At 39.3% G+C, this 278696-nt stretch overlaps 4 protein-coding genes across 15 annotated transcripts; 1 reads left to right on the plus strand and 3 right to left on the minus strand.

The window, feature by feature from the left end:
* Positions 1–22576: 22576 nt before the first annotated feature.
* On the minus strand, positions 22577–142383 carry LOC102682295 (nectin-3-like protein). Of its 4 annotated transcripts, XM_015341979.2 has the most exons (8): positions 142259–142383; positions 86607–86954; positions 75771–76070; positions 72218–72335; positions 70799–70950; positions 40905–41043; positions 27767–27851; positions 22577–25846 (listed from the first exon to the last, which is right to left on the minus strand). In XM_015341979.2, the coding sequence occupies exons 1-8, from the start codon at positions 142350–142352 to the stop codon at positions 25685–25687; spliced, it is 1398 nt and encodes a 465-aa protein (XP_015197465.2). In that variant the 5' UTR covers positions 142353–142383; the 3' UTR covers positions 22577–25684. The 4 variants fall into 4 exon arrangements, with proteins under 4 accessions (XP_015197465.2, XP_015197464.2, XP_069046303.1 ...); XM_015341978.2 differs by lacking the exons at positions 22577–25846; positions 27767–27851; positions 40905–41043 and adding an exon at positions 55708–63201; XM_069190202.1 differs by lacking the exons at positions 22577–25846; positions 27767–27851; positions 40905–41043 and adding an exon at positions 55708–63201 and having other exon boundaries at positions 142236–142316.
* A 31708-nt stretch (positions 142384–174091) lies between these two features.
* Positions 174092–189245, minus strand: diabloa (diablo, IAP-binding mitochondrial protein a). The gene is made up of 6 exons (XM_015342046.2): positions 188968–189245; positions 187876–187996; positions 185074–185199; positions 177608–177718; positions 176820–176916; positions 174092–175457 (listed from the first exon to the last, which is right to left on the minus strand). Exons 1-6 carry the CDS (start codon positions 189009–189011, stop codon positions 175225–175227), a joined length of 732 nt encoding a protein of 243 aa, XP_015197532.1. The 5' UTR covers positions 189012–189245; the 3' UTR covers positions 174092–175224.
* Positions 189246–194231: 4986 nt separating this feature from the next.
* On the plus strand, positions 194232–214052 carry LOC107076747 (maestro heat-like repeat-containing protein family member 1). 8 transcript variants are annotated; one of them, XM_015341825.2, is made up of 38 exons: positions 194232–194343; positions 194717–194817; positions 195308–195444; positions 196363–196500; positions 196730–196892; positions 197094–197192; positions 197411–197544; positions 197783–197929; positions 198294–198386; positions 198630–198699; positions 198886–198996; positions 199262–199335; positions 199528–199653; positions 199797–199886; positions 200101–200242; positions 200453–200493; positions 200619–200751; positions 201489–201541; positions 201833–201940; positions 202287–202406; positions 203166–203282; positions 203850–203972; positions 204192–204314; positions 204737–204816; positions 205164–205269; positions 205464–205559; positions 205876–205980; positions 206176–206308; positions 206590–206696; positions 207106–207261; positions 209180–209328; positions 209526–209646; positions 209804–209983; positions 210202–210351; positions 211248–211373; positions 212597–212699; positions 213127–213192; positions 213798–214052. In XM_015341825.2, exons 2-38 carry the CDS (start codon positions 194724–194726, stop codon positions 213878–213880), a joined length of 4197 nt encoding a protein of 1398 aa, XP_015197311.2. In that variant the 5' UTR covers positions 194232–194343; positions 194717–194723; the 3' UTR covers positions 213881–214052. The 8 variants fall into 8 exon arrangements, with proteins under 8 accessions (XP_015197311.2, XP_069046305.1, XP_015197312.2 ...); XM_069190204.1 differs by having other exon boundaries at positions 194232–194817; XM_015341826.2 differs by having other exon boundaries at positions 194232–194817; positions 199797–199811.
* Positions 214053–217078: 3026 nt separating this feature from the next.
* Positions 217079–240745, minus strand: LOC107076748 (epididymal sperm-binding protein 1-like). 2 transcript variants are annotated; one of them, XM_015341838.2, is made up of 10 exons: positions 240670–240745; positions 239933–239965; positions 233342–233512; positions 232618–232791; positions 224230–224397; positions 222563–222733; positions 221958–222131; positions 219483–219650; positions 217987–218157; positions 217079–217306 (listed from the first exon to the last, which is right to left on the minus strand). In XM_015341838.2, the coding sequence occupies exons 1-10, from the start codon at positions 240704–240706 to the stop codon at positions 217275–217277; spliced, it is 1299 nt and encodes a 432-aa protein (XP_015197324.1). In that variant the 5' UTR covers positions 240707–240745; the 3' UTR covers positions 217079–217274. The 2 variants fall into 2 exon arrangements, with proteins under 2 accessions (XP_015197324.1, XP_069045864.1); XM_069189763.1 differs by lacking the exons at positions 232618–232791; positions 233342–233512.
* Between the last annotated feature and the right edge of the window lie 37951 nt (positions 240746–278696).

Here is a 278696-nt window from a genome sequence, read left to right on the forward strand (position 1 = left end):
ATTGCACAATTATGTACATTGTACCTAATTATGTAATTATAATACTTCCTACCAAGCTCTGAGGATTTATTTAAATCCTGTCTTTCAATTGACTTCTCAGGTTAAAACAAAAAAATAGAAAACACACAGCCCTCCAGGAACTGTCTGAGACCTCTGCCGTAATGTAAACAGAGAGAATGATCCATCCATCCATATTCTAACTTTTTCTTCCAATTCAGGGTCACTGGAGAAGCAGAAGCTTATCCTGGAAGGCAATAGGCAAAGGGCAGGGTATACCTCAGACAGGATGCCAGTCCATTGCAGGGCAGGCACACAGAAACACACTCACAGCTAGGGTCATTTTTTCCAGAAGCCAACTAACCTACCAGTATTTCCCTGGAGTGTGGGAAGAAACCAAAGGAGGAAAATGAGGAGAACATGCAAACTCCACACACATAGCACCCAAGGTCCAGAACTGACCCCAAAAGGATGGTGATGCTAACCACTGCAGCCTTGTGCCACCCCAGAGAAGTTGATGGAAAACACATTTCAGAATAGAAATACTTTCATATTATGATTAAAAGTTGGTGCCTTAATTGGCCCATGTATTTACACACAGTATACTGTACATTAATATCTAGAGATCAGAAGACGTCTTCATTCACCCAGATGAGTTTGTTATGGCGGTTTTTAATTATTGAGATACTTGATGGTTACATCTATACCTTTATATCAAAATAAATTTGAAGTAGTGCAACAGTTTCTTATTCGTTTTGATTATTAATATTACAATATTTTTAAACGGTTAAAACATTATATTTTAAAACTGAAGCCTTTTTCCTTATTCCTTCTCACAATTGATGAAACTCCATGTTAGTCCTGTGGAATTGTAATAATAATTGCTTACAGTTATATAGCACTTTTCTGGACACTCCATTCAAAGCACTTTACAGGTAATGGGGACTCCCATCCACCACCACCAATGTGCAGCATTCCTTTGGATGATGTGACAGCAGCCATAATGCACCAGAACACTCACCACACATTAGCTATCAGTAGGGAAGAGAGCAGAGTAATGAAGCCAATTGACAGATGGGGATTATTAGGAGGCCATGATTGGTAAGGGCTGATGGGAAATTTGGCCAGGACACCTCTACACTTTTCGAGAAATGCCCTGGGATTTTTATTGACCACATTGAGTCAGGACCTCGGTTTTACATCTCATCAGAAAGTCGGCACCTTTTAATAGTATACTATCCAAATCACTATACAGGGGCATTAGGACCCACATAGACCACAGGGTGAGCACCCCCTGTTGGTCCCACTAACACCTTTTCCAGCAGCAACCTTAGTTTTTCCCAGGAGGTCTCCTTCCAAGTACTGACCAGGCTCACACCAGCTTAGCTTCAATGGGTTGCCAGTTGTGAGTTGCAGAGTGATATGGCCACTGGCCATATCATATATTTTGTTTTTCTCTGAAACTTTAGATTATCTCAAGGCTGTAAGGAGGGAAGGCAACATGACCCCTGGAAATTCTGGCAAGACAGATAACTTCAAACTTCTCTTAATAGCTGATTTGTTCTGAAACATGATCTTAACCATACACCCTGTCAAAGGTAACTGTTTTCTTTGTATTCCCTGAACATCTCTGCTATTGAGGTGTTTCCTGTATGCATACAATAAAGCCTATCTGTTTTCACTCTCATCCTGGAGCAAGAACGTTTCTGTAACAACACAATGTATGCCTAGGCATTCACTCCACAGGCTTTTATTCCCAAGGAAGATGTGCATATTCACTTCAGCTAAAACTAATATTTTTGCATTTTAAAATTACAGTACCTTTAGGAAGAATTCCACCTTTCCATCCTTCTGTCCCAATAAGCTCTTCGCTTAATACAATATATGGTTGTTACAGTGACTCCATCATTAACAGATGCAATTCTCTTCTTTGAGCAGTGCAGTATGCAGGAGGAATATTTCTTGTACCACTTACATCTCCTGGGAAAATCTTTATATTTCATGTGTGGATTTCTGCATATGTGAAACTCATTTCTGAATCTCCTTACTGATGTCTGGACAGTATTTGCAATGCTCTTTATTTGCTTGGGCATTAGGTTGCTCCTTGTTTCTGAAATCTTATCTAGAAGCTGATGAGTTCAGACGATAGTACAGACCACACTGTGATTAAGTCACTCCCTAGACAATAACAGGCTTTCTTTATTGATTCAATACTAGATAAATTATCCATCCATCCATCTTCTGATCCCTTCATCCACTTCAGGGTTGCAGGGCAGCCGAATCCTACCCTAGTAGGCAAAAGGCAGAAGACAGGATTCACCCTGGATGGGACACCAAACCTTTGCAGTGAAGATAGACACACACACCCTTAGGCCAGTTTCCCCAGAAGCAAATTAACCTACTGTACCAGTATGTTTCTGGACTGTAGGAGGGAACCCATACAAACATGAAGAAAAAATATAAACTTCACAAAGATAGCACCCCAGGTCTGGAATTCAACCTAGGGTCACAGCACTGAAAAGTAGCAATGCTCACAACTATACCACTGTGCTGCCCAAAACCCAACTTTTTTTGTAAAAGTCTTAGTTTTTGTCTTCAATTAAAATCCTGTATTAAAAGGTATTTTCACTTGTGACGCACAAAATACTGCAAAACCTTCGGATACAGGTTTTCAAGTAGAAAAAGTGCACTGATTCACCTTTTCATTGAGTGTTGTTTCGCATGACTCTGCATGTGTTGAAATCATTTACACCCCCTGGGTATGACGATGTAGCCACTGAATTACACATGAATTACAATGGAATTGATCCAGCCAGGGATGTTCATGACAATCAGTCTCATGCTCCTCAAGCCAGGCACTCATTAATTGCCACTTAAAGAGTATAGCCTAGAGAGATTTGACTGGGGGAGCTCCTAAAAATTTGTGAGAACAGTTCACACGCCCTGAAGTATTACCCTAGTGGGATCTTCATATTGACAGGAAAGTCTCCTGCACACCGGTCACTCAGTCAGTTAATTGCTTTTTGGATGCAGTCCCAGGATACATGGTGGTGCAGTGGTTAACATTGCTGCCTCAACAGCACTAGGGGCCCTGGGCTCAATTCTAGACCAGTTGTGCTAAAGTATGTGCACAGGGTTTGTATGTACTCCCTGTGTTTGCACACTGGTAGCTTAAGAGAAATTTGTCCCTGGTGTGACTGTGTGTGTCTGCGTCTGTCTTACCGTGCAATAGACTGGCATTGCTTGCACCCATTCCTTGCCAGGATGGACACCAGCTCCCCTGCAACCCTGAAGTGGAAGAAGAAGTTAGAAAATGGATAGATGTATGGATGCACCCCAGATTTCAGATGCTGTAATTGCTGGAGCCATCTTGCCTGATTGAGCATCGTGCAAACAACTTGTGTTTCTGGTGAGGGAGATCAAAAGCTGAGAATGTTACTTGAAGATGTTGGACCCTCTATTGATTTTACTAAACTCAATAGCTAATAAATATTGCTTAACAAAGGCAGCGTCGAGGCATTATGTATGTACACTTAAGTAACAGGAGGGAATGCTGACTTTAGTAAGTTAGTTAAGTCGAAACCTTAATTAAGATGGAATTGAGAAGTGATTTGAAGATTTTCCTTTATTGACAGACCTTGTTCTCAGAATCCCCCCCAAGTTCTTCAAGGGATTTGCTGCAAAAGTGAGGAGGAGGTGAAGGAAGAATGCAAAATATTAATACTAGTGGGGTAATATACCAGTGGGTTCTTGTGAATAATTGTAAAAACATATAGGAGAGCACAAGTGGGTGAAATATACATTAGTTTAATAATTTGAACATACTAACTTCAGTCTGCACATGTCAACAAATCATCACTCATGGACCTACTCGTAGCATCTTAGTGTACGTGTAGTACATGCTTCCTAAATACTTGTTCACTACCTTCTGTGTGAAAGCATTGTGTTCCTTCCATTTGCAATCTTGAAAACATAATCATGGATGATAAGAGTTAGAATAGTGCTAGTGATACACCTTTATCGGAGAAAAGGAAATCCATGGGTTTTGAAATTAAATTAGACATTGTCCTGAAAAACATGAAATGCTGTCTCAGGTATTGCCACAGATTACTGCACACACAGAAGAGTATTCACTTTCTAGCAATTACTTATGAAAGACAGTAAAAATGAGTTGGTAATGGTGCAGGCTGACAGCCTAGCCAAGATTCATTTTTCAGTTTTCTAGTCTGCTTTTGCTATTCATTTTTTAACTGCCAGTCAGTAAAACTTAGACAATATTGACTGTGCTTAGCCTTGTCCCTGGTGTGCATGGCAGACATTGTCCTCTCCTTGATGAGCAGGAAACTAATTTTCAGTCTGAGTAATTTTGTTTTCACTGCAAGTTCCTCCTTTCATTAGCTGCTTATGACACATTCAAAGAATATACAGACAGTAATCTGCCTTGACACAAATATTTTATCTCCAGTATGAAATCGTTATCTAACGGGTACGCTTTGTTGGGAAATGATTGGTGGCTCAGGTTCTGCTGCGAGGAACTTCAACGGCTAGCAGCACTCAACTCATTCAATGAGTATGAGTAAGCAGTTTCAGAATTGTTTTCCCTCAACTCTATATTTTGGGGAAAAAAATGACTCAAGATAAGCACCAAAAACGGTGAGGTAGGGAGATCTGGTTTAGATGATGAGATTAGAGAATCAATGACACCAAAAGGGAGATTGCAAAGCAGCCAAGGACACAGAAGGACTTTCTGTAAACCTGCTTTAACTGTTGTAGCATGTGGACAGCTAGTTCAAGTCACAGACGTTTTCACAGCAATGCTTGTGTAGTTCAAAATGGCCTCTAGACATTTTCTAAAGCCTGGAATATACTGTATAGTTAATAATATACAGTTTACTGTATGTGTATGATCAAGGTGATAGGGAATATGGTTCAGTAATTAACATGGTAGTTATGTTGCTGCAGAGTAATAATAATAATAATAAAAATAATAATAATAATAATAATAATAATAATAATAATAATAATAATAATACTTGCTTATACTTATATAGCGCTTTTCTGGACACTCCACTCAAAGCGCTTTACAGGTAATGGGGACTCCCCTCCACCACCACCAATGTGCAGCATCCACCTGGATGATGCGACGGCAGCCATAGTGCGCCAGAACGCTCACCACACATCAGCTATCAGTGGGGAGGAGAGCAGAGTAATGTAGCCAATTCATAGAAGGGGATTATTAGGAGACCATGATTGGTAAGGTCCAATTGGAAATTTGGCCAGGACACCGGGGTTACACCCCTACTCTTTTCGAGAAGCGCCCTGGGATTTTTAATGACCACAGAGAGTCAGGAAGCCATGATATGCCATAACTTTAATCCGTACCTTTTAAAATTTAAAATGGGAATTATTTTATTAGACTACATCACATACCTTTCAATATCCACTACAGTACTTATTCAATTCAGATTCATGGTGGCCTAGAGCCTATCCTAGGAAGCACTGGGAGCAAGGTGGGATACACACTGGCTGGGATGCCAGTCCATCATACTGTAGTGCACACAAAGACACAAACACAGACTCCATAGACTCACACTGTCTACTGTGGATGTAAACTGAAGCACCTAGCAGAAACCCATATGAACAAGGGGAGAAAATACAAACTCCACATGGATAGCACCCCAGGAACTGAATCCAGAGCCCAGGCACTGCAAGGCAGCAATGCCACCATGTCACCCCTTCATTTGAAGACATATCCAGTGTTGCATCCAACTTTAGGAACCCTGGTCACTGGTGGATATTTGTGCTCCAACCAGGAACATGCTGATCTATAGTTAATGTGAGAATCTTTACAGGAAGAGTTACTTGATAGCACGTCTTTATGAAGCGAAAAGGATCAATTTGAGAATATAAGGACAATTTAAGGTACTGTAGCTGCCAAGTTAAAGTAAAAAAAAGTGTTTCTCATCTGGAGGTCTATATTTATGATATATTCTGATTTGAGTTGTCTGTAATTGAGCTAAGAAAGAGAAATGGTTAACCTCATTTCTGAGATTGTTAAAATATCAGCCTACATTTCTTGGAGAATGATTGCATCTTGTTTTGTTTTTACATGATGCAAGATGATAAATGCCTAAATGTAACAGGAGGCATGGTCGTGTAGTAGTTTGTATTTTTTTTTCACAGAGGTGGGTTAAGGTCCTGGGGTCCTACTGTATCTGCATGGAGTTTGAAAGCTCTCCCCTGTTTGCATGGTTTCCTCCAGTTGCTTCAGTTTCCTCCTATGGTCCAAAAATGTATTGTTATGTTAATTGGCTTCTTTGAAAAATGGCCCTATTGTAAGTGTGTGTGTCATTATGTGCTCTGAGATTTCCTCACATCTCATCTAGGGTGCATCCAGGATGGGCTCCTGCTCCCCCATGACCCCCTATGAGATAAAGCAGTTTAAAATTGATGTGAGTCAGTTATCAAATTAAGTAATATAAGTCAATTTAGCAAAAACAAAAAAGACGTTTTGGACCAAAGGACTACGGGGGATTACTTAATGAAACTGAACTGACAGGGATTCACCAGGGCTGCAAAGGAGCTGTGAAGGAAAAAGTGAAAACAAATCCTGGACAAAAGTGGAGACTAGTCCTGGTCCTGGACAGCCATGTTCTGGTAGGCATCCTACTGTAGGTCACACAAATGTATCAGTCTTCCTGAGCTGTCTTCATACTATCTGTTTTTATCTGACTATACTATCTATCTATCTACTGTCATGAGTGACCATTGTTTCAGACCCTGTAGGCTAAAGGAAGTTCAGGTCTTCACTTCAGATGATCAGTAAAATCCATGCTTTAAACAAATTACCTGCTCGGGAAGAATGCAATTGTGCCATGTTTTGAGGGATTCCAAAATAGAAATGCGCAGTTCATACAAATATGCAACATATTACCCTGTGCATGCACAGAATGTAAAACAGAATATGAAAAGAAAACATAACATTTCTCTTTTGGAGGTAATAACAGCATGAAGAGTGAAATAATGACTTTTTCAAACATTTGTACATTTTTTCACAGATTTAACACGAAATTACTTGGTATCATATATACAGTTGAATTGTTTTACAAAGAGACTGTATACAAATAACTGAATACTGCAACTACATGTAAATATACATTCCCCACAAAAATGTATTTTACACTATTAATAATTGCCCAAAAACTTAACAGAACTCTTCTACTCTTGATTATTCTTGATTTAAGAACATTTAAAAGGAGTCTTTGACTATACAGCTCATTTTATCTTTAGTAAAAACTTTAATTTCTGTTTTATCATTTTTACAATTTACAAGAGTTACGTACAACACATCATGTGTATGACCTGAGATTTGTAATCAATTCTTTGTACCTTGTCAATAACGCAGGGCTGCAGACTAATTGTTCAGCAGATCTAGACAACCTCAAAACCAAAAACCACAGAGTGACAGTCTCAGAAGTAAACAGGAAGATCAGTCTGATTTTGCAATGAAGTGTCATTTTTAACAGATCAAAATTGGAATTTGAGATTCAATGTTTTAAATTGAATTGACTTTCCTATAAATGTCACAGTTGTATTGATTATTTTGCTGTATTGCAGACTTAAGCACATATTGTATTTAATGATAAGTTAGGTACAGCTCCTAATTCGCTCAGAAAATGTGTTCTAAATGATTTCATTCATGTAATTACAGCCAATAGAAAATGAAACTGCAAACTAAGAGCTTATAGCTAACTACAAACTGAAAAAAAATGGTATTTAGCTGAAACCATAAACCTTTAGATCACTGAGGGGTTTCAATAGAAAGATGCAGGTGTTAAACTGCATGCATTACAATAATGAAAACATAAACACAGGTATTACAACACATATTATACATGTAACTTTAAAGCACTTAATGAAATTGGAGAATAGGTTTAGATTAAAGCTGCATTCATTTAGAGTCATTATTCTATTTCATGATAAAGTGAATCCACCTAGGCCCACAGCCTCCTGTTACAAACTCAATGCAGTTTTTTGCTATTGCATGTCGAAACCTGTAAAGAAATGTTTTTAAAAAGTAAGCATGCTTTTAATAAGGTTACTATCACATGAATAAAAGCTGAGGTGCAATGACATAGTAGGAAACTGAGGCACTGAAGAAACCCCAGAGGACAGCAGCAAGGACATCGGAAAAGGAATTTAATCTTTTTGGTTGCAGTACAAGTCTTCCCACTTGAGGGGGAAATATAGCATGATTTAAGTTTTTAATTTTTTGAAAGGAGTCCATAAGATAGAGCACATTGGTAAAACAATCAATGTAGGGCAACTGGTTAGATGACAGTTTCACAATATTAGCAAAAACATTTATATTCAGTTATTGATGCATGGGTCACACAGTAAGAGAAAATAAGTACTAATTAACAGAATACAATGATATCTTGCATAATAACAGGCCAGATATTAGAAGGAAATGATTTCCAATGTGTACTGTATATATAGTGACCACCATTGAGGTTTACTACAATTAATACTAAAATTTATAAATACCGGTGTCCAATAAAATGGCATGATAATACCTCAGGAGAGGTAAAAAATTGGAAAAGCTCTCTCTGTAATCACCATTAAGAACTTATGAAAGATGGATACGGTTTCTGTGAAGTTTGCCTAGTAAAACTCAAAGGCAAAATACAGCAATGACTCTAGCACTTTCCGTAATTCCAGTAAAGTAATAATTCTTGGTTACAAAAAAGGTTAAAAGAATAGACTGTCTTTAGGAGCAGTATTGTAACCACCAGGTATCCTGATGTTGCCAGATTTAAAAAATTATCCATGGTTAGACCTGGTCGGTAAACAACAACACAACACAACATATCCCTTTTTAATCACTGTTTACACAGCCAGGGTCAGCTAGCAGCCAGCCTGCAGACCCTCAGTCCATCCCCCAGCAGCGGTTCCCAACCTGCACTGTGGCGCATACATTATCCGTGTGCACATCCACTAAGGCACCCAGCAAGGGTTCTACACTACCCCCGCCTGAGGCATCCAGCATCCCGCCAACGTCAAACAGTCCGTGCAGACTGTACTCGTAATCTTCCATCTCCCAGGGGGCCCTACACAGCTGCAGTGCGGTGATGGCTGGCAGTCCGCTCCACTGCCACTGACAGGCCCTGACCCTGGCCACTCCCCGGGCTCCTCCAGAGTCACTGTACTGGCCGCCTCCACGCGAGCCACGAAGGGTGTCAGAGAGTCCCGGTGTAGGCCTTCACCCTCCTCTTGAGCCAGACCTGTTAGCAGATCTTGCCTATCGCCTCTAGGACCTCTCAGGGCTGAGGCCCTTGTGGCGGCATGGGCTGTAGACCCAGACCAGGTCCTCAGGCTGAAAGGCAGATTGTAGTACCACTTCTGCCGTATTCTCATTAGTGTTAGGTGGGTCTGGGTGAGGTTGTGCACACACCTCATCCACTGCTGCAGGTCCCACTCATAGTCAGGTCCAGCTGGCGGTGCCGGTGAACTGAAGGCCAGGTCCATCGGAGTGCGGATCTCCCTCCCCAGCATCAAGGACGCCAAGAGTGTGAGGGGAAGGTAGTCCCGCTGGTGCCAGGAGACCAGGTTGGCCAGCTGGGTGGAGAGTGTTCGGTTAAATTGCTCCAGCAGCCCGCTGCTCTGGGGATGCGGGGGGGTGGTCTGCGTCTTGGTGATCCCCAGGCACTGGCACATCCTGGTGAAGTCCTGGGACTCAAAATTGCACCCTTGGTCACTGTGTAGCTCCTCTGGCACCCCCAGCCTAGCAAACATCCCCTCCAACAGAACATCAACCACCGTGGAGGCTCTTTGATCCATCAGGGCATAGGCTTCAGGCCACTTTGTAAAGTAGTCCACCGCCACCAGGATGTAACGGTTCCCAGCCTCATGTTTGGCAGTACCACTCTACATCCCGGTGGCACAGCCCCCACTGGATCTCACCACTGGAGGGCACCCACTACCCACAGCGCAGCACCCTATCCTTTACCTCCAAGGTCTCCCACAATGAACAGAGAGCCTTGAAGGACTTGGGGTGGGGTATGAGCTCTTTCCACGTGGGCCGGGTCCCGGCTGTCTTCTAGCAAAGCACCAGCCCGATGTTGGGGTCCGCTTACTACCACTGCGCCTGGTCCACAAGGTACACCCCCAGCAGCCCTCCGGGGCCATGGCTGCGACACTCACCTCTGCCCCGATGTAGACGGCATCGTTATATCATCTTTATCCCACCGGATGCATTAGTGGCAGTCCGCAGAGAGAGAGCATCTGCGTTGTGGTGGCGAGACCCCGTGTGGTGCAAGACAGTGAAGTTGTACTGCTGCAGGATCTCAATCCGCCGCACCATCTGGCACTCTGTCTCTTTGAAGTTTAGAAGCCAGGTAAGGGATGCATGGTGTCTGTCCACAGTTGGAACCGGGTCCAGAGGGAGCACTGGGCATGAGCATGGGCTGAGCATTGCCAGTGTCGATCTCGAGCTGCACGAGGGTTGTGTGGATGCAGTCCTCATCCCTCACCACAAAGAGGTCCTCATGCTGGGCACGAAGAGTCCGCAGCTGCAGCTGTTGGTTCTGGTCGAGGCCCATGCAGCTGCGCTGAAACAGGTCCTCTAAGGCATGACTCTTCTCCTCCTGACGCTCAGCCACTGCCTCCACCCCAGTGGCCATCCCCATGGTTGCCCCTCTAGGTAGCTCAGGGGCAGGATCCAGCACGTTGCTGCCGCCGCCTCTGCCTCCTGCTCCAGCAAGATCATGTCTTCTGGCTTTTGCCCGGCCTTCACTCCACAAGGCAGATTTGTTTTCCCTGCCGGCCCAAGTCCAGACTGCCACCCACCAACGAGTCCAGCCCCAAGATACAGTCCTTTGACGGAGGTGAGGTAGCAGGGGTGGTGCACTGTTAAGGCTCCCAGGCGGATGGAAAGTGTCTGTATCCCTCGGACGGCAGCGAGCTGCCCAGTGGCCTTCTACAACCGCAGATCAGTGGCCTCCCATCTTAGGGCACTGGCCCCCAGTCGGAGAAGGGTGACAGACGAGCCGGTGTCGATCAAGGCCAGGCAGGATTGGTCCAGGATCCAGCACGAGAGGTAAAGGCTTCGGCTTTGGCCGACCAGCTCCACGGTGGTGTGGAGAGCGCAGGTCTCTGCAGTGCTGCCCAAAGTGGGGGTTGTGGTATTCAAGGACGGCCGTACCCTTGCTGGGCCACCCCACTCCTGTTTCCCGCAGCTCCTCTGGCAAAATGGCCTTAAGAAAGGAAAGGCATGGAAGGCCATTTCCCGCTGCACCTCTTCCAGGAAAGAAGGGTAGGCCTGGCGGACAAGGTACATGATGTCCGAGGCAACAGGGCCTAGTCACTCCCCCATCGGCGCCACCGCAAAGTCAGCCTCTCCCTCATCACCTCAGGTGCCTCCAACCAGATACCAGCCGCCAACACTGAGTAGTCACTGAGTAGAGCTGTGGCTGCCGTTAGTGCCGGGGCATTGCTCAGGCTCCCGATGGTCGCTTTTTTTTCACTCCCAGGAGGCACTCAACAAGGTCGCTTATCTTTGGAGCTAGCTGGCGCTTTGCAGAGTTCGGTAGGCAGTGCCACTCAATGTCCATTCCATGCTGATGTCCCACTGCTGCACCAGTGTAGGGACTATTTTAGGGACAAGCTTTTGGGTAGCGCCTCAACCTGCACCGTGGCACATACATTATCCGGGTGCGCTTCCACTAAGGAACCCAGGAAGGGCGCTACATATCCCTGTTTCATTTTTATTATTGTATGTGTTAATCTATTGCCTGCATGATCGTCCAAATTACTTGTGATCAAAGACAGAAAAATAATTTGGTCTGAGATTCCGGGGTACTAAATGACCAAGGTAGGGGTCATTTCATAACTCAAAATCATGAGATCTGGAATCCCCAAACATGCAACAAAACAGTTGACTTCAGAAAATAAATGTCAACAATGAATAGAGACCATATGTCCCATACACCTCAAACAGTTGCCAACAGGTCTTGCCAACAATGTGTCACAGTAGATTATTTTCAAATTAAAACGCACTTCCACTTGGATCCTCTTGTTTCATTGTTGATTCTGAAGAAGTCCAAGGTGTTTACTTTGTCAATTCCTTTGAAGATAAATTGGTATCCCTCCTGCTCTTCTCTGTTCAAGACTAAAACATTTAGTTCATTTAGGAACAAGTAATAGGTTTATTCCATGCTGAAAAGAGAAGAAAGAAAACACAACGTTTTGGCTGTGGGGCCTTCCTCAGGTGTAAGATAGATGTTTAGTTCATTTAGCCTGTCAGTGTAGGACAATTCCTGAAAAACCAAGAATGTATGTGACTCTTCTGCTCTTCTCTGGACTGATTCAAAAGTAAAAGCAGCTTTTTATAACATTCTGACCAAAATTTTCCACAAATTTGTAAATGAGTTCTAGAGAACAGGCGGATTTACTGTATGTTTTTTCACTGTATTTTAACTTAAGTTATTTGAATTTACAATAAAGAGGGTGGCAGTACTGCAGAACTGAGGTTCAATTCTTAATGTAATAACCGTTCTTCCACTAAGAGAAGTCATCATGAATTCTAATAAATTCTAACACTTTTTTGTCACCAGTACTGTGTAACGTTGCCATAGCCAAAATGTAAATGTAGTGGCTCTCTGAAGGCACCAGTTCTGTAGGGTTTGGGCGTTTACTGGGACAATTATTAATTGTAACAGTAAATCACAAAATTGATTCTTTTGATGGCTTTAGAATCCAACCATGCGACATAACTCAAACTACGCGCACACACAGCTACTAATACACGAGGATACATTTATTAATACATAGAATATGCATATAAAACTAACAGATCTTATCGAGAGGGTTATCAGAATACAAAAGGTATATATTCAGTCAGTTACAAAGTGTTACACATATCAAGAGGACATACGTTCAGTATATCATTCATTTAGACCGTTTCATAAATGAACTTGGTTATAACTTCTACATTAGATACTCAAACAAGTACATAACTCTTAGGAATTAAATTGATATCAACTGGTTGGGATAACAATTGAATTCATGAGCAGTAATGCAGTGAAGTTGAATACTCATCCAATCTCTGGGGATTCAGATCTCCTGCGGGCACAAAGAAACAGTTGCAGGCTGTTGCTGTTGCTGTCCAATCCGCGCTCTCTGGCTCCGTGGCAGGCTGTGCTGTGCGGCTTGCGACGGTGCGCTGCTGATGCTCACTGACCAGCTAGTTAGTGTTGGCTTTAACCAGCAACGTTTGTGCACAGGAGAAAAGATGACTGTGGGTCCCAGCAAGTCAAGAAGAGGACCGGTTCATTCCTGATGAAGAGCTAGTTCTGAATAGTGATTCAGCTGTCCACAGTTCCGACCTGTTCACGAGGCCTGCTGCTGGTGCTAACCTCGGGTGGATCCTCTGGTTACTCTCTGGCAACCTCCGCTCTAGACTCTTAGAACAAAGGAAAGTTCTGGCACTCGGACACACTGGCCGTTCCGTGGTTGTCTGGGCTGAGTCTCAGGATGGTCAGGAGGCACGCTGCGAGAATGTCCTGCCCTTGGGAGCCTTCTGCTCCTGGGCCGTCCTGCCCTGGAATTCTCCTTTGAATTCCCTTTAGAAACGACTCAGAATTCTCCTGAATCTTACTGAATCTCCCTGAATCTCTCAGGCTCTCTGTGTTGCCTGTTTTTACCTGGAGGAACTTCAGCTCGTTGATTGGCTGAAAGTTCCATGGGCATCAGAGTCCCACGTGGGTCACTCGGCCCTACCAGTCCCTGATTGGTTGATCAAGGTGAGATATGAGTCACTTACTCCTGACACTTAGGAATGCAGTCCAGATGTCCATCTGGCCCTCCCTAGACAGATAGGCGCCAATGGATGACCATTGATCATGATAGCCAGGCTTAGCTAAGTGCATCCCCCTTTGGGAGCTGTCCTAGGAAACCTTATCAAAGGAACCTTAAATCAACCTGCATGAATAGTTTCTCTGTGGCTGCACCACAGAGATGAACAGAGAAATGGGGCCTCATTTGGGAAGGCTCAGAACACTTAATTCTTTCTTATTAATAAGCCTCGCCACTACAACTGTCAGGCTGGGTTGTTTGTTATGCCCCTTAATTTTCCTTGCAATTTTTACTGCTGTGTGATATTTTTCTTTTTCTTCATGTTATCTACAATGTGCCATCTGATTGAAAACTCATGGATAGTAAACGAGAGACCCCAAGCTGAGCATTTTTGTAATAGTAATTGACATGACAACATGGATTCTATCCCAGAGACTCAGGGTACAAGACAGGACTTTCAGTCCATCACAGGGCACACACACGTCTATAGAGATAAATGTTAATCAAACTAACAAATCTATGGAATGTGGGAGGAAACTGGAGTGCTCAGAAAAAAAATATTTAATCCAGTACAAATTGGTTCAAAAAAGAAACAGGAAAGCTAATAGGTGTTCAGGTCTAGAATCACAAGAGCAGTGAGGCGATGGTGCTATATTTCTACAGGTTGTAGGCTCCATCTTTATTAATTAACAAGAAAAAATATAGTGAAGTGGTCCCCTTTAATTGAAGAACACAACAATTACGTTTCAGAACAAATTTACAAACACTCTAAACTTGATTACACAGTTTTTCTGTGTGCTTGGATTCAGCTGTTTTGAAAATAAAATGCATTTTTTTTATCATTCTGTTGTTTCATTTTGCTTAAAATGTGGATGTCTGTCTTTTTAAACAGTATCTCCATGCTGTCTGAATTTGCGATTCTGATCGGGTGACAGCTGCTTCCTGCTATGCTGCTGTATGGAAATTTCTGCAGAAGGCAAGGAGCATCTTTGTGACACAAAGTAAATTATGGAGAGAACATAAAACTCTGTGAGTTTTTCCTGATCAACTGACACCCTTGTTTCTGTAGACCCTTAATGTTTGAGTTTATGCATTTGGATTGAAATATACAGTAGGGGTGCATATTATTGAGCTGCAATGAATAAAATACAGTATGACATTAATAAGTGCAATATAGGTACCAAAAAAGGAAATATCCAAAAAGGGAATAGGAACCTATACAATACAGTATATACAGTAAAGAAGTGATCATCTAGATAATGACACAAAATGTACTAGTAAGACCTTATTGTGGAAAATTGTTCAATTTGCAAAAACGATATAGCAAGATGGGCAGAATGTCCTCCTGTTGTCTGCAACCTTGTATGATTTCTAAACCTTTAAAATGCTTTAAACTGCTTTCTTTAACCTTTTTTAATTTGGATGTCAGGTAGAATGAAAGGCAGAAGAATTTTGCTCTAAACTGTGCTCTAATACAGTTCTGTACACTATGATGATCCCCTCCTTCATATTAACTGTCTATTGTTTAGGCCTAGAAGACTCTAGGGAGTCCTGTCCTATTCTGAGGTGTACCAGCAGCAAAGAAGAAGGGCACTTTGTCATTGTAGTTGATTCCTCTAGGGTAAATAGCAGGACAAGCTGGTTGGATATATGTGTCCTTTAGTCATGCTGTTATACGAATTTACTTAATTTATCAGTATTACACTCAGTATGTTCATAGGGAGTGAGTAAATTATTTTGTTGTGATTCACCTCAGACACCCTGAACAATGATAAAACCTGTCTCAGCAAGCTGTGCTGAAATATTATCAAGATTTACTGCAGAAAATCATTCTTTTATGAAGCCTTTTAGGAATAAAATGGTTATTTATGGCCTGAAAGAAAACAAAAAACACAGTACACAATACATCTTTATTTCCTAGGTTTAAAAACATTTCTGTTAACAGACAGCAAAGGCGGAACATCTCAAGATGTGATGTCGTAAAGAATATCAGACAAAATAAAGTAAATAAAATGTTAGAGATAGAAAATGTGGAATCTTCTGGCTTTTTTTCCAACATGCCATATTGAATCAAGAAAATAACATTAAAAACACAATACCTCCCACCCTTTACATCAGGCCTTCCTGAACTTTAAATGAATTATTTTTTTATAACCCTGTACAACGCTGTAATATACTTCTTTGTGACCTGGGGTTCCTTTAGCAATGACACTGTTCCATTGGCACAGTGTTGTGTTTTGCACTGCTGCCTCACAGTTTGTGGGTCCTGTGTCCTCATTCCAGACTGTGGAGTTTACATGTCTCCCCATGTCTGCCTGGGTTTACTCTGGATGCCCCAGGTTCCTCCCACATTACTGCTTAGGTTTAGTGATGTCTCTGAATTGTCTCTTGTGGTAGATCTGGAAGCTTGGCATGAAGGGCCCAGAAACATGAACCTCCTGTTATAATGTTCATTATTCCTACATTGGAATATGGGGAATGAGGCAGCCCCAATCCTGGTGTGGAACCTTCCCACCCTGACCTATTTATCCTGCTTTTACCTCATTGGATTCCATGAAAACCTTTGTCTCAAATTACAGGAGAGCAGAGCTTGTAACTCTCCCTTCTAACCTTAACCCAAAGGGAAAACTAACCATAATTTTCTCTGTTAACTTATAGAGAGCCATTTTGCTTCTCTCTTTTGGCCTATGAGGAACATTGTCCTTTTTCCTAGGAACCCTTAATTAGTAAACATCTTGACAATTACACCTCGGTGCTGAGCCCAGTTGCAACAATGTGACCTTACTCTGTCTGTCTGTCTTATGCAAACCACACTCTGCATGTGTCTCTGAACCACACTCCTGCAGTGCAGTGTCAAAGATAACTGAGGACACAGTTGTTCTATTATATGCCTACAGTATATCTATCTGCCATGTGATGAACTGGAGTCTCATTGATGGGGTGACCCTGCCTTGCGCCCTCTGTCTTTTGGGTTAAGCTGTAACTCTATGTTCTTTGATGTTGTTGTGCCCAATTAATGGATAATGGATGGCTGTTCTATAGGAATTTCAAGCTCCTCAAATGGAGCGGTATCCCATCTAGGATGTAACCTGCTTTGTGCCTTTTGCTTGCCAGGATAAGCTCCGTCTCCCATGTGGCCCTAAATCAATAATAATAATAATAATAATAATAATAATAATAATAATAATAATAATTGCTTACACTTATATAGCACTTTTCTGAACACTCCACTCAAAGCGATTTACAGGTAACGGGGACTCCCCTCCACCACCAACAATGTGCAGAATCCACCTGGATGATGCGACGGCAGCCATAGTGCACCAGAACGCTCACCACACATCAGCTATCAGCGGGGAGGAGAGCAGAGTAATGAAGCCAATTCATAGATGGGGGATTAATTAGGAGGCCATGATTGGTAAGGGCCAATGGGAAATTTGGCCAGGACACCTGGGTTACACCCCTACTCTTTTTGAGAAACTCCCACAGAGAGTCTGGACCTCGGTTTTACGTCTCATACGAAGGACGGCGCCTGTTTACAGTATAGTGTCCCCGTCACTACGCTGGGGCATTAAGACCCACATGGACCACATGAACACCTCTTCCAGCAGCAACCTTAGTTTTTCCCAGGAGGTCTCCTATCCAGGTACTGCCCAGGCTCACATCTGTTTAGCTTCAATGGGTTGCCAGTTGTGTTATTGTTCTGTCCTTGAGTCGTAATTCCTTCTCACTGCTTAAGACTCAATGAAGACTTTTGAAAGAAGATAATTCAGTTTCTAAATGTTTAGCAACATGTCTCATAATAATGACTTAACTCACAGAATACACTTCAAGAAACCTTATACAATGTCTTCACAGGGAAGGTTCAGCAGCTGACCACGGCTCAAACAGTATCTGTTTGCCTTGAGTAGCCAATATCAGGTTGATAATTGATAAGCAAACCACATCTTGCTGATGGCAACTTACCTCAGTCATTGCGCTCTTTCTGTGTGTTCACTTGTACTTCCTCCACCCCACCATCAGATCCAACTAACAGGGAAGTGGCGGCTACACCCCCCCTCCCCCCCCAAACCTGGCTGATAGCAAAACCATTGACGTTCTATGATGAAAGGTGAGAAACTGAAGGATGAGCATACTGTATAAGCCATAAAGCTGTTCAGCACTATGATTCATAAATTCTTCAGAGCACAAGAGAAACACTGATTCGGGTGGTATATTATACTGGATCTAATATCAAGATTTTGTGGAAGCAAATGTTTCATAAGATTGCCATATTTTTAAATATGAAGCTGTAATTGCATTGACATGGTTGAAACTTTTACATTACCACAATGGATATTATACAGTAGGTGTTTCTGTGTTTGCCTAATGTTTTTACTAGTGTTAGGATTTCCATTCTGGTAATTTAGTGCTTATGTGATAGAAGAAGGTTGTTTTTTCCCCTATTGTTAGTTTAGTTTTCTCCGTAGTTTTTGAATGAACTCATTTCAAAATGCTTCAATATACTGTATGTGCCAAACACCAATTATGGTTAGAATTCTGAAGTATTCTGTATGTATATTTTCCTACTCTATATGTGTATATGTATAGTATTTATTACAGTAAAGCACTGTACATCTTTAGTAAGGTCAGATGACCAAACAGCAAAAGATCTTTGATATAAATTCCCCCGAGAATGTTGTCTTCATTGAGCACTAATGTTTTGTTCTAATTGTCTCATTAGCTCACGATGAGAGTTTTAGGGTTAAAACAGGATGGTGGTCTTCAGTCTCCTTTAAGATACAGAAAAATAGTCTAAAATGAGTAAAACATGTAGATTAGTTACATTGGATTGTGAGAATAAAGGGTGGAAAAGTACATTGTCTTCAGATGAGCTGTCTATGAGCCAGGCACCTTCAACAAAGCTTCAAATCATCAAACCTTCAACCCGTAAGGGATAAGTGGCTTAAGCTGGAGTTCACGTTGTAAAGTAAGAAAAGCTTTTGGGAATGGAAATGTATATTCAGTCTTGAAAGTCTTTTACCATATCTAAAAAATCATAATTTTCCAAAGTTCTTTTCCCCTTAGATACAGTATATGCTTTTGAAATAAGTATGTTTTCTATATCAGTTATACTAAATGTATATTCAATATAGCTGTGCTGTTGGCACTAAATAAACCACATACTGTATTTTAAAACATATAAGACTTACAAAAAACGTTTTCCAAATACTGAAAAGCATGAACTTTATTAATTGCTCTTAATATTGTATTACTCTAAAATAAACTTAAAAAATTATGAGTCAAAGGGTATCAGGTTCGGCAAAATGACAAGAGCACACATGATTTTGATATTCACAAAACCACAATATGGGAGAAAAATCCATTTATCTCATAGAACTTCTGCACTAGTCATGTAAGCTAATTGTGAATAATTTGATTATAAAAACATCTGATCACCAGAAGCCCTGCACACAATACAAAATCTGCTACCTGTTGGGAGATGAAACAAAATCATAGTTCAGGCAGGTAACTCAATTTCAGTCCATTAGTGTGACAGTTAGGGATGCCTGACTTAATTACTAAAGCATTGTTCTCTGCTCTGTGTGTGTAATACCGGTTACTGCAAATAATCAGACAAACAGCTTAACTCTGCCAGTCAGGTCCAATTACTTTCTATGACCACGGCATTTAATCTCAGTTACATAAAGGTCTTGCTGTGTTGAGATTTAAAAACAAAAAAATTACAAATGAAAGGAGGCCATTAGGTCAGCTTTTTCTTTTTTTTTTCATAGCTAATTGATCCAAAGATCTTATCCAGCCATTTCTGGTAAGGCACCAGGGTATCAGGTTCAACAACATGGCTCAGTTTCTTGTTCCATATTCTTACAATCATTTGTGCAAAGAAAAATCTCCTGTTATCAGTTAAATGCATGTTTCCCCTTAGTTTCCCTTTTGTCCAGTGGTTAGTATTTCACCTTTGATTCAATTATTGTGCCAGCTTTTGTATTATATTATCGGAGCTGATGCTTTTATTCAAAGCTTACAAACTGCGTATAAACTGTGTGTATATCCACCCATCCATTTTCTAACCACTTTGTCATGGGGGAGCCAGAGGCTGCAAGCAATGGATGCAAGGCAGGGTATACCCTGGACAGGACACCAGTCCATCACAGAGTGATGACACAAACAGACACAAACACGCACACATTCACACCAGGGCCAGTTTTCCCAACAGCCAAGTAAATTACCAGTATGTCATTGGAGCCCGGAACACCCAGAGGAAACCCACGCAAACAGGAGAATTGAACCCAAGGCAAACAAGGCAGCAATATTAACCACTGCACATGTCGCCCAACTATGTGCCTGTATAAAAATCTTGACACGGATGATACTGCAGTTTACACATATTTCTAGATACCTAGGTACTCAGATACCTTGTCCATGGGTACAGAAGTGTCCCCAAGCCCTGTGTGACTCTGTAGTTTGGAGTTCAGAGTTCTGACCTAATGTTTAGCTCTGCCACCCCAGATTTACCCTGTTCCCTCTGATATCTCAGAGTCACTGGGCTGGCAAAGTGACTCTTCAAACTCAAGTTAACTTAAGACTAGGACAGAATTGTAATTGAGTTTCACATTCCTTTGTGCTCTCTTTGTTCTCTTTAAGAGATGCTTCATCATGTGTCATGTGGTAAACAAGAGCTTTACTCCTTTCATTTAAAATTGCTAGTTTTGGAAGCTTCCAACTTCAGCAAAAGTGAGCTTCTGTCACCATGGATATGGTCTCAATGGTGAAATTTGCATTGAAATGTAAAATAAAACTAACCTCTAGAGCCCAGTCCTAAGTCCTCTCTCGACTCCAGTAATTAAAAACTTTAATCCTTTAGCTCAACCCCAATTCCAGGCTCAGACCCTGCCAGCGGTGTCTCTCCTTTCTACCACATGGAAGCTTGCCATTAACTATTAAAACTTTACATTTAGGTTGAAGTTTCAGTTGGATCCCATGTCTTCTGTTTTATGTTGCAGCTGAATACTTAATCACAAAGACAAGCTGAAGTGTTACTTATTCAGCTCTTTTAAAGGGTTTTCTGTGTTTAATCCTTGTTTTGGTAATACCTTGCTTTAGGTGTACACATGCCAAAATACTTTAAAGAACTTGCTCAATTTTTTAAACAAATTCATGCTTCCTTGTAGCAGCCTAAATGACTCTTAAACTCTTAGAATAAGCGTTTTTAGTTTTAGATTTGCACAGGTCCTTCTGCGTAGTTTCCAGACACCTGTTCATTACCTACTACAACAGACAGTTTATTATGAATTTCCATTCTCATGCAAATTCGTGAGAGCTGAAAACCTAAGAAAGGCATAATCAAGCAAATAGATCCATTAAGGGGTTCAGTATGCTGTAGTAATTAAGACTTGGCTAGAACAAAACAATAAGACAGAGGAGGCTTTCTGGCCCAGGACTGGAAAGGAGTAGTTTAGTCTGTTTTGTAATGTTTTATAATGAATTATTTCTTCCCTGTAGCAGCCTAAATGTCTCTTAATAGGTTAACAATTAATGATGTACTGGGAGATACACTGTATCAAACACTCCTAGAATAATCATTCTTAGTTTTGCATAGGTCCAGCTGTGTAGTTTCCAGACACCTGCATGATGGTAATTTCCAGTCTTTTGCAATTTCCCGAAAGCTGAAAACCTAAGAAAAGCATAATCAAGCAAATAGATCAATAAAGGTGATTAGTTTGCTGCAGTAATTAAGACTTGGCTGGAATAAAGCAACAAGACAGAGGAGGATTTCAGGCCCATGATTGGAAAGCAGTAGTTTAATCCAAAATATATTTATTAGATTTAAATAGCAGATAACTTTAGGTGTCTGAACCCTGTTTCCATGTGGGATGTTTTTGCAAACTTTTACATTGGCTTTGTTGCTTAGTGTAGTTAAAATGGCGATTTCTTAAAATCTGTTTCTGGGACAGCAGTAAGAAATGATCCAATTGTTTAGGTTCCTTCAAAATTTAGTAGGCATCAATAGCTTAACCTCAAAAGTTTGTTTACTCAACTAAGGAGACAGGAATGAACAGTTTTCCCTGTAAATCTACTTGTGTCTGTGTGTTCGTTCCAGGGTATATTCTGCCTTGCAGCTGTTTCTTGCCGGGATAGGCACCAGCAACCCTGCAACCCTGAATTGGAAATAGCAGTTAGACGATGGATGAAAAATGGATGGATGGTACTCTATTATAGGAGATGGGGGTTTTAATTTGCTCTAATAATCATACATTTTAACAGTAAATTAAGAGAGTACTCAATGACTTTTAGGAGCCAATCAAACATATTAATGTATAATATTACACATGGATTCTAAATAATCAATATACAATTTACTGTATTGATATAACCAAAACATGCATAACAAGCAACAAAATTATCTGTTGATATGAATGGTGACCTCTAGAGAATTAAGCTGCAAATAATGAAGTTTTCTACTCAAAGATCCATTATCCAAACATCCTTGATGAATTTAAACTTTGCCCTGACAGACGGAGCTGGGCTGGATTTATCTGTGGCAGTGTCTCTGTGCTGGGAGGGTCCTGGTGGAGACAGGAGAGAGAAAGCTTTTTCTTGCCTTGTGTCGTAGTTCAGGCAGCCCTGCTGCAGTACTGTCATGCAGACTTCAGTCTTTCAGTCTGTGAACAGTTTTTCTTCTTGGGGTCCAGCCACAAAGTAGACAAGGGAACTCAGTTTGTTACAACTATAGTTTTAATATATGCACAAATATTCTGGATGTCAACAAAGAGACCAGCTTTCTAAGTTTGTTGATCAGGCAAAAATAACAGTTTGTTCACAAACACAGGATTTCTTCTGTTTCAGGAAACATATGTTGGAATTCTATACTTTACTGACTTCCTCTCTCTGACAGGCTTCTTGGAGAAATGTTTAAGACCTGTTTTGGACTGCTAGCAGTCATGTGGTTGTAAAGGTCAGTTTGCCAGTTTACATTGAGAGAGTTTTCAAGTCTGTGCATTAACTGGTGAAAATGTGTTGTGTTCTTGCTTTTAAGGTACTGTATGACATCACTACTTGGTGATTGGCTGAGATGCTATCAGCATACAGTACATCTAGCACACACACTACAGATCCCCAGTTGGGGAACTGGTGTGGAACTTCCCTTGGGTGATGGATAGTGACAATTGATCTATGGTTTTGGGAAGAAACCTTGAGACTTGTTGGAGTCCATCTGTGTTATATGTAATTAAATGTACAGCATTGATTCAGCTTTACAATGTCTCTAATCAGATGGGCCTCTTTAGCCACGTTCCTCTGCATTTAGAGAAAGGCACCAACTGCTTGGTCAAGGCACACAACGATTGTTAGAAATCTTAAATAATTAATTTTAAGTGAAATAATGGGTCTTGTCCCTAGAGTATTGTTATTACAGTGTCGACATATGAATCATGATGTTCCCAAACAATGGCAATCTATGCAATTTGTGAACTGCTGTGCTTTATGTCCATCTGTCTTCAAGGCAGTTACAGAACTGAAAAAAACCTTTTACATTCAGATTGACAACAAAAATCATATGATTTACTGCATGATCACATAAGCTGTGTTTTAAGTGCCTCGCAGAATGTGTATCCTGTGTAAGTCATCCTGGATAAGACTATTTGTTAAGTGAATAATATGATAGTAATGATGAGGACTAGATCATTCCATCAAGTGAAATTAACTATGCTTGTGAGCAGCTTTAATCTCAAAGTGTGAAAACAACAGATGGCTCAACAAAGCTTTTTGAGCTTTGGCAATTTCTATTTGGAAGAAATAAAACTCAATGGACAAATTTCAAATTAAGAAACAATCAACAACATACCAATTCTTTTGTTAGAAAAGATGTGAAAATACGAGGTTCTCTTTTTAAATCGTTGCCATCAGCTTTCTAAAACACGTGAATAGCCTTGTCTTACATGTAACTTTTCATGTACGACATATATAAAACAACACAATATATTTTATGTTTTACATATTTTATGCAGTTTTGTAGTTTATAATACCTTTTTGTTTATGTAGCATTTGTAATAAAGATTGATCTTAAGGCAGGTTACAAGAAAAAAAACTAAATTCCAAAGAAGCAGGAGTTTAAGTCTTAGACTGATGCTACTGTACAATCACACATGGCAAACAAGAGGGCCTAATCCTCTATACCAGAAAGCCAGAGGTAAGTCTGAATAGAGAAAAGACTTCCTGGCATCGTTTAAAAGAGAATTTTATGAATAGAGTGATATCTGTATATTGTACCACCTACAGTGAACTGACAAAAGTTTCTCAGAGGTTTTGTTTGAAGGAAAAATAAGTTGCTTAATTTTCCTGTACTGAAAATTCAGTAAATCTATTCTGCATGTGTGTGTACCAAGAAGCCATTTCAATCACTCTTTAAGTATCTAGTCATAACCATGTTTACACTTGATAATAATGACAATTGACTGACTGATTTAGTTTTATTACCATTTCCTTATACCACATTTAATTAAGCTATAATTCTATGAAATTGCCACAGTTAACAGCAGACATCATTAACTGTTCAGAAATTATGTTCCCTGGATTCCAAAGCTCATTTACAAAAACAGATGAAGAAAATCACATCAACATACAATAGCAATAGTGTAAAATTAGAATAGAAATACCTTATCACCCTCCTTCCCTTCTCTTTATCCTGCAGTTCCCATTCTGCGTTTCAGTGTTCTTCAGACCTTACAGAGTCAATGTCGTTCAACAAGCTACACTACATTCCACTGACACCCAAAAAGTACACCACGTCCATAAAATTATATAACATGAATGATGGTGTTACTAAGAAAGGGAGCCACACACACCTGAATTCAAAGCTGTACCTCCATTACCTGTCATATAAAAACCTGTCCCAAAAGAAGACAGTAAAACTAGGGATACATATTCACCAAGATACTGGCTCCTTGAATACTGTTATTATTTTATTTAAAAATCTAATATGTGCATTGTTATTAAAATGGATGTAGTATCTTCCAATGAGGATACTGGACCCTGCCATTTCAAAACATAATTCCCCCCTCAACATTTTAATGTTTCATGGTACAAACAGTGACATTCTGCATGACTCTCTGCTCCACACTCTAAATTCTGCAAAGGGCCCAGATGTATGGATGTGCTCGTGCTTAGTATTTTGCTACAGTTATGCAAAGGTCATTCATTTTATTATGACAGAGCTCCTTGGTTTTGCAGTTATGAGCTATTCTGGAGTCAAGCTATAAGGCACTGCACAAACACCTTCACCGTGGAACAAACTGATTTCTTATTTTTCATCTTGAAGAGATCCTAGTGAACAACAACAAGCTGACAAGCCAGACCCTATGGATTCACATTAAGCTTTCAAAGACAGATCAAGGTTTGTTGTCATCCTCCATTTTTTTATTGAATTGTTGCTTTGGTTGCAGAATTCTGTCTGAAACATTATAATCTACTTTGGGCACAGTAAAAAACATGGTAAAATATTCTGTGTTCTAAGCTTCCTAAACAATGTAAAGGTTTTTAAAGTCTAAAACATATTTACATGACTGAAGAAAAAAACTAAAATGAAAAAATATAAAATATGTACAAAGCTTCAGTTGAATTGGCAGTTCTTATTGTGTCATTACAAAAATAAAAGAGTTACGTTTTACAGTACACTCTAGAACTTAACATCTAATTCTGAAACTCATCTAGGCTAACACCTGTACCCTGTACTGAGCCTTCACTGTGAAAGTCACAGGTCAAATAATGGCATTTTCCTGTTCTTTCCCATCTGATTCTCTCTGCTGAATGTCCACTGTAGGAACATCTTCCTTGGTCTTCACACATAATGCTCCCGGTGATTGATGTATACTCTTTCGGAGCCACTGTTGTGACAGATCCACTCGTGGTATGAGAGTTGCTCAAGTTTTGGACTTCTATGCTCATGGAAGTCTGGTATCATTGTATCTTGAACTATACAATGTCTGTCCATTACCCTGGACTGAAATGTAAAGAAAAGCATGAACAGCAAATGTGCATCCTCACCTTCTATTAATGAATTGCCTCTTTCTGGGAAATTCTCTGTTCTAGATAACCTCTGCTTTGTACTGTTAGGCCCAGTGGAAGCTGTAATATTGTATACACAATATTTGGAAAAACATTTTAGTTACTTTTAAAAGATTGCAGCAAACTGATACATAAAGCAAATACCTGCAGTTAGAGACTTAACTGGAGGAGCGTGCCTGCAATCCATTGTAATTTTGAGTGATGTGGTCATTCTTAACATTTTGATAGCATTTGAAAAACATTCTTGACTTGCATTTGTGGGTGTTCATAATTAAATCATATCACTGTCCTGTTCTATATTTCTTCTCAATGGGTGACAAGAAAGTGAAAGTTCAATGATGGTCTGATTTCTAACCAATGTCTTCAAAAGTCCCTCTGAACACCACCTGAGCTGGATTTGTCTTTCTGAGCCTCTGGCCTGGACAAGGTCAGCAGCATCAGGACAGCAGAAAAGGCTCTGTATAAAATTGTCCTGAAGCCTCCTTTCAATGTCTACCAAAGGAAAGTTAAAATATTATAGAAAACTGTGAAATTGCAATAATGTGGAATGTGAGGCATAAGTATTAAAAAATACTATGTTCTAAGTTGTATTCAAAATATGCAAGTAAAACTGTTCCTTTGGGATCTTTAGCATGTGAACATGACAATTGTTCAGGAGAACTCCTTCAAACACTGCATCACTGGCCTGTGGCCTACAGTAGCTCTGGTCAGCCACACTGGGTAGCTGAGCTCCCCTGACCACAGGCAATTCCAGAGGAAGTGAGTTGTGTGCTGTCATTGTCGCTGATAAAATAGAGCCAGGAAAGTAGGCAGAGGCTAGGGAAGAGAAGTTGACTTCATACACATGAAGGGACTGTCTGATTAGCCTGAAAATTAATTAAAAATTAATTAATGTCAGTTCCCCTTGTGGATGATGAAATGTATTGGGTGACTAGAATGGTGTTTTTCTCAAATTGCTTTGTCAGACAGCAATACAATTCTGAAGCTCCAGAAGTCCATACATGCAATCATCAAGTTCAGCTGTATTGCTAAGATACTCTCCCATGTGCTTCTGAAGTAATTTCTTTTTATTGTTAATAACTGTTTTGCTTAATGCTTATTTTTGATGTAATGAGCAATAATCTGTAAGCAGTACGGAGGCTTGATTTGCAAGTGAAAATTCATACTTGCAAATGCAAAAGCATTGGCCAAAGACAGTAATGGCATTAATTAGGCTGAAATTATTTTATAGGTATTTTCAAGCATGTTATGAACAATTCTTGGACTTGTTTTTTTAGGGATGAGTATTTGTGGAGTGATAAGCAGTCTATTCAGTGATGTGATAACCTGCTCTGATAATTCATAATTAAGTGAAGAAAGTGGACTAGCTACAGTAGGTATAAACAGTACAGTAACATCATCCTGACATTTCTAACACATTTATAACATTTCTAATTTTAAAGAAAGAAGCAATTGCAGATGCTGCAGTCTGTAAAAATTCAATGATCTAAACTAAGTAAGAAATCAGATGAAACTAACCCATTAAAGGGTCTCTTCACAGTGTTACTGCTGGTGCACTCTCTGAATGAAGTGGTGAAGGTGATTAAATGCAAGGGAAACAGTTCAGACACCTCTTTTCTGTTGTGGCTTTAACGCTGTGTTATAAAGTGCTGCTGTCGTCCCACAGCAGGGCAGATGTTCACTTACGGAGGCAGTTTACCCCAGTTTCATCTGCTGATTTTGTGAGTTTTAATTTCAGCCACTATCACTGTGCCTACACAAGATACGCAGCAACAACAGAACAACCATTTAGAAACCCAGAGATGTTTTGTGCAATCTATTTGTTTTTCTTTATTCCCCTACTGAAGACACTTACCGGAACTGTGCTGGCAGTCAGGGGAATGGACACGGTCCTCTCCATGTATGTGGGATGGGGTTTGTGTGTCGGCGGGAGATCAATTCTGTGTTAATGATAGACAAGACAGCTTTGATAAGCCCTGTGAAACAGTGTTCTGCAGATATACCAAATTTATTAATCAGGCTATGTATGTCACTAAATATAAAACAACCAGCTAACAGCAGTAACTGGAAGTAACTATGATGCTTCAGAGGAGAGCAATTGTATTTTAATTTCCCCTGGCTGTAGTTATGAACTTCTGAATTGCTTTAGTAATGCTCTTGTGGGCATGACTGTTGTAGTGTGACTTGTAGCATATTATATTTTTCCTTGGGTTTCAAATAAAACACCATTTTGAGGCAGGGCTAGGTGGCCTAAAATTGCAACCCATTATTCAATAGCCACATAAGGAAGGACATCTACACCACAAAGATCTGGAATAGATGGAAACCAGTTATGGCTAGACAGGCTTGAGACTAGCATTTACTGTAGTTTGTGATGTATAAAGATCCTATCATTTTCAATGAGTTTTGTATTTCAATCTTAAACCTTTAGGGACATTAGCAGAATCAATCTGTTCACCCAATGGCAATCAGTGCTTCAGGCCCAGACTGAGTTGAGTTTGACCCTCAAAGTGTCTATTGAATATCATACACTGCTAAAATAGTCAACATTAGCATAATCTAATGCCACTATATTTGAAATGGGTGCAAATGTGCAGGTTTTACAGATCCCTAAATCATCAACATCAAAAGAACTAGAAAAAAGTTGTTAGTCAGGTACACTTAAGCTAATAACTAGTTGAATTACAGTAGGCGACCAGTAGGCCTCTTGAAGGTAGGATAAGAACCTGAAAGTTTTAAAAGAATTCACACACCTCATGAATTTTCAAAACAAAAGCAAAATTAAGAACAAAAAGCAAAAAAAATAAAAATGTTGATGCCTGACTGATCTTATAGTACCTACTTAATGTAAGAACTTTACATAATGTGTCATCTTATAGTGGAATCATGAGCATGGAGGTCTGGCTAAAACTAGTTTCTGTCTGCTGTAAGCAGCCAATGTGAGACTCATACAATAGATGAGCAGAAATACATATTATGTGCTCTGTTGTTAGATTGCTTCCTGTCCAAACATGAAATTTCATTGGGATGCTTCCCATCTCACAGAATTCATATGAATCTATAGCTTGTAATGTTTCTTGCTCTATAAAGTCAGGGTGCTATGGTGTTGTGACTAGTAACAATTTCTGCTCCAGCTCTGAAAAACCACTTTAAAAAAAATCAGTTACTGAAGCAGTATAATAATAATGCCAATATTTTTAATTTCAGTGTTTTGGGTTGGTATAAAAACCATAAGAAATCTCCAAACGTATACTGCCTAATTGTATTTTTATGCAATATTGTATTATAGGACTTTCGAGGATCACTGTGTAATATTCTCTTAATTAGATTCCATAATAGCATTTGCTTAATCCTTAACAACCTAAATTTCCCAACAACTTCTGCTGATGCTATATAAGAGGCCAGATCATAGAGCCAGTTGCAAATTCACTATTTGAACGCTGTTATTGGGTTTAACTGTTAACCAGCTACAGTATGTTTAAAAAACATAATGTACTGCAGTTAAATATTTGTAGGAAATCCCTAAACTATCCATCTAAACTATATTAACAGCTTGGGCAGATAGCTATCGCTTCAGGGGGAACCATGTAGTGTATGACACTAACTTTTTAAACTATTGAATGTTTTACGAGCTGTGTAACCTGTGGTAGAGATATGGGCAGCCTTGTTGAGATTTTGATTAAAGAGAAGCACCCGCACACACAAATCGAAGTCACTTTAAGTACGTAGGTGAATGAATGAATGAGTGGCCTTCCCCTGAAAAGCTGGCTGAGGTTTTCATTGAGTACTCCAAGACATCTATACATGGCATTGTTGTGTGCAATTGTTTTGTGTTTGAAAAGGTGCCCTTGCTATGCTATGATAATGTATGAATGAGACTTTTTGTTCTCTCAGCAACTACCTGAACAAACAGTAGAATCCTGGTATTAAATTCTGTTAAGTCTGGGGGTTAGAAAGAGAGTCTATTGTTTCAGGAGTGGAACCAAGAGTACAGTAAGTGTCTCTGCACTAAAAATGATGTTTGTCTCAAGCCTTTCTTTAGCTAATTCTCCTTAACTGAGTTAATCCTGTCTCAGTAAGTACTGGAAGAAAAACTAATACTGTAACTCATTTATTGGAAATCAGTTATCAATTTTATTTGCATATTTGTTTGTTGGTGTCAAATTTGTATTGAACAGCATTACAAATGCAGTATATTAGAAGCATTGATTGTTTTGCTAAGTAAAGATAGATTGAACACTGCAAATAAGATTAAAATTATATGTCATTTCTGTAATAAAATTGGCTTCCTTTAGCTCTCTGCTGCCACCTAAAGACTTTATCAGCATTTTCTTTCATTTTAGTGTTCAGCTGTGCAGTAAATAATATGCTTCACTGGAAAATGGGAAAACAAAGGAGACTACTGTGATTAAGTTACAGTGGAGGCAGTTTCACAGTTTTAGGTGTATAAAAACTCAAGTGTTGGCATTCAAACACCATCGAGCCAACTTTTCTGATCTTTATGTTTTTCAATGCAAAAGGAATTAGTTAAAAGACTTTGCTGGATAGACAAAATGTGCTGTTTGCCTTAATCTTTCCTTATTGTGTTAAAAATCCGATTGATTCTGATCTGATAGTTTTGATGTTCTAAAATCTGACGTTTTAGAAACTTCTTTCCAAAATCTATAAATACTGTATTTTAATAAAAATCTAACCTATAGAAGTATCACATATTAACTCAGCCTGTATTTTAAAATACAGGCTGAGGTAATATGTTCAGTATATGACTGAAGTACCCAAGACTTCCAGAGGGATATGTATATTGAAGAGGGTTCTAATAGACAAATTATAATTATAGAGGAACTGTTCATAAGCAGTCTTGTGACCTAATATTATATGTATCAGAGTACTGGATTATTGGAAAAATATTGACGTAAAAATATTATAACTATTTCAAGAAATTATGTACTTTAATTGGGTCATGCAAGCTTTTGGTGACAGCAGTATAATGTGACTTGCTGGCTTAGTTAGTTTAACTTTTTGTGATCTTTAACCGCTGGATGAAACCTGAAGGATTTTCAGAAGCTGGGTTGGAGGATTGCTATTGTGCAGGCATAAAAAAGGGACAGCTTTGAAGACTGCTCTGATCCAACTCTCATAGATTAAAAAGCCATGACCAGGTCACTGTAGAGAACCTCAACGTACAAGGAAATCTTTGGCACAGGGAGCTGCTCATACTCTTTCCACTGAACATCTTGCCATCTGCCCCATTCTGGGGTACCAGCTTCAATGAGACACAAATACAAACCAGAGTGAGACAGCACACAAGCGAACAATTAAACAGCAAACAGTGCAACAGAACTCAGGGATCCCAATATTCAGGATCTCCATATTAGTTTACACTCATATTATGAGTTCTGGCATTAAAGAAATTGGATATTGGTTACACCGTAACTGTAAATAAAGCATATTCAGAGTAGACAGTTAGTTTCATTGCTTTCTTTGTCAATTGTTTATTTAAACTAACAGCATTACTTAGTAACTGTCCCTTTGTCCACTCTGCAAAGTTTCCTAAATAGAAGTCTTATGTTACACTGCAGGAAATGTGAGGAAGAACTGGTTATGGGCATTGGTAACAGTTCTCCTCTGCATCACATGACACAGTCTCCACTCCCATACCATGAATCAAATATAGTATTTTTTTTATCTCGTTTATATCCCTCATACACTAACATATTTATATTGGCTTTAATCGTAAAACAAGTCGCTGTTCCCCAAATTCAGGAAGCTGCCAGGAGACTGCAGAAAACTTTGCATTTTTGCATGTCTGGGAAAATCTAAATGCTTTGTCACATGAAGCAGTCACAATGATCCAAAGATCTGGGTGACCCAAACAATTTCACTAATATTTAATATTGACCAGATTATTCTCTGTTACATCTTATTACAGTATGTCAGCCCTCTTAGAGCATCTGTAGGGAAGACATAATAAAGGAACATAAAAAGAAGAAGCCATAAGAGCACGTCCTTCAACAGCCCAAGACACCAGAACCTGTCCCAGTAATATGACACCCAGAGGCTCTAGGCTTTAAGAAAGGGATTTGTTGTCTTATATTTGTGAAAACACTGATTAAATAATTCCTAGCAATTGTGTACACTTTTACAGGCAATGAGGAGTCCCCTCCACCACTACCAATGTGCAGCATCCACCTGCATGATGCAACGGCAGCCAAAGTGCACTAGTCACTCACCACACACTAGCTATCAGTGGGGAGGAGATCAGAGTAATGAAGCCAATTCATAGATTATTAGGAGGCCATGATTGGTAAGGCCCAATGGGAAATATGGCCAGGAAGCCAGGGTTATACCCCTACTCTTTTCAAGAAACACTCTGGGGTTTTTAATGACCACTGAGAGTCACTGTACTTGGTTTTACTTCTCATCCAAAGGATGGTGCCTTTTTTACAGTATAGTGTCCCCATCACTATTCTAGGGTTTTTAGACCCACATAGACTGTGGGGTGAACGCCCCCTGCTGGCCCAACTAACACCTCTTCCAGCAGCAACCTTAGCTTTCCCAGGAGGCAGTAGTGATCAAATGCTGTCAAATTACAAATTATATCTATTATTACTTTAGTAAGAAAAAATAAATCTGAGATCACTACTGTAGGTTGTCAGTTAGAATACGGGTTCACACAGTGTTTCAATACAATATATATACTGTTGCTCTTTTCTGGACACTCCACTCAAAGCACTTTACAGGTAATGGGGACTCCCTTTCGATCCCCCAATGTGCTATATCAACCTTGATGATGAGACGGCAGCCAGTATGAGCACATAGTATGCTCACCAGACATCAGCCATCAGTGGAGAGGAGAACAAAGTGATGAATCCAGCTCATAGATGGGGATTATTAGGAGGCCATAATTGCTAAAGGCCAATGAGAAATTTGGCCAGGACCAGGGTAACCACAGAGAGTCAGGACCTCGGTTTCATCTGAAGGACGGCGCATTTTTACAGTATAATTTCCCCATAATTATACTGGGGCATTAGGAGCCACACAGACCGCAGGGTGAGCGCCCCCTACTGGCTCCTCCAGCTAACCCCTCCTCCAGCAGCAACCTTCCCAGGAGGTCTCACATCCAGGTACTGACCAGGCTCATACCTGCTTAGCTTAAGTCGGTCATCAGTTGTGAGTTGCAGGGTGATATAGCTAATTTATGTTATCCACAAGGCTACAGTAAATCTCTCATTTCATTAATTATTATGTTTTTGAATAGGAACATAGGTTCCCATATTTTTATCATCCATTTTAGAGCACAATTTAGTCCTGGGGTGGCAGGGTGGTGCAGTAGTTAGCACTGTTGCACTGCAGAACTGGGGCCAGGAGTCCAGTTCCTGGGGTGCTTGCTACATGGAGTTTGTATGTTCTCCCCATGTTCACATTAGTTTCTGCCCAAAGGAAAACTGGCTGTGGCATGAGTGTGTTCATGTTTGTGTTTGTGAATGCCCTGTGAGGGACAGCAATCCTGCCCAGGGTGTATCCTGCCTTGTACCCATTGCTTGTTGGGATTAGCCCTAACCCCCCCAATCCCGCATTGGATAAAATGGTTAGACAATTGTGGATTTAGTTCTGTGTAAGATCTTTTCTTGTACAGGACACATAATTCTTCCTTCGTTTTACATATTTCTTCTCTTTCTATGGCACTTGTGTCTCAATTCAACAGAAAGAGAGTTCTGTTTTTTGTGTTTGTAGTAGATAGGTCTGTAGGACTCTCAGATTTGTAAATATTAGTAAGAAATAGTAATAAACCTCATGTGTTTGTGTAATAAATATGTATTTATCCCTTTAAAGTTAGAATTTCTTTATTCTTGTCAGAATATAAAAAAATCTTTATTTAGCATTTTTTCCATCTTCATGAGTAACTGCAAAATAAGAACAATAAAACAAATAGTAAAAACATATAATATTCAGATCTCCAGTATACTGTATATAATCTTTACAAGATAAATGTAAAGCTTAGTAATGAACTTTGCTTGGCAAAACCCCCCAATATTTTACAGTTCTTCTGTGTAGTTTACACATTAATTTGTTTCACTTTATAGGTAACATTTAAGGTCTCTTCTGTCTTAAAGTGTCTGGTTGACATGGGGCCAGTTGGCAGCTCTACTCAGTACAACAGAAAGAGTCTTTTTACACCAGGAGGAGAATAACAGAAACTAGAAACAGACAGCAGCTGAATACAAATGTCTCTACCTGAATGTCAACAAATGCCACTGAATATCAGGCTTGGCTTTATACCAAGGTCAGAGGGAGTTATTTCTTTAAAAGACTGGTCTTGCTCTCTCTCCCAGGAGAGAGCTGTCCATCAGTGCTGGAAAATGTAATGGACTTCAAAGTTCTATCAAAGGTCATTTTGTTTCATGTTGACTGGTCTGCCTACAGCTTTGATGTTGCATGTATATTAACCCATCTACTGTGTAATTTTTGCTGATTGTGAGACTTTTCCAGGTTTTTCAGTCAACGCTCAACAACCAGAGCAGAGATAAATTCCCCTGAATATCAGCACCCCCTTTAGAAGACACTGTCTCATCTGAGATTTAAACTGCAGGGAGTTGTAATTAAATTCACATTGAACAGAGAGTAGCAGAGTTAGAGACAGAATGTAATAAGAAAGCAGAAAATAAGAAGGGGACTGTTCTGTCTTGCTCATTTGCATGATAGTTTTCCCCTGAAATTAAAAGCAATGCTTCTCTGTCTCATGCAGTACTGTATTTTTCTGTATCCAAACTTTTCATGGAAGCATGAAAACAAGGGGCTTTTTCCATGTTGTAACTACAATAGGACTGCTTTTCTACCAAAGGTTATATAATCAATTTGTTGCACCTGCTCACAGATATTGATTTTTACTGTGTGCGTGAGTAGACCAAGATAATTGTCTCCTTTTCTCAGCGTCTTAACACCTCCTGGAAAAAACTTTTACAGAATTATTTTTCATAGCAGGTTCTATAGAGAAAAAAGGGCTCTGAAAAGTATTACACAGCAATAAGATAGAAGGACGTTCACATTCAGACAAAACTGGAAACTGGAAATATATTTAAAACCAAGAACATTTTTATATCCAAAGAGTTGTGGTCATATGAAACAAGCTATCCAGCAATGTTGCTGAAGCTGATATCCTGACTTCTTACACAACATGGCTGGATTAGAACCTTGGATACAAACAGGCTAGATACTGTAGGTTGAATTGAATGGTATTCTCTCATTTATAACTTTTCTTATGTTCTTAAATGTTTTACCTGTTTTAAACTGTTTCTGTGGTTAGCTGCCCTATTACAAATCTCAACAATGAGGCCAAGAGACACGGAGAGTTCAGGTGAACACAGAGATAAACTGTAACAATAGGAAACTGACCTCTGCTTCTGTGGTTTCATGCAGCTAGGAACATTGTCTATTTTAAAAGCTTTAAAAGTTATACAGTGTAATAAACACAGCAACAAATAGAAACAGATGCAACTATTCCTAAGAGACACTTCCATGCTTAGCTTTGGTGACCAAGGTCATATAGATATTTTATTCTATGTAGAATGGTGTAGGAATAACAATGGACATTTTCATCTTAGCATGAAAAAGCATCTTAAATGAAGCAGGAGCTATCAGTGCTGAAACCACTGCAAATGAGCAATGTTTACTTCACTTTCAGACAGTCAACTATCACCAGAGTCAGGCCCCCAATGAAAAGCAAACAACAATCTGCAGAACAGCATTAGTCAATCAACAGAGAGTCTAGGCAAATAAAACTAAACATCAATGGTCTTATGTTTTCAACATGTGCAAGAGAATGAAGAGCTACTTAAATTTATTGCTAAATAATCCTTTACTGTTTAACCAAATAGTCACCTCATTCAAATCAAACCAGAAATAGCAACTTAACTTAACAGGATAGAAATATAGCTACAGTAATAGACTGGCTTCTTCTTGACACAGAGCATGAAGGTGACATGAGCACAGTGGGATTAGAACTAAGATGCCAACTTGCTGTGCTTTTACCTCCAAGTCACAGGCAGCACCAAGGTTCAAACCAGCCTCCCCCAGATATATTGTTTCTTCTCAGATTCACCCAAACATCATAACTTTTTTTTGTTGTTCAATTTTTTTTAAACACTTTTCTTTTCATTCATCTAAGATGGCAAATATGAATTCAATAAATTCTGGTGAGATACAGAAAATCAAAAAGCACTGTGTTCATAGTGACAGGACAGATGAGAAGTGTCTGGAGCCTCTTCCACGGGTGAGAAAATTCTGCCCATTAAGCCTTGATAGGGAAGATGGACACATGGAACTTGCTGTCAGTGCAAACTAACTTCACATTTCCCTGAGCATTGTGCATGACATTGTCCATGGACAGTTGGACAATGTGGGTTTTGAGTCCACTGGGCGTCATAACAGCTCTAAGACTTTCACAGACTCATCCAGATCCTGCTCTCTGTCCTGACTTGGTATCCATTGTATCACACCATGGACACAACCACGCACTCATCGCATATATGTTAATCCAGTTCATCTCATTACTGCCAGGTCTGCCTGTAGTCCAGTGCTCTGTCATTGAGCTTCCTTCCACACCAGGAAAGGGCTCTTAACACAATGGACCTTACTAGAGAAGGTGACCGTCCTAGATTCAGTACGTCTGTCTGACCAGACTGAGAACCCCACGACCAAGTGTCTTCCCACCTGTCTCCTTCACAGCTCCAGCTTTGTGCCATATCCCAGTCCTCCACCCTTGCTTGGCTATACAGCTTCCCTGCCCTGATCTACCCTGTTTAGCTGCATTGAGCCTTCACCGTTTGATCAGGCCAGCTGTATTGTGCATCCCCTGCTCGGCTATAAATATTAGTCTAACTCCTAAATAATACCAACAACAAACAGGGAAGTGCTCACCCAAAATTCTTCTTCATGCATTGGTATTGCATTATATACAGCATACACAGAGAAAACATACAGAGGAAAAATGATAGATTTGTACTACAGCGGCAAATTGTCTCACAGTATTTGAACAGTAATTTCACTTGTAGGGTGTTACTGGCTATGGGTACCGTATTTAATAATGGTTTAACTACATTAGTAAATTAGAAGGTGTCAGCCTCAGTAATGTGCTTTTCATTGTTGAGAGAATTACATAGTTTTGTTTGGATGTGAGAACCTAACTGTGCAATTTTGTCTGTCAGCTCTGTACACAGAACAAATTTCAGCATTCTGTTTTTATTTTTAATCCCCTATTTTGCTGTATATTAATAAGCTAAATCTTCACCCTTCTTTATTACACATTATGGTCCCAGTATTTAAAACATTTAAACAGTTAAAACTCCCCAAAAGGAAAAATATAATACAGTTTTAATGAATTAGTATAATATCTAACACAGGATGAATTGATTTAAGGAATAAATAAGAAACCCTTGATAAAACAATGTTCCTTACCCCCTCCCCAAATATTTACTTGCCACTCATGCATCTCAAAAGCAAAATTTGTGGGGCATGTCTGACATTGTGCCAGATGAAGCTGCCAGCCCTCTCTGTAGTGCCTTCACATTGTGACAATCCTGTCAGCAATGACCCAAGATCACACTCTGTCAATCTGTCACTCAGCTATGCCATCACTAAGCGTATGACAAGGGGCCTGTTTGTCATTTAAGTGTGCATTTAAGTTACCTTTGCACATGGAAACACACAAGCACACCTTCCTACAGTATCATCCATATTCTTCATCATTTGATATTCTAGATGCAATGAGGAATACAAAAGGGCAACAGGAGATTTTATCTGGTAAATACAAACTTCACAGCTTTTCAGAATAATACACTAAACTAACTGGTTAGTATTACGGAATTGTCTGAAAAGTACATGCTGTGTTTCTAAACTTTTACACAGCACACACTTTTGAAACTCTATACATCACTTAAGCATTTATTCCATAGACAGCTTCTACAACAGGAAGTCAAAATGACTATACCTTGAAGAAGAGGAAATATATCTATAACACATATCCACCCAATTTCTAACCTCTTCTTCCTAATTCAGGGTCACAGGGGAGCCAGAAGCTATCCTAGCAAGAAAAGGTCAGGCCAGGTCAGATACACCTTGGATGGGATGCCAGTCCATCGGAAGGCAGACACACAGACACAAACACACACACTCTCACAGCAGGGCCAATTTTTGCAAAAGTCAATTAACTAATTAATTGTAGTTACCTTTGCTATTTCCCAATTCTTGTGCCCTGTGTTAGAATTCAAAATGTAGTGCCTTCTGTGTGGAGTTTGCATGTTTTCACTGTATCCGGAGGCTACAGTTTTCTCCCACTTTCCAAAGATGAGCTGAATAGGTAAATTGGTGTCTCTAAATTGTCCCCGTACAATATGTGCTGTTGTAGATTGCTGCCTTGTCAGTGCTGACAAACAACCAATGGTTCTGGTAATCAGGATTGCCACTACCCTGACTTGGAACAGCAACTTTTGATAATGATTAGATTTCTTGTAGTAGTAATTATATTGCTTTTGATTAAATATTCTATTAGAAGCCTCATATGTGATTCTGAGGTGAGTTTTAACAAGATATTCTTGTTTCTGATGATCTAATAACATTTTGAGTTTCTCCCTTGATCATTACTCCTGTGTAAAACGTACACACATTATATATGTTATTTTATAGTAAGTAGCAAAAATGGGAATGGTTTCTTTAGTACTCTAAGAAAAAAGTGGTAAATAAAACAAGTACAACAAGTATAATCAGTATAAAGAGCTACATAAAATCTATCATGACAAGGCAGTATTACTGCAATTAAAAATTCTGCCAGTGTACAGAACTGAAAAAAGAACAACCAGACTGAGTTCTTCAGCACAATAACAGTAAAACAAATCCCTTATGAAGCAAGGCTGAGGCTGAATCCAATAAAAAGAAGTCCAAATCATATTACTGCAGAGTGACTAAACAAATCTCACCAGCAGTACTTGTTCTAGAGGTGTAAAAAAGACTAATCTTAATTTGGATTGGAACTGACATAAAAAAACACCCAAAATAGCAATTCATTTAAGAACGGCCCAGGGATACAGAGATTCTGTATTTTTAATTCAGTTTAGCAAATATCTGATAACTTCCCCTTGTCAAAACACCTGGAAACTGAGTGTCCTTGGTAGACTTGATGGTTAACTATAACTGGAAATGAGAATATGCATTTCATAGCATTGTGCTCTGATAGGTTTCTTCTATATATACAACATTAGGTCCTTAATTGTTGTTTGAACTTTGAAATTAAAATTCTTCTCTATCCTTGTACAAAGGATGCAGAGAAATATAATAACAACAGCAGTGTACAGAGTAGGAACGAGAGCTATTAATCAGAACTTCCTATGACACTTTTAGAGCAGGAGGGTTACACTTTTATATTCCTAACTAAAATAAATAACAAAAAACCTTAGGAATATTATACTATTTGGTCTAATCTGAGTGCTTTGTAAAGGCATCAAATAACATCAGAGAATATATTTTTTTTAAATTGTTACAGAAGTGAAGCACAGTGCAGTCAGTACAATCTTTTTAATTAGTTGAATATTTACAGAAAATAGCTTTGCGAAATAATCATTGTGATGTACAGTATATTATATCAAACTAGAGACTAAATATTTTCAATTATTTATTGATTCATTTGTCCAAATAGGATATTAAGTGCCATTTTTCTTTTTTACATTGTAATTGACAACTATAAAGTAGTGGTTACCAGCACTGAAATAATTAGAAGCAATTCGTTTTTTATTAATTAAAATAGGTGTGATGTCAGTTCTTCTCTCCCTACTACAACGTTTTGGATCCCTGAACATTTCAACAATATCTCGCAGCTGTTTCTTGGCAGTATCATTCACTGTAATTTCACTTCAGTTCTGTCATTTCAGTAAGCTGGTAGGTCACTTGATTCTCAGAGTGTCAGCTCTATCCACATGTACAATAAGGCTGATATGAAATCTTTGAGGCACAGACATGATTCTGCTCTTCTCAGCTGAAGTGCTGTCTGGAACTCCTCAGGCACTGGCCAGGTTCCAGTTGGACTACAGGTTTTGGGAAGTGATGCAACTTTCAGTCAAGGACTAAACCTGTGGCCTTGAAACAGTCTGGAGCACCTCTAGACATCTCCAACTGTGTGGGATGGCTGAAATGTTTTAAAAACCTCAATAACAGGGAGCTGTCGAGTTTTATTTTTGCTGTCTCAAGGCAGGTATTCAATAGTCTATCTGAGGGTCAGTATGGAATCCCACAATAGAGGAAAAAAAGCACTAGGACCCAACAATATTCATCATATCTCCAGTACAGTTCCTGACTGATCATAGTACATTACAGAACACATTCCTACTAATAGATCTATCTCGGCAAGCAATGGGTGCAAGGCAGGTTTCATTATAAACAGGCCGCCCAGTCTATCGGAGGGCAGACAGACAAAAACATACACATTGTCAAACAGGGGCCAATTTCCCAGAAACCAATTAAACTATCAGTATGTCTTCAGTCTTTGGGAGGAAATTGGATCACCAAGAAGAAAACCATGTAAACACAAGGAGAACATACAAACTCCACACTGATAGCACCCTAGTTTCAGAAGTGAAGCCAGGGCCCCAGTACTGTGAAGCAGCAATGCTAACCATGGCACCACCATGCCACCCACATTAGCACTTGTTTTTCAAAACAGAAAAAACAAAACCACTAATGTTACAAAATGTAAAACTTAAATGTCTTCTAGTAATTTAATACACTTAGTATTTGGTATCCTAAAAGGTTTGTTTCACAGCCCAACATTTTCTGTGCTGCTTTCTGATAAAGAATGATTTAGATGCTTTTAATTGAATATGATGGTAAAGGTTTCATGAACACACTCTCATTATTTTAATAGATTCATTGGGATCTATAGGTATTCATTGTGCACCAGGGTTTAGCAATGTAATTCAATTTAATTTCATTAGGGTTTCATTACTCACACTTTGTCCAGATACGAAGGCTCTCTCTTCCTGGGTGTCACCAGCACGATGATGAAAACAGCGATGAGGAAGAGTGCAAGCACAGCTCCAATCACAGCGCCAGCAACTGCCACAGAGGATGTCTGGTGAGAGGGCACATCTGGAACAGACAGAGAAAGGCGTCAATTAAAAGATCATCACATTCTGTATGAGGTGACAGGGCCTCTAAGCAAAGTGCTCCCAGATGTTTATTTAGCCGCTGTTTTGCATTTACACTGGGGAAGCACTTTTTCTTATCAGTGAATTGATTATGTTTTCTTTCCTTTCATTTTTCATCATATTTTTTGTGCCATGTGCACCAGCAGGGGTTTTGTGCATCTCTCACCGTTCTTCAGAGGAAAGCTGGAGTGAGTGAGACAATGATACATCAAATGAAATGATCCCTTCTTATGTAATTCTTTTTTTCAAAAGTTCATCCTGTTTTAGACTGTTCTGCATTGCTTTCAAGCAGGCCATGACAAACCCCACTCCTTCTCAACACGTGGTTTCAGTTCCTGTAATTCATCACTTTGCATCACAACCACCTGCAGCTCACCATTTCCACTTTCTTTGTAGGCAAATTAAATTTTGTTAATTCATCGCATTTACTTTAGCTCTTTGATGAATGTCACCAGCTCTTCCTACCTGCGTCAGTACAGAGAAGCCTACTGCACTCCTCAGTAATTCTGTTAATCGTTAATTAGGATTTTTCCAGGGGACTTCAATTTTCCCCTCCTGTTTAAGGCCAGGCCAGCAAGTCCAAAAAAGGAATGGGAACACTTAATATCTGATAAGTGTACATCATATCCAATTCATTTTGATGATATGTCAAAATTCAGTTGTTTGTTCCCATGAATTAAGCAGACTCTTACATCAAGCTTTTCTATTAACAACAAAAAAGAAAAAGTTAAGCAGGCACAGGCGATGAAGCCATTATGTTTAATTGATAATGCTTTACAGAGCTTCACCTCCAAGACAAGGCGTAAGCCCTTTCATAAAAGGCATTGGTTTATGTACCATGAACCCAAATCAAAATACGCTCCCAATAAAAACCCAGAGAGCCTTTAGCTGTTAAAGAGAGTCCATTTATTCTCATTCCACTTAGCACGGTAGGTTGATTTGGGCCTTAACTCCTGACCGGCACAGCATGAAAACAGCAGAGTCAGAGCTAATGCCCTGTAATTAGGACTTCATGCTGCTGTCCTTTAAACTTTTTTTCTCCTGCTTATTAAGCTTAGCAACACTTTGGTTTCTTTTATTTCTGTTCACAGAATGCAGACGTACGTGTCTGCTCTGTTCAGAAGTGATGTAAAGGCTCCAGTCCACACAAGGGAGAGGGGGAATGGTGTTATAGTGAGGTGTGGGGGAGTACAGGCAGCGGCACCACACAACACATCAATCTTTAAAGTGCTGTCCTTGAGAAAAAACGAGGACTCTGCTTGCATGTTGCTAGTTGTTTATTACATCACTTGAAAGTTCAGAAAAGTGGCATTCACGAGCTCTTCGACTCAAATAAATCCTGTACTAAAAACTGCCCTCTAAAATAATATAGTGTATATGGGCTATGAGTGTTAAATTTAATCGGAAAATCAATAAAATATAAAACAAGCTTTCAATTTGATATATTTATTTTATCGTTTTACCAGCACAGCAGAGTCCAGAGACGTCCAGAGATTACATTTTCTAGCCCAAATGTATGACAGATATCTTAAAACCCTCTAACTAAACTCTCCCAAGAAGAATAATAAAAACCTTAAATGTCGTATTATTATTTTTTGGTGTTGTTTCCATAGCGTCAATCAAAAATAAATATTTGATATCAATATTATTTAAATTTTACACACTGTACCCATACAGACATCGGTGTCTGGGAAAGGGAAATATTTACACTAAGAGTGGAATTCAAGAAGTAAAACGTTGGGAGGAACACCTCCTTCCTTCCCCCCAGCAAGCTCTGGGTTCTGATCCAATGGTCAAATTAATATAAAGTATATACCGTATTTATAGACAAGATTTCAGAGAAGGTTTGGAATACAGGGAACAAAAGAATTATATAGAAAACATTCATTCTGTTGTATACAATTCTGAAACGATTATATATTTTTTAAACACGTTTTGTGCAATAGAAAAAGTTTTCATTTCCACTCAATATACAATATACAGTACAGTATATTCCTTTAACACTAATTCTTGATAGGAACATTCCATAAGCACTTAGAATAACTATTTAATAGCAACATTTGAAGTACAAAAGCTTTCTATTTCAAATTTAACTCTTCAGCCCTATAAATCCTATAAACTCTAAGTCCTATATATCCCCTATAAACTCTCAAAAAAATGTCACTTGTTCAGTGTTACTGTGCTAGGTACAGTACTTGCTAATGTACACATACTGTACAGTAGACGTTCATGGGAACTTTCTCAGGTGGGTGTGAAAAACTTGTAAAATTTCACTGCAGCTGATAGTACTGTCATCTGCTTCAATCTCAGCATGTACAACACCTGAACACATGAAGCAGGGTGTCACAAAATTTAAGAAAAACTTCTAATAGTACAGAGCTCTCAAACTCTGGACAGGGCAAGCTGGAGGACTTTCTGGCATTCCTAGCTTAATCCTACAGCAACGTCTACAAATGATCATGTCCCTTTCACAAACTCTAGCTATTCTAAAAAAGGCAATTCGTTATGTAGGCATCACAAACCAATTAACACATCTAATGTAGTGAATGTAGTGTGAGGTGCTACTGCAGGCTCTTATAAATACAGAATGCGGCCATAGACCATAGTCTTCACACTTTTCACACCAACTACTTTTAAATGAACAATAAATTAACATAAGATAAATTATGCATAGTCCTGAGAGGAAAGACAAAATTACATGTGTGCATCTCAAAGAAGGTAGTTTTTAATCACACCAATGCTGCTCAAATGCTGCTTTTTAAAAAACAACTCCTCTATAATATTTCATTCTGAAGTGCACAAATCCTACCAATCAAAGTACTAAAATCAGCTTTTTTTATATTTGGGAGGTAGCAGTGTTAAGGCTGTCTTGCAGGTAGTGAGAATATTAATTTTACCACTTAATTAGCAGGATAATATCTTTTGCAGTTTTAAAACCATGTCCTATCTCTGAATGACCTGAGTGTTCTCAGCAGTCATTTTGCACCTTTGAAGTAAAATCTTCATTTTATCTCCTACACTGTGGTAAATTGACACTGAGAACAACAGCATTTATATCTCCGGTGGCAAGGCCAGATAATGCATTTAAATTCAGGAGCGCTATCTACTGTAGGTTGTCCTTGAAGAAGTCCTTAGAGGGAGATGAAGAACCAAGAAGTACAAAACAATCTGAATTTTAAGAAGCTCTCAGCCACAGTAGTACAATAGCTGACCAGATGGTGTTTGACAGTAGCACAAGTCCATGTCTGACCACAGCGAAGGGAGAACTGCAGTACCACAGAAACTCGTACATCTGGACCCTCACTTGCTTTTAAAGGTAGAAATAAAAAGGATTCAAATTAATCTCCTCAGATATTTTTCTCTCCTTCACACAGTTCCTCTGACTGTTTCTATACTCTCAGACCAGGACCTGTCCGTCCTAATAACTATTATTTTACAGGTCAGTCTTAAATCAGTAGCTTATTATATGTTGCTTTTTTTAAAATGAAATTCGTGGTTTGTTCAAATAAATCAGGAGTTACTATGTGTAATCATGGAATGATGAAAAGTGTTCAAGAACATAAGAAAGGTTACAAATGAGAGGAGACCATTTGGCTTTTAGTATCTAGCCAGTTGGGTAATCAGTAGTTAAATGACCAAGGATCTCATCCAGCCATTTCTTGAATTCTTGAAGAAACCATGCATGGTACTGGCTTCAACTAAATGGCTTGGAAGCTTGTTCCAACAAACAACCCTGTGGGTAAGGAAGTGCCACCTGTTCGCAGTTCTAAAATGTAACTTCCACTTGTGTCCTCTGGTGCATGTTTCATTGTGCATTTTGAAGAAAAACTGACAAAATGATTTTGTTAGTGCCTTTAAGGATTGAAGCCTTTAAGACTGGTCACTATTATATTGCCTCTGATCCACTCATGGATTACTAAACAATGAACAAAAAAGAAAGGTGGCTCCATCAAAGATAATATCCTCTAAGGTACTTGACAGGTTAATTAGGTGGTTAAACATTGGCACTCTATCACACAAGTCTGAAAAATCAGGGCAGGTAACCTGACCAGTGACCTGGCCCAGTAGAGTTGAGAAACCAATGTGGTATTTCAGCCCACATGATTCACATATTTCTCTGTATTTGTTTCTTGTTTTTGCAAAGAAGAAAAAGTCTTTTCAGTCGCAGTCTGAATAGTCTCAAATTTGCACAGAACACTAAAGCACTTTTACTGGATTGAAATTAAATTCTTTGTTTTGCTTGAACAAAGGTGAACAATGGGAGTTTTGAGCCGCTACTGTATCTCTGGTGAGCAGCCTGCCAATCATTTTCTTTGAGCTCTGAATGCCCGAAAGCTTTTACGTGGGATTCTAACAATTAGTTTATATTCGAATAATATTTTACAATTATAGCTTTATTGTTTCCAATGTCACACAATTTTGACTCATCAATAAAGGATTTCTAAGATTTGGAAATACAGTAGAAAATGTCAATATATATATATATTTATTGATATATGTGTTGTTAATAGGCTAAAAGTTGCAGTAACACCTCCACATATTTTGGTATAAAAATAGTTGTACTGTACTGACCACAGTGAAAACAAAGTGTTAAGTGTTCTGGTGGCGTCCACTGAAGTCAGTGAATTCTGTGTTGTTTTGTTTTCCCACCCTTTTGGACTTTTAAGTTTTCAGTTTCAGTGAAATCCATGCTTACATTATGTGTTTCATAAGTACACATAATTTGATCTTGGTACCTCATTGTGTGACAGAGTTTCTCGGTCTCTGTGGATTGATTGTTTAAAACACTGGGTGGAGTTGCCTCCAAAAAAAAAATTGGAGTCCTGCACACCACAATAACTGTAATATGTTGCACTGACGTATAAACTAAAATAATCTGTACAAAGATGATGGTCTTAACTGAGGTAATAATAGAAAGTTTAAATCAAGGTTTTTTCATTGTTATTCCTCCCACACTCATAAGCGATGAAGAAGACAAAGTCCCCTTTGTGTCCATGTTCTCATTCACTGACACGCTCTTCTTCTGTACACAATTACTTCTCTCAGATTCGCGAGGAATGTTTTTTGCTTCTAGGTTTTCAAAGAAGGCACATTGACTAGCATTGCTGTCGCGCAGCACAGAGGCCCTGGGTTCAATTCCAGACCTGGGGTGCTATTTTTCTTCATCCATGTAGGTTTCCCCTCACAGTTCAAAAACATACTAGCAGGTTAATTGGCTTCTAGGAAAATTGGCCCTGCTGAGAGTTTATGTTTGTTTGTGTATATACTGTGATGGACTGGTATCCCATCCAGGGTGTATCCTGCCTTGTGCATATTGCTTGCCTTAATAGGTTCCAGCTCCCTTTTAAACTAAATTGGAAGAAGCAGCTATAAAATGGATGTTCAAAGAATTGGGTTTGTTTGCAATATTTGTGGTTGAAAATGTTTTCTATGAAAAATGTTCTCTTTATCTTCCTAGTTTCTTAGGGTTTAATCAAATATTTCATTTTCTTCCAACCATTTCCTTAATGAGGTCTAATTATGAGGTTAGATAACAAAATGCAGCATTAGATCTGATAAATGTTATTAACTGTTTCTCAATTTGATTAATTAATCTGTGATAAAAATGTTTGAAAAGTACTACTGAATACATCAAAAGCATTAATGTAAAAATGATATATATCAGAATAGTCAGTGTTTAAATTTAATGTTAATTTCTCTATTGAATTTCTAATAGTCACAGGTTATTACATGAGGCTGAATACAAATGCAAAGTACTTAGCACCATGTAGTCATGGGGAGAGGCAAAGGACCGTTCAAAGATTTAAAGGTAAAATATTATCAACCTCAAAAACTCTAGCAGCTTTCAGAAATCCAGAAGACACAGCAGTTTTGATTGTGGCATCTATCATCAATGTGGTGGATCCTTCTGTACCAAGATGAAGGTTTTATCCTAATGTCTGGTCAGAAAAGTATATTGGAAGGTAAACTGATACCCAGGGGAAACAACTGAGAATCTTCAAAAACCTCAGTTTACAATGTCTCCAAAATTACCATCTGAGGTTGAATTTGTGGTCGCTGGCCAAACTCCACGGCAACAAAATGAATAGCTACAGATTTACCAAACAGCAGCTCCCAAGTCAAATGGAACCATAACATGAGACTGGATAAAACAATGACTGAGTTTTTGGATAGTCTCACTAGTGGTGTGATTATCACAGAAAAGGGGAGCTCATGTTGAGAAGAATGTCATATATTTTGAGAAGAACATAAAGTTTTGTGACTTTTTTTTACATCCTCTGCTTTTGGTGTCTTTGATGGAACTGACAGGCAAAAAGATTCCAAAGTTAACCAGAATACAATGAAGAAATTCACAGTTAATCATAAACATATTTGACAATAGAATAGAAAAGTTATAGTAAACTTCATAGGTATTGCATCATTAGCTTGCTTTTTATTTAAAATAGCATTAAACTGAATGACTAATGACAAATGTCAATGACAATTGGCTAAGAGAACATAAAGATTAGTGCTCTTGATTGGTAATCATAGTCTCTAGTACAGGCATCTCCTTGTTTTGGAGAGCCCCACTTAAGAAGGTTGTGTATTTAAGGGGCGCGAGACAGCTGTAGCTTATCTCAGGAAGAAATTGGCACAAGACGAGATACACCCTGTACAGGACACCAGTCCATCACAGGGCACAAACACACTTCATCAAGAAGCGAATTAACCTTCCAGGATGGGAACCAGAGGAAACCCATGTGAACACAAGGAGATCATACACAGCACCACAAGTCCAGAACTGAACCCAACGCTGAGATGCAGCGATGCTAACCACTGTGCCACCATGCCAACCAAAATTTTAATATTAAACAAAAATTTTACTTAAATCTCAGGATGTTTTTGGCTTTCAAAGACCCGAATAATAACTTACTTGTAATACTTAAGGTACTGTATAATCCTCTTTACAGGTGTTGCCAATCAATAATAGAGATCACAGAAAATTAGACTGCATTTTTAACATTCTCTGCATTCTCTCCATGAAATTACCATTTAATCCTGAGTGTTGAACCTTTTTATAGAGGAATAAAATCAGATGGAGTTGATTCCTCTCATAACTGTGTGCAAATGGAAAAGACAAGACTATTTAGCACTGTCTTTAGAGATTCCTTAAGATACCATCTAGTGGCCTAAACCAGTATTAACAGTATAGATCCAACTGCTCTTTTTCAGTGACCTATAAAACTAACTGGATTGGGGCTCTCCAAGATCAGGTTTCTGCTCTGGTAGAATATTTATGGTTTATGGTGAAAAAGCTGCTTACAATTATGGCCAAACAGGAAATCAGAGCTTCTACATGTCTCCTTCATGCAAACAAAGTTTCACTAAATACTTTGTTAGGGTGTGAATAAATTTGATAATGACTTATTTTGAAATATTTATCTTTTTTTGACAGATCATAAAATCACAAAAGCCTTTAGTTTTTGAGTAATGTGTAATGCGAAATTAGTGTATACCTGGATATGGTAAAATATATTTTCCAGTTCTTCAGGGGTATGAATACATTTGGAGGGTGATCTAGTGTTAGTAAAAATGTTTTTGGTTGGGGAAAAATGACCAATCCTCAGCACTCCCTTATCTAAAACATCAGTTTCTACTAACCTACTAACTTCTACTAAGTTTCTAATACAGGGTCACTGTGAGCCAGAGTCCAGCTCAGGACACAATGGGCATGAGACAGGATATGCCCAGGACAAGATGCCAGTCTGTTACAGGGTATAGTCACACAGAATAATCTACAGAAGCCATTCAACTCAAGGAGCATGAAAACATGCAAACTGCACACAGAAGGCACCCCAGGCCAGGCTGGAACCCAGGACCCAAGAGCTGAAGCAGTACTAGAGTATGCTCCTGTGCCACCATTATCTACAGTAACTCATCTGATTTCTAAATCCTCTACTCCATCCTCCACAGTGTAAAGGTTTAGGGATGTACAGTAGCTTCTGATTGAATCTGTTTCATACTAATGAATTTCAGAGAAGAACCAGCCCTGGGCAGGTTCTCCAAAACTTTGTTTTACAATTGCTTTTGATGCAGGCACTGTAGAGAACATTGCTAGTATTCTAGAAACTAGATTATCTTTGGGCTTCTGATCCTGGTATTAAATATCAGGTACAAATACAAAGCTGAGTTACAATGCTGCCCCACATTACTCTGTCATGAAAAAGGAGCAGACTGTTGTGAAGAACTGACTAGATGAACTGTAAAGTGAAACCAGCTTTTACACTGCAGGAGCTTGTTGATGTGATAGCATCTTTTTGTTTGCATCTCTTTGCGCTGAGTTTCAGCTTTAAAAGAAGACAAAAGATTGGACAATTAAGGATCCAGTTAGACAAAGTGATAGTGGTTGACATACTTTACATGCAGTGCTAAAAATAAAAAGCTGTAAGGTACAATTTGAGGTTTTGCATTTCCTTGCCAGTGCTACATACTACGCTTGTAACTCTGCTCCCTCTTGGGTTTCAGTTCTCTCAGATCCAGTATTGAGTTAAATGTAGTTTCTGCATGGGTGCGTCAGTCTGCCTGAGTGACCCAAAGTGAAGTGACTCCCCTGCAGTGGAGGAAATGTTATTCCAGGGAGTCATGTGAAAATTCAACCTTTGGCCTCTAGCGCTTCAAGCTTGGAATACCACCACTCAGCAGAGCAGAGCAGAGCTTAGAGATCTGGACTCCACTTTGGAGGAACATCGCTGTTAGCAAATTACTTTGTGGAGTTGTACAAATGGGTCTCTGAATCGTCATTATAAACTTACAGCTTGCTACCCAGTAAAATGAATGAGAACAAAAGAGTGGAGGCTCTCAGAGGTGACAGCATATCAGAATGAGGGAATCCAAACACTTACAGTAAGTGCTGAGTCGGGTCATAATACTGCAATAGCCGATTTTATTAGGCAGACATCACTCCACATGCTACACAGTGGAGAAACAGCACATAAAATGTCTAATGTCCTCTAATAACAGAGGGAAAGGAACAATAAAGAGTTTTTAAGCTATTTCTAAACCAGGGAGATAAACTGAACTACTTTAACTAAAGTGGAGTAGATTGGCTGTGCTGGGGCTGAAAACTCACAAGGCTCAAACCCAGGATGCCAAAACAGAACTTGAGAAACATAATACATGCAGAGAAACCAGTATGTTGACAGATTCAACTTTTTTTCAGTCCTCATTCTGAGGTGACAAAGCTGGTTAATAGGCTGTTAAAAGCCAAGGCCGCCAAGAAGCCAAGAAGCAGCAGAGAAATAGAGCTCCTTTTACCTATAACATGCCTGGTGATTTACCTACAGTACGAACTCACAAACCCAAGAATACCACAACAAGACGGATTAGTTCCCTGTTGTTTGGCTTACTTGAAACTGAGTGGCAGGTCAACTATATTGAGGAAAGGAAGGATTAGAAAAGAAGGTCCCAGCTTTCCTAAAGTGTTGACAAGAAGTCATTCTATTGGACATTTGATGATTTCGTTTTCCAACAGACCAAGAAGGGCATCCTTCAGTTTACTCCATAACAGACAATGGAATTCTTTTTTGGATCTTAGTGGTCTCAGTAGATAAACAGGTAAAACTCAACATATGCAGACAAAGAAAAGGAAAAAAAATCATTTGCTGAAAAGTGATATTGTGTACGGAAAGCCAGAGTTTAAAGGGACCTGGATCTTTGTTAACTTTGTGGTGTTCTGAACCAAAGAATTACAGTATAACATATTTGGATAGTTAAACGGTGAAGCAGGAGGGAATAAAGGAAAAGATGGTTTTTCAAGAAAGTCAGCAAAGAGCTTGGAAACTTAAACTTTGAAGATTTTCTTTTTAAAAGAGAAAGTTAAACTTTGTCATCTTACCTTCCAAACCTCATTCAGCTCTCACAGGCAGATCACCCACAGACAGAGAAACCAAAGAGCTACACATCCTCGCAAGACGCACTGCACCTTGTATACTGAGACACTCTTTGACAAAATCAACTCAAATACACTGTTGTGCAGTCAGTCAGGTATTCTTTTACTAGGCCTGGAAGAAAGAACTTGAAGGGAACTGATTCTGCTCTCCCCTTGAAAGAGAAAGTTCTAATTTCAATTCCATCCCACATACACTAACTATATATAGTATATATTCTTACAACATACAAAATAAATATTGAGCAAGGTACAGTATCAATATACGAATGGATCTGGTCCTCAGTACTCCATATAGAGCAGTAATTCTATTGCACATCACTGTAGAATTTTGGCCTCTGCTCTGGTCCTCCTGGAATGAATTTCAATGGTGATCTAAGCTTTAGAGGCAGCCTTGCCTGATTTGCAGGGCTCAGAACACATGTTTTGCGAAACAGTTTTTTCCCCAAAGCAAAATATTTGCAAATGACCGAGTTGCAATTGCAAGAGTTTAAAAACAGGAGGCTCTTGTGCATTCAGCATCATTCATTAAATATCATTATGTCAACACGGGACGTACAGTAACAGGATACAATAAAGAGGACATTTATCATCACACCTCATTGTTTCAAAGATAGTGGGCCATAAGAGACATCAAAGGGGCAACACTGTACTCACAATTTTACCCATCCATTCTAACCATTTACAATTTTCTGTGTCCAATACAGGGTAAGAGAGAGAGCCGGAACCTGTCCCAGCCTGTATCGGGTGCAAGTAGGGATTCAGCCCAGATGGGAACACCAGTCCATTGCAGGGCACACACACTCAATCCAGAACCAATTAACCTACTAGTGTTATATGTCTTTGGGCTTTGGAAGGAAACCAGAGTGCCTGGAGGAAACACAACCAAACACAAAGAGAATACACTAACTCCACGCAGATGGCACTCCAGGTCCAGAAATGACCCCAGGGCCCTAGCAATGGGAACTACTGTGCCACCTACTCACAATGTTATATATATATAATTAAATTATATTAACAATGAAAATACACACAAGAACTTTAAAATATTACAACTTTTGTTACCAAAAACCTGAAATGTAATGTCAGCTGAAGTGATTTTTTAAAAAACTGCAAAACATATCACCTAGTAAAACAGCAATTGTGAAGACGCACACAGCTTTCTTGAAAGCATCCCTATTGGAGTAGGAATTCAAGGTATTGGATTGCTTGTCAGAGGACATGTCATTGTTACAGATCAATGATGAGGCTGTTGCCATGGGGACTGAGACTGGGTTTCATGTCTGGCAGTGGTGTTTTAACACGACAGAGCGATCGGCTTATTGACTCCAGTGGCAGGGGGAATCATAGAGAGGAAAATAATCAGCTTCCTGAAAGGTGCCTGAAAACGGATTTTGGCAATGGTCTAGGATACAGAGTGCCAAGAACTCAACAGGACAGGAGGAAGCAGGTGTCAAACATGCCTGGGGGAGCTCAGTGGAAATCAAGATTTGCCACTAGTGATGAGAAGTAATGAGCAGACTGTAAGGCAGAATGGCTGGGGTCCATAAATGTCTTAGCTGGCCAGAGACATCTAAGACTAAGACAGGGGTAGGCTGAAATTCTCTTGAAAATCCTCAGTGCAACTGAAAATGCATTTATTTCTTTCATCCATCTATCTTGTAACTACTTCTTCCTATTTAGGGATACAGAGAGACGGTATAGACACATATGCACTCACTCTCAGAAAGAAAATTAACCTACTGTACCAATATGGACTGTGGGAGGAAACCCATGTGAGCACAGGGAGAACATACAAACTCCATGCAGATAACACCACAGGTCCAGGACTGAACCCAGGGCCCCACCGCTGCAAGGCAGCAACTACTGTGCTTAACCTTATGTCTTTCAAAGCTTTACAAACAGTCTGAAACTTTCCAGCAAAGATGGTTCCCATTTTTTGTAATGCTGCTAGATTAAAAACATAATGGAATTAAAGATAAACCTTTCAATAAATCTGGTTTCAGATCTGCATACTTACATATTCAGAATCTTAAAAGATTAATGTGCAAGATTTTGGAAAGAAGGAAAAGTTTTCTGTTTTTAGAAAATGAGTGGCACACATCCTTCATGTGTTCTTCTGATGAAGTGTCTTAATAAGTGTAGTAATAAAGTCACAATGCTAAAAAGTATTTGAGGTGAAATGGAATCTTTAAACCGACAACTTCACACCCTGTCCTGAATTTAAGGTGATTTATAAAACTTTTTAATATCTTCTACTTTTCCTTGCATCCTCTATACCCTTTCAGCAATCTGTCCTTGAAAACCTTCAGTTGAATCAATATTATCACAAAGAATCCTCAAGGGCCACCTCAGAATGATGCAGAGCACGATTTGACATGCAGCCAGTACTACAGATAATGTCTGTTCCTTGAATACCTGGAAATGTTTGACAATTTTTTAATGATTTTTAGAAAACAAAAATAGAATAAGCTCTATTTCAAATACAAAGCTTCATAAATAATACGAACATCTGGTTTTAAAGATTTTATTAATCTCAAAGTACAGTGTTGTAAAAGCCCCATCACCTGATATTGCCATCTTGATACAATTTTTAATAACGGCAAGTAAATCCTGTTTCATTTTCTTGCACAAAAACAAAGGACGGTCTCTGTCTCTGGCACATGGATGGCTGCAGGTGTGTACAAAAATAATACCTGACAATACATCTTGGATACCAGTGGATTCTAATGTGACTCGTAACCTTTTTTGAAGAAAAAGGATTTTTGGATATTTACATATATCTTGTCATCAGCTTTTCTGATAGATTCTTTAGGTTGTTCAAATAAATCAAGAAAGGGTTACAAATAAGATCCACCCTTTCAAAACCCTTAATTTTATGGTGCATAAGAAATATCACCATACAGTCATACACCATACAAGATTAACCCTGCTGGTTCCATAGCTTTAATGTAAAGTAAAACAGATTGGGTTTTGGTTCGATATGATTTTGACCCACTTAGAACGTTCCAAAGGTTCTGAAGGTTAGATTCCTCCACTTGTTGAACATTTTTCATAGTGATGCCAAAACTGACTCCTCTGACTAACTACATACTTCATATATCATACTCTTAATACTACATTTGAGCTCAATGCTCCTTGTCAGGATGTGGTTACTGTTACAGTATATCTAGGCTGTGCATTTCTTCATCCAACCCTCTTTTTCTACATGATCAGAGTCTGTACCCCCCTGTGCTATAAACCCTTGTTCTAAAAATGATCAATCTCCCTTCTCTTTAAACACAAAACATTCTTGTCTTGCGGTTTCGTATAGGCCTTTACCTGGTGCAGATATCATCACAGAAAACAACATTGTACTGGTCCCAGTTTTTAGTTTGTTCTCTGCACATAATTTACAGTGATATACAGTATGCTGCTTCTTTCGTGGTAATTAGTGTCAATTTATTACAGGTAGGGCCATGTCTGTACCAGAGCCCATACCATCTATCCAGAATCTCTGTCAAGATCTCAGGGATTTATAATGTCCAGGTAGCACTTACACTTCATACAAAAGAAACCAAGCCTAATGAAGTGTCTTTACTCATTGAAAAACTCCAGAACTGCAGAGACTGACAATACTGTAGAACAGGGCTGTCCAATCTGGCTCCTGGAAGCTGGTGTGACTGCAGGTTTTCAATGACTCTTTAAAGCAGGAGCACCAGAAGAGCTCGGATAAGCTGTTAAACAATCCCAACCTGAAGAGTTCGGATAAGCTGCTAAATATCTCCAGTTAAGATAATAACTGGCTGGTGTGGCTTAAGAGCTGAGTGGTAATGAAAACCTGCATATATTGTACACCTGTCCTCCAGGGACAGGAGTGGACAAACCCTAGGCTATAACTACCACTCATTTTGGAGTGGCAGCACCTTCTTTGGCTCCAGAAGGCTGCAATCAGTTCTGGCTCATGCTCTAATCATTTGCCATTTCTCAATTTGGAGCCACTTGTTTATTTGAGACCTTAGGGACACTTTTTCTGAAGTCTCAGGTTCTGGCCTCTGCATCCTGCAGCACAGAGCAAACCTCTTAGGTGCTGCTATGTATGGGGGATGATGCATTGTGAAGATATTCTATTTATTCTTTAGAAGAAACTTGATCTAAATTTAAAAAGTACTACAGGAATGGAATGAAACTGAATTAGAACTCAAATTCTATTTAAAACCTTTGGTTCTTATAACACTCAAGTGCCCTCGTCTCTCCTGTTAAAACAAATATCCAATTCTGTCCTCTGGGAAATGAAAAATATATAATAGAGTAAAACCCAGTTACTTTGTTCATTAAAAATACTTTCAAGAGGCTTCAAAAGTCACCCATGTAGCTGACTTGCGTCCTTCTAAGTTCTATCCAATTGGCTAATAGATCTCTGCTCACAAGGGGGAATGGTCTTGTAATCAGTCACTCCTACACCATGTGCTCCCACAACCCAGACAGCCCAAAGCTGCCAGAAGAAAAAATACTTCTCTACTGGGGTTGACATTTGGATGCTTATTTTAGTCACTAAATTGAAGGGAGGGGGGTTCAGTGGAGAGACTCAGGCAATCTTGCTCTTGAAGCCCAATTAAGAGAGGTCTCCCCTGTGTGCTTATATGAGTCTCCTCCACATGCAGAATTGAGTACAGAAAATTACAACACTGAGCCTATAGGGAAAGAGACACAGAAAATGGTGCTTTATTCAAACAAAATGTATCAAAACTCATTTCAGATCATGTCAGATCATGTTACCCAGTAAATCAATCATTTACATAGATCATATGTACAAAACAAGCAAACAATTTACCTAATAAACTCTGTAGAACTAGACAACACCCTTTTGATAACATCAGTGTGGCTATTTTGGCTTTCGCAAAAGGATTTGTACATAAAAGCAAAATGAAGGATGAAAGCAAACATACAAAAAAAACCTCAGCCAGCATGTATATACACATATTCATGTTTTCCTTCAGCTCTTGCAAGCCGTTACTTTCCATTGTCTCTCGGTGAGAGCTTTACACTTTGAGGTTGTATTGTAACGTTCAGGTTACAAATGTCATTTGTTAGAGAAGACTTATAATATCATATTACAGTTTAAGAGAAAAATGATCAAACGTAAGACAGACCTTGTCCCTTAATGTCTCCACCTAAATGTCCCTACTATATTATAAGGACAGTGATTGCATTTGAAATAAATGAAGTCAAGTGGCATCTTTCACCTCTCCTGTTTAAATCCATCTGACACTTGGGGTTTACCTCAAACCTTTCTTTATAATTCCGGGACTGAACCATACTGCATAATAGTTTTGAATAAAGTGGGCCAAAAGTAAAACAAACCCCCACCCAAAAGATGTGACACAGATTTTTCAGGAAACTAACTTGAGCGGCTATAGACTATTGGTACATTAGTGATTTTTCTAAAAACAGAGAGCAGTTTCACAAAGGCAGTAAATGCTTCCACATCGCAGTCATTTTGCATGAATCAGGTATATCTCTATACAGCCAGGCCTTACACTGTGAACTCACTCCCACAAGTGGCTGCAGACTGTGCAGCATGCAGAGCCCCAGTGTCAGGTGAAACTAGATCAGTGAGGAAATGAAAGAAGGTAAAACCAAGGAATGTGCCAATTTGGCTTCCAGCAGTCCATCAGCACATCTATGTACACGCAGAGGTGTACACACAGGTACATGTGCAAACAACAAAAAGGAGAAGAGAAGAAACAAAAACAAAAGCTTAAACGTTTTCCACTCCAGTGGACACACTAAAAACATTCTGCAGTGCTCTAAAGCTCCTAAGATCAAGACCTTACCAAACAATATGGCAAAAAAGTAAACTATAACTCAGCTCACAATACACTGGTTCTCAGATTGCATTGGACAGTTGAAAGGTTTGCAGTTCATTAATATTCTGGAGTTTTAAAAGGTATCGTCAACAGCCCAGTGTAACACGATTTAGAAATGGGCAAGGGGGCGTACCCACCAGTCTCCTTCACACGCATCTGTGCTACTAGGCACCTCCTATGGTATGTAATTCAGCTCTTCTAGGATCTCCAGAATTATGCCACAGATGACATGAGAGTAAAACTGCTAACAACCATGAAAGGAAACACTGATTTCACCGCATAGGGAAGGGGAGGAAGAAACGCAGACATACAGTAAGAGCTTCGAGGTGAAAAGTAACACTTCAGGTGCATAGCAGCTCTAGAGTAATGACAGATCTTGCAGGGCCCTCAACTCCAAAGTCAAAGAATTTGTTTTAAGGCTGCTTATGTGGCTAAACCTCTTTTTAAAGTTTCTGAAGAAAGGACTTCTTACATTTCAGCCTCAAATTGCACTTGTTTTGGTTCACCTGAGTTCTCAATGTTTCATCTGACTGTTCATTTATCCAAATGAATCTAAAGCTTCTTTCAAGTCAGAAATGTTAAACAAAATGTCAGCAATCCTCAACTGAATCATGCGGTTAAAAATGTCAAGCAGAGCTCATAATGAAATAAAACTAGAAGGCTGATATCCTTCAATATCATGAGCCTTCATCTTGCATGCTCTGTAATGTGTTCTGACTCACGATTTTGCACATACTGTATACAGTACAGTGGGTATAGAAAGTCACCACCCCCTTTCAAAATGTTTACCTTTTGTTGAATAACACTCTGAAAATAAAAACAAATTAAATTAGGCTTGTCCCATTTTTATTTACATACAGTAACCCAACATTAGCCAAGGGAAAAAAAAATCCAAAACATTCTGTAATTAATTACAACAGTAAAATACCTTATTTGGATAAGTGAACACCCCCCCTTACAATTGCATTTGTAAACTTGCTCAGGTATAACCAATCACCTTACAGATCACACAACAAACTAATTGGCTCCCACCTGTGATCAATTGTGGTGATTTTGATTAGTTCCTAATCTGATTTTGTTTCTAAAGGATTCCACTGCTTGGAAGTGCATTTCAAAGCCAAGAATCCACTACGAGCAGAGAGGTGCTTTCAAAAGAAGTCAGGAGATGGGTATAAAAAGATTTCAAAGGGTTTAAGTATCCCATGGAGCACAGTCAAGACCATCATTAAGAAGTGGAAGGCGTATGGGCACCACCCAGATCTTGCCTAGGCCTTCAGGCCGCCCCTCCAAACTGGATGACAGAGCAAGGAGGAGACTGATCAGAGAGGCTACCAAGAGACCAATGGCAACTTTGAATGAGCTACAGTCCTTTATGGCAAAGACTGGTCATTGTGTGCATGTGACAGCAATAGCACAAGCACTCCACAAATCTGGCCTGTATGGGAGGGTGGCAAGAAAAAAGCCACTCCTTAAAAAAAGCCACATCAAGTCTCATTTATGTTTTGCTAAAGATTCTGTGGCCAAGTGGCAAAAGGTGCTGTGGTCGGATGAGACCAAAATCTAACTCTTTGGCTGGAATGCAAAACAGTACGTCTGGAGAAAACCCAATACATCTTACCATCCAAAAAACACAACTCCTACAGTAAAGCACAGTGGGGCAACATCCTGTTGTGGGGATTTCTCTTCAGTTGGGACTGGGGCACTTGTCAGGATGGAAGGGAAGATGGGTGGTACAAAATACAGGCAAATACTTGAAGAAAACCTGCAGTCTTCACCCAGCAAATTGAAAATGGGAAGATGGTTCACCATTCAACATGACAATGACCCAAAGCACACCGCCAAAGCAACCATACAGTGGCTGAAGGACTGGAAGGTGAATGTGCTTGAGTGGCCTAGTCAGAGCTCCGACTTAAATCCCATCAAAAATTTCTGGAATGACTTGAAGAGGGCAGTCCATCAACGGTCACCATGTAGTTTGACTGAGCTTGAACATTTCTGTAAAGAGGAAATGGCAAATATTCCTCCCTCTAGGTGTGCAAAGTTGATAGAGAACTATCCAAACAGCCATGCTGTAATTCAAGCAAAAGGTGCTTTCACCAAGTATTAACTCAGGATGTTCTCTTATCCAACCCAGTTATTCTACTTTTTTTCCCCATAAAAAATTTTGGTACTTTCTTTTTGCAAGGTACGGTTTGTAAATAAAACTGGACAAAGTTAGATTTTATTTGTCATTTTATTTGTCATCTTTTTTGGCTTTAGGGCAACAAAAGGTGAACATTTTGAAAGGGGGTGGTAACTTTCTCACTGTAAGTTTCATGGCTACTGAAGTGACAATGAAAAAGTTTAATCGAACAATGATGGAGTGGCTCAAAAATGGAGAACATCAAAAGGCATTTAAAAAGAACATAACATTTAAAACTAAGGCAGAGTGCATTGTGATTTACTGCAAAATGGGTCCACCATGATCTCTTAAGTTATCTGACTGCTAAGGCGTTCATTGTGAAAACTTTCGCAATTTAAAACAAAACAAAGGAGGGTGTGTATTTCACTTAATGAATTGCAAAAATAAGGAGAGATTTTATAAATTCATAAATCATATGCAGAAATTCATAACCCATTGTTTTCTAGTTTGCTACCATGTTTTATTTTGATAGTAACCACCCAGAACGAAAGGTGCTGAACAACATTAACTCCAAGATGAGGTTTTTATTATTCATCTACTTGTATTTTCCTCAGGCTATCCAAAGACTTCACAGACCTCTTTCCATAACATGACTAGTTTTCTTTGGACACAGCAATCTAAGCTAACTGTTTAAATTCTGCATTTCTAACAGGGATATTTAAAATTGTATTTTTTTTTTATCGGATATGAGTCTTTTACCCCAAACTACAAAATTAACATGATAAATTTAAGATTCAATGAGAAAAGAATGAACATCATGTTAAATGAATCACACCATCAGACACATCTATTTCCATCATAAACTGCTACTACAGTATATCGTACAGATTGAAGACAAAGGAAAATATTAGTTCAATCTTGAAATTAACAGGTGTTTATATCTGTTGGCTCAAAATGTCAACATACCACCGGTTATTTGTAAAATTAGCCATCTACTGGGGAACACTGCTATGAGCTGCTAAGTGAAATACCATACACTGTAAGGCAGAATGTGCTAAGTGTCACAAGACTTAAATAAAGGGAACTCCACATCCTGTGCTGACTTCCAGTGGATTTAAAGATTTGTTCCCTGTGGTAAACTAACACTACCGAAGCAGATAAATGCATTTTGCACAGAAATAACAGATCCTGACTTTCAGACTAGACAATTACCACAGCCCATTAACCAGAGAACAGCCTTTTATACACTCTCAACATTTCAATCTCAAGATGCTTAACTTTTGGCATTCAAGAAAAGACATCTGTCTTTTAAATTAATGTAAAGGTGTCCCACAATATTAATAGAATACTTTTTTTTCTATGTTTGATACACAGATGAATGAAAAGAGGGCAAAAAGATCAATGTGAGTAATCACATACATGTTCATTTATAAAAATGTATGGCAAACTAATTGTATTAACACGGTTTAACATCTAGCCACATCTAGCCACTGGATATGACCAACAGCTTCCAAAAGGAGAAAGTCCAGTATGATATTACTGTTTAGGCACTACACAGCCAGAGTGGACAGTGTGAGCCTCTTAAAAAAAGAGATGAAGACCAATTAAAACAAACAACGAAGAGCGGGAACACAGAGAAGAACCCGGAATCAGCTATGAAGATATACAGACATAAGATAAGATATAAATCTGTCATGATCATCTTATTTTCACAAGGGGTTGTGACAGCCATCCATCCAACATGACTTTAGACCCTTTCAAGACAAAAATGGGGGGACTGTTGAACTTTTAGGGAAACAGTAGATTTGCAGCTTACTATATCATGTCTTAATTTTATTGAATGGTTTCAAAACAGGGAAAAATCCAAAACTGTCAAAGTCAAGATGAAAGAAATTGTCGTTACTGCTAAGGTGCTGTTCAGGTTATTTGTAAGAATATCTTTTAATGTCAGGGCTGCTATTCACTTACTGTTTAATTGACAGTTGCCATTGAAATGCATGACCATCTATTCTCACTAAGCAAGGAAAGAAAATCAGAATAACATACTTTTTCCAGTTGTTAAACATAAAAGAAGGGTGTTCTGTTCTTGAAAAGAGAACTCCACGGTCAAAGAAATGCCATTGAGAAATACAAATCATCCTTTGCCACAGATTGGAAATCGAACAAAACTTGAGGCATAGCTGGCCTTTCAGAAGGGTTGTAGAAAAAATGTGTTTGAATTGTAAACAAATCTATTCGAGGATACATAAACATCTACAAACACAGATTAAAGAGTAATGAGTGTAAAAAAAAATCAACAAACACCCCACCCACAAGCAACACAAGACACCCGGAGTCTAGTGAATCCCTTACTTGCTGTACTGCAACAGATTAGAGAAAGCATTTTTCTCAAAACATTCCTTCCATAATGCAATAAATTGCAAGCACTACACTTAATAGCCTCAACACACAGATTAATCGGGTGCTGAAATCACTATAATAACCCGTGCCTTTAGATAAGTTTAATTTCTTATTGCGCTTCCGAGATGTCAACAACGATTTGACGTCCCCCACAATGGTTCCTTTGGCTCAAAAACATGCAAAGCCGTGCTCGACGTCGGCAATAAATTAGAACTGTAAAAACAAGGGGGAGAACAAAGCTCATCGAGAGGATAAAGGTAGAAAACGATATTCGAGACCAGTCACTCCAGACGGAGCTGATAAACAATAAAAAAATCTAAATTTGCAAGAAATTAGACAAATCTGTGCATATTTGTATTTCTTCCCTACTGTCAAGAGCAACGAACATATAATGACTTTGATAACCATGTCAATACTAAATGACTCAAGAAGAAACTACAAAGTTAATTATTTTGGCACACAATAATTCCGGAGTTCTTCTGACATATAGCGTAGAAAAACATCAATGTTTAAGGTTAATGCAATACCAGAAGAAACAGCTCCATGGAAGTCAGAGGTAAATCTGTAAAAGATCAGATGCACATACAACAGAAAAAGAAAAAAAACAAAAAAAAGACAGCAGGTTTGCTCCTTTAGCATTTGTAAAAATGTAATGGTTATTCCTATACCAATTAACAACATGCACAGTGCTTCACTAATAGACAGTATCTTATCAGTGGTCTACTAATTTCTTCAGATATTTACCGCCTGTCAGATCTTCCTATGAAAAGAAGAAATATTCCCTATTGCATCTGAATTACAGTAATAAGATGGTCCTATATAACACATACAATCATTGAAATTAAAGCAAACTTTCCACAGAAAGTACCACATATTAATAAATGTGGACTTGAAATAACAGGCACATAACTTGGGTCATCAGAGCGTACACATACAGCGCATCACCTCAGTTTTAGGCATCACACATACACAGCTTCAAATGGACGTCAGATTCATTAAGCGTTAAACTTTCTTTGCATTATTCCAACATAAAGCTGAAAAGAATTGCTATTCTTCTTTGTGAAGTCGCAAAATTAATTCACCTACACAGTCTACTCTTTTACAAGGAAAGACGTGTACGTTGCTGTACTGAAACTGAGAACCCTAAAGGTTTCCGCAAGAGGAAACCCGTCGTTTGGAGCGTCTTTTTTTTCCTTCTTCTACCTTACACATACCACTCCCTTCGTGAAATCACCGAACCGTCCAAGTGTGACACATAGTCACTGTCATTCCCTTCATAATAGTCATCTGGGAGGTATGTGTTGCCGGAGGGCCCTCTTGAATCCCCATAGTAACTCACTGGCACAGCATCTCTCTCTGTGCACCTGTTGTTCATATTGTCCACGTGGCCCCACTCATCATTTTTCATTTCTTTTGAGAATTCGGGATAGATGCCGTCGTTTGACTTGGGCTTGATGTCCCCCTTGCTGGGCTCGTTGTACATCTCCAGTTCGTGGGGCTGCAGGACGTCCAGCTGGGACTCCTTCTGCATGTCGGACGGGCCGATGTACTGCTTGGTGTAATAGTCCCCGCGGAAGGTCCGCCTCTTCCTCATGTAGCACACCCCCACCAGCACAATCAGCAGGATGAGGAACAGGGCGCCGCCCACTGCGCCTCCGATAATGGTACCCAAGTTGCCCTCGGGCAGGGACTCCAGAGTGGGCGAGGTGAACTGTACCCTTTTGGTAGCGACTAAGATTGTGGCTGCAGCAGTGGGGAGCGGCGGAGGGGTTGTAGGTGGTGTGGTGGTAGTAGGAGGAGGCTCTAATGAGGGGAGAAGGGGGTGGGGAGGAAGGGTGGACAGACAGACAGGAAAAAGCACAGAATGTCAATGCCAGCTGCATCAGTACAGGACTTATGCGTGACAATCACATGATCACATTTCCCATTACTACTCTAACTAGAGACACCAGTTCTAGGTTTGAATGTAAATCCAGCAGGCTCTATTTATTTGTGCTCTTATTTATCAATTATAAGATTACTTTAAAGGTTTTGGCTCCAGTGTAGTTTCTCCTTGTTATTTTATGATTCTAAACAAATTCCCCCCCCCTCTCAATTGCTTAGTCAGGCAAAATACTCATTTAGCATTACTCTACTGTGACTACATCGTCACCTTACTACAATTACTCCAACTAAACTTTTTCAATTACTTCCCAAAAATTCAAGAGCAATTTACTCTGAAAGCTTTGAAAATCTCCCTTTTGTTTCACTGTGATTAAATAAAAACAGCATTGACATTCCAGAAATATTCTATAAATGGACATGAGAATATTTCCTTTTTTTAAAAAAGATATATATATTTTGTTTTCTTCAAAGACAAAGATAAAAAATAGGAAGCTGCTGCATAAAAACACACACTGTGTTTCCATGTCCTTTGCCTCACTAGCCAGAGGAGTGTTGTGAGAAATGGTGATCCGAATTAGCAGCTACAATTAGGGTCTAGGGTGGAAAGAAGAGTTCACACACAAGGTGATGGAATGCAAGGTGGAGCCACATGCTAGCTACAGAAGGACAGGCACTGAGAAGGAAGGGGCTTGCATCCTTCTGGCCCACAATTGTGCTTTACCCTGCCTAGACAGTGTTTATTTCCCAAGGTCCATCCGTTACCACCATGGCATCGCTCAACATTAAACAGCAGGGCAAGTGCTGCGTTTGTATTGCTTGCCTTTTATTACGATTGCTGGAAATTAAGAGAAACTATTAAGAGCATTTATCGAACATCTGGAAATACTTTTAAGTACAGGTTGGGAGTGTTTATTCTCTCTCAATACAGTGAGTCCTTATGTATACCAACTACAACTCTCACAGCTGTCAATCACTAAAACCTGATAATTACCCAACTATTCCAGACAACATACTATGTTACTGTCGTACTGTATGTACAGCATCCTTTTCCAACATTGTGACACTATTAATACAACAGAAAGGTAGTGGTTAGTATCACAAAACTGTACACTAATGTTACTCAAGCCACTCTGGTAATATTTGCAATGCTAGACATCTAAAATGGGATCAATACACACAACTGCAGTAAATTTCATGGCAAGCCAGTGTGCAGTCACTGCAGTAAATGTCAGAGGGACATCCCTGTGTGAAGGGTGTTATGTTCTATGCTTTTCATCAAAGCTTTTTCATCATACTGGTTAATAAGATATTTTCTTAATACTGTGTATTAGTTCTAAGAGAAAAACAGTACAGGATAATCTATATTATATCAAACAACACACAGGAATAAACACCAACTCCCACCTACTCCGAAGAAATGGGAAATAATGCACAAAAAACATATGTGAACTACTCCTGGGGATCCTCATGGACAATGTAGTTAATGTAAATCATGTTTATTGTAAAAATGCCAAAGGTTATTGGCCCCAGTGTAATTCTGACAGCTCCAGGTCTCCTGGAGGTACTGCAAGCAAAGTAGTCTGAGGAAATAACCAGATTCCAGCGATCTTGAACATTATCAGGGAGACTGCGACTTCATTACATGTATGGTATGACAGTCTGAATAAAACCATTTTAGTTATTTGGGTCTTAGACATACAGTATGGAGATTATTAATAATGTTAAATGATATCGGATCACATCTCGCACATCTTGTTAACTGAGAAGACAAGTCCAGTGTCCTCCTCTTATAGTACCCTGAGAGCAGTAAGGGAACTGGAATTAATTTGACATACTGTATACTGGCATCAATTTTAGACAGGTCATGTCAGCAGTTACAGTCTAAGTGCTGAAGACTGAAAGTCTAAGTCAGGCTTAAAGCTTAAGGTAAGTCAATAAGAGTAAGTTTTTAATTTATGATCAGGACATATTGTACCAGATGTATTTTGAATAATAAAATCTAAAATAATCAAGTCCATTACTATGCTCATACAGTACATAAATGTGGATAACGGATTGCCTTCTTGGAGAAAGTGAATTCCAAAACAAGCACAGAAACACGACTGAATTATAGATTCTACTGAAGCAGATTTGTGAAGAGCACAGAGTTTCTTCAGCCAGCGAAGAAACTTTCACTGCAAAAGTAGGATTAGAGAACAAAAATAGAACACCAACCAATAGCTGGATGTAAAAATTACAGGTGTTGCATATTAAGTATCAAATAAATACTTGAGCAGATTTAGAAAATGAAAAAAAAAGTTTAGAAGATGAATAGTAAAAATAAGTAAAATATAAAGATTTCAAATTAAAATAACAATACTTAAAGTGTATAATAGAGACAAAAACTAATATAGACATACTAATACAAGTATATAACTAACACATGTAATAACATGCATGCATACACAGCTGCTACAGTTCATACAATCCAGTTATACTGTACCATATAGACGCGCAGGGATGCCAACAAGAGAATGCACACACACTTACATGCATAGGAGCACTAATTGAAATGTGTATCTAGCAGCATGCTTGTGGAAATATGAGCTCAAATGAAAAAAAGTCCAGAAGATGGAGAGCCCCACTCTGGTTAAGTGAAGGAAGTGCTTGCCTGAAATGCTTAGCAATAATGTTTCCGTTATCATTCCCTACTGCAATGCTGCTGTATTGCATTTGGTCTCCTGGCAGAATGAAACCAGGTGGGTTTCATTTCATGCTGAAATTTCAGGATTTGGGATTTACGCTCTAGACGCCTCATGTCGCAGGATCTCTCAAGTGTGAGAGTGGAAACGGAGGCCCAAGGGAATCTGTGCTGTTTCCCAGGCAGGGGTAGGATTTGTCGGTCTTATATTGTAGTATCAAAAGGTAATATCTTACGCTTCCTAAGGCTTTATGGTTTTAGATTTTGATATCTTATACACAGTATAGATAAATAAAACTTTACTTCAAGATTGACAGAAAAAAACATGTTCTTCTGTGAAATAATGAGCTCTCACACCACAAAACTAGTGCAATTTTTAGAGAAACAAAAGTCCTCAAATACAGACAGCAGCCCAAAAAATGAAAAAATGTGGGTGAAAAAGGGACACCAAAGATATTGAAAGCAGGGGCTTCCACACAGGTTTGGCTTCCACGTCAAATATGTTGCACAGGCCTGGTTGCCTATTAATTATGACTGGAATGGCTGCAAGAGGCGACCTTCAAAAAAGGGTTATTGTTGGCTGTTTGGCAGGCGCTTCAAAGACTAAGCTTCACTGCTGAAGTTTTGCAAAGTTATGAGAACGGCATGTAAGGAAACATTGTTATCTAAGGTGAAGTGCATACTCCAGCACTGTAATTTCTATGTATTAATTCAAAGCCTAAGACAAAAATGGCGAGCAGCTGCAAATTCAATCTGGGTGTAAGCAGCCAGTTTCTTCAAAAACATTTCGCCAAGAACAGCACAGAATAGGATGCTACAATCAGGCTGCAGTGCACTCACTCAGCACACCTGACAATGCACGATTGCAAGTCCAGTGATACCAAAAGCACAGGTAGTGGACAAGTCAACCGAGTAGTGGAGAAATTTGATATAGTCAGATGAATCACCCTTCACCACGTTCTGGACAAAAAAAACAAGTGCACATGTGGCGTTAGTCTATAGAAATCTGCAGCACTGAGCAAACAGTGAAGGACTCCTGGCATGGTATAAGCGTACTCATCCCCTTAGAATGCAAGGTCAATGTTAATCGCTACTTAATAATACGTAATCAAATTCTTCAGCCCACGCTGCAGCATCTTTCATGCAGAGACGGGTGTCTTCCAGGAGGATAATACCCCTATCCACAGACCACATGTGGTTTCCCCAATAGTTTGATGAGCATGAGACTGATGTTATTGTATGAAATGGCCTTCTAAATCACCGGATCCAAACACAGTCAAGCATTTATGGGATATTTTGGAGCAATGCCTGACAAGACAAACATCAAAATATTTTAATGATGACCTTTCAGGAAATTTATTCAGGGTTCTACTTCTAAATGAAGTATAAAAAAAATCCTGGTAATTTACAGGGCAGATTCTTTTTCCTAACAGTCGATTGTCCTGAATGCCCTCATTAGCACATGTAGCGAATGAAACCCAAGTGAAGGTCATACGTTAAACCGCTCTCCCCTGAGTCTGCAAATGGAAAACTAGTCTGGGGAAAAAAAAACACAGAAAACAGATGCATAGGAGGAAATTTCACCTTTGCTGCTCCTGGGGGAAGCTGACAAAGGATAGGCTATTCACATTGACAGGTACTTCATATGAGCTTGAGCTTTACTGAAGAAGCTTGGGGTGAAATAAACTAGTAGCCCCATGCATACTGTAAGGTATATACAGTACAGTAACTAGAACTACAATAACAGCAAACATAAGCTTCAATATGCTACAGACCTGATAATTGCTATGGAACTTGAGAATCAGGTCTGTGTCAAGGATGACTAGTCTTTGAAACTTTAATGATATTTCAGATCCACACAGACGGGGAGGGGCAAACTGGTTTGGGAGACATCCAAAATTTGGGAGATACAGAAAAGGAGCAAGCATAAAAAAAAAACGGAACATGATTACTTTCCATTGCATTATCATCTTCATATGAAAAAAACAGCTACACTAAAAGACAGAAGGCACAAATAAAAAGGATAAACGAAAAATATTCAATTTTATTTTAATGCAGAGCAAGAGAATTTGCTTTCATTATAAACCATTAAGCTTATAACCTTGGATGCAAGGATGATGCAGTCATTTGATTTGCAAAAACACTCAATTGATGAATATAAAGAAAGCTCTGAATCAGCCCAGCTGAATCAAGGTCCAGCTGTGTTTATCACAGCCTGCGTTGCACTCACAGCTTCACACACGAATCAAAAAAAGGCAGAGCACTGGTGTTTTTTAAATTGTATTGTTTTTTTTTTATAGGATTCCTCCTCTTGTTAAATTGCAGATGGAGTTTTTTTAAGTTTCCCAAGAAATTCTTATATATTGCATTGCAACAATATTATTAAAAGTCTTACTGCGTATGTGAAATTTAGAAATATGTTCTACACTGACCTAAAAAAAATATTTTTGCAAAATACTACATTCCACTGCAAATCTATAAAAAAAACATATAAATACATGAAACCGTTCCTCTCAAAAACAACATAGCCAAATCTGTAATAACAGCATTTTAACTCTTTAGGAAAGGTAAATGACCTCATTCAGCGCAACAAAAGGATGATGGAGCCTCAGGGAAGTATCTGTGCACATTCGGCTTTTCTTTTCCTGGATAGTGGAATCAGTGGAAGCAGGTACTTCATTTGATGAAATTATGCAGTCATTTAAAAAACAAAACAAAACACTTGATTGCTGAATATAAGGGCTTTGGATCAGGACTGCCAAGGTCCAGCTGTTAATTCATCACAGGCTGCATTGCGCTCACAGCTTCACACACGAATCAAATATGGCCAGAATACTGAAGGAAAAGTGCCTGATCACAAGAGGGCCCCTCCCCTGCAGCAGCAGCTCCTGTCCTGGCTGAGCCCAGCCCCTGTGCTACTGAGCACTTAGAACTTGCTGTCAAAAGCCACCAAAGCTGCTCTGCCTCTCCTCCATTCACATCATCAGAGTGATGCCACTTTTATGATTGTGGGGAGTGCCAACCCTTCATTTAGAACCTGAATGCGTTATCTGCACTGTACTCAGCAAAAAATACCTTAGCTGCATAGCCCAATCTATCATGAGATGAGACAGACATTTCAGCACTGCAGTACACAGTAGTCAGACACAAATGATTGTTTCAGATAACAGAAGAAAGTTTTTTTTCGTCTTTCGTCTATACACTGTGCAGGGCACCACAGTGGTGTAGCTGTTAGGATTGCTGCCTTAAAGTTCTCGAATCATGGGTTTGATTACAACAACGAAAAGTAAAAAGAAGGAAAAGTATCTTTGCCTTCTTCAGGTAAGTACATCTTCCACATGTACACAGCTCCTTATTCTTACCGATATATAACAGATCCTATATCTTGAAAAATTCATCAGACCATCCTATTTCTAAAAGTATATCTGCTGTAGAAAGGTATCTTTTATGGCAATTACAAAAAAAAAACAAAGCCTTACAGTGCATATTATTGTTAACGTAATGTTCTGTTCAGATGACAAAAGTAATATATGAAAATAAAATAAATAATAAATATTTCAAAGAAAGTAATGTTTGAAATACAGGAGAACTCAGTGTACGTACTTCATCTGAAGAATAAAATGGCAGTACAGTGCGATTCATGTCAGCATGCCTTTTTAAATAATCACTAAGCGTGCCCTCTGCTTTCTCAGCTATTTTTCAGAAGCACTGGAAAAGGGAGGATAAGAAAAGAGTCCGTGAGTGTGTGCAGGTGTGTGTGGGATGGAGAGGATAATGCAGTAAAAACCTTGAACATGTGACAGAATTAGGCACAAGGAAGAATCAGACAAACTGAAGTACACTTGCTGCCTCCCACATTGCCCAAGGAAAAGGAAACCTTTCACGCTGACAAACGACAATTCCCCAAACAGCTCATAAGAGCAGAGACTCTTGCCTAGCAAACAAAAATTTAATCAAGAACGCTTAACGGGTATTGAAGCTTAGAGGGCAAGTGTACGGATCTTCTGCACCTCAGCCTGCGAGGGAAATTTTTCTCTTGCAGCAGCGAATCAGAATTCACATCTCTGTAGGAGGCTGGAGGCAGGAAAGCTGGAAAACTAAAGAGTTTTCAGCAGCACTGGGAGGCAAGACGCAAGAACACCCCCAGCCCCTCGCTACCGTCCATCTGTGCTGCTAATCCCAGCTGTCGTGCAATTCTTTGAAAGCTCATGAAAGAAATGAACAGCCAAAACATTTATTTTTGGAGAAGTGAAAATTGCCTTGTTTTGACTATATATAAGCTTCCACTAGAGAAAGAAAAGTCACACTTGGGGAGGTGCACAATTTTTCAGAATTACACTGCTGCAGTTAAAACTGCTACTCTAAAAAGATTTAAAAGGTAATGACCCTTTACACTAAATCACTAATGGCAAACTCAAGTACTGTAATTGATTAGGAAGCAATGACAATAACTGCAGTGAATTTTTTAAATACAACCAAGATTTTATTCAATTAAATTATAGAAACAATATTTATCTGTTCAAATTTCACCCCATTATTCCAAACCTCACATTTATTTTATTAAATGTTAAAACCATCATACAAAAAATATTATATCTTTCATTTAATTTGTGAGTGAAAAACTTAAGCTGTAGGTCAGTTAGGAACATGTATTGAGAATAAATTAATTTTAGGAATAAATTAGTTTTAGAATTGTTCTAGAGTTCTTTCAATCTCATTTAAAAAGTCTGAAAACAATTCTAGAAAATTTTTTTTTAGACTCTTGGTCAAGGGCTTAAAGTGAGTCCTTTAATACCATTCAGCTTACAAAAAAGTTCTTCTTCAATGTTAACTCACCTTGAATGCTAATATCCATCTGTTTGTGCTGATGTCCGATATCATTTGCCACGTCACACTGGTATATCCCAGAGTCATTGCGGTCCAGTGCTCTATTGAAACTCAGGGTACCATTAACTATTTGCACACCCGGAGGCAAGTCTTTATCTAGCCTAGAACAGAAAAAAATAAAATTAATTTACTGTACAACAGAAGCAAAACACAACAGAATTCACAACACAGGAGTGAACAAGGTGTCAGTAAAACAAGTACTGTACATCTAGCTGCAATAACACAGACCAAACTGAAGATGACTACACAAGTGCAGCATTCTGAGACAATTCAGCAGGCATTTTAGCTGCGTGGTGCATAAGACAGCCATTTCAGTTCCTGATGATGGGATTTGAGATATGTCCATTTTAAACCATAATGGGGCATACAGGTACCTAATTCCACACATTTTCTAACCCCTTTATCCAAAACAGGGTCACGGAGGAGCCAGAGCCTCCTGTTGAAACTTGTGATGTGCTGCTTGGGGGGAACAAACTTTAGAATATCAACTTGCAAAGTGCCCTGTAACAATCTTCTGAAAACCTTCTTCATAAGCAATGCCTGAAAATGCTGGATGAAATGGAGGACATAACCAAAACATGCAGCTATACTGTGCTTAAGAATCCCACTCAATTGGACACTGATCTGAAAATGATCAATATTCTGAATGCTTGTATTTTCATAAGGCTTTGAAAAGGATAAAATCATCCTGTGATTGCATCCTCTAAAACAACAATGCACTGCACAACACATACACGTACTGTACTTCACAATGTCAGTTGTTAATTGTTGTTTTGGAGGGGTAAAGATTAAATCTACTCTTATATTTTCAGATCAATTTTATTTTGTATAGTTCTCTTCAAAAGTCACTCAGCACTTCCACAATTATTTACAAAGACTACATACAGGATTGCACAATATAACAAGTCATAAGGAAATCAGTGTAAAGTACTTGAATGTATCATAGATTAAAAGTGTAACCATCAGGTGTGAAGGATACCTGTATATAACAGTACAGTGGTAAATTTTAATTAACAAATTTAATTTTTTGCCACCTGTCCCTTTTACTTTTTTTGTCCTTATATAAATGTCAGAAAAGACACTTCTAAATGCAGATTTATGTGGATCACTGAAGTGAATGACATGAGCTGCAGTGAAATATATTGATTTAAAATTGGCAGGAGTGGGTGAACAAGAAACCTTGGACGCACAACAACAGAGAAATGGTCATGGACTATTTCTCTCCATTGTTTGGGCTCCTGTTTTTGCAATTTAGCTGTTGTAGTCCCAGCTATATTACATTTACTGTTTAAATTGCCAATATATTTGGAGTGCAAGCAGTGGTTAACACTTCTCCTCAGCGAAACGGTTCCCCTGCCTCTTGCCTACCTGGTCCAGATGTATCTTGCTGGTGGAGGGTTGGCATCAGCTTGACACACAAGCTGAACATTTTCTCTGCCAGCAAACCAATTATTGTCATACCCTTTTATCTGAATAACAGGTGCATCTGGAAGGAAAATATTTAGTTACTTGTCAGTACAGCAGTAAACAAATAGGAATCAGTCACATACATAGCTTAGCATAGTTACCATGACTCCTGGGGATATGCCTAAAAAAATTCAAAACTTAGTAGCTGATGCGAAAATCCTGCTGTGGATATGGAAATTAATTATGGTTAAGCACAGACCTTAAATGTTCATAAAACAGACACGCCATACAGGTACCTGAGAATGAATACCTAATGTGAAATCACTGTGCTGTCACAGGCACCTGGTGACATAATTCAAAGACCAGCTTAGTCGTACCCCTTCAGGTGGCATGGCCCATTATGCACCTGTGTATACACTTTCCTAGCAGAAGCACAGCATCCCTGCCCCATCATAAAAGGACCAATTTCTCTGCTGCTGTTGCACAACTCAACCAAAACACAGGAGGCTGGCAAATTCCCTGAGACATGGGACAATGTTTCTAAAAAAGTAATTCCATATGACAGAGTTGGAGAAAAACCAATACTGTGTGTTCAAATTACATGCATTGTCAGAAAACAATAATAAAGATTTTGAGGGAGACATTGCATTGTGGTACCATCAAATCTGCTGTAATGTCAAAGCAGCATATAAAACTTATTCTGGCGTGCAGACTACATACACCCTCCACTCCTCTACACAGTTATATACAATCACACATAGAAGAAACATAGCTCTGCTTCACTAAAACATGACATTGTTTTACATTTACTGTTTTACAGTCTACCAGTGTTTAAGCCATGGCATCACTTCAGTATGATTAAAAACTAACTGTAGAAAGTAACAGAACATGGAAAAAGATGAGCTAACATTCCCAGAACTGCACATCATAACCTCTTGTAATACTTAGGAAAAGTGATTACCAGTGCACAATTACAATATTAATAATTCTTTGCACGTACATAGTGGTTTTTTTATCCTGAATTTTGGCAATTTTCCACTATTTTAGAATCTACTTTTAACATTATTTGTGCCCTTTCTATGGGCCAAAACCACATCAGAGTTTGCCTAGTCATTATAAGTAATATTAATGTTGATCTGAGAATTATTTTTCCTACCATAAATTTTGCAAGTTTTAATTAGACATTTTCTCCCTTATGCTACCTTAGTAGTTGACAATGTTGCAAGCAATAAATTAAAATCTTGGCTTGGGAATCTAGTGGGGGATGGGACAGATAAAACAATCTTAGTAAAGACATTTACCCATAATGAATGCAGATATTATGCAGGCTACCAAGAAGCGTGTCATAAAGCTTGGAGAAAACACCTCAGAGTAGCAGAACAAGCATACCTGTTCCTGTCACAAGGGCCACTGCCGATAAACTGTATGTAAATAGTCAGTTCACATAGATGAGTGGCTTTGAGGGGGAATTTTAATTCTGTTGACACATGTTACAATGAATCGCAAGAGAAAACCCACGTAGCATCAGGTTTTTAAGCAGTACATTCACATCTTAATTTCTAGTGTCTAGTCCATTACCAGAGTGTGCTGGGTTGAGCTGCCTCACACTTGTCACTGTTTAATAAGCAACTGCAAAGAGTCAGGATATTCTCCTTCGTAACCTCATCCTTGTGAATTACCCATGCAGTTCTCTAGCAGCATTAAGCACAGCTTAATCAATATTTAATAACACCCCTTCATTACAGTCTAAAACAGTGCAAACAGATACATTCCCAAAGCAGAGTCAGTGGGTACATGCATAAATGACTAACATTAAAAAAAATATTTTCTAATGGAAAGTTTAACAGGAGGAAAAAGTGCCTGTGTTTGACATCCGCAGGGAAGGAAAATTAAGCACATTTTGGAACATGTGCATGGGAAACTGCACTCTTTTCTTCTGCATGAAGCACAAAAACAGAAACAACGTTTCTCTGTTTTAGATGAAGTGTATGTATTCTGAGATGTAAAAAACAACTTCACAGGATTATCGCCTACTGTTAACATTAAGAACATGTTAAAAATATGAATATCAAATTTTACTATTTTATTACAAGTATTAAGAACAATTTAAGCATTAAGACCGCAAAGATACAGTACCATACTGTAAGCGCTGAGAGCAGCTTAAAAAATCCACATACAGTCATAGGGAAGGCAAGAGCTGGCTGACAGGCTGTGCTGCCATTCTGCATTAATGCTGATTGGCTAAAATCCAGTGTGTGCTGGTAGGAGCACTGTGATTGGCAGGTTTGTCATGCTACAGAACCTAATGAGAAAAAGGCTTTGTGCTTACAACTCGTATAGAAATCTACTACATTAAGTAATGTCAATTTAAGCAAGTTACTAACTTACTAATGATTCGGTTGCCAGCTTGTACAGTTATATCATTTTCTTTAAGAGAAGATTTCTGTTAGTATTTTTTTGATGAAACTGTGCTCACAGTTTGGGTTGTTGGCAATGCATTCAGTGAAGGAGTTGTCTGTGTACTATAAAAAAAAAGTTATTTTGAGCAACATTCGAAAAACGTGCATACGATCAAAGGGTTGCTGTAGTTTAAGAAACTTTTAATTGCAAAATAATGAGCAACAAACGTGGAATCTGTTGGTAAAACAAAAGACCTCTCCAGATTAGATGGCTAAATGTAATCCAATTTCAGGGATGCTGAATTGATTTGTTTTACTGCCTTAATTAAGCCAAAAGAGCTCAGAGGATTTTCTTCAAATGCAACAAACAAACTGCTATGTGGAAGGACTGGTAAGGGTATTAATGAGGTAGCTGACCTTTATACTGCATCTTTAATGAAAAAGAACAATGGAAATTCCATTTTTCAGTTTACTAATCATGATTTTTAAACTCATGAATCAAAAAATGTTGTTAAAATGGGTGCAAGATGTGCAATATTGGGATATAATGATGGGAAAGTATACATGCCAATTTCCACTTTATATGGAAAATGTCACACCACTTCAAGGCCTGCAGAAGTTTAGACCCTGATACAATTTTGGAGTTTTAAATGTCAATACATAACGTAATAATTATATTTAACCCCCTCCTCACAAATACAGCATTGGGTGAAATGTTAAAGTTAACGTTAAGCTGCATTCTGCTGACAGTGATACCCTTCATTAGCTAAACGTTTAATTTCAAAGCTCTTGTCATATAGGATTTCCTCTCAGCAGCCATAGCAATCACCAGAATTTTTAATAGTCCACAATAATATTATTGAGTTATTGGGTAATTTTTACACTACAGCTATTAAATTATAATGCGATTTGCAAAATATTTCCACTTTTTTGTAATGTTTATTTTTATAATACTTTAATACTTCCTGAAACAACAAATAATAACAGTCCATATGACAAATATTCTCTTTTAAGGGGTGGTTTGCAAGCTTAAGAACCAGTTTTATTATTTCCCAATTAAGAAGCTGACAAATAAGCTGAAACACTTTGCAATTAAAAAAGTTCAGTCGACTTACACTGCACATTGAGGACATAAGGAATTCTGAACTCCGTCTCCAAGGCCGGGTGCCGAACCACGCAAGTGAGCTTCCTGCCTTGCACAAGCCGCGTCGGCTTCCATCTGTACTGCACCTCCATCGTGCTAGTGCCATTGGCCTCGTCGATGTATTTGACCACCGGACGCCCAAACAGATCAGACTCCCAGGACACCTCCGCGCGGGGCTTGCCTCTCTCTGCCGTGCACGTCGCCACCACCGTTTCGTTGCCACCATCGATCAGGGGCGCAGAGCCTGCTGACACGTACACCTTGGGCTCCACTGGAAGGGGACAAAGACCAAAGAAGCTTAGTGCTGCATTTTGGAAAGGAAGCACTGCCATAGAGGAGGTTTATTTTAGGAACTTCCAGAACCTTCCGTTTCTCAGGTGATGTTAAAATGGAGACCCAAGTTCTTCAATGAGCCTGAATGAACCATGAACACTAATGTGCAACTGTCACTAGAAAGCACTCACCTTGCCAATCTGATCAAGTTGATTAAAACTGTCCCTGGAGCAGGCCTCAGCAACAAAGCGAGATTAGAAAAGGAGGACAATCTAACCACCTGTACAATGCCTTTTCTCATCCTGGATCACACAATGAAAAACAAGGTCGGGCGTCTCCTATTTCCAGTGAAGATAAATCCACCTGATAAAGAACACCATACAGCTTTCCCGTGTCTTCATTCAACAGAAAATTTTAAGACTCCTTAACTTGTAGGCAATTGTTTGTTTTTTTTGCCATTACACATTACTTAAAAAGGCATGGGTAACTACAGTGAAACAAGAACTACATTATGAGGAAGTGGCGAGGACTGAGAATAGGAATCAGTTCTTTACACATAGGGGTCAACATCTAGAGCAAGTTTCCAAGTCATGTTATTGAAGCCATTTCCCTGGGGAACTTCAAGAAATAACCTGATGAGATCTCCGAGTCGGTAAGCTATGGCAAATCAAATGAGCACATTGTAGCATTCGACTTAAGGAAGCCATTTGAATAGTCTTGCATAAAACAACCTGTTCAAAGCCATAATGTTGCAAATCAACTTCTAATAAATGATTTAAGGACCCCTCTGATCTATTTACTTTCACAGAAATGTGAACAATACAATGAAAATCATGTGTACAGAAATCAGTACTTTTGTTTAGAATTTTGTATTTAGGTTTTACATTATATTTGACTATTTTAGTGAAGCTGAAATAAGAAAATTCTGCCACTTTACAGTTACAATACTTCAAATAATTCAGTTGGCACAGATTTGTTTCTTGTCAGTTTTTTTTATATATACAGTATGTCAATGCCTGACAACATGATGGGGTTTCTGTTGAGTACTTAGAGCCCCTGCTGAATTCAGAAGTGTAGTGAAGGTGTAGTGAAGGTACCAACCATTTGTATAAACAAGTTCAGTGTGCCTTTCAGTATATCAAAGACTTTGAAATCCAACACAAAAACATGATCCGTCTTAACCAGTTGTCTGTTGCCAGTTGTCTAAAAGTCTCTTTTCCTCTCAAAACAGCTGAAAAACATTTGGTGTGTTCATATTACTAAATCGGGTACTAAGCAAAGATTAAGTCTATTACATTTTTTCATGTTCTGAAAACAGGATGGTCAGCTCATGGGTATTTTTCTTTAAGAATAAAAATAGCCAAGATGTTACTTTTTAGTCACACTAAACAAATAATGCTAGTGGATTTTAAATGAAAATTTTGATTTGATTTTGAAACTAATCATAACACACATCCTTCAACAGAAAGAAAAAAATGGACTTATTACTGTTATTACAAAATCCTAAGCAGACCTAGACTGAAACTATCTAACAGACATTCATCAGAAAACACTAAATCATTGTACATACAGTGATTAGAATTTTTGTTTACAGATGCCCACAAAGTCTGCACGTCTCCATACCCCAACAGGCTTGGTCAAAACTTATCTCCCTTTGATAGCAGGTACTGTATAACTACAGTATGAAATGAAAAAGTACCCCTGGAGCAGGCTTCTGCAACAAAGTGAGAGGGCAAAGGAGGACTAACCAACCACCACTCTGCATGGTTATCTGTGCAAGTACAAGTAAACTGAATAAGATCTACCTGCTAGACTCCAGAAATAAGCATCTTTGCTAATGCACACTTTTTCGTTATTCACTTTTAATCACGTTAATGTATTAGAAAACCGCTATTGTTATTGGCTGCAATAGCAGTTATGAGGGGATAAGGAGTTTCTTTCAGAATTGTGAAGAACTGCTTGGATGTCAGGTTGGCTGATCAGTTCCTATGGTGCATTTTCATTGCATAGAGTTTTATTTACAGTAGACTGACAAAAGCACACAAACGTGAGACAAAAGGTATTAAAACAAATTATACTAAATTTACAGCTTTGTTTGTTAATGATTTGTAAAGCATAAAAAAGTTTTGGGTAGCAAATAAAACTAAAGTCCATTAAATGAAATTATATTTTATGCTAAACATTCTGTAAAGAACCCTGAAACGTTTTAGTTGTAATTGAAACTACAAGGTCTTATTGAGTTTAATTTGATTGCTGTGGATTCAATATGAAACTAGCTTTCCTGGCCAATGCATTCAGAGTTCCTATAAAACAGTTTAAATTAATGCGCTTGTCACAACAAAAGTCCTCTGTGGCACAAGAGCCCAAGGGAAATTGTATTCAGCACAAGAGAAGGGCTGGGAATGAATGGCAGCTCAGTGCTAACTGATAACAGTCCCTGGGCTGACAATGTGTTTGATGGTGCTTTCAACACTACTCTGGGGCAGCAAAGCAATGAAACACAAATATGCAGAAACTGGGACTCTCAGCCTTAAGTGAACAAAGAAGAGGTGCAAACCAATGTATGTTCTCCCCATATTCGTGTGGGTTAACTTTGGGCGCTCCTGTTTCCTTGCACAGTCTAAAAACATAGCTGTAGTTTAACTGGCTTCTGGAAAAAATGGGCCCCAGGGTGAGTGTTTGCATGTCTGTGTTTTTGTGTCTCTCTGCCCTGTGATGGACTGGTGTCCTATCCAGGGTGTGGCCTGCCTTGTACCCGGTGTTTGCCGGGTTAGGATCCGGCTCCCCTGCAACCCTGAACTGGAAGAACCAGTTAGAAAATTGATGGATCTTGTTGTCTTTTAATACATTTTATGATGTACAGTCTTTACCCTTATATTTGTCCGGTTTTATTGAACCATTTAAGATGCTTTTTTAACTTACTTTTCGTATAAATTGTGTGCTTCAAGATAAAATCTATTTAAACTACTGCCTTCCATTTTATTCGGAAATATCATATCTATTCTATCCTATTTTAATTGCTTTAAACTCTCATTCATTCAAAGGGCACCTTCCAGAAATTGTCAACTTCAGCTTTGGATTCAAACTGAAAACTTTTAAAATATATTTCAAAGCACAGAATATGACCATATTATGATTACAGTTCCTTAACAATGGTTCTCTCACCTCTTTGTCTCATTCTGCCTCGACTGTTTGAAAACATGAGATCTATGCAAGCATTTCCTCTTGCAGGTCCTCTGACAAACAGGGTAAGAAATCGGTTATTAACCATGTCTAGCATTGCAGCTTCTTTTGCCTGTATCCCTATAGGTCTTTACCATCTATATCGGGAAGGCTGAAGTCTCAACTAAAAACTACTACATTTGCACAGAAAATATGAATTACTGTTGACTTATAATCTGCATGTGCATTTGGTAGTTTATAGCATACCCCTAAAAAACCTTTGGAACTTTTTAATCTCACCCACATATTCAGTGATGCTTGATTCTTAAAATCTAAAAAAAAAAGTGTATTAATTAGTGTTAAAATTTATCTGCACCATTTTCAGTTAGTCAGGTTTGTGATTCCAATAACATATTTGCCTGCTAATGCGGTAGCTTTCCCAGCATCTTGTCTAATTTTGTTTCCAATTCCTATAAATTTAGGTTTAGCACTGCGGAGCAGTGGCACTGTGGCTAAGGATCTGCGCCTGCAGCTGGAAGGTTACCAGTTCAAATCCCGTGGCCAGCAAAGGAATTCTACTCTGCTGGGCCCCTGAGCAAGGCCCTTAACCCCAGCTGCTCCAGGGGCACTGTATAAACGGCTGACCCTGCGCTCTGACCCTAAGCTTCTCTCTCCCTGTCTGTGTGCCCATATGTCTCATGGAGAGCAAGCTAGGGTACGCGAAAAGAAATTCCTAATGCAAGAAATTGTATATGGCTAATAAAGTGATTGAATCTTATCTCTTAATTACCTGGGCACTTGTTCTCCACTCTAACTCTCCCTAGGTCTTTGTTCACCATATAACGTTCTTTTAAATTATCTTTAGTTTCTACCCCCTTCCATTGTAGTTTATGCGTTTCTGGGATTTTTTGTGGATTCTTGTGCCAAGACAACTAATATTTATTGACCTGAGAGCCTGAGCCCCCAAGAGTGTGACTCTTAATTCACTTCTACACTTTGTATTAAGTGTCTTGAGATTCACTCTATGAAGTAATATGTTCAGGTTTGGACTGGCAGAGCTCCTCTGTAACATGCCGTTTTCCCTTTTCCTCAGGATTAGTTAGGTTTTTAGGGTATCAAAGGCTACGTATCAGGCCTACAGCATGGCCTGTAAAAGCAAAGGTTACAAAAACTGTATTTGGTGGCCTATCCAATGAAATCCAAACTTGTTTCGTCTGTCCTTAAGCCTTTTGAGTGTTAATCCAAGACAATCTCGATGAAAGGACAGCTGCGGTATTTCGTGTCACAGTGGCTGTCAAGGAGCAACTTCAAGAGGATGGAAAATCAACTTAATCCACAGCTTTTCTAACCTGATCCCTCCACCAGGAACAACAGTCCCAGAAACTGACACAACCTGCTCCCAAAAATAGACAAGACACACACCTCATTTCTTCACCTCCTGTGAGTAAACCCACTCTGCATTCTTCCTGCTCTAATTATAGGAAAGCTTGTCCCCTCTAATCTGTTCCTCTGCTGATGCAGGACAGCAGTGGCAGGATATCCAGCCTAGACCCAACTCACTCAGCAGGACTTGCAAAGAGGGAGTTTACCAAATTATTCTCACAGTAAAAATCTCCTGTCTATTTCTTTCAGCACACAGTGACATCTCTCAGCTGCACTCTGCAGTCACAGGCATACAAGCTGTGTCGCATTAAGCTCACAAACCATGACAAAGAGGTCACATGGCCATGTTCATCAAAAAGGAGCTCAAAGTTTGTTTACAACTTCAGTATTAATCTTATTTCACAAAAATTAACACGGAGCTTCACAGAAGCCAAACCAATATCGTAACATCAAATCCATTTATTGGGTCTTTTAGTTTAGGAAAGACACTTCTGTCGCACAACACCAGGCATGCATGGAGAAAACACAAATACTACAGTAAGAATAGTTTTGGACATTCTAAGTCAAATGGGATAGTTCCCAATTCTGTGAAATAGGTCATTTTAGGGTGGAAGGTCTGTACAAAAGAAAAAGAGATACTATCCAGCTAAGTTACTCAGAGCAGTCTGTACCTGAATCACCTGAAAATTCCAGTGTTGCTATACTTTCTAGTACTGATGTGGAATTTTGTGTATTTAAACTAAATGTTTAGATCAACAGCTTTGTCTATTCTTGTGCACATTTTCATCTTATTAGATGGCTTACAGGAGAGGATGCTGGGTCTTGAGACATTCTTCAAAAGCTAAACCACAAAATAGCAAAGACACTGTTCCGCATATTTACACCATTCTTACAGTGAGTGATGAGCTGCAGCACACAGCTCTTTTCTGTGCGCGTCTGTGTGCCGACGCACTGCACACACAGACAGGAACAAGTGCTTTCAGAGTCCCATTCTGGAATATCGCTTTCACTTGGCGCACATTGATCTGGTTTACACACTTCTATTTCCCCCAATCCTCTGGTTTGTGTCCTCCTGTTTATACTTTGATGACATGGAATTCTAGTCTATCAGGTAAAAACTATAAACAAGTCTATTCATCTTTATTCCTTTATTATTGTCAATATAGATTTCTTCAGAAATCTATTTCTGTTTTCTATTTCTAAACTACTATTTCTTCAGTAGTTACATGTTCTGGCTGTTTGTGAATTATCGTTGTTGAGTATGGAGTGTTGAGGTATTGATTTTGTGTAATGCTTTATGTTGAAAATTGAGGTGGATTTTGTTTATGATAAACAGGATAAACTGGGATGGGAGGAAGGTTTGGTTTTGCATAAGGGGCGGGATTATGATAATTAGAGGACTTTGCGAGTGTAAAATGGTTTGATTATTTGATTTTGTATTGTGGTTGTTATCTATGTTTTTGGTTGGTATTATGTTTATATGGTTGTTTTTGTTGGTTGGTTGTTATTATGGTTATTAATAATACGATCTATAGTTGAAATCTGAGCCTAAATAAAAAGAAAAAGCAAGTGACTAGGTTTATGAGCAATCGAATTACTTATTCGTTTAAAACGCTATATAAAATAAAGTTTATTATTATTTGCTGGACAGAGCGGTGAACATTATTATGCATAAGACAAAGATAACGATCCTGATCAGTTTAGAAATCTGTGTATGCTGTAAGGTTTTTACTTCTTAAACTTTTAAAATACACGTTTTGAATAGAAAGAAATCCTCTTCCTGGTATAGCAAACCAGCACGTCTTTTTTCTCCAATCAGAGGGGTGTCAGATGGTGTCAGCCAATCACCATTCTGCGTTGGGTAGCAACGGGTGACTGTTCTCAGGCGGAAGATGTAAACAGCTTAATGTTCGTGTTAATTTTTTTTTTTAATTCAATTAAACGGGCACAGTTAAGACATTAAATATACATATACATATTGTATACAGTACAGTTTGCATACGGTAATATGTTTATGTTACGCGATTAAAAAATAAATAAATAAAAATGAAAAGTCCAGCACCAGCTGGATTCGAACACACAACCTGCCGGTTGGTAGTCACGCACCTAGACCAGTAGGCTACAAGACAGCTCGCATGATCAGGTAGGCGAAACAGCCCTACACAGTTCTGCCGCAGTACACGGATATAATCATACCGTTATTAAATTCTTTAGATACGCGATTCCATATTATATTCCCTTTTAATCAAATTCTAAAAGTATGCTTGTTGACGTATCCGGTATCACGTTAGTTAAAGACTTCGAAGCTTACAATGTTTAGGGAGAAATGGAATACCGGTGTGTATTTTTCCTTGTGATATTTTAAGCTCTAGTTGAATGATAGGTGTCGCATTTTAAATCATTCTCGTAGCTAGAAATTATGAAACGCCCTGTTAAAAGCAAGGAAGTTTTTATGCCCCGTTGAAGTAAAACAAAATGCCTGACAAAGTATGGCTTGGACAGATTCCAAGTGCTTGTACAAATGTGCTAAAGAAATTATACTTTGAGTATACAGCTTGTCCAAAGTCATCCATTATTAATACTATTAGTAATATCTTCAGTAAAGGCTTTGATGCATAAATATTTCTGATAAAGGTAGGTTGTGTACTTTTGTCCAACTGAGCAATCTTGCTTTCATAAAATATACCAACATTTGAATGACTGATGATTAACATGCTGTAATACACAGTTCAAAATTAAAGGCTCGAATGCTGTACATGAGAGGTTAAGCTCCCCCTGGCGGTTTTACAAGGCGACGCCGGATAGCTAGTCATGCGACACACGTGATACCGCGTGATACCCCGGTGGGCGTGTCGCGGTATGCCGTGAAATACCTCACCCATTTTGAATGGCTGCATCTGTAGATTAAACTCGCCAGCTCACAGCATAGACATCTGGAAAAAATTTGAACGTCTCTATGCTGCTCCCCTCTCCTTGAGCCAGCGGCCCTCTCTATCCAGCCACATCCCTTCCACCTCTGTCAAACTGTAGTTTTTCAGGGAAAGTGTGGTCAGCCAGAGTTTATCTGCGATACAGGACTACTTTCAACCCTTTCTTACTGTTAAGTCCATCACTGGACATCTAGGACTGCAAGTGTTTTCAGAGAATCAGGAATATACAGATACTTCTGTTGCCAGCATGGAGGACACAAAATAAACCTGACAGAAAGAGACTAAGCAGGACCATTACTGGACATTGAGAAGAAGTGTTTTAGTTTTACAAGTTAAACAATTTAAAACTGAGAAAGAAAATAATCCACAGACAGACATGGCTAATGGCACCTAAAATCCAACTTTTCTGCAGTCTGTACTATATAGCACCAAGGGTGGACAGTCCGCAATGTTTGTTAAATATAAGAAGTATTGTGTATTCCAGAAACGGACTATATACAAGATATCTCCAACCCTTTTTTCATCTCTTATTTGTAACAGTAATAATGTTATTATTAATCTAGCAAAAACACACATAATACTGCAATTGTGACATTCCCTCTAACTGCTTACTGCTGTAGAGGTTGTTCCACCAACAACCTAGAGGTCATGAATATTTATTGACCAATTTAGTGTCTTCTCATTGCAGCAGAACATAAGGATTCACAGGCTGAATACCTAATTTACCCTCTCTCCGCAGACAGTGGCTGAAGTGTAGGTGAAATAAAGAAACCTCTAAAAATCTGACTTGTTTTCCTCTCTTTCAATGTAGCACATTCAAGTAGTAAAGACTTTGCAAGCAATGACTTTTCCAACCGTCATTGCTTGCACAATCCACTGAATCAGTGGATTTAAAAACCTTAAATAAAGCATGCAATGAGAGATAGCTTCAATTGCTGTTGAAGAACTTGTACTCTGTAGCCTTTTACTATTAGAGAACACATTAAAGTGTGCTTAAATCATGATCCACTCATTTAGACATAATTTTCATTCGTCAGGGGCATGCAGGAACTGTTTCTTCCTGCAGTCCAACATACAGGCCATGGCCCCTAGCTCTAGTCTAAACTGCTTTAGTAGTTACTTATGGAGACACTAAAGCTTCATCTTGAAGGATATGGTGGCAATATCGATTCCTTGAAAGGATGAAGTAAACATATTGGGAATAATGAGAACTTCCAGACAATGAAAAGGAAATGGCTGATTATTAAATGAGTATTTCACTTAAGTGTTCACAAAGGAAGAAGTTGGCCACTTGGCTCAGGCTGTGGACAGGCAGTGATCTGTTTAATTGGCACAGAACAGGCACAAGTGTTATAGGTACTAGAAGCACTGAAGATAAACAGTACTATCAAATACTAGAGGAAATCTAGTTGTTTCAGTCTGCTGACTTCCAGCAGGACATGATCTAAAGCACAGCTACATTGGAGTGGCTTAAGAATAAGAAATTATCTTAAAAGTGCCCTGCTATGGACTGGCATTCCTTTCAGGGTATATCCTTCCTTGTGACCACTGCTTGCCAGGATGGGCTCTGGCTCCCCCATGACCTTGAATTAGACAAAGTGGTTAGCCCTTTAGTGCAGCAAATGCATCAAAGGACTTTTAAATTATGAACTCATTTTCATCTTCACAAAATAAACAGTACAACTTTTAATTCTGTTCTAGGAATGATCCTCAGGATGCATGCTTTGCCCACTTGTAGAAACAGCTAATATAGTGTTTCTTATAGTGTCACAACCACCCCAACCTTTAAAATCAGTTTGAGGTCCTACAGTAAGTGTTTTTTTTAGTTTCTCTGACTGTTCTCAATATTGTGTCACACTGGGGTTCCTAGATGACGTTCTTATAGAAATGAAGCCAGTAAAAGCCTGTTTCAACACCTTTAGTGTAGGTTTTCTTTTTCATTCAGCCATCTACACAATATAGATTGAAAATGCTGTTCATGCTTCCCCTTTTCTCTCTGTCCACCACACATCTGGAGTGGTCAGACTGCACTGTGCGTGAAATTTCACATGAATACAGATCAGTTATAGCAGGTTACAACTGTATTACACAGACACTTCCTTGCAAAAGTATTTTTCAATATTTGTATAGTGTCCTGTTTTTGGAAACTACAAAAACACATTTTGAATTTTCAAAACCTGCATACTGAAAGTGAAGCACAAACTCATTGTTTGTTTGAAACACCTCTGGGAGCAATCACAGCCACGAGTCTTTTTGCTTAACTCATTACTAACTTTGGACACTGGCTTGATATAATGGACAGGTATGCCCATTTTTCTTGGCAGATTTGCCTTAAGCTCTCTCAGGTTGTTTGGAGATCTGTTATGGACAGCAATTTTCAAATCTTTATACAGATTATCTGTAGGATTCAAGCCAGAACTTTGACTGGGTCATTTAAGAAGATCCATCCACCCAAATTCTAAACACAACTGGTATTTTAATATTTATCTTGCTGCTGTGACCTAAGCTATAAAAAAATGTTCTTTTTTGGACTTCTATGTTTCTGCAGAAAATAAAAGTCTGGGAAGGCTCTGATCAGCTAATCTGTTCACAACCTCTGGCTCACAGGGTGGACAGGGTCCTTTAACCTGGACATTACTGGCCTCAAACTGGACAAGGCCTTCTGTCCACTGTGGTTGGCACATTCTGAGAGATGGTATACAGATGGTCGGGCCAAAGTCAGGGAAACCTGGGTCTGACTTGGGGACTCCGCAAGGCTGAGTGAGGCACTATCAATGAGAGCTCTCCACCAATCCTACGGAGTTCTGTTGTTAATAAAAAAAACTGAGAAGAAGCAGACTGATTCACAAGTTTCAAAGGAGAAGCAGCTGTTGTCTTCAGATGTCACAAACAACTGTCTCTGTCCTGCGACTACTGTTGCTCAGTTAATGTTCAATATTACTTCAATGGGTACACAATTTACAAAGATCTTGATAACAGATTAGGATTAAGATAAAATAACTAATTAAGAGAAGCGGATTAGAAATGCATGAATTGTTATGAAGCTGTAACGTACATACCCATCACAGTGACCATGGTGGAGGCCTGCGTGTTGCCCAGAGGAAAGGTTGCCACCTTGCAGGTGTACACTCCAGTGTCAGCAAAGCCCACATCCTCCAACACAATGGTGGCATCTTCATTGGAGGGGTCCTTGAAGAACAGCCTCTTCTTGTAGTCTTCTGCAATCGAGATGCCGTAGATGGGATTGAAGACGGCTAGCGTGAGGGTGCTCCCGTTGTGCTTCCTCTCCCAGGAGGTCTGTGTCAAGCTCAGGTTCCGGCCCACCTCCACCGTGCACATCAGCGTGATGTTCTTCCCCAACACGGCTGTCACTCGGGGATCTACTATCACCTCATTAGAGCCGACACCTAGGAACACAGAAAGACACAGGGAAAAATTAAACACTAAAACAGATTTAGCTACAAGCCTGTGATCTTTCTTTGAACTGTTCATCCCGATAAACTCAATGTCAGCTTGCATTTGTGCAGCAGCATTAGGATGCCTGTGCCAGTACAAGTAGAACAGGGATAGCAAATGCTTCTGATGCACCCACTGTTATCTACTGTATGTTACACTGCAAACTCTACATCTCTGCAGGAAATGGAGCTGCAATCGCAGGACAGAAGGCCATGGCATTGCAGGGATTGTTGTGTAGCAAGCGGAGAACATGCTGGCAACCTCTCAGGCTTAATCCAACCCTGATGCTGCTTGGAAAATGTGCTCCATATGCATGGGGATTCCCAGTCACTCCGCTAACGACACGCAGGAGACTAGGCTTGAACTGGGGCAAGCTGCTCCAAATCAGTACCTTCACTGGCTGAGACGCACAGAACACCTGTACAGAGCACAGGGTACCTTAATTTTAGGATTAAAAATCTTTGAAATTAGTAAGGAATATTTCTAGGTTCTTTTCATCTCACATCCACATGCTCTTTAAGATGTTAGTGAAGAAAACATGAGATAGCTTTGCAAATGTTCTGATTTTTCCTACTACTACAAATTAAGGAATCAATACGAAGCTATACATTTCAACAAAAGTAATTAGTGGAAAAAGCACTTTTACAATACAGAAAAATATGAAATACAAAGATTAAATTCAAACCAAGTGGGTTAGTTTAGCACAAGTAACTCCTGCACATGGCCAAACTCTGCCCATTCCAGTATGAAGTCACACAGGAAAAAGCTGACTATTTTGGAAGCTACATGTACACAGTGTTATGTACTATTCAGGATGTGTGCAGCAGTCTTCATGACATTTTCTCATGTTATTTATACAGCATGAAATGAGGCAAAGATTTAAGATGAACATCTGTTATAAAAGAGAATGCTAATATAAACCAAAGGCAGGTTTACAGTATATTAGTTGGTGTCTTAGAAATTCTAGTTGGATTAGATAGGAATTCGTCTATTAATGAAGGCTACTTGTGGTTGAGATGAAAAATGTAGTTTACATACGCTATAATAAAAGTGTTCCTTAGTTCAAAGGACTTGTACACCGACAACAAAAATAAACTCTATTGCTAGTTTTACTTTAGATAATTTCAGCATTCTAATTACAGCTGAACTCCAAACTTTCAGCAGCATTAGGAACAACTAAAACTGTTAGGACATTAAGGCTTTTTTGTTCACATCACCCTTTCAAGATTCATGTTGCTGTAAATGACATAAGACAATAGCTAATGGACCATTCCGATTACTGTTGTTAAACACATTGTGCTTGACAAATTCTGCCCGTCAGTCACTCAGAACAAAAGATGGATTTTCCAATCCACTGTGGATTCAGGAGAGAGAGCTGCTGGTATGAGACTGCATATCAAAGACTCAAATGCTACCTGTTCTCAGTGCACCGAGATCTTTTGGTAGACGTCAAAGATGTTCCTTGTTAGTGGAACTGTCACGAGCATTTAAGAATAGAGGAAACTCAGCAGTTTTTGCTGAGAGCTGCAGGGCAAGCTCGCTTTAGTGTAGCACTTCATGCTGTGCAAGATTGTTTTATACTCAGCGAAGCAGGCCTTAATCCCAGACAATAATTAAGTGCAGCTCAGAAACATATTGAGTGCAAAAGGCAGCAAAAAGTCTTGTCTGGGCCACCCCTCTGTGTTTAGATTTTAATGAATAACTTTATAGTGCCCTGTCCCAGGGCGTTTTACACAAACACCTTGCCAACAATGAAAAATGAAACAAATTTCATTTCTGGAACGAGATAAAACAACAAATTATTTGACTTCCCCCCCCCCCCCTTCTACTGCTGCTTTAATCTCGGCTTTGCCCACATAACACATTTCAACATATTGTAGCTATTTTCAGCTTGCTCCAACGCATGCTTCTAATGTGTAAACATTATTTACATGGAGCCTGCTGTATTGCCACTAATTGGCTAAAGGTGTGCAATACAAAACAAGAGAAAAGAAATGCTTAGCTAGCATATCCTTGCCTTCGATACCCCACATGACCAATAGCCCAGGGTTATTATTGCAAGAGCCCAGGCTGCACGTCCCATTAGACAACTTGCAATACATGTAATTTAAATGTCACAAGACGTCAAGATGCTTAACAGATTTGATAACCAAAAAGGGGACCAAACAAAATTCAGACATCTTGTATCATATGCCTGCTATACAGTGTATTGATGTGCAGATGTTACACTGAATGCACTCTTAACAACTCTTCTAATAAGTCCAGCCTACGGGCTAAAAAAACAGAGCTTAAAGGGATAGGATTTATCTCCAAGCCTGTAAGTAAAGACAATGCACTGGCATTGTGATAAAGTGACACTAACTCAACAACATAAATGGTGTGACAGGAAGGCTATCATCCATCTGACAAACCAAATCTTAAGGACTGTGTTGAAGACCTCATCATTTACAGTATATAACAAAAGCAGTATGGCTTTTTTTTCTATGAATGAAATACTGTATTATAGTCCTCTGCCAACAGATCATAACATATTGAATAGGTACTGCTGAAATTACCAATAAGCAGAATACACATACTGTAGATCAAGGCACAAGGCAAAAGCCTTTATAAAATACTGGCAAATTATCCTTCATGGACAAAATGAATATACAGTACTATACATAAGCCTTCAGGGGAAAAAAGGTATAAGATTAAAAAGAAACTTTGATATGCACTATAAATCAATTTTTGATAACTGATGAAAATGAACCTGAAAGGAACAGAGAGGTTCTGTTCATCAAGCTGTTTGTCCTAAAGATTATGCCAGACAATAACAGAAAAGGTCTACCTCCTAATAAAGTAATCAAGTATTTCCTATTTTCTTTCCAAAATGTTTTAATACAGTAAAGGTATAGCATAATACTGACCACCCTGAATCCTGAGATTTAAGTTTATTAATCTATTAATTTGGAAATCTGCAGCTGTGAATCACCATTTGAACTTCTCACATGAATAGATTAGACATGCTGTGTGTGAATGTGACATTGTTCATAGCTTCATTTAACTGGGATCCATCCAGCTTCCCTGGTTACTGTGCTCTGATGGTTGAGGCAGGTGAATAATTACAAACCCCTGCTTTGCCCTTTTATCCACGAACTGAGCAGAGTCAGCAGACTCGCCCTACATGTCATAGTAACACACACCTTCCTGGACAGCTATTGGGAGGCATCTCTCTGCCGAATAAAATACAGGCAAGCTTTCCTGCCTCCGCATTCCACTGCAATTGCCAACAATTATACTGTATATGAAACAAAACCGGACACCCACCATGAAACGAGCCACAGAGTGGCCTAGCCATCTCAAAGTTTTTCATGAACAATGCAGTGTTCATCTTCATAGCGGCAGTTTGTTTTTTATATATGTGAAAGCCTAACAATGACAATGACCTCAAGAGTTTATTCAGAACTTTGCTGCACACCGTATAATGGATACACATCAGAATTCTTTAAACGGTTTCCAGCTCTGTGGTAATTGAGCAGTATTTGCAGGGCAGTGTGATCTTCAGAAAACCTGAAGAATTCAGAAGGAATGTTGCTTACATTCTGACCCAAGACTGTCCAGACACACAAAATAAAATGTTGAAAAAAAGATTACAAAGCTTCCCAGTTGTTAGAAGCTTACTGCGTTTTATCCAAGAAAATCATCAAGCTGATTCTTTTCTGTAGGATCCCGGTGAATTAAATTCTAAACATTTCTCTCAACATTCTCAGCTCTTTGAGGAACGAAAATGTCCAACTCTCTCACATCTTGTGTCCTAATGTCTACAGCACCTGCTTGCGACAGTTTTCCTGAGAGATACTGCCAATGCAGCTCTGTTTTGGAAAACTGTAACAGAACTGTGTCAAAGAGGAATAACTTTCCCATTGAAAGCTCTAATAGTTGGAAACTATTCATACCAAAAGACTTTTCTCAAGTGCACATTTTTCTCCTCATTACGTACAGCTCGGTGCTTTCTGAACAAAGTGTTGTAAACTAATGAATTCTTTCATTTGTCGAACAAAGCTGCATCCCGGTGTAGCTTAATGGCCCGGACAACTGTCCCATGCTAGACAGTGGTCCTGCTGAATACCGCCCTGCCCCCATCCCCACTGAGAACATTTATAACATGCCAACAAACAAACAAACTGCTCCATTTCAAGAAATGTTCCTGCTCATGGCTTGCAGACACACTCCAAACATTTTTTATACCTTGCTTCATTCCAAGAAAAGTGAAGGTTACATTTGCTCAATTCAGCTAAAGAGCTGTTAAAAATGATGTACTTTACAACAAAGAAATCAATACAAAAAGAACTGTAGGTACACAAAATTTGCCGTGCTGTTCTAAATAAACACCGCTAACCCCCTTTTTAATTCTGCATGTTCAAAGCACTCACAGTGTAATCATATGTCCTCATTTCACTATGAAAAACTAATGAAAATAGATTTTATACAAACACCATCTTTTATCAGAACTTCTATTTTGAAAACTGTATTTTAATTGACCATTACAAAAAATAAATCATGGAGTGTACATTAACTCATTTTTATTCTATTAACAATGTCTATTTAAAATGGCTAATTGTGATGTGGACTTTTTTTTTACAAATATCACCAAAGAAGCACAAGTCTTGCCTGCTCCTTTCCTTTCACAAGCACTGGCTCAGCCGACGTTAATATGTACACAAAGCTAAAAAGGATGTAGTACTACTACTACTACTACTACTGTAATAGAAGCAACGAGAAAATCTAGCCTTATAGTTGCCTACATTTGTCATTTTAGGTTAATTAGAATGAACAGCTATAAGTGGATATTTCAGAAGAGCAAGCCAGATGGTCACTGCATGGGCACATGTACCCTACCGAGAACAGAGCTTCGGTCCACAGCCAGCCCCCAGCTTGTGGAAGATGCCTTCAGCCGTAAACCATCCTAACCGTGCTTCTGATGCATTTAGAAGCTCTGAATATGTAGGACATAGGCGAAATGGACTGGCAAGGATATGAAGTGAGAAAAGGAAAAAAGAAAAAAGCCCCTGCGCAAAAAAAAAGTCCTGTGACATTGCATTTTTAATCAACCAGAAGTCATTTCAATAGAGACCTGTTTGACAAGGTTTGCAGATGGAGTAAAGAGATGTGTGTTCTTTATAAAGACATGCTGATTCTCTTCAAACTCTCAATTTATATTGACATTTAGGCAAGATTGCTCTTTGATGAACCTAGCGATACGAAAAAAATGAAACGTGGCACAAAGACGCAGTGGCTTACCCTTAGCGCGGCTGCCCTCAGTTCAAGTCCAGACCTACAGTATGGATATGCTATCCATATGGGGTTTGTATGTTCTAACTATGAAGGAAATTAGAAATTAGATACGATTAGAAACTGATGGATATTGTAAATGAAGCTTATGTGCCTTATCTGCATCAGGTTCAGGAGCAGGAAGCCAGATGCTGTTCTGCTTGTTGATGCTCCATTTTGTGCTGGACATTGTGCCAGACACATCGTATCTTTATTACGCCCATTTTAACATAGCAGGACTCTATAGTGCAAACATGCGTGACAACGCAAACCTAGATAAGCATTCTTTGATGTTCTTATTCAAGGCTGCCGTGTACTGTTGTATTCAGTAGAAGTAGTGCCAACTCTTCCTTTCTACCCCAGAAAAGAAAAACCCATACAGTAAGTCAAAGGATGGTAAAATCCTTTTTTGGTCCTTAAGTTAAATTTCTCTTACATTCCAGAAGCCAGTTAAAAAATTGGAAGACCCCCCCCTTCTTACAAAATACAATTACAAGCTGCTTATCAATTTAATGGTTATTAAACCACATTTCCAAGCAACTTCCTATAAGCATTCTCTCTGTTGCACTGAAATCTGACAGCATGCTTCCTGTGTGGCTCCTGTACTCGCTGGAGAGCCATACTGCAGGGCTACAGTATGAAGTCACTGGGAGTGCCGTTTGCTGGACCGGAGAGGAAAGCTTTAAACCACTCAGTCACACAGCCGTGCCAAACCAATGCAGAGTGAAAAAGAAGACTTGTGGGAAAAAAACTTAAAAGTACAAAAGCAGGGAAACCCTCGACTTGGCTGGAGGAGAGTCTGGAACCACAGAGCCTCTCTATGTGAAAATGTGTAGCCTTGACTTAACAGTCAGTACAAAAGTGATGCAGTGCCAAGCACAAAAAGCACAAACCAGTGACAGGGCCAGAAGGACAACGCCATGCAGAGAGCTCATGTATTTATCCCAGAGACAAAAATACCAAGAGGGACAACTGGGAAATGTACTGTGGCATGGCTGTGGATGTGAAAAATGACAGAACGTTAATGTAAACAGCAAAGGACAATCAAGTCTAGTCCTGATTAAATCAAGGTTTGGGAAAGGGTAATGAAAGCGTGCCCCGAGTCAGCAGGCCTCAGAGAGAGTGGAGCCCCAGTGGTTAAGCCCCACCAGACGCACACCAAGCCACACTCTTCCTAAGACAGCGATGTGAGTCTTGGAATCAGGACAGCAGAGAAAGGTGCAAACAGTAGAGTGTACAGTGCATTCTATAGCACCACAGCCCAGGGAAGCGGACAACATAATCCTGTTTTTTATACCTTCAAACAAAAATCCAATTGATTCCCTCTAGAAAAAACAAATTGGATTGGCAGCTCGAAACTTTCATAGTGGCTGGCACAAAATTAAAAGGACATTTTGCTCTGTAACAGAAAACCTGAAAAGTCTCAATGCAACACTTTGAATACACAAAACAAGAATGAATATTTTTAATTATGATCATTTAAACCTCACAAACTTAAAAGGAGTAATAAAAACCTTATGCTGTAAGTCAAACCCACACAATTACCCACACCAACATGAATAAAAATGGCATTATGATTCTCTTTAATACGATATTCAATATCCATTCCTTACTGCCTAGAAGCCCAAGAAAAGCTCGAGTTACAATTAAATAGGATCAGTGATGGTTAAACAAAGGACCCAATATTCAAACTGAACATCCTTTTCACTAAACCAATTGTAATAATCATCTTATGACTTATATAACAGATGTATCAGTTGCACAGAGACAAAATGCAAATTTTAAGAGTTAATTGCCTTTATACTGCAATCAGATTCATTGGAGAAAGCAATGATGCTTGAAATGGTCAGTGGAACAAGAAGAAGAGGCCGCCAAAGAACGCGGTGGCTCAACGCCATCAAAACAGACACTGGCTTAGGCATAGAACAGCTGAAAGAGAAATTCCAAGACCGGAAAGTGTGGCGAGAGATGGCCTATAGAATCGCTGAGAGTCAGATCCGACTGACCGGATAACATCATCATCATACTGATGATGCAAAGGTGATCAGCACTGGCACAAACCACTCTTCTTCAAATGTAAGAGCAAAAAGCCCAACTAATGCTTGCTGACATTATTGATTATATAGAGATTTTCAAATCCTGTGTGATAAAACGCAATTATTCGCAAATAGAGATCGTCAGGATGTTAAATGAGGCACATTTCGTAGCTGGATGTGATTTTTTTGGGATTAGTACACAGGACATAGACGGGTTACAAGCAAGTGAAGGCTACCCGGACGATCTTTGATTGGTTTATATTCCAGAAACATAGTAAGTAATTTCCTCAAAGAATACCACAGTATTACCTTCAACAATGTGGATTCAAATCCTTAAAATCCTCTGTTTAAAGACTTCTCTTGCATTTCGTCTAATATGTTCCTACAATAAGCTGCTACTTGTGTCCCCGGGTCTTGGTATTGCTGTTGAACTACTGTAAGTTCTGTGATTTGACCTGCTAAATATATCTAAAGATTCTGAATCAAGATCTCATTCTTATCAAAAACAGCTACAAAGCCATACCAGGAATTTGAATGTGTTTATGAGAAGCACCAAAAACAGATTCTTCTGTATGTTCCTTTTTTTTGAAGAGGATTTTTTTTTAAACTTCATATCCAGAGTGAATGAAAAATATTCTTCTCAATTAATAAATAATAGAAGTCTGAAGCAGGCATATGGCAAGATATTAATCAAAGACAGTCTGTCAGAAAGACATTACCCTTTGCTTCCCCTGAAGCTTGGCAAAGCAACACACAATGCCAACTTTTTAAAATAAAGAATTATCAGACCAATGCACATGCAGTAACGTTCTGTTCATAAGGTGGGATAATATGAGAAATTGGATTTCTCTGTTCACATTTTAGTTAACACTAGTAGTGTAGTTGTATGGAGAATTTAAAGGATGTCATGTTAAATTGCACTAAGACTGCTTAAATTGCACTAGTAAAGATATCGGAGTACAATTCAAAACTACAAAAATAAAAGCCACCACTGCTCTGGAAGTAGTCCGTAGAAGCAACTTCTGGGATCAACAGGATATCCTTCAGGCTAAAGAAACTGGATCTTTTTATTCTTGAACAAAGATTACAAAAGAAGCCAAAATATTCAGAATTCTCACAAGCAGTGATAAATTCCTAATCATATAAGTAGAAAGTAGAGGACCCAAATGGAAATGGGCAAGGGAGGATTAGATGTACAAAGGGTGGTGGAAGTATGGAACAAGCAATACCAAAAAATTCTTCCCCCCAAAAATATTTTTTTATATTGAAATTTTGGGGTTTACCAATAAATTATTAGAATTTTCTTGAAGGTTTTCTAAGTTACATAAGTCATGTACGAACTTTCTTAAAAGGCCTTAAAACAGGTAATAGCCAGAACCCAACTTACGAGGACATGTGAGCAGGGAAAGGGAAAAATTGAAGGAAGATCCCAGGCTCTTCTGGAAGATTGATCCTAGCATATACAGTAAATGGCTGACGAGCAGTGTAATGAGTTAACGCAAATTGCAATACTGAAAGAATCTGCGTTTGCTGTAGCTCTTGCATCATTAACATTACATGAGGGAAGTCAAGGCCAGACTTCAATGCACCCCAGTGGCAAAATGCAGAACTGCACAGGGCTGTATGTAGATTATATATTTAAAGTTTTAGACATTATTTGCTGGCTACAATGCCAGTTTTTACCAATTTGTTTTCAAATTTAATGTGTTTCCTTTTATTCAGGCTAAGCCTTAAGGTCAATCTTCAAGACCTCCAAAGTGGTGGGGGACCAGTAGGTGGTGGTCTTCCCTCTGGGCTAGAAGTTCCACAATTGGAACTGAAAGGGGAAAGAGTGCTATAGCACCTCATTCAGATAAATTCATCTCTCATGACATTAGACAACACCACCCTACCGGAGGTGAGAACTGCGATGTCACCCTGCTATTCCACTTTGGTCTCAGAAAACTGCCTTCCCCAGAGATTCCAATGTACTGAATTAAAAATTTAAGCAATAAAAACGTATCTGCTCTGCTGGTGCATAATGGATGCAGTGCATTACCTAGGTAGGGCTGCACTTCAGTAGTGGATCAAGCGAGTTCCTCCTTCTATGTAAATTGCCTTAGGATCCTTTAAAATGAAGTACTGTATCACTACATTCAAATGTAACCCCATCTCTCAGGTCCTCACCGCTATTCTGATCAAATCCAAAAACAGCCAAATAACATTTTCTTCTCGTGTTAAACAAAGTACATTTAACTATATTAAATCAACATGCAATAAAAACATTTTCAAATTAAAAAAAATTCGTATAGAGACCAAAAGCCTGCATTTCAGGTTTACTACTTACTGTTGCTGGCGGGTCAGCATTGGCCATTTGCTTTTGGGGGAATGTTACTTGGCAATACAAGTAAATCTTTTACAGCCTTCATCCTAAGACATGGATGTCCAAAACTCATTGTACCCTGTATCTGAATGAAGCAAGTTGAAACAAGAGGAGCCAGTCCAAATCCTGACACATGGACCACGGACATAGTGTACAACAGTTTTAACAGATGACATTAACTCTTTGATAGCGTTGGCTAGTAGACACTTTATTCAATCAACGTTTACTAGCTGCGTTTCTGTTTGCTGGTAAATCTGAGGACAGTGAGCATTGGTATTGAGAAAAATAATAATGAACAGAGCCGTTAACAGTTTAATATGATTATGAATATTTTATTTACTTGTCAGGACTAGAAGAGTGCCAAACAGGAATTATTTGATGCAAACAGGTATTGTATATTAACTCTTGTCTGTTTCATACTGTATTCTATAAAACTATAACATTGAAAACAAAAATAAGTAAACTCATCCTTTACCACGACTCTAAATTGTACAAAGCAGTTAGAGCATGGGTGGTCTATTCGTTAATCTGCCGACATTCAAAGTTCATAGCACATGAAAAAGTAGTAAATCTTTTTAATGGCTTTTTAAATACCACTACCTAACTAAACATAAATACCGTTATCTCTTTCAATGCCACACCTCTTTCAATTAAAAGGCTGCAGTGTAGAAATCCGTGTCAAATGTGTAACACCGATTTCACAGTGTGATAACCGCAATGCCTGCCGACGTCTAAGAAATGTACCTGTTAGACTGAAGAAAAAGAGAATAGTTCATCCTCAAACTTTTTAAGCAAATTTTATTTCAGTTTTAATTCAGAGACCACACCGAAAAAAAGTATACTGGACACTCATAACTATTTCTCTATTCTGAAAATAATGAATTGGAAGTGTTTTTTTTCCTTTTAGTCTGGCGTTTCTTTTTTGAGAACCATGAACAAACAGCTTATATAACCTCCCTATATACCAAGAAACACCAAAACAACACTCACTTAACAACTAAAGTTATTTAACTTGTATATATGATGCTATTCTTTTAGTTGCTTTGTGATATATACTTGCAGCTATAAAGTAATGTCACAAAGTTTAGTTTGTACATACTGTACTGTAGTAGTACTCCATATAACTTAAGAATTTGTTTTGTCCATGGGTCGCAATATATGTTCAAGTAACATCTTACCTGGTACGAAGAGCACAATCAAAATACATTAAGTACAGTAAGACATATAGAGTCTCCTGTCATCATTTCGCCTACAAGTTACACTATCTAGAAGCTCACAACAGCTCAGTCCATCGCATGTGAGCATTATTTACATTTTGATCCTGAAGTTATTTTGCTGAACCTGCTATTCATTTTTTGAAAGAATACTATGCATGACCATGGCCTGTAAGAGCTACTTAAATTCTACATAGTTTTGGTACCTCTATAATCACCACATAAAATGAGATTTTAAATGTTTGATGCCATTCAAAATAAATGAGATGCAGATACACACAACACGGATGAAGTGTCCAAGTTACACGTTATGCACTTAACCTGTGATTTACACTTCAAGAGACAAGCCATACTCAAAAGTTCTAGGTAGGAAACCCTGTCCGAGTTTAAATTAAATGACCCACAAGGAATTGATTATTCCTGACTTCTACCTACCTGAACACCCCCCCTTCTTAAGTAAACAGATTAATATATATTTTAAATCAGTAAATTTTCTGAATGAGCAATCCAAACTGCAGGCATGTGTGCAAAGAAATGTCCTCTAACTTCTCAAAGATTTGTCTTGCAGCCAGTATATATGTCAAGAACCCCTGTTACCTAGCCTCAAGGACTGCACCTAATACAGTATGTAACAACTGTGTACTTTTAAGTGTAACTCTGCAATCTTGAAAGCCTGTTATGATCATGTTTGTGCTCAGAGAACAGAACACAGCACTTTAAGTTTTAGAGGTTGATATTAAATTATTAATAGCCTTGCCACAGCACTGGGAACATAGAGGGAGGGTTGAACAATAAATCATTATTTACTGTACAAGCCCTGTTGCTTGTACAACCTTGAGCAAGTGTGGACTTTAATGTGGCACACAGCTGTTCACAGGGGTTAGCACTGGAATGCACTTATGACTGAAAATAATTTTGAAGAGGAAAATGACCGCGACAAATGTCCAGGAACAGCCTAAGAGCCTCTGGTGAACTGCAGGGCTATGCCTGGATTTACAGTATTTCTGTCTGGAAAATCCTTCAATAAGAATGAAAACCTATTCACTAACAGCATGGCAAAAACATAAGGAGCAATTGAGATATTCCAAACCAAGGAGCCTCTTGCTTGGAGAAAATTAAACTAGAATCCTTTTTGAAGAGATGTACTACAAGATGTGAAATTATTCCAAGCACAATAGTTGTAGAATATATAAAAGCAAGCATAAGCACAGGAGAATTCTAGTGCTTTCTTCTATTAGAATTCTAATACGGACTTTCTTGTCTTTTTCTTGCACCCTGTTACTGTAAATGTTGCTTTCCAAAACTGCTCTTAACGTCTGCATACTAATGCTCTGATACAGTTCTTCCTTTTTGAGATTTTTATATTTGACTTAGGACAACTAGAAATAATGCTTTTGCATTATCAGCAATGGTGTCAGGCACCTCAACTACAAGGACTAAAGGCAAAAAGACAGCAAAGAAGCCACAGACACCATGCCGTCCTGCATCGATACCCCCAGGGGGCACTGCCTTGACTGTACAGCTCTGATCAGCAAGGGACTTCAGTGTAGGTCAGTGCAGTTAGCGATTCCTTAATAACCGACCATAACAGTTTAAAAACTGGTCTGTCCTTCTCTGGGACATTTCCAGTCTTACTTTCAGATGGAGGAGAGGATTACAGCTTCCATCTTCTCCATGGACAAGGAATGTGAAAGAGGCCATTCAGAGACAGAACCAAAGGGCACATACAGTATGTGTGCGGAGAAGAAGATACGCTGATTTACTTTCTATCAGAATTGGAGGACAGAGGCCAGTGTTCTAATCTGTGAAATACTGTATTAGATTTGGATAGCCTGAAGGGAAAATGATTAACTTTGTACAGAACGTTCTATGAAAATGCCTACTATTGTTGGCTACCACTAGGCCTACTGAAATCATGTAAGCTCACGGAATCTATATCCTCAGTATTCATAAGGACAGACCTCATGCCTTATATTTTCAAACTGTTTTGCCTCCTTCTCATTTCTGAGATATTACTGTTGCTTCACTAAGTACTAATCTTTTTAAAAAGGAAGATGCTCTCTCAGAAGAACCTAATCTGAAATGCTATTATTGTGATTTAGCTCTGTCGAAGTCTCCTTGGGCAGCACGGTGGCATAGTGATTCGCACTGCTACCTCTCAGCGCTGGGTAGGTTTGTACACCTACTTTCCCTGCATGGGTTTCCTCTGGATGCTCTGGTTTCTTCCCCCAGGCCAAAGACATACTGGCATGTTCACTGAATTACAGAAAAACAGCTCTGCTGTGCGTCTGTCTGTCATCCCTGCAATGGACTGGCACCCCACCCAGGTTGTACTCTCCCTTGCGCATATTTCGAATCCCAGTACTGTATAAAGCAGTTAGAAAATGAATCCTAGTAGTCTCCTGGTGTTTGGATGGGATAGTTGTGTGCTGAATGTGGAAATGTACAGTATGTTTCTGTAGTGTTTTTGGAACACCACTGCTCTAGGGTTGCTGTGCTCCATGCTGCGTTTTGGGCTTGGAAGCATCTTTTTTTATTTAGCAATGAGTCTAGAAATGGCGGACACAGTGGAGCAGTGCACTACTGCTGCATCATTCAGCTAGTCAGTATTGTAAGTACTTCGTTTCTGTTTCTTAGACTGAATACTGAATTTACATTTAGTTTTAGAAAACTTAAGGGCCATACTGCTGTGGGGCAAGTGAGTTTTTTTCCCCCTACAATCTTAATGTGCTGCTGAGCACTGGGTATATTCTACTCTTTCTCTTTCCTACTTTTGCTCTGTTTTATGCAGATCTTTCCATTACAGCTATGGTGGTAAATATTTTATGGTTTAAAATGTTTTATCTCGGAAAGTGCAAACTGGAGCTTGAATTCCCCCATCAAATGAGCCAACGTTATGCTTGTGATCTGTTTATGCGCTCAAAGCTTCTGAACTAGTTTTTCAATCGTGTGAAACGTAAATGTGGGCAGATTCAATCTGCACAGGAATCCAGTGTAAGACCCTTGTTCCAGTTCATCACAGCCCCTGACCTCAAGAGACTTTCAGACCTTTGCACAGGATTGAAATGCGTGTGATGCTTGGCTTCAGAAAAATAGTGCTGAAGATCTGACATTTTGTTCATGCAAGCATACAACACATTTTTGCAATGATCATTTCCCAGTAAACTGCAGCCTATTTCCACAGACACTGTCCCCTTAAAAAGTATTGAAACAGCAATGTTATTTAAAGTTATTTCTGCTTTACAGCTAAGCCATTTGTAAACAATATGAATGATGTGAATATAACTTTATATTTGGGTAATTCTATAAACACATTAGATCACATTCAAACTTTATGCTCAATCATGTGATTTCAAGTAACCTAAAGTATTTGTGAACATTCACTTTAGGGGTGTAAAACTCAGTATTTGGTTGCACATCCCTTTGAGACAATAAACCGCAAAAGGTCATCACATGCAAAGAACCCACTGAGCTTGCCAAACTGTGCAATCATTTAAGATGCTTTACTGCAGCCACTTAGAGGTCATGTTCAGTTTCTTAAACATGCAAAGCAGCAAGCAAGGTCAATCTTCATATCTTTAAACACAGGAATTCAATCTACTGCTCAACAGCTTCTGGTAATCCATCAATAAAGATGAGTGGGACAGGGTGACCAGGCTGTGACATTTCATCCACCATGCTGTAGAATGGGCTCTCGGACACTCTCAAGGTCAACTAGGTGTCTTTTGGAACAGTTTCATGGACAACTTTTACCAAAGAAAAGAACTGCAGATGCTTAAAAGTTCCACAACCACCTCATGTGAGACCTGCAAACCAGGGCCTAGGGTGTTTAATTTTCAATTAAATATATCTATTATAACTGACTGCCTGCAAGCATTATGCCAATTTAGCCTTACTACAATGGACTATTATAATGTTGATTAGGCACTCAAAGAATATTGAGATTTTCGGGGATTTTGCAAAACTAAACTGGCTTTTCTCTAAGGATCACTGGTACACAATACAACAAAAGCATAGATTACAGTTGCTTTTATGCTTGTCTCCAAGAGCAGTAAATAAGCTATCTACGATGTCCTAACAAGGTGCCTCTTGCGATGTGAAAGATGCTACATCATGAAGCTGGGGGAATAGGACTGCAAAAGAAAGCTGACTTTCACTTTTACAAAAACAATAAAAGCTGTTTTTGCTTAAATCTAAACCTCAGCGGTGTACTCCTACTGTCTTGGAACATACGTAATATCAATGACATTTGCTTATCTTCACTCACCTCGGTTTCTAGAAAGAGTAACATAACCATCACGAAAAGGGTAATTCCTGAATTAATTACCCATTCTCACAGGCTGTACAAGAGCACTCTCTGCAGGGACCAAGCCCCACCTGCGCACTGAAACATGTCACTTTCATGCCAAGACATTGTAAAGGACATGGTGACCTAGCAGACTGATGGATACACCACATTGCTGCTTCAGGGAGGAAAAGCTGTGCTGTCAGTGTTTCCCAGGTATGCAACATAACCACTGCTTTATGGGTAAGTAGACCTCATCAGTCACAAGGACAGACCCTTAAAAAAAACAGGAAAAGCACATTTAAAAAAATACCAAATAAAGAGGTCTTTAAAGGTCAGAAATGTGAACTCTGCTTAGTAAAACGGTTCCAATTGAGCCTGTGTCAGCACTTTCAGTACATCATTTTAGCACCAGCAGGAAACAGTTTTCAGCCAAGGGTCAGAGTTTTCTGGCTCCCCTTAAAACGTGCGGCAAGATTGTGAACGCCTAGAGGCATGCCATCAAACCTCCAAAGCAGAAATAGCTGTCAACTAACAATTAATGAAGGCAATTTGCCTTCAAGCCATCTTGCTGGTACTGTACTGCATATTCTATGTTTAGATTTTAACTCATAACTTTCCCTGAAACCTACTATTTCTAAGTCTCAATCTACTAATTAAAAAAAAAACATTTAACATCTCAGTCTCATCAGTCCCTCAGGCACAGTTTACTGCTGCAGATCACTAATCTCAGAGTCCATTTAACTCTTATTTCAGCCCTCTAGTTTCTCAACTATAGCTGGGACACATTTTTAAGATGATTAGCAAAACTGTCCTACACCCAGAGCATAATAAACAGGTATTGATAAGCTGGCATGCAGTGAAGATGCAGTTGTGGCTAATTATCTTTTAAAGGGAAAGATTCTGCTATAGAATAAACACAGACAAAGCAGAACACTATGTGCTGTGGATTAAGCAGCCCCTCGGTAGTTACCACAGCTATTGTTCATAAGGACCATCATCACAACCCCGCTGTTGAGCAAATCTTCTGGCGTGATATCAGAGAAGAGGTGTTCTGACTGTCTCAACCACTTCCACGCCTGACAGGAGGGTTACCTGTATTAATTTTCTGAACAGTGGCAATTCAAAACCTAGGAATAACAGCTGGCCTTCAGCAATCTAGAAGGCAGGGAGACTGCAGCACACTATTATTACACACACAGCAAATCAGAAGAATAATCACAATGAAAAGGCGTGACACGCTAATGTGCATCCACATGCAGAGGACTGCTGATTGAGCCCTTCAGGTTAAGGCAGCTCATCAGAGAACTACCCATGAGGTGATGGTTATTTACCCTGAAGACGCGGATGTGAACAGGCCAGCTGTTCCATCAGTGCTGCATTTGTGAGACAGATGTGGCATTTATTAATGATAACTAGAGAGACATGGGAAACATGCTTGCTTTTCTACTAGAGCACCTTATAGTTTGAGGAAAGTGCAGAACAAAAGAGAGGCACTACAGTACCTAAATGTTTTTAAAAATACTAAGACGTGTGTTCACAAGATAGCATGCTCACACTAGAGTACAGGAATTTTTCAGATGCCCATGATTAGCTTATTTTCTCACTAGCAGTTCTAATTCCAAGCCTTTTTCTCTTGATGTCTGGATTCAAATGCAGCTCAGGGATTTTAAGCTCATTAAACTCAATTACTAGCTCCACTTTGGACTAGTCCACTTGCCAACAAAGACGTATGGTTACATCTCAAGAGAGTCTGAGACACTTGAAGTTCAGGGTAAGCATAATTTCATTGACATGCAGTCATTAGCTGCTGTTAATATAAATATTGGCAAGTTAAAAGTAACTGGGTTTAGTCTAATAAGTTATGTTAATGTTATTGCCAATAAAAATAAAGCTGAAGAATAATAACTGCTAATATTATGGGAGTTTAGTATCTCTGCAGACAAACACCTGCACAAATTCTGTACTGGATTTGAGAGATTCTGCACATTTGTGGTATACAGGGGACTCCAGTGTGTCATGAAAAGTTTCTCGACAAAGTACTCAAGACCCCTGCACAGCTAGACAATAGCTGCAGGTTATAGTTGAGCTGGCAGTCCCAATACGAAAGGCTCCTCTGAAATCACCTGAAAGAAATTAGACCATGGAGCACATGGGCACACACCCTATATTTTGCTTCGCTGTCTGAACAGGTTTCAGAGCATCTAGATCTCGGAGCTCGCAGAGGCACAGCCAGCCTTTGAAACCTAGCAGGGTCCATGTGAGAACTTAATGAGAATAACTTACTAATCAAAAGAACAGCACAATCTCTATACAGCGCACACAGTAGCAGATTACACTGATGATGCCTCTTAAGCAAACTTTCAATAACGGCTATCAACCAGTCATTTGTGTCATAATAAAACTTCAGTATACATCAGTGCTAACCTAGGAGATAATCTATATGGAATAATGGAAAGAAAAGTTAAGGGAATAGTCAGAAAGGTTTTAAGAAAAAGTAGGCCTTAACTTTTTTCAAGTAACAGTGGTAATGGACACACTGAGAATACAATATGGTATCTAGTATTTAGATTTTAAGAAAGACCACTGATCTAATTGATATCAATGATCTAGAGTCTTGCACTGTTAGTAAACTAGTCATGTTTTCAGATAAACTCAAAATATGTGGATAGGATGTGAAAAGTGAATCTCAAAAAGACAATTCATGGCTGGGCAAACACCTGACAGATAGCATTTCGTGTTGACAGGTGCAGAGCATTTCATGTAATGAGCAAAAACTACAGACAAAGTGGGAAACCTTAGTCCTAAGAAGCTAATTAGCTCATTATGTTGTCACATGCTTTATACCTTCTAGACAATATGGGGTGACAACAAAAAGGGAAACAAGTATTATGGCCATAAGTCTAGACATCAAGGGTCATTATGTTAAAATTGTGCACATTAATATAAATTAGGTCTTACTTGTGCATTGTACAATTTTGATCTTGGCATTACAAAACATATACTGCTACTCTGGAATTAGTCCCAAGAACAGCAATCAAATAAATTCCCAGGCTCTAAGGAATGTCCTATACTGACAGACTGGGAATAACAAACTGAGAATATAACAAATTCAATTCAAGTATTTTAAATCCTCAAAGGCAGTGACAAAGTTACCCTAATGGACTTCAAAATCAACAATCAAATCATCTTCAATTGAACCAGAGAACAAAAAGTAGCCATTACATGAAAGTGCATTTAAAAATAAATTGTGCATTTTTAACTCAAAATATGGGAGTGTGGAACAAGCTACCCAATAGAGACAATACCTTGGCTCAAGATACAGCTGGATGACATCCTTGGATCAAAAGATACTAGTAACTAGCTGGAAGGGCTTCCTTTTATTTGCAACCATTCGTACTGTATGTTCTTAATCCATCCTGCTTTAATGTGCCTGTTAATTTAAAAAGTACCGTCTCTCCAAACGGAGAAATCTGTAATTTTTTGTAAGTTGAGAAAAGGCAGAGTAAGAATGTAATGTTGATTCAAAGCTGAGCGAAATGATCTACATTATAGAGTTGAACACTGTTAAGGGCTTCATCATTTTTAACTAAAGACTAAGTGGTAATATAGTTGTCATGATTTATGTTGTCATGATCTCAAAGAAACAGCTGCTTTACATTTCTTCTATAAAATTACTGCAACGCTTGTTTTTTTGTGGATCTGTTTTCGGCCATATTCTTGGTAACAAAAGCAAACAAAGATGATCTGCACACAAGAGAATGTCCAAGACCACCAGTGTTTGGGAGCTATTGTCCAATGCCTTTTATGTTAATTGAAAACGCATCAAGAAGTAAAAATGTACAGATTTAAAAATCTCTCTAATACTGCTGAAATGGTAAAAGCATGTGTAGTAAGTCCAACCAGGTACAGTCAAACTCTCATCACTGAACCACTCGCTGCCCTTTAACTGCTAGCACATATGCCTCTGGCAACAGCAGACCCTAGCCAGTATGTCAATTCAAACAGTCGAAAGGTTAAAAAAACAGTATGTGTAGTTCAGGCGACCAAAAGATACTGAACTGTCTCATCATGCCGTGGCCCTAGTTTCCACCAGAGATCAACTCAACTGCTACCCGGGCGTGTTCACTAATGTTTTTTGGGGGTAGTACATGCATGCCCAAAGACATTTTAAGAAGAAAAGCACAGGTTCATTTGATGTATTTTTATTCATCTGCTTTTTTTATTATCGTCTCACTTCTATCAGAATGTGGTTAATATTTTCCCCAGGTTATGATTTCTGAAAGCAGGCAGCTTTACACATTATAGTACAAATTTATCGGGATTTGTGTTTTTTACAGCAGGATGTTCTGAAATCCCCACCTAACAAAGCACCCCAACTTCAAGGGCCCCAGAGGCTCATATTTTTTAAATTTTTGTAATACTTTCCCTCAGGGCGAATAAGATAATCAGATATTTTGCCACACATACACAAGCCTATTATATACACGTGTACCATACACGAATAGAAAGGGTGGTGGGAGTCAACACCTAGGCTTCTTCAAGAAAAGGCTGGAACAGATCCTTGGATCTATTGACCTACTAGCAACCACACAGGTTAGATGAGCTGAAAGACCTCTTATCTGTAACATCTCATAGACCTTACTGCATACCGTAAAAAAATCCTTGTTTCAACCAGAGCAACCATTTTCACACCACATTCGCCAGCACTAAGGACCACATAATTGTTGCTTTCTCCTACAGCCCATTCAAACCTTCCACAGAAACGTAGTACACTACCAGAAGCTGCCTAACTCAGCTGTCTACAAGCCACTACTGCTTCTAAATGGGCTGTTTTTCTTTTTTTTTTTTGTCTGGCAATTTCTTTGAGTCTGTACACTAATTACTGTCTGACTAGATTAAGGTGAAATTGCTCCAATTTATGCTATGTCTGAAGCTGCACTGTAATGTTCCAAATGCAGGAGGAATCAGCCTCCTTCTCTCTGAAGGCGCCTGACCCTGCCAACAGGTACAAGGTATTTAAGGTGCTGTTCTGCTTCAATCAGCACTTGTGAGTGCTAAAACAGATCTGGAGAAAAAGAGAGTGCTTCAATGCACTAAGTACAGTTTGTAACTATGATTATGGCTAGATAATCCAATTCATATCACCACAAATGGCATTCTTAATGGTCCTCCCAGCCATCCAGCTGACAGAACTGGCAAAACTTTAACTATAATCTAATTCAACCAAAGCACCACAGAACAGGATATCTGCCACCAAATGAAGAATGAACAAAATAGAACAACTCAGTGCAGTCTGGACATCATTTAACTTTTTAGAGTTGTCAAGGTAACCCAGACACACATTTAAGGGCTAGTTCTTTAACACCAGCCTAAATGCTCCATAATCTAGACTAAGACGTAGCCTTGACCGGGCTAAACAAGCCAATCGAACAGGCCACTGTCTTCTTGATTTTTGTAGATATGCAGTTTTGTCCCAGTACAACAGGGCAGACGGGGAGGGGTGGAAGTTTCTTTACTTATTTCCTGTAGCTTTTTTTTTGTACAGCTTTACAACTTTTATAAAACCACACCCGTTGCTGTTAATGAACTTCAACATTGTCCGAGAAAAAATATTTCAGAAAATGGCAACAAAAATCAAAATATTGTATTTCTGATATACCACAGCTCCCAGACAACAGATAAAATTTCTCCACAGAAACAGTGTCAAAGAAGTCTAAATCAGAAGACCGATCGATCCCATTCTCTGTGGAAAACTAGCTTCATGTTTTATCGTGTATTATCACTGCATCCTTTTCTTTAGGACTTCTAGTAAATGTTTTTAAATATAAAGATTCTAAAAGTACGCATCAATCATTAATAAAATGCAATTCGCAAAAAATGCTAACTTACACCGAAGCAGAGGTCTCCAACCCTTTTCCTGGTTATATAGATCACCATTAAATCAATTTCTAAAGACATGGAATAATGTCACTGGGATCAATCAAACAGCTCATTTGTTGAAACATGAGATCAAAAGGGTGACAGTCGCAGTGTTTAGTATTTCAGCCTTGGAGTGCTGGGGCCCTGGGTTCAGTCCCAGGACTGCAATCTGCATGGCATTTGTACAGTATGTTTTCTCTACGTTTGTGTGGGTTTCCTCCCAAAATCCAAAGATACACTAGAAGGTTAACTGGCTTCATGGAAATAGGCCATGGTATGAGTGGCACCTGTGGGCCCTAGCCACCCCTTGTTAATTTGGTGCGATACAGAACATGTTCAACTAGAGCAGCATATAAATCACCTGAAAGTCAGAGAAAGATTGCCAACATCACTTGACGACCTCATCAGGAGCACAAGCTACAGTCTTTTTGGTCTTCTGCTCGGCAGCTCATAGAGCAGGTCAAAGAATCTCTATTAGTACAATGCAGCCCCTCCAACGGGCCACCTCCACAGAGTGCTGATGCCCATAGACCCTGTCTGCCCCTGCTGGACTGCCAGGTGAGGCTGATATCTCAATGGGGCCATATGTTCCTGTGGGAGAACAGCCCATAGTCCCTTCTCCACAGCCAGTCACAGTCTGGTCCAAACCAGCCCCATTTAAGGACTTTATCACTGAATTTTAATGTCTTTTGTTGCATTTATCTGATCTACATGTACTTCAAGCAGTCCTTTCTATTAAAAAAGGATACTCTTCTTAGAGTTCTGGGTGGGGGCAGGGGATGTTATGTCAGCACACAGTGCCCTTTTCTTTTGACACTGTTATGCTTATGTTTCAGTTACAGCGGTACGGCACCAAGGTGCTTTGGCAGGTTTACTGTCAGTTCTATGACATGCTCCATAAAGAGCAGATGTCGGTGAAACCTGTCCTCCTACGTTTTTGGTTTCTCATGGCACAACAGGTACCTTTCTCTTCATGAGTTTCCCAAACCTGACTTTGTAATAAAATTAATAATATGAAAACAATGAAACAATGTTAACCCCATTTTTGTTCTGTGGGGGGGTTTCCCAGCTGTCTGTCTGGGCCAGTTATAGATCTGATTCTTTCCAACCTGTCACTCTCCATCTCTGGTTTGTGTGCTTCAGCTGTCATGTTTTTTTTTTGCCTTACTCCCACCCACCCGTCAGCACAGCACTGAACCACAGGAGACTGTTTACAGAGGATCAAAACAGGGGCTCGCCTGATCACAGCAGCTGTCTTCTGCTGCCGAATATTAGCTGAGCAGCTGATTACAGAGAGAAAATGTAACAATTTAGGGCGCTACTCGGCTGCTTTCAACAATCAGCTTTTCGTGTTCAAATAAGTATTTTCTGGATCTTCTTGTTTACATGCCAGATGCTGCCACTCATGAGAGCACTTCAAGAACTTCAGTTTCTATATTTAGCTGTATAAAACAAGATGTCATGCTGGGCATCAAGACCTTAATGATAGCATGCAGTTTGATTAAAGGAGATAATTCAATCAGTATTTCAATCATAGAAATCAGCAGCAAAACCCTTTTCACTAATTGTCACTTGGTTTAAACACATCACAAGTGAGTGACAGAAATATAATGCCCAAAGGATTATCATCACAAGCTTGTGCAACTCTACCTGAATGTTATGCCTCCATATCTCATGTAGTAGGTCCTTTTCACTCTCAAAAGGTTTTTTTTTTAAAAAAAGGGGCAAAACATTTTAACTCAAAAATAAAGTTATGATATTTGTAACATAGAGCCCGCATGGAGTATTGGTACGTTGTCCAGAAGTTTCCAGTTTGAGCCCATGCTTCGGCACTGGCACACTATGTTAAATATGGTACTTAATCTCATGCTTCTAAATCCTCTAGAGGAGACCATACTGAGGAATTGGTGTCTGGGGTATTATAGGGTCGAAAGGTATAGCTATATGCTACGTTTATGCAAGTTACTCCGGGTGAAAGTGCTGGCTAAATAACTTATCATTACTATACTGTATAAAGACTTCTGTAGATTAAAAATAGGTGCTGAACACAACTGGGGAGGCACGTTGGTGCAGTGGTAAGCACTGCTACATCACAATAATAAGGCCCTGGTTTCTTCCTGGGGTGGTCTCTGCGTGGAGTTTGTATGTTCTCCCCATGCTTAAGTGGGTTTCCTCCAGGTCCTCTAGTTCTCTTTCACTGTCCAAAGACATTCTTGTAAGATAAATGGCTTTAGGGAAAACTGTTCCTGGTGTGCCCTGTGATGGACAGGTGTCTCATCCAGGGTGTATCATCTTGCACATGCTGCTTGCCAGGGTAAGCCTTGGCTCTCCTGTGACCCTGTATTGAATAAAGTTATAAAAAAATGGATGAATGGATCCCACTTTAACTTAGCTGACAACTGTGGGCATGTTTTGAACTAAGATGACTTGAGAGCTAAGCTAGAATTTATGAGCACAGACAGCAACAGCCTTTTTCTTTACCTATACTAGTCCTGTATTCCATCACCGTGAAAGCCTTCTTAAAATACACTTTATCCTTGGCACTTAAAAGCACAACATTGATCTGCTTCCTGAGGAGAGCATTAGATATACAGTGCACTGTCTGAATATATATATACTTATTAGTGCAGTCTCTGCTGGAGACAAATGATTCAATAAATACTTTTGCCGAGAAAGCCCCTCAGTGCAGCAGCATCATTTCTCAAATACTTTTGACTTCAGCCAGGTCTGAGAGGAAATGGGAATTCCGCTGTAAACCATCTCTGAGGACAAGGCTCCAAAGTTTATTTTTTCCCCAGCTGTGCAGTGCTGTCATGAATAAGGAAAGGTGGAATATTACATGTATGCACTCCCTGTGCTGCCAGATGAGAAACAAAAATCACTTTACATTCAGGCTCCCTACCAGTGATTTCAAAACGGTAGAAATCAATGTAGACAATCGAGTACAGATTTCTGTCCCTAACAAGCTGATTCGCCAATTTTATTAATGAAGTAATTAATAAATTATTTCATATTAAATATGCAGAGGACCTCCTGGGGAAATTCTCAGACCCTGAAGAATGTGCAACACGAGGGATGTCGTTTTCATAATTACTACTTCCTCTTCGCTTCCATATTTAGTGCAAATAGTTGATGCTTTCATCTGAACATCTTAATAATACTCTTCGAGGGTCCTGTGCATTGTTAAACAACTGTAGGGGGAAAGTGTCAATTTAAATGCAACATATTATTAACCTATTTTTTCTCCATATACGGTACATATACAGATCAGCACAAACTCAGAACTACTGCACACTACACCAATGGTGGTTTCATTCACTTTCCTCAATATCGCTTTTGGTGGTCAAATGTTTGTCCCGTAAAAGAAAGAAAAAGTAATGACATTTCTGAACTAGAGCTGAATATTACTGCTATGCTCAACCAAACATAAAGCCACACGTTTACTCATCTTCAAAAGCAGGCAAATGTCACTGAGGAAAGAAAAAAAAAATCAGGAAAAGAAAGCTTTAATCAAGAACCCACCTCTAGGCAAATTTAGTTGAAAAGCAGAGCAAGAGGGAAAGACAATGTGAAATGAAGACTGGTGGTCAGATAATGAGTTTCAGCCTTAGCCAGGGTGTCCTTATTCTCCCCGTGTGGCAGGAGCTCCCCTTGGGAACGAACACGATTGTCCAATGACCACCGTAATGTGAATTTGGTCTCATCTGGTTAAAGATTGGTTTATTAGTATTTGTATGTCAACTCCTGACGAGAAATGGAGCTTTCAGGTTTGAAGGCAACATGAGTGACGGATCCAGGTAACGAAGGAAGTCCGAGGGCTGCAACAATTTTTCCATTACATTCCACTAACTGGAGAGCTGAAGCACTTTTTCCTGTGTAAAATCAGTGCATATCTGGGGCATCCGACCCTCAGATCCTGAGACCTTTCTGTAAAGAGATCCGTGTTCATTTTATATCTTCCCCAAAATGAAACCTTAAAGAAGGGATAAGAAATCTAAATTTCACCTGTTCAGAATGTTTTTTCCTCCCAAATTCTTCCTGAGAGCACTTTTTAGGACACAGTTAAAGACCGATTAAAACCTAAACTTAAACCTAAAATAACTGCAATCTTTTTTTTACTACAGTTAAATATGATAATCCTATTATTGGGGAAAGTACTCAATTTCAAGGAGTCTCTATAAGTGCAATGCAGTATGCATCAAGTCAAGCCATCCTTCTAAAACTAACCAAAGCCCACATCGTCATTAGTGTGTATGCTTTACTCTATTAAGGACAAGGTACACAGACTCTTCCACTCAAAAACTACATTATCTTAATTAGTCAATTTACTCAACTTGTATAACCTTTAGTTACGGTTTGGCCTTTAGCACATTATATAGCAGGAAACTTCCCAAAACTTCAGGGCCCCCAATTTTAGCTCAGTACAAGAGCCCCCTAGTCCTATAACGCAGGCTCTACCAGAACTATGCCATACAGTAGGTTCTTTGGAATTAAGCAAGGCATACAGGACAGTATTGAGCCCTGGGATATTTTGACTACCCATTAAGTTTTTCATTCATCTATCCAATTTCTAACCACTTCATCCAACGGAGGGTGGCAGAGGGGTATCTAAGCAAGGAATGGACACAAGGTAGTATAGACCTGGACAGCACACCAGTCCAATGCAGGGTACACATACTTACTGCAGGGAAAACTTTCACTGAAGCCACTAAACTTACATGTACCCATACAGTATGTCTTTGTAGTTTGTATTTTCTCCCTGTGTGTGAGTTTTTGTTGGGTACTGTGGTTTCCTCAAACTTCATGCAGATAGCACCCCAAGAATTGAACCCATGGTCCCAGAGCTGCAAGGCAGGAAAGCTAACAACTGCAACACCATGCCACTCCTATTTGTTTACTTGGTAAAAAAAAAAAGTGGAAAACCCTTACCCAACTAGCACGGAATATATGCTGCCTATAGCCATCGAAATGACATTAACAACATGCTGGTGATTCGTTCATTTTCTGTCCCACTATCAACCACTGAAGAACAGTTTTCCAAAGCAATGAAAGGCCTGTTAGTGCAGCCCAGGAAGGAGATAGAGGAACCCATCTGAACCTTAAGAAGACTTTTTAATTGCACTATCCCAACAACAGCAGCAGCAAGTGGGTTGTTCACACTTTCACATAAAGACATTAAGTGGAAGGGGTTTTGGATTTGAAGTGAAAAAAGCTGAGTGGGAACACAAACGCCGATATGGTACATATTATGCCACAGTTGCTTTCACAGGGCAATGCTGCTGCAGAAACAATCACCAAAAGAAAACAGACAGTCTGCCTACCATAGTGGTAAAATACTGTAAAATTATCACTGACCTCAAACCCATATGCAACTTTTGAATTATATAGCGCGAGATGGCCATTATTGGGTAAAGTGGAAAGGCTCTGTGAATTCACTGCCAGGTGGTTTTTGATTGACTTGACTTGCCACTTCAACACTTCTCCCTCAAGCAAAGCTGTCAATTTATTAACAGGTGCAGTATTTGGCAGACATTCAACAGTCCAAATGACCTCAACTCTTCTTAGTAAGGAAAGAACTACAGTAGTGCAATTTCATTGCAACTGCATAATCCAAGTACTTTTGCAGTGAATGAACTACCATACAAAATGAAATAATTTATAACACTATTATCCACAATTTGAAGACTGGAATTCCACACCGTGCACAGAATAGTCCAGAGAATGAGAACTTATTTGTAAGACCAAGAAGCAGCAGAAAAGCAAAGCTGGGAACTCCTCAAAATTACTGGTTTCCAAAGTTCAAATTTCCCCTTGTTTGTTTTTATTAATAGATTTTAAAATTTTATGAAGGCTATTCTATCCATCTCTTTCCATGTCAAAAAATAAAATGGAACAATTTTATTACAATTAAAAATGTAATATAGATTTATAAAGGGGCTTTCTCAGAAGACACCTAACAGTGATGGGCTGATAATGAGTTATGGAAGCTTGGAATATTTCCTCTTATCTGTGGATCATTCTATTCTTCTGGTCCAGCTAGCATAAAGCATAAAAAGACTTACAAAAAAACTTCAGTATCAATAATGAAACAAGAACTTAGTTACTCTGTTAATAGGAATATTAAGAGAGGTGTGAGGTGCTTCTGAATCAATATGCTGCTACAGGATGAATCTAGATGAGAGAGATGGCCTCTTCTTTATTCTACATTCTCCCATCGTTCTGTCAGTAGGAAGCCTCTTATCCCTGGAAATAGTCACAGAAACCAGGCACCTATCCCAAGAGTATAAGAACTGGAATTATTTAAGCAAAATCAGCTATTTATAAAATGTAAACACTCAATTTAAATAATTTTTTTCATCCTAAATAAAATGATTTCATGAGGGTCAAAATCCTCCCTCAGTAACAAACACAAAACATTTTTCAACTTTTTCCAGATCGCAGCGGTGTGAAAGCAAAAGTTTACCTCATGCAGAAGTGAAAAATAATTTGAGAAGGTTTTAGGAAGTTGTCTCCAGGGCTTTCTAAACTGTCTTTTGCAAAGGGCAGTGAACTTTCAAAGAAAGATTAGATGAGGTGATTTTCTTTACAGAGTGATCAATTTCAAAAGGGGAAGTGGATTTGTGAAGTGAAAAACACCGGAAGAACACATTTGTTAAATGATATGTCCTAATCCAATGTCAAGGCACCCTTTAAGATGGAAAGCAATACTGGCAGTTGCACAATAGTCAATTTTAGTGACTAGAACATTCTAATTACAGAAAAAAAAACATCAAATAACATATCACAACACTACATAAGATTTGCCAAGGTTTTTTTCCCATGCAAAATTGTTCTTGCAATATTCTTATCAACATTTCAGCAGCAGGGTGTTTATGAAATAATGTTTATGAGAAAGGGACTGTATACTATGGTATAATTGGTCAAAAAAAGGTCTGTGTATACCAAGTGCCATGAGAGGAAAGTACACAAACAGCTATTGAATAGTCTCTTCTGTCTTATTCCAAACCTTTGTCTGTTCAGACTCACTCTGAATGGAGAAATAGCACACCCACCCCCTTCTTCCTGACCAAAACTCAAAAAATCACACAAGGTTCTCAAGTATTTTGACAAATCTATATTGTTAACTTTAACACACACTTTTAAATCCCATCTTAAAAATAATGTATTAAGGTAAACATTCATACTTAATTTAAGAAAAGGACAGTGGTCCAAGAGGTGAGCAGTGAAAAACTGAAGAAACCCTAATTTTAATCATTATGTTTCAGGTGAGCCAATGCGAGACTTTCTGTGTGTCCATGCTGCTCTTCTTTCAACTGCTCCAAGAATAATTTTTAATAAATGCAGGGCAGATAATTCACCCTCGTGAGGCTAAGGGAAAAATTTTATCTGATCCCAAGGAATGAATATTTCACCTTCTTTTAAGAGTGTACAAACTTTAAAAATCTTTTTTTTTTTTTTTAATATGTAATGGCACAAATTTGAGTTAACTACAACAGTTTTTATAATTTAGCTGGGAGTGTCTCCAATTCCAATAATGCAATGTGATTAACTTCCCGTCTTGTTTCTGAGCCATACTTAACGTCAACTGCCAGGAATCATGAAACTGAAACTTTTTTCCGTTCTTAGTGTGGAATCCTACAACTTTGTTTAAACAAACGTGAAGCATTCTCAATAAACAAATTGGTTAAAAATCAAAGTTATCAGCTTGAACTGATGGGTTAGTAGAAAGCCAAAAAAATATGTTATTTTTTCAATCGCAGGAGTAAAATGATTTACTTAGTGCAAAAACTGGTATGGCAGATTACCAGACTTTCCTAGCTCAGAATATGTTTACAGCTGTGCTCAGTGTGTCTGTAGAAAAAACAATCTGGATTATCGCCACCCAATTTGAATAGTTTTGTGAGGAAACGCAGGTCTGTCATCTACCCTTCTCTTACTGTGCTTTTCTGGATGTTTTTACTAGTTATTGTAGTCCGTTTTAGAATTCCATCTACATACAGGTCTGTCTCTAGTGTAACTTCCAGAGTTACTATCCCCTCACCTCCCATTTCGTTCACTTCGCTCCGCAGGCTGTTCACTGTAGGTTTTATATACAGAGAATTTATGTAAAGTACCATAAGAAGGCACGGGATTGAAACCTGCTATTTAAGAAAACATTGATGAAGTGATCGATACAGAATAAAGAGTACAGTAGCAGCACCTTATCACTGGATGGGGGGGCTCTTTCATCTTAAAAAAGGAAAGCGGGTAAATGATGTTGTTTTGAACTAGTGCAACTAGTTCTATCTTGTCTTCGTTGTTTGGCAATTCAAAAACTCATCCTGGTATTTCTCGATAAGTCCCCAAGAGTCCCTTTAGCAATGTGGCTGTATTAGATCTATTAGTCCGACCATTTACAACATGTCTTTAAGACCAAAAAAGTTTCATATTATTTTAAGTCCTTTATTTAGGCATCCAGAATTAAACAAAAAAAGTTTTACTATAAATACATTTTATAGATAGCATTGCATCCAACAATTTAAAGTTAACATTATGAATATCAAAACATTTAGCTTTTTCCCCCCATCACGCCTTCACTACTGACTAGCTGACGACAAAGAAACTTCTGAACTGCTTTTATAGGTGCTTCCATTTCAGCATCTCCAATTTACCATGTGGGCCTATATTCCTACAACCTGTACTGTTCTTTTCCAACTGTGACAGAAACCATACAACAGGATAACATCTAGGAGAAACACTAACAGCTTGAGTAAAACCGCAATTCACATTTAAATAAAGAGAAATCAGGTTCTCAGAGTCTAAAAATAAAGGCCACTGAAATATGAGATTTAAGCAACAATAGCCTGCTATCATGGACTGCTCCTGCTAACCAGGTTGTGAATGAAACAGATGTGAATGAGCAAGAAGTAAGTTTTTAAACAGGCATAGTATCAGTTTCTTTATTCTCTTCTCTCCAAGCAGCAAAACCTCACAGATGAAAACACCAGGCAGTTGGCCAGACACCAGCAAGGTCAAGGTGGTCTGAAATCTGGGAAGTGCTGTAGCTGCTGCAAATCTTACAAATGCGTGGTCATTTACTGTGACTCGTACAGGTCATTGAGGGCTGGGGTAGAGCTGGGCGATAATTCGATAACTATGATTATCGCAATATAATTTTCCTCGATATAATTAACAAATGTTCGATATATATGTTTATGCTTTGCGCATGATATGCGCATGCGCACAAAATACTGCCCAAGTGCGCGTGCATGTTGCAGACCGGGCAGGTAACAGATTTTAATGTTTCTACTGTTTGGCAAGTGTTTGTTGTGTTCTTAAAATAAAAAGTTGTTTAATTTACCAATTAACTGTCTGGTTTCTTCAGCTTTCACTAATGAGAAAAAAAATGCTTTTAAACTTGAAACAAATAATGATTTGACATTTATCGCAATAATTATCGATATCGACCGATATGAAAAGTTTTATCGTGATAATGTTTTTGGCCATATCGCCCAGCCCTAGGCTGGGGTAGCTGAAAAAGTAGCAATTACTGTCGCCCCAGGATTTTCAACCTTTCCTCAGTAACTGAATGTAAAATTCACATACAGCTTCTAGGGATGTACTAAAAAAACACTGGGATTAATCCAAAGATAAAATAAATAGGTCTGAATGTCATCTTACATATGACCAATTGTCACATCTCTTGTCCATTGCAAACAGGGAAAAACCATGGTTGTAAGAGGAACTACAGTACACAAATGTTAATCTTACATGAAAGTTAAATAATAAACTTCAGATTTCAGCCAGCACCAGATACAGAGAAACCATCATGCCCTAAAGCCAGTTCTTTCTTGTCATGTGAGAAAATCAAGGTCTACAATGGTATCTAGGCCAACAACACAATGTGCACTTAATACATAACTTGGTATTTCCCACTTCTACACATAAGAAAATGTGTTTGGACCTTTCTGAGGCACCAAAGAAGAGGTACACAAAATGTCACCTTCAGCATACAGTATCGATAAAAGAAACTACACTAATAAGTGGATAGATGAAATGCAATAGAAAACAAAAACATTTTTCCACACCCTTGGACTAGAAGAGTCTCATTATCAAACTAGGAAGAACTCATCTGGAGCCTTTTGAGTGGCTAACCTGGTAAAGGATCTTGCCAAGAGTAAAGGCTGAACTGTGCCCCAGGAGTGGTGGGTTCAAGCCTGGGCCAGGTCACTGGCCCACTATGACCATTACTCTCCAACCAGAGGCACACAGTTGTCAAGCACCACCAGAGTCCTGCGAGATGAGGCGGCCTTCATTCTGTCGGCAACAGAGTGCGAGGTCAGCGAGGGACTGGGGTCTCCTCCAATTAGCGCCGAGCCTCCGGTATGGGGCTGCAGTGCCAGTGTGACATGTTAAAAGACCAATGATTTAGAGGTGGGCAGGTGGTCTCACAGGGTTCATAGCCACAAGCCAAACCAAAAAAAACACAACAACTGGAGATTCCAAAGTGAAACATAACAAAAAAAAAATGCAGATTATAAACAAATCTTCATGCAGCTGGGCTTCAAAACATGTAATTGTATACAGTCCGCATCGTTCCAGCTTGAATAGTATGACAATTTAAAATAGATAGATACTTTATTGATCCCGTGAGGGAAATTGTAAATGTCAGAAAACTTCCACTGGCACACAGTTCCATCTCTTCTGTGAAGAAGGCCAAAAAGAATTACATTAGTCCTCTGTATTAGGCTACAGAATTGGCATTTGCCTCACTGTTTACTTATGTACTGCTCATACTGAATACAACTGTTACCATTACACATTCATCAACCAAAAAAAAAAAATCAGGAAATGTTTTTGAGAGCCTCTCAAAGGTTTTCAGTCACAGTGGATCATTTTTAGATGCACATCAAGTCAGAAGCACGGACTCACATGAGGAGTTCTAATCCGCACACACTGCAGATTCCATCTGGAAAAGAAGCTGCCGATCACATGCGACAAGCCCGCTCCCTCAGTTCCCACACTGCTTGCTTGCTTATGCAATAATGCACAAACAGGACCGCTGCTAAATCTCTAGCAAAATCCTTACATCAAACCGAAATACCAGCATAGCTAGTTCATACATCGCAGATAGCTTCAGGCACATTTACGATCTATAGATGTTGATGAACCTCGTTAAAAATTTCTGGGGCACCACACAAAAACAAAAGAAATCTGAGTGCCAACTACAAGCCTAAACTAATTTGCTCCTTTGTAAAACTGTTACATATTGAATGAGGAATAATAGTGATGACTATGTTCCACTGAGGCCCAGCAGAAGCAGTGACTCAGTACCTGTAGAATAGAGAATTACAGTCGGTGTAAACATTCCTTTTGAAGGCTTTTCATCTCTACATTTATTGATGCAATAAAGCTTCCAAAGCACAAATAACTGCAGATCAGTGTTTTCCTCAGCAAAACAATTCAATAACAATTTGTGTAGAAAACAATCAATGCCTACAGCACAACCAGGACAGAAAGGTTAAAAACAATCATCAGCTCAGAAGTACTACATAGCAATTAGAACAATCCGTCAATAGACTTTTCAAGGTAACTGCAATTGGCAAAATAACACAGTATATTCTGTGTGACAGGGAATGGGGTGTAGTAATAAATGGGGTACATTTTGGGCCAAGAGTATTGAGAGATTTTTTTATAATTTCCTGGGAAAGCTTTTGTGTAAAATAAACTTTATTTCGCTGTACATTCTTAACATAACCATTTCAGCTTGCAGTGAATGAGCTGGGTTGGTCCTCCCCAAGGTGTTGGGGTAAGTGGGATATGTAGCTTTCGTGTACAGTATTGAGATTATGCTTTTATTAAGTCTCCACTACCATAGTTTACAGCACACTACATTAGAATATACAGAATAAGTAATTGTGAAATAAGTTTATTGGGCCTTTCTGTGCATGTTTTGGATTACATAGCACCTGCTTTTCTTATATTCATAGACAAAGAATTTAGACATTCCTATAGGATCCTCCATGTTAATAGCGTCTTTTTTTACTGGTTACATTATGCTGTCCTTTGCTGGCAGGTCCCCCACCCCCATTTTTTTTAATTTAGTAGATCCTGAAATTATACCACATTTTCAGTATAGTTCTGGTCACATTTAAAATTGTTTAATTTCATATTTATTCAGCAAAAAGAAAATACAGGACATTGTGGAAACTTGTCTAGAACCTTTCATTAACTTTAATACTATGTAAAATAGTCATGCCATTGTGGATTATCCCAATAAATATGAATACAAACTTATACTGCTGTGTTTCTGAACAGCATAAGCAATATCATAATTAATCCAAATGCAACTTTTCTTTAAAAACATTTTAATGATAAATCTTGGTTTCGTCTATTGTCTCACTCAAATGTGCAGAAGGTTTTTTTCAGACATCAATAATCAGTGGCAGCCACACCTCTACAAATCAAAGGAACTTTGACTGCCCCACCCTTTTACATTAAGTCCATACTGAACAGAAACTTTACCTCCTCTAATTAGTCTGCAAACCTTCATTGGGCTTTGTGGGAAGGTGGTTCTTGGAGACACTAAAGCATTAATCACCCAGCAATTTACAACTGGCACCCCACTGAAGCTCAGCAGATGGGCACCTGGCCAGTACCTGTATGGGAGACCTCCTGGAAAAAAACTATGGTCACTGCTGGAAGAGGTGTTAGATGGGCCAATAGGAGGCACTCACCCTGTCGCCTGTGTGGGTACCAACGCCCCAGCATAGTGACGGGGACACCATACTGTAAAAAGGCACCATCCTTTGGATGAGACATAAAACAGAGGTCCTGACTCTCTGTGGTCATTAAAAAATCCCAGGGTATTTCTCGAAAACAGTAGAGGTGTTACCTCGGCGCCCTGGCCAAATTTCCCCCTGGCCTTTATCAATCATGGCCTCTTAATGAATCCCCATCAATGAATTGGCTTCACCACCCTGTTCTCCTCCCCATTGACAGCTGGTGTGTGATGACTGTACTGGGGTACTCTGGCTGCCAACGCATCATCCAGGTGGGACTGCACATTGGTTGTGGTGGACTGGAGTCCCCATTACCTGTAAAGCACTTTGAGTGGAGTGTCCAGAAAAGTGCAATTATTATTGAACTAATTATTAATTAAACTCCTTTAAAAAAAAACATAAAAAGGTGGAAACTATTTACCTAAATGCATTCCCTTTTAGAAATTCTTCTTATCACAAATAAGTCTGGATATCTAGAAACAGGCTTCCCACCCAGGTGGTTGAAGCTCAGAGTCTGGGCACATTTACAAACCAGCAGGGCGGAATTCCAGTTTCATTTAGCTATTAAAACTACCAAATGAGCACAATGGGCCAGATGGTCTCATCTTGTTTTGTGTACTTTCTTCTGTCCCTCCAGAAGAGCAAGTTCACCTGAGGAAAGGTCCCAATTCCCGATATGTTGTACACCAGTGAAAGCAGAGGCAGTTACTCTGTTTCAGAATACAATATGACTATTTCGACACTGAAGCTGCAAGATTTACTCTAAATCCCAGGCATTCCTCTTTGGGAAGAAGAGCAACAATGATTCCTGGTTTTACAGAATTGCCATACTATACAGTTTACTCAACATTCAAGTACTGTACAGTCATCCCTCGTCAAAAAAAGCACTTTACTTTCAAGTACTTGCTAAGACTAGCTACGTATATACATACCTATTTTTTAGGTAAGTGAACGTCCCCTGCCAATACAAAAAACAAACATGTAGATGATCTTCCATTTTTATTTTTCACTCCTCTTAATTGTCACAGAAATTGTAAGGGTATTATACTACTTATGGTGTAGAATAATACTTTGAATGCATAATATAATAATACTACTACTAATAATAATAATAATATTGAATATTGAATCCAAGTTTAAACATTTTACACAAATTAATATTAGCACAATGAATGCAGAATTACTACAGCACCAGACAGCTTGATGTTCTTACTTCTTACAGTTATGGGTTCCATTTTGAATGTACAAGGTATATTAATTTTTGTTTAGTAAGAAATTCTGATTAGATCATCTCATATATTGTTCATATGCACTATAAAGAACATGCAAATTTAATTTTGCCACAACGGTTTCATAATACATTCAAACATATTGGCTTACATAAAAAAAGGAAGTGCTGATAAATTCTATTCGTTGTAGAATTTAATTTGCAATTTGTGATACCAAGCTTTTTAAATATGAGAAAAGTTCATAAACTCAACTTGTGTATGGCCAGATAAGAGCATTTGGAATGAATCCAATACTTTTACACATTTTTTAAGGGCATTTTAATGTTGATTTTAAGAGTTTTTGGCTATGAGCGGAAATTTTGGAACCAACTGTTCTCGTATAGCAAGAGATGAGTGTATATAAAATCAGAAGGGGTTTTACAGTAGCTCTGGTCAACCCAGGGGACTATCTAACACTCTGTAGCGCCAAGCCCCACTAGTAAAGCAATTTTAGTTTTGTAATTAAGACAATTGCCTTCTTTGTTCAATAAAATCTGTGTAACATCCTTGAAATCAGAAGAAAGATATAATACTGTATTTAGATTATAGATTTAGATGTAGATGTAGATTTACAGTATAATTAAATGCATTAAATAATGCACAATGTTATGTAGGTTAGCTGTGCTACAGCTCATTTTAAACTAGACTAAGCAGATAAAATATTAAACAACCTAAAGTAGTTTATATACAGTAAATGTCTGCCATAAATTTCTACCACAGTTTTAAGAAACAAAGCCTCATGGCCAGTTTCATGGCTTACATTTAACATTTAGATGTGGGCACTGCAAACGCAAACGAAATCAGCAACCATCAAGAATACAAACACAGTAAAATGTTTTTTCTTCACTGAAAAATGAATATCTCCGAGCTGGATTTGCCTGTGTATCTACAGTATAACAATGCAAAGCCTTCAACATGTGTTTTTTTTTTTTTGCAGACTACAGTGCAGCAATGTTAGGGGCAGAGATAGTCACTACATTGCCCTTAAGATTACTGGGGGATTTGGAACAAAAAGGCTTTGGCTGCTGTGATCAGCAACCCTGAAGTGTCACAGCAGGTATTTATTTTACAGGTTCATGGGATTTTTTAAACACCCAGCTAACAGCAAGCTACAGTATGTCCACCAAAATGACAAAGTAACCTGAAATGGCCTTCTGCATGGTCTGCTCTAAATGTCATTTTCCTGCAATTAGTAACTGGATACTAATAGGTTTACAGTCTGACTGACGTTTACCTAACAAATACTTTAGATAACTCTCTCCTGCATCACTCACATGGCCATGGAGTAATACAAAGATGCCATTTTTGCTACAACAATTATTTGTATAAGCTTATTTAAATTGTTTGTAATGCAAAAACAGTAACCAGATGAGTTTCCAAGTTTTTTTTTTTTCCTCAAAACTTGGTGCAGAATGGGTGCAGAAACGAACAAAGAAAAGAATAACTAATGAAGAACTAGAGTCGCATGGAACACTAAATGGATATACAAAGGTTACGAGTGGTCTGGCAGGTGGTGCAATAAAATTCAGTCAGCTCTTGGGAATAAAATGTCATTTTATCCACCACGGGGTAGGTCTAAAGCAGGCCTGTATCACAGGCATAGGGTGGGTCAGGCCGCTGCCAGCTAGCAGAATTAAGATTCCAACTAATGTTGTTACCCGGGCCAAGATATTTGAGTGCCCTATATACATGTGAGATATCATCCAGCACATCTCCAAAAACAGCTATGAGTGGCTGAGGATCCCAGGGTATTTGTAACACCAATATGAAGAATTAAAGGTCACGATCCAAAAGGAGGCCAGGCTGGTTCAACTCCATGAAAAGCCAGGATACAGACTGCTTTCTATTTTCATTTCAGGCTAGAACCACTGCAAGGTGTATTTTGGACAGGTGATGCTCTGCTAGATTAAAAAACAAGATCAAGTAAAGGTTTATATCATGCTGAAAAGAGGAAAAAAAAGTTTCCAAAGAAAGCTCCACAGTCGAAACGTTTTTCTTCTTTTCTTCTCTTTTCAGCAGGGAATAAACATTGACTTCTTCCTTTGCAGCCTCCACATGCTGACACAGCTACCTACTTGGACTCAAAAAAAAAAAAAATGTTGATCCTAAGTTTAGAGCAGTGCTCAGATGAGGAGCACACCTCCGAGAAGACATCAGATTGTACTTCCACAGTCTCCACAGATGGGCAGGACCAAGACAGAGCAGCCAATGGTAAAGACTTATTTGGCCAAGGTGAGGATTTACTCCCAATTTGCAAGAATTCATTCCAAATCTGGCAAAAGACGATTAAAAGTACAGATTTTTTTTTATTTAAACATGATTTGGGCTGGGCAACACGGAGGCACAGTAGTTAGCATTGCTGCTTTGCAGAGCTGGGGTCCTGGGTTCAAATCCCAGGCTGTTATCTGCGTTTATATGTTCTCCCCTGTATTCACATAGGTGTCTTCCAGGTCCTCCAATTTCCTCCCACAGTCCAAAGATATACTGGTAGGTTAATTGTGACTGCATGTTTGACTGTATGTGCCCTGTGATGAATTGAAGTACCATCCAGGGTGTATTCCACCTTGTGCCCTCTACTTGCCAGCTTAGGCACCGCCACCCCACACAACTCCGTGGTGGATAAAGCAGTTTGAAAATGGCTTAATGGATGTATTCACCCATTTGACTTCATGTGGAATTAGAATAGCACACTAAATATAGTTGTGGCCCACAGCATGATGCCCAGGTATTTATGGACAAGGTTACTGTAATCAAGCAATGCATTCATCACAGCCAAGTGATTTCAGCCTTGACATTGAGTTACACAGTTTCAAAAACACAAGAACACAAGACAACAGCCAGCATTCCATAAGCAACTCTGCCACAGGGTCCATCTTCCAAAAACCTATTTATTGAGGTTGCATTTGTGGACTGAAGACAACTACACATGCACATAATGAGTGCTTTACTCTTAGGTCTAAAGAATGACTGTGAAGTCAGGTTACATAGGGAATGCATTTTATTATTCCAAAGTACACAAATCGGACTTGGCGGAATTCCATCAGAACAAGTAACCTTCCCTTGCTGAAAGGTGAAAAGATATTATAAACATAAATCCAGACACAAGAACTCAAAGGTGAAGTGGTTTGCTTGTCTCTTCTTTTAAACTACACTGTTAATATTGTGATTATCTTGTAAAACTCACAATTCTATTTAAATATAACATCTATTGCCTTTTAGCATTATTCATAGTTTAAATTCACCCCAACCCTTGTACACTTTCTCTGTACAATATAGTATATAACAGAATAAATATCTAAAAGGTCAAAACAAGGTCAAAGCAGGGGTTGTCCAAACCTGGTACTAAGGGGCCAGCACATCAGATCATAAAATAAATGGCTTGAAATGAGTATATTGATGCCTATTGGAACTCCAGTTCCACACGTACTTGTGCTTCAAAAAGACTTGAAATATTTCCAACATAATAGAGCTCGATAAGCTGCACTGAACAGATTTGTCTAAATGGAGGTGCCATTTTTCAAATGATATGTCAGACTAAACTCTTGACAAATGAGTTATTATACTGTATATCCTAGGGCACTGTGTGGAAGGGAGTCACAGTAATCTTGATGTGCTGGTTAAATTTCCACACAAGTTTGCGTCCCTAAAATTGACACTTAAGTCAGTCTTAAAAAGCTTTCTGATCCTTCGAGATGAAAAGTTCTCCATAAATGAGATAATCATACCTTTGACACTTGGATGTTTTTTGGCTTCTAAAAAATCAAATCATTTCACTCAGCTGTACCAGTACAAATATGCTCAGTCACTGCTCTAGGTTACCTTAACCTGCCACAACTGGCCACACCCTACTTAATGGAAAAACATAAAAACTGTCCAGGCAATTCTAGAAAAAAAAAAACATTAACTTTCTACATTATTGCTGTATATTAAATGAGTCCTAATGTGAATATTGAATTACCTACATGCACAACATATACTGTATAGTGTTAAAAAAATAATATAAAAGGGGGCAACTGCAAAACAATTAAGTGGTATAGTTTAATGAAAAAAACACTCAAGTAAGTTATACTGTATTATAAAATTTGATCATCAGTTGTTTAATAATGTCTTCCCAGCATTGTTATTGCTCTGGTAAAACATGGCCATATGAAAAACTCTCTCAGCTCCTTTACACCACCGTATTTGGTAACTTTTACATTTCTTCTCCATAAAGCAAGGGTACAAGTGGAAGTATCTGGAATGGTATTCACCAGAAAAATACCAAGTGATACAGTACTGTACATAGTCGACTACAGCCATCCTATTTCATTATCTCTCTCACACAGTCTTCAAAACACAGGTTCTTGTTTGAACAAGGTTTAAAAAACTTAAGATTGCCATCAGTGTGTCTGATTTTCAGGAAATAATTTGTCTAGAATTTACTGGCAAGAGACAGTTCAGAGATAGCAATAGTAGAATAAACAAAATATGAAAAAAAAATCTTTCAGTGAGATGGTTTGTTTTCTTGGATCTTCTTTTCCACATCTGGGGTAAGTATTCCCTCCTCAGCTGACCTTCTACAGAACACCACCCTGCCTTTATTTTGTATTTAAAAAATGTCCATAGCCTGATGCTCTCAATTTTTAATATTAAAACACACACACTAACACCTGTCCAACAACAAACTCTCTTTGCTTTTGGATTTTGCTTTCCCAGAGTATTCTGTATCAATTTTGAGAAAGTTTCAAAGATAAACCGAGTTTGTAAATAAAACCTTACACCTCAGAATGTCAATGGCGTGTTTACTCAATGAAATTCTTTCCAATACAGTCGGCATGTCTATTTGTCTGTCTTTTTAAACACATTAACATATTGAATGGCCACAAGTACTTTTTCTTTGTCTGATTAGTTGTTGTTTCCGTGTTCACTCTTAATTATTCTGATTAGTTTAACTGGAGCAGCCACAAGAAAAAAACCTGATTTATATCACATTAAAATAAATCAACATGCTAGCCAAGAGAGGAAGTTGTGGAAATGGGGAGAAATGCAAGTAATGAGTTCTCCTGAACTGGTTACTTACCTGCTTTGCCAATCCCCTTTCCCGAAAGCACAATGCTACAGTGAAAACAGACCTCAAAAATTGTCTTTTCTTTTATGGTAGTAGACTTCTCACAAAATGAAAAAAGTACAAATGGAAAATAATACTCAGTGTCTATATCTTTCTAAGCTGTAATATCTTTTACCCATTGGCAATGAAATGCAACACTTGTGTGAACGGAAATGTGTTTTTCCCCCCAGTTTAAAGCCTGGAATATGATCAATGAAATCCCAGAGAGCCCACCTCCCCGTATGAAGCTCCCTGAAAGTCTTCTTGCCCTGCTCCATGGCCCAAACCACTAAGGACCTCAGCTTCGGAAAGAGTGCTGCACTTTGTTCATCGGCTTGTATGGTCAGAACCAGAAAGCAACTCGGGCCCAAATCTTCCTTGCCATTGAAAAGATTTACTAAAAAAAAAATCAAGGCTTGATTGTAGATTGAGTCCACCTTTCAACAAGATACATTTATCTTACCCTTTAACTTTGAATTTTGTGCACTGCTCGCAAAATGCCAAAAATGTCAACATTTGATATCGATCTCCAGCAGCGATCTCCCACTTGAATCACAATTCTTCCATACTGCAAATGCCCAAGGCTCTAGTACTGCATCTCAGCAGTAAGCGGAGAAGTCAGATTTGTTTTAATTGAATGCGATCAGGGTTAAACAGGTGTCATTCTGATATAGGCTGGTCTGGCAAAGAGACTGGACATAGAAAATAGTGCTTTTCTTTCTAAATGCTTTAGATAAGTCAAGACAAGTACATGACAGGCAAAATGAAAGCCAGAGACATGAACTCTCCAGAAATGTAGCCTGAAATCCATTCATGCATCACATCACACTCATTCATACCAAATAGTCATAATGATGTACAGTATAATTCTTAAAAGCACATTTTCAAAATACTCACAAAAATAGAAGCACATAAAAAAGCAGTGCAAATTTACCCAGTAAAAATAATTTCTAATTTATAAGCTATAGCTCAAATTTAAACATGTCAATGGCTCTTTGACTACTGAAAGTTTTAGAAATGTACTGTAGTTCCACAGAAATGGTTATTGTGAACCATCAACCGTAAAACATCACCCAATTACGTGGTCTTGAGTAGTTCATGGTAGAAAGAAACAAATCTTAGATTAAGAGTTGTACAATATTCATAAAAACAGCTTTAAGCTGATCTAGGTCCAGGTTACTCAGGATCTTAAATATGAGCAGAAGAACCTTAATGTCAACTTGAAAATGACAGTAGGCAATACAAAACTAAAATCCAAACCATCCATCCAACCATTTTCAAACTGCTTTTATCCAATTCAGGGTCACAGGGGACCCCATACCAGCAAGCAACAGGCAAAAGGCAGGTTACACTCTGGATGGGACACTAGGCAATCAAGTGGTACACACGGTCACAAACACCCTCACACCAGGGATAATGTTTCCCAGAAGCCAATTAACCAACTAGTATGTCATTGTGGGAGGAAAGTGGAGCATCCGGAGAAAACCCACATGAACCCAGGGAGAACATACAAACCCCACGGAGATGGGCCAGGCCCAGGATGCTACAAGGCAGCAATGACAACCAGTATACCACCATGCCTCTCAAAGCCAAACCCTTCTTCCAAAATAAAATCTTCATCATGGTAATATCCAAGTCTTGTAAACACTCAAAATCTCTTTTTTAACTGAAATGAATTTACACACTATAGCAAAAAGATCAAGTAAAGGTTTGTTCCATGCTGAAAAGAGAAGAAAGGAAACAAAGTGTAGCACCCAAAGAAGGCTCCACAGCTGAAATGTTGCATTTCCTTTCATCTCTTTTCAGCATGGAATAAACCTTTACTTGTTCCTTTGCAGACTACACATGCTGACGCAGCTACAGAACCTACTTGAACTATAGCAAAAAGATGTTCATAATAAGCCTGCCCAGTGAGACCTTCACAGAGCCGCAGAATGCTGCTCCAGTAGTATACTGTAGGTCGAGAATGCAGATTTGAAGAATGGTGCAGAGGCAGTGACACATGAACAGTACAATACTAAATTCTGCATTCTGCATGGACACTGCCCATGCAAAGAAAGGCAATTTATTTGAAGCGGTTTACGAACCAGGTTAAAAAAGTGACTGCTTTGGGAGAAAAAAAATAGCAGAGCACAAGAAACAAAACTCTGAATATTTTGCAGATAGTTTGTCATTTTTACTCTTTCACTTTTATACAAGTTAATTTTTAACACTGCACTCAAACTGAAAAAAGGCTCCTACAGAGAAGCACTGGCCTTCTCCATGTGACGGGAAGACAGGGAAATTAATTTATTAATTAACTAGCTTCATAAATACTGTTTTTACTGTTTACTGGTTTGGAAACCCATGTCCAAATTAAATTTCAAAACAAGTCTGCTTATCGGGATGGTGTTATAATGGCAATGAATGAGGTGATTAATACAGGAACAGTTTCGACTGATTAATCAATCTGTCAGAGAAATGAAAGGAACCAATTCATTAGAGCAGAAGGGAAATCAATTCAACAGTTGAATAGTTTCTTGTTTTAGTTTCTGTAGGTCATAATCAACTAAAACAAAGTTTTAGTTTGCTTGTTTTGAATTTTGAAGTTGGAAAGCTATAACAGGAAAAAAAAAAGAGAAATACATCCTCTAGTTAAGCTTGTTGAACCCATCAAACATCAAAAACAATTCTATACACCACTACAGCACAGTATTTATTCCCCTATCTGTGACAGTCATTTGAACTATCTTACCAAAAAACTATCCCAGTTCAGTTCGTAGCAGCTATTCCCTGAATGTTAAACAAATCCAAGGTGTAAAGTGAATCCACACATTTAGAAAAGCCATCTGAGCCATATCTGAGGATTGGAACCAAGTTACATTAAATATAAGAGAACAGTGGAAGGCCATAAGAGTAACACATTGCAGTCCTGTGAGCAAAGAAATCCTACAGTACATCACGAATGCGATTCTTGGACTGGACAGAACACCAATCTTAGAGCAGACTGACACAAACACACACTCACACCAGGACCAAGTTTTCCTAGCCAATTAACCTACCAGTATGTCTTTGGACTGTGTGATGAAAGCACATAACCCAGAGGAAACCCACACAAACTCCACACAGATAGCACCCCAGGACCAGAATTTGAACCGAGGTCCCCAGTGCTGTGAGGCAGCAATGCTAACTAACCTACTTTTCTCTAGTCCCTCCATATTCAAGACCATGACTGATCATAGCCACACATTTGGCTCCCCTGAGTTGCTACTCATGCATGAAAACACTAGTTAATCTCAGTACTGTTCCATGCTCAGAACCACTAAACATTAATCACACAAAGACCAGTTATTTCTGGTTAATGATCACTGTGCAATCCAAAATCCCAGTTAGGGGTTTTAATAAAGTCATTTAAGTTACAAGTTAATATAGCTAATTTCAGTTCCTTCTTCCTTTTGTCAAGTCAGCTTATCACAGAATGTTAATTATTCTTCAAGCAAAGGCAAAAAACTGCAAAAAAATAAGTGTACAGAGAATTCTGTAGAGCAATTTTCTTTTCACCTTTTCAAGTGAAAGTAAAACTTGACTCTTGCAAGCTTGAAATGTAATTGAAAAATGTAAATGGGAGACCTCCTAGGAAAAACTAAGGTTGCTGCTGGAAGAGGTGTTCGTGGGGCCAGCAGGGGGCGCTCACCCTGCGGTCCATGTGGGTCCTAATGCCACAGTATAGTGACGGGTACACTATACTGTAAACAGGTGCCATCCTTCAGATGAGATGTAAAACCGAGGCCCTGACACTCTGTGGTCATTAAAAATCCCAGGGTGTTTCTCGAAAAGAGTAGGGGTGTCACCCCGGCATCCTGGCCAAATTTCCCCATTGGCCTTTACCAATCATGGCCTCCTAATAATCCCCATCTAAGAATTGGCTACATTACTCTGCTCTCCTCCCCACTGATAGCTGATGTGTGGTGAGTGTTCTGGTGCACTATGGCTGCCGTCACATCATCCAGGTGGATGCTGCATATTGGTGGTGGTGGAGGGGAGTCCCCATTACCTGTAAAGCGCTTTGAGTGGAGTGTCCAGAAAAGTGCTATATAAGTGTAAGCAATTGTTATTATAATTATTATTACTTGGTAACAAGGCTTGTCAGACTTGCAGTATGGCACTTTCACCTTCCTTTGCAATTTAGTGGAGTGAATTTCCTCACCCCTGTCCCATACATGGGGAAACTCAAATTAAGACTGCTACCTCTTAGTAAGCATCTCCTATTTTCTAAGATGTTCAGATTACAATATGGAGTTATTCAAAGTTGAATACCTAGAATAACAAATCAGGCAGGTTCGCTTCAGGTACTCTTTTCAGTCAAAAATCCACAGCGAGTAAATGATACACATTTTAACAGTTCTGCTAAGCAGAGTGAGACTGCTTTGCATTCTTTATTGAGGGTGCCCAGACTAATTTCATATCATCAATCAATATTTTCCAGTAATCATCCCACATTTATTTGCCTTTACTCTCTTTCACACTCACTTAATTACACCAAGAGCTAAGCTCTCAGCTGATTCATTTATTTGCATTGTTAGGAAAACATTGTTAGGAGTAAAAAATACCAATAAAAAGTAAATCATACACTTCATTATGCAAATACAGATATTATAGATTCAAAGCTGGGGGAAAGTCTCTGGAAGTGCTCAGACTGCAACTTGCTCCTAATGACTCACGAATCAAGAAAACAGCTTTAACTTTGCAAATAGATGAGGTTTCAGGGAGAGGACTCCTCTCTGCTGAGTCTTGGCACAGCGAAGTGGATATTGAGTCATCACTAGTGGATGAAACGGAAACTTTGATGTCCTGGTATGAAGTCAACTACATTTCCAGGGAGTTTTTCCCTCACGCCTGAAAGTTAAAGATCAGGTTTGTAAAAATAAAGCAGTTTAGCAAGCAATAGCCCAAGAAAGTAACATTCACAATATTTCTGCTAAAAGGAAGGCAATACATAGGAAAAGTAAAAAGCATCCAATCTACAGTTTATTCATCCATTAGGGGTGTGCCAAGAGAATATTTAAATAAATAGGCTTTTCATTTAATGCAACAAAACTATATATATTACAGCACCCCACTATAAACTATATTTTTTTGGCCAAAAAACTCTCTGAACTTGTTAAAGTTTCTTTTCTGTTGAGGGTCTGTATCCAAATAGCAAGTGTTAATTTACTGAGTCAAATGGCAATTCACATTCCTTGAGCTATTCAGAAAATGCTTTCTCACATAGCTGAGATGTTTAGCTTTGTAATCTGCAGAAATAACCCTTCACTTACAATGACCATGCCTACACTTAAGTCTATTTTTAACAGTACAAAATTACTAATTTTTCCATAAGGTGTATATTACATGCTCAAGGCTTTTTTTTTTAATTAGTAAGGAATAATTAGTACTCGTCATTGAGGAAGTCCACGTTACAGGTAGCGTAATCAGGTGTGATTGTCGCATGACTGTCTCTGGAGCTGGCCCACTCATCTTTATTGATGACGTAACCAGTGCTGACAGCAGAATGAATTCTGAAATTTAGAGAAACATGTCCGCGTACATAGAAGAAAATACAACTTCTTGGGCGATGCTTCATGCAGCATGACAATTACCAAAACAAAGACACAGCAACCAAGGCTCATCAGTTGATGCCAAAAATTATAATCTGTGTGTTTGATGGTGATGCATGGTAGGGGGTGTTATTTAGGTACTAGAATTTCAGTAACAGAAGTGTGGTTTCTTAACTATTACAAGCAGAACCATTTCACCATGGCAAGTCTGTCTACCAAATCCATATTCAAATGACATGCCCACTAGTTAAATAACTGGGTCTTTCACAGGGACTAGTGTAAGATTTTTTTTTTAAATGACCCAATAAAGTCCTTAATGGGTACAATGTATGTCTTTTCATCTTTTGTGGCTTATTGAAATAGGACTTGGAATACAGTTATCCAATGATGGTGAAAGTTCATGGCCATATACTGTAATCATCATATACATGATGATATACTGTAAAAATCAATTAGAATTGAAAATTTTATAGGAAAATGTAATGCTAAAATATTAATAAAAACTTGACTGGAAACCTGAAACTTCCCCTGACATAGAAGACAGAATGAAAATGTACATCACTTGTTTATCATTTGTAAACTGAAGAGAAACCAAGTGTCATTTGTTCAATAATGAACAAGAAAAAAAAAAGATTGCTTAGTTCGGTGGCCCAAAAAAAGGAACAATTAAAAAATAAATTGGTAATCCCAAAAGACAGAAAAACAAGATATGTTTTGAATAAGAATGATGTTCGATTCCTTGCTGGGGCTCTGATAAAGTGACTGAGCTGCTCCCTAAGTGAAAGACAGATGCCCTCATTTTCATGTCCTGCTCCACACCACACTTAAGACAAGACAGACAATGGCAAATGGGCTAAAGAACAGCCCTGTGTCTTAACGCATGGAGACAGCCACCGCTGTTACCACCACACTTCCTCACAGCCTTGACGTCTGTAATAAGGCAATTGCTAACAAAAATCAGGTTCCTGCTGGCTGATTCAGTGAACACAGGCCGAGACAAGCTATCTTCAATACTGATCAGCTCACCGACAGGGCTGGGTTCCTTTTACTTCCAGGAAATAAAAATGTAATAAAAAAAACAGAGAGATTGCCCAGTTTTTAGCGTAAGGCACATGCCAATATTTCTCTCTTCCTTGAATGGTGCAAAAAAAAAATTCTGAAAAAATAGAGGCAAGAAAGAGGAGGAAGAGAAAACATTTGCAATTAATCACTACTTTCTGGCAGGCATTTGAGGTCTGCAAACAAAGGCAAGGGAGACATGAAGGTCCTGCCACAGCAAGGTTTTAATCTTTGTGATGGCTGTATTAACACACACATTCCATCTAGGCCAATTGGCAAAGCCAGAGGTCACACCAGTATATTTGCTAATGGACAGGGGTGAAACACTGGCGTTTACAAATCTGCCAGGAGAAGCTTAAACAACAGCAACAACAGGCAACAGCTTGCATTTTATAGTTCCCCAGCAGCACAGTCATTTCCTGATGGGCTCCATCAAAAGAGCACATTAGCCTTATGAAGATTGTAACCACAGCTGATCCCCACATTCAGTAAGAGCCTGAAGCGAGATCCTCCAAAGTCGACAATGTCAGAGAAGTAGTACTATAAATGAGTATGTTTTTCCACAGACCTCCCTGCCATTTTCATTATAAACCGGATAATCCTTTTCTTTCTCCCTCTGCAAAAGGAGTCTAAAAGTGAATACCTTAACCTTGTATAATGTACAATTAATGTAAGGCTATTCAAAATCCAACACCCTATCATATAGAAAAAAACAATCACGAAAGCTTCCAAGCTGATCAGCAGAGATTACTGATATTTAATTATGATAAATGTGGTTTGCAACTGAAACTGACAAGAAGTCTGTTCTGTTCAGCAGCCATATCACCCTGCAACTCACAACAGGCAACCCACTGAAGCTAAGCTGGTGTGAGCCTGGTCAGTACCTGGATGGGAGACCTCCTGGGAAAAACTAAGGATGCTGCTGGAAGAGGTGTTAGTGGGGCCAGCAGGGGGCGCTCACCCTGCGGTCCATGTGGGTCCTAATGCCACAGTATAGTGATGGGGACACTATACTGTAAACAGGTGCCGTCCTTCAGATGAGATGTAAAACCGAGGTCCTGACTCTCTGCGGTCATCAAAAATCCCAGGGAGTTTCTCGAAAAGAGTAGGGGTGTAACCCCGCTGTCCTGGCCAAATTTCCCATTGGCCCTTACCAATCATGGTCTCCTAATAATCCCCCTCTATGAATGGGCTTCATTACTCTGCTCTCCTCCCCATTAATAGCTGATGTTTGGTGAGCGTTCTGGCGCACTATGGCTGCTGTTACATCATCCAGGTGGGGCTGCACACTGGTGGTGGTGGAGGGGAGTCCCCATTACCTGTAAAGCGCTTTGAGTGGAGTGTCCAGAAAAGCACTATATAAGTGTAAGCAATTGTTATTATAATTACTATTATTATTCGTACTGAACTCTCCGTTACAGATTTAAGTGAAAATCTCTGGCCTAGGAAATAAAATGTTTAACCTGCACCAATATGAAGGGCTGCAGGTGGCACAGTATTCACCTCATGGCACTGTGTCCCTGGATCCAGTTCTAGACCTTGTGTGCTACCCGCATGTTATTCCCATGTTTACATGGGTTTCCTCCGGGAGCTCCAGTTTTCACCCAAAAACATGCTGGTAGTTAATTGGGAAATCTGGGAAAACTGTCCCTAAGTGTCAGTGTGTGATGTCTGTGTGTCTGTCATTGTATCCCTGCCCTGCCTTGCACCCACTGCTTTCCAGGAAAGGCTCCAGGCTCTCCTTCAGCCCCGCAGAAGGACTGGATGAACTGGTTAGAAAATGGCCGGGTGGATGGCTGGATTTTAAATCTTGAAATGCCTGGTGTCATTACTCAGTGCAGATACGTCTGTAATCATTTGTATATAGACATTAAGGTTCTTCTGCTTATTTCAGACCCTGCGTTATCTAGACCTAATCATACAAAATCATTGTATTTCACAGATTTCAATATGGAATACCTTCTGCAATGCCCAAAATAAACTTCCAGCTCCGGAATTTAATTTGTAGTATAAAGGCAAAAATCAAAAATACATTTTGATCTTCACTTCCTAAACTTTACTACTAAAAAGTACATAAAGTTGAAAATAGACTATATTGGAAACTCAACTTAATGAGCAACCAAATTTATTCTATTCTGTTTTTCCTTTTACTTTGTATTATTACTCTGTAATTAAAGGCACTCCTTTATATTTTTAATCAGACTGCCACCAATTTCCAAGCACTAAACCCACAACTCAGCCATTTAATTACAGGGTTTTTAAGTTGCTTCTGACCATTCTTGTAAACTTTTTTTAGTTATGAGTTACGCATTTAAGTTAAATAAAATCCTTAACAGCCCAGGTCCTTGTGTCTTCCTGTCCCAGGCAATAAATATAGTCTCTTACGAGTCCTTCTTCAGTAGGTTATGAACGGCATTGGTGGAATCTAATTACTTATAGAGTTGACTTGCCCCGTGCTGTGCTCTACATACTTAGGAGACAAATGAACATTCCTACAGACTCTCCAAACTCTGTCAGGTTGTCACTCACCCTTCAAAGTGTGACTGTTCAGCTGTGTTTGCTTTTCAGTCCTGCACGTGTCCCTCCACAGTGTGGTTTAGGCAGCAGCTCTGGCAAAGGTCAGGTTAAGACAGCTCCATTTGTCTTTCTGGATCCCTATTAATGCTTCTGATCTTGTCAATCACAGCTGCCTAACCCCTCCAATTGCTCAGCCTACAGCGACAGTTTTTTTTTTATGTCTCCAAGGTTAAGATTATTATATAAATAATAGGTGCAACAAGAAAAAAAAAATAAAAGTATAAAAAGGCTTATTGTGAATCAAGTGAGACGCTTTCATTAATTTGATCTGCTGAAATACATTTATTAATATCTTCATGCAAGTAAAATTTGCATTGTTACAGACGAGCTGATAAGCATCAAAGTTTTTCGGTAATGTTAAAGATTAACACTCATCAATAAGTGATAACAAAACAGGTACTGCAATGTTGAAAATTACAGTATTGTCTTTAAAATATCTTCAGTGAAATATATTTATTTTACAAATGTATTAAAAAAAAGTCAAATGTAGCCACTCATGACATATTTTAGTTAAACTGAAGACATCTCTGTAGTCTGTGGGATGTTTGTGAAACACTAATGTGGCTTCTCCTGAAAGTGCACTACGTAATCAACACGAGTAAGCATATAACCAGTTACAAAAGAAACACCAATACAGTAATAATAATAAATTGTTTACACTTGTATAGCGCGTTTCTGGACACTCCACTCAAAGCACTTTACAGGTAATGGGGACTCTCCTCCACTACCACCAATGTGCAGTAAATGTGTAGGACAATGTAGCTCTTCAGCTATGATCAGTTACAATAAAAAACATCAACACGGGGAGGGAATAATGAAAGATGCTTAATTTATTTGTTTTTTAAAAACATTAAAAGCCAACATTGCAGTTTCCCCAAATGCATGTATCCCCTCAATGTGGTTCAAACACACCAGTGCAGTCCGTTGGAGAGCTACAGCACCACTTAACTACGAGCACAGTTACACACAAAGTATTCCCTAGTCTGCAGAGGATTCTTTCCGTTGTGCACTTTACATTAACATGCGAGCTTCAGGACTGTAAAAATACAGACAACAACAAACTGTGCCTTGAACCAGGAACATAACAGCACGTGTACTGGTGGCTTGGGGTTTACAACATACTGTACAAAGAATATTGAGAAAGTCTTGCTGCAGCTGAAGACAGCAGTGTTTGAAAATACTACAGAAATTCAAATATGACAAAGCAGAAAAGCCATTCAGTCTTTCATTCATTCAGACTGGATACAAAACAGCTTCTTAATACAAGCTTCATCAAAGTGTTTTAAGGATTTTAGAAAATCAGCTTCCAAAAATGTAGCTTTATTCACTAAATTTTCAAAATGACTGGTTTAAATTTTTGTCATTACCAGACAATGATTTAAGTGAAGGATAATCTTAAAAGCAGAGCCAACTCTCTCTTTCCAACAGAAAGAAAGCTTACCTCATCGTATCTGATGAATGAGATAACCTTTGTTTTTGTTTCAATGCTGTCAGAGACTATGACTACCTGTAATTAAGATTTGACTTACTTTGCCTGAATCTATTTCTGAATGACCTAAACCAGCACCATAAAGCAACCCCCTTATAAGACCATTAAGCATTAAACAAATCTGCCAGTCTGTTTGAGATACTACTTTCAGATATTTAAATTTTTTACCACGCATAAAAACAGATCCTTACTGCAAAAAAAATGGAAACCACAGAACCAGTCATTTTCTACCAGAGGGAATTAAGTTAGTTTTACACATGACTTAAAAGTAAAGCCTGTGCAAAACAAAGACTCTGGACTCGCACTGCCCACACACAGGCTGATCTGAGCACACATGAGGTTCCTGAGAAAGGCTAGCTGAATAGGTGTGGCTTTGAAACCAGGAATGGATTATGTGGTCCGCTTGCACACATAAAAAGAACAAAAATAAGAAGATTAAAGTAGCATTCTGTATTATGATTAAATCCCTTTGATGGACACAAAATGGTTTTGTTTCAAAATCCTGTTTCAGAGGTCTACCAGAGACTGGACAGTCACGCTGATCACGTTATGCTTTTTCTGATCCGTAGCTATAACAATGTACAGTGCTGGTTCTTTATGGCCACTGCAATGGAATAGTGCCTTTGAATGCCTTATGCTCCACAAGCCACATTCAGAATTTTCAGATGCAGCTCACAGTTCTTCTGCTGTTCATTTGACTTCTGAAAAGGTTGCACAGCACGTCTTCCAACATCAAAATTCCAACAGGCAATACAAATGCGAAATAACTCCTTAACCTTCATGGCACAGATAATTCTACAGCGGAGACCCTGTGACCTGCCCAATCACAGACACTCTGGCACATTGGCTCCATGTTTTTTTGGGGGGTTTTCAACGGAAAGCCACCCCTTAATATGGCTTTTTTCTAGGTTTGATTACAGAACATAAACATAAGGCTTAAAAATTCAATTTTTATTTTTATTTAAAAGACCTTTACTGAGCTCCTTTTCTCCAGCTTTCTAAATATCCTAATCTTGCGAAACAGTCAAAAATGAAAAAGAACTGCAACTGTACACAACAGTCGTTTACATACAATACACATTACAATGTTTTTAACCCAGTAATGCACGAAAACAAAACGTCATTATGTAACCCAATCATGTTGTATACTCTCCATCTAAGAAAACTCCTAACAGACCACTAAATGTGGCTTATTAGCATCTAATCCTGCCTACCATCCACCTGATAAAGAAGCATGGAGTATCATGATTATTTTCAGTCCATCTTTCAACATTAGTCAAAACAAGCACCTCTGAGATAAAACAAATGACTAGAGACAATGCTGGTTCTTGTTTTTAAAGATATTTTATATCTGTCGATTTCAATTCCCCAGTCATTTTCAGCCCACCAATAAACAAGGCAGAGGCAGCACAGAACAGGGCTCATTTACAGCAGGCAGGGGGGGGTTGAATGGAGATACATTTGTGAATTAGCAAGGAAGAAATCTTTGGCTTTGGGATATTGGCTTTCACTTGGGTATCATCCACGGGGCTGCGAGTACTGTAGGAGAGTACCGGACCTCTCAAACTGCAGGACATGTTTATGCAGAGGCATCCCCAAAGCCACACACAAGAAAATGCAGCACAGAATTCATGCTGCGCACTTTCAAATGTCCATATCACACTTTGATTCTGATAGAAGAAAGCAATGCATAGTGCCCAGTACACTGAGTGTTCATCTTGAGTAACCCTATGCCCATTAATTTAATTAGATGTCATAAACACCTGTATGGAAAAACACATCAGCACTAATTTGAGAAAATGTATTAGTGGTACAGTACAATGCAGAAACTCAACACAGAGTGCAGGTCTCTCAATAAAACAAAGAACAGAAAAAATACTTGATTGTAAAGGGATCAAACTCAACGTTTCACTTCTGTTCCTGTCAATCACAGAGGCAAGCTAATGACTATGCCTTTGACTTGGATGTACCTATGGGTAAAATGATCCCCTAAAACAACATTATGTGAGGGGATAACATCATATGTAGCAGATAGTCTGATTATTTATAGCACAGATGGTCATATACATTTACAGGAGTGCAGGATGTCAAATTACTTTGTGATGATTGGGTGCAGTTTACCAAAGTTATATTCTGAAACCGTAGCTACTGTGAGAAAATATGCTGTAAAAAAAGCTTGGCTGACAGCTTGAAAGGACGATACAAAATCATTTAAGTAGCTCTTCTAAATTTAAATCCTTTGTCTTTCATCTTTAATTATTTCACTTATGAATAACATACTCACTTTCTGCATTCAAAATAGAGATCTAAAATGAGGTGAACAGTATAATAGAGACCCTATTAAGTAAACAAAGCTGGGGGGAAAAAAAACTAAAATTACGTTATTACTCTTGCTATTAGCGATATATGAGGATTAAAACCGAGTACGACGATTTGCTGACGTATTCCAGTACAACTCATCTATTACTCCGCAGAAATAGGGCACAAACTTGGACAGGGTGATGCAGGGTAAATGGTCCAGTCACTGGCTTGGATAGGTCAAACATAAAACAAGATGCCGCACATTTTTTCCCGAGAAACCCGAGGAACACCGCCGTGTTCCGGCAGCAACTGTCTCAACAAGCTCTTTAATGAGACGCCGATCGGACACACGGCAACAGGTGTCCTGTGCAAACGGCCACCTGCCCTGTCCTTTTGTTCACACGGCAGTATTTCTTAAACGCTTAATAAAGGCCACAGAGTAAAAAAAAAAAGTTCCATATCGCCTTTAAAATTCAATAATTGCGTTTAATTAACAGACTTGTTAAACAACATTTCAAAACTCAAGGACCTACATTTAGGAATCCTTCCAGGCTGAATGGTACTATTCCGAAGTACGGCGTACTAGACAAACTCAATACACTCCAGTTTGGTTTGTATGCAACGTAAACCAGTCTTCCGTGCAGTATAAATCAGAAGCACGATGATTACATATAAACGATGATTTTTTGCCCCAGAACCATATCAAAGTCAGAAGATGCATGAGCTCAATTTAAAAGATAATTGTAAAGGAAACGCTCATAGTAACGTTTCAATACCGACGGCTGTTATAATGCCAAGACCTTTAAATATTATCAAATGTCACTTAGAAAGGGTTCGTGGGGTAAATTACAGGGTTAGCGTTATACACCAGCTGTTCACAACAGCCGCACCCGAACACACAGTAATCTAACTTAAACCGCAAAACACCATAATTGAAAAGCATTTAATGGATAATCGGAATCAATTAGCTGCCGACAGGACACACGCCTTCCCCCGACATGCAAGAACAACCGTAGACTCTCCTAATCCACAAATCAGCACATTTAAACCAAAAGTCTGTTTCCACTGCAATCACTGTAGTGCGACAAAAAAAGGGAATGAATGAATCACTTTGTTTGGGGATATACAGTACTTTATGTTGCAGCCTCATTCCAAAATCCAGTGTGCGTGTTTTTGTTGTCCTTGGCGTGCTTACGCTTTACAACTTCTGAAAACACGAAACTTCTCTCGGGCTTTCGGCGCTGATCGCACCAGCGCTTCACGGTCTGGGCTTGGATGTCCGGACCTCGCCGGCCCTGCGCCTCCTTGTTGCTCTTTCAGGGCGACTGCGGTTTCCATGGCAGCCGCAGGTCACCCCACCAGCGCTACTATTCCTGCACGCTCGAGTGAACCCGCCGCAGATAATACCGGGCCGCCGCAATCAATCACTTCAAAACACAACTGCACGCCGAGCTCCATTTCAGTGGCCAGACACTATGGGGCACTATTCCCATAACGGCGAGTCCTGGGGCGCACACGCTTCACCGTAAAGCCGCTACATGCACTGCTGATGAGAGAAACCCTGCGCTACCTGCAGGCGAAACACCACCGAAATTGCGATGGTCTCTCGGCTTTTTGTTTAAAATGAAACGGAAGTAAAGTTCCTTTCACCATCAAAACAAAAAGTGCGTTCCAATTCGGTCTTCCCTCGTAGCATTTCATTTTCTGGAACAGCTGCGTTACAGTCAAGTCTACGAAAACGTGAACTTAATTCAGCTGCAGTTTTAAACGTGCTTTCAAAGCCGTTAAATCCAATTGTTATACAGGGTATGTACCATAAACATGCATTAAACGCTGAAGCTACAGCAACTTTTAAAAACAACTTTTCTGGTTTGTATGACATCCTCAGTGAAACCGCTACACATCAGATCCTCGCTGTCACAAGTCAGAGCTGGTCAAAGTTATTTTCCCACCACTACATAACATGGTCCTTCCAAATTTACGTACCTCACATGAGCTTCAAAACTTACCCGTTAGGATGCAAATAATAAGCAAAACTATCGCATTCGTTCCCGGGAAACCCAGAGTAGTCCTGTGGCAATGAAATGACATTCTACCCGCCATGATTCCCAACTAACTCTCTCCCGAACTCTGGAGCCTCGCAGCCGCTCCATAAGGAGAGAGTCCCTGGACTGCACCACTGCCAGAGCGGGGGAGGACACTCGGGCTACAGAAACCGTTTATTAAACAAGCAGATTCAGCATCCCGCACTACATACTTTCATAGGCATTTGCACCTACGTTACTTTATTTGAAATATACATCTCTATGGAAAAGTGTATATATAGACGATTTACTTTGTGTCCTAGTTTGGTTTGCTTACATCCAATCGTACAGGCTCTTGAACTGCTCCTTCTGGAGATCAGGAAAAAGAAAAAACTGAATAACGGGCGTGCACTCGGTGCGTGGTATCTGATTTATTGCTGCTTCAATGACAATTGAGGGAAAGTGAAAGCGTCGTTGACTGATTTATTTTAAGTAATAGCATTACTTAGCAGTTGAGAAAACTCTTGTACAAAAAGCGGAACAGGGAAGAGCGCACGAAGTGTTTTTATTCAAACAGTCCGTGTCTCGAAAATGAGCACAACTTCGAAGCCTCTTCCATGCTGTTGGAACAGAAATAGGACCGCACCCCACGTTTAATAAAAAAAAACATCTCAAAAGTCTTTAATTTCCTTACACTCAACATCTATCTCAACATGTTATTAAACTAATTACTGAGAGTGTTCTAAAACATGGTGTTGCATATATAATTGTAAAAATATAAGCACAATTTGTGTTTTCAGGTGTATGGGCTGGATGATTCTAAAATAATGTATATCTAAGGCAGGTCAATGCTTGAAGTCATGAACGGAATTGATCATGGTACTGAAGTCAGTCTGAGAGGCATTGCAGCCAAACTACTCCTACCTTCAGGGAACTGGTGCCTGCTGGGGTGAAAATCAACACTGAGGAAGGGGTTTTGTAACAATAGGACCTGTCAAAGACATCTAAAATCAAAAGCAGGCAGACAAAGTCAGCTACAGCCCTGCTCTAAGCCTAGTTGTAAATGCTCAGGGCAGCTGGTTTGGAGTATAGACTGTGCAGGAAGGGAAGTCCCAGAATTCCATGGTAACTTCTCTGGCATTACACTGGAGCTGTATTCTTTTCATAGCAAAGGATTTTTTTTGACCAAGGAGTATTTCACCAGCTGTCATCTTTGCTTACTAAAACAGCAGTTGTCAGTAAACATGTCCAGGAGGCTGGTGCTCACAAATATCCTGGGCTGTTTAATTTGTGTTCTGCAGGCTCTTCATCATTCATTATTAACAAGCAGCACATCTTGGTGAAACAGCTGCCTGAACTGCCCCTCCCACCCAAGTACCTCCAGGAGCTTTCCTCTGGGGTACATTTTTTAGTGTTTGTCCTTCAGTGTGCCCACCTTTCCTTGTTTCAGAGGAACCACAACATGACCTTTCTCAGTCATTAAAATCTATGTGTTCTAAATCAACTTGAGACAATTAGCATCTTTACACAGGTGGAGCCATAGACTTTACAAGTAGAAAAAATGAAATGTGACAAGTGAAGAGTGTTACCCTAAATCCAAAAAATGAAAATCACAAAACACTTACTGTAACTATAAGCTCCATCAGAGAGTTCTGGTCTGTGGGAAGGCCGAGAGTTAGTATGCCACTGTTTCTGGAGTCTGTGCAAACTGAAGTCCATTACTCCTTATTCTCTTTTACCCAGTGTAACATTTTGGAGTGGAAGTAATTATTTCTCTTTATTTTATGAACACTGCCAAGCTTCATGTTTAAAGCAGAACATTCTGTTGCCAAAAGAAAGGCATAAAATTACATGGTAGTGTAGTGTATTGGTGTGTTATGAGGTCATTTTAATCTCCTATCCAGGGGAGAGTAAAATATTACCACCCCACTCAAAGCTACAGAAAGTGGAATAGGATCCAACCTATCCGACCCTTTAGGATTATGTATTGTGATTCAACATTAGAATGTTAAAGAATCAAATTTAGAATAAAGGAAGATATTCAAAATGCAACCACTCTGGGGTGCACAGAAAATGTGAACATAGATATAGAATGATATTTTGAAATTCCAAATACTGCTAAATAATCTTAATGCACACTGAATTTCAGCATCCATACATTCATTATCAAACAGTTTAATCCAATTCAGGGTCACAAGGGGAGCCAGAGTCTATCCAGGTGCAAGGCAGGATACACCCTTGATGGGACACCCTCTTGGATAAAGCAGTAAGATGGAAAAAAATTGTAACAGACAAAATTGCTCTGGGCTGGGTCTTACTATTGAATGTCTTTGATTTCCTCCAAGCCATCCTCCATGAAATCCTAGATGAACTGAAAACCTGGGTCTATTCAGCAGTCTCTGATCAAAAGCTAAGCCCTTGTCAGCAGGTTTCTATTGGGTAGAAGAAGAAGGTTAACAGACCACTGGATTTGAAATCTGGGGCTGGCAGATGGCTTTAAGATTTAAATGACATCAGGACTTTAGTCCCATAAACATACAATTATTATCCTCAGTCCTGACAAAGAGAACTAAGACTCAAAGGACAAAATGTGTTTTTCTCCAAATTGTCCTTGAAGTTCTAATGATGGTGAAGCATATGAAAACCAATAATAGGCGTATATTCATGCTAGGTTTTAATACCATAGTGCTTTTTTTTCCTGGTTTTACACGTCAAATGAATACACAGGATTCTGTATAAGCAATGAATCAACTGGTCTGAATTGGTAGATATAAGCTGTAAGTGATCTGTAAGGGATCTACAAGTGCTGTGCAAGTTAATGTATCCTCAAATAGGATACTTCTTGCCATCCATGTAACAATGAAGAACAGGCTTGGCTGACCCCCCACCTACTCATGGTGAAAATGTTTAAATGGGGTGAGGCCAACTGTCCAGCAAATTTTCAAAGTAAATACGTCCTTGAAGTTATTGATGCCTTAAGGGTTTTACTGCCAATCTGTTACAAAAGGCCAGCAGGAAGGCTGTATTGCCTCCCCTGGCTCACATTGCTGAAAGGGATCACTGGGGTTACCCACAGTTCCACACTGTCCCTCTGTGTGATTACCTTTGCAGTGTCACAGAGATGGAGAGGAGAACCATAATGGCCACTGCTGCCATCTCAGTAAAAAAATAAAATAACCACAGTAAGGAAAAAAGGAATCTCACCTTCCCACAGCCAGACAAAAGGAATGTGTTACATGGATAAACAGGCAAGGAAGAGTTTAAACAAGCTGTTGTCTAAGACTGTTGTGTTTCCCCCTGTTTCTCTGTGTACACTAATATGAATACAACAAAAAATACCATGGAAACAGCAACAACAACAAAAGCAGCTAAAGCAACATACATAGACAGCGTCCATCTCCTCCTGCATATATCTTGTGACAGTTTATAAGGAAAGAATGTAATCCCCAAACTCCTGTCTTCAGAGTGATTACAGAATAGAGAAGTACTGTAGGTGCAGCTCCATTGTAAAAGCAATGTTGTTTTGGTAAAGCAAAATCAGTCATAAAGAAAGACTTTTAATCACCATTGAAAACTGTCCAGGACAAGTGAAATCTTATACCTACTTGTCATTTTCTATATATTTATGGACTAAAAATGCACACACATGAAAAAAAATAACATTACATGTATAAAAAATAATTTAAGAAGATTTTTAATAAATTGTTATGGGTATCAGTTAACTACACTTTGGACAAATCACAGAGATTTAACTGCACATATGTTAAACCCTTCTCTTAATTCTATACAAGACTGTATAGAATACGTGCTGAACCTTAGAAAATCACACAAACTGCTGAGTAATTAGTTACCTAGCTACCTACTAACACATACAGTAAGAGTATTTAATTGTATGTGTTGAGCAACAGGTAGACTGATCATGTTTGAGGTTGTTGTGAAAGTGCTTTGTGCTTGTATTTGTATTATTCAAATCCAAGATTATTTTTTTAATAAACATCACATTTTTAAGTGGTAAAATTATTAGTAATGTTATTTTTTTTAGTGTCATAATAAAACTAATAACTAGTAACTCATATATTTAATCAGAATTTAAAATAAATTTGTGAATACTCTGTTTCTAAATTTTTGTATTTATTTGTGGCACATAATAAATAATAAAATACGCAACACATTATGAATAAATACACAAGACACATTTTCTGCTGTGCAGCAAAGATTTTTAGGACACTTTTCATCAATTTAATTTTTCTCAAAGGGACTTGCTGGTGCTTGTAAGGGTTTGCTGATGCTAATTTCTAACTGAATATCAACGTTAATTCTTTTCTTTAGCTAATCCACAGCCTTCCTCCCACAAAACAAGCTAATCCACACAAGCCAATCTGTGCAATGAGCAGTGTTTGTCAAGAGTGCTTTTGGAATTTAATTGGGACATTTAGGTATTAAATGATTTAATCCAAGTGTGCAACAACTGAGCAAGGAACCTCGTAGTATCTTCGCATTGGAGGTTAATATCAACAAGATCTTCACAAGATGCTACAATGTGAATGACAAGGAAAGCCCCTGAATTATCCCTCCTTTAAATGAAGAAATCCTTTCCTCTTATATAGTTGTTAGCAAGTGCTCTGAGATACCATTTTGTTATATTCAAAGCTTCCTTTTTTGTGAGGCTGATTTATCTAAATATTCAATCACAAAAACAAATATAAAACAGCATTTTCAAGCTGCTTTCTAATTTGGCCTTACTGTATAAACAGGACCACATTTTTGATAAGCAGAACATTTGGCCCTTTTCTCTCAATGAATGGGCATGTTAACACAAAACAAGTTTTAACGAGTGCCATCAGGCAGAAAACATGGTTGCAATTTACAGGGAGGATGAGCAAAAACTATGAACCAGTCATCTGGGTTTCACTGAAGTGGGAAACAAGTGAAGTAAAGTGATTTGGAGGGTGTAGCAGATGTGCACAGTATTCACGACCTGGTGCTTGATTCCTCACTAACGTACCATGTCAAGACTAAAACTGCAATAGCCAAGAGTCTTCATATATATATATATGTACTGTAGCGCCTTTAAAAGCAATAGTCTCAAAGGGCTTAATATTCTGATTTGCTCAAATTAGGAATTCAGAGACTAAATTAAAATGAAAATAATTCTTCTTCATCTCAACTTTATCTTACCTATGGTGGAGTCAGAATAATTTCAGAGCTACCCTAGAGATGGAGGAACAATGACAAAATGGCCTCAGTCCTGCTCTGAACTCACCCATCTAGCTGATTGGTGTGTATTTGTCAGGATTGATGAAACCACATGGGGAGAAACTCCAAACTCCACACAAAAGACACCTTGACCTAGAATCAAACTCATGACCTCCAAGGCTGCAGTACTAGCTGTCCCACCACTGCCCTGTCTCCATGCATTTGTATACCTCTTTTCATTCCATAGGATAGCAAACCACTTTACATACTGTATAGGATGGGACCTACTTCACCCACCACTGATGTGCAGTATCTACTGTACCTGGGTGAAGCAGTCTGGACCAAAAGCTTAATTGAAGCAGAACTCCAGGTACAGAGGTGAGAAATTGCTGCACCAATTGAATAAAGGAGAAATATCAGAGGGGGCAGACTGTGTAAACTGAATTGAAATGCCCCTCTCTGATTAAACTAACCCAACGGTGTCCTCTTACATGGTTCATATTTTAAAGTCATTTACAGAATGAGAGATCAAAGACCTAATTTCTTCTGCTTGGAAAATTAAACATTTTCTAATTTGGGTCACATCTCATCAGTGATAGACTTTCATTATACAACACATAGAATATATATTTTTATTCATATCACCAGTGTGTACAAATTTGTACATTTATGTTCTACATACATTAGCAATGTCTAGAGTTCTGAGGGTTCTAAAAGACTAATATGCTTCCTGTAGAAAATTGTTTGTTTAGGGCAAGACTGCAATGCAGCTTGAAAGACATCCCACACCCCTTAAAGGGAAATGTACACAGATAATAAAAAACATAGCCTGGTTACAATGCCTCATATTATTAAACTGTAGTATGAGACCATACAAGTCATGGTTGGGTTTCACAGCACTATGTACACAACTTGATAACCCACCAAAGAGAGCACCTGTGAGCCATCAAGGCTTACAGTCTCACCACCGCTGGCTTTGTATCTGTCATCAGGAGAGATTCCTAGGAGTTTCACTCCCCCCAACAAACCAGTTCTGCCATCACAGGCATTAGTGTTGGATTTCCACACACAACCTCGCCCCGGACAAGCTTTTTCTTCTACTCAGCAAGTGTCCCACAATCCATCTTGGCCTCCTTGGGTCACCAGGAGCTTTGGAAGTTAATATTTGGCACCATTTTGACACACAGTATTTAGACACTGAGGGCGACCAGCATTTTAGCAGCTTAAATGCACAGAAAATAGGTAGTGTGTTAGAAGCAAACTCTGAATGCTGAATGCTGATACCAAAAAAGGAGAAGAATTAGCATATGCAATAAATGACCAAATCACTTTATGGAGGCAAAATCACAGGCATCTTTCAAAGCTTAGCTGAAGGCTATGATGAAAGCCCACAGTATACAGAAAGATAACGAGCTGTTATTAACTGTATGGCTGTACTTGATCGTATTTTTCTTACTTCATTTTGTTCTTACTTTTGATTTTGTGAGTCACATTTAGTAAAAGGAAAGGAATATAAGCAAAGTTTTGTCGACACTCTATAATGAGCCATTGTGTGTCCTATAATCAATACTTTATTTTTTAATTGAGCTCAGTGTTTCAATCCGGCATGACACATCTATTCATTATGTAATATTTAGAGCAGTTCACCACTCCCGCTGGGATCCTGCCCACTGCAGGAACCCCAAGTCCTGAAAAATTTATCATACTGCCACAGAGTGACTCCACAGTAGTCCAGACTCACAACGATTACAGTTTTACTTTACTTCTGCTTTGCCCCATTTTCAGAACCACAGTCTTATTAATTTGTGCCTTAGTCTGAGACAGGAATCTATTTCTGTTTCATGGCAGAGAAACCATGAAATGTTATTGAGGACTTGTTACGTATTAATTGCATAACACAAAGTGGAAAGGTATTATAAGATCAGTTACATGCACTGAGCAGTGTGTGGTGTTGATGCAATTCATTATTATCATAAGAAGAGTTTATTTTATTTTTAGAAACCTAGCAACACCATTCTCCTCACATTTTGCCAAATAACTTGTATATCCATTGGAAAAAAGACTTGGCCTGTCCGTATTCACTAGGACACTGTGCTCCTAGCTCTGCTGCCCCATCAGACCAAATGGGCATCAGAAGAAAAGAGATATGCCAGTGGACGGCCTCCCACATTGCCAAAGCTGTTTTTCAAAGTTCTTTAAGTGCTGTGTGTCTGTATGGAATCTATAGTTTTATTTTTCCTATGCATCTCCAAGGGCAGTCTAAGAGGTGCCATTAGTGGTTCACACCACACCCTCACTAAATTTGTTTGTTTTTGCATGGTCTTTCACTCCTTCACACAGCTTTGAAATGTATATTTTTATTACATCCCTCAATGTTTTTTTTTTCTTGGATTCCTCTCTGATCCCTACCAGTCCATCTGCCCAAGAGAGTGCCAGACACCACTGGAACAGACACAGACTATCCACAAAAACAGTGCCAGCTGCCACAGACCTTCAGCCATTAATCCTCAAAATGGGCTTCAGTTAATTGCAACCAATTAGGAGTCCTGTATAACACATTAGTATGGCTTCACCCGGTCTAACGCAGGTAGTACATTATCAGAGGTCACCAGTGCTGCGATAAAAGGATTTAAATCAAATATTCAGAATATGATGAATATTCAGAGGCTCTGAGAAGAAAAGACCTGGTAGCTATAAAAATGTTACATACAGTACTTCTTTCTCACCTTCCCATAATGCATGGAGCAGTTCTTTCAGTCCCTATGTATAATTGTTACATAAACAATGCAGAATTTTATAAAGTTGGGTCACAGTTCTACAATATCCAGCTTGTCGGATTTAGAAATGGATCAACATAATCATGAAAACAAATGCTCTCAATTCTACATCATATACACAATTTCAATGAAATGCTTTGTAAGACCTCAACTGCTCTCCCACAGTAGTGTAGTTGTTCAAAGTTGGTAAAGCCACTTGAAAGCTAATATTTCCTATTAAGCAGTTTTCTAAAAGCATGTTTTTATGGTTTAGACCGTCCTGTGATGATGCTATAGCCTCAATAATTTATTTCATATCCATTTTCAAGTCATGCAGACAGATGTGATCTGAAAATGAAAATTAAGTTCCTAAAGATGAGCCTTTCTTATGTGTTGTCTCCTCTCTTTGATTTGAAGAAGATGGTGTTACGATTGTGTTTCTTGTTTTTGGCAACATTGGTTAGATATAGTACAACAGGGGACTATTAATGTGTTTTTATCATGAAGCGGAGAGGGACAAAAGAAACATCCCCAAGAAATCACTAGACAGTTGTGTTGTGTGGATGCTACATGCTAGAGGTGCTCCTTTAGCTCTATGTTGAATAAAGAGGTCAAATGGATGACACACATCATGTCTTTTTTGGTCATAACATTTGGTGACAACAATGGTTGAAGTCTATATATCCCTTCCACCTCCATTCCTACATGTTCCAGACAAGTGTTGGCAGAGCCTCTGGGTTCAGGCGTTCAAGTTATACTTATTGGCACTGGGTCAGCTAGCATAACCAAGCCCAGTGGGCCCTTCTCTTTCAGTACCAGAAATGACAGAGGACAACATATTTTGTGAATATCGTGATTGGCACATGACTCCTTCACAGTGGCTGTCACTTTCTTGACTCCTGACCTCAGCCCCCTGCTATAGCTGCTTTCTCCTGGTTGTACATGACCTTCATTTAAAGTGGTTTGAATTCTGCAAAAGGAAGCTGCAAAAGAAATTCAGAAGGACTTAGGCCACAGAACCGGACCACCACTTTGCGCTTTCAATCCAGCTATAGAACAGAGCAATGATTTGGCGGATTGCAAAATTTTAACAAGTTCTGAATGTTTCACACAGATAACAGAAAAGATCAATCAGAACAGTAGTGGAAATGAGCTGGAATAACCCAGAACTTCATAATGATAATGAAAATTTGAACCTGACTGATTTCCAGAAGAAATCAATGTCAAGTACTCATCCTTATTTACTGTATGTATTGCACCTTTTCGATATATGGACTTTAATTTAGTGTAAAGTTTCTACTGTAAGCAGACAGCCAATAGGAGACTCTGACACCTGTCTCACCTGTGCTGGAGCTGCAGTTAGGGGTTAGGTTTGAGATGCGGAAGTTCGGGGAATCTGCAGTTTTGCTGATCTGCAAATTAGCAAGAGTGAATCATGGTAAATATACAGCAAACCTGGATGTATGAGTTCTGTCGATTATTAATATATATATATAGGGTTTGATTTAGAACGCTACATAGTAGTGCTGATGGGAGTTGGACAGGGGATTTTCTGGAATGGACCGTGTTAACGGTTTTACAATAACACGATTTGACTGAATTTATTTTGTATTGGCTGTTTCCTTTATATTGCGAAACACAACAACAAAACTGTTTGTCTTTATCATCTCTGAACGTAGTAGTTTGGAAAAGGTGTCGTTTTCCTGAAATGCAATGTCAGCCGAAAGTGTACCAACTCAGCAAGCCACTGTTATTAAACAACAAACCGAATTTACCCTCAAGGCAAGAGATTTTGTATTCAAGTATTTATTATGTGTAAATGAGATAAGTGCAGGCACGGATGAATAACAGAACCAAGTCTGTTCTTTGCTTTCTTCGCAGACAGTGCTGTGTTGTTGCTTTGAGTAATGGCTTAGTAGTGTGATCTCTCCTGTGGTTCCTGCTAAGTGAATTGTAAAGTGATCTCCTGAAAATGGGCATTATTACTTTTTAAATGTTTAGTGCAGGGGATTTTTTAATTATCAGTGAGCAATGCTTCATTGTTTAAATTAAGATTTATAATCCTAGGGGTTAAACTGTTATACAGTTCTATGTTCAGGTGCTATTCTTTTGTTTAACTGAATGAAATCATTCATTTTCTACTGGAGTTTAATCTGGGGGAGCATTCGTTTTCACAATGTATACCAATCTATAACTTTCCATTAATATTACTTATAATGTTAGTAATATTATTATTATTAAATACTGGTAGGTTAATTGGCTTCTGGGAAAACTGACCCTGGTGTGAGTTTGTGCATGTTTGTGCGTGTGTCTGCCCAGCGATGGATCGGATGTCAGTCCATGGTGTATCCTACCTTGCGTCTGTTGCTTACTGGGATAAGCTCCAGCTCCCCTGCAACTCTGAATTGGATGAAGTGGTTAGAAGATGAATGGATGCATGGATTATCAATTGTAACATTTAGTTTAGATTATTGGAGCTGCAGGGGCAATATGGCTGTTCCAGTCTCTTTGCATCATATTGTGTATAATAACGATTATCATAGACTAAATGAGCCCGGATTGAGTTCCAACATGAAAAAAATGGGAGAGACAAAACAAATGTAGATGATTTCTGTTACTAGAAAGTACTGTTAGTATAAAGAAAAAAAGATTGTCTCCATTTGTGCTTTTCTTGTCTGTATCACTGGATTAAAAAATAAATATTGAAGACATTCAATTTTACTGTTTTAAAAATATATCTTGCTCTCAATTAATCTCTTTACATGTGATGTAATATCTGATTTGCAAAAAATTAAATTTGAATTTACGTTGACTCTTACATAATATATTGTATATACTGTATATATATTTGACCAGAGTGTGTGGCTGTACAAACTGTTTCGTATTCCTGTTAAAGATCTCATGGAAGGGACATATTTCGATTAATATGAAACAAGTACTGGGAGGCACAGTGACACGGGTGTTAGCACATTGCCCCACAGGGGCTCTGGGTTCAGTTCTGGACCTGGGGTGCTATCTGTGTGGAGCTTGTATGTTCTCCCGATGTTTGTGTGGGTTTCCTCAAGGTGCTCCGGTTTCCTCCCACAGTCCAAAGACATACTGTTAGGTGAACTGACTTCTGGGAAAACTGGCCTTGGTGTGTGTGTGCGTTTTTGTCTGTGAATCTGCACTGTGATGGACAGTGGCCCTGTCTCAGGTGTATACTGTATCTCCTTGCACCCATTGCTTGCCAGGATAGGCTCTGCATGCCTGCAACCCTGTAGTGGATAAAGTGGTTAGAAAATGGGATGATGAGGGATGGAACAGTATTTTGTTTATGTTTATTGTTTTTTTTTGCAAATACATACAGTAGAAATCTGCATACATATAATTCAGCAGGACCAAAGTTTGACATCTTCTCTAAAAGACTATCCCACATAGAGCACTATGTTCCAAGTCATGGGCTTTCATTTAGAGATTGCGGTCAAGAGGGAATAGTGCTTCCCATTAGTCCAACAACACCACTTACATATATACTACAAATATTCTACACAAATACCACAACATGATGAGAAACTGAGTTGTGTAGTTGAGTGAGAGGTTAGCTTTTCATCCAATTCCTGTGTCATTGTGACTTGATGTGTCCGAGTGAGAAACTTAAGTCACACAACTGGACAGGATGGTACTGCAGATGGCGACATTTGTATATTTCTGCAGTTCTATAAACTGAACTTCAGAATGTGCAAAAAGCAAACAAAACAGTATCTAATAAACAAATGATTAACAATATGTGAATGTTGACATTGCTAAACTCAACACCCACTGAGAGCAGCAGTATTGAGCAATGATGTACTAAACACAATTTGGTACCAATTTATGGGACTGTCCAAATCCAGCAATGAGTGGCCACCAAGTGAGTGATAAATTCCTTCTGCAAGAGAACAGTTTGTGTGGTAAGGCTGTTTATTGACATCCCATAGCCCTTTCGTCTTCTTACCACTCCAGTGTGTATGTTAAAATTTGGCAGCATTGTGTCTCTGGCACAGACCCTCTGACCTAACCTGTAGCACAAAACTGTTTCTTGTCTGGAGTATTTAGTTTTATAGCCTTTCTCAGTGGAGCATAATTAAAGCCAGCATTCCTCAGAGGTCACACTGGAATCCCCTGCTGTTCCCTCTGGCTGTGAAAGCCCCACTGTCTCTGATCCTAGCGAAAGCCATCCTCCTTCTCACCCCTCTTTCTTTTATTTACTATGGACCTGATCTCACTTAATTAGGTCCAAGTTTATGAATATGGTTGAAGGCAACAGTTCAAGCTGTGTGCCAAGAAAAATGAAAATCAAGAAACTTACAAGGATGGTTTTAAAAGTTTGGGCCCTAATGCTGCTTAAACGACAAAAGTACAGTATTTCAGCTGGAGTTGTAATCGGAGTTCTGCAAGTACACCAAAGAGGATACCAAACATAATTCAACAATGGCATAATTTTCTGCCCACCAAAAAACACTGGGACAAAGTGAAACCAAACTCGAGTGTCCTCTGATATTCAAAATCTGACTACATGCTGATGTTTGTTTTACTGTAAAATTAGTAGCTACCGTACCTGCAAAACACAAATCCCGAGTAAGGAGCCCAACAATGTGGCTTTGATGCTGGAGTACACTCAATATTGGCTACAAAGAGCTGCAGGAGCAATTAACCCTGATACTTCTTTGTACATAGGCCCAGGCTTTTCCAGACACATACTTCAGTTAATTTGTTTTTCCCATAGTGCCGTTATAGTGCCATTTAATGCACAAGCGTCAAAAAATAAGTTTAAACACGTCTGAAAATCTCAAATAATAATTACTGTTGATGACTGGAATAAAAACAGCATAAATGAGCCAGGATGTGAACAGAGCAGCACCAGAATTACTTAGTGAAGGAGGGAAATTAGAAAAAAGTAATCATTTAGCTGTAGAGTCATTGTTATTAAAAGCATAATAACAGACACAGGAAAACTGACAAAAATATCTGTGGAATTAAAAAAATCTATTGAAAAGAGAGTGAGTGAGTAGGAAGACACGAATCTGCATGACTCAAACACTGTTATGACTGCTGTGAACCTTTCCTCAGAAGTATAATTTAGTAGCATTTATATATTCAGTGTACTTTCTAATGCAAAGCAGAATAGGAGGGCAATTTACTTTTTCTGAAAAACAAGAAACCAGGAGGGTCAAAATACAACATCTTGGCTTGAAATAAGAAAATGAAAAAATACTGTACATACTGCTTGCTTAAATGTTTGGTGTTGTGAAGGTGCATTATCTAACTGCTTACTCACTGGCAGACAGTAGACAGACTTTTGCTATAGAATCGCAGAATTTTTCTAGTCTTATTTTGTATTTCAAGTTTCAACTGAAATTTTGTTTTGCAATTTGTGCTTCTTTAAGTTTCAACAACTGTACTCTTGTTTCAACAAATGTTTCAATACATGTACTCTTCTGCAATGATAAAGGGTTAAAGGTTAAGGGATGAGGGTTAGGATAAAGGGTTAACTTCAGCACTATTGCTTTTGAAAACGGAGAACAGGATACCCATATACATGACACATAGCACTGACATGTAGAGTAGGATTGCAAGAAAGTGTCTGTAATTCCCTGTATTTTGACAGACTCTTTTGATGCCCTGTCATTAAGATAATATGTGCAGCCCACAGTCCACAGTCTAGTATACCTGAGTCCAGCACCAGATGTGTCATCTGGGCATTGACTTGTTTGGTGTGTTCATGGTCCCAAGTAATGAACTTTCCTGCAGCAAATTCCTTTTTTGCCATCCTGTTCGCTCTTTGTTACTTTCTGCTGCCACTGTCACCGTCACTGTCTCTCAAACTATGACTCCTGCGCCACGAGACTGCTTTCCAGGTGGTTCTTCTCTCTGTGTCTGTCATTCAAATCTCAACATAGGCAACTTATTGAGGTAAACCACCTCCCTCTCAACCACTGCCTCTCTCTAGCCATTTGTTTTAAAAAGGCGGGGGGGGGTGAAAATTCGTTTCAGGTGTAATCAGTTCTCTGCTCATTACAAACAAGGGGATAGCTCAGTGGAGTCTTTTGTGAAAGAGATGTAAAGAATAATGAGCCTGTTACCACCAGGACCATCACCAGTCAGCAGTTGGAAAATCAATGGATGAATGGATAAAACCACTTAGACATTGCTACAGCTGTTTGACACCCGTGGCATTAAATCTGGCAGCAATCTCTCCCTTCTACCTGAACATGGTTTTAAGACCATCCAACATCTGGGTTTCCCAGGCCAACTCCCCAAATCTGGTGACTGCTGTGGATCATTCTCACTCCACCTGGACTTTCAGTTACTCCAATCTAAATTGAACTCATAATCTCATTAATTGGACTATTTATTTGCTTTTTATGTTCCTAAATTGATTACATGGAGTGTTAATTAAAAGAACATCTTATAGTCAATCCCTTTCGCTTATACAACAGCTCTTTTGTATGTCTGTATGTCCAGACATAGAGTCAACAATTATTTTGCAGTACAGTAAGATGAAACTTAAAGCAAATAAGCCTGATGCCTTCCCATATTAGAGCGATTATATAGCCTGATCAGGGGTTGGTGTTAATTTCAGTGATCTTTAAAATACTGCATTTCTGATTTTTTTATGCATTTGGCAGTCCAGGCCTGAGCTGCAAGAATGTCAGGATGGCTGTTTTATTTTAACTCATGTTTATTTTGTTTGAAAGTTTGCAAGCTCCAGGTGTATGAAGCCAAACGTTACTCCTGGGGCTGTGTTTCTGAACAGTAGCGAGAGACTGGATTTTCCCTAGCTTCTCCATTGGAAATTATTCACAAGCAAAATAATATCTAGTTATTTTCTTTTCCTAATTAATTATTTTGAGACCATATAAATAGAAACATACTCCACAAATGCAAATGTAAACATGCATATTTTGGATTGGAGACAGAAAGCATTTCTTTCTACAGGGAACTGTTTGGGTATAGGAAGAAACAGTCCAAATCATGAGCTCATTTATTAGGATTCTTCTAAGAGCTATTTGACAATATTCTCAGACAAACTACAAAAAGCAAATAGATATCTAGACAGAAGTACCCCCATCTCACTTTTTTCAATGTTGATTATGCCCCCTATTTAATTAAATCACATTTTTTATTTTAGGATGCTTTTAAGTGTGGCTGAGTTCTGTTAATACAAACACAGCATTGAAAGCCAAAAACATTTTATGCAGACAGCATTCTGCTGAACTTTGGAAAGTACAACACTGCAGATGCAGTGTGTACTCATTACTGTTGATGCGAGGAGAGGAAGAAGTATTATGGGACAAGAATGCTTGCAGATTAGTGAGGAAAATAACATGCAGACCAAATTCCTGGTCAACATGGCAAAGATTTTCAGAACTTTCAACTACACTTCAACAAGACAATTAACACCTGTGTTAATGTCACAGTTATTGTGTTTCACACAGAATCTTGTCTGAATCCATCCCTCCCAAGAAAAAAAAATGTGGATGTCTGTAGATTGCAAAATGCAAACACACATCTATATATACAGTATATACTGTATAGGATTTCTGCAAAAACTGGTTCAGTGAACCAGTATGAATCTGAGAGTTCTAATGTGGTATTTCACCATTTAATGATATAAAGCTGTTTTTTTTTTCAATTAATAAATATTAATTGTTAAATAAAGTGTCAAGACAACAAATTTTAAAAATCTAAATATATGAGAAAATTAAAATAATTATCTTGTTTTTCAAGCACTTGAGGCTCAACTGGCAGAGCTCCTATCTCAAGTACTAGTTGAGCATCTGACATTCAGGTGCCATGGGTTTGAGACAGGACCTTTTCCCAGTTAATAACTGGCAGAGGAGTCTCTCAGCTCTAGGTGACACTCTGACACTCTGCACCCTGCACAGTCCCAGGCGTGTTGTTGTGGGTGCACCCCTCCTCCGTGTGGCGCTGGAGCTCCTGCACTGGGCTGCATTGGTTCTGATGCATTAAAAGATGACTAGATTGAAGTGGGTCAGTGAATTCACTTCTTTCTGTGAGCCCCACAGTTAGTGATTTCAAACAGAGTGGGTACTGCAAAAAAGTGGCTATTCCAAATTTAGAAACTGGTTATCACCACAATTCTTTAAAACATGAATAATTCATAGTTATAGAACTGAATTGCACCTATGCATAATGCCATAAATCCTGTGCATTCCTGCACTTTTGGACAGGCTTGCTAAGGAGGAACCCAATTAATTGTCTGAATGGTGAGTCTGGTTAGTTTTGGTTCAGTAGACCCATCAGTTTCCACACACCACAGTGTTAAGACCTCTTTCTATTCATGATATTGACTCAACAGCACCAGTAATTTCAAACTATTTCACTTCCACTTCTTTCAGTATGTTTTTTTTATTAAAAGGTGTGTAATGGCTAGGCTTTTATTCTTAAATTTAATTTTAAAAGGCCCAAGTATGAGGTTATCACATTGGCTATGGCTATATTGACTGTCAATAACTAGAAATTATACGGTATGTTCTGTCTTTTGTTTTTCTTTTTGCCTTTTTTAACCTAGAGTCTTGGGGTTACCAATAAATTTCAATTTAATTAGCTTTATTGCTTGACTAATGAATTACAATGCTGCCAAAAAATAACAATTAGCAAAATCCTATATTTACATACATTTACAACAATGCTTTGATCATTTTGGCATTATAATTTGAGAGTTCACTTCTGATCTTTGAGGTTGAGCTGCTAAGTTAGTCTGCACTTGGGGAGACGTCACAGGACAATCAGATTCAAAGGTTCGGAGTGGTGTTGGTGGACAGAGGATGGTAGGTCTCTCCGACTCTCTCTATCATTTCTCCATCTTGATCAGAAATTCCAAGACTGGATGACACAACCATGGTAATGCTAGTGACTGGTAAACAGGGACTGGTCACTCGGTGGTCAAAAACATTTCCTGATTGTGAATTTTAATTATTGCAGTAGCTTATACTGTATTTCATACAAAATTTGTTTCTTCCAGTTTTACTGCATTTTCCAAAAAATACTCACATTTCACTTCATTGATCATTAAACTTCTCAGGAAATTCACACGACTTTACAATACAATTGACACATAAACTGTAAAAGTCATGCTAATAAAAGTAAATTTTAGATAGCAATGGACATACTGTATAGCACTTGCAGGAAGGGGAGTGTTAACTGCATTGTCACGACTGAATCTCAAACAGGCTTTAAGAACGGCCTGGTTCAGCCTTCCTCCCTGTAGGAAATTAAAGGCTGTTTTGTGCTTCAGCCTCACTCCCTAGGTCTCCCTTGAAAAAGGCATCTTTTTCTCAATGGGACATCGTGGTTAAATAAGATTTAAAAATGTGAAACAACTGACATGAAAATCTCCATTTAGCGGGTGTTTCCACATTTCTCTTTCTATAATGCCAACTCAGGGTGGCAGCTCTGCTCTCACAACACGCTACAATGCCTGAACACAGCAGGTCCTGTTGAAATCCAGAGGTTTCCACAGACTGTGCTAAATGAGGCCTCTTGAATGCCTCCTCACGCTAATCTTTCTCCACATTCCCTCTCACAACTCACAAAACTTTTAGTGTTCTGCTAATTGCCTTAATTTATCCAGATAATGGCTCCATCTCCACCTGGATCCTTCATTCTTTTATAAAAGATTCTGGCATCACTTCAGACACCTGTTCTGGTACCACAGTCTTCTGCATGATATGGCTATGTGCTTCTGTCAAAGCTTCTTTTTGTTTATAATGAAAAAAGACATTAAGCAAATTGGGTGGCGTGGTGGTACAGTGGTTAGCATTGCTGCCTCACAGCACTAGAGTCCTGGGTTATGTTTCTAGTGTGCTATCTGTGTGGAGTTTGTATGTCACTCAAGTTTACTCCCATAGTTCAAAGACATACTGGTATGTTAACTGGGTTCTGAAAAATTGGTAACGATGAGTGTGTGTGTTTGTGTCTGTGTGTGCCTTACGATAGACTGGCATCCTGTCCAAGGTGTATCCTGCCTTGTCACTGTCGCTTGCTGGAATAGGCTCTGGCTCACAAATGACTCTGTACTGAATAAGGCAGATAGAAAATGGGTGGATAGTAAGTGAGTGTTTCAATTCTTTTGTGGCAGATATATACTACCATTCAACATAGAAGATAACATAGAAGCTGACACATTTAATTGAGTTTTTTAAACACTGGGAAGGGCACTCCTTCCCCCATTTATTTGCCAACCATTGCAATCGCAAGCCATTTTCTACTGCAGCATTACAACTCACTAATATGGAGAATGGAACTTTCACAAAAAATATCGTTTTAAAGACGCACTCTTTTTCTTAAATTAGGAGGATTGTTTGCATGCTAGTAAGTTTAAATACAACGCTAATGCATGATTCCATTTTCAGAAGTTGTTTGACAAAACTGCAAGAAATGTCCTTCGTTACAGCAGAAAACCAAACTACCAACACGATGAAATAAATCACCAAATTAGTCAGCGAGAAAGAGAAACTTGTGTGTGTGTGTGAGAGAGAATGTGAAGAAGAAAAGTGGAGAAAATGTGCGGTGCTGCAGCAGTAATCTCGAAGGTATGTTAGACACTGCAGTCTGAGCCTGTTGTTTAAAGGATGGATGCACATTGCTGGTTCAAATATCTCCTCACCCTGGACAGTCATTTAGGTCAAAACATATTAATCACCCGTCAAGTGCTGTTACTCTCATAAATATACAGCCAAGATCTGGAAGAAAAAGGTGAATTAGGATTCCATAACAGGGAAAACAACACTAGAGATTCTATGTCTAAAAAGAAGAAAAAAAACCTAAAAAGGTAAAGTTACATTTAAATTTCAAAGTTAAAAAAAGCTAAAAAAAAAAAGGTTAAGTTAAATATAAAACCTAGACTTGGCATTATACTTTTCTTTCAGTGGGGAAATCAAATTCAGGTCTCTGTAAGTGGCAGTGAGGCATGTGAAGCTCTTTGTTGGCTGCTGTGCCCAGTCTCTGCTGTGGTTTTGTAGTTTCAGAAGATTACTGAAGTGTTACCAATTACCAGCTCTAGCAAGAGAGCATGCTGGCTCCCAGCCAGGGATTCCAGAAGGGCCTGTGTCCGCCTCAGACTGCAACCCAGAGAGGAGCCCTAAGCAGTATGATGAGAATCTGACAGCACCTGACAGCAGCAACAGATCTCCCTGCTTGCTCGCCTCTGACTGGACAGGTGGAATTAAATCATCGTTCAAGCCAGTAGCGGCCAGCACTGTGCATCACAGAAGTGGACGTGAGAAGTTTCCCCTGTTCCAGAATGATAGACTATGTAAATGGCAGACTTAGTGTAAGAAGTTCTGCTCAGTCGTATGTTCATTCGTGTGTTTTGGAAACGTGTGAAATTTGTGTATGGTACATATAAACAATCCCAGCATACAGTCGAAAGTACTTTAGTAGTAGAACAGGTCTCAATAAAACAGTTTTAATTCATGCTTTATTGAAAAATACAAATAAATCTTCTGGAAATTAAAATTGTATTAATAAGGTTATGTTCGAGGAAAGAAAACTAAACTATTTGCTTCTATACAGAAAACCCTGGGTTTAACAAACTAATAGGGGTGAAGTGGTGTCCGTTATTGACAAATGTCCATTATATCACAATTAATGTTTTTTATGCACAAAATACACTATTATATGAGACATATATACTGTATATTATATGCATACTGGATTTTAAACTTTCCTAATAATTACAATCAACACAGAAAATGACAATTGTTCCTGTGCCTTTTTTGTCATATGTGTCATATATGAAACACCCATCATAAAGAATTCACCTAAATAATGAAACCTCAGGGCAGTTACTCAAACTCTATTATCATTGATATGATTTACATTCACTTTCAGGCCTGTATGTAAATCAGTGTTTATATTGACCTTAATAAAGTAAATTAATCACCCCTTAACAGAACATTAAACCCCTCTCCACCTCCTGTAAGAATGAAAGTGCTGTAATAGTTATGTCATTAAATAGATATACAGTAGTAGAGTTTGGACTGTCTACATACATATAGTAGCAGCAGTATTACCACCTTCTAGCCTGATTTCCATAGATTGAAGAAGGGTGGTTCCAACCCAAGAGAAACCAGGCTGAGTGCTGTAAATTGAATTGGAGGACCAGAAGGTGGCGCTCTTCTCTCAAGGCCAGAATTTCCAAACCAATGCTCCAGCTTGGTGACTGGAAACACCACGTTGTAGGAGGTGCCATTCTTTGGATGGGACATTAAATTGAGGTCCTGACTACTTTTCCATTTACGTTTTATTTCTTTATGTACATACCCGTTTACATACTTTTTACATTAGCCAGGTGTGCTGTTGCCAGTGATGCTCCAGAAGTATGTATGATGCTAGCCATGCCTTTAGTGAAGTCAATCATAACAGATTTGGAGCATGTTGAAGAAAATAACCTACTACTGACATACTACTGTTACATAGTCATCAGGATTCTTATTTGGGCAGTACAAATTAGGCCATGTCAACTACTGTGGACCGGGTGGGTCAGTGCTATGGAACACACCACTTTTAATGTTAGTGTTAACATAGTGTTAGTGGGGCCAGCATGGGGTGCTCTCCCTGTGGTCCATGTGGGTCCTAATGCCCCAGTATAGTGACGGGGACACTATACTGTAAACAGGCGCTGTCCTTCGGATGAGACTGACTCCCAGGGCGTTTCTAGAAGGGAGTAGGGGTGTAACCCCGGTGTCCTGGCCAAATTTCCCATTGGCCCTTACCAATCATGGCCTCCTAATAATCCCCATCTGTGAATTGGGTTCATTCTCTCTGCTCTCCTCCCCACTGATAGTTGATGTGTGGTGAGCGTTCTGGCGCACTATGGCTGCCGTCGCATCATCCAGGTGGATGTTGCACATTGGTGGTGGTGGAGGGGAGTCCCTATTACCTGTAAAGCGCTTTGAGTGGAGTGTCCAGAAAAGCATTATGTAAGTGTAAGCAATTAATTATTATTAATGTTTTGGCAGGGCAGTGTAAATATACAGTATGTGCAATCATGAGAGTCTTTCATGAAAAAGAATACTGACATTTCCCAGATGCTTTAGAAATGCTGTAAAATTATGCTAGTCTGGTCTATTCACCTTCAGCCTACTTCACTGCCCACATTTTCATGAGCTCTCCCTGTCTCACACTTCTGCCCTTGACTGCTGATCCAATTCAGAGTCATTGTTAACAGCTGATCTTCTCAATTCCATTAATGTTCCTGTGTGCCATAATACAATCACAGGATGCTGGACAGCATTACCCCACAGATACATGGAAGGAAACATAGGGAAGAGGGAGGAATTGAAGTGGCTAAATCTAAGGATTACAAAGGATTACTTTGTACTACTTACTGGTCAAGCAGCTACAATGGAGTCCCCATGCAGCAGCAGCACTCCAAGACTCTACTTTCCACCCCTCCCCTTCACCAGAACCATGTTCAATAGCTGTAGAAATTAAAATCATACCTCAATACAATTATTTTAGCCTGTGCAAATGAATTATGAACTGCTTACAGTATATGCTGAGCCTGCATTTTGCAAAAAAGCCACACACAATTGCTTTTGGCAATTGCTAATTGGCATGTCAATATTTATGACTGTGGTTTCACTGACGACCAAAATGTTAATTACCTTAATGTTTTATGGCATGCTAATCTGTTGTTTTATTAATTTATATATTGGTCCCAAATTAATCATCTCTATATGGGAGACTGGACAATTGCTTCTTGTGTGCATTCTATCAAACATTCTTATGCAGGAACTTTGCTATAACTATGTCTTCAGGGTGTGCGTCAGCAAAGCACAGTGTGACAGTATTGTTGCTTACTTAGACATTATCCAGTATCCTCAATGAATCACAGAGTTAATATAGCTTTTCTTTCAATAGCAGTCATCAGTGAACATTAAGGCAAAGAACTCTCTTCTGTTTCTTTTGAAGGACTCAAACATAAAATTGTTTAGTTATTCTAAAGGAAAGAGAAGATAACCTAATGGAAACCATCAGTCCTTTTTCTAACTGCTTTATCTATTACAGGGACACAGGGTAGCTGGAGCCTATCAGGATACACCATGGATGGGATGTCTGTCCATTTGCAGAGAATTGAACCAGGGTCCTAGCATTGTGAAGCAGCAATGCTTACCACTGCATCTACCCAATTAAAACCTATGAAAATGTAAAAAAAACAACTGTTTGAAGGAACAATATGAGGTGTCTTGTAGGAATGTTGCAGGATTGATTTGTGTTGGCATCTTGCTCACAGAGAAAGTGAATCCTTTTCAGGTTGATTACAGGAGTAAAAGCATTGACAATACTGTAATGCATATGGCCAACATTACAGGTTGTGCGAGCCTGCTTACCAGCGCGGTATCGTCACCACCCTTCCCTGTGAATAGCAGGGACCTTAGCCGCCGGGTTGACGGGAGATTTCCCTTTAGCTCAACTGTCTGGGTCCCTGTTGAGTGACACTGGAGGTCCGGGTTTGAGTCCCCAACAGTGGGGGCCGACCTGAGGCAGCAGCAGCAAGGGCGCTTACCCTCATGAACCCGAGAGTGCTACAATACTGTCCAATGCCTTCCAATAATTTCAAAATAAACTTCAATGTTCATAACATCAGGGCATCAACCCAAAGCCTACTCTCCAAACACATCATCAGTACCAGAAAGCAGAAGCAGGAAACAGAATATTTAGGAGCTGTGTGTGGCATTCTGTATGAACTGTAAATAAATGTCATTGTTTATTTTAAAGTGGGATCATAATGGTGTCATGCTACCGTATTTTTGTCAATAGAATGGATTGCTTACTTAAATGAGCAACGCAGTATTGAACTATTTTTGCATTTTCCTGAAGTATTTCCTATTTTTTGCTGTCTTTCCCTCTGTTCCCAGCATACAGAGAATATACTGTATGTTTCCACAAGGAATCCATTTCTTTGGTACTGTATGTTGTAATTTAAAGTGATTTGCAATAAACAAAATGCGGGATCTCCTTGTTACCAAAAAAGGTTGTAATGAGCTTCAACTATTTAACTGAGCAAATGAGTGACTTAATTATTCTTGATTAACATGATCTTCGGCCAGTGACTGTAGTAATTTATGATTACTGCTTGAGTGTGGCTGATGATCAATACCTTGCACAGAGTGAAACACAGGCCAAAGACAAGGCAGTGAGAGCTGAAAAAAAATGTTGTGATGAAGAGTACAGTAAGTTTTGCTACACTCAGCCTGCAAAATTAACAAAAATGTTATTTAACTTTACTATGCTGAAATAGCCCAGAAATATCTGAAACCTTTTATTTTTGGTTATATTAAAACATGATCAAAGGAATGAGATTATATTGAAAGACGTACAATATTGGCAATGACCAGTATTAAAACTGATTTATATAACTACCTTGGCTAAAGGAAGAGTTCTTTTCTGGCTTAATGACAAATCATCAATGGTTTTCATACTGGTATGTTTTAGGAATTGTTTGTAGTGTAGTAACCTTTTTCAAATAAAGATTGAAAACTCAATTACAGAACAAACCACAAAAGGGCACTTGCAAACAGTTCTGTTTTCTGCCGTCCCCCAGTTCAGAAGAATATCTGTATTGCTTGTGACAGGACGTTGTTAACTCTGAAACTGGAGAAACAGGGACAGAATAGCAATGTCATCCAGACGCCTGCTGCACATTTTTTATTTTTTGACAGCTCTCCAGTGGCAATGTTTTTTTTTTCCTTTCACATGTTGAAAAAAGATAAAACACTTGAAAGAAAAAAGGCATTAATAGGCTTACAGTGCCAGGATATCTGTCAGAGAACACTGAGGAGTTAGTTTTGTAGATGAGCACATACCTCCATCTGCTGGTGAACTTGCGCTCAGCGCTGCACAGGAGTGAACTTTCTTTTTGTAAAGAAATATCCTGGAATAAGACTTACACAAGTAAAAGTTACAAATCAGGATTGTCCCAATCATTTTCCACATCTTGTTATTATTGTTATTATCAGCTGATAATTGACTTGCAAGTAACCTACAGTATGTCTTAGGCTACAGCATGCCTTTCCTCTGGCACCGCAGTTAACTTAATGTATTTTCGACTTAGGCCTTCTTTAGACAGACACATCAGGCATTCTCTCCACATGATATCTTGACACATCTTCCACTAATTTAAGAAACAGTACAAATCAAGACACGATTTAAAAGGTTAAAACAAGTTCTTTTTTTACATGCCGTCTCAGAACAAGAAGGGTATGGAAACTGTTATTATGAAAGTGTTTATTGAGACCTAAAGACACTAAGCTGCAACTCTGAAGTGCTTTTAGACACTAAAAGCAACTCATAAATTAGGTGACTCTAACCCATACTTTCATGCCCTTGAAGATCTTCCAGTTCCTTTAATCTTGTGTGGTAGAGTTAGGGGGCTTTCTTATCATTTTAATTGCAAACATCTTCCCTTCTGAAGCCTCTCGAGCGTTGCTGCCAGACTTCTGAATAATTTGCGTCTCATTTGCTGCCAACAAAGTCTTGAGTCTCAACTAATCCTGACTGAACTCAGCCCTGCCTCAGTTACTGCACTGCACCATTACAACACAGGGTTATGAAGATCTCTTCCACTGGACACTCCACCTTACTGTTCTATCAGGAATCTTCAAAGGTGCAGCCAAATCACCCTAACTGTAATCTTTTAATCAGTGCTGAACCTCTCCAAACCAGAGCAGAGAGATGGTCCTGGAACAAGGCCATTCAGAATAGCCAGAACCCATCCATGCCAGCCAGACCAAACACCAGGCTGGCTTCTCAGCCCTGGAGGGGTGGCAGGGCTTGAGCTCTGTGGCTCTGTGTTCTGGGCTTTGCAAAGGGCGAACAGCTGTAGAGAGTGTGTATCCAGACGACAGGGTCCAGGCCACACTGGGGAACTTGCAGTACTCTTCTTAGTCACACATGGGTCCTGACAGGCTTCTCAGTGCCTGCTGATGAGAAGCATCTCCATAATATGATGCTGCCACCAGCATAAACAGTTTCTATGGTGCTTCGCTTTAAGACCAAAGCCTTCCACAGCTTGTCTGCAATACTTCTCATATGAGATTTAATATGTTTTTTTATTTAAGGCTTCTTTTCTTGCACTTAACTATACAGGACAGCTTTGTGTAAGGACCACAAACAAGGATATTGTTAAGGAAAGAACAGTTCCCCCTCAGAAGGAGAATTTTGGACATTTTTCAATGACACCCTCAGTTTCTCTAATTATTTTCCTGCTTGCCTGACTGCTTAGGTTGGAAAGGAGACCTGATATACAGTAGGCTATGTCTGTGTTGTACATGGTGCACATTCCTTTATTTAATGATGGACTTCTTTGTAAAAGGGACGAGTACACTTCTTCTGATCTGGGCCTTTCTACCACATTATCCCGGACTTGTTTGGAAAGCTCCTTGGTGTTCATGGTCAATTTGTAGTATGACTATGTGAGTTGTGGTCTGAGATTCAATATCTGTCCAAGGAATGTGCAGACATATGCATTTACTTTGAAGTCACTTTGATTTTACTTTGAAGAACCACTTTGATTACACATGGACAAAGACCGTTACACTCATCCTGTGACTTTAAAAGTTATTAATTTACACCTCAATACTGCCTATTTCTGCAGGTGTCCTGGTCGTGGTCCTGTCGGTGGAAGTGAAAGCTAACACTCCCTCTCCCAGCTAGCCTGATGGCATTCTACAGCCTCTGAATTTCTCTCCCAATCTTTTCCACCTGTGTCCTTGGCCCCTGCCTACTGACCCAAATATTGTCCTCAGAAGAAATGGCTTGTATCCACCTGTCTTTGTGAAATGTCTCCCATTCCTCTTTTGGATTCCTCATCATTATTTTAATTTTGGGAGTTCTGTTCTCTACGTTCTGTTCACCTCCTTGTTAAAAAGTGATATTCAGTAACTTCTTCACCACTCTCACTCAAAACAATTGTCTTGGGAAAAAAAGCATTGTGACTTGCAATTTACACTCTCACGGTGTCTCAGGGCGCTCCTTCTCTGTCCTGTCCCTGGTTTCCGGTCTGCTGTCCTTCCTGTCCCTCTCTTCCTTGGGCTATATATTTCTGGGTCTTGCACTCTGTCCTCGCTCACCATTGATGTTTGGATGTCCTGAGACCCGCCTAGCACCAGGGCGCCCCACGTCCGCTCCCTGAGGGCATAGGTTTCTATACGACATTCCTGAACTCTTTGCACTATGAGCCCGGGCCTTTTTCCCGTCTCGCCGCTACGCATATGGGTCTTTTTCTGCTCTCCTGCTCCCCACGGTTAGTCCCTTTGGATGTCCGTGACACACGGGAGCTAGCTTGGAAATGCTACCAAGGCTTCTACTAGACCTTTCATTCCACCCTTTCTAATTCAAACATTGAACTGCTTCCCCATTCATATTTCTCATTTAAACTTTGTAACTCCGTAACTTAAGACTTTGTCAGTATTATGGGGATCCCCACACACCTTTTGAGGGTTCTGACACTCTTTTATCCCAAAGAGGTTCTTGTTCTCCGAGCCAGACTGTATTGAGTGTCTCATGACTAGAACCACCCTGCAGGAAATGGGGCAACATTGATGGTGTTCCAGACACAAGAGCAAAAGCGCCACAGTTCATTGGGAATGGCCAGCTCACTGCATCTCAGATGCAGAAGAGAGGATGGCAAGCTGTCCACGAAAGACTCCCGTGGTGTTGTTCTCTTCTGCCTAGGAGTGAAATCTGGTGGCCAGACTCTCTGGGAAAGGAGGCCACACAGAAGTGGAGGAAGAGAGTCTTTTTTATGATGATGTTATTATTGTCAAGTTATTAATATTATCATTATGTTACCATGTTATTAGGAGCCGTGGTAGCTCAGATGGAAAGGGTGTTGAGCTCCTGACCAGAAGGTCTTGCGTTCAATCCCAGGTAGGGGCAAGCAATGAACTGTAGCAAAGACCAGCCTCTGGAGAAGCATGAGGAGGATGGAACCAAGGATGGAGCTGGGCCAGCAGAGACGTGCCAGACTTTCCTCTTCAGTTTTGGAATCCTCCAGTTGGCACAGCCCTGGGCAAAGCTCCCCGCCAGAGCATGAGGGAACTGGAAACCAGAAAGGGCTTCACAGAGCAGCGAAGACGTCAATGCCAGACTGCCAAGCAGAGCACCTGCTATAGTGAAAGCACCCACTAAAGCCACGTGCTTTGCATCAGCTGTCTCACGGTGATCAAGGCAGAGCAAACTTATGGCCTCTGGCCACTGAAACTGCAGCATACTCTATCACAAAGACAATGATGCCAGCTGATTCAAATAACATCTCTACTCCATTTTAGTTAGGATTTAAAGGGGAACTGCAATGCTCTTTTTGTATTTTGGGGTTAGAAAGAATCAGCATTAAAAAGTGCATTTTAAACCACAGTAACAGTAAAATGTACACAGTAACTTGTAAAACCTCCAATTTACATCACAAAATAGATACAATTTGCAGGTACACATAGTAATTCGTGGAAACTGGAATGTGAGTTTGTGACAACATGGTGACTTACTGTACAATACTTTCAGAAAGTTCACAATTTTGATCTTAACTGAAAATTCAATTTTTTTTTTGTAATGTCATTGAATTAATGTTATTGTTGGGATTTATAATCCAGTCTGAAAAATTGGGACTGCAGTTTCCCTTTAACAGAATTACCGAATCAGGATTTTAAACTGAAATTTAAACAACGTTTTGGGAGGAGGTCAAACCCTAATCTCACCCACTTGTGCTTACTTTCATATAAAAAGTAATGATTCAGGTTAACCCACTTGCATGTTTCATTCTACTGTACATCCCACTCCCAAGCCATGCAGCAGCTTCTTGGCTCATTCCTCTTCAAGGGTTGGGGGATTCCTACAGGCGAGTCCTCTTGGACAGGATATAATTCTCTCAGCCAAGCAAACTCTACCTCTACTCCATCTTAATTAGCATTTAACTAAATGACTGAAAGATATAAGAATTCCTGAGAAAGCGACAGAAAAATGTATTACAGAAGAAGTTAAAATAATACATTTGCACTGCATTATAGTACACCAACTATAAAAAATGTCTATAACTTCACAGTAATAAAGGATTCATACTGAAAAAGAATATTGAAGTGCTAAATGAATATTTCAAGCAGACATTTACAACAGAAGATGTCAATAACATGCCCCAGGTTACAGATTGAGCTCCATCAGGATGGGGTAATTTTAGTTTAACTGGCAATGAGGCACTACAGGAACTAGGATGGCTGAAAGAAGATTCATCACTGGTGGTTATTTCCCAGTTGTACTTAAAAAAATGAAGGCTGTTTTGAGCTATTTCATTCTCTAATATTTTTCTGCTTGTCCTCTGACATACTGTAGTCCTGAGAAGCTTTGGCTAATGACGTTTAGAATGATGCATTGGTTTCACGTTCAGGATAAAATAATGGTACCTCTTTATAAATAAGATAGCATTGCCAAATTGTGACCAATTTTTATTTAATTCATTCATTTTAGCAGATGCCAATACCTGACATAGTTTGAACTTATGTAGTGAAAATACTACAGGTGCTATTCACAGACCTTGCTACATTGCTTAAGGAATGAGGAAGGCCTAATGACATGACAGGTTCAAGTGGGGAGCTATGTGAGGGTGCAAGCAGCAAACAATTCCACTCTGCAAAGCAGGGAGAAGGAACAACATCCTGACTGGGGAGGTGTGCTTGAAAGAGGCTTCACAGCAGAAATATTGTTTTTCCTTCATTCATTCTACTTTTCACCAAGGAATTGAACTCTACTTGATTATAGCTTTAAAGCCAGGTTCACCTTCAAGAACCCTCAGGAATAAACAACGAACCCCACTGATTCCTGGCCTTTCTCAAGCTGAAAGTAAACCGGAGCATCGGTGTGTGTCTGTGAGTAATCTGTGGGCGATCTGACGTTTTATCTCGGGGCCGGATCAGCTGATGACAGAGTGACAGAGCAACAGGAGGCATGGAGGAGACTAGGGTGTGGGAGTGGCAGGAGATGATGTTGTGGAGGAAGCCGTTGTGCTTTGTCAGTCCTGAAAAGGTGCTGAGGATGGAGTGAAAGCTCGGATTATCTCAAGTGCCTCTCAGACAAAAGCACAGCGGGTGGACATGGTCAAGAGGAGCTGGAGTAAAAATAAACAAAACTGACCTGGAGGATAAAGCTGCAACAAAAACAAAAACTCAGGAAACCTGAAAATGGCAAAAAGGAAGACGGGAGCAATCACAACACTTCTCCAGGTAGCATCCGAACCTGAATTGGAAGACGTTTGGTCACTCAAGTGTCTTTTTGACGCAATGGAACAGTTCCTGTCATATAAACACTTGTGGAAATTGAGGCAAAGAAGTTTTGTCATGTGACGCTGGTATGAAAGCACGTGAAAAAAAAACCTTCAGATAGCTACTGTTTAATAAATACACTTTTCCAAAGCAAGTAAAAAATTTCCGCATTGGAAATAATATCATCAACAGAACACCAGATAACTGAAATAAAAAGGAAAGCAACTGTGGCCTGAGCAGCTTTTGCAATATTACTAAAGATCTGTTGACTTTATCATTGTGCTGAAAACCCAATGACATCCTGGTAAATGAAATCATGCAATGCAGCTTGAGGTCACTTGATGGCAATTTCAAGCAAAATTAATGATTACGGAATATACTGTTGTGTGATTTTTGTTTCTCTTTCTGAATTGATGACAGGTGTACAGCAAACACGGGTGTGTAAATTTAATGGACTGTCTTTCAAGTTGAGGCCATCATAATGCATGTGCATTGTTCACTTTCCAGTCCTGCAGAACAATGGATTCTTCCATTTATCTGTAAAATTCCATGACTGGCAACTGCAATGTAGTCTGTCAACCCAACCATGATGTCTCATCACTTAGACCGTGTTCACAATTGATGGCATTAATGGTTGTTCTCATACTGGTCTGATCAAACTTAACACAGCCAGGCATTGGAACATCTGTCTTTACCATCTTAGTAACCACTTTCAATCAGCCTGAGCTACTGCAAGAGCTGTCACTGGCACTTAAACCAATTAGAATAGCAGCGTATGATATTCATCTTTAATCTAGTCTACAGCATTAAAAGAACAGTTTGAAAACACATCTTCCAACTAAAAGGCTTTCAAGTTTTTGTCTGTTGGCAAAGATTTCCCAATTCCCAGAAACAATATCCAGTTGGATCAAATCTACACCACAGCATTATTTATTAATTACATAAATGGAAGGACACACATTTTTTTTCAAGCAGATGTCCATTAATAATAAGAAGCACATACATTTACACTATTCTGTAATGGTTGAAGCATTTGATATGCCTTTAAAAGGAATGCTTTGGCTCAAACTAAACATTCAGGTTTCAGATCAACAGAAAGTGTTCTGGTGACTAAAACAGCCATCCTTATAGGGCATTCTTAATAAAGTCAGTTTTTTTAGTTTAACTGCATTGCACTCATTTAGATAAAATGTAGCAAAATAAAATGTCTCTCTTCCCCTTTTGTAAATAGTTCATCAGTCTGTGGTAGAAAACAGCTTTGTTCTTTGATTTGTTGACTTCTGGCTGTCGAAGGATTTTCACATCTGACTGACGTAAGTAGCTTGTGGCCTATGACCTTGGGGGTGTGCCTAGTTTACAGAATGGTACGGGTAGGCTTTTGCCAAATTGAAGTGCTGTGCATTGTACAAGGACAGAGCACAGGGCACAGGGCTGCAGGGCTTAAACACCAATGTCATTGCTGTCCTCTTGTAGGTAAATAGTCTTTTAAGATATCTTTCCATAAATGGTGTTGTTTACATGACCAGCCTCATTTATACCTCCTTGTATGAAAGCCATCACTAAAAAAAAAAGCTGCAAAAAGAAAAATATGCACCTGTAGGTCATTTCATGCCAAGTTACTAAAATGGAAAGTAATGAAAATGAAAGGAATCTGCAAATTTCAGTGTGTTGGGAATTTTGCACAATTAACACGGGCAGTGCTGGTTCAGTGGTTAGCATTGCTGCCATACAGCACAGGGGTCTTGGGTTCAATTCCTGGGGTTCCATTTGCATGCAGTTTGGATGTTTGTCCCATGTTTGATTTTGGATTCCTTCAGATGGTCATTTCTACCCAGTGCAAAACCTGGTTTGTGTAAAATTGGCCCTGGTATGAGTGTGTGCCCTGTGAACTACCGACAGCCTGTCCTGGCCAGGATTGCACCCATTGCAAGATGGGATAAGCTCTGGCTCTCCTGCAACCCTGTATTGGATAAAGCAGTCTCACTTGTAGTATAGGCCTCACCTTTCTCATTCCAAAATCTTCTGATGCTCTCCCAATGGTTATTTCCAAACTAGAGCTTTGCTTTAAACTGTGAAACTATTAGATTTCACATCACTTACAAAAAATGTAAGCAAATTGCCCAGTGCACTAACTCACTCCATTCTCCAGACTCACAGCGAAAACACAGGAATCCTGGATCAGTGGCAGGAGCTTATCGAACAATGAAAACAGTGTGGACGTCATACAAAATCCTCACAACACAGGGCTGATTCAGGCTTAACAATGAGTAAGGAAGGAAAAATTGTGAGGAAAAGTCAGGACTAAAACTGGGAGGCATTTCAAGACATGGAGAACAAGAGCATTTAGACCTACCCATGTTCTTGAAGTTCACTCCTGGGATGTTCCAAGACAAAGCTAGAAGAGGTTTCTAGATGGATCATCTAATAATCAACCAATGCACACCAAATGAACCACTGCATTTCTAACCTTCGCGTATGTGCATTTAAAACTGGACTTAATGTTCTTGCAATTCTCAAATCAAATCATTAAACAGTACTCCATATGAAACCAAAGAAAGTGCAAAAAAATTTCAACTCCACTTTATTTTTTTCAGAAAAAAAGTTTAAAAATGAAAAAAAACAGATTTCCTAGTGATGAGATCATGTTTTAGTAAAATGTGAAAAACTCAAGTTCCGAGTCTTTTACCACAGGAATGTAGAGAAGTGGCTGGAGCGGGGAAATGAAATACAGACGTGAGACATTACTTTATTCTTCACACATGTAAATGTTTCTAACTATTCAATTACACCACAGTATAACACCTTGGCTTAAACCAACTCCCAACACAATTGTAAATAAAATATAACTCACACCCAAAAAAGAAACAATTGTTATTTGACTTCCAAACAGAAACTTCACATTTTACAAGTGGTTATGGACCACTTTTTCACAGATAAAAAAAAATTACAATCACAGAAAGATTAGCCTCGTTTCCACAAGCAGATAATTTTCATGACATACCATGATGTTTTTTCATCTTCTGCATACTGTATCAGAATTGACTATGCTCCACTAGTTTAAAGCTTTCTGAACAGACCCTTTCCTCAATTAAAGGATGCACATTGTTTCTATCGCCCCGTTTCCTTCAGCCAGGCACTTCCCAGAGGAAAGACAGTGAATCACTATGTGCACAGAGGTGTTTCCAGTGTAGGCTGTTTGTGTCCACTTCATGGAACTCACCACAACCCGATGAAATCTTTAAGAAGAAATACCTTTCTTTCCCCAAAACACATAAGTATAACCCTTTCCCCAACAATACTTTAGGGTCCATTTTATTAACCTTGTGAAACATTACCATTTCCAGAAATGCAAAATCTCTTTTACAGCCACGTAACTATCGTGCCAGAGATTAAAGTCCTAGTCCTTAAACACTAAGCAGACACTTTGGGTGAACTACGCAGGTTAAGAAAAGCAAACTGCTTTATGTTGGGTGCAATTTACTTTTGTGCCGAGACAAAAGTATTAATTTCAACATTCACAATTTGCTTTTGGATTTAAGCTGTTTTTCAAATGAAAAAGGTTCATAGTCACATCCAGCTGAATATTTATCTTGCTTACATTTGCAATTAAGCTTTTGTGATTTGTCTATCCAGCAAATAGGAGATATATGGGCCCTACACTGGCCAGGCCAATGCACTCCATTACTGAAATGCTAGGCTAGTCTTCTCGGAGGTAGGCCTCGGGAACATCATCCTCTGAAAGGGCATCTCCTTTCCCAGCTTTCTCAAAGGCTCTGGTGGCTGCAGCTTGCGCCGCAGTTCTCTGGATCTCCTCCACCTTCACTTCAGCCAGCTGCTTCTCAGCCTCCGAAGAAAGCCGCTTCATTTCTTCTACCTGCGTCTGGGCCATGTTCAGATTGGTGCGTGCCGTGACAGAGGCCTGGTCTGCTCCTGAAAGACCAACCATAAACATGGCGCTTGAGCTCTGACAGCCACCCTGTCCTTCCCTTTACACAGTGGAACAAAAGAAAACAAACCACTGTGGCCTGTGTGAGTTCCACCTGTCAATGAGATGGATCGTTACAAATTAAGTGTGGGACCATTTACGTGCCAAGAAGACACGTAACACTTATTGGCAACAGAAAACCACTGTCACTTGGACAGTGCTATAATACGATATCAGTTTCAAAGAACCTTTAGCTGGAGAGAGATGTCTTTTAATTCTGCTGTCAACAGTTTCTGATACCTTAAGACAGCAACGTATTTTACAGACTACAAGACTATTTTAAAACTCGTTAATCCACTTTTTTGCTTAGAATTTATTTTTATGTTGGAGCAAGGCTTCGTTTTCTTTTACTCTGTACAACCAAAATTGAAAAAAAGTTATTTAAAAAATGCTTAAGGAAAAAAAATCATAATGGGAATTTAGTAATCTGCAAAGGATTCTTTTTGTCTACAATGGAAAAAAACCCAACGTGCTTAATATAATGATTATATAATCAGTAATCTAAAAAGGAAGTACCATTATTTTTTAGAAGGGTTACTGTGTAAAACATGTAAGAGGAAACTCTCTACACTCTGTCAGTGATGTCACACTCAATTCAGCACTATTCAGACATCTGATCCTGAGTCTGAGTTCAGACGGGAAAAACGCCAACAGAAATCCTTATTGCTTGTAGGTAGAAGGAAAAATAACGTGGAAATGTAATTTCCATAAAATATCTCACTTTCATTTAGTTATATTTCATTGCTTTTAAATGGCTAAAATACATATTTTATGTATTTTAGCTGGGCAGAGCGGTGGCACTGTGGCTAAGGATCTGCGCCTGTGGCTGGAAGGTTGGTGGTTCAAATCCCACAGCTGGCAGGGGATTAACCCTTAACCCCAGCTGCTCCAAGGGCGCCATATAAATGGCTGACCCTGTCCTCTGACCCCCAGCTTCTCTCTCCGGTCTGTGGACAAATTCCTAATGCAAGAAATTGTATAAAGTTATCTTATCTTGTTTTTATTACCCCCCAGTTAACCAGTTCCACCTCCTGTTTTCAAAGATAAATCCCCACCCACCGAAGGTAAATATCATTGTAGTGAATGTGATTTCATTCTTGACTCCTAAGTTCCTGAATTTGAATCTGGCCATCTGAATGTTAACCCCCTTACAATGTTGATTGTTGCTCACTGTTTTTGAGTGTTTAGTTCGAGAGGGCTTATGGAAAAGAACAATTGAGACATCTATACATAGAGCACTGTTCCATACAGCCTGCACACTGTCACATTAAAGGAGTACCATTATGAAAACTCAAATCAAAGCACACCTGCATTATAGGCAGCCTCAGCAGCCAGCTCTGACAGGTTTATTGCATTCATCCAGTTTGATTCAAAGTGTCTGCATGTGTCCAACTTGTCGTTCATCTGCACAGAGGAGACAAAATGACAACCTGAGATTTTCTATCACATCGAGAGATAGAAATCAGCCATGGCTGAAGAAATGGGAGGCAAAAACTTTTTTTTGCCTTGTCAGTGGACAAAAAATCAAAACCATAGTTTATGACCTGCAAGAAATGAGGCACCTTTATTGTAAAATATAAATAATAAAATAATTTATTATTAATAATAATAACAAATAATAAATAATAATAATAATAACAATATCAATTCTCACTCCGCTTTTAGTGGATCACTGCGGAAGAGCTTAAAGAATTTCATTGCTTACTTCTCTTTGAATCAAGGTGTTTTTTTGCTTAGAAATCTGCCAACATAATTTATCTATTACAGCAGGACTCAGGGTCTCCCCAAAGATGACAGGGAATCAACTCAAGATTTGTATGAGGCCCAATGTACTACCGAACTTGCCTGTACACTCTGAATAAACACATTAAAAACTGTTTTTTTGGAAATTTTGAACACAGGAAGTAGTAATTTAACAATGTGGAATCCTTCTTTGCACATATTAAAGAATAGGCCAATGGGCTGGGCTTCTTCAAAACAAAGTGGTGAGAATATTTAGACTTGAAATTCAACTGCAAAGAGAATCTGTCGATGGACACCAGCAATTAATTCTTTACCCTCAGACGAGGCTGACAAAAAGGAACGCAAAGCCTACCTCCACACGAGCTCCAATTATAACCTGCCAGATGGCATCCTCCTCCGCAGGGGTGAGTTTACCAATTGAGTTCATGTAGCGCTTCTGCAGGGCAATCAGCGTGTGCACTGCCTGCAGAGACAGACAAGCCTGCGTCAACACCAGAGAGAGGGATTGCTCCATTAGCAGTACAGACTGCCCTGGGCTTTCAGGAATTCATTGCGGAGAACTACCAATAGAGAACAGCAGAAAAACACACTGCAAAGAATTGGCTCTTCCAAGTACCCCTAGCCCATTGATAACACATGGATGCGACACTTATTTCCACCTCTGTTGTTCTTTTAAATGCAACAGCTGTATGCTTATTAAAACAAAACAGGATCAGTGGCCAACACAACAACTGACGTGACTGGACGTCAAATGTTTGCCAATTAACATTCCTTAGATTTCAGTGACATGAAATATGCAAATAGTTTTAGGTAAAGTACAGCACAAACCAATTCACTAATTTGGAATGTTAAGCTTCAAACAACACATTAACATCTAATTCCTGATCATAATAAATAGATTTGAATGTTACTTTATGCTGTAATCTTGCATCTTTAACAGGTATTACAAAATTGAACAGATGTCTTATTTATGGATGATGACTGCTCTTTCTGACTATATTATGCTTGATTCGTCTACCAGTACAATCTTGTCAAGCTTTACGCTCCCTGAAAGTGCTATCGTCGGGAGGATTAAAGCCTCACTACACTCCTGGAGGAGTTCAGCTGCATTCACATTTAAAGCTAAGCTAAGATAAACCACAACAAAAGGAGGCGGACGCCATCCAGTCGGCTTCCCGAGAGATATAAAGTTCTAAGAAAACTATCCAGGAATCATCACTGCAGATAATGAGTTTTCACACACCAGTCCCAAACCACAGTCATTATGTCTTAACGAAACAGGAAAGGTGTGCGTTGTAGGTGGATGCATACATTATTGCAATACATATTTATAAATCTTCTTTTAAAATAACAATTAAGCATCCCTTTGTGTTTAAATTATTAGGCCTCAAATAAGAAATAGTGCAATGAGAATGCAGTGATGCTATGGAGCACATAGCAGTTAAATAATAATAACAAATATCAATCAGCCCTGGGACTTGCCTTACTATGAGCAAATTAAGTTAGATAATACAACTTCCCCACTTGTCAGGAAACATCAAGAGAGATTATGTGATGTAATTAATTTTCTGTGAACAATTCTGCTTTTTATAAATAGGCAATAGGTTACAAAGAGTGTGCTAAAAGTAATGCATTCATACATGTATATTATATTTTAATATATGTGTATTTGGAGTACGTTTCTGAGCTCAAAGCAATGCATCCAATGTTCCCCACTAAAGTACTCACAACTGTCAACTGACGCTCAAAATGTTCACACACACAAATCCACATAAGGTAAGCTGTGTCATAAAATACCTCTGTATCGACCTCTGTAGATAAAGCCACATTTAAAATAATACTAAAAGAGAATCTTTGCCCCCTCAAATAACATCTAAATAAAAGAAAGAGTGCCAAAATCCACTTGGCAGATATACAAAGGGAAATGTAATACTTCTACAGATATGGAATAATGCAGCTCTTTAGTCTACATTAGATTACACTAAAGTCCCTTCAGTGCCCCATACCTGGTTTTGTTAATGAGGAATCCCAATAGTGAAGACTGTCTGTAGTATCAGGGTATTCACTCACCTGTCCTTCTCTCCTACCTACCTCTCTGCTACTCTGTTAATCCTCTTTTACAGTCTGTCTTTTAAGTACACAACTGGTCACATGAATTTGGCTGGTCAGACCTGGGAAATTTCAGCCTCAGAAGCTGTCAGACATTTGGGGTCTCAACTCAATAGGATACTGCTTGTGTACAAAAAGGAGTGGCAGACCCTTACAAAGGACAGGCTCAGTGTCCACAGCCTGGCCAAAAAAAACTGGGCAACACGGGTAGACCTGGTAATCCAGGGAAGACAGGCCGTACTCCCTCTGTCAACAAGGAGAGGCAGAGACAGGGACACTTTCTGCTACACTGCAGTACAGACTGTGGGATTAGAGAAACATTCTTCCCTAAAACAACAAATCCAGTTCCAGACTGACCAGAAATCAGAACATCATACTGGGGGAGGGGGAGGACAGCCTGGGATATCCTGTCATAGCCTGAGAAACAGACAGCGAGCTTTTCAAATATTTGTATTGTTCTTAAATGTTTGTAAATGTTTTGCTAATTGTTAGTGCTCAATCATGCCAATAAGGCTCTATGAATTTTATCCTAATCAGATCACATCCAGCTCTGAAAAGATCTTATCCCCTTCTGTCAAGCAATTGAGACAACATTGATGCCAGAACAGATCTCTGTCTCTTGATAAGGGGCGACAGAAAAATTACCTAAAATGCAAAGTTATAAATAACACACAACAGAAACAGTCAATTACTGTATTTCTTCAATTACATTATTTACATACGTGTACAGAAATTGACTAGAATTTATTGAATTTTGCATTATTGTAAAACTGAAAAATACTTCATATGTAATGTTATTTTTGGCCAATTTACTTCTTCTTAAGCACCGACTGTGTCTGGGGAGTTAATTCAACCACAAGGCACTCTTATTTTGAAAAATGGCAAAGTTCACACTTACGTAATAATGTTTTAGGGCAATCAAGGCTCTTTTGATCCATCAAGAACCTTGTGCTCTCTATCTATGCCAACACAAATTAAACCCAAGACGCTGATGAAATCCCCACATACCCATAAATACATATCCTTCCTTGCTTGCCTTTTGCTTTAAAAATCCTAGAAATAAAACAATGAAATTAATAACTTAGGGCAACAGAACACAAATTGCAGATTACATCCAAGGTCTGTATGGAAAAAGTGAAAAACTTTCCTTATTTGCTGCATCAACATACAGAGGAGTAAATGAGGACAAATGTCACAGACTGGCCATTGTAAAACATTGGATAATAATGATTGATGATACATGGCAGATTTAATCTACTATGTAATAACTGGTTATTCACAGGTTGTCCCAAGAGGACTAATCGGTTTCTGTCTGGAAGTGAGATGTTCTAGTGGTGACAGTGTAAATGCTATCAAACTAGAGCCACAGAGGCCTCAGAGCTGCCCAGCATCTACCAATGTGTTTGACACGTCTGTGACAGGACTTGATTTTGCAACACTCTCCACATTTTACAGCACAAATGAGTTGATTCATGCTGACAGAAAAGGAATTTTAAACATCCTTTGTTCTGAGCTATGAAGGATTGTGCAACATTTAAATTTGAAATGATTTAAATGGACAGATAAAATTGACATCCAGAAGGCTATCCAGAAGTTACAGAATTTCTGTTTCTGGAGGGAGATGTAAACCGCTGGCTAACACAACATTTTAGCATTTAAGTAGAACATTCAAAAGTTAATTTAAACAGTTACAGCTTAGGAAAGAATGTAGACAACTTTCAGGGCTGAGATATAACAGCAATGTAACAGTCTCATAGTCTGATTTTGTTTGATCTCTGAAGCTCAATAAGGCTCAATAAGACTAATGTACTTAGTCATTACTGGAGACCTTACTGAGACCTTTATGGAGAATGTGGTCGTTGCTGTGTAAGTAGTGTTGGTAGACCAGTAGGTGGCCTTTTTCCCACTGGACCAAAAGTTCCAGACCATTGCCCCACTTTGGTGACTCAGGACACTGCTGTTGGAGGAACTGGAAATCCTCTCTGGGCTTGAACAATCCCAGCCTGTTCAGAGGAAGGATATACATGTCTATGCACAGCCTTCCTCTCCCTAGGAAGAGGAAAGCTGAGGAAAAGCAAAACGTAATGGAATGGAAACCACAATGAACAGCACCTGAAAACACTGAGGTGCAGAGTGAGGGATTGTGATTCTTTTGTCAAGACATGGGCAGGAGATACAAGGACAACACTATATAGATCAGTAAACGAACAATGTCTTTCTATTCAGATTACAGCATTATCTACCGTTATCTGCAAGGCAACCAGCAGATGACTTATGTCCTGGTTATCTTGGAGAGCTACTTTAAGAAAAACATGCAATGAATTCTTGCAAATCTATGCTCTTATGCCAGATTTTTGATGACCAAGGATGTAAAAATTCCCAGACATACAGTAAATGTCCAAATATTTAGTTAAATCACTGCAGCATTGCTTTGTATTTTATCAAAAGCATTACTGGTACATATTTATACTTTGTTTTATAACTGATTATTTGAGATGTTTGTATTTCTTAAGATTTTTCTATGCCCTGACATTACGAATGCAAAGCACCCTAAAAAGTTCAGCGAACCAAGACGCACAAGCATACTGTTGCTAGTAGTCTCTGCAGTATTAGATACACTTATTTATCATATGTACAGTATTTAATGTAACTATATGAAGTATTATACTGTACATTTTGGTTTGTGTTCCTTTCATCTTCATGTGTACTTAACATGCTGGATATGCTATCTTGTGTTTTTAAAATGTTTCAAAGTTAAAATATATTCAAGTGCTCACCTTAATGGGTTATTACAGTAATCATTCAGTATATACACAGACAACATGATTTTACACTACTGCAGACTGATGTCATTGTGTTATGGTTTTATTATAGTTTAAACACATTGATCCTTACAGAGAATGTGCGATACTTAACTCCCTCCAGGGAACATTTATGTCCTCCTGGTCCCCATTAACCCCATTTCCATTATAATCAATTCTGAATTTATCGGAAGGACAAGCACCAAAGAGTTTGCTATCAACAGCAAGAAGTTAAGACATAAGGCCAGTACAGTCCAGCAGTTTCAGTTCTGTATCTGACGTGTAAATGAGGCATCTGGTATATGTGTGTGGTGGTATATGTGAACTGGAAAAAGAAAACTTCAATGAAGAAAGTAATACAGAAAATGTGCAGAAATGCTAATGTGATTTAACTCTTTCTGGCTTGTCAGGACATTAATCTGGGCTTCTGGTCTGGTTAGTATTATGAACTCATGTCTAAAGACATTTGACTGCAGAATGGAGTTGAACACAGGCCAGAGTTCATCTAAAAGAGCCAAATGTTAACTGTCTGCCACCAAATCAAATGAACGTTGGCCACAGTCAAGGTGCACACTCTGCAAAGCTGTCTTTTGTGAGAATAAAAAATGGAATTGCTTCTTTTGAGTTTCTCCACACAGAAATGAAATGAAGAGTTTTTCACTACACTTGGAATTTGTACATTTGAAACTGAATCATCATTCAGTCCTTTATCATATATCGCATTAAACCTTGTATTAAAAGAATTTGACAACCTAATAACATCACATGGGTGCAAAAAGATCTCTGCCTGGACTTTTAACTGCAGCTGCCGGTAAATACTGATCTCCAACAACAAGAACCTGAGTTAGTTCTCTATCAATGTCATCATTCCTACAATATATGAGCGAGTGTTACTTCTCATTACCCAAAAACAAAAATTCAGGCAAGAATGGCTTGAGGTAACAGACAAAAGAACTGCCTCTTACTATGTTTCTTGAAGAACCATTTAATGGTTTCTGAAAGTTAACATCTGACAGAAACTAAAAAACTGCTATACAGTGTAATGTGGAGAAAGTCAAATACTAGCTTTCACAATTCATTTCCACTCAGAACACTGTGTCAAAAACTGTTAATTATAAATAGAATTAATCATTAATGACTAGAGCACTTCAATAACAAGTTCAGTTAAAATACTCTGGCAGAAAAGATGAGGGTGCATGATGTGCATGATGGGATTGCCTTTGGGAGGGATTCACTCGCTCTCTCACTGCACATAACACCAACGGGCACAGAGGAGGCCACTGACTTCACTCTATTAGAAATAATTTAGGGTGATGCCATGGGAATCTGATAAAGCAGTGGTTCTCAAACTGTGGTACGCATACTGGCAGTGGTACGTGGAGTGCCGCCAAGTGGTACGCCAAATGACCCTGGAACTGTGTCGTGTGCGCTGAAAAATCGGGACGGGTTTTCATATTTTGTATTTTAATACGTGTCGAATACGCAGCATACGTACTACGATACAGTGCGCGCTAATACTTCGGTGGACACAAGAGATACTCTGTAATTCTATATCACTCTATAGGGAATGCTTGCTACGAATGCAAGTGACCAATTGTATTTAAAAAAAGCTACTGTATCTCCAGCAAATAGGGAGAAAGGAGAATGTGCGTGATTTTGGAACTATGCCAACGTTGTCAACACAGGAATGCATAGAAATACGTGCTACGAACGCAGGTAATCTTGTGAGCACACGAAAGCGTGATAACAGAAAAATATTTAAGAACTGTTCTAATTTGAGAAAAATACACTGAGCGTCTCTGTTTCGCTCCCATGCGCATGAAATAAAAACTTTAAATAAATACGGAAATAAAAATGGAAACGCGGAAAAATGCAAGCTTGCGGATTGCTAAAGCAGGAAAGCTACACTATTTTTGAAGAACCTTCTTTACCGTTGGCAAAAGAGATGACTTGATTATGTGTAGAGAAAAGGCTGCTAAACAGCTCGACCTGCTGCCCCCCTCCCCCTGAAAGACACAGTCATTCATAGAATTATTGAAATGAAGGATTATATCAAAAGTACGCTGATAGAGCGTGTTAAGATGAGCAGATGTTTTTCACTGCAATTAGATGAGTCTGTAGTTGATTTGGCCAATTTGCTCGTTTACGTTAGATACGAGTTTGAGGGCATGTCCCATGAAGACTTTCTGTTCTGTAAACCGCTACCAACAGGAACTACAATAAAGCACATATTTCAGCTTCTGAATGAATTTATCGAAGAGAATGGCCTCGACTGGATAAAATGCGTCTGAGTTTGTACAGACGTTGCTAGAGCAATGACAAGCCGACATAACGGTGAAGTTGCACGAATTAGAGAGGTTGCTCCAGAAATTAATGTACGCATTACAACATCCACCGCAAGACCTTATCCGTCAAGAAAATGCCTGACGATTTAATATCTGTTAGACTCTGTTGTGAATTGTATCAAGGCTTGAAAAATTAATTCATATCTGCTTTGCTCAACTAAACAGGCTCACCTCTCTCACTGAAATGGTGTTTTTTTATTAGTTGTTGTTAATGTTGTTTTTTTTCTGTAAAACACTTTGAGAAGCCACCTTTAAAGGCGCTATATCAAATAAAGTTTATTATTATAATATTTATTATATGTATGTGTGAGTGTGTGTGCAAGCGCGCTCATGTTGGTCATTGAGAATTTCTGGGGTTCCTATGAGATGATGACTTGTAGGTGGTACTTGGATGCTTTGGTTGGATTAGGGGTGGTACTTGGTCCAAAAAGTTTGAGAACCACTGTGATAAAGCATTTATGTAAAGCAGATGAGAAGTCACAGTAATTCACACATGCTAGAGAACAGTTTTGTTGGATTCCTGAAAACCCCACTTCCCTTCTGCAATGAGTTACATTCCTCACCTTAGCGTATTGTGCCAGGGCGTCGACTAAGGCAAGGGTAGTTTGGGAGAGATAGGTGTTGGCACTGTCCGTCACCAAGGAGGAGGCTCGCCTGATCAGTGCCTCATGGGACAGATTCTCAGCTTGCTAGATGGAAACATAAATACAAAAGACATAGACAAATAAAACATTTTCAAAATAAGAGTTTTTACCGCTTATTTGTTGGCAAATTACTATTTCAGTAATATACTATGATGTCACTTAGCATTGATAATACAGCTGATTTATTGGGTCAAAGTTCCCAACACCCGGGGTTCACTAGAGAGGCACTTTTCATTATTTCTACAATTTTAACTTGACAATTTCATAGTGGACGTTACATGATTTAAGATGCACCCCCCTGTCATTCTGAAATTAACTGCAATGGACAGCAGCAGGTTATGGTGGATTCTTCCAAGCAAACCAAAAAGACTACCTGGCTGAAATCCAACATAGACATGCAAAGCGACTGTTCATATTTAGGGCTTTTAATCCTAGATCAAACATTGCTTTGATGTAACATTTTTGTGATAATGCAGTTGCATGAACCACAAACTACATCTCTTAATCAGTGTCAGTTTAAAATGTTCAGGATTTTCAGATCACAATTTTCGGTGGCCTGTCACACAGTCTTGTGATTGGAACCCCTCTGGGGCCCCAGATGTTCTAGTGGCCCCCTTCTGTACAGTCCACAGTTCAATTCTTCTCACAGAGATTTACCAGATTTAGCAAAGTCACTATAATTCCTCATCTATTATCAGTCAATTTTAGGAATTCTCCTATTTCAATACCTGTACACCCAGATTTCCAACTTCACCATCTAACCCAGTCTGTTCTTTGCCCAATTCATAATATACGACACACCCTGGATTTAGCAATTGCAAATCACTATTGTTGCTTACTTCTCTTATCTTGAACTAGGCTTCTCTGACCACTTCGCTATTCTCTTTAAACCTAGATTTGTATGTTTCACAATTGCTGATCAGTTGCAACATATGGTCAAAACATCATTCTCCACCTCAGAAATATTGCCCAACTACATCCTATGTTGTCACTAACTGTTGCTGAAAGGTTAATGAATACTTTAATCTTTTCTCAAATTGACTACTGCAATGCCCTACTAAATCCACACTGACCAAACTTCAGTATGCCCAGAAATTAGGCAGCCAGCAACTGGATTTACAGTAGTTGGTCCATGAAAATTTCAGGTGAAAGGAAATGGAGGAATAATATTGGAGGCCCATATTTTCTGCAGTCTTGTTCACGCCAACAATTTGCCAATAGGAAAGGAGTACAAATACAAGTAGCAAATAAGTAGCACATTGGGAAGTCTAGTATGCATTAAAACTAAAGTGAATTCACCTTCAAACTAGAACCTTTGGAACCTTCTGGAAAAAACAATTCATTTCAACATAATGTCATCATCCACAGAAAACACATTTTGTGCACTGTTTACCTTTCTTTGTACACACTTAAGAGTGGCTTTCACCCTGAGCTTATTTTTTTTAATAATGTAAAATTCTTGTGTGTAAATCAAACGAAAAAAAATCATTTTTCATAGAGTGTAGTTCAACCTAATCTGAAATATCTAAAACTGGAAAGGATTTGGTCTTGTTTACACAGTATTATTTATATATTTTATATTTTCAAGACATTATGGATAAATGTTCAAGTCCAATTAAGTGTACAAAAATAAATGTAAACATAGTGAATAAGCGTTTCAGGATTATAGCTTTAATTTTGGTTTGGTGCACATACTGTAAAGTCAATCCTAGCAGACAGGCATAGCTGTTACTTCTGTATGTGATCTCATTAGCATGGAGTTCATTTATCTTACTTTGTATATGTAACTTTGGTAATGCCATAGACTATTCCTCGAGATGTGCAATGGAGGGGTGACGTACAGTACAGTGGCTGATGATATAAGGCCTCTAATATCTGTGCAGAACTCAATTTACAGGCAGATAGTACATCTAGGTCTATTAAAAGGAAAAGCATCTTTTAAGAGCTCACTAAAAGGAGGAATCTCACTGTGGGCCAAGTGTTCTTCGGTGCTGAAGATGGGACTGGATGTAAGAATGAAAAGTCCCCATACACAATTGCTTTTTCAGTTGGTGGGGTGGTTATTGTCAACTACAGCAACTATTTTACCTGCTTGTTTTGTACTATACAAAATACTACATATTGTAGACTTAGCTGTAAAAAAGACCTACTGTGGAAATTCATCTAAAGGTCACACATTTACACAGTACTATGCATTAGCTAGTTTGTCTCTTTTCAACATGTACAAAAGTATGCAATAAAAAGCAAAATTCTAACTGAGCTTGAAGTCAGACACCAATGAGAAGCTGAGGGGTTAAACAGTGCATATTTTCAAAGTGAAGACTGGCAAGTTTAAAAAAACAACAACAGCCTGTTTCTACTTTTTGAGTTCAAAGTGAAAACAGAGCAAAGTCCACAAGTACTGAAAGCAAAACAAGTGCCCGGTAAAAGCAAGGCATCCATAGACAAATAACTTTTTAAAACTATTACAAAGATCATTCAGACATCTCCATATGAAACATCCTTACTTCAAGTCAGGAAACTCAGTCTGACCTGCTCACTTAAAGAATTGCGCTTAAGGAATGGAGAGTCTTTACTCTTGGCAAAATGCTCAAAACTTTTAAAAAAATATATATTCTTACACTTTCCATACAAACATCTCTTGTATTTTCTTAGAATTGAGAAAGCCTGAAGCCTAAGGGTTCAACTGGGTAGAAAAGCAATTGGTGAGGACCATTCTACCTTTGAAAAGGGGACAGCACAGAGCCCCCCGCCCGCTCCCAGAGAGAGGAAGTTACTCCTCAGCAGCAGAGGAATCCGAACAATCCTGTGTCTGCTAGAACTGAGCACGCTCCAAGAACACCTGGAAAGAAAGGACATAAAAGGTATTAATGCATGTACACTGATCCCATGATCTGTGCCATTTCCCAGAAGACCCTAGGTAATCAGGTTTACCAGACACCCACCAATTTCCATTAAAAAAGCACCTCCTGTATTCAGTACTAAATACACCACATTAGTCTCCACTTCTGTATTTGGGACAATGCTTCACTAGGACTACTACACAGGTATTTTAAGACAAGCTTTGAAATGTTGCACTTTTCTTTTAAATCTTGGGTGTTTTTTAACTTTATTGTACCAAACAATTATGGATCCTAATGCAAAAACAACAGTCATTTAAATCTATAATCTAGAGACGTTACTCTGTGTAGTAAGAACAGTCTGCATATATAGCAGTGACCACTATCCCCTGTGTATTTTTATACTAGACTTGGTGTCTAGACACGAAGCGTTTCCGTTTTTCTCTAAAAATGGTAAATCACAAGTTTTGAATAGGTAAAATCGTGAATTTCAATTTTTGCAAATGCAAGATTTATAAACACATTTAGACTTTGCACTCCTGGAAAGTATTTAGAACAAACTAACATGTAAAATACATTAATAACCCTGATAAAAATAAACAAATCTGTCAACTCAATTACTTCGAACAACAATACTTGGCACCTTGTTTAACATCCAACTCTTAAATGAAGGGTATTATTGCTGAAGATGTTAGTGATTATGTATCTGTTCACACCGAATACATACGGGAACGCACATTACTGGACAACACATTGTCGATTAGAGCACATACTGTACAGTAAGTACACACGTTACTTTCTGTTGCTTGTTTACTCGCTCCTCAAAACTGCTCCTGCAAGCCTGGAAGTTGTTTCTTACTTCCGAGTGCTGTTGTTTTTAACAACAAGAAGTTTGAATGTCTCAAAGTTGCACTTGCGCGCGTACGTGAAAAAGCAGTCGATTATAGCTCAAAACCCAGGCTACGGACAGTACCTGAACAAGCCAACAGACTGCACTCCCCTTCTGAACGCCGCCATGACTGTCTCTACTCACAGGAAGTTTGTCCGACTATGAAGAAAGTTCCCTCTCACTCAGAAAGCCACTATGGCACAGAGTATTTGCGTCCTATATAATTTGATTGCAACGAAAATAAAGCATTTGGCAAATTTTTGACGTGATTCGATTTCACTTGCACATGCTGCTCATGTTACTCCTCAGCAATGTTTGCAACTGATCTCAAGCGGCGAAGTGACTGTAACGAATCACCAGCGAAGCCTCTTGTTAATGTTTGACTATGGCCGGGGACGGAGGCCTGCTAAAGTACCACCTTCTGGAAATAAGCTGTAATTGTTGACTGAAGAACTGATTTGCCTATCTGGAAGCAAGATTATCCCAAATTTTAGTTTTAGTCTCAATGTAGTGTTTGCTTCAACGTTGCTTTATGTTATAATCTTGGTGTTACTATCAAAAACTTCGATTTTTGAAATAGAAATTGAAATTCATTTTTAATAATAATAATAATAATAATAATAATAATAATAATAATTATTATTATTATTATAAAATTCATTTTTGAACTGAAATTAATTTATAAAAACATTTTTTTATCAGTTAAGGACAAAAAAGTATTTATTAGATGCTACCACTTCAAACATTGAAGTGGGACATACCTGTATATATGTAACACATATCTTTCAGTAAAATATTACTAATTATCCCTATACCAGATATTTAGAGTAATTGCTGAGATCTGATGACTTAGGCCTTACCAAACACCCACAGACGCCAAAATAAGAATCACCTTATTTCCCAAAATATTATGTGTACAAGGAATTTGATCTGGTGTCTTTCAATAATATATGTGCACTCCATTTAATAATATATAAACTTTACACACAGGTCTTCAATTATATACTGTACACTACATCCTGTATTCACATCTTTTCGTTAAACAGGGTGATGGGGAAAAAGCTATTCAGATTCTGGGTGGTTTTGGTTTTGATTGTAGTGTCTCTCTGAGGCAATGTTTTTAAACAGATGGTGTCTTTGGTGAGAGGAGTTATCGTCAATCTTTCCTGCTCACTTCTTAATTCTGAGCTTAAACAAGTCTTCAGTAGATGGCAAATGACAGCCAATGACTCTCTCTGCACAGCAGACAATGGGTTGTAATTCACCTCTAGAATGGACAGACGTGTTGCCAGACCAAACAGTAATAGAAGCTGTAAGAATGCTCTCATTAATGGCTCCATAAACCTAGATGAGAATAGTCTGGGAAACACTGAGTTTTTTCAGCTGATGCAGGAAATACAATCTCTGGTTAAGCATCCCATTTGAGGGTGCTAGAAATGGTTATTCCTAGAATCTTAAAAGATTACCATACTCACACCATGCTAATGAACAACTTTCCCTCTGTATCTGGCCTTGGACAAGGTACTGATAAGACCCAATAGGGTGGTGTTCTCTGCAAACGTGAGTAGGGAGTACAGGGAGTAAAGTAATGGGGAACGAGCACAGTCTGGAGGTGCACATATGAGGACAAACTCTAAAGTGCTGCAGGCAACAGGACAAATAAATCAACTTCTGTTACATACAGTATCAAAGAACAGGACAAATCGTCTTTCAGAGCAGGTACAGTATAGAGAAACTGGGAATACCTTGGAATGTGTCTGCCCTGCAGGGCTGACCAAACACAACATTGTTGTGTACTTATTGAGTTCAGTAAAGAGTGAAACAACACAAGACTGCCTCCTGCTGTTCTGATGAAGACTTTCACACAACCCGCATTAACCACACTTTTACATCTATAGAAAGAGGATATCCATGATATTCCTGTTTACTTTTAGTGTGTGGTAGGTGTACATGTGCAATCTACAGTTTGTAAAGCAATCTTGTAATCTTGTTTGTAATGAATCTATAGAATCTATGCTGAGAATACTCCATTACTGTATAATATATCCATGACTCTAATGTGCTTATGCTGTGTGCATAACTACTGTATTTATACTGAATACTGTACACATTTTTGTAAAGTGTTTCATGAAACTATTACTATAATTATATGATATAATTATATTATATGAGATAATTAAGCCTCCTAACCCACAGTTTCCTGTGAATGTATGATTTCTATTTTTTGTAATTGGTATTCTTTCACTAATCTTCCAGTAACCTTGATTTTTTAAAATTTGTATTGTTAGACAAAAAGTCTTCCCTGATCTGTCCATGAACCTTGGTGAACTGTATACACCAGCAGGTTCTCTGGTCATGTTCATCTTCAGCACTTTGTTTTTTTTACCTCAACTGTAAAAAAGAAACATTCAGCATGATGTCAAAGTAGCCAAATTAACTTTTGTCTATGCCTATCTTGTCTAACAAGACAAGAAACGTTTTTGAAGGAGATGCATTGTGGTTACAGGTGCAATTGCACTTGAGAGTGAGAATCCAGCTGGTTTCCTAGATTTCTTTAAGCCTTCAACAGGAAAAGACCTTGGAAAAGTTCCTGATCAGCTCAATTAGATCACTAAAGTCTGTATGAAAACAATCCAATCCAGGATTGACCAGCCTGCATCTGTAACAGAAAACATATTCTCTAAGATCAATGGGGTTTACAGTTCATGTTGATGTCGCAAAAAGTTTTATATACTGTTTGTCTAGGTATTTTCAAAAATTATATTGACAATAATAAATTTATTTTTAATAGGCTTTGCTTCTGTTTTTAATTGAATGTACTGATAGAGTGTTCCCGCTGGTAAGATTGATTCACTTTTTCTTTCTATGGGGATTCTCCACAGGAGTACATGCTTATTTGTCCACTGGAGCTATAACAAAATCAAAGTTGTCTTTTGGAATGGACATTTCTTACAAGATAAAGATAATCATAAAAAAAAACTATTTGCAACCTAAAGTATTCAAAACTCTTAATAATTTGCAAAGGACTAAAGCTGCTTGATATTATAACATTATCTTGACATATGAAATACACCTTTTCAGTTTAAACTTCATTGCAGATTGTTTTGGTCACATTTCAAGGAACATGGTGCCATAACTTCCAACCCTTTTTAACAAGCCATTGTGGATATACTGTACAGTAGTAAAGGAAAAAAGTTCCTCCAATCTCAAATTTAAAATACAAAATTAAAAAATAACTTTAGCACAGCCCATTCATTTTATCACTGTCTTTCACAGATCATTATTTTCCTATTATGCTAGAAATACATCATAGGAGAGTAATAATGAGTGAGGCACTTCTGTCCTGCTCCTTTCAGTGTGTTCATTTGGGTGGTTTCTTTGCTGTGGGTTGGGTTGGGTGTGGACAAAGTAATTCAGGGCTTCAGGTGTGAAATGCCTTAGATGTCTCCTTTTGACCCTTTTTGGTCAGTCTGTTTCCCTTTAAAGCAAAGACTTGTTTTCTTTCTTTTTCTATGTTTGAGTTGGTGACTTTGAGTAATCACCTCCATGATCCTAAAGCCAGGTGATTTCATCAAGGTGCTTTGTCATTCTATACAAATCCCTGGCTTGATTTACAAGCATGGTGTCATGAAACAGGTTTGCCAAGTAGTGTATTGAGAAAATGATGAGTCGTGAAACGTGCAAGTATGTCCAGAGTGTGTATTCTATCCAGTCATTTATTAACTGCTTTAAGCAATACAGGGTCATGAGGGAGCCTTAGCTTTACCTGGTAATGGGTGCAAGGCAGGATACACCCTGGATGGGATGCCAGTCCGTCACAAGGTACCCATAGACACAAACATGCACACTCACAACTAGGCCAATTTCTTCCAGAAGCCAATAAAACTGGTAGAATGTTTTTTGACTTGGAGGAAATCAGAGCACACAGAAGAAACCCACATGAACACAGTGAGAACATACAGTACAAACTCCACACAGATAACACCCCAGGAATTGAACCCAGGGCCCCAGTGCTGCAGGGCAGCAATACCAACCACCTGCTGCTGTATGCTGCCTACCGTCCTGTTGTTTTGACCACACTATAATGTGCATACAGTTACAAAGTGTTGCCTATGTGAATGTGACATCCTTGGCCAGGATGCAAAGATGTAGCTTATTCCAAAGGCAAAGCACAAAAATAGACCACCTAGTTAAAAAAATACACCCAAATGACATAAAAAGTCTATGTAAAAAAAAAACCACTCCTGTCCTTTCAAATAAATTCAAATAGAGTAGAGGGTATTATATTTTGGTGTTGTTTAGCATCTATGGGTATTTAGTTTGGGTCCACGTTAAAAAAGGAGTAATATTGAACTCCAACACTTAACAGCACGTTTTGAACAGGATATTTTAATAACAGGTTCTGTCTGCTAAGACGCACAAGTCTGGTTAAAATGGACATTCCTGCAGGACTTGAGGTAAAATAAATGTTCTTAAATGGTTGTCTCAATCTCCTGATCTTAGTCTGGTTGAACCCCTGTAATTTCAATGCATTAATGCAGGCAGTTCGCTACTGGAAATTACGGGACTAAATTGACTTAATCTGTTACATACAGTACAACTTTGATCATCGCAATGTTCTCAAGATGATAGTAATTTTTCTCAGAAAAGCATATCCGTATTTAAAAAAATATATTTTTCTCTTTTTAATCAAGTGTATGAGTCTGAAGGTCTGAAGACAATAAAACGGAATGAAATCGTTAAGTTAAATTTAATGCCCATGTTGACTTTTCCACAACAACGGAGGCTGATTTTGAGCCAGAGAGCAGTGGAGTGTAGCTCTGTTTGAAGGAAGAACTGCTAAAACAATCCCTGAAGAGTGATTACAATTTGTAAGAAAAATTTAGATTCAGGGCAAATAAAAAAGAGAAGCGAATATGTTTCCGTTAGATCTGGGCGACTCAAGTAGTAAAGCCAAGCCACAGGAATGTTTTAAATAATAATAATAATAATAATAATAATAATAATAATAATAATAATAATAATAATAATAATAACGTGAGGTTTTATTATAAAGCTGAAAAGCATCATTTCAGTTTGGGAATGATAAACATGTTAAAAACATGCTTGTGTTTCGCACACCGTTTTCAAGAAAACATTGAATTTCTTGCTTTATTGCCTCTATTTATTGTTTGATTTTCGTAAAATTGTTCAAAAGCACTACTAATTACAAAGAATAAACCCACGTTATCTGGGTTATTATTAGTGTTTAACAATTACCATTTTTAGACACGTCTAGAAATGACATAATCGCAGTGACGTAACAATTAGCCGCCTAGAGACGCGTCTTTTTAATATAATTTGTAAAAAGCTAATATACTTAGCGGAGAAATCACAGATTTCATTTCAGAAACACATTAAGTCGTTTTTTTTTCTATTCTTTCTATTGGAAGGAAGAATCACCCATTCTTATTGGACGAGGTAGGGAATAGCTGAGCCAAAAATTGACGCGATTATTTTACTCAAATGTTTTCGCCCGGGAAGAAACAGTTTTAATGGCAGCACTGCGTACCGATAAGGAAAGGGTTATCTTAAGCTATTTCCCACGGGTGTTCACTAGCAGCGTTTTGCACACAGTGCAGCACTAAACAGAAAATATAGTTGTTCATGTTTGTCTTTTTATTATGGATCTATTCTTTTTAATGCGTTTAATAATGTCATTATGATATAGAAGAGTTGAATGATAGACATCGAATACCAACTTCTGGCTTGTCAGAAATAAATTTATAAACGCTAAGTAACAAATAAAGTCTAGCTCACCTTTCATTGTTCTGTTCTTGCTGTTCTGTGAGAGAAACAAGATGAGCTTGAGTCACTGTAAGTGTCAGAAGAGAGGGAGAAATTGGGTCTCCTCCTGTCTGTCCACCCAGACAGAGTACCAGTGCCCTGGGCCAGGTATGACACCTTGTCTTCCACACACACACCATGTCTTATTCTTACAAAATCAGCTTTTCATTACTTCATTAGACTTTTAATTTAATACTTTCCAGCTCCTTTTCTCCATGATATGAGGGAGAGAAGTTAAAATACAGTGTTTAAAAGAAGAAATCAACAAATAATAAAAGCTAATTAAGAAAATGATCATTTCAATAGCCTAATTAAAATGTTGGTTAAATCAAAATCTAGGATACATGGTAAAACAGATTTTTATTATTCCATACTGTCAAAAGTTAGGTCTTAAACAGGTCCTCTTTTATGTGTGCTGTGCTTCCAATACAGTTTTAATGAGTTTAGATTGTTATTAGAAACTGCTAGTTAATTGGGGCTGTTGTCCCTCAGACGGCAGTTTCTTTTCAGGGTTATCTGACTGGTAGCTTTAGAGGAGACTGTGTTGAAGCAGCACCAGTGTCTTCCTGCTGTCCTGATGACTGTGTGTCTGTTGCAGATGAAATCATAGCTGTAATGGAGGCTATGAACTCTGAGCCAGACATGCAGGAGCTCATGAAAGAGCTCTATACCCTCCTACAGCAAAACACGAAGGGGACACTGCCGGTGATCTTGAGGTTTCTTAGCAGCAGCCAGGTGATTCCTCCTCATCCATACATTCACACTTCAGAAGTGCAGTTCAGTCTGAACTACAGAGAGAGCTCATTGCACTGAAACACTGTGAACCTGTATTCTAACTGACAACCTAGTGATCTCTGATTTATTTTGTATTACTAATAAATAATAATATATATATATAAATATATATATATATCTTGTAATTTGATAGCATTTGATCACTACTACCTTAAGGTTGCTGTTGGAAGAGGTGTTAGTAGGGCCAGCAGGGGGCGCTCAGCCTGCAGTCTATGTCAGTCTTAATGCCCCAGTATAGTGACGGGGACACTATACTGTAAAAAAGGTGCCATCCTTCAGATGAGACGTAAAACCGAGGTCCTGACTCTCTGTGGTCATTAAAAATCCCAGGTGTTTTTCTAAAAGAGTATGGGTGTAACCCCGGCGTCCTGGCCAAATTTCCCATTGGCCCTCACCAATCATGGCCTCCATATAATCCCCATCTATGAATTGGCTTCATTACTCTGATCTCCTCCCCACTGATAGCCGATGTGTGGTAAGCGTTCTAGCGCACTATGGCTGCCGTCGCATCATCCAAGTGGATGCTGCACATTGGTGGTGGTGGAGGGGAGTCCCCATTACCTGTAAAGCACTATGAGTGGAATGTCCAGAAAAGCGCTGTATACTGTAAGTGTAAGGAGTTATTAATTATTATTATTATTACTACTAAAAAGGGAATACTTTCTACTGTATATTCTATTTACTCACCAATGTGGTGAATTGGTTTGTTCTACAGTAGTTGTACGTCTCCACTGTTTCAGACTCAGTAATTGTTGACAATCGTGACTGTCTCCCTGAAGGATCCCTGTGAGCTTACACCACTGATGCTGTGATGAGAGCAGCAGTCTCACCCCTTGTTATCGTTCTCCCCTTTTCTAGATGACACCTGCTCATCGCACTGCAATCCTCCAGGCAGTGGAGAGGCTGCTCTGTGAGACAGGGGCAGCTCTACAATTGGATGAGTCACTGGCTAAGAGCACTGTGTCAGTGGGCTTAAAAGAAATGACCATGTCATCTGTAAGTGATATCCCTTCAGGTCCTGCCTTTGGAGCAATCTTTTCCTGGACTTGTTGTCTTAAAGAGGAGTAGTTTTAGTTCAGTCAAGATATGAAGTTGTTTGCATGAACTTGGCAATGAAAGAAGATTCCTCATCTGTTAAGCATGATGTCTTTATTCTATCCATTGCTCAACCACCAAGACTCCTGACATGAAAGATAAAATAAAACATTTTTTGTGACTGTTACAGAAATGGCTGCCTGATTGGCAGCAAGCATGCGGCAATATTCTCGTGTCTGTGGTGAGAGATCACTATCATACAACCATGGACATGGTGCTGTCATATTTACAGCCTGGAGAGCTCCCACACCACGCCCTGCTGCAGGCTGTGTCAGATATCTCCCATCACTGCAGTAAGTTCAGTGCTTGTAATGGTATGTGGACTAGGAACTCACACTGCATCTGATTACTGTTCTTTTGAGTAGGTGAAATTTTTTTTTGTTTGTTTGTTGTATAATTAGATGAGGTTAAAGGTAAAAACCAATGAATCGTTTTAAAGAGACATGGCCTTGGCCCCTATCCAGTTTGAAATGTGTTTTTTTCTATTTTTGCAGTCCTTGAAATTGCCAGTGACATGGGGAAAATTTTGAACTTTTTAGTGCCTCTTCTGCCTTTAGCAAAAACCAAAGTCATGAGGGCAATGATGTCTTTTGGTAAGTGTGAAAGCTTGGTTGATTAGTGAGATATTCATTTAACATGTTTGAGAGGAGGATTTAATAGTTTAAGGCCGCAGAGTTACATTGAGAGTACCTTGACTTAACTTATTCTCACTGAGCTACAGTACAGCTGTAGAAAATAATCAGAGAGTGAAGCAGCTAATGGCTCAACATACAGCTATGTGATAAAACGAACATTACTTGTGACTTTCCAGCATTAGGAAGCCTGTGTGAGAGTTGGAGTCAATATCAATCCCAGGCTCCAGCTGACAACATCCTGGATGTCTCACAACAGATCAGCACCAGCTATGATATTATGTCCAGTTGGCTGCCAACAACTAACTTAAAGGTATGACATCTCCTCTCTGTATATTGCTTTATGATTTATTGATCATCTATAACTCCATGTTATGACTGGTGTGACTGTGCAGGTATCAGGTAGGACCAACTGGACAGAGGGATGATCACCAGAATCAGGATACACAAGTTATATTTTTGTGTCTATCTGATGTTGTGGACAGGTTTGCTGTCCTCTGATTGGATTGCTTGTTTGAATACTGATGTTCTCATCTCATCTTTGTCGGTAGGTGACTGAGGCCATCGTTTTGGCATTTGGACCCATGTGTAAGTTTCTGTCAGAGGAGATCCTTCAAAGAAACCTGCTAGGAATTGTTTATGCCTTCCTGCCATTGTACACAGTTGAATGGAATATCCAGTACAACAGAATCAACAAGGTGGGTTTGTGTTGAGCACTAGGACTGCAGCTTTGCTGCTTGGGCAGATAGGAAGAATCTAACTGAATGTGTGTTTAGAAGAGGTTTCTGTTTCATTTGAATTCCTCACTCATATAATCAAATTACAGAAGATTTTTAACACCTTAAGAAAGAATTATGCTGAGAAATTTGCAAATATCATTGTGGAAGTTTGCAAGACAGATTGTTCTACCAGTAGTTGGATGCAGATGAATCTACCAGTAACGAATGGAAAGAGGGAGAAATTCTGTCTGTTACTGTTTTGTTTTCTTTATGATAAAGCTAAACTTTAGATTGCGAGAGTCAGGCATTTGGCCAAATTCACATACATGTGCTCTTCATTCAGAGTCTCAGTCTGGTTGTGGAGGCAGGACTTCAGAAAGGTAGACAGGTTCTGAATTGTCATCTGAACTACATGATGAACATGATGCACACAAAGGTAATAGGGACTAAAGTTTGCAGCTATGACATATCACTCTTCACCTACCAAGGAAGACATCACACACTGGCAAAATACTGTACAATGAATGATACATGTGTTTACTGTTGAATTCACATTAACATTAAAGTCTGTAACATATTGTGTAACTTTCCAATTTGAAAATACATCTTAATCAAATTCATACAATCTCTGCCACTAATGTGTCTGAGTAGGTAAAGGAAATTTCTCTATTTCTCTCAGATCTGTGAGTCTTTTGATCCTCCAGAGGATGAGGGATACATGTACCTGATCAAGAGCTTCATTGACTTAGGTGGGGGCTTAAACCTTTATCTCAAACTTGATGTTTGAATCATAGTCTAAGACAAAGACAGTTTGACAGCTTGAGGAATAGATACAGTTCTCTGAATCTAGGAGTGAGCTGTAATCAGGTGGGCATTGATGGAATGTGTGTGTAAGCTTGACTTGTGCGACTTCCTTCTGTTTTGTTTCTCTGCAGCCAAGGTCTTTCCACAGAAGGTCCTGCAGTTTGTCTTGGTAATGCTGGACAGTCCAGTGGAGCAGAACCAGCTGGGGAGCCTTACTCTGTTCTCAAATATTGTACATCAAGGTGTGTGCGCGCAGGTCCTGAGCCACTTTCATTTCTAATGAAGCTCCATCATGGCCACTAGTAATGTCTCAATTTCTTCACAGCATCTGTATTATTTAGGAAGTAGGAATTAAAAATCAGTGCTGATGGAGCATGGGCATTTTCTCTATCTACTAATGAGGTGATCTCTATTTTCTAGTCACCTCTTCCTCCAGTCTCTGCTCTGTCTCATTCATCTGTTTGCACTAGAACTGCACTCATACTGTATGATTGATTGTATGTTCAGATTTCCTCAGTGGACATTTGAAGGAGTATGTGCTGAAGTCCTTTACTGGGACCCTTGGAAACACCAGCAATAAGGTACAGTCCAGCCTAAATAATATGGCCTCACTCTGTTGTTATGTGTTTATGCTCTCCTGTATATCCTACTGCATATTTGGATATGTGGATAATTTTATGGAAATACTCTAGGATGTGTAAGTAGGGTTTGTGTTTTTCATAATGTGTTGAACCTGATCCTCAGTAATGATGTGCTGTGGTTCTTGTCCCCAGGTGAAACATCTGCAGTCCCAGGTGTTGATGGAGATGGGGAAAAGGGGCTATCTGGGGCTGGAGGGCACAGTTGTCGCACTGCAATACATTGTAAAGAACTGTGCCCTTGTAGATGACATCACCAAGGTATGGAGTTGTGTATGGAATCAGGTTTACCTCGGTAGTGGTTTGGTGTAGTGACATTTTGTAGTTACACATCTGTACATTTTAAATTTGAGTGAGTGAGGTGTAAAAGCAATGGGGAAATATTTGGGTTTTTCTGTCTTCAGAGCTCCAGGGACCCTGTGAGTATAAGCGCTGTGAGACACAGTTTTGAGGTGGTGCTGTGTTGCTGGTGCACAGATGATACTGTGACTGAAGTAAGTGTCTCACTATGGTCTCTGTCACATAGTACATTACTTTTCCATCTCTAAGGTCACATCGATTGTCCTCTCCACTCACTGACTTAGCTCTTTGTTATGGCCTTCATGTCTCTATCCCTCCATTTTTTCCATCTGAATTTTCTTTACAATACAGTGCTGCTTTGCTGTGGTTGAGATTTAAGTGACCTCTGTTTTGTATTGTTCTTATCAGATGCTGTGGTCCAACCTGTTGAAGGCCATTTTCTGGAGAACATACAGTGATGCTCTGCCTGTATTGTGCAATAATCTGAATGTGCTCTACAGCAGGCTGTGTGAGAAGGGCTACTCTGTGATCTCTGACTTTGAAGAGCTGGGTTAGTATAGAGGCTCATCTAGTGAGTAAGTGACAGAACAGATCAACATGAATTTTACTTGTAAACAGGGACTATGTTTAGGAACTCCAATGGGAGTGGCTCCGCTGTCCACTTGGCGTGACAGTGTAGTATATTTGGTATTTCCAGAATCATTTCACTCCAAAGTGCTTACCCGTGTTTCATTTTTATGTCAATGTCTCTGTTTTTCAGATTACATAGCTTCACCAGATATCATGCTGATTAGACTTCTGGTAAGTCAGGCCACAGCTGGCAGAACACAAGTCACCTTGAGTGAGTTGAGAAAGGCATGAGTTCTGAAGCTTAGTAATTATCAGTGGTCCTGAGCTGAATTTCTGTGGTAATGTCTGTTTCCCAGCTTGGAGCCTCTCAGTCGCTCAGAGGTGGGCATGAGTGCCTGACACTTCTGCACTCCCTGAGCTCAATCATCCACCCCAGGCTGCACAGCATGTGGGAGCATCTCATTCCACCCCTGGCCAGGAACCTCACAGGTACCCCCACACTGACCCCACTGCCCTGCCATGGACTGGCTTTCCGCCCAAGGTGTACCTTGACTTGTGCCCCTGCCCTGAATTGGAAGAAGCAAATTCGAAAATGGATAGATGGATGAAATGTTATGCTGCTGCTTTCATTGTTGCAGTGTGTTTGAATAGTTCGGGGATGTTTGTTAACAAACAGCACAGAAAGGACACTAATTTGAAATCAACATATGTTGCAGTGTTCTAATCATCCTCAGAATTACAGCAATATTTTTGTAGGAGAGCATAGCAGATTTGCCCTTAATCAATGGAGATATTTAGTTTCATTCATAGGGTTGATCAGATATGAATTGTTAAGAATGTAAAAAGTTACAAAGAAGAGAGCAATCTATTTTGCTTGTTTGTTAGTAAGAATCTAATTGATTCAGGGATTTCATCTGACCATTTATTGAAATAAACCAGGACATCAGTTTGAGCAATACTGCTGGGAAGCTTCCTTATTATTATATACTGTATTATTTTGTCCATTTAATCCAAAATATGATGCCATTTTCATATCTTGTCCAGAATTGTACAGGACTACAGCAGATCAAACCAGGATTAACTTTGTCAGCATTTATTTGTCTCAGTTGTAACTTACCTGATTTTCTGGGTTAACTGCCTGAATCACACCTATTCTTGATTAATAATCTCTGTACTGCTCCAGTCCATATATGACGGTGTTTAACTCTTTCTCTGTTGTGTTTCAGAATCGCAAGGGGTAGAGATATCCCTGGAGCAGTGGCAGGAAGGGCTGTATGTGGTATGTACTGAGAGAGAGGGCAGGATAGATAACATACTCAGTGTAAAGGGAGGGGGGCAGGCAAAGAAAGTAATGTTTTTCCTGTTAAGGGAATGTCAGGCATTAAACAATGACAGCTATCTTATGCTTGGGCACCTGAGTACCCGTGGATTAATGTAAATAAATTTTCCTGCGCTGAAATTGCTGTATTATATTGTGTGCTAATACCTGTGTAGTTCCACAAGGTGGTGTCTGAATGTGTCCACTGTGCATCCTATTATGGAACTGAGTGCCTCCCCTGTGTGTGTTCAGCTCCTGTCTAACACCCTGAGTTCAGTGGCAGATGAGGCCTGGGCCTGCAGCCTCACAAAGGCCATGACCAGAGGCATTTGCACACTCATCGCCACCAGTGAGGAGAAGGTGAGTCTGATAAGAGAACCTCAAAATGTTATGTACTGTCTGTGACCGGAATAGCTCTCTGTGTCTGTAGCATCATGCTTCTGAATGAGGTTTATCCCCTGAATAATGATCTCTGGAAAATATTTCAGAAAAATAAGACTCAAGATATACTGTAGTATAGGTCAAAGACTCTGACTAGTAATTTGTTCTGTATTGTGAGTGTGCAGGCTGGCCAATAGTAAGGTGATGATGTGTGAGTGATCTGTTAGAGGATCCACACTTCCCTAACTGTCATGTCCTCTCAGTGCTGTTGTACAGAGCAGCTTCCTGAGCTCAGTGTTCACTCTGCTCTCCGCTGGTGTCACAGGCCTTCCTGTGCCAGTGTGTGGGTGTGGCAGTCCAGCACGTCTCTCGCCAGGACACTGTGAGAGATGTGCTTCAGGATGCACTCCTAGGAGTTCGGTATGAGAGGCCTGTGGAGAGAGAGGTAAAGTGATCCGTCTCTTGAGTAACTCTAAAAGGCTCATAGTTATGAGGTTAGAAATGTGTCAGTCTAGGAAATGATATTATATAAACGTGAAAATAATTTAAAGAAACTTTTTTTCTCCTTAAAAATGTAATTTGTAATGTTGACTATATATAATTTAATTACGTAATTAAAATATAATTATACAGTACAGTCTTATACCTGTTGCTTGCTGGGATAGGCTCCGGCTCCTCCACGATCCTGAATTGGATGAAATGGTTAGAAAATGGATGGATAGATGTTATTATAGATGATAAGCACTTACTCTAGTTGTCAGTTGGACACTGACAGTGGTCAAAACTGGAGAAACTGGAGAATCTGGAGAAACTGGTCTCCTCAAACGCGGAATAGAATTGAGGTGTCTGGCGAGCACCCACTCTTGGTATTTCAGTGATTTAATAAATAGATTTCTCCATTCTTGCTCCAATGTAATGGAGCATTTTTCTCATTGACGTTTTTTAAAACATGCAGTAGTAGTGTTAGTCAGGGGGTAGAAGCCAACAGGAGCTTCTAGAGGGCCAACAGAGTCTGAGATGTGTTCTCTCTCCTTGTCTCATTCTAACACATAAGTGTTGTGTATCTATTGGAGTATATTTAAACATATATTTGTCTAAAATGATATTGGTGACTGTGCTGTATTTTCAATGAATCTGAAGAAACACACCATGGTAGTACTTGCACTGTACAAGGGTCACTAAGAGAGCCTGTCTGGTTTCCCAGGGGCTGGCAGTGTTGATGGGGCTGTGTGCTAGTGCCCACCCTGATGTGGTGCTGTCTGTGCTGGAGGGAGTGGAGAAGACCGATCCGGAGATCTACTGCAGTGATCTTTGCTCTGAGGTAGGTACACTAGTTCAGAGTCCTGAGTGACAAACCACAGCTCTTCTTTAATGTCAGCCTTTGCCTACAGTTTTCTTTCAGCACTACTACAGCAATACTCTTAGGAGCTAATATAGTTGAAATGCCCTGCTTCTTGGACTTTTAATAGTTTTTGTCATTTATGTTGACTTAATTCTAAATTTTTCTTTTTGAAAATATTAACCATGTTGTTTGTAGAATCATTAAGAACATTACATACTTAGTGAGAAGCAGAAAGAGTTTTATACATGCTTTATTCTTTTAATTCCATGATGTACATGTATTACTTGTGTTTACAAAAGGTCTCTTTTGATCTTTTAAATTGGACACAATTTGTTTTTAATTGCAAGTACACAGTGAAAGAATTCAATCATTCAGTAAGCATAGGAGCTCTGAGTGCAGGATAATTCCTCAGTTTATGTTGAGGACTCTTCTCTATGGACATTTCATGAGGACTCAAACTGAAGCTCACAGTTCTTTTTAATTAAACAAACAGCTGAAATGATTAATGAGAACATGCCCTCTACACTGTGTTGGTTTTCCCTGCAGAGTGATTTTACCATCGCTCTCATCCTTTCCTATGGGCATATTGCTCTCAAAGCACCATGGCTCCTGCAACAGAGAATGGAGACTGACTTTTTTGGCAGAGTCAGACAACATTTCACCACTAAGGTAGGCAAAGGTTTAGTGTTTCTTGAAGGACAAAAGGCCTGTGAACATAATCCTAACAGGTCCTTTCTTTAATGTGTGTAAAAAAAGGATCTCAGACTCAGACTCTGAAAGACTCCTTGAGTGCAGATCCCAGTTCAGGCTGGTGGAGATGAAGTGTTCATCCTCCTTGCAGGAGTGCCTGGGCTTTGAGTGAGTGAGTTACTGTCTGTCCCCCTGCAGGACTCTAGCATCAGACTGATCCTATGCCGCAGTGTGCTGATGATCTCTCAGGCCGTGCTGAGCTCCAGTCACACTGGGACTCCCAGCTTCCCAGCCAAGGCCCAGCTCCTGGAGACAATGGTGGTCAGTGTCACCTGCTGCATTGAGACTGTTGGTTTCACACAGTGATGTTCTGGACAGTCTTATTCTTTCAGTATGAATGAGCTGGGAGCAAAGTGGTATTACTCTTTCCCTGCCTGCAGATGATCCCAATCTTTCAAAACTGTGTTACATCATTTTATGTGCACCAGGCCACCTCTGTCTCATGATTAAGGGCTGGAAATGATTTTGGTATAATGGGATTCTTAGAATATGCTATCAGGAATAGCAGGACATATCAGGAATATTCTGATATTCCAGTGACCTTCTTCATCACTGATTCTTCACTTCCTTTTCTTGACTCTGAGTTCCTTTGCACATATTGTACAAGGATCTCTGTGAGATTCCAATGGAAAGAAGTGGTGTTTTGAGGTTCTGGAAACTTTCTCTCTTCCATCACTTTACAGGAGTTTATTAAAGAGGAGCCCAGTGACCCCCTGAGCTCTCCAGTTCGCTTGCTGGCCCTGCGCAACTGTGTGATACTGAGGTACAGCTTCTTGAATAATCTTTCATTACTGCAGCTGTCTCAAAATTACATTTTTAGCTGTGCTTGAAACAAGAGAAACAAGAGGAGACATTAGGTTTGATGCCCTCATAGTAAGTTTTACAATTTTAAGTGTTGTACATCAACTCCCTTACTTCCACATTCTTACACTGTATACTATAATTTAAAATATACTGTAAGGTAGTGTATGATCTTCATTTATTGCCATATTATTTGCGTAAAATGACGTGATGTCATTGGGATTCCAGCTCTTTTAATATGATAACTCAGTTCTAAAAGTTAATAACTGATCAATACTGTGTCTCCTCAAACTTTATCTTGTCATACAGTTGTTTCAACCCAGTGCTGCCTGATGTGCACAATACCTTACTGCACATTTGTGCAAAGGCTGTGCTCACATTGTCTCCAGAGGATTCCAGTGGGCCTGAGCCCCAGGTACTGTAAGGAGTGATAGACTTGACTATTTGACACTAAGTAGGACACATAAATGTATAAAGAATATTGTTTCTTTATGGAGTCTTCCAGGATTCACAGGTTGGAAAGATTACTTGAACTATTCATTTCAAAGCATAACCTTTGAAAAAAGTTTTTTTTTTTTTATGAATGTCTATGTGCTATGTGTGGGGTAGGTGCTGTACAGTGACTTTGCTGAAGCTCTTCTATACCTGCTGCTCAAAACACTGCAGCAAAACATCCGACCAGCTGGACTGCAGGGAGCACTTGAGGTCAGAACTTTATTCTATTGTGATTTGGAAGCTTGGTATCAGACTTCTGTTTCAGAAGAACAGAAGAAGTTAAAAACAATAAAACAGTTCAAGCATATTGTAGCTTAATGGACAGAAATAAATACATGATATTTTTGTAATTCATGCTGGTAAATTTGTAATAATAAGGTGTCAAATCTGCCATATTTGTGTACAAGGTAATTATAGAAGGGATGTGTTATCATTATACCTTCAAACAATCCTAATAGTGTTGGTGGTTTTAAAACTGTCATTTGCTCTATCACGACACTCACTGTCTTTTCCTTGTTTTCCTCAGCCTGTGGAAGCCTGGCTCAGATCTGCCCAGACCTGGGAGAGAGTGAGAGCCATTGAAATCACAAAAGCCCTTCTCCTGTTCTACCTTGAGAACTTTAATCCCATGGTGAGACTGAAGTCATACTGTATATTAACAAAGTGGAATTCTTTTTAGGGAAAATCTATTCTTAATTAAGCACACCTGTGACCACATGATTTGAGGAATTGAAGGGAAACTGTCAGTTCATGGTTGCCATAAATGTAATTCCACAGCCGAAGCAGACTCATCAGACTCATCTCTGGAATGTGTTCTCTGTCCCAGAATAACTTGATGTTCCCTGTTGGGGAGCTCCTAGGACACCTCTTTCCCCGGTGCTGTGATACAGAGCCATCTGTCAGGGAGAAGGCAATGGAGTGTGTCATCACAGTACTGGACATCTGGATGAGCGGAAAAGGTAAAAATGAAGCAGCTCACAGTACAAACAAAAACAATTTAAAATTCTGAGTGTGGATAGATAGTGGATCTGTTCCTGACAGTACTGAGAGATGGTTACTCTGTGCCTCACTGACTCAGAGACTTGTACTTCTGAGTATTTATAGACAGTGATCTTCTATCAGATCTAGTGGATCACTTGGTTCAACAAGATCTTTCTCTAAACAGAATTAATATCAAACATATCTGAGAATCACTAAGAGTTTGTATCCTGTGTGTTAAATTCATGCTGTTTCTCTGCAGGTCGAGCTCACAAAAGCTGTGCCAAGAGTCTCATGACTCTGAAAAAATCAGTGTTCATGGAGCTTGACCAGGGCACAGTCAGGGGCTCTTGCTCTGCTGTCACACAGGTAAGGACAGTCTCTAAGACAGCCATGGCAAGGAGCTTGGTGTGCTGTCTGGAAATTATAGTGCAAAGCAGTAAATACTGAAAACTGCTTTGCTTTGGTGTTTCTTATTTCGTCTGTGATTACTCTAGAACTGGACATTGTTTTTTATGGACACGGCCTGAGATTTTCAGATTAATGGTTTCATTCCATCACTTTTGTGTTCAATGTAGGGGGTTGACATCAGATTCTTGGTTGTGAGTGGGTTATAATTGTATTTGTGCTGACCTCTTGAAGGATGATGTCTATGAAGGTGTTGTCTTGTCTGAACCTCTTTGTTCACTGTTTATTAAATCCCAAGATTTTGATGTCTGCTCTTCTGGCTGGTGCTAAAACAGACGGAGCCTGATCTATCTATGTCTTTGTTTCCCAGCTGGTAGGTCGATTGCTCCCTCACCACCAAGTGAAGATCATGATAAGAGGCCTGTTTGACAGGCTGCTGCTGGACTCTCAGCACAGCTGCTCCAGTGCAGCGTGTATCACCATCACACGCCTCTTCCAGAGTCACAGCAAGGAGCTGGCCAGCATGGTGAGGACATAACACCATTGTCATATTACACGACAGTAGCCTTATCCTTTTATCATTCTGATCTTGTGTGTTAAAAGCTTCCTAGAGAAGCAGAGTGCTGGTAACTCCATGAGAGTTACACTAAACTCTGTCTGTGTTCCCTTGAGTATCTTTACCTCTTAGGAACCAAGAGAGTCTCTGTGTGCCGGTACTTGAGCTGTGAGCAATATCTCGGCTGCCAGATCATTAGGACTCTTTCATACTGTAGGTGATGTGGGATTTTAGTTCACAGTAACAATCACAAATTGTGACAGTAAATTGAGAGTACTTGATGACTTTTAGGAACCTATCAAACATAACAATTTACAGTCTAACACATAAGTTATAAATATACAATATAATAGACTATATACAATTTATTGGTATTACACCAAAACCATGCATAACAAACAACAAACGTCATAGAATATATCTGAACGGATCTGCTGGGATTACAAAGAGTAGAGTTCAAAGATTTTACATTTATCAACTAAATGTGTGTGATCTGTCTCATAGGTTTATCAGTCTCAAATACTTCCATCTTATTTATATGCTCAAATAGAAAATGTGCATTTACAGTGTAGTGTGCTCTCTGAAGGCACCAGTTCTGTAGGGTTTGGGTATTTACTGGGACAATTATTAATTGTAGCAGTAAATCACAAAATTGATTCTTTTGATGGCTTTAGAATCCAACCATGCAATATAACTCAAACAACGCACACACACACGGGTACTAATACACGAGGATACATTTATTAATACATAAAATATGCATATAAATGGCACTCCCTAGACAGATAGGCACCAATGGATGACCATTGATCATGATAGCCAGGCTTAGCTAAGTGCATCCCCCTTTGGGAGCTGTCCCTTATCAAAGGAAACCTTAAATCAGCCTGCATGAATAGTTTCTCCGTGGCTGCACCACAGAGATGAACAGAGAAATGGGGCCTCATTTGGGAAAGCCCACAACACTTAATTCTGTCATTAACAAGCATTGCCGCTACAACAGTCATGAAGTAAACATCAAACTTGTGTTTGAAATAACAGTTCAACTGAAAATTGTGTTGGACAAACACATGATGAGTTTAACTTCCAGCTGGTAAGGCAGAGCTTGGTTGATTGGTCCATGGTCTGACTTGCAGCTGTTCGCTCTATATCTGTCACCATGCCAGCGAGATAGAAGAAAAGAGCTTTGCCTGGCATAGCTGGGTAGCTCGCATTGGCCCTCAGGCAGCTGAGGAACACAAGATTTATTCTGTTTCAGGAAGAATATCTTAGACAGAATTCTGCACTTTACTGACTCACTCTCTTGGCCTTTTGTCAGTTGCTAGTTCAGCTGGAGAGATAAGGATCCAGTAGGTTGGTTAACCAAAGAAAATCAGTTGGGTTCTAGTTTTTAGGGAAAGACATCACAAGTTGGTGATTGGCTGAGATCCTATCAGGTCCAGATCTACAGATCTCTCATTGGTGGACTTTCTTTTGGATGATAGATAGTGACCTTGGACTTGGACTTGGAAAGAAACAGGCTACAGTTTTGATGTAGTCCATCTGCACTATATATCATTACACAGTTCAAGTTTGATACAGGTGTACAATGTCTCTTTTTACAGGGACGTATAGCAACATTCCTGTGCCCTTACACAGAGAGGCACCAGACTGCTTGGTCAAGTCAGCACAAAAATTATGAGAAATCTTTAATAACTCTTAATTCCAAGTGTAACAATTGGCTTTGTCCCTACAATCTTTGTTAAATCTTTGATAAAGTTCCTTTTGTAACTTTTGTTTAGTACAACACATTGTAATATAAAAACAATAAAGGGTTCATGAGATCAACTTGATAAATTTCAGCTTCTCTCGCAGTGAGGTGATTGACCCCTGTTATTCTTGGTCCCTCTAGGTTCCTGACATGCTAGACGTCTTTATGACCTGCTGGAATCTGCATGAGAGTGTGAGGGAGAGTTTGAAGGAGGGGGTTGTGTGTCTGGCATCATACAACCTCAAACTCACCATCAGCTTCCTGTTGACCTGCTCTTCTATCCATGAGAGGTAACACACTGGGACACTGGAGTGCCAATACAGCCCTAGCTACAGTAGTAACTGTGCTGGAAGAAACTGATTTTCTCAGACAAACTGAAACACTTTAGCTGGGTAAAGCTATAGACCTTAAGGTGTAGAATGATGCTGGATCCTTGATTTATTTTTTGTGCAATAGTGACAATGATATTTTCATGTATCTTTTTCAGTTTGCTCATGGAGGTTTGGCAGGCCCTTAGCACCAGCCAGGTCGCGTCCAAGATTGTGACGCACCTGGCTGATTATCTCTGCCTAACAAAGGGAATGAAGATGGGTGATCTGGCCCTGGCTGTAAGTGACCATAGAATCTGTCTCAAGGCATTTCAAAAAGCCAGATAAATATGGATACTGTGCTCAGTTTACAATGTGGAGGTACTTTTTCCTTCTCTAAAACACTTGTTCCTGCCATTGTGTACATTAAATTTGACTTCTGGTCCTCATTCCTCAGATACCCAGATACAGGAAGGAGCATCTGGCAACTTACAACTCAACCATGGAGACCCCAGTGGAGTCAGTTGTCCTGCGGGCTCTGTCTGGACTAATGACCATCCTGTCTGTCTGCGAAAATAGTCAGATCAAGTTGCTGGTGCCTCTTGTGTACCGTAGAGCAAAGCTCTGCCTGGAGAGTGTAGGTTTCTGGGGTGTTTCTTATTCAGATATGTTTCTACGTAAAATCCAAGTAGGACCATTGTTAATGTTTATCAGTCACAATGTTTGTACAGTAAGCGACAATGACACTGGATTTTATAGCATGTATTTTGTGCATGTAGAAGTGAAAAGAAGTGGGAATGTTATGGGTTGTACAGTATGTGTAAAGTACCACCGCCCTATGCATCTTTCTTACAGGAGAGCCATGAAGTCCGCAGCACCACTGTGCTTCTTCTGGGGCAGCTGGTCAGGCTGGGTTCAGAGGATGCTGCCATAAAAAAAGAGGTCCACAGCTCCCTGGTCAGTCTGCTGCTCAATCTCACTGACTGCTGCCCTGAGGTCAACGAGGTAAAGACACACAGCTGCTCTTGGCTGGAGTCAGGCTGTGAAACTGGAGGGCACAGAAGAGGGACTCAGTGGCGTCTCTGGTCTTTCTTCTGTGCATGGCAGACCTTTGAGTTTAACAAGATTTCAGTGCTTCTTACAGGAATGCCTACAGCTGTTTCCATAAACTGTGGTTCTACACTGAACCAGTGAACCTGTAGACCTCTGTGCATGTGAGGAGTGGCAAGTGTGTTGTCAAATAGTATAAATTTGGAAAAATCAATAATCAAAAATGTATTTATTAAACTTTTATGTTATTTATATTATATTATATTATATTATATTATATTATATTATATTATATTATATTATATTGATACCATATCAAAATGGTAACTGTCTGAATCAGACATCCCTGACTCAAGAACTGTATTTTGACACATTTTCTTCGGGTTGGTGCTAGAGTCATACCTGAAACATTTGTGAATCAAATGGCCGATTGTATCTTTTTTAACATAAGTTTGGGATATGGGTCATGTTTCACATAGCAGATGATGGCTTAAACAGATCGGCATGATGTCAGGTTCAGATCTGAAACAGGTGCAGCTGTGGATGTGACATCTACCAATTTTCATTTCACCCAGTCTGCATTATTGTTTGCCACCAGACTCCTCCAGTACCAGCAATTCTCACCAAGTCTTTGACCAGGACTGTTTTCAAATTGGGGAAGCAAAAAATCACTGCCATCATTGTACTGTATGTATCAAGTTCAGAAATCCAAAAACATCTTAGAGATGCTATCATTGTTGCATAGACATATTTCAGATCTAGCCTAATTTTTTGTAATTACTGAACTTCATCTTTCAACTTATTGCCTATATGAAGATTATCGCTGGTTTTAATGGTCTGGATTTCTCTAGGCCTGCAGGACAGTTCTGTGGGAGGCTATGCCATCAATGGGCTCCTCTGTTATCACAGGACCTCTGGAGGAGACATTCAGCCAAGACAAGGAGCTCCAGTTCATTAAGGACATGGCCAGCATTCTGGTGAGTGAGGATCACCTGAGATTGTCTTCTGATTTGATGGAGGGAGAAGATTTGATTGTCTTCTGAATTGATGGAGGGAGCCATAAGGCACTGACTCCTGTCTAGCAGCAAACATACTAGGATTTCTTCATTTGCGATTAGTATGATTTAGGTAATTAATGAATACTATCTGAGATAAAGCATGGCCATTTGGATCTTTACATAACAAAAACTTGAGTCTGTGTCCCAACTGTGTATAAGTCTGAAATATCTGCAAGTGACTTCACATACACCATGAATGTCAGCCTCACTTCACACTAGATGGTGCCCAACCTCAGTATGAGTGTAGGATGAGTGTGTGCTTCAACCAGCATCGACCCTAGCTTTATGTGAGCCCTAGACAAGACCTTTGAAAGGGCCCCTCCAGATCAAGATTTGCACATACACTACTATTGTCAGCTCCCAACACAACCTTATTTTACTACTTAGAATAATAAAATAAATTAATTATATAACTAGAAAACATTTATTAACCAGCTTGAAGAATGCATAATAAATAACTTAGAAACAAGAACACAGACACATTTGACAAAGGTGATGTGTATTAACACTGAAGGTAATAAAAAGGAGGATTAATAACAATAAATAATGATAAACAGGATCTCTGTTACTTCCAAATTTTAGCAAATCGTAACTTACAAAGTACTGAATTGAAACTTTGTAGAATACCGGAGAAACTGCATGGAAAACAATGTGTTTTAATACTGATTACTAAAAAATTAACAGTATTTGTTACTGTACTTTCACTTTCACACCTTATTTTTCTGTGAATTTGTTAACTTCTAATAAAACACATCAAGTAGTCTATGTGTCTAGCTTGAAAATGTGACTTGTCTACAGTTACTCATATTGTGCATTATTACACTTACTTCACTTGGTGTACCTCTGTTTTGAGATTGCTTATCCCGCTCTTCTTTTCTGTGCTTCAGAAACATTACGTTACTGGGCTTCCATTAGTATAACCAACAGCAGCAACAGAGAGAGTTGCTATAGGGTATTTTTCACTCTCATTTGAATGTAACAATTAAAAATATGTTGTGTTGCAGTTGCGTGGTTTGCCTGTGCTTAGGGCTAGACCTGGCTCCAGCCTGCTACCCTGTAATGGAGTGCTGTCTGTCACAGGGGGCTTTTTGCACTAAGTGGAGTGGAATTTCACACAGCCCTTTAATATCCTCTGTATACAGATAAAGAGATTCCCTGGCAATGTCAGCCTTTACCAGAACTGTGCCCTCAAGTTTGCAAGGAGCAGATGTCCATGGGTTCGAGAGAGTGCTGCCATTTTCATTGGTAAGAGTGTTGACAGAGCTTAGACACAAGTTTAGACATCACAAAGCTCTTTTGATTTTACCTCAAATTGCTTTGATTTAGAAGATATTCCGTTACAGAATATCACACTTTGGTACATTTCTGTCATGTTATCTCCTGTTGGTAAAAGGTTCTTGGACAAAATTGGTCTTTCTCTGCATATCACATGATGTTCAACAGCTGAGTTCGTGTGATACAGTTACTGTAGGCAGCCTATATGAGGCATGTTCCAAATCTCTGTACCAGATGTCTCCCATATCAATACTTCAGCAGACTGTTCGGGGCACCAGTTTCTTGCCAGGCTTACATATGTCACCAGGAAACAAGCCGTGATGATGTTGTGTCCTTTCAGAGTCTCCTGACTGTTATGTGTCTAGTATCTCTGATTGTTAAATCTCTGTTGTTTCAGGCCTCCTAGTGCAGCAGCGGCAAAATACCCTCTGCTCATGCTTGGCCATCAGAAGAGCCCGTCAAGGTGAAGAAACCTTCCTGTTTCTCTTTGAAGAAGTTCCAATATGTTGAGCAGTTTTTCTTGCTGTCTGTAAGCTTTAGCATACCAAACAGAGTACCAGAGTGCAAAGACCTTAGGGTCTCTCAAAATTGAGCAAATTCTTCTTAAAGTGAATTATTCTCACCCACAACTGAAGAAACTCCTGAGCACCATATAGTCCAAATCTCAATTATGTTTAATTTAAAATTCAAAATACATAATATTTGCAGTCAGAAGACTTCCCTTGGTAATGCTTTATATCTGTTTTTAAAGCAACTGAACTGTGATTTGTAATGCTTTGAGAGTTTCTTCCTATTTTTTGCCTTTTTATCCTACTGTATGTGCAGTTGTTCTTCATATGAATGTTAACAATAATGAAAGTTGAGATAACGGTGTCTTTTCTTAGATACATTTCATTTAGAGAAAACTGATCTCACACAATAAATCTTATTCTCTTTCTTTAATCCCACTTCACTTGGTTCTGGCCATGCCATTCTGATCTGTGATCTTTACAGCTGCAGCTTGTACTTGCTGCTGTGCAGAATGAACAGGTTTTCAAGAGTAAAATGGTTGTTTATTTTCTTCCCCAGGACTGAGGGCACTCCTGCAGGATCAAGAGCCCCGGGTGCAGGAAAGGGCTGCCGAAGCTATGAGTTTCTTCAGCCAGCCCTAAACATGGAAGCCATGTAGTTTTTTGAGCTGGGGCTACAGGGGTGCCCGACTCTGGAGGTTGCAGCCAGAGATACATGAGAGCCCCCTGTTCTTTGGAGACTGTGTGCTGAACCCAAAAGGCCTGAGTCAATCACTATTGATGTAGTATAATAAACAAAAAATTAATAAAAGTATACTTTTAATGTTTATTATTCAAAATGCTATGACTGATGAAGCCGACTGGAGGTAAAGTAACACTGTATTGTAGAGCACTTAAAGTACCTTGGAAAATAAGTCACCCCTATTTTAATTACATAACACCCTTCCGTTATGATGAATTTGAAATGATGTATATGCATTTTCTTGAAGTTAAAATTGTTCATCATTATCTGAATGCTGAATATTGATAAGGGAAACCAAATTAATTTACAGTTAGAGGTTGGGAATGACAAAAAGCTACAAGGAAATTTGAAAAACCCTGGACAGTATCTGGAAATGGATGGATACATGGAAAATTAAATATTGTAAAAAAGATGTTCAAAATCTATAACCATCTTTTATAATCTATTTCTGGGAGTACAATCCCGTGAAATAAAAAAAAGATTCACTCACACATCTTTAGAAGAATTAAGACAAACACTAACCTTTTAGTAAAAGCTCTCTCTCATGGGAGAAAAAGATCACTTTCTATACATTCACAAATGATCAACAAAGAACATAACTATCAATGAAATTATTTATATACACTCTAAATGGAAATCAAATTGATTTTCTGATGTATTGATATAGGCTAGTTTTGAAATTCAAAAATACTGTTACTGACACCTAAAATAGGTCTTAACAATTCAAAACAAAAAGATTTTAATATAAGTTGGTACAAATATAATTTCTGATTCAGTCTAAGTCCAAAAGGCATTCAATTATATAATTAATAAGTCTCAATCCAGTCCTATTTTAAATTTTTAATTAATCTCCATAGCAGACAGGTATACCTTTTCGAGTGATGGAACAGAATGACCTTCTTCTTCTTCTTCTTCTTTTTCACAGCCTTAGTCCCAGACTGTCCTGGGGTCAGCTGCTTTGGTTGCTCTTCTCCATTTGTCTCTGTCGAGCACATCTTCCTCACTCACTTCACATACCTCCATATCTTTTCTCACACAATCTATCCATCTCTTTCTAGGCCTGCCTCTTCCTCTGTTACCTCTTTGTTACTTCCTCAACGTCCCTCCTCATGATATGTCCATACCACCGTAACCTCGCCTCTCGCATCTTCTCAACCACATCCACCACCCTACATCGTCTACGGATTTCTTCATTTCTGATCTTATCCTTCATTGAAATCTGCAGAATCCATCTCAACATCCTCATTTCAGTTCTTCTCATCAAGTTCTCTTCCCTCTTTCCAACTGCCAAGCATTCAGCTCCATATAGTAGTACAGGTCTAATCACAGTCTTGTACATTTTGCACTTTAACTTTCTGGGAATTTTCCTGTCACAGATTATTCCAGTTATTTCTCTCCACTTGTTCCATCCAGCTTTCACTCTTTGTTTTACTGCCTCCAGTGTTTCTCCTCCCTTTACCAGTTTTGATCCAAGGTATTTAAAGTCATCAACTTGTTTCAGTTTTCCTCCATTTGTCTCCTCAACATTGGTCATAGTATCTCCTCTTCTCTCCATTACCATTATTTCAGATTTTTCTGCATTCATTTTCAGTCCACCCTTTTCCAGACTCCTCTGCCATTTGAACACTTTCTCCTGTAGTTCTACTTCTGAGTCTGCCATCAGTGCCACATCATCAGCAAAGATGAGTTCCCAAGGCACTTCTGTTCTTACCTCCTCTGTCAGTGTGTCAATAATGTTTATGAAAAGGAAAGGACTTAGTGCTGATCCTTGGTGTACTCCAACTGTGATTTCAAACTCTTTTGTCTCTCCCTGTTGTGTTATCATCTTCGTAGTTGCATCTCTATAGGTTGCTTGAATTAACTTCACCATGCTTTCTGTTACTCCTTTCTTCCTCAAGCACCAATACACCACCTCTCTGGGCACACGGTCATATGCCTTCTCCAAGTCCAGAAAGGCCACATACAGCTTTTTCCCTTTATCTAGTGTCTTCTCCTGTAACTGTCTCATCACAAAAACAGAATGACCTGTCATCTTAACATTAACTCCTACTGGACTATCTTGTGGGGCTGCACAAGATTGCTGCCTCAACACTGGAGCTCTGTGATTTAGTTACCTGGGAGCTATCAGTGTGGAGCTTGTATGTTCTCCCCGTGTTCTGTGGGTTTTCTCCAGAGGCTCCAGTTTCCTCCCACAGTCCAAAGACATACTTGTAGTTTAACTGGCTTCTGGGAAAACTGGTCCTGGTGTGAGTGTATGCATGTCTGTGTCTGTGTGCAGACTGAGTGAGCTTGTGCTCATTGCTTGACTCTGGCTCCCCTGAGACACTAACTTGGATGAAACTATTGGAAAATGGACGGATAGTAGTGAGGTTATGAACACGTCATAACTATAATGTCAACTGGATCCCTGAAGAAAGGAGACATTTTTTGCAGTGGCTGATTGGTCTGTTAGCTCTTAACTTCAAAGTCAGATTAACTTCAGGTTCAGATTAATTTAACCTGTCCCTGAGCTGGTTAAAAATAGTGGATATGTTGCTGTAGTTACTTAACTGGATAGAATTAAATCCTGCTTCATGAAACTGAAAATCCTGACTTTTAACAATATGTTTACAAAAGATACCTGGTTAACTGAGTAAAAACAGACCCCTGGACTGGAGACACCTAGTCTAAATGCAAGGGGTTCTCACTCAGTAGCTCTGTGCCCACTAGAACCATTGCAAACCAAAGAATTTCATGTGAAGAGTGTTTATTGGAGGAATGACACAGCAGTTAATGCTGCTGTAATCAATTAATTTATTTAAATTTGTGCTGGAAATCACATTCTACTATAATGCAAAATAACTGGAACTTTACAATACTTCTGTTCTTTCTAACATCTTTGAAATTACTTGTCTGTCATGCTTTCCCTCAATTTATGCATGGTCTTTTATTTCCAGTTCTAAAAATGTACATAGCACTTTGTTCAAGAACTGTCCTTAAGTGCAGAAGGCTGACTCTAAGACACACTCTTAATTCATTTGATGTTGTGATCTGGTTCCTATTAGTGAGGCTATCCTCATGTCAGGTTGTAGGGAATCTCAACAGAAGAACATCTGAACTTCAATGAAGTAGCTTGTTTTATTTAACTCCAATTTTTAAAAGTTTTTAAAGATACATGTGAAAATGGTAAAGAACAAGAAATAGGAAAAAATCACTTCCAGATATGATTTTATGATTCAGTGATTTCATATGTAGAACGTTTTTTTTAGCATTCAAGATGTCCTCTAAATCTGGGACAAGCTGATGCACTAATCATTATGCTTTGCAGGGTGCATCTTCTTCACTACCTGCAAAGAAAAAAAGAACAACAATAGTCATGACAATTAATGTCCTTTTAGAATCCATTATGTACAACATTTTATATAAGACTTTTATTATAGTTGTATTAACACAGAGGACTGAGCCCGATATAACAAAAATATGTAGTTAGTTTATTCTGACAAACTGCAATTACACTTGTGTGTAAAAATGTGGTTAAAAATATTGGGTTGCATTATCTGTAACCTCTGATCTGGGAATTTACTCTGTATTTAAAATTCTAGAATTAGACATTTAGTGTTAGATTAGCTTTTTGATCAATTTGACAAAATACAATCAAAATCTTTTTTAAATCAAAATGAGAATGCACAGATTATTACTTTTCATAACATGAACACCAAACTTCAATTAAGCACTTTCTGTGTTTAAAGACAGCATACTCTATGCAGGAATGAATGACTTATTTCATAAGCTTTCAATTCTTTCTGTGCATCTCCTTTAGAGGTAAAGAAACTAAAGACGAGATTTAGTGATAATGTTCATTATGAGACCAACTCACTCAAAAAGGTCAGGGTTTAGTTTCAGAATTTGTGATTGGTGAGCGAGTCAATATTTTGAATTAGTCCAGACCTAGAGTTGGCCCAGTCACTGGACCACTTGAGCCTAAATGAAGTTATTTAGCTTTTGCTGGTTGTGAGCCAACCCTTACCAGAGACAGGGCAGTTTCCCCATTTTTGGTCTTTGTCAAAATCACCGGTGGTTGCACACCAGGGAATGTTCTTATTATTTTTGGTTGTGCATTGGAAATACAACTGGTCCTCATAGTAGAAAGGGAAAACGCAGTGTTTCCCAGGATCATTGCCACCCACTGTGACAATACCTGTATAAGAAAGAGACAGTGTATTGTAAATAACACTTCATTCCCAACACTTCTGCCGAGCAGCCATATCACCCTGCAACTCACAACTGGTAACCCACTTAAGCTAAGCAGGTGTGAGCCTGGTCAGTACCTGGATAGGAGACCTCCTGGGAGAAACTAAGGTTGCTGCTGGAAGAGGTGTTAGTGGTGCCAGCAGGGGGTGCTCACCCTGCGGTCCATGTGGGTCCTAATGCCCCAGTATAGCGACGGGGACACTATACTGTAAATAGGGCGTAAATAGGGTGGTGGTGGAGGGGAGTCCCTATTACCCTGTAAAGCGCTTTGAGTGGAGTGTCCAGAAAAGTGCTATATTTATATGTAAGCAATTATTAATTATTATTATTATTGACAGTTCATGGTAGTAAATGCATAATACCTTGTATCTGAGAATGAATGTGATTTAATTATATGAGATTACATGAAACCGATAGAACCAACGAGCTACACTGCTACACTGTGATCTTTGAAGTGAACGATCAGCATTCTGTGTTCACAGCACATTGTTTCACAATATGTACTGTATTCTATTCCATTTATTGTGTTACAGTATGCATGTTTTGTTTACCGTATATCAATAAATTGTACAGTATATTATATATTTAGAATCCATATGTGAGACTGTAAATTATTATGTTAGATTGGTTCCTAAAAGTCATCAAGTACTCTCTATTTACTGGTCCAATTTCTACTTTTTCCAGTGATTGCAGTAAAACCCTCACATCACTGCAGGGAGAATAGCTAGACATTTGTCCAAGATAATTTATTTGCTCTGTTTATGTCCAGAAGTGTATTCAAATATGCTGCAATGATGTACACCTTCATTTTAAAAACATTTTCAGTATCAATGGTCCACCACACCTCCACTAATCATCTTGGTTAACTATCATGTTTAGTGCAACTGAAGGGTAGTGGCCTTTCCTTAGATTGAGCCTGATCTTCAGAAGCTGTTTTTCTCAAACAATGGGAATATTCAAAATAAATCTGATAATGTAAGGGTTTCTGTGTTACTTAAAGTCTTATCTATTATGTTTCAATGTATGTGAAAGGGAGAAGAATCAAAGACAATCTTAAACAGACCTCTCCTCACCAACCACGCTACTTACAGTAGATCTTCATCTCAATGCAGTAACATTAATAAATATTTAGTTTGACTGTTTTTGGTGTAGAGTATGGTTTAAATAAAAACTGATAATGTACTTACTGGTTACATCATTAAGTGGATTGAGTTATTTTAATAGAATCTGTTTCTGTTATCAATTTCTGCTGATTATACACTGGCTGCTTACCACTGTCAGGGCAGTTCCCCCACTTCCGGTCTGTGTTAAAATCACTGGTAGTTGCACACCAAAGATTATTATGGTCCTTGGTTGTACACTGGAAATATAGCTCCTTGCCATAGTAGAAGGGGAAGACACATTGTTTCCCAGGATCATTGCCACCCTCTGTGACAATACCTGTTTGAGAAAGAGGGACAGTGAACTGCAAGCAAGCAACTGCAACTGCAAGAGAGCCACTGAAGAGCCACTTATTACTGGCAACCCAAGCTGTATCCTAGAAGAAAAGGACGGGATGGGATCCAAATCCTTTGCAGGACTTGTGTAGCACAAAAGCATGCAGATACAATGCAGACACCAGTTAATATAAATTAAAGCAGTCTTTGAAAGATGAGAGGATATAAATCTGGGGAACAGACAATCATAAAAATGATATGCAGAAGGCATCCCAGGCTGGGCTTAAACCCACAAAACAGAAGACTTGAAGCAGCAATGCTAACTACTCTACCACTTGGCTGTTTGATGCTTATTGTTTTTATGACAATATACAGACAGCAGTTAATGTAGCCAACATCTGTTTGGAAGGTGGGAGGAAACCAGACAATCTGGAGGAAAGCATGCAGACACTTGGAGAACATATAGACTCCTCTCACTCAGATCTAGAACTGACTTCAGTGCTTTGGTGTTTTGAGAGGTGACTCAAAATCCATCCCTATTGGTATAGGGTATATCCTATATCCTTGACCCAAGATGGCCTCCCGTTAATTGTAAAAAGCTGCAAAATGTGGTCTGAAAGAGTCTTGTGAGATGTGAGATTCTACATGAGGAAAAGGAATAGTTACAGTTGGACAGATTCTGCATGAAGAATTCACTCTCTCATGGAGGGTAATAAAGCTAATTTTGCTAATCAAGTTTTTAACCTTTTCTTATTCTGATATAGAGATTGGTCAACATGTTTGAGTATGGAGCTACATCAGCAGGCCTTGGCTGCAAAGGAACAAGTGAAGTTTAATTCTGTGCTGAAAAACAAAATAATACCATACGAAAGAAGAAGAAGGCTCAACAGCAGAAATATTCTGTTTTTTTTCCTACTTTTTAACATGGAACTTGTCTTTTCATATTTGATTTGTCAAAATGTAGAGTCTTGTATGCATGTAAACGTATGACAATATTGTCTTTGCCTATGCTTAATGTGCTTTATGACTACAAAAAGTGGCAAAATTATTGTTTTCAATTTATTTTATGTTCTTGTTGACATGTTGTATTGTTTATTTATTGAAAAGAGGTTTCAAACTGTATCTAGACTCCTGCCTGGAAGGAAAGAGAGTGAGATATCCTCAGGAAAGGTCTTGCCAGTAATGAATTGGCTGGGCTTACAGACTTGTAAGACTTAGTGTGCTATTTGGCAGCTTGAAGAAGATGTAGCCTAGGCTGTACTGCGGGGAATCCCAGGTTCTGGAAAGACGTGCTGTGCAATGAAGGAACAGGGCTGCCTTAGTGTGCCAGGGCTGATCAGAAGTGTAAGATCCTCTTGAGAACAGGCCATCACTTGGCAAGATAGCAATGTATCTTCGCCTCACAGCACAGTGTCCCTATGCCTATCTATTGGCCATCTCAGAGAATAACCCAACTGCTGCTGTGTCAGAGTGTTCTGGTTAACAAGTGAATATAGAGAAGTATCCAAGCAAGATCAGCTGGAAAAGTTAGTGAAGAAGGACAGTGATTTATAAAGAGTAAGCTGGTCTGAATATCGCAGTGGCTGGTGCTATATTGTGTGAGGGGTTATGGACCACTAGTTGTGTAAACAGGTGCCGTCCTTCGGATGAGACGTAAAACCGAGGTCCTGACTCTCTGTGGTCATTAAAAATCCCAGGGCGTTTCTCGAAAAGAGTAGGGGTGTAACCCCGGCGTCCTGGCCAAATTTCCCATTGGCCTTAACCAATCATGGCCTCCTAATAATCCCCATCTATGAATTGGCTTCATTACTCTCTGCTCTCCTCCCCACTAATAGCTGATGTGTGGTGAGCGTTCTGGCGCACTATGGCTGCCGTCGCATCATCCAGGTGGATGCTGCACATTGGTGGTGGTGGAGGGGAGACCCCATTACCTGTAAAGCGCTTTGAGTGGAGTGTCCAGAAAAAGCGCTATATAAGTGTAAGCAATTAATTAATTAATTATTATGTAAGTTATGAAAAGAGGCCCAGGAAGACCTGAAGATGGGAGGAGTCTGTTCAGTCTTCCTGAGATTGAGACAGAAGAAACTCAAAAAATAGAGATGGCACATTGGTACTGTAAGGATTTTGGAGGGGTTGTATGTGTCAATGATTTCTCAGGGACCCTGGAGGTGTATGGCTGTATGCTAACAGTGCTAAGACTCATTCTATTGTGCCACCCTGCACTCGTATAAAGCACTTTTATGTCCTTCTATAGTATAAATGCCATCCATCCATTTAGGTCTGTGCACTAATGAACACTGCAGTAACCTACCTGATGTAGGGCAGTATCCCCACTTTGGGTCCTTATCATAATTGGAGACAGTAGCACACCAGGGAAGTTTTGATCCTTCATTTTCTGTAGTACAGTAGTAGTACTGTTTATTCTGGTAGATAAAGGGGAACTGACAGGGAGCTCCGTTGCTGTTTCCACCAGTGGTAGGAGATCCTAGGTTGAGAAGATAGTACCTCAAAATGAAAACTCAAATGTGTCATGTGAGCTGTATAATTTAGCACTTTGAACTACTATATGACAAAGATATATAGAACTTTATTGTTTTCAACAAAACTTCCATAACAGCCCATTGTTTCTTTGGTAAAACTTCTTTGAATTTGCACAAAAGGTAAGACATAAATCATGAGAAAAAAACTAATTTAGAGCCAGACTGACTCCTGGATGTTGACCCAGTTTCAGATCCCAAATCGAGTACTTCATGGCAGGTTTCATACACCTTAGAAAACATCCACCAAGTTATAGTTTTGACATTTGCAATAGGTGAGTAAAAGTTTTCAGTTCTACTCTTTGTTTTGAAAGCATCAGATTTTGGGAGATCTAAAGGGCAGAATGTGGCAATTATAGTATCTGAGCAGATAACTTACCAGAGAAAGGGCAGTTACCCCACTTTTTGTCCTTAGCAAAATCACTGGTGGTTGCACACCAGGGAATGTGGTTATTGTTCTTGGTTGTGCATTTTAAATGCAGCTGGTCCTCATAATAGAAAGGGAAGACACAGTGTTTCCCAGGATCATTACCACCCACTGTGACAATACCTGCATGTGAAAGGGGAACGGTGAACTGCAAACGACACTTCAGGTTTGATTTTACTTTTATCCTTCATGTCTAAACAAACTGCTTTACAGATAAGAAATCTAAAGTACAAAGTATTGGGAATAGAATTGTTTGAATACCAGAAAAAAAAACGATTGTTGTCATAGTACAAATCAAATTGTTCTGACCCCACACATTTTTTTATTCACACATGGATTTTTACAATCATTGTGCATTGATTTGTGAGATCAAAGAACAGCAAGACTTTTCAGATCAGTTTAGAACATGGATTTTGCTTTTGGGATTCACAAAAGCTCAAAAATGCACTTGCATTAAAGACCCTTTTCCTACCATGATTATTGACCACTGTGCTGGAACTTCATTGCTGGCCTTTAAAATGAAAGGATTGCTAAAGAAAATACATGTCCTGTGTCAGCTTAGAGACTGGAGACACTTTTAAGAGATTTCACATTATTCTCTAATTAAAACACAGTGAGATATAGGAAATACTAGTTTTAAAGCATGTATTGAAACTCATCAAAGAATCTGTGAAAATTTGCAAATAAGTTATATAACTATAAATTGTAAATGGTTTAAAAGACAATCCATTAGCAGACTTCGCACAATTTCTTTGCTCATTGTATATACATAGTGTTTTATTCAAAATATGCTAGAATGGAATAAATCAATTTGTCTCTATATTTAAACTGGCCATTTACTAAGGCAACAGTGCAACTGCACCTCTCGGCTCGGTTATGAGTCATGATTAGAAGACTTGACCAGCATAATGAATTTATTATTTTAATGTATGATTAATAAAATATCAGTGGACTTTGTTACGATCATGGACAGAACTCTGTGTCGGGTCTTGTAGTAGACCCTACGCGATGCGGTAAGAGCTGGAGAAAACAGGAGGCGTGCTATGGGAGAACACACAGGGCTTTAATAGTGCAGAAAATAATCCATGAGACAGTGAACGGGGGAGAATGGCATCCAAATCCAAACAGGTCCAAAGGCAGGTCAGGGCACAGTCCGGGAGTCCATCAACAAGTTATCCATCCTGGGGCATGACAAGGTTAAAATCTCTGGGAAGGGGTAAAACACGAACACGGGCAAAAGATGGAGGTCCAAGGGTGATGGGGCGAGATCGTCCAGACCCAGGGCTCAGGAAACGGGAGGTGTCGGGGTTGAGGCCTATGCCCTCAGGAGATGGACGTAGGGTACCCTAATGTTTAGCCACGAGGACTGGAGGAGCTAGTCTTTAAATAACAGGACACATAACGGTACACCTGGGGAAGCTTAGTCACAATCACAGGAACAATAACGGGAGTAGTGGAGCGCCCTCTGGGGGAGGGATGTCAGGCGTGACAGACTTGCTAGAAGCATGACAGACTGTCATTTCCATGATAATATATTGGACAATTTGTTAAGGGACAACTGAATTGTTTGTTTTGATGTTCAGGATGTTTCGCCTAATGATTATACACTGAACTCTTACCACTTTCCGGACAGTTTCCCCACTTCCCATCTGTGTCATAATCACTGGTGGTTGCACACCAGAGGTGATCATGGTCATTGGTTGTGCACTGGAAATATAGCTCCTTGCCATAGTAGAAGGGGAAGACACAGTGTTTCCCAGGATCATTGCCACCCTCTGTGACAATACCTGTATGAAAAAGAGAGACAGTGAATTGCAAGTTGGTGGGAGAACTATTTGGAAACTGAAGCCATAAAATTGTGTGTTTGAAAGCATATTTTTTGTCCAGATTCAGTCCAAATTAAAAGCCCCCAGCCCCCCAACACAAAATGTTTAGTTTGAACAGAGAAGACTACATGTCGGTCTGATCCACAAATTCAAAATCATCTAAGGCCCTGAGAATGTAAACACAGTGGACTTCTTCAGAATAAAAAGCAAAACATGAACCAGAGTACACAAGTAGAAATGACATGGAAGTACACTTAAAAGTTAGATTGGGAGGTACTTCTTTACCCAAACAATTATGTGAAAATGGAACAAGTTAGCCAACCATATAGTTGAAGTTGATATTTTGGCCCCTTTCAAGAAACAGCTGGATGAGATCCTTGGATCAATTAGGTAATAATGACCAAATGGGCCAGATGGTCAGAATGACTTCTTGTTTCTAACCTCTAAGGTTCTTATGTTCACTACAAGTCTTACATTAGAAGTGTAGCGGCGAGGCTTAATAATAAGACAGAATTAAGTGTTTCTGAGCTTTCCCAAATTAGGCCTCATTTCTCTGTTCATCTCTGTGGTGCAGCCACAGAGAAACCATTCATGCAAGGTGATTTAAGGTCCAAGGACAGCTCCCAAAGGGGGATGCACTTAGCTAAGCCTGGCTATCATGATCAATGGTCACCCATTGGCGCCTATCTGTCTAGGGAGTGCGAGTTGGACATCTGGATTGCATTCCTAAGTGTCAGGACTAAGTGACTCATATCTCACCTTGATCAACCAATCAGGGACCGGTAGGGCCGAGTAACCCACGTGGGACTCTGATGCCCATGGAACTTTCAGCCAATCAATGAGCTGAAGTTCCTCCAGGTAAAAACAGGCAACACAGAGAGCCTGAGAGATTCAGAAGGGAAGATTCAGATTCAGATTCAGATTCAGATTCAACAATTCTAAAGTGAATTCAAAGGAGAATTCCAGGGCAGGACGGCCCAGGAGCAGAAGGCTCCCAAGGGCAGGACATTCTCGCAGTGCGCCTCCTGACCATCCTGAGACTCAGCCCGGACAACCACGGAACGGCCAGTGTGTCCGAGTGCCAGAACTTTCCTTTGTTCTAAGAGTCTAGAGTTGAGGTTGCCAGAGAGTAACCAGCAGCAGGCCTCGTGAACAGGTCGGAACTGTGGACAGCTGAATCACTATTCAGAACTAGCTCTTCACCAGGAATGAACCGGTCCTCTTCCTGACTTGCTGGGACCCACAGTCATCTTTTCTCCTGTGCACAAACTTTGCTAGTTAAAGCCAACAGTGAGCATCAGCAGCGCACCGTCGCAAGCCGCACATCACAGCCTGGCACGGAGCCAGAGAGCGCGGATTGGACAGCAACAAGCCTGCAACTGTTTCTTTGTGCCCGCAGGAGATCTGAATCCCCAGAGATTGGATGAGTATTCAACTTCAATGCATTACAGCTCGAGAATTCAATTGTTATCCCAACCAGTTGATATCAATTTAATTCCTAAGAGTTATGTACTTGTTTGAGTATCTAATGTAGAAGTTGTAACCAAGTTCACTTTACGAAACGGTCTTAATGAATGATATACTGAACGTATGTCCTCTTGATATGTGTAACTCTTTGTAACTGACCGAATATACCTTTTGTATTCTGATAACCCTCTCGATAAGATCTGTTAGGTTTATATGCATATTCTATGTATTAATAAATGTATTCTCGTGTATTAGTACCTGTGTGTGCGCGTTGTTTGAGTTATGTCGCATGGTTGGATTCTAAAGCCATCAAAAGAATCAACTTTGTGATTTACTGCTACAATTAATAATTGTCTCAGTAAATGCCCAAACCCTACAGAACTGGTGCCTTCAGAAAGCCACTATGATTACATATTTGGCGTCCCTGAACCGGCATAATCTACATTATTTGGCGTCCCTGGGTGGGCGTGGCAAGACTGAAATGAGTCAACCAAGCGGAATAATTCAATATAAAACGCCGCGGGTTTCATACACGACAATACAGTGTGCTGAAAGCCGAAAGAAAAAGTTCCCCTTGCTCTTTAAGCAGTGCTTGATTGTTTTGTGATCTTTTGCGATCTACCGGGTTGATTGCATACTTGATCTTGTGGTTTTCTGTGGTAAAACTGTGATTTCGTACTTAAAAGTAATACTCTTTAAGTTTAACGATGGTTGCTAAAAGGTCTGAATTTGAGTCGCTATTAAGCACTCTCTCTAGCAGCGACAGGTCTGACCACGATCTCTTCCATATCTCCGTCAGCGGAGAAGCTAGTAGAATAAATCTCCATTCTCTGAGAGAGCTAGCGAAGGACATAGAGAGATTTGACCCCGCAGTGTCAGAGAATAATATCGAGAGTTATATTCAAGACCTCAGGTATAACCTGCAGTACCTGCCAAACGCCACAGAACAGGAGAAAGTGTTTCTGGTTAGAAAAACTACCAGCAGAGCCGTACATGAGTGGATGGCTAGGCAGATGAAAGAAGTCTGTAATGATTTTGAGGAGCTGTGTCAAGCACTTATCGAAGAATACAGTGCGTTTATTGACCCGACTGCTGCGATAGCCGCCGCTCTTAACATTAAGCACGAGAGAGCAGAGTCCCCTCGCGAATATTACGAGAGACTTAGACGAACTTATTTTGCAGGGCGAAATGATGAGGGTTGCGAAGAGAACACACATTTCAAGGGTTTATTCATTGCGAATCTCCACCCGTCAGTCAGAAAGATGATCTTAATGCATACAGATGCACAGACCATGAAAATGACTGATATCAAGAGATTCGTGCAGAAAGCCTGGGAGTATGATGTCCAAAGTCGCTCTGAGCAAAGAGTTGCTAAAGCGACTGCGTTCGCCGTCAGAGCCAGCAGGGTTAATTCCCCCCTGCTCGAAGGAGCACAGGCTCCTGAGCTGGCTAAGCCCCGTTCCAAAGCACTCACACAGGACCGCACCCAGCGTCCTAAGTGCCATGAGAACACCGGGGGAGGGAAAGGGCTAGAAAAAGCTGAACAAAAGGATTCAGTAGCCGCCCGCCTGGCCAGGCTTGAACAACCTTTATTAGGACAGGGACAACCGTTCCCCAAGGCTGCCGGAAGCGTGAATGAGCTGATACTCTCCACTGGAGGAGGCGGAGACCCGCCCCCTCTCCCTCCCTCAGTCTATCTGATTGAGCGGAATGGTTCCTGCCTGGATAAGGTCAGCCACTCCCAAGTGAGTGCTGACTCCACCCCTGAAGTCACAGAGCAGGCAGTAAAACGCAGAGGAAAAGCAAGAAGCTTTTACCTCAAGGCTGCCATGGGAGATGTCTTACCCAGTGAGACACTGATTGACACTGAGGTTGAAAGGTGTTTGATGTCACACGGCAAGCTCAAACGGGTAGAAAAAGAAAAGGGCATGCGACTCAGAGAGGAACCTTTGGTGAATCACCAGAAAGGCAAGGTGTGGAAACAGGTCAAGGCTCCTAAGCCTTCTGTACAGAAGGAAAGGGGGGCCAAGAGGCAGACTGTGCTCACACAGTGCCCACCGAACACAGAAGCCTATGCGGAGATTCCTTCTGTTCCCTCTGGACAAGAAATAAAAATATTTCCTTGTTCCCCAGATACACAGGGAAGTCGTGTCCCGGCTGATGTCACAACAGCCTCCCTGCCACAGGAGCGGTGCTCCAAGCAGCCGCCTGATCCACCAGGTAAAGCACACACCTTTTACATCCCTAAAGAGGAGCAGATCTCCCCACCTGGCGATGAGAAGGAGCTTTCCCTGTGCACCCTGGCACCCAAGAGGGTTCAGGTACACAACCCCGCAGTGGTGGAAGGGATCCAGATGGCAGGAGAGCAGGTTGGTGATGTAGCCCTCACCCTTAGCCCTGAGAGGTCCTCTATTAGTTAGGATCTGCTTGAGCAGCTGTCGCAGGGCCACCGCCAGGTGCCCCTAGTGCAACATTCACAGGTTAGACAGGAGGTCCAGCTGGACGCTGAGACTACTGCGCTGTGGACACACCTGATCCCAGATGCCGATTCCCTCTGCTGTGACCCAGGGAACCTGCAGTCAGGTAACATTATTTCTCACAACTACCAGGTAGTGAGTGAGACTGACCTGATTGTTCCTGCCTCAACGGCAGGGTTGCCTACACACCCAGTCCCCCAGAAGGGACAGGGAATGAAAGCCGAGCCGGTTTTCTTACAGCCACCAGCTCAGTCTGTCAGTCTGAGTCTGACCAACAGTGGTTCAGCCAGACTGGAGCTGGATGGTAAAGTCACCCACCTGCCAGTGCAGGACATCGCAAAGAGAAGTGTCAGAATCCCCGCCTGCACTGACATGGGCCTGGTGAGTGATAGTGAGTTCAAAGATAGTGAACTAGCTATCCCAGTGCTGGGGCAGCTCCCTGAACCCCTAGGGAGGGAAGGGGGGAGCGAGCAGGTGTCCTACACCTACCCCCAGCGAACGATTGTAAACATGCCGATAGAAGGATTCCTCAATCGGGAAGTGTGCAGGGTGGACCTGAACAGTGAGAATAGGATAACAATCCCAGATCACTCAGGTGCTCCAGATGACCACTCAGCCGAGGGTCAGGCATGCTCCACCGCTGCACCGCCCCCTGCAGGGTTCCTAGAGCACAGGCATGAACAAATCGAAAAAGCAGATGCCCTGGAAAAGGAGGAGCAGCATCAGCCGCTGCGTCAGATCTCCCCAGATTTCCAGGAGGTTGGTGCCCAAGATGCCACATGGCATACTGAGAAAGACACCATGTACACGCTGCGCCAGCTTAGAAAGGCAACAGTCACTCAGAAGGAGATGACTGGGATCAGCCACCCGAAAAGACTTTTGGGAGGACTGATTGCTGCCACCACTGTTGTGCATTTGCTATTTCTGGTAGGTTTGTGTGCTACTGGCACTCTCACCCTGACTGCCCCAAGAAGGCAGGGGTCAGAGATGCCAGAGGGTAGTGACAGACTGTATCGACAGCAGCAAAAGTTGGAAAGCTTAGGGAATACCCTACAGGCAATTTCCTATGCAACAGGGTTAAATCTTATTCCCCAACCAGTGGACATGATTGTTGGTGTTATACAGTGGGTTTATGCTTGTGTGCAACAGGCCAGAATGTTGACACAAGACCTGTTAAGGGAGTTTAGTGCCACTGTAGCCAGTCTAACCATGGCACAAATCCCAACCCACTTGATTCCACTCTTCTCAGTAGAGGAGTATGTGACATTAACCCCATCGCTCATAGCTCACCCAGAAGGCAAACCAAGATTGAATTCGGTTCCAAATCTTGAGATGGGTATGGCTATCAAAGCTATCCATTGGCTGTGTCTAAATGATTCACCAATGAAGGGTGTAAAGCTACTAACGAGCAGAGGGAGGTTAATGAACCCCACGAAGAGCAGGTGGGAAGTAAATGGCTGGTCAGCACACCACATTTAACAGACACTATGACTTGTGACGGGCATGATACAGCTACCACAATGCAGCTACCTAATCAAACAGTTTTCCTGTAAGTTCCCGAGGAGGCCATAGTACAGCATGGTAACTTAACACTGTACGGTCTGGAACCAGACAATATAAGACCAAACTTGAGGTCATGGATGCCTTCAGGTGCCACACTAAGGAATTGGATAGAAATCCAAGAAACAGTAAGCCCTGAAGAGGTACAGGTAGTTAGTTTGCTTTAATGGAACAAACCTCCAAATCACCCTAGCAGATACCCAACACAGGTGTTGTGGTTTATCGGGGGGCTGGGAACAGGAACTGTTGTTATTGTAACACTACTGCCGGGAAGCTGGATCATGACTGACAGTGTACTCTGAATGCTGTACTCTCACATCAAGATGTACTCTGGGTAGCACGAATGAGTCAAAGGTAGCATGTCAAAAGAAAGGAAGTGACTTCTCCCCAAATATCTACCACAGAGGTATCAGATATTGACAGTGAACTTCCTGATGTGTAATTCCTAGACTTAGATAATGTCTCCTACCATGTTTATACATACTCCAGATGTTATTCATCCTGTTTGTACCCAATGCTGGTTCCGGTATGAATTCTCGAGGAGTAATGTGGACATTTAAGGTTAATGTTCTAAGGGCAAGGGACATCACTTAACTCTGTTTTGTTTTGAAGGCAACAATGCCTCGGGACCTCGTGGCCTTCAAAAAGGGGGGATATGTAGCGGCGAGGCTTAATAATAAGACAGAATTAAGTGTTTCTGAGCTTTCCCAAATTAGGCCTCATTTCTCTGTTCATCTCTGTGGTGCAGCCACAGAGAAACCATTCATGCAAGGTGATTTAAGGTCCAAGGACAGCTCCCAAAGGGGGATGCACTTAGCTAAGCCTGGCTATCATGATCAATGGTCACCCATTGGCGCCTATCTGTCTAGGGAGTGCGAGTTGGACATCTGGATTGCATTCCTAAGTGTCAGGACTAAGTGACTCATATCTCACCTTGATCAACCAATCAGGGACCGGTAGGGCCGAGTAACCCACGTGGGACTCTGATGCCCATGGAACTTTCAGCCAATCAATGAGCTGAAGTTCCTCCAGGTAAAAACAGGCAACACAGAGAGCCTGAGAGATTCAGAAGGGAAGATTCAGATTCAGATTCAGATTCAGATTCAACAATTCTAAAGTGAATTCAAAGGAGAATTCCAGGGCAGGACGGCCCAGGAGCAGAAGGCTCCCAAGGGCAGGACATTCTCGCAGTGCGCCTCCTGACCATCCTGAGACTCAGCCCGGACAACCACGGAACGGCCAGTGTGTCCGAGTGCCAGAACTTTCCTTTGTTCTAAGAGTCTAGAGTTGAGGTTGCCAGAGAGTAACCAGCAGCAGGCCTCGTGAACAGGTCGGAACTGTGGACAGCTGAATCACTATTCAGAACTAGCTCTTCACCAGGAATGAACCGGTCCTCTTCCTGACTTGCTGGGACCCACAGTCATCTTTTCTCCTGTGCACAAACTTTGCTAGTTAAAGCCAACAGTGAGCATCAGCAGCGCACCGTCGCAAGCCGCACATCACAGCCTGGCACGGAGCCAGAGAGCGCGGATTGGACAGCAACAAGCCTGCAACTGTTTCTTTGTGCCCGCAGGAGATCTGAATCCCCAGAGATTGGATGAGTATTCAACTTCAATGCATTACAGCTCGAGAATTCAATTGTTATCCCAACCAGTTGATATCAATTTAATTCCTAAGAGTTATGTACTTGTTTGAGTATCTAATGTAGAAGTTGTAACCAAGTTCACTTTACGAAACGGTCTTAATGAATGATATACTGAACGTATGTCCTCTTGATATGTGTAACTCTTTGTAACTGACCGAATATACCTTTTGTATTCTGATAACCCTCTCGATAAGATCTGTTAGGTTTATATGCATATTCTATGTATTAATAAATGTATCCTCGTGTATTAGTACCTGTGTGTGCGCGTTGTTTGAGTTATGTCGCATGGTTGGATTCTAAAGCCATCAAAAGAATCAACTTTGTGATTTACTGCTACAATTAATAATTGTCTCAGTAAATGCCCAAACCCTACAGAACTGGTGCCTTCAGAAAGCCACTATGATTACATATTTGGCGTCCCTGAACCGGCATAATCTACAGAAGTCCTTGAGATTTTTGCATCATGTACCCAAGCCTGTTTGTCTTTTTAGTGCCCTATTGTTACAATACTTATGGTGGCAATGATTTGTGAGATATGAACTTTAATGTTAATTTTCAGTGCAGTCTACATACAATGGATTTACTTTCAGGATTCTCAAAAGATTACTAGTTGCAGCGGCAAAGCTCAAAGACATGAAGGGAGAGAATGACTTGTGACTCCAGAGGACAAACCATTCATTACAAGAGAGCCACTTATTATTGGTTAGTGTTGCAGCAACACAGACAGTATCCCAAAAGAATAGGGCACAAGGCAGGACTACACTCTGGAGAGGATTGTAGTACATGGTTGGGCTCACTCAGCACACAGGATGTCAGGGACAATTTAAACACACAAATTAACTTATCCAGCACATCTCTGAGAGGTAAGAGAAAACTGGAGCACCTGGACAAAAATAATCCAGTCATAAACCAGGAAACAAGAACTGTGAGCTACTGTAGCATCTCTAACCATACCGTTATACCATTTACATTTCAAAGAAAATAAAACACAATGGACTTGTTGGGATAATAAAGAACATAGCACTAACTTACCTGATGTAGGGCAGTATCCCCACTTTGGATCTTTATCATAATTAGAGACCGTAGCGCACCAGGGAAGTTTTGATCCTTCATTATAAGTAGTGCAGTAGTAGTACTGCTTATTCTGGTAGGTAAAGGGGAACTGACAGGGAGCTCCGTTGCTGTTTCCACCAGTGGTAGGAGAACCTGGGTCAAGAAACAAGAAGCTCAAGGTGAAAATAAAAATGTTTCATATGAGCCCTTTTAATGTACCAGTGTGTCATTGTTTTAATCAAAAATTCCATAAGAGCCCATTGTACTTTTGCAAGGCTTCTCAAATTTCACAAAAGGTAAGAGAAAACACACGAGAAAAAAAACTCATTTAGACCCAGAGTTCGTACTTGAGGGGGGTTTCTATGCATGTTGGAAAACATTAAGCAAGTTAGTTTTAAATTTGTGATTGGTGAGTAAAAGATTCAATTCTAAATTATGGGTTGAAAAACAATGAGTTAAATATTAATAAAGTGTTAATCATGTGAGATGAATATTTTAGTAACTACAGTAATTCAGCCCACAGTCTGGACCACACCCTGATCCTTACCATATGCTTACTTGCAGAAGATAATTTGTTATTTGTAACACTTAATAAATGCATCAACAATTGGCTTATTATACAATTGCAAGGTGTAATTTTGTAACCTCCATAATGACCCACTTAAGTTTAGTTGATTTGATTCAGCATCCACAGATTACCTACCAATGATAGCGCAGTTTCCCCACTTTTGGTCCTTGGCATAATCACTGGTTGTCGCACACCAGGGAATGTTGTTGTTGTTCTTGATTATGCATTGGAAATACATCTTATCCTCATACTTGAAGGGGAAGATACATTCTTTCCCAGGATCATTGCCACCCACTGTGATAATAGCTGTATGAAAAATAACTGAAAGTGAACTGGAAGCAGTTATTGTGTTTCCCTTGTTTTCCATGTCCAAAAACTTGGTTTTCAGAGTGTGAAAAAAATAACAATATTTACATACAGTACAGTAAATATTGTTACAGCTACTGTATAGGTGACTACAGAAGTGTCTCTAAGAATCTAGATGGGTAACATCTGGCTATGTTTACCTTGGTTTACCTTAGTTCATTAAGGTCCAAGTAAATGATTACAGGTCAATTAACAGTTCAGAAAAAACACCATATAAGGATGATAAAGTCAAGCGAAGGGGAAGAGGAAAAAATGAGAAAGAGGGAGAGAGTTCCTTGTTCCAAATCATCCGAGAAGACTAGATTGGAGCAACAGTAAGTATTTGAACCTTGTAAAGAGAGTGTAGCACAGCCAACGTTTTTCACTCCCAAATATCCACTGGAGGGCACCCTCAGCCCAAGAATCGTGCTTAGTGCTTAGACAGCCACATGGGAATGTAATAGTAACTTCATTGCCTACAGCTGCTCCAATTAATAGAGTCACCCAGCGTTCACTGCGGTACCTTGCCCAAGCACTATAGATAAGACGTTTATCTGTTTTTCATTTCCTGGAATTTGTTTAATTTCCAATTACTGGTTTTCAAGGAGAATATCCCAAGAAATCCTATCGCTGACGTTCTACCTACAAGAAGAGGTATTGACCAGAGTCAGCAATCGGCACAGGTCCATTTGCCAAAGTAAGGACAGGAACCCTGCTACAAGAGTTTGAATTTAATCAGTTTTAGGGATCTCTGATTTCTTGTGTAAAGAACCCCTCAGTTAAAAACAGGACTCTCCTGGTTAGTGAGTGCATTTTTAGAATAGGGAAATAAGTTTCCATTTATTTTATAGCATTTGGGTTTACAAAGAGAGATGTAAGTGTATGTTTATTCTATTTAGTTTAGAAGGCAGCATATGACTTCTTTCTGGTCTTTGTAGGCATTATATAAGGGTTTGAATACTTTGTAACAGGCTGGAGTTTATCTGGGTGGTAAGGCCGTTAGCCTCTGGGATGCCTTATTTGAAAGTTTGTTCATTGTGTAACTTTATGTTGTATGTTTATGTTGTCTGTAATTTATTGTGTTTATTGTCATTATTAATAAATGTTTGTTTAACCCCAGTGTGCCTGAATTATTACTCTTTTCACCAGAGCTGTGCCAGAGAACAAAGAATTCATGTGTCTCTAACTATTCTGACAGTTTGGATATATTCTTGGCAAAAATCTTTACAAGTTGGGGATCATGGTAATTTATTTTACATATTGATTAATCCACTTGGTCATTTCCTGATATTCTTTATTTTTATAACCTCTCATTTGTAACAGTATTAAATGCAAAAGTTACAGAATTAGTGGCTGACAACACAGAACCATGTTCAAAAATGGGAAGAGAAAGAGACCCTGGAGACAGGCTTCAGCAAGAGGACAAGAAAGGCATTAAAACAAGATTATGCCAGCACTCACTAATTAACCATCCTTTTATTGTACAAGGCACTCAAATTACTCACCAAAGGAACCCTCTTTCACTAATTTGGTTTCACCAAAAATACTTTAGTTGCAACCAAATGTATACTCAGTACCTTCAACCATATAATAGAACCCCACCTCCTTTGCATTGTACAGTGACCTACAGTAGGTTGTTATCACTGAACATTGGGCTATTTTGCAATAGTAAGATAAAAATGTTTTACTTTAATCTGTACAATGTCTAAAATGTTTTATTTTCAACATTATATCACAAATCTGTTGAATCTCTTTTCAGAAATGGGCCTTTGGGTGCCCACATATGTGAAGGTATGGCATCATTGTCCTACTGTGCTTTTGACTGTCTGATTTTAAGAGGTCACAGAGACATTGATTTCTGTGCTAACATGGGGCCCTCAAAATCCCTCCAGCTACTAGAGAGCATGCAAGTAATTTCCTGTACAAACAGAAAAAAAATTATCCATTCTGCTAAAGTGCAAATAATTAGTAAATCTACATAACCTAGATGCAGAATTTCTGGACCAATTATGATTCTATATTTTGATGCAATCTGTATTCAATTGTTGTCAGGAGCTAAACACTCTGAATGAGATATTAATAAGTTAATATGTGCTGAAATACACCTAGACAATCCAATATTTGTTGTTAAAACATTATAAAAAAGGCTTGCTTGTTCTGGAGTTCTGTATCTGTGCCCCACATACCATGGCCTGGTCACACAACCGTTAGAATTGCAGCAATGTAAGGGTTTTTATTTTATGTAACAATTAGATATATTATTTATTGATATTATGCCAAAAATGCATAACAAAATAACAAAAGCAATAGAATATTTTGACTCGTCACTCAGGGATTACAAAGATCAGAGTTCATAACTTCAGAGACAAAATATATTGACTGTAATGTCCAGTATGTTATGGTATACCTTGTAGGTTTTATTATTCAAACCTGATGGGGCAGAGAGAAGAGAGAGAGCTTTGCCTAGCCTTGCGGAGGAAGCTTTGCTGGGAAGTTATTGTCACTGAAAGAGTCTGTTTAAAGCAGTCTTTGCAGAGCTGTTGGCTTGAATCTGGCTGCAAGTGAGACAGTTGGCAGTAATGATGTATCCCAGCTACAGTATAGCTGTTTGCTGAATATACCTGGATATTTAAGATGTCAACAAAAATAGCTGTCTTCTGTTGCAGAAAGAATATCATGAGCAGAATTCTGCTTTTTACTGACTTACTCTTTTGCTTTGGCCCCTAGAAGAAAGGTTTAATCCTGACATGGAGCGCTTGCAGTTAAGGGGTTGGTAAAGTCAAATTGCAAGTTCAGTTGGATAGAGAAGATGAGAGTTATCCAATGAAAATTCTGCTAGCATTTAAGTTACAACATCACAGTTGTTGATTGGTTAGGGTGCTATTAGGTATAGTCCTGATAGGCACCCTGCAGTCCCCTCCTTGGTTGATTGTCTGTTGGGTGATGGACAGTACCTGTACCTCTGATCCTAGAAAGAGACCAGCAGACTCAACTGAGTCAATCTGAACAACATTCCTTTAGGGTGTTTTAGGATAAAGATAGCCTAGAGCTCAAAGGAGCTTCAGAGCATGGGTGCTACACATCAAGCCCACAGTTGTTTGTGTTGGCATTGGTTCACCAGGTCCATCCTCCTTTCCAACAGTCAGTGCCTCTGGCACTCCTTCCCTAGTGGGATAACCAAAGTCCTAAATAGGGATTATCTCACACTTTAGGGTAGCAACTTGACTGGTCCCATTATCTTTATTCTGTTCCGCTCCTAGGGATCAACTGATACCCTGAATTTAGCCCTGATGAGGGCTATGTCATGCATTGCTGTAGCTATTGCTGTCATCTTCTCCATCTGACCTCCTAGCTGTTGTCCTCTGCTGTCCCATTGTGTAATCATGTGGTAACCTGAAGCTAAGACCTGGAATTTTCACTGAGTGCTATCAGGGGAAACCACCTGGTTACATGTTGGGGTCAAGGAGTAACACCCCTGTCCTGTCCCTAGTTTCCAGTGTTTTGCTTGTCCTTCCAGTGTGTCTCTGTCTGGGGCTATATATTTCCAGGTCACTCTTTCTTCCTCGCTCAGCATTGAGGTTCGGATATCCTGAGACCCGCCTAGCACCTGGTTGCCCCACATCCGTGGCCTGAGGGCATAGGTTTCGATCTGACCAGCTGAGCTCGGGTTAACCCCCGTTCTGCTGCTACGCGTGGGGTCTTTTTTTTGCTCCTCTGCTATTCCACGGCTTGCCTTTCCGACATCCGTGACAGGCTTATAACTTTTCTGGACTTCTTCTGCAAAAGACATGACCTCAACCAGCTGCTATTCCGCTGTAGTTGATGCATGGTCATGTGTGAAGTTCCCTGGCCACTGTTCCAGTAGGTCTTTCCAGGTTTTGTGCACAGACTGTTGGACTTTCTCAGTTACTCTCTCCTAGTTAGAGAGATGGTTAATCCACCAAGTCAAAGCTTTCCTGTTCTCAGGTTCGGTTGCATCCCCAAACCAGAGGATGCATGGATCATGGATGTGAGCTTATGTACATTTGTGAGAAATGGTTTGTGAACCCTTCAGAATTATCAGTATTCCTGCAGTAATCACTCCTAAAATGTGATCTGATCTTGATATCTGTCATGATAAAAGATAAACACAGTCTGATTAAACAATTAACACACAATCAATTCTACTTTTTATGTCTACTGTATATTGAACATTTCTTTAAATATTTAACTGTCTATGCTGTAATCTATAATTAAATAATCTATTATTATGCTCTGTACACAACTCATTTCATACATTATCCTGATCTCACGTAATTAGGCTTTTCACATATCACTTAGTAATATTCCGTCTGCTGTCATGTTTAAGTGTCTTGCTTACTGTACACATGAAAATTCATGTCTGGAGAAAAGATGACTGTGGGTGCCAGCAAGTCAGGAAGAGGACCGGTTCGTTCCTGATGAAGCGCTAGTTCTGAATAGTGATTCAGCTGTCCACAGTTCCGACCTGTTCACGAGGCTTGCTGCTGATGCTAACCTCGGGTGGATCCTCGGGTTACTCTCTGGCAACCTCCGCTCTTGACTCTTAGAACAGAGGAAAGTTCTGGCACTCGGACACACTGGCCGTTCCGTGGTTGTCCGGGCTGAGTCTCAAGATGGTCAGGACGTGCGCTGCGAGAATGTCCTGCCCTTGGGAGCCTTTCTGCTCCTTGGCTGTCCTGCCCTGGAACTGTCTCGCACCCCTGGAATTCTCCTTAGAATTATTTTTAGAATAGGCTCTAGAAATCTTGGAGCTCTGTGTTGCCTGTTTTACCTGGAGGATCTTCTGCTCGTTCATTGGCTGAAAGTTTCATGGGCATTAGAGACCCACGTGGGTTACTCGGCCCTACCAGTCCCTGATTGGTTGATCAAGGTGAGATATGAGTCACTTACCCCTGAGACCTAGGAATGCAGTCCAGATGTCCATCTGGCACTCCCTAGACAGATAGGCGCCAATGGATGACTATTGATCATGATAGCCAGGCTTAGCTAAGTGCACCCCCATCTGGGAGCTATCCCTTATCAAAAGAAAGCATCTTTAAATCAGCCTGCATGAATAGTTTCTCTGTGGCTGCACCACAGAGATGAATAGAGAGATGGGGCCTCATTTAGGAAAGCACAGCAACACTTAATTCTGTCTGTTAACAAGCATTGCCGCTACAAAAGCGCTATATAAGTGTAAGCAATTATTATTATTATTATTATTATTATTATTATTATTATTATTATTATTACGAAAATGTCCCATGATCTCAATGTTTTGGTCACTACCCAAAGCTCATGACTATACTGTAGGTGAGGGAGGTAGATTGTCAGGAAAACTTAAAGCTTTGTCTAAAAACCTGTCTCCTACTTCTTCATCATTATTCCCCATTCCCTCATTCAGAAGAACCTTAACCTCAGAGTTGGAGGTGCTGACTGTTAGGGTTTAGCAAGTTTTCCCTTAGGGGGTGCTCCAAATTCCCGAGTCCTAGTTTGATTGCTGTATTATTTCCAGGTGTTAAGAATCAGTGTTGATATACAAGCCTAGAGCTTCAACACTCAGGGCTCAGCGTTAGGATACGGATGTCCAGAGGCCCGAATATAACCAGACCGCAGAGTCGTCTGAGGGCACAGGCCTTGCCAGAGGCATCACTCCCCCTGAGCCTGGGGTTCTGGAGGACCTGGCTCCGTATGTTCTTGGACTGTTCCTGATTTCCCTGTGTCTGTCTGGTTGGATGGATCGCCCCATTTAGGATTATTGGACTGTGCCCTGATTTACCCCCATAGATTAGCTTGTACCTGGATGCATGTTTTCCCCTGTTCACTGGAGCACCTGTTGTCACTGAGCACTACCTTTTTGAATAAACCCTTGTGTGTTTTCCCTGATGTCCGCCTCCTATTTGTCTCAGGTTACACCGCACCGCATAGGGTCTAATCAGAAACCCTCCGTGGAAGGCTGAGGCCCATCTTTGACACTGACTCTCATCAAAATAAATGCCAGATTTCTTTTCTTAAGGCAGGAGTCAGCACACACAATTCTTCCTTACATGTGGGCTGTACTGTAACACAACATATGGGTTGTGCTGTATGTCACAACTCTTTATATGTAAAACATTTCCTCTCCTGTTATTAGTTACTGTTTGTATTATTAAGATAGATAAACACAAATTACATAATTAAACAGAATAGAAAAAAATGTTGAGAGATCATACAGTATTTCCTCACATTAATATCTGATTGCTTTGCTCTCTATATTATTTTATTTAGCTTCTGTAAAATGAAGTTACATATAGTCCACTAAATGTCTTACAATTACACAAAGTATGTTCCCAAACGTACTTTGTATACATACACATACAAAATAATTAAACTTTCTTTTACCTTTTGTCGCAAGGGATTTTCCAGTAATGAACCCTGCAAAAACAAAATAGCAAACATTTAAAATTTCCACATCTTATGTGACTACACAAATTGATTATGATAAATAAAAAAATAAGAATTTTAGAACTAATGAAGAACACAGTAATATTGAAGACTTTACTATGGTTTATAGAATTAACAACTCTTTTGCTGCTTTATTAACTGAGGATTTCAGAGAACTGCCCTGTTGTGTTTACAGATATTTCAGGATCAAACTGAAGGCAGATGATTGAGGGTAACCCCCTTCAGGAGACTAAGAAACGAATCAAGAGTCTAGGTTTTAGAGTTGAAGAGATCATTGTGCCTTTATTTTAGCTGAAGTTAAGGCACCATACAGTAGCATATTTTTTTCTTTCTCCACACGTTTCCCCTTTTTTATAGCCAGATACTGTATATAATCCAGCAGCTGGATGACTTTCCTTTCATACCTTTCTGTTATCAAAAACTTAATTTTGTTACTACCTGCAGTTTACGTATTATGTCAGAAACACAATAACATTTTGTTAGTAAAAGAAGTGTTTTAAACACAAACAACTTTTTACAGATGCAAGGTAATCAGTACTCAGAGTAACCAATAAATAATACAGAAAGTATAGGCATAAGGTTATAAGCATTATAATTGCAATAATTTTGAGATTATCATAGTGTATAAAAGTCATATAAAAACAATTTTTCAAAACAAAGGATCAGGAGCTCACCCAGGTGGAATGTGAGCCAGAGAACGCAGAGTCTCATGCCTGCAGATGTGTTCTGCTACTGCTCTGTATCCCTTATACTGTATGTAAGAATGAGATAATGTGGGAGGGATATTTATACTGGCGTATATGAAGTGTGTACTTAATATTTATTTGATTATACCCTACCTGATAGCTCAGCCAAAAATGGCCTATATTTTAAACCATATTTCAGTTTGATTTTGATAAACTTTGCATACCATTTGCCCATTCTTCTTGATATATTTGCTAAAGCTCTCTCAAGTCTTCCCATTCAATTCACTGACTTTGAGTCAACTACCCAAGAACATTAATTTTCTTGTTCTTGACCTGCAGAAAGTCCTCCTGTTCAGTTTGTCCTAGTTTTACAGTAGGTCTATATTTTCTTCTAGGAATTGCCAGTACTTTGCTCCATCTTTTGTATGTCTTGACGTGCTTCCTAATCCCTGCTGATTAGAAGCAGAACAATGACAATGTTGCCACCAATATAATTGACAGTAGGGATGGTGTTGATTGAGTGATGCACTATGTTGTATTTGTATCAGATGTAACACTTTGGATTTACACCTAAGAGGTCCAAATTGGTCTTGTCTGACTATAAAATCTTTTGCCAAATGTTTACAGTATCACTTAAATACTTTGTTACAAACCACCTCTGGGAACTGAAACATTTTTAGTTACCTAAAAGAACGCTTTGTGGAGTTACAAGGCAGTGTTTAGTTCCTTTTGTACATTTTGTACTGTACACCTATACTTGTAAGCAAACACACAGACAAGACATTGCATTAAGTCTTCTTATGGAAAGTTGTTGTCATATTATTAGGAAAATATCATGGGCCCGTTGTACATGATTTTACTAAATGGTTAACTCTTAAAAAGTTAAGTGTCTTTAAAACAAAGGACATTTAATTAATTTTAGGAACAATTCCACACCCATCCAACCTACTGCAATTAATGGTCAACTGTAGAAATTGTTAATGAATACAATTACTTAGGACATAAGGCCAAAAACCTGAGATGGAACAAATGTTGTGTTACCATTAATAAAAAAGGCCAAAGGAGGCACTTTTTTTCTTAGGCAACACAGCTATTTCAAGACAGATAGAACTATTTAACGACTTTTCTATAAGTAACTTATTGAAAGTGTCAAAATATGCTGTCTCACTTGTTGGTTTAGTAAATCAGTACTGTTAATTGTAATACGTTGGTAAAAGTAGTGAAAATATCTACAGTAGCAAAATATTTGTGACAAATCAAAACAACTTAAATATCCTCTAAAAACAAATGGTTGTAAAGAAGGCCAAAAGCATTATGGAGAGTGTGCCTCAACCTCTCCATTGTAAATTCACACTACTCCTATCTGGGAAATACCAAGGGATCTTTCATAATTGCTGCAATATCCCTCTCAAACAATATAAAGTAACTCTTTTATATCATGAAAATACTGATGTACTGATTTGTCATGGTAAGGTTTATCTTCCTTGTTTTCATTGTTGTATTTGACTGTGCTGTAAAATACATTTCCCCTAGAGGATAATAAAGCTTGAATATAGATTAAATTGTCAAAAAAGATTATGTTGACCTTTCCAAACTGCTCTTTTGGAAGGGACAGACTTCCTGTCATCTGTGCTTTTGTACAAAATTATCTCTTGAGTTGTTTTGAAAGTTTCTTGGTCTTTGTGATTAAATCTTTGCTCCAAATTCTCTACTTGACGGAGAGACCTTAGAAAGTTACTGTAGGAGCATTTATTCTAAGATTATGCGAAACACTATTTATTATTGCACATAGAAAGAGACAACTCAACTAATTACAGTATGTGGCTCATTCTGTGCACCTAAAAAGTTGCTCGTGTTTGGCACAGCAAAGGGTTGAATACTTACATAATAGTTTCCATTTTTCTTTCATATTATTTACTTCTTTTTGTTTTTTGCTTCGTATGTGTGGAGCAGGCTGTATATTAGAAATATTAATTGCCATTTCAAAGTGTCATGACTGCAATGTTTAAAGCAACAAAATGCAAAACGTTTTGTGTTATTATACACTGCACAGTACACGCCACTGTATAATAAGCAAGAAATATAAAATATAATATAAAAGACAAGACCTTTCATAGCTTGAATGTGCTCTTTCTTTTTAGACATGCGCAGCGCCTGCATCCAGTAGCAGGATGATTCCTGCAGACTGGAAATGGTCAAGTCATACCCAATTATTAAATTCACAAGTAGGTATGGCTGCCTTTCTGCAACTGAATTGAAATTTGTATTAAGAGTCTGAGTGACAATTCATGCACTGAGGCAGGCAAGCACGAGTTCTGGCCTTCTTTCAGGTTTGCATTGCAAAATAATTACTCTGGAAGTAAGACAGCTCCCACAGACAGCTAGCAGAGAGGGACAATAAACTCAGAACGGAGGTCAAAAACAGCCATAAATAAAGCAGATAATAAAGCCTTAAAACATAAAACTGACACAAAGCATTGGACACAGCTAAATAAACTCATTTGTTTTATTTGAGTGTGTACAGTAGTAGGTTATTACACACCCATGTCAAACATTCAAATAGAGTTAAAAGGAGCAGCATTTCCAGTGAATTACAGCAGTTACAGATTGACTTCCAGTATTGTACTTCAAGGACTAATGTACTGTGTGCACTCTCTGTTCCTGAGTATTTTATTAAATGTCACTGCCTTTGATAAATATTTTTTTTTGAATGCACAACTTTTCCTCCTTTTCCATGGAACTTCTTGATGCAAAGAAATTCATGACTGTGTCACACAGAAAAACGTTATACAATATTTCATTTCTTATTATGGTAAAAAAAAATACAAATGCAATAAAATGGGACAGACACAGCAATGCCCTTTTAATTCACCAAAATTGATGCAGTGAAACACAAACAAGCAGAGAGGTTAAAGAACTGAAGTTAAAATAAAGTACATTACAGTGCTTAAGAGTATTGATGGTCTGTGACTACACTGTTCTTTAACTTTAACTGCATAAGTCACTAGAAAGATGACATCTGGCCCATGTTGCCTTTTTATGTGCTAGTAGATTAATAAACCAATAATGCCATCTAATCATTTTTAAAGGATTCCACACTGTCATCTTTAAAGTGTCTATGGAATTCGTTCCATGCCCCCAAAACTTAAGGTGTAAATAATAAATAATGCTTTATATCATGGATGTTCTTCATGTTAAATTCCACTGGTCCCCAGGTCCTTGTACTGTTGCTGGTCTTGAAAATGTACTTGAACTAGATGGATCATGTCTTTAATGTCTCCAAACAATCTTCTCCATTTCAGGCTGAAATAATTCATTTTCATTTTCTGTGTGATGTAATATTTCCTTAATTTCTTTGTAGATAAACAACACATAGTGATGTGATCATTTGCTAGGTGTCTATCCAGAAGCTGAAACAATAACATTGCCTAATTTTGTGTTATCTGGAATTTTGAGTAATTTCTTAATGATATCAGTGTCTAGATCGTGTTTCAGAATTAGTTAAATCAACAGTGTTAATACTGATACCTGTAGTTTACTATTAATCTTTGTCTTGAGAACAGAATTTCCCTATATAAGGGTTCAGGGAGATATGCTCCTGGTTGGCTCAGGGGATCTAGATCCTCCATGTCAGGTGGGGCAGTGAGTAACGGAGTCTGACCGTGGGACTCTGTTCGTCTTAAGGTTGTGCATAATACCTCAGTGTCAGGGGACAATGAGAAGGCAAATCCCACCACGAGATTCTGCAGTAAAGTCTCATGATGAGATCTTATGTTAAGTGTAAGAAAAATCTTGCCCTGTTAAGGGCTGGTTAAGGTTACAATAACGATCCTGTGGGGGGTAGTAATTATAAGATTTAATGGGAAATGCTAAGGTTGAGACAAGTTTAAAGAGAGTAGAGAAGATTAACGAAAGTTTGGTAAACATTATATTGAATCATCATTTTGATCCAATTGAGGTTTCAGAAGCAACAAGCTATACTGGTGAAGTATTACAGCAATAATGCCTAAACACATAGTCCTATTACAGCTCTGCTCACCCTCTCTTATTATCATGATGTGTACTTAGAAGTTACCATATCCATTAGAATTACACAGTATACAATAGTTCCACACATGGTACAATGGCTGTTTCTGAAATGTCACATACAACAGGTCTCTGTTTGAAATGCACTCAAGTCCATTCAGGAATGAACCCATGTCAGGTCAGGTATCTACAGATGTTACAGATCCTATTAAATCATACTTTCTGTCACCTGGCTTCAACTACAACTTGTTTACATACAGTATAAACAGATATTCCAGGTTTTGACACATTAAATAATTTTCACATGAAGAAAAAACTGTTTTATTTTACATCTGCTAACTATAGATCTAATTGTATAGATACATTTCAGGTCTGCAAAATATACACATTATATTTGAATATGCATATCTTTGTTATGGCCTTCATGTCTCTATCCCTGCATTTCCACTCAATTTTCTTTACAATACAGTAAAAGAGCTGACAGGGTTGAGATTTATTTGGTCTCTATTTTGTGTTGTTCATGCCAGATGCTGTGGCTCAACCTGTTGAAGTTCATTTTCTGGAGAATATATATATATATTGATGAGAAAAAGAAACCGAACATTTTCTGGAATGAAAAATGCTATGGTTATAGCTTATATATTTTAACAAAAAGTTGTCATTTTGTTTTACACCCTATGACCAGCAATACAGCTTGCGCAGTAAGGCATTGCAACTTGCCAATCACACGAAAGCTCGTTAAGTGCACTTTTACCCAACAAGGTTCAGGTGGATCAATGCCTGATCAGGTCACTTTAAAAAGGCCTTAATTCAAAGCTTAATTCAAAGGTCACTGCAAGAAAAAGGCCACACAGTTTTCTGTGCATTCCGTGATGCCTTGAATGTCACCAGAAGCAAGGGACAGGGCCATTGTCATGCTGCAGGCAGGCATATCATGTGCCAACGTTGCCAGACACTATGGAGTAAGCTGCTCCACTGAGTCCCGACTGCAGAGAAGGTTTCAGCAGACCGGCAAGACAGATGACTGTCCAATATCCGGTCACCCTCGAGTGACCACACCAGAGCAGGACAGACACATCAGACTGGTCCGTCTGAGAGATTGTTTCAGATCTGCCACCCATACTGCTGCTGAAACTGCTGAGACAATGCCCCCATCAGTGACAGGACAGTGAGGCTCCATGCTGCTGGCCTTAGAGCAAGGGGACCTGTCAGAGGCCCTCTGCTCACACCTCCTAGACGTCACACTTCACTGGCTTGGGCCAGACAGAGGCTGCGATGGACTCGTCAGCAGTGGCATCAGTTCCTCTTTATGGATGAGTCACTCTTCAGCCTGTTCCACACACAATGGATGGACAGGGTGTGGAGGAGGAAGTGTTACGTTTCTTTTTTCCATCAGTATAGTAATGCTCTTCCTGTACATGTTCTATTATGAGTTATCTCTGACTCTCTTGATCTTTGAAGAGCTGGGTTAGTATTGAGGCTGCGTTAAAGTAAGGAACTGTAAGTACAGTATACTATTGACCATCATGAATTTACACTGCAACTTGTGTTCAGGAAAAAGACACTGTGACATTTGTTTCTGCTACACTTCCAAATGATTATATATTTTTTTTTCTTTGAATCCAAGATCTGAGGGTGTCTTCATATCATGTCCAGAACTATAGTGTACTTTCTAGAGCTGTACTATAGGATTGCAGCTGATCAGATTAGGTGTCTTTTATACATCAATAAAATTTGTGCAGTTCCATTCTATACTATGACAATGTTAAACACTTGTTCTGTTGTGTTTCAGAATCACAAGAGATAGACATTCTCTTGGAGCAATGGCAAAATTGCCTGTGTTTTGTATGTGCTGAGAGAGGGGGGATTGATAACATACTAAATGTGGGGGTGGCACAGCTGGGGAAAGTCATCTTCTTCCTGTTAAAGGAATGTCAGACATTAAACAATGACAGAATGACAGCTGTCTTATGCTTGGTCACCTACATTATGTACCTGTGGATTAATGTGAACACATTTTCCTTTCTTCTCCTGCACTCAGCAGGAGCTCATGGAACTGCCTGTGCTAACACTGTACAGTACCAGTGACATCCTGCATCTAAACAAGGTTTATCCCCTGAATAATTATCTCTGGAAAATATTTCAGAAAGATAAGAGTTAAGATATAGTATAGGTCAAAGACTCTGACTAGTAATTTGTTCTGTATTAAATTCTAAAGAGTGTGAGTGTGTAGGTAGGCTGATAGTATGGTGATGATGTGTGGGTGATTTGTTAGGGGATCCAAACTTCCCTCACTGTCATGTTAACTCAGTGCTGTTGTACAGAGCAGTTTCCTAAGCTCAGTGTTCACTCTGATCTACGCTGGCCTTCCTGTGCCAGTGTGTGGGTGTGGCAGTCCAGCACGTCTCTCGCCAGGACACTGTGAGGGATGTGCTTCAGAACGCTCTCCTATGAGTTCGGTACGAGAGGCCTGTGGAGAGAGAGGTAAAGTCATCTCACTCTTGAGCCACTCCAAAAGGCTCAGAGTTGTGAGGATGGAAATGTGTCAGTCTAGGAAGTGACAAGATGTGAATGTGAAACAAATTTAAGGAAACCGTTTTTCTCCTAAAAGTTTGTAATGTTGACTTTAACCACTTAGAAATCTTTCTCAAAATCACAAAATATTATTTAAGAAACTAATTAAAATATTCTATGGTCTTGCACCTGTTGCTTGCTGGGATAGGCTCCTGCTCCTCCATGACCCTGAATTCGATGAAGTGGCTAGAAAATGTATAGATGTTATTATGAACACTTAATTGTCAGTTGGCACAATCTTCTAGAAAATTACAGTAGTCTCCACACGGCATAGAACTGAGGTATTCAGTGATCAGTAAAAAACCTGCTCTTTGTATTTCAATGATTTAATAAATAGACTTGCCCATTCCTAATATAATGGCACATTGTTCTCAGTGAAGTTTTTTTTTTAACTTGCAGTAATAGTTTTAAGCGGAGGGGAAAAGCCGACAGAAACTCATTCAGTTCCAATGGAGTCTGAGATATTTTCTCCTTGGCTCATTCTAACGCAAATGTGTTGTGTACAGTGCCCTCCAGAATTATTGCCACCCTTGGTAAAGATGAGCAAAAAAGTCTAGGAAAAAATGTCATTGTTGTTTATCAGCTTGATCTTACACTGAAAATATGAGAGAAATCGAACCTTTCAGTGAGGTAAAATAATTAAAGAAAAATATAACATTTTTTCTCAAAAACACAGGTGTCATAATTCTTGGCACCCCTAGAAATTCCTATGAACAAAATCTAATTAACACAGATTCCCATTCATATTTTACCTTTTTTAAACCCACCTAAGTCTTTAGGAACTCTTAAGTGGTCATCCATGACTTCCTGTTTCACTGGGGTTTAAATATGAGGTAACATGCAGGCCAAACAACCTTAGTTATCCATCAACATGGGGAATCATAGAATACAAAAATTAAATGAGACAAAAGGTTGTTGACCTTCATAAATCAAGCAATGGCTATAAAAATAGCTTAAAACCTGAGAATACCCATCTCCAATATTAGGGCAATAATTAAGAAGTTTCAAACAACTGGATCTGTTGTGAACCTGCCTGGAAGAGGATCCAAGTGTATTTTGCCCCCATGCACAGTGACGAAGATGGTTCGATAGGCAAAACTTTCTCCAAGGATCACAACTGGACAATTGCAGGAGTTGGTTGCATCCGGGGGTCACCAAGTCTCCAAAACTACAATTTTGTACACCTCCATGCCAACAAACTATTTGGAAGGCTTGCAAGAAGAGCAGCCTCTGCTGTCGTCAAACCACAAACTTAAGTGTTAGATATCACTGGAACTTTGATTGGAACCAGGTTGTATGGTAAGATGAGACAAGAGCATTTTCACACATTTTCCAATCATGTTCTACACAAACAAATGTAACAAGCATTCTAATGTTTTTTTGTCTTCAGAATGGACTATCATCATAGATGTGGTAACCTTGGTGCATAATGTTTTAATACATTATATGACTAGGAGAAAAATTAACAATATGACCAAACCCACCAATACAAATTGAGCCAGGGTACCACTCCATGAGCAGAACATTGACTTTAACCATAAGCTGATGCCCCAGTCATCAATATTATAATTGTGATACTTCTGTCCTTCATCATACTGTAGTTGTGCTGTGCTAAATCCGTGATGTGTTCTGAATTGTCAGGAACGTACAGTAAGTACAACACTCAGCTCCAATTACTGCACACGTCCCCAATTATTATTGTCTCCTTTCATTATAAAGAATGGAGCTCCGCTGTTTTCTGTTTGATCACGCACACTTCTTCCAATAAACTGTATATTTAGATCATGTGTCCTGTTAAAACATAACCATCCCCTGTATGGCATGGCAAGGAGCAAGGCAGGTGGGCGTTTATTGCGATTATAATGAAGTGCGTACCGGCCCTCAAAATTTGTGGGATTCCACCCCTGCCCCTTAACCATTTCTCTGATACTGAGGGTATAATCTTAACGGGTCCTTTCTATAATGTGTCTTTAAACAGGATCAGACTCAGTATCTCATACCCTTTTCAGGTATTACAGTGGCTCTGACACTTTCATACACTGTTTGGGCTGATTGGGCAATCAAAATTTCAAACTGATAAAATGTAATCCACTCAACATTTTCTTTTTAAGTAAAATAAACTTTTTGGAGACAAATAAAGTGCAAAAACAGTATCTTCCAAAACCAAGGGAGTACTTACACTGTTAGAATAATCAGCTCTCGCTGAAAACAAAAACAAGGCCCAACTCCTGGAGATGGTCAGTGTCAGCTGCTGCAGTGAGACTGCTGGTTTTACACATCGACATTGTGGATAGTCTTATTCTTTACATTTGAATAATTAAAACTAGAAGGTATATATTAAGATCAGGGAGAACCCCAAGCTAGGTCAAGGTGTGGAACTCAAAGCAGAGGTAAACAATATTTAGCTCTGCAAGGTCTGAGAGCAGAGGCCAGAGGAGGGGACGTCTGGAGCTCTGGGCACTCTAGTCAATCAGTAACTAGCTACAGAAATCTGCTTGGTCTGCACCTCTGCTGCGCAGTTGGATCTGCAACTTGAGCTTGAGGCGCCCTGTGCTGCCAACATGATGGAATCATATATCATGTGGAGATCTCTGTGAGACTCCAATGGAAAGTGGTGTTTTTGGAGTTCTGAAAACTTCCTCTCTCCCATCTCTTTACAGAAGTTTATTAAAGAGGAGACCAGTGACAAAATCCTGAAAAAAAAAAAAATCAATATAGCATGCATTTCAGGCTGCAATGATGTATTGGTCATTTTGCTCTAGGATAAATTAGAAAACCTACTAAACCAGTAATTCTCACCAAGACTTTGACAAAGGGTGTGCTGAAATTGGGGAAGTAAACATCACAGCCTCAATTCACACTAGTGGTGTCAAACCTCAATATTCAATAGATTAAGTTAATCCTGAGATGAGTGTGTGCTCCCAACAGCTGCCCTGTAATGCAGTGCTGACTGTCACAGAGGGGCTTTTTGCACTTAGTGGAGTGAAAGTTCACAAAGTCATTTAATATTCTCTTTGTACAGATAAAGAGATTCCCTGTCCTTGTCAGCCTTTACCAGAACTGTTCCCTCAAGTTTGCAAGGAGTAGATAGAATAGATGGGCAGTAGATGGGCATGAGTAGATGGGGAGGGGTTTAAGAGAGTATTGTCATTTTTCTTCACTGGTAAGAGTGTAGACATTATAAAGTTCCTCTGGTTTTACCTGAAATTGCTTTGATTCAGAAGATATTCCATTCTTCCCACACCTGAAGAAGGCTCAATGGCCGAAACGTTGCGTTTTCTTTCTTCTCTTTTCAGCATGGAATAAACCTATTAGATATTCCATTATGATAATAAGTACTTTGGCACATTTTTTGTCATATTATCTCATGATGGTAAAAAAGTATAAAATTGGTCTTTCTCCATATTTAACATGATGTAAAATGGCTGAGTTCATTGGATACAGTTAGGCAGTGTAACGCTGTTCTGTAGAGGTGAAAAGGATCCGATGCAGATGCAGGAGTCGCAGGGAGGTAAGTAAACGTACCGAGCAAATCCAGGAGCTGAGTCGTAGTCCGAAGGCGAAGGTAGGTCGAGATCTGGTAAAGGCACTGGTGGCGAACAATCCAAAACGTGAGACAGACTCGAGGTCGAAAAGAGAGCTACAGGGTCAAATGCAAAACATGCAATGATGATAGCAAACAATCCAAGGGGCGAGACGAGATCCGAAGTCCGAAGGCAAAAGGTGCAGGCAGAATTCCAGGAAGGCAAAAGAGAGGTAGGAACGCTAGGCTGAGCAACAAGTAGAGAACTCAATACCGAGCAACGGGAATCAGGTACGAATGGTATAAATAACCCGGCGTGCCGCACGGTAGAGCAATTGCAGGTGTGTTAACTCGTGCGGCGGCGCTTGTTAGTAGTAATCCGCTGCTGGTGCTGATTGGCTCGCTTACGTGTTGATCTCAGCTGGCTGGTGGTCGTGACAGGCAGCCTGTATGAGACATCTTCCAAATCTCTGTACTAAACGCTTCCTTTTTTAGTACTGCAGCAGAATAGTCAGGGCACCAGTTTCTTCCTTGCCAGACTTATGAAAGTCACCAGGAAACAAGTTGTCATGATGTTGTGTCCTTTCAGAGTCTCCTGACTGTTGTGTGTGCTGTAGGTCTGATTGGTAAATTTCTGTGTTTCAGGCCTCCTAGTGCAACAGCTACAGAAGAGCCTCTGCTCATGCTTTGCCATCAGTAAAGCCTGTCAAGGTGAAGAAAGATTTCTGTTTCTCTTTAAAGAAGATTCAATATACTGATCAGTTGGTCTGGCTGAAAATCTACCAGGAAATTTGTAACCTTTAGCATAGCAAATAAGGTACACCAAGTGGAACGATCTGAGTGTCTCACAGTATTGATTAACAATTGTCAGTCTACTAACAGGAGATATATTTAGAAAATTCTATAGAAAGTAAGTTATCCTTGCCCACAAAATAAATGTTAAACATGCAGCTGCTGTAGTAAGAAGACTTTGCTAAGAATTGTGTTAGTTTATTTTTTAAAACAATTCAAGAAAACTGAATTGAAATGTTTTTTTATCTTTCCATTTCAGTAACATAACCCTTTTAGCAATGGTACAGTACATGACAAAAGTAAAAGGTTGAAACATGTTTGGGGGGTTTGAGCTTGCTGAGATCTTCTTAAAGGCATTTATAGCCACATCAAGTGGGATGCATTGGCCCAGTATGCTAGACAGAGTTAATTTAATTTCAGACCACAATTGGAGTGCATTTACAGAAGGCATGCAGGTGATTGTCAGGATATTATATAATTGTAATTATGACATACAGTAGTTTAGTGTCAGCACATCCCATAAGAAAAGGCTTTCCTTGAGTAAAATGTATATGATTTAAAACTTGATTATGAAAAGAGAAAAGAAGATTTTTCTGTTAATTAATCTCAAACCATGCTTCAGCTGTGGATGAAATACATGGATTTTTAAAACAAACCATTTTTAAGATGGGTTTACCAGGAGGTGTTATAACAGCACCAGGCTATTAGACTCTTGTTATAATTCCAACCAAGAATACATATCTAATTGACTCTGACCTAGATCAAGGTATTTTTCTTTTTTTCCTTTTATTATAACCAGAGGAGATAATTTTACCACTTAACACAGCTTTGCTGGTTTTTTAAAGTAGCAACAATCATCAGAAAATCATCATTATTAAGTTAAAAATTGTGCCATTCTCACGGGATAAAGGAAGAAAATTGATTATCTTTAAGTAAACACCATCTTATGTCTTAATATTTTTCTCATATGGACCTTCTACGATTATTTTATGAAGCAGTTTTTTCTTCAAATTAACCTTAACAGCATTGAAACTATGTGTTTTCGTCATTAAATTGAATTCAGAGAAAACGGACCTCTCACACAAAAAACACTCTTAAGCTCTTTCTTTAATCTCACTGCATGGTCTTTACAGTCTATGGTTTGATCACCAGCTCTTGTCTGAGAGTCTGGAGGAACCCTGCAGTTTGTGCTTGCCGTTGTGCAGAATTAACAGGTTGTCAAGAGTAAAAAGGTCATTTCATTCCTTCCCCAGTTAATGAACATTATTGTATTATAATGAACAAAATATTAATAGAAGTGTAATACAGTTATCTGTATTATGCAAAATGCTGTGACAGATTAAGGTAAGGTAACACTGCATTGTATGGAGCACTTACAGTACCTTGGAAAATAGTTCACCAACTTTCAGTGATGTCATGTCCTTCCATTTTGATTGATTTAAAATGATGTATACATTTTTTTATTAAAGTGAATATTGTTAATCAAAATATGAGTGCTGCATTAGACAATATTGATAAGGAAAACCAAATTAATTTCTGGTTAGAAGATAGGAATAGAAAACAGCTAAAAGGATATTAGGAAAACCCTGCACAGAATCTGGAAATGGATACATAGACAAATATCATACAGAGGTTTACAATCTACTGCAATCAACCATTATGTTATGTTTCTGGGAGAACCATCTCATAAAATAAAAAAGAATCATTTACACATCTTCTGAAGAATTAAGACAAAAACTAAAAGATTTTAAAAAGGCCCCTCTCAATGAAAAAAGAAACATCACTTTTTATGTTTTGCCCCCTTATTCATAAATCATCAACATATTTGCATATTTGTTGCCTGAATATTTATCATTTAATGTTACACATTCATGTCAATTTTTGATGTTTTGAAGTATATATAAAAGGCTTATTTTTAAATACAGGCATAACTTACACCTAAAACCAAAATGACTATAATAAAAGATAGTTCAAAATGTAACTTCCCATTCTGTCTGAAAGAAGTTATTGTATTTAATTCATGAATTTCAAACCCATCCTCTTTTAAAATTTAAATTTGACAGTGCAGTAGTTAGCGTGGCTGCCTTGCAGCACCAAAGCCTTGGGTTAAATTACCTGGAGTACAACCTATGTGGAGTTTGTATGTTCTCACGGTGCTTGTGTGGGTTTCCTCTGGGGACTTTAGTTTTCAAAACACATTTTAGATTAACTGGCTTCTGAGAAAATTGTCTCTGGTATCTGAGTGTCTATATGTTGACTGTATGGACTCGTGCCTTTTGCTGGTCGAGAGGACCCGGCTCACCAGCAATTCTTAATTGGACGAAGCGATTAGAAAATGGATGTATAGATAGATAAACAATCTTGTACTTGCCTAGAAGTACAGCAGAACAATGTTCTATAACACAATTCTTTAATCCTAAGTAACTTTAATGGCTGTAGGTGTGATAAAGATATTTATCTGCTCAAGGAGAGTGATTAGTGATTATATTGTGTTACTGATCTTAATATCTTACACAGAGGTACCAGAGAGACTATTAAATCCTCCCTGGGTCTGTTCCACATCTAGGATATTTGAAAATTTCACATGAGCATCCTCCTGTTTTCATTCTCCTGCAGAATTTCCCGCACATTTTGCAGCATTTTGTTGCAGAGGGAACCGGTGCCTCCAGTGGCTGGCTCCAAAAGTCATTTTGAGGAGCCCACATCAGCTCCTTTTTACAATAATTGGACTAATTTAATTACTCCCAGGTGCAGCAGCGTTAAGGTTTTTTTCTAGGCCTGTGGTCCATCCAAGACACCCTTTTTTAAGTTGGTGTATTAAGGATCATTTAAATAAAGAGCTCAACTACAATGAAATCCAGCAGTCGTGTGGGTCCCCTCAACCAGCATTGGGACCCCTTTTCTAGGTCACATTAAAAAAACAACACCTGCAAAGCTGGAAAATGCTGTTAAATTGGTCCATTTAAGAAGGTACAGTAACTATCTGAAGTGCTTGTGGACTAGGATTGGGCAGCCCTGACTTCCACTGTTTTGGTGACTAAGTACTGCTCTGCTCTAGATATTATATACTGTAAATAGATACAGTATATATGTGTTAGGGCATTAACTAGGATACTGTTGAAACCAAGGACTGAGTAAAGAAAAAAGCTAACAATCCCTGGATTAAAGTACTGAATAGTAAAGTGACTGTGATGGCCTGAATGATCTTTTCTTATCACATTTTGTCTTCCTATATTAGATATCTATTCAAACAATATCAGTATAAACTAGGGGCCTGCACTCCTGGTCCTGCAGGGCTGGTGTTTCTATTTGGCTTCAGTCTTTCTTAATAACCTACTTCAGCTCCTTTTTGGCATAATTGGATCAATTTAACTTCTTTATCTTCCAAACATGCCTTGCTGCTTTGAAAATCCATAGCACCAGCAGTTTAATGATACAGCCGAGATACAGCTGCTGGAGCTTTAAAGAGACCTAAAAAAGCTGAAGGCATCATAGCTGTCCAGCCCCAGGAGTGGAGACTCCTGTTGTAAATGCAAGAGGGTCTCACCAAGGAGCTGTGAACCACAGCTCTGCAAACCACATTATTGGAAGAATGACACAGAAGTTGGTGTTATTATACTCTATTTATTATTTCCTTAACATGTGCTGGAAATCAAATGCTGTGTAAATGCAAAATACTGTAGCTTTGGAACTTTACATTACCAGTTCTAACAGCTTTGAAATAACTTGCCTGTCATGATTGTTCTAGGTTTATGCATGATGTTCTATTCCCAGTCCTAACATGCAAAACAGCGTGCAGCATTTTGTTCAACTCCTTAATTGCAGAAGGCTGACTCTACATACATTACTGTTAACTCATTTGGTTGTGAGCTGTTTCCTAGCTGTGAGTTGTCCACTTTACAAATACTGTATGCATTCCTCCTTATTCTCCAAATTAACTTTTGTAACACATCTTTATCCAGGAGGAGTAAGAGACAGATAGGGACGTGTGGTTCATAATGTGTACTCCTAGGCCATTACACTCTCCATGCTGGAAGCTGACAGCATCAAGAGCAGACCTAAGGCATTGCATTGGAGAAGTATCAGCACTGGGGAAGACCAAATATTTTCTTGTAACATCCCAGTCATGCCTTGCAGTTACAGACAGAAGCACCAGTAGTTTAATGATAGAGTTTTACTAGTTAGTTCACTCTAAGTTGTGCGTGTGTGCGCGCGCACACAGGTTATGAAGTCAGCGCACATAGGACATTAAACTGCACACAAAAAAATTCAATTTCCCCAAAAAAGTATGATAAGAAAATAAACACGGTCGTCAATTGAAAAATGTGAAATTGACCACATGAGACTGGCCGCGAGAGGCCCAACTTGGCTGTATGCATTATTATTGCTACTTGATCATCTATATCTATACTTTTGCAGTCTTGTACCTCACTGCTCATGCTCGCTCGACACTCAGTCTCTATGACTGGGCTCGTTGAACCGCTGTCCCGGTCTTTTGGATCTCTATGCTTCACAAGAAACAGCCTTTTCTTTTCCGGTTTGCACAGTGTGCATCGTTGAACATTGATATCGTAGAAACATAGACTAATTGTTTTCAAATTTGTATTACTCACTTAAAAGGTTATTTTATAAAAAAAATAAAAATATTGATTCACTATGTCGAAAGAACATGTAAAAAAAAAACTTGAGATGTTTGCGCATACAGGTTTGCGCATACAGGCCATTAAAAATTAGAAGGAACATTGCTAGTTAGTGAGACATACTGTACAGTTAAGCACAAAACCAAAAAACTCCAACTGTATCCATAGTTGAAATCACAGTAATCACCATGAAAAAATAAAAAAATCAGAAAAATTCAGACTAACAGAAAATCAGGAAACAGAAAAAATAATTTTACTTGCAAATAGGATTTTGTATTTCTGAAATTTCATTTGTTAAAGATTTTTTTGTAATCAGTCAAGATATCCCCTAATTCTGATTATTCAAATTTAGGGAAATGCAATGTATTGAGCCATATATGCAAGAAAAATAGATACTGTAAAACTGATATATAACTTTTGCTAAATTTCATTTCTGTCCTAAAACACACCATCTATGAAGAAAAAAGAAAATAATCATCCTAATGAATTTCCTTTTAGAACATGATCTATTTTGTTAAGCTCATCTGTAACACATAACTGGCCAAAGTATCAGGTATCCTGTCGTGTCTCCCCTCTACTGGAGGTCCCCAAGCGTCCAGCACCTGTTTACGAGCCCTGTGCACCGCTTCAGTTAACAAACCTACAATACTGTAATAGAGAGTTTAGTAAATCAACAGTAAATTAACCAAACTTTTCCTACAGGGAATTTCTTTGGCTGCCCGTGATGACCTCAAATGAGCTCAGTCTCACAGTTCCGTTTGTTCCAGCCCGCAAACTGCACAGGACCGCAGGTAGAGCATTAACCCACGGTGTTCCTTCAGTTGATATTTCCTTTGTTGGTCTTTTAGACTGTGGGTGATGGGGGCAATGTAACTTCCACCTCACACCTAGTGAGGCGATTACAACCTGGCACACCTTCCCAGTGTAGTATGGCCCTAGATCAGTATCCAAGGGGCAGGGCAGTCCGCACCACGGGATCATCTTTGTCATCCACCTGGGTATCCGCCAGCCCACACCCCATCATCATACAACCCCACATTCTTTTCACATTTTTTCTAACCACATCTATAAAAGGCCTCAACCTGAATTCTCCCTTTTCCCCAATAGAGGTTTCACAGGAGTCTCAGACTCCTGCTCTCCCAGTTCCGCTCGCCTGGCATCTGCATCTGCGCAGTTGTTCCTTTGAGTTACTGGAATTATTTATTTATTGTGTTATTTACACCTTACTCCAGCTGCTTCCGTCAGCAGCTGTAAAACTGCAAATCATTTCAGAGACAAGCCCAGAATTCTTAACTGGAGTCCCTGCCGTTGTGAGAGAATCCTATTTCTCCATAGCCATCCAGAATTGTGGCCTACATGCAACAAATACATACATTATATATATATACAGTAACTCTTTAACATCTTTCTTTTTACAATCTTCCATCAGTGCCCTTAACTGGTTGGCTGCACTGAGGCAGTGGATTTTTCCGATTGTTAGCACCTCGAATTCTGTTGTAACAGCTCAGCCTGTTCTCTGTTCTCCCTCATGCATCAGAGAGGACCCATCAGTAAACAGTATTACATTTTCTGAAATTTTCACGGTCCCCCACCTTTTGGCTACAGCATCTAATGGTATAATAGTGCCTACCTCCATGCTCCTGCGTCAGCACAGCTGCCCAGAACCCTTTTTCCACACGTACATACAAAGGAATGGTTGATCCATCTGAGGAAACCCCAGTCTCAGCACCTGTAAGAGAGCTTATTTCAAAGTATTACAGGCGGCTTTACTGCTGGAACCAAGGCAATCTTTTCCTTGTACTGCACTTCCCCCTTAAGCAGATCTGTTAAGAGTTGTGCTCACCCCATAAAAACATTGCACCCAGGCCCTGTTAAAATTACACACTGCTAGGCACAAAAGGGCCTTATCATAACTGCTTAATATTAGACACTTTAAACCTGAAGCAACTCAGACCTGGGGGTGTCCTTGTCAGGGGAAGCACTCAGAATTCCATCAACATACTGAGTGATCACAGTCAGTTGAAGCCACGTGTTACCCTGTTCTGGATAGTCATTCCATGTAATACATAATATTCCAACCTAATAGATCTGGGATAAAACCACCCACATTCACGTGATAGGTGCCATGTGAATGTTAAAATCTGGTACTCAGCAAGTAAAACTTGCTGCCCCAATACTCCTGTGGCCTCCTGCCGTCTCCCCATATACACTACTCTATAGCACACTGTGAAGTGAGACAAGCATGACAGTAATGCTCCAGTATCCCATAACAGAGCAACCAACACACCATTAACAGTACATTTTAGGTTTAACTCCTTTTACACACTGGACTGGGACAGACATAGGGAGGCTACAAGGGATTTACAGGATTTAATCTTTAGGTAAAAAGATCTCTTACAAGACTGTTTATGCTCCCCAGACAGAGCTCTTAGCAGGGTGATAAATTCTTCACCGTTCTTCCCTGTCAGTTGAACCACAGGGCAGGTCCCTGCTTCCTTCATCCTGCATCCTTCTACAGTATCTGGTTTCAAGCCATTGAAATAAATTCAACTTTGGTTCACCTATTACAACTAATTGTATGTAAATACAAAAACTGTTTATCTAGCTCCTTTTAAGTCCACCTGTACTGTACTTATAGGTTTCAGACGCTCTCATATTTTCCAATCTCTTTAGTTATGGCTCCAGCCAGTCCGGCTGGCTAAACACACTCGCACCGTCATTTAGTATACCAAAACTCACAGTTACACACATACATGCCGGCACACAAATTCATAAAACACACAAACACATCGAGAATATATTTTTTCTCTTCATACCACAATGCGCTGTATTTTGTTTCACTTCTACATTTATCCTTTTAATTCCTGAAGCGCACCCCAGGTTCGCTGCATTCCTAATTTCGGATGCGGTACTTCTTTAGCCCACCGGTCAATATCTTCCGGTTTTGGATTTGATCGTATGGGGGAATCAGGGAAGGTAGGTCCGAGTGCGGACCCCCTCGAAGGGGGGTTAGACAGTTAGAGTGACGCTGTCATCAACAGCGCCAGCCCCCGCTACGTCAAGTCCTTTCTCATTTCGGGTGAGAGTACAGGTCTGCGGGCGCCCTCCCTTTAAGAGGGGAGTCCCTGTTCCGTCTCTTTCACACTCTTACCAGGTGTCATCCCACTCAGGCCCCCCATCTCCATATGGTCACTGTGGGAATTGATCCCAATTATTTTCATTTCCTGCCTGTCTGTTCCCCTATGGGAGAGCAGGATATAATTTAGTTGACGGTTGTAACACATTAACTAGTGCAGTGCGAGTTTTTTTCCTCTCCCGTAAACACACTTTTTAGTAATCACATTCCAATTTCTTTCTTTTTTTTTCTCTCATGTATCTGCCACCACTGGTGCCGGCCGTGCACCAGGGTGGCAGCTACATGCTTGTGCTTTTGCCAATCAATACTCATATGCTCTATTTACAGGCATCTTCACCCCACACTCCCTCTGACAAACTCAGCTTTTCCCATATTTTTTCTCCTTCTTTTCCGTCACCTTACACTTTTCCGATATATAAACGGACCCTTACACTACTTTCTCAGACCATCAGTTAGCACACATGTTTGGTTTCTTTAAGAGTTACTTTGTCGTGTGTGAGGTAACAGGTCATACAGTAGGGGGATGCTTTCACTTTGGAAATCCTGTGCATTCCTGATACTCATTCAGCTAAGGCGTCTGTTACCTCCAGATGTAAATGCCTCTCAGAGTCTTTAGAGAGGACTTACACAGTACTGTTCACAGGCAAGGAACGAGACCTCGAAAACCCCCTTCCTTTATCAGTAATTCACTGTCCCCAGAAAGCCAGCATCGCTGCTTTTGCCTGGGGTGGACTTAAGCACTGAGCTCAATCAGGGCGATTCTCGGATCTCAGTGTCCTTTAAATCCTGCTACTTAGTGTTTTGCTCTTTCATTATGAGGTGTGTTTATGTTAGTGTCGTGCATGTGTATATGTTTTCACAAACAAGGAAAACACCAAAAACATACAGTACATATATATATCATCTACTTCTCTCTTGCTCCCTTTAAAACAAAAAACAACGCCACGCCAATCCGTGCACAATCAAGATGTAGCTAATCTCAGGACCCCTGAGCTCAATTAAGGCCAAACCAGTTCTGGATTATACGTGCATTTAAAGCACTACTCCGGCTTCAGAACTCCTGGGCACACAAGGCCCAACCCAGTCCTAAACCCCAGAACTCCTGCGTGTAATTAAGGCCAAACCATTTCTGGATTACGTGCCTACCTTAAGACACAACTCAGCTTCAGAACTCCTGTGCACATTTAAGGCCCAACCCAGTTCTGAGCTCCGTGGTAACGGTCCAAACCAGTTCAAAAACTCTACACGCAATTAAGGCATACACCAGTTTCGAACGCCTATGCACAATACCGCGGACCGCCTGCCAGACCAAGACTCTGGGCTTACAGCAAACCACCCATTACATACACCGGTGTCTTCCCCAGGCCAGAGGAATTCAGGAACTCACGTTTACTCCGTCATCTCGGGCGATTCTCTCAGGGAGCAGACACTTCCCAATCGATCAGAGAGAGTCTGGACTTTTTTTTAAAAAGAGGAGTCCTTACCTCTTAGTAATGTGAGCGCTGACCGTCTCTCCTGCCGATGGGAAGTTCTGCGCCTTCTGGAACATCCTGTCGGCTAAGCCAAAATTGTTGTAACAGAAAGAATAAGGTTCTGGATCCCGAGATGAAGTAAAACAGATGATTTTATTGCATGCAAGGAACAATAAAACCGAAGTCTTGTTTCCCGCAAGAAACAACAAAACCGAAGTATTGTGGATGCTGCACATTGGTGGTGGTGGAGGGGAGTCCCCATTACCTGTAAAGCGCTTTGAGTGGAGTGTCCAGAAAAGCGCTATATAAGTGTAAGCAATTATTATTATTATTATTATTATTATTATTATTATTATTATTATTATTATTGTTCAATGTGCCGGTACAAACTTTTGGTTTATATAGTCCTTCCTTGCTGCTTCGGACGTCATTTGGTGTTATGGTAAAGAGGGGGGTCATTGTATTTGGCCAGTTAAGAGACCCTGGCCAAATGGTCAGTTTAAGATTACGTCCCCAGGGGGTTTAAGCTCGCATCTGGAATCCTTATCAGTTAACCCCCTTTCCTGCCATAAACTCCAGCTTGTTGTTTAGAGGTCTAATCTTCATGCAGAAAGGACTTAAAATTAACCCTGTCTTCACATCTTACTTCATTACATTCCTCAGAATCCTCTCTCAGTCACCTGACCAGGAGTAGGAAAGCAATTAATCAAGTGACTATTTAAAAAGCAGGAAAGAAAGGGCTTCCTTGGTCAATCTGTGGGGGTGAATGCCTACCCTTCAAAGGTCTAGAGGCCAGAGGGCAAGCCCTTGTGTGTACTATTCATCACTGGGGGAAGGACTGACCATGGACTAAGCAATTATTAGTCTGAGGACTTTAAAATGCTTGTTTTAGGATCAGGTTTTTTACCATTTTTTGTTAACTGGGCCCAGAGAACAGTACTGTCACGCCCTCTGCAGCCAGAGGGCGCTCCTTCTCTGTCCTGTCCCTAGTTTCCGGTCTGCTGTCCTTCCTGTCCCTCTCTTTCCCTTGGGCTATATATTTCCGGGTCTTGCACTCTGTCCTCGGTCAGCATTGAGGTTCGGATGTCCTGAGACCCGCCTAGCACCAGGGCGCCCCACGTCCGCTCCCTGAGGGCATAGGTTTCTATACTGCATTCCTGAACTCTTTGCACTAATGAGCCCGGGCCTTTTTCCCGTCTCGCCGCTACGCATATGGGTCTTTTTCCGCTCTCCTGCTCCCCACGGTTAGTCCCTTTGGACGTCCGTGACAAGTACTTCCTGTGTCTTTCTATGGGTAGACAGATGGGCAGTCTTGGAGAGTGGAAACAGCAAATCCACCTTTTCCTTTGTCAGTGTTTTTGTAAACAAGTGTTGGATATAGAGATGTATCCCTGGCCAAGCAAGATCAGCTGGAAAATGTAGCGAAGAATGCATATGATTTGTAGAATCTGAGCAAATATAGCGTAATTAGCCATTGGAGAATATAGAGAATTGTGTAACATGGAATTAATTCGTTTGAATATTCCAGTGCCTGGTGATAAAGTATGAAGGATGTGTGGGGTTATGTATGAGTTGTCTTTTATGTAAGTTATGAAAAGAGATTGAGAAAGACCTGAAGATAGGAGTCCATTCAGTCTTCGCAAGACTGTGATAGAACAATTCAAAATATAAAAACAAAGGTGGCAGGTTTGTACTCTGAGGGTTTTGGAGTATGGATCAGTGAACCTTTGGTTAAAATCATCAGTATTTCTTTGGGATATACTGTACTGTAAAGGGCACAATGTAGCATTTACAACATCTGAACAAATCACTTACTTTTTGTCTGTGGCATTACCTCGGGTGGTTGCAAATTTTTTTTCAGGATCATTGCCACCCACTGGTTCAATATTTGCACAAGAGAGAGACACAGTGAACTGCAAATAACACTTTAAGAAAACATATTTGACTTTCCTATTGTCAAATATGCATAACTTCACACAATACAATTAAAATTGTCTGGACCTAACAGTCTTTTAATTCACATATTTTTTCACATATTGTGTGAAATGTACTGTATTTTGAGATATGAAGAAGAGAGCATCATTTTAAACCAGTTTGCTGCCCTAATTATGAACAACCATGTGCTTTGCCATTGTGATGAGCTTCCTTGTTGATGGTGAGATGGAAGCATTACTGAAGAAAATACATGTAAAGTGGCAGTTTATGACCAGAGGCTGAAAAATAAATTAAAGGTATTTAATCTTATTATCTCATTAAAACACTGAGTCATAGAAAGTACCAATTTCATACCAAACAAACCAACAAACAGTGAAACATGCAAATGAGGTTATATTACTATCGATTGTAAACTGCTTAAAGTCAACCCAAATGCATACTTTTGCATAATGTCTTTGATCATTGTATATATACTGGCAGTAGTCAGCATGGCTGCCTTGGGTCTCACCAAGGAGCTGTGAACCACAGCTCTGCAAGGGTCTGAAAACCACAGACCTTCATATGAAGAGTGATTATTGGAAGAATAAGAAGTTATTATACTCTATTATTTCCTTGACATGTGCTGGAAATCAAATGCTGTGTTAATGAAAAATAACTTTGGAACTTCACATTACCAGTTCTAACAGCTCTGAAATAACCTGCCTGTCATGCTTGTCCTAGGTTTATGTATGATTTTCTATTCCCAGTCCTAACATGCAAAACAGCGTGCAACATTTTGTTCAACTCCTTAATTGCAGAAGGCTGACTCCACATACAGTACTGTTAACTCATTTCATTGTGAGCTGTTTCCTAGCTGTTAGTTGTCCTCATATCAGGTTGAGGGGTATCTCCAGAATAATTTTTTAACCTTAATTATGTATTCAGTTTATTTAAATCCATTCTTTAAAAATTCTTAAAGATACATGTGCTTTTGTAGTATATCTTTACAAATATGTATTCCTCCTTATTCTCCAAATTTACTTATGTAACACTTGTCTTTAACCAGGAGGAGTAAGAGACAGACAGGGATGAGTGGTTCACAATATATGGTCCTAGGCCATCACACTCTCATTGCTGGAAACTGAAAGCATCAAGAGCAGATCTAAGATCATCAAGAGCAGATTTGAGGACTATCAGCACTGGAGAATACCAACTATTTTCATGTATCATTCCAGTCGTGCCTTGCAGTTCCAGACAGAAGCCCCAGCAGTTCAATGATACAGCCAAGATGCTAAACCTCCATCTCTGGGCAATTTTGTATAACCTGCACTACATGCACAGAGCTTTACTAGTTAGTGAGACATAAAGAAAAAAACCAACAAACTCCTATTGTATCCAGAGTTGAAATCACAGTATCCACCATGAGAAAATCGGGAAACAAAAAAAAATCATTTTACTTGTAAGTAGGATTTTGTAATTCTGAAATCTCATTTGTTAAAGATTTTTTTTATATGTCAAGATGTCTGAATATTCCCATTCAGGGCAATGCAGTGTATTGAGCCATACAGTATATGCAAGAAAAATAATGTGAAGATTGAAAAATCACTTTTCCTAAATTTAATTTCTGTCCTAAACACACCATCTTTGAGGAAAAAGGAAAATAATCATCCCAATAAATTTCCTTTTAAAACATTATCTTTTTTGTTAAGCTCATCTCTAATACATAACACCCATATTGTAGTTGCATCAACGCAGCAGACCACATACAGTATTATTTTAAAATTTGATAGAGCCTCTTGACTCAGGTGTCTTTTTACTGTTTATTTTCCCAAAAGGTGCTCCTGACCAAGATGTTGACCGACTAAGGGAAGTACAGGACATGCAAATAAAATGTCAATATTATTTTCCATTTTCACCAATATATACATTAAAAAATACACAGTTCAATGTGTTCAGGTGCCAACTCACACCAGGGCCAGTTTTCCCAGAATCCAATTGTCTTTGGACTGTGGGAGGAAACTGGGGCACTAAGAGGAAACCCACACGAACATAAGGATAACATATAAACTCCATGCAGATAGGACCGTGGACCTTGAATTGAAGGACTCTAGTACTGTAAGGGAGCAATACTAACCACTGCTATTGTGCCATTGCTTGCTTAGATTCATTATCTATTCAACCCAAACCACCAATATGGACCAAAGATATTCTGGTTTGTAACATTTCTTACTGTCTTATGTACAGAACAATATAATAATTAATTAAAAAGAGAGACAGTGAATTGCAAGCAGATGGGAGTACCATTAGGAAACTGAGACAACAATATGATGTGTTTTGAAATATACTGTACAGTATATATTGCTGTGTAGACAATTGCTGTGTAGTGTCCAAATAGAAAGTCTTAAGGAAATTAACTTTTTAGTTTTGAACAGAGAAGCCTACAAGGTGATCTGATACACATATTTAAAATCATCAAAGGCACTGACAATGTCAACACAGTGGACCTCTTCAGAATAAAGAGTAAAAGAGGACACAAATTGAGGTTATACTGTATTAGATTAAATTGAGATTACATGGAAGTGCATTTAAAAATTAGAATGGGAGGTACTTCATTACCCAAACAATTGTGGGAAAATGGAACAAGATTTTTAACCATATAGTTGAAAATGATACTTTGGTCTCTTTCAAGAAACAACTGGATGAGATCTTTGGATCAATAAGCTACTAACTACCAAATGGGCCAGATAATCTGAATGGCTTCTTATTTCTAAATGTTCGAAACTTTGTTTCTAATCTTAGAAACAAGACCATAGGTTCTTATGTTCTCTAGAATTATCTTACATTATGAGTAATTTATAGCTGCATGTACACAAGTCTGATTGGCTTTTCAGTGTCATTTGGATACAAATCTTGTGATTAATTTATCAAAGTTATCAAAAGTAATTTTTAAAAGTTTGTGTATTAATACCTTCACTGATAATGAGTTTATGGTTGCATCAAGATAATCACCCTAACAAGATTATCATATACAGTATAAAACAAAACATTTTTGAAAAATTGACTAAGGAATAAGAAGGGTATAGGAGGACTTGATCTGTTTTTTGAAAAGCATAATTCTAACATTGGCTGTGCTTTGTGTATGTTTCAGAAAGTGTCGTAGTGTCTTACAGTATAGGGATTTTAAAAGCATAGCAGAAAATATATTTCTGTCACTGCTTTGTTCTTTTAAAAGGCCTTACATAAGATATATCTCATTTCAAAACTTAATTGCGCCTTTTTGTATCCCTACAATAGCTTAATGAAGAGTATGATACTTTTGACAGTAATTTACAGGAGCATAACATAGGTTGGTACACTTTATTATTACGGTATTCAAATGTCCAAATTCTAGAAAAATACTGTATCATCCCTCATCCTCTCCCACTCCCTCTTCATCTTTTTCTTAGTATCAATATCAATATCATTTTCTATTTCCTTTTCTCTGCAATGCTGATTTATCTCACAGAACTGAACCCTACCTTTTTTAAATTCTGTTCTTACAATATTACTTAATGGTCCTCAATTTCTCTCACCTTTGCAGGGGACTTTCATTTGGTCAATAATGAACACACTTAAAGGTCCAATAATAGTCCAGTAATAGTACAGGCTTCTTTCTAAAGTCTTCTGACAATTAATACATACTGTATATACTGTACTGTATTACCTCACCTAGAGAGAGCAAGCCACTCTTTTCCAGGACAGAACCATGGCCTCAGAGTTGGAGGTACTGACCCTCATAAGGGAAGAAGGATTAGAGGTCTATAAGAATAGAAGCCTTTTATTTAAAAAGAACATAGCTCACACTTTGAACTTCTTCCTACATGTGGGCTATAACACAAAGTAAGGGTTGTATTGTAATATCACAATTCTTTATGTAGAAAATTGCCTCTCTTTTTCCTAAGTAACTGATTGTATTATTAAGGTAGTCAGACACTGTACAAAAAAATCAGAAAAATTGAAAATGAACAGAAAATTATTTTGAGAGATCATATTTAATCTCATTCAGTGTCTGATTACAAAGCTTCCCACTTAATTTAATTGTGTGTACATTCTGTACAATGAAGTTACATACAGTATAGTCCACGCAAATATCTTCCAATTAAATATTTGCCCAAGACAAACTGTGAATACATACAGTACATATACAAAAAAGTTTTACTTTCCAGTAACCAACACTGCAAGAAAAATAATTTCAAACATTTAAACCTATTTCACACCCCATGCCAAACACAAGTAACACAAGTTTATTATGATAAAACTAAGCCATTTAAAAGTTAGTGAAACTTTGAACTACCAAAGATCACAGCCCTCTCTTCCAGCAGCTGGATGTCTTTCCATTCTTGCCTTTCTGTTATCAAAAACATAATTTGTAACTACCTGCAGTCTACACATTATGGCAGAATCACAAGGACATGTTGTTAGAAAAAGAAGCGTTTTAACATAAACAACTTTTTACACTTGCAAGGTCATCAGTACTCTGAGTAACCAATGGGTTACACAGAAAGTACAGGAACATGGTTATAATTGCAATTCTTTTGAGATTATCGTGGTGTTATATAAAAGATATTTAAAAAACAATCCTTTAAAACAAAACATCAGGAGCTCACCCAGGTGGAATATGAGCCACCTAGGTATCTGTAGCCACATGGTACCAGGCACAGACTGGTGTAACAGAAAATGTATAGGTTTTCTACAGGGTGCACTGAGTCAGGGAACAGTTTTGTTTATTTTATCTGACATACTTCTATTTTTTAATCTGAAAGTCTTACTTTTTGTATGATTACAGTAACTGAAGCTATAGCAATAATACTTTATCAGTATAGTTCATAGCTTCTGAAACCTTATCTGTTTCAGTGTTAAGTGCAGTGTCACATCCAATAACGACTAGTCATGCACAAAGACTGTAGCATGTGGTGAGAATGTAGAATGTGCACACTGTCATTTGACATGCATTGCCCAGACATCAGACACACACTTTGTTTGACATGCTGCAAACTTCACAGTGACATACAGGACACACATCAGCAACTGGAAGAGCTGATCTCCCTGATGCCAGGGCAAGTTCACAGTAGGTGGTGCTCATGGAATGCCAAGTGAAACCAGGCTTTCTAAAACCTACAGAAGTCACCACTTGTGGAATAATGGCCTTCATGTCCCTCACTTTTCATACTCATTATACTCTGCCCATCAGTACTATTGGTTAAAGAACAGACCTTTGGATTTAATTAGCTTGGTTTCTGGTATTCCATTGTTGCAATAGTCTCATGCTGCCATTTCTTGAAGAATCACAGAATTTAAGAAATGTACAAAAAAGAGTACAGTAGGACATTTGGCCTATCTAGCTTGTGAGGGTACTAGTAGCTAAGTAAATCTCATACAGCTAGTTCTTTGAAGGAAGCCAGAGTACCAGGTTAAAAAATATGTCAGGATATCTTGCACGTGTTAAAAGTAAAAAAATGCCTCCTGTTCTCAGTTTCCCCTCATGTGTCCTGTGTTCTGCTTCAAGTTTCACTAATGTCTTTAAAGAGGTTGACTGGATTAACTTCCTTAAGGCCTTTGAAGATTTTGAATACTTGTAATAAATTCTCTGGTAGTTGTTTTTATTCAGGACTAAAAAGGTTCACGATATAATACAATTGCAATGAAAATAATTTCAAAAATTTAAACTTATTTCACACCCCATGTCAAACAGGTGTAATTTAAATGTTACTACACAAGTTTATTATGCTAAAACTAAACCATTTAAAAGTTGGTGAAAATTAGAATGACAGTACTAAAGAGTACACAGTAGTATAGAATACAGATACAATACAGTAGTATTGAAGTTTTGACAGTTGTTTATTGAATGAACAGCTCTTTCACTGCTTTATTAACTGGGAATATCAGAGAACTGGCCTGTTGTGTTTGCAGATATTTCAGGATCAAACTGGAGGCAGATGGGTGAGAGTAACCCTTCTACAGGAGACCTGAATCAAAGTCCACACACAGTTTCTGCTCATGTGTCCTACTCCATGTTTCACTGATGTTTTTAAAGAGGTTGTCTGGGTTGACTTCCTTAGGCCTTTGAAGATTTTGAATACTTGTAACAAGTCCTCTTGTAGTTGTCTTTATCCAAGACTAAAAAGGTTCGTTTTTAACGTGTTAAAACACGTGTCAAAAAAAAAAATTAGAGATCACTAAACATGGTGATCTCACTAGAGGTCTGTACAATTTTAGCATATCATCCCTATGATGTAGTGACATGGCTCAGTGAGAGCCACCATCTTGCCTTAAAACTTGAGCCTTATAATGTGGCCTTGAACCAAAGATGGTCACCTGTTAATTGGGAAAAGTTGCAGAATAAGTGAGAAAGCTATCTGAATGAATCTTTGGCAATAAGAGAGAGTGAGATTCCCTATGAAGGACAGAAACTGGCAGTATAGGCTTTGTGTGGAATTGCTTCCAGTTTGAACTATAGAAAGTGAAAGATCCAGGGAAAGTTCTTAGTAGTAACGGATTGGACGGGCTTATTAGATTGTGGGACTCAGAAAGGTAGGGAAGCGTCCTGGGCTGTAATAATGGACATCACAGGTTCTGGGCAGACATGCATGGTGGATTGTTTGCCAGGCCCAATAGCATGAAAAGCACTGCCAATGAACAGGGTTAGCTGGCTGGGTTATACCAGGGGAAAGCAAGTCAGTGTGTATTTTGCAGTGTTGAACATTGTCAGGAATATTAAACACACAGTTCCAACAAAGCTATCAGTAGCTTGCAGGTCCTGTCTTTGCACAATGTAACAGGTTGTTCATACAGTACACTCAAATGATCGTTGCTATCTCGTAATTATGTGATAATTTGCTCTTGCAAATATTTACATTTTTTTCTCTTAAGTGTAACAGATCTTGTAGTTAATATTGCTCCACCTGACAAACAGGAAATCATTACATCAATAAAATCTTTAAAGAATGGAAAAGCCCCAGGACAAGACAATCTAAATGCAGAACTGTTCAAAGCAAACTCAGAGCCTGCAGCCAAGATCCTGTAGCCATTATTTACAGCACTTTGGGAAGGAAAGAAGGTTCCAGATGACTGGACCAAACACATAATTGTGAAGATACCCAAGAAAGGAGCACTCAACGACTGTAACAACTGGTGGAGAATCACTCTCTTGTCCGTTCCAAGCAAGATTATAGCCAAGAACATCATTCAACGGATTTCTGATACAGTTGATAAGCAGATAAGTGTCACGATCGTAAGCCCCTCCTCTTAAGGATGCTCTGGCTCTTTCATGTTTGTCTTGATTTTTTGCACCTGCCTCCTGTTCCAGCCCCTCCCTACAAATAGCGGCTCGACAGCATAGGCTTCGCAACGGCGTCCTGACCATCTGGGTCCAGGGCTTGGAGTGCCTGTCCCCATTACCCCCTTTTTATTCCCCCGACCCTTCGCCAGATACCACTCTGGCTTTTAACTTCTGTTATGCCTCTGTCCTGGATGGATTACCTGGCTATGGACTCTTGCCTACTCTGGATTACCCTGCGAACTCCCTTTGGACTTGTTTGCCTTGGACCATGGACCTCCCCGAGCACCAGCACACCGTTGACAAGTCCCTCTGTTCTTCTTCCAGCCCCGATCCTAGTCTTCTTTCCCAGTGTTTGTTTCACTCCCCTCTAGATTCTGCCGTCTGCATAAGGCCCTGAAAAACATTTCATGACAATAAAGAAAGAACAGGCTAGATTCTGTAAGGGAAAGCAATATATTGACCAGATATTTGTACTATGCAACATTATTGAGCAGTGTACAGAGTGACAAAAGTGAGTGTAAATACATTTTGTTGATTTTCAGAAAGCATTTGATAGCATCCACAGTGACAGGGACAGCCATGGCGCATTTTAAGAGCATATGGAATACCACAAGAGATCACTCTACTCATTAAGAGCTTCTATACTAACTTTACCTTTAGTGTAGGAAACAGCAATCTCTGTTTCGAAGTGAAGACTGCTGTGAGACAAGGATGTTTAATGTCTGTGTTGCTTTTTAACTTGGTCATTGATTGGGTGATGCATCGCACAACCGAAGACGAGCCAAGAGGCATCAGGTGGACACTCTTCTCCACGCTTGAGGACCTTGACTTTGCTGACGATCTTGCCCCACTCTCACACACCCATCAACACATGCAGGAGAAGACTAATCCCTGAATATTTTTGCCAGGAAGTAGGACTGAAAATAAGTCAGACCAAAACTGAGGTCATGATCCTCAACATCACCAATTCAGTACCAACTAAAGTAAATGGGGAAGATCTTCTCATGGCTGAAAGATTCACCTATCTAGGCAAAGTGATCAAGCAAGATGGAGGAGTAAGTATGGACATCTAGAAAAGACTAAACAAAGCTGGAAATGTCTTGAGGATGCTTAACAACGTTTGGAAGTCATCCCAATACAGTATAGTACTTACACCAAGTTGAAGCTATACCAGAGCTGTGTCTTGTCAACTCTTCTGTATGGCTCAGAATGCTGGGGGATGATGAAGGGAGATCTGAACAAGCTATCAACATTTCATACCAAAAGCTTGCAGAGAATCCTATGCATCTTCTGTCCAAGGACTTCTTCAAACAAAGAATTCCTAACCCAAGAGAGTATTTCCACCATCATAAGGAGAAGATGCTGGAGATGAATCAGCCATATCATGAAAAGTGAGAACTCCATCACTAAGACTGCCCTGCACTGGACTCCTGGAGATAAATGCAATGGCTGAGAACTGTGGAAGAAGAACTGAAGGCCCTGAGCCATAGCTGGGATACCATAGAAAAATTGGCTAAAGACAGACAGAAGTGGAGGATCTTTGTTGCTGCTCTACATGCCAGCAGGCATACTGGGCAATAATAAAACAATAATCTTACCTTTAGAACTCTTAAGTTTCAGCATTCAGATTGTAAATGCAAAATCAAGTTTGCAAGAATGTGAATGTATCATTTTGTAGATTCATAAAATGGGACACCATAAGAAGGATCGAATAATTTTGCAAGGGACTGTATATATTACATTATCAAAACACTAATAATAATAATAATTGAGAACAAATATTGACCAAGATGTTTATGTGATGGCAAAAAATCACTCTACAAAAAATAAAATCCGTGCCACAGTAAACAAAAAGGCAAGAGATATGTGTTTTAGTTTTGACATTTATTTATGGCATTTTTCAAGGCAAATCAAAACAATTCTAATCTAATCTTCCTTTCGAAGTTGGAATGTACTGTAACTCTCCCCTTCATTGGATGTATGAAATGTGCTCTATGCCATTACTGTGGTATTTATAATGCTTTAGCAGATAAGCTTTTATTTAAACAGCAGGTGATTTAGCAAACTGGGCTGGTAATACCACACACCTGGGGTCTGCATGAGAGCCCAAGAGCTGCTGAGTGAACAAGCAGGCAGACATGTAGGCAGAGACAAGAGAGCTGAGATACAGAACAACTGACTGTTGTACACAAACAAGTCAATGAAAGGGAAGTTGTTGCTCCCTGTTATCTTCTTAAATTCTTAGAATGATTTGGCCAAACTACCCATCCATCTATTTTCTAACTGCTTCTTGCAATTCAAGGATGTGAGGGAGCTGGAGCCTATCAACGAAACCAACTGGCACAAAGCAGGGTACACCCTGGATAGGGCAGCAGACCATTGCAGGGTAGAGATACAGACAAACACAGACATGTGCACACTCACACCGACAGCCAACTGTCCCAGAATGTTTTACCACTATGTTTTTGGACTGTGGGGGAAACCAGAGCATTTGGTGAACACAGGGATGACAAACAAACTCATTCTGTATTGAGAGCTCTGCCTGCACGCCAGTAACACCCAGTGTGATACAGTTGATGGTACTGAAATCTAAATTATACAACAGGCAAAGAAAAATCTAAGGGCCATAGCTGGATAATTATAGAACTTGGTCATCTTGAGGTTACAGTACCAAGTCTCCAAATCTATATAATGTCCTCTGTGTCAATAGGGTATTTGAAAGGGCTGTAATAAAGAAAGCTTTTTTTTAATGCAACCAACAAATGTAAGTGATCCAGGTTTCCAAAGCAGCAAATTTAGCTGTAGTGGCCAGCAAGATATTAAACACTATCTTCTCCAACTTCTCTTTTTATGTTTTGAATGAATGTGAGCGTTAACACACCAAAGATCACCAAAATTAGGACAGCTTCCTCTGTTTCAATGGTCATATCGGCTAACCTGCTGAATCAATCTGGAGGAGTTGGGTTCCAGAGAAGCAGAGCTGCTCTTCTGAAAACCCCTGTCTTTCTCAGCCTTGCCCAGCAGGCCATTGTGATCCACTGCTGACACTGGATTGTGTCTCTAAGTGTCTCTACACAGGCTATACACCAGGGCACTGTCAGTGGATGTGTCTGGACTACCCTGTCCTTGAAAGAAGGTGCCCTCAACAGGCTGAGGGGCACTCGGATCAGGAAGGGAGGCTGCCTTGGATGCCTGCTCCATCTCTTTCGCCTTGGTCTCGTATCACAACACTCTCCGCTGCACGATGCCAGGCATCACCTGAAGGTAGGCTCCCATGAGGCGGTGATTGGAGCGAATCAGCTTGCCAGCACAGCTGTCCAGACAGCGCTCCTGGGAAAGTTCAGACAATCAGATTCTGGCACCAATCACCTGGCCTGCTCTCACAACCACTTTTCTAATATTTGCATTGTCTGAATCTCCACTTGAATTTCAATAATTTCAGCAAATCTTTCACAAGTTTAAAACATATTTGTTGACATCTGAAATCTCTCAAGTAAAATATGCTTGCATTTATCCTTGTATTAGAAAATGCTGATAGGCTGGGTCATAGCACAGGATCTGTGAGTAAACAGTGTGTACTCTTTCTCACGCCCTCACAACTTCAAAAGTAAAAAAAGACAAGTGCAATTAAAAAAAAGCTATTCAATGGGTACTACCAGATCACGATAAATTAAAATGAAAATGCACTTTTTCCATCAGACAACACCCATCACATTTACAAAGCATAATGGAAAATTAATTTGAAAACTGTGGGCCCTTTAATAATGTGAAGGCAATATTTACTATTATCAATACTTAGATTTAGCTTGCAAATGTGATTTTGGGAGATTACATTCTGTTCATTAAATTAAATACAATTTACACAGTTCCAGAGAATGTTTGAAAAAAATGTAAAGGTGTAGGTGTATCTGATAGCAGACCCATCTGGAACTACACAGATGTGCTAACATTTAAAGAGCAAGTATGGACATTTTCAGGAAATGAATAAAAAGTATAATTAACTATTTTGTTTATAAATTCAATATACACTGTTAAAAGGATTGTCTGCTGCTCAACCTTACCTACCCCAGTCCAGACAACACCCAGTTAAACACAGTTTTTATGGCATTAAAAAAAATATACTCTGTCTTCTTCATCCTAGCGTTAATCCCGCTTGTCGGCACACCCGTCTCCATTTGGTGGTTTGAACCAAATCTTTGAGCTTACGTTACCATTAAATGAGACTGAGAATACTCCAACCGGTGTGTCGCTCCACCTGCCATCGGAGTGGGGGAGGAGAACAAAGTAGCAAATTCATAGAGGGGGATTATTAGGAGGCATGGGAAATTTGGTCAGGATGCCGGGGTTACACCCCTACTCTTTTCAAGAAGAACCCTGGGATTTTTAATGATCACAGAGAGTCAGGACCTTGGTTTTACACCTCACCGAAAGACGGCACTTGTTTACAGTATAGTGTCCCTGTCACCATACTAGGGTATTAAGTCCACTCACATGGACTGCAGGGTGAGTGCCCCCTGCTGGCCTCACTAACACCTCTTCCAGCAGCAACCTTAGTTTTTCCCAGGAGGTGTCTTTATCCAGGTACTGGCCAGGCTCACACCTGCTTAGCTTCAGTGGGTTGCCAGTTGTAAGTTGCAGGGTGGCATGGCTGCTGGCTCAGCATTACTCTGTCTGATTTGGGAAATTAATTAATAGCAACTGGGATACAGCAGGGGCATTTTTATTTTTAAATACCTGTAAACTATAAAAATAATACATTGTGTGTCCCTGCCAGAAGTGTAAGTGTGAATTGTCTGCAGATTAGCTCATATACAGTACAGTACATCACAGATGTCAGCCTCAGTCCTCACTAGGTGGAGCCAAACCTCAGTATTCGCTGGTAGACTAGAAGGGAGTTGATCTATTTTTACCTCCTGCCCAGTAATGGAGTGTTGTTTCTCACAGAGGGGATTTTTAGTTTTTAGTATAGTGCTGTTTCACATGACCCTTCAATATTTTCTGTAAACAGATAAAGATTAGTCTCTACCCGAATTGTGCATTCCCATTTGCATGGAGCAAAAGAAGGTACTTCGTCACTAAGATTTCACCACAATTTACATTCTGTTACATCTCATGCAGGTATCTATCTTTACCTATCTCATGCAGGTAAAAAGGCTCTCGTACAAAATCAAGCTTTCGCCGCATTTCATATTATGCAGCATTTCTGAGTTCATGTGATACATGGAGGCGTCCTCGTATCTCTATGAAACATGTCTCTATGAAATGTGTTCCATGTTGCAAATATTTCCGTACTGACTGCCTCCTGTGTCAGTACTGCAGCAGACTATATTGGGCACTAGTTTCTTCCTTGCCAGGCTTATGAACGTCACCAGGTAACAAGCCGATGTTGTCTCCTGACCGTTGTGTGTCCAGTATCTCTGATTGTTAAACCTCTGGGTTTCAGGCCTCTGAGTGCAGCAGCAGCAGAAGAGCCTCTGCTCATGCTTGCTAGGTCATCAGAAGGGCTAGTCAAAGGTGAAGAAACTTTCCTGTTTCTCTTTGAAGAAGATTCAATATGTTGAGCAGTTGTTCTTGCTAAAAATACATTTCAGGATCTACCAGTAAATATGGCTGTAACCTTTAACAATACAAAAAAGGAACCAAAACCAGAAAGGAAAGGAAAGATCTATTGGTCTCAGCATTTATGTACAACTGTCAATCTACTGTCAATCACAGTCATTCTGTTCAGCAAATTCTTCTTCAAGTAAATTATTCTCACCCACAATTGAAGAAACTGCTGTGTAGCATTTTGTCCAAATATTAATTATGCTTCATTTAAATGTATTTAAAACAAAAACAATATAATATTTGCAGTTAGAATTGAATTGGTTTATTGGTTTCGTTTTTAAAGATAGAAAACTGTGATTTGTAAATTCTTTGAGAGGTTCTTTCTATGTTTTGAATTTTATGCCTTTTATAGGTTAATACTTTTTATGAAACAGTTCGTCTTCAAATTAATGTTAATAATAATGAAAGTTAATGACCGTCTTTTTCTTAGAAAAGAGAAATTCAGAGAAATCTGATCTCGCACAATACATCTCATTCTCTTTCTTTAATGCATCTTCACTTCACTTGGTTCAGCCCATGTCATTCTAAGCTGCAGCCAGTCTTTTGGCTGACCATCAGCTCTTGTCTGAGAGCCTTGAGGAGCCCTGTAGTTTTTGTTTGTTGTTGAGCAGAAATAACAGGTTGCCAAAAGAAAAAGACTCAATTTTTTCTCTTATTTTCAGGAGTTTCTCTATTTGGTTACTACATATCTGAGGCTCCCTGTTTCAAAGCAGCAGAAAGCTTTGCTTCGAGCTGTGCATCAGTTTCAGCAGCCTCAAATCTGCCCTTCAAATCTGTCTGGTTCCACTCCCAAAAGGCTCACCATTTGGTTTCTCCCATACACAAGGCTCCCCGTTTCCATCCAGTGGACTGTTTTCGGTCAGTTTCAGCAGTTTCGGTTTCAAGACTGTGCATCACATTGTGCAGCAGCCTCAGCTCTCAGAGTCGTCCAGTGCATTAGCTTCAGCTCCAAGCCTGTTCTCTGTATCGCCTGGCACACCAACCACAGCTCCTACCCTGCTCTTCATGCCGCCTGACGCAGCGGTCTCAGAATCTAGCCTGCACTCCAGTCCACATTTTTCTTTCACTGGTCATTGCATCGACCCTTGGGTTTGCCAACCTACAATCCTGGCACTCCTGAGGGCTGCCCTTCTAAGCCAATGTGGATCCCTTTTCAGGGTTTCACTATTTGGTTTCTTTTCATACCTGAGACACCCTTTTTCCAACCGGCAGCCCGAATTTAGCAGCCTCTTTTTGCCAGGGATGCAGTTAGTCTGGGTTCTCCCTGGATAGTCATTCCTCCCCATGGGAACACTTCACTTTTCACTTTTTTCGGTCTCTTGGCTCTTGATTTCAGCTGTGGAACCTTCTTTGGTTGTGTTCACACACCCTCCATATTATTGCTAATACATACTGTATGTAACTACACATTAGTATTAGAATCATTTTGAATCATCCTAGCTTGTACCTCTGGTTAAAACTATGCGAAAAGCTGAATATTCATATGGCTGACAACGTTGAACCACCTGCTTAGCATCCCACAGAATATCTTGAGAATATTTTATTTATTTATAGTTTATTGGACTCTCAAGGGTGACATACAAGTAACACAACCTTGATGGAGAGAACTAGTGGATCATGGTACTACGACATCCTGATAAGAGTAGCCATGAGCGTGTTTCAGGGAACATTACGGGGGGGAAATGTACTACCCCTGCAGATTCAAGAAGGGGACACCAAGTTCAACATCCCCGTGTCCAGGGGTTGCTATGGAGAACTTTCTTATTTGGGTTTAATTTCCTTAAGTTTTATCTTTCAGTTTTACTTGTATTGTGGAACGTCCATTGTGCGCACATTGTGAATAAAAGAAGAAAATTTATCTCACTGCTGTTTCCATCTGGTTCATTTGAGCTGTCCTGGACAATGTAGTCAAATAGTTGGATGGACTCTGTGTGCAATAGTATTGGTTCACATTAGTCAATGGACAATCAGGACATGTTCAGGAAGACAAAGGCTGGAATTTGAAATCAAAATTTGAAAACAAATTGAAATCAGGAATTAGAGAGGAAATAAAGAACTTATAAAACTGATAGGTTTCAGACCCTGGTCCTGGAAGTTGGAAGTTACAGTCAGCAGCCAAAAAAATAACTTGGTAAATAATATTTACCAAGGCTCCAACTACATTAAAAGAAAGGGTAGGTGCACCACAAGCATTTAGTAAGCAAATAAAAATAGACATTAAGCTGCATCACTATTTACGTGTACCAGTTTAGGAATGAAAGCCTTTACCAAAGTAGAAGACGGAAACGAAACAAGAGAACGCTCAACACATCACTAAGCTAGAGACCAGAAAAGCCTTCAGCCTATCATATTTATTCTCGTATTATTATTCATCAGAAGACAAAGAAGGAATATTGATAAAAGGCAGACCTTTCTAGATAAATTTGAAAACAAATTGAAATCAGGAATTAGAGAGGAAATAAAGAACTTATAAAACTGATAGGTTTCAGACCCTGGTCCTGGAAGTTGGAAGTTACAGTCAGCAGCCAAAAAAATAACTTGGTAAATAATATTTACCAAGGCTCCAACTACATTAAAAGAAAGGGTAGGTGCACCACAAGCATTTAGTAAGCAAATAAAAATAGACATTAAGCTGCATCACTATTTACGTGTACCAGTTTAGGAATGAAAGCCTTTACCAAAGTAGAAGACGGAAACGAAACAAGAGAACGCTCAACACATCACTAAGCTAGAGACCAGAAAAGCCTTCAGCCTATCATATTTATTCTCGTATTATTATTCATCAGAAGACAAAGAAGGAATATTGATAAAAGGCAGACCTTTCTAGATAAAACGTGTATATTTACATCTATAATAACTTATAATTATGCATGTTATAAATTTCTGAATTTTGTGAAATAATACAATGCGTGTCCTCTGTTGTATCATTTTAGTTTGTTTCACGCTTCGATAACTGGGACATACTACCTACAACTGGGTGTTCATAACCGTGTTAGAGGAGTATGTTAAAACA

This window comes from Lepisosteus oculatus, chromosome 5 (genome assembly GCF_040954835.1).
Source record: "Lepisosteus oculatus isolate fLepOcu1 chromosome 5, fLepOcu1.hap2, whole genome shotgun sequence".
Taxonomy (NCBI): Eukaryota; Metazoa; Chordata; class Actinopteri; order Semionotiformes; family Lepisosteidae; genus Lepisosteus; species Lepisosteus oculatus.

Bases quoted from the DNA above. Each gene is read 5' to 3' on its own strand.
- LOC107076748 (XM_015341838.2), bottom strand. From the start codon at position 240,706: ATGAGACTCTGCGTTCTCTGGCTCACATTCCACCTGG. The intron at 224,398-232,617 runs GTAAGTTAGTGC...TTTTTCATACAG, and splicing joins GGGATACTGCCCTACATCAG to GTATTGTCACAGAGGGTGGC. The intron at 219,651-221,957 runs GTAGGTTACTGC...TTTCTCAAACAG, and splicing joins GGGATACTGCCCTACATCAG to GTATTGTCACAGAGGGTGGC.
- LOC107076747 (XM_069190204.1), top strand. From the start codon at position 194,724: ATGAGCTTGAGTCACTGTAAGTGTCAGAAGAGAGGGAGAAATTGGGTC. The intron at 197,545-197,782 runs GTATGACATCTC...CTTTGTCGGTAG, and splicing joins TGCCAACAACTAACTTAAAG to GTGACTGAGGCCATCGTTTT. The intron at 197,930-198,293 runs GTGGGTTTGTGT...CTCTTCATTCAG, and splicing joins AGTACAACAGAATCAACAAG to AGTCTCAGTCTGGTTGTGGA.
- diabloa (XM_015342046.2), bottom strand. From the start codon at position 189,011: ATGGCGGCGTTCAGAAGGGGAGTGCAGTCTGTTGGCTTGTTCAG. The intron at 185,200-187,875 runs GTAGAATGGTCC...GTTTCCATCTAG, and splicing joins GTGCTGTCCCCTTTTCAAAG to CAAGCTGAGAATCTGTCCCA. The intron at 175,458-176,819 runs GTGTGCTTTGAT...TTGGTCTTTCAG, and splicing joins TGAGGCTGCCTATAATGCAG to GAGCAGACCAGGCCTCTGTC.
- LOC102682295 (XM_015341978.2), bottom strand. From the start codon at position 142,352: ATGGCGGGTAGAATGTCATTTCATTGCCACAGGACTACTCTGGGTTTC. The intron at 72,336-75,770 runs GTAAGTCGACTG...TTTTCCTTCCAG, and splicing joins TTATGTCCTCAATGTGCAGT to ATGCACCTGTTATTCAGATA. The intron at 63,202-70,798 runs GTGAGTTAACAT...TCCCCTCATTAG, and splicing joins GATGGATATTAGCATTCAAG to AGCCTCCTCCTACTACCACC.